This window comes from Lissotriton helveticus, chromosome 2_1, assembly GCF_964261635.1.
Source record: "Lissotriton helveticus chromosome 2_1, aLisHel1.1, whole genome shotgun sequence".
Lineage (NCBI taxonomy): Eukaryota > Metazoa > Chordata > Amphibia > Caudata > Salamandridae > Lissotriton > Lissotriton helveticus.
In genome coordinates this window covers 1455992107-1456254282 of record NC_136059.1, presented here as the reverse complement: position 1 = coordinate 1456254282, position 262176 = coordinate 1455992107, and the positions used below count along the sequence as shown (strand labels likewise).

Below are 262176 nucleotides of genomic sequence, written 5' to 3'. Positions count from 1 at the left end.
TGAACCAACCATGGAATTCCTAAGATCAGACGGAACTGAGGTGCATCTATTACGTCAAAAATTATATGTTCACAATGGGGAGTGGATACATCATAATTAAATCCTCAGTATGATGTATTAATCCTGAAGTTAATTCCTTATCATCTACTGCTCTTACAACCTCTGGTCTGATATTAGGCAATTTTTTTATCCCTAATTCTTGTAAAAATTGTGTGTCAATGAAATTACCTGTAGCACCAGAATCAATTAAGCCATCTACGGACCATGAATGTGTATCAAAATTTGTTGGTTGTATAGTGACTTTTATACAGAGGTGATGAAAGGAGGCATAAGGAGCGGTGGAGGCCACACTAGAAAGGTTACTCGACAAACGGACCTCATCTTTCGTGGAGCTAACTAGTTTTCCCAATGTTGGATCGCTACCACTTCGGTCACATTAATTTTGGGTTTATTTGGATGGGTATGGCATTCTTTTACAAAATATCCAGTCTTTCCACAATAAAGACATTGATTTAAATTACCACGTTTTTCTTTTTCTTCTCTTGAGAGGGGTCCTCTATTAGTACTGATTTGCATGGGTTCACCCATGTCAACTTTACTAGTGGGTTCAATTCTAGTAACATCAGTACCTTATGATCAATTCTTCCTCGTTCACCTTTGCCTTCAGAGAGACGATGGTTTAACTTAATCACTAGATCGATGAATTCACTGCAGTACTCTGCTGGATCTAAGGTTTGAGTCATCATATCTTTAAGCTCATCTCTCAATCCTCTAAAAAAGAGGGATACCCTTTTTTCTTCTGGCCATTCTGATTCAATTACTAATCTATTGAACACTGAAATGTAATCAGACCACCCAGGATATAGCGGCATGGATTAGCAAATTTAGCGGCACAAATATGGAAATTTAGTGGCACAAACATGGAAATTTTGCTACATTTTTGCAGCACTTTATTTTACTCATAATCATTCATTTTCAGCTTTAAAACAATGGAAACTGTTTTAGCAGAGTATTCCACTTTGAAATAGGCCCTTATGTGATGTCATTTCCTGTGATGTCCCTTCCACTACCCCTAGCATTTTAGTGAATTAATGCACATGCTCTAGTTGGCCATGTTACCCCCTCACCTTCCATGTCCAATGTGCCTGTATTTCATATATATCTTGGATGCACAACCTGGCTACTGGGAATGACTGATCACATTTGCCAAGTAAGTGATCTGCCTCCTAGCTCACTTCACTTCATTTCAATTCCCCTGTATTGACTATCAAAGAGACATGACATCGATATCTCATAGCGAAAGGATTTTAAGCATTAAGAGACATAAATGACATACGGTGAATTAAATCATGCAGACACAAATACGGGAACATTTGGCAAATGCATAATTGCTTGTTGGAGGTAGAAAAAATACATTTATATGAAAGTCTGCAGCTCTGTTTGCTTTTTTACCCTTTCTATCAGAGTGACCTTGTACAGAACTATATTTTGACATTAGGTAAATAGGTAAAGCATAAAGTGGTGTACACTTAAGCGATGACATGTATAAAATCTAAGCATTCAGCATGGAGTTACTATCCTCATTTGTGGAAATGGCGATATTATTGCGTAAAATGGGACCTTAGCCCATGCTGGTATGTATATTGAAAACACTGCCTTGCTCTTTTTTATTATAATGTATCAGCCAGTGCAGATAGGACATTTAAGGCAGGTACACGCTGTCTGCTGGATCTCGGGCTGATGGGAGCTCTTTCGGAACCTTCGACAATAGATTGTTCACTATAAAACTCAATGTATAAGAGAGCTAAAATTACATTGCAGAAAGATGGCTTATACCATACAGACATGGGGTACTCTTAGCAAATATGATGAAGATGATAGGAAGGCTGAAGTGAAGAGCACAGACAGAGCATTTTTAAATACACACTGCTATGAAAGCTCTGCCATTGGCGGCTGTTATGGTCATAAAATAGCCATCCCATTTCCACACTTGCAGGTTTTTGTACACTGAAACATGCCTTCTAGAAATTTATAGGGCAGCAATGTGATTTTTATATAAAAAAAAATGGAAAACCTTTAGTGTGTGGTAAATGTTTGTGTTAAAGAAGTCAAACCCTTTGTAAGTGTTCTTGTTATTAAGCCTCACTCCCACTGCTCTTTTGAACCAGTTCATAGTCATATATATAGAATGTCCCTCTATAGGCAAAAAGACATGCTTTATTTAATTGTGTACATGCTAAATATTTTATGTAAAGATAACTTCACCTAAAACATTGCACACTGTAAAGAAAGAGAAACATACATCGAATTAAGAGTAACTGAGACCCTGAGAAATTGAGAAAGAGCTGACCCACATCACTCCCCATCTCCTTCATTTTCGCGGGCACTTAAGTAAAAATCGTGGCATTTTTACAAAAGTGCCAATTTCGCAGGAACTTTGTAAAAATCGCTGCATTTTTTCTAAAGTGCCGATTTCGCGGCAAACCGCGAAATCGCGAAATCCTGGAGGGTCTTTGTAATGGAGTAAATCTGAAGAGCCTTGTTTTAGATCGAGTAACTCATTGTGCTGTGATCTTCGATGGTGTAAGGATACAATGAAAAAACTGTTTGCCAAACATATGTTTGGCAAACAGTTTTTTCATTGTATCCTTAAACCATCGAAGAACACAGAGCAATGGGTCATCTCGCTCAAGTAAAGGAACTGACCATAATGCAGCGTCACCTCCAAGTAGGACAAAATAAACGCTATTTTGGAAGAATCGTCAGGACAAGCTGTGGGCTTAACTATGAAATGTAAATGGCATTGATTTAAAAAGATGGTGAACTTATTACTATTCCCATGAAACCTTTCTGAGGGTGCTAAGGGAACTGAAACTGGAGTAACTACCTGAATCTGTGTAGGTGCAGTGACAGTTGAGCTATGCTTTGTTTGAGAGGGTGGTTGGAAACTTGGTGGTTTAAGGAGAGGTTTTTGCGTAGATGGGAAACTTCAAGCTGATCGATCTTGCATATTACTTTACAACGAGGAGATATCTCTGCATAAGGGGGCATTTTCAGATTTGATATCAGCGAGGATGGTGGCTATGCCCTGCAGAGATATTTCCTGAGCTTGGTCCATTGCGCCCGGGTAAAAGGTTACACGTGGACTTTGCCTTCGGTCAAACCAACCATGCACTCTTAACTTCACTGTGCTCAGTGAGATTTCACAGAGATGCCATGGACCAACTTCTTAGTACCCTACCTTATAACTGGCGTATATAAATATATTCACTAAGGATACTTAATAGGATTCAGGGAAGAGGACCAGATACTGGACGCTGGTGAAGGCTCTTGTTGTCGACCTGCGAGGCAAGAAGATCTTGATTACTTTGGTATAACAGTTGTATTTTACTATAACTCACAGTGTTCTTTTTATTTAGTCGGATGATATTATTAGTTTTCCCTACCTGCGATCTTGAGCTGGTAAGTGTTGCCTCCTAGTAGGTTTGTGATGTTCCTTCTCTGGGGAACCTCCTTATCGGGGCGTGTGTATGAAGAATATTGTTCCTCAAGTGCCTTTTTCTGAAGAAATAGACAATACAAATCATTTCTCTGCACACTTATTAGTATTAAGCATTTGACTTTACAACATCAGTTTACCACTCTTTTGTTTAACACTCACTTTTCTCTTTCAGGTTCCCCTCGAAGTGTTCATCACTACAAAATAAAAACTTACAAGGCAAAACTACAAACATCCACAAGCATCCACAGAAGGATTACATTATTAAGGTAAGTGTCCGTTTTCTTTTTTACTGATGATTAATATCCAAAGTTCTCAAGTTTTCTACATTAGGTAATTGTTTTTTCTTGTAGTAGAAAAAACATTAAAAAAATTATACTTAATTAAGTCTGTAATTGCACTTAATACAACTGTCTTGCAATGGGCGCCTTAATTAAAGACTTACTTAGCTTTCTCATGTTCTTTCTTCCCTTGAAGGTCCTTCTAGATTGCGAGTTGAGGAGCACTCTGCATCGCGATGTTCCGGAAGAAGAAAAAGGATCCAGTTTCGGTAACTGTCCTTGGAAACAGGTCCTTCCCTGGAAACTGGTGGAAGGCAAAGCGCTTTCCAGAAGTTGGGTGTAGCTTTAATAGTAAAGCCACACCCAAGATGGCCGTCTTGCTATGCACGCTCTACATAACGGGGAGTCTAATTTTCTTGAACACTGTCAGTTCTATTGAGAACTGCAACAGAGACGAGAAGCAGAGTAAGACTCTTCTTTGAACTCTGCCAATCTTCTTGAGCGGCCACAATAGCGTGAATGCAAGACCGACCAGGTCCGTGTTCACAATTAGCAGCTTTTACAAAGAACGCTCATGTTCCTATACCTAATTACAACAGGCAACAACAACACCTTTTTAAATCATTACATTACAGTAGAACATGATGTCATTACAGTAAACATAATGTAAAAACTCAATGAAATATTATACTCATGACTTCACCTTGCTCTACACTACAGTCATGCTTGGTTGCACGGGACAGGTGTGGGTTTTTAATACTTAAAACTCTGCACTTTAGCAGAGAAATCATGACACCGAGAGGGATAATCCTATATTGTTTGGATCAAGATTCAATCAACCGCATTACATGGTCATTTGCTCCCTGTTCTTCTCTCAGGATTACTCAAAACGCACAGCGGATAGACGAAAAGAGTTCCTAGCAATGAGACCGCAGCTTCGTTTGATAGGTGCACGTTAGGGCCTCTTTCACCCATGCCTGTTTAAGGTGACCATCAACAATAAGACTACCACATATGAGGAGCCTGTGAAACTGAAAAGCTTCCTTAATTCTTATTACGCAGATTTTATGGACACATCCTCATCACATAACAAATAGATGCCTCAGGGATTTAAATGCCTTTGTTTTTGACACATGCTTTAAAACGTTAATAACTTTCTTCGTTTACAAATAGTTGATGACACTGTTTTTCAATATTTTTGATTCTCAATTAACCGCCTTTTTATCCCCTACAGGTCATGTCTCCGTGTTGCACTTCCCTTGTGTTTCAATGCTCGTCGGTTCTACTCTCTTTCCCGCCTGCCTGCATGGAGTCTGGCACGTCATTGTTCCATGTGGCCTCACCTCCCCCCACCTTTCCTATGTCTTGGATTATTTGTAAGTTTCTACGTATATTCCTTTTTCTTTACCTTTGCATTTTTCCTTACATTCTTTTCTTCATATTCCTTTCTCATAACTTTATCTTACTCTTTTCTCATTCAGATACTAATTCTTTTGTGTTGTTTTTTAGTATCTCAAATGTCGCTTGCACACTTGGATCTCTATTTTCTCTTCCTTTTTTCCCAGTTTGTTAGTTTCACTTTACATTTGGTTGGTTTGTTCTTTGGTATGCTCTATGTTGTCCAATGATTTGCTTTGATTGGTGTCTATTATTTATCTTCATATTCCTCCTATGTCCTAAAACTTGTTTAGTGGAATGTCAGAGGTTTACCTTCACCTATTGAAAGACAGAGAGTTCAAACACATCTAGATAAATTGGGGGCAGATATAGCTTGTCTACAAGAATCACATTTAATGGCTGAGAAGTCAATAAAATTAAGGAGAAGTTGGGTGGGGAGGTCTTTTTCTTCAGGTGATGGCAAACGCAATGGAGTTCTCACTCTTTGCCGTAAATCGCTTCCTGTTGAATTGCTATCACAAAGTTCTGATAAAGATGGTCCATGGTTGTTTGTGAAACTGATGATGGGGAGTGCTCCAATCTCTTTACTTAATATTTATGCGCCAACCGCTGTGGATTCCTCTTTTTAGACATCTTTGGCTCAACAAATCACACATTGTATTGATGATAACGTTATCCTCACAGGCGATTGCATTCAAGTCTTTGACCCGTTTTTAGATAGTAATTCAGCAGTCTCCTTTGTCCCTCATAAAACTCATAAGCTATTCACACAAACTATTAAACAACACAAGCTTATAGATGCTTGGAGACTTTGTAATCCCACATTAAGGGAATATACTTATTGCCATCAGACACATCATACCCAGTCACGACTAAATTATTTTTTATATAACATAACATATCTCAGTCGTTGATGGCGGCAGACATTGGATCTATTCTAATATCCGACCATGCTCCTACTACCATTCAACTGGACATTTTACAGAAACCCAATTCATCTCGGAAATGGCGTGTTATTAATGCTCTGCTTTTAATTTCAACATTTACATCCTCCTTTATTTCTTTTTGCATTGAATATTTTTTTAATATTTTTTCCTGAATCAATCATCTGATACTCTGCCTTTTCATGTGGTGTGGGATGCTTTCAAAGCAACAGCTAGAGATTTTATTATTGGATATGTTTCTAAAAAACTTAAAAAATCACAGGAGCTCACCAAAACCCTTCTGGCCAAGATAAAGAGATTGGAGCATTCTTATTATTCTTCCAAGTCGAAGGCTTGCTTGTCTGAACTTTTAAATGCTGAATTTCAGTTTAATAAGGAAACGACTAACAATGCTTCTACTTATTTATTAAAATCTAGCGCAAAATGTTATGGAGGCCAGAATAAAGTACTTGCTAATTACTTGAAGGTTAAGCATAACAAACTCAATATAGAGTCTATTATGGATGAACATCATACATTGAAATATTTTATAATAATTTCTTCAATTTTCTAAAACATTATATACCTCAGAAATTCCCCCCTCAGAACATCACATTTCTAAATTTCTATCCGAGATTCAACAACCTCCGGATACATGACCGGACCTTACACTCTTAGAATCTGATTTATCACAAAAGGAACTCCTTACCGCTTTACAAACACTCAAGAAAGATAAAGCTCCAGGTCCAGACGGTTTCATTGTTGAGTTTTTTACACACTTAGCACATTTACTACTTCCCAAACTGCATAATCTCTTAAGTCCTTTTTTGCAATCAGGTGAATCTGTTGGCTCCTTTTCCGACGCCCTAATTTGCCTTATTCCTAAAGACGGTAAAGACCTAAGATATTGTAAAAATGATCGACCCATTTTCCTGGTCAATATCAACTACAACATTTTTTCAAAAGCCCTGGCCATACGCTTGAATCCCACTTGCCTGAATTATTAGAAAATGAACAATCTGGATTTGTCAAAGGACACCTCATCACAGACAATATTCATTTATTTGTTGATATCCTGTCCAAATCCTCCCACGTCTCACATTCCTTAGCAGCAATAGCTTTAGATGCAGAAAAGCATTTGATTGAGTAGAATGGCCCTACATTTTTCACACACTTAAGTGGTTTGGCTATAGACCTAAAATTATTTATTTACCATCAATTTTATACTCTAATCCAGTGTGAGCAAATGGTGGTACATCTTCTTATTTCAATTTAGGTAGGGGTGTCCGACAAGGCTGTTCACTATCTCTGTTTCTTTTCAACTTAGCCTTAGAGCCTTTTTTGTTACAAATGCGTCAAAATAAGGATATCTATGGTTTTGATTTTAAGGATACCCAAATCAAATTGGTGGCTTATGCGGATGATGTTTTATTATTTCTCTCACAACCTTAGTCCTCTCTCCCCGCTTTCCTACAAGAGGTTGATTCCTTTGCAGCTATCTCTGGATATAAATTGAATAAAGACACATGTGAAATTTTACCTTTAACAAAATATACTTTAAAAGCTGACTTCACTATCTCCGGTTTCGCATGGAGCTCCCAACATATTAAGTACTTAGGCTTACAGTTTACTCCCTCTATTCTAGGTACAATTTCACACTCTATGGAGAACTGTATACAGAGATTATCATGTCTGACCACTAAGTGGCACCCTCTATACTTATCTTGGTGGGGCCATTTGGATACCATAAAGATGATTTTATCCCCTATAATTCTTTATACAATCTCCAATATTCCAGTTTCTATTCCCTTAAAACTTTTTAAGAAAATCAACTCTATTTTGTCCTCTTTTTTATGAAGTAATAAAAAATCAGGTATGTCCTTATCAAAATTGATTAGCCCAAAGTCGGAAGGTGGCGTTAATTTCCCTGATTTCCTTACATACCAAAAGTCTTTCTTACTTCGTCAGGGGTCGAGATGGCTCTCGGAGTCCCTTGTGGACTGTCCTCTCTGGGCTAAACTTGAACAATCTTTCATCTCCCCTTTTTCATTCCAAGAATACCTATCTTTCTCTTGCAAGTCACAATCTCTATCCACTCCTGTAATTAAAGATACATCCAAAATCCTACAACCAAATTTACCATCAGATCCTATGGATTGGAATTCTTTTTTCAATTCCACCATATGGCACAACATTATGATATTGATAAGTGGCAAGCCTTTATATTGGAAATCCTGGAGGCATCAAGGTTTAATTTGGTTACATCAATTATATATACAAGATGAGATTATGTCTTTCTCGCAAGCTAGTAGTTAATTTGACCTGACTACATACTTCCAATCTAAACAAATCCTTTTGACCCAAGCCATTCAAAATGATCACACCCAATACATACTCTAAACCCTCCTAATGACCCTGTGGCTTCTACTGTAAACAAACATACTCTGCAGAGTAGCAACCACAGGGCCTCTGTCATATATAATTATTTACACAGTGCATCCACTTCACAAGAAAAGACTACGGTAGAGCTCTCTTGGGAAAAAGATTTAGAGGTTTGTTGGTCTACGGCGTTAGGGAGCAAGATATGGATTAAAATCAGGAAGTCCTCTAGCGCAGCGAACACCATACAGACACTCTTCTTTATATACAATAGACTTCTGCTATCCCCGATTACTCTAAATGCAAGACACGCTGAACTCTCAGACGTTTGTTGGACATGCTCTTTGCCACATGCAGATTTACACCCCTTACTTTTTACATGTGCACCTCTTCATAATTTTTGGAAAATTATATGTTATCAATCAATCAATCGATAAGCTTTATTCGATTTGTAAAAACAAAGTCATAAAAGCATACTAAAATTGCACATTAAAATAGATTCCAATACATAATGACTAAATACATTAAAAAAACATTATTAAAAATAATACAATATACAATGGTTTAAAAAAAACATAAAAATCAAGGGAAACCATGATATATTACAACAGGACAATGAGTGGGTTCATTATAGTGTTTACCCGTTCCGTAAACTATGCCCATTCCAGTTATATTGGGTTTACATCGTGTCTAGATCTAACAATCGCCCTTAGAAAGGTGGATACAACTGCAATGGTGTGTGCATTGTCTAAAGTTTTTAGTTTATGGTATGCTCCTCTACAGGTTTGCAGGCCCCATGATATAAGTAGAGGTTTTAGCAGTCTTTCCCTTGGGTAACTGTGAAAAGTGCAAAAAAGTATGCAATGGATGTTAGACTGGTAAGAAATATTGTCACATGGACAGATTCTTTTGTCTCTTGACCAATCGTTGCAGTGAGGGAAGATAATTATTCTGAAAAAATATCCGTGCGAAAACGGGTCAGAGCATGCGGTTCAAAGGGGGTTGTTCAATCAGGAGATACTGCTGTACCCCCTCAGTAACAGTGATCGAGTGGTGTTCCATAACCGTGCTCTTAGACTTTTCTACCCGCCATCTTTTACTCTCTAGATGTTGTAAGAGGAGTTTTTCAGTGCTGTTCTGGGCAGGTTCATCATGCTATCTGGATTAAAAAAGTTTTCTGGATGCCCAATGTCTTTCAGTAGGTCTTTGACATAGCTAATCCATTTAATGTTACCCACTCCGTCTAATGACACAGTCCTTTAATACATCTCTGTTCAGGGTGGTCTCTGGATTTACCCAAACATTGTGCCATAGCAAGACAGGAGTAGATTTTATAATATCTGTAATGTATGTCAGGGCTAGTTCAATGTGAACCACATAGGTTGCAGTGCTCTTTGGGGTAGCCAACAAGTAGCGAGGAAACAGTTTTCAACGCATTGGATGGAATCCACCTGCTCAATCCCCCAGAGGCTTGCACCATATGTGCCAGCCGAAATGCATTTGGCCTTATTGATCTGGAGGAGTTCTCTAACTGGTCTACCACCCAACTTTTTTGCAAAATTAATCAGGGCACCCGTGGCTCTTGAAAATGCAAGGCCCCTAGTGGTTACGGCCGGTTGCCATGAACCCTTTCTCTCAAAGTTTATACCACGATAGCAAAATCTGTCAGTAAGCTCCACCTTTCTACCATCCAAAAAGATTGGGCAGGTTATCCTTCTGTTCTTGGTTCCGCATGACATAGTGTATGTTTTTCAAACATTCACGTGGAGGCCTCTGATTTTCATAAATTCTGAGAATTTTTCCACCGCCTTTTGCAGGCCAACCCTTGTCTGAGACAAGATAGCCGCGTCGTCCGCGTAAAGGAGTATGGGAATAGGTGTCCCGTTTACTGTAGGGTAGTTGTGATAGGCTTCAGTAACGTGATGTCCCACCTTATTGATGTATAGAGTAAAGAACAGGGGTGCCAAAATGCACCCCTGTCTTACTCCTCTATAGATCCGGAATATGTCGGAACACTCACCCCTCCTGCCAAATCTGACGCACGCACCTGCCCCATTATAAAGCTCTTTGACAAACATAAGAATTTGATTGTCCAGACCAATCTCAGATAGAGTTTGCCAGAGCATCTCGTGGTCCACACAGTCGAATGCGGAACTTAGGTCCACATAAGTTACGAAAATATTTCTTTTTTTGGCATGGATGTACTTTGCTGTTATTAAAGCCAGATTGAGTCCCTGCTCAATGGTTCCTTTGCCAGCCCTGAAACCATATTGTAGGTTGGAAATGACCTCATGCTCTTCCATCCAAACCTGCATTCTATTTAGGATGATCCTACCTGCGACCTTCATTAAGCCATCGAGTAGCGAAATTGGTCGGTAGCAGGTAGGAACATTCCTGTCCCCCTTTTTGAAAATCGGGACTACAATAGCCTCCGGCCAGGTGGAGATGAATCCTATGTGGTTTGAAGAATTGAGCACATTTGTCAACATTGGTGCCCACAGGTCGATCACAGACTTAAATGCGTCTATTGGGACGCAGTCGAGCCCCGGTGCCTTCCAAGACGGGCATTCCTTGAGTGCCCTGGTCACTTCCTCTTGGCGGAACTGAATGCCCAGTGGAAAAGAACTTCTCAAATTATTTTCCACCGGTGCGTCAGGTTCTTTGGGTGTTGTTCCTGGGAGGTCAATCTTATTATATAGGCCTTCAAAGTGTCTGACCCAGGTTTCAGCCGGGATGGCTAGATCTATTTGGGGTCCCTGGTTATCTTGCAAGAACAGGGCATTTACGGCCTTCCAAAAGGCTGTGTTGTCCTTCTTCTCTGCGGCTTCATGGAGAGCCGACCACGCCATCTTTTTTAGCTCTTTTTTCCTTCTTGTTATGGCGGCCCGGTAGAGCCGCCTAGCTGTCTGGATGTTCTCCCGAGACCTTGGGGAGGAATGAAGTGCTTTCTTTAAAGCGGCAAGCGCCTTGGTGCAGCTCCCGTTAAACCAACCCTGACTCTCCTTTGGGGGATGGCAAGGCACTCTAGTTAATAGACGTTTTATTCCGGAGCAAATTTTTATGAAGGAATCAACAATGGTTTTATGGTCGCCTTCATTAGAAAGGCAAATTAGGAACTCCTCGTAATAGTTCCCAACAAGGGTTTGGATGAAATTCGTAGGCACCACCTTCTCCCATTTAATGCAGTACCCATTGCTGCTTGCTAACCTGGGTGTTGCATTGTATAGGATGTTATTTATTGGGTTTAAAGCAGAATCGTCGGGCTTCAAAGTTACAGAGATGGGATAATGATCAGTGAGGGCGATGTCTACGGTGTCCCAATTGAGTACAGCCCCTGCATATCTTGATGATAAAAGTGTAAAATCAATGATTGCATCCCCTCCCGTTGAAGGTAGGTCTAAATGTTTTAGTGGGGGGTGCAGAGCACATTAACAGATGACAATAAAAAATGGGAAGATATGGAGTTGAGGAGATCCCCTAATTTCGAGTAAGAAAAATGGAACGGAGCCCCTTCATTAAGATCCCCCATCCCACACACACCCGCCACTCCTCGGGGACAAAGAGGGCAGTTAAAGTCCCCTACCCACAACAAGGCCATGTATTCTGCCATCCGCTCCTCAATTTTTATAAGGTCTGACAGCATATTTTTTATGGCGGGCTCAATTAAAGCAGGAGAAATGTTATTGTAGAAATTCACCAATGTCATATTTTATAAGGGTCCCCAAGCTGTGACTATTATTTGGTAAAATTCATCAGTAAAGAACTTTACATTTGGGGATCCAACGGTGGATGAAATATAGGTGCATAAGCCCCCCTTATGTCTGCCACTTTGGCTGGGCATAGCTGGAGTGTGAAATGTTTTATAGCCCAGGATGTGTAGTTCCCTATTTGCCCAAGTTTCTTGTACACAAACAATGCTGTGCTCTAGTGCCACTTCTCGCCATATTAGATTGTTGATTTTATCAGACAGACCCGCCACGTTCCAGCTTATAATACTGCTGGGAGGTGGCGACTCTATCATAGGGACATTATTTGTGGTCCTTATTGAGGTACTTTCTATAGTTCCCTGTGAAGGCGCCAAAGCAGAAGGCAGTCGATGCCCCTCACAGTTAACTACGGGGTTGCCTATTAATGATTTCGCTAAAAGTGACTCGGTCTCCGCAGTGGAGGTAGCAATTTTTGCAGGGAAATTAGGAACCATGCTTGTTAACAAGGAATTTATGATGCCCATGTCTTTAGTTTAAAGACATTATCTGGGGGACAGCTGACCTGATTAAAGTTGGTTTTGTTATTTCCATTTTCCTTGATTATAATTTTTAGGGTGCTATCATCAGAGCTTCCGTCAGCGGAAGGCGCCCTAAAGGTGGCCGGGACAATTTTGGCTACGTGATTTACCTCGCCCTTCCTTCCCCCACACCCACTCCTTAGAATTTCCTGTTTAGAGGGTTTTGTGGTGGCCCTAGAGTTACTGTGTTCCACCCATGGCTGAGAAACACCTGGTAAAGGTCCCTTAGTAACAATTTGCGGATCGGTATGATTTAACATATATGGGGTCCTAGGCATTGCATTGTTGAGTCAATCTACCCCATCCAGTCCCATGAGTTGAGCAAAACGATTTGAGGTATAGATGTTAAAACTTGAGTCCCCCATGGTGTTCTGGTATGGGTTCATTAGACTCGATTGCTGAGGTAATAGGGACCTGGGGTAGAAATAGCTCAGATCGTGTATCCGGATCCCCTCCCCTCTGCTCTCTTGGTACCAGTCATTAAGGTATGGGATTACCCTAGGGTCCCTAAAGTTGACAATTATAACGTCCCTCTGGATGTCTTTAGGCCTCTGTCCAACCCATCTCAGCCTTCTCACATGCAAGATTTCACCGTTGAGGTTGAGGGGTAATGGTCTGTTGGTTCTTAGCCAGTAAATGACTTTGTTTTTAAGGTCAGAGTACCCTTCGGTTTTCCCTGTTGTCAGTTCTGGGACCCTCGTCAATACAGCGACATAAGGAGCCGCTTCTGGTGGCAAGTCTATTTGTAAGTTGGTGCCTTTGAGATTCCTAGTGTTTGGATACTCCCTAGCACTGTTTCCCTGTCTTTCCTCTAGGTTATTTGTGTGTCCTACACGTCCTTCTGTCCTAGATGTCATTGGGTGACTGCTTATCTTCGGTGGAATCGATATTTTATCATGTGGTAATTGTAGGGGGTCTGGTGTTTTATTCACCTTACTTGAATTATGCTTCCTGGGTTTGCGTAGTTGTGGTTTTGTTCCGGTTATCATCTGCCAGGTCCTTTATTATGTTATTTTAGGCGATTGCCTCTTGTATTGCCCCCAGGTGGTCGGCTATCCTTTTCACTCTTTCTACCAATGGGAGTAATAGTGATTTCACTAAAACTTCAATGTTCCCCATTAGCTCTTGAAGTGGGGGAAGGGACATGGGTATCTGGTCTGGAGCTGTATTCCCAGTTCCTATAGTTTGATTTATTGGAAAATGTGGAAAAACCTTAGGTAATTTGGCTTGCCTAACCTTTTGTCTGATCCCCCCCGCTTTCTCTTTAGCGTAGGCCCTTTTGGTTGTGGTGGAAATCGAGATTTGTTTTTTTGGTTGGACATCGGATGGTGATGTGTCAGAGATTCTTCTGAGATGATTTCTAGCACAGGGTCTATGCTAGAGTCCTTGTTGCTATATGTCCTACTCAACTCGGATAGGGCTGTTACGTCTTGAGGCTGAGATGGAAAACTAGTGTCACTGTGTATAGATTTTTCCTTCCCTGCGATTGGAGTTGGAGTAGTCGCCAGTTGAATGGGTCCTAGTGATGAATGTTTATTCTGAAGTTCTGTAGAAAGACGGCGCTCAGTGATGGCTATCTCGTATTCCAACACTGAGGCCGCCCTGGTGATAAACTGATCCAGGGTCCCTCTCACTGACCCACCCACTAGAGATTTCCTCCCCTTACTACCCCTTGGGGACATATTCCGCTAAGATGTGTACTTGTTCACTATATAATTTGGATGCAATCACAGTAATGGTATGTGAACAATGTGATGATACACCAGTAGATAGTACAGCTAGAGTTAAAAGTGCTTTATATTGTAGTGTCCCGAGTTACCTGTAGTACGGAGGAAAGGGGGATTGCCCTGCCTGACCTCCTCTGGCCTCTGAGGGCCACAGAGGGCCCGCCCTTTGCCCTTGCTTAGCCCGGCACAGCTCTGCACGCGTCCCGCGACACGGAGGGAGAGCCAGTGTTATCAGCGCCTCCGGGCACGGAAGTGGGCGTGGGTGGGCGTGGCAATCTCGCAGGGTGTTCTGGGGGCTGAAGTCCCCCCGACAGCAGCCACTTGGTGGTGGAATGTGCAGCGACAGGGGGAGCAAGAACAGCCGATAATGGCCACGCGCTGAACCGCGTGAAGAAAGCAGCTGGGCAGAAGTTCCAACACAAGAAGCTCCAGGCGAGTATTAGCAGAAGCGTCACCCGCTCCACCAAGGGAGCGCCGGTGTTATTAGCGCCTTCGGGCGCGGAAGTGGGCGTGGGTGGGCGTGGCAATCCCGCAGGGTGTTCTGGGGGCTGTAGTCCCCCCGACAGCGGCCGCTTGGTGGTGGAATGTGCGACGGCAGGGGGGAGCAAGAACAGCCGATAATGGCCACGCGCTGAACCGCGTGAAGAAAGCAGCTGGGACGAAGTTCCAACACAAGAAGCTCCAGGCGAGTATTAGCAGAAGCGTCACCCGTTCCACCGAGGGAGCGCCGGTGTTATCAGCGCCTCCGGGCACGGAAGTGGGCGTGGGTGGGCGTGGCAATACCGCAGGGTGTTCTGGTGGCTGTAGTCCCCCCGACAGCGGCCGCTTGGTGTTGGAAGGTGCGGCGGCAGGTGGGAGCAAGAAAAGCCGATAATGGCCACGCGCTGAACCGCGTGAAGAAAGCAGCTGGGCAGAAGTTCCAACACAAGAAGCTCCAGGTGAGTATTAGCAGAAGCGTCAAATTAACTAAATTTTCGATTCCAGCTGCCCTTTTTCTGCTTCTCATAACTTTTTAGGAAAGTTGTCCCCTGTTTGGGCAGACTGTGATTCTAGCACAAAGATAATCGACTTGTTGTTTGCAGTTGCTTTTCAACAGATAACCAAGAATTGGAAAGACTTTACCAAACTGTCTTATCTAGCATGGTGGTATGCTATCTGTTATAATCATCGGCTGGATACAACTTTTGTACACCCAATTTACATGGCAACAAACGTTCAAATTGAAGGTTACCTGTTACGTTGTTTATTGATGCTAATGCTAGATCATCCCTGTCCCTAAATCCCGCCCAACAAGAAGTTTCTAAACCTCCATGACTTCCCTCATGTTACTATTATACTATTTGGTCATTTTTCATTTTGTATTGTGATCCCGATATAAATTGTAACTCTCTTTTATTCACACCGATCAATCAGCATATCACTGTTATTTTTCTCTTTATGCTATGCTAAACTGACTTATACATTTACCTACTTTAATCTCTCAGTTTTAGTTTGCTTTATAGTATATGATTTTTTGGTTGTTATAATATCCTTTGTATTACTACCTTAATTTCTCTCAATAAACTCACTGTTTGAACTGAAAAAGGAGACTCTTTCTTAACAGGGTGTGACTTTCGAAACATTGATTGGAAACTGTATGAGGATGGTCCAGTATTGTGGCGTAACAGCTGCAGATTGGCTAACGTGGGGTGGAGGAATAAAAGTACAGTGCTGGCACTTCCGTGACATCTTCCCATTATTGTGAGTTTCCTTTCTTTTGGGTGAGTCGCCTGCAACTTTACAGCCAATGAGAGAAGTCTGAGAGGAGCACATGCGAAAGAAAGAAAGAACAAGCATTTCCAATGCATTCGGTCTCCCCTTTTCCTTGCAGCACATTATCCCGGGTTCTTCAACCACCGGCTCAAATTAAGCAAGTATTGTGGTGCAAGGGAGACATAAAAAAAAGAGGCATAGGGGCAGAGTGAAGTAGAGAGAGCTATTGCAAAGATGGGTCCCATATATTGTATTTAGCACAGAGTCCGAGGTCCAAAACTCTGCCCAATGGGCAAGGGGGTGCAGAAGGAGGGTGTGACTTAAGGGTGGGTATTAAAGGCACAGGACAGGTGTGCTGTTTGTAATGGCAAGGAATTGGAAGGAAAGATGTGTGAGGAAGGACGCTAGAAGGGATGGGGTATTTAAAAGGAGGTGCGCGTGCAACGGGTGCCAGAGATGGGTAGTTTTGGAAAGAGGTTAATGCAGAAAGACACCTAAGGAGGAAATTTGAAAAAGAGGTAATTGAGGAGAGGTGGCATCTTTGGTTACTGTTGTGGAGAACTAAGGTCTAGATGTAGGTAATCCCATTTTACCGACTCTAAAATACCGAATTTTACCGATTCGGTATTTTAGAATCGGTAAATGGGATGTAGGTAAAAATTCTGTAATTTTTACCGATTCGGTAAAATTCGGTATCAGCCATTCGGAATTTGCCGATTCGGTATTTACCGATTCGGTAATTCCCATTCAATCCTATGGGCCTTTTGGCCCATAGGAATGAACGGGAAATACCGATTCAGTAAATACTGAATCGGTAAATAGCGAATCAGCTAGGAAAGAAAAGTGAAACTCAGGAGTCATCCACTCAGGTGCCACCACCCCCCCCCCCCCCCCCCCCAACCAGGAAGTGGCTACACCCAGGCAGCTGGAAGCAATTAGAAGGTTCTGGAGAGGCTGTGAGAGCAGAGCTGAGTCCCTGAGCCACAGGACAACTTTTGTGCTTTTAAATTTGGAAAATGGCAAGCAGCAGTGAAAAGGAACTTCCAGAGAGGAAGAGAAAAATAAAATTCAGCACCATGGAGCTGCAGGTCCTCGTGGAGGAGGTGGTGAAAGAACACCATAAATTGTTTGGAAAGCAGTCCCTGACTGTGGCTGAATCTGCCAAAAGAAAGATTTGGCTAGAAATACAGTCCAAGGTGAATGCAGTAGGAGTGACTCCATGGGACATAGATGACCTGAAAAAGAGGTGGTACGACCTCAGGAGCTTGACTAAGAAGAAAATCGCAGAGCTCCACAAAGAGGCAAATCGAACTGGAGGAGGGAAGAACTGTGCACCTCCCCTGACTGAGCTGGAGGAGCTGGTGGAGTCCACCATAGAACCAGAGAGCGTCTGTGGACTGGGAGATGCAGACAGCTCAGCCAGAGCTGCCACCAGAAAAGGTAAGAAGCATGCACAGCAATCATCCCCACCCCATCACCTTCCCTTTCCCCTACGTGGCAGTGTTAACCCCACTCCAGTAGAGTTAGCAGTATACAGGAGCAATGCATTATGGGAGATGTAGTCATTGAAAGAGATACCATGTCATACAGCACACCAAGCAACAAGTTATGCAAAACATATCAGTCATAATCAAGCTGAGGCAATATGTTCAGTGTTTCAGTGAGAAGAATTTAATTGTATAAGCACTGAGGCGAGAGCACAGAGCAAATGTACACTTTTATGTCCACAGGCGAGACATCTCGCAGGCGTACCAGGGAGAAGGAAGGCACTGCACCACAGAGGGATGACAGCCAGGAGGCAGGCACAAGTGCAGGGAATGTCACAGAGGACACTGGTGCACGAACAACACAGCCACCATCCCAAGAGCTTGAAATGTCTCCACAGCTGCAGTCCTCCCCAGAGAGTTCAGGATCCCCTCTGCTATTGTCCTCACCTGAACTGCCTGCGTCACTGCCGCAAACAACACCTGCAGCTCAAAAGAGTAGGAGGCATACAGTTGCACCACTGGTTGAAATGGAAAAATCAGCAGGTGATGTGGAGGGGGATGACACTCCAACCTTGGCTGGGGAAGGAAGCACTGCCACAGTAGTCCAGCGCAGAGGGTCCCCGCACAGGTACCAGACGCCGCAGGCCCAGAGATAGCAGTGCTGCATAACATGTGGAGAGTCCCAGTGTCTTCCGTGGGCTGGAGGGCAGCATGGTAAAGATTCAAAGAAGGCCATCCAGTCTGTGCAACGCCAGATGAGGCACCTGAATGCAAACATGGAAAACATAGGGAAGGGCATCATTGCACTGGTTGATGAGAACAAAGAGATGACATCAAGTATGAGGGAGATGGCTTCAGGGATGCGGGAGATGGCCACAGGGATGCAGGACATGACACAATCGGTGCAGCTTCTGCGCACAAAACTGGACCAGGACAGGTCAACAAGGCGCAAGGACAGGCAGCAAGCACAGCAGCAAGCGCAGCAACACACTAAGGCAGTGAACCGCCTGGCCACAGCCACTTCCCTTTTATGCAGACGGTGCGTCAACATGCAAGAGGGACTTCCACAAAGCAGCAATGAGGTGTCCAGGGGCCTTGCAAGGGTGACGAGTGCTGTAGAGGTGCTGCTTAATGCAGTCAGCACATACTGCTGCTCTGGATGTACCTGAAAGCGAGGAAAGCACCAGTAGGAGCAGCATGACAAGCCCCCCTGTTGCTGAGCCACGGCGGAGCAGCAGGTGCCATGGGGATCCAACAGCCCACACACCCAGTGAGGACAGCCAGCCACTTTCATCTGGCATCGGTAGGCGTGGCCGTAAATGACTTATGCTGCCCACACTCCATGACCTTTAATGGGGAAGTGATCCAGGACTACCAATATTACATGGATAACATTTGTGTTGCACATGTGTGCCCTTGAGTACCTGTGTAGTGCCAATGATTAAACTACGTTGGGTACATACTCCACCTGTCTGTGTCTCTTTACTTACTCAAACGTAGTAGTTCCGCGTGATCTCTGCCCGTCTCTGTCTGCCATCTGTTGCTGGCACAACTCCTGCTGTGTTGGGTTCAGGCAGTGCATGTTCATCATCGTGGTCCTCATAGTCGCTCAATTCCACCTCTGTGCCCTTCTTTGTAGCAAGGTTGTGCAACATTGCGCAAGTTGCAATCATCTTACAGCAGATGAGTGGTGAGTACTGCCGTGCCCCTCCGCTTTTGTGGAGGCAGCGGAACCTGCTTTTTAACAGCCCAAAGGTGCACTCCACAACATTCCTAGTGGATTTGTGTGCCACATTGTATAGTCTTTGGCTCGGGGTTGAAGGGTTGAGGTAGGGTGTCAGGATGAACAAGCGGACAGCATATGCGCTATCCCCTATTTGTAAATGAGAGAGCCATTAATCACATGCACACAAACACATACATCTGCAATATCTATCAGGGTGTGTCACAGTGTTTTACCTAGCAGGTATCTTTCCCCGAGTTACCCCGCTGTCAAGCGTGTGTAGATCCCACTGTTCTGAAAGATGTAGGAGTCGTGGGTACTTCCTGCGAACTTGGCGACTATGTCTGTGATAATGTTGTTGGCATCACAGATTACCTGTACATTGATAGAGTGGGTTGACTTCCTGTTTCTGTAAATGTACTCTGTGGCAGCAGGTGGGCGTATTGGGATGTTAGTGCCATCAATACAGCCGATGACGTGTGGGAACTGTGCAATTTGATAAAAGTCAGTCTTGGTCTTGAGCAGTTCCGCGTGTGTGTTAGGGAAGCAGATGTAATGATGCATCCTCTGCATCATGGCCTCTAGGAACTTCCTGAAGAAACGGGACAAGCAGCTCTGGGACACCCCACCTACTGCAGCAATCACCCCCTGGTAACTCCCAGATGCAAGGAGGTGTAGGCTACAGAGCACCTGCACATGGGGTGGAATGACATGCGCCCTTGGGGTTGGCTGCTCCAAAAGTGGGTGAAGGTCCCTGATCAAGTCCAGGATGGTTTGGGGATGTAGCCTGTACCTTTGCAATATCTCTGGCTCAGTGAGTTGAAAGAGCGTTATCCTCTGTCTGTAGACTTGCTCCTCCCTTCTCCAGACCCTCTCTCCTGCTGCCTGTAGCCGTAGCCGCCTTGCTATCACGTAGAATGCCGCCATTCAGGTCACACTGTTGCATTTTGGGGCCTTTTTTATAGCCTGCACCTGGTTACCACCTGTTTTCAATCCATGGTAATTACCGACTCTTAAATACCGAATTTCATGAAATTCGGTATTTTAGAAGTTACCTACATCTCAAAACTCATTTTTTACCATTTCTTATTCACCGATTCGGTAAATAAGAATTTGGTAAATTCCCATTCGGTATATTCCGATTCGGTATTTCCGATTCGGTAAATTCCGAATCGATAAATTCCGATTCTGTAATTTCCGATTCGTTAAATTACCGACTCGTATTTACCGAATTGGTCTTTTTTGGGCTCCTACATCACAAAAGCCCAATATCGGTCGGTAACTGCCAAAATTCAGTATTTTCGGACATTACCGACCGGTATCTGCCTTCCTACATCTGGCCCAAAATGTCTCCGAGTCCGCCAAAGCAAAAACCCAGGTAATGTGGTGGAAGGGAGAAATTTAAAAAAAAGAGTCTGAGGGGCAGAGCGAAGTACAGAGAGCCATGATGGGAGTGGAAGAGAGTAATAAAAGAGATGGACAAAATGAGAGAGAGGGAGAGAAAGAAGGTCAGGTGAGAGAGAGAGATAGAGATGGACACCGAGAGGGACAGAGAGAGAGCAGGACGGAGGGGGCTTATAAGGGGAGCGTGCGAAGGAGGGAGAGGTGGAAGAGAGGGGGCGCGGGTAAGCCAGCACAGTTGTAAATCCGGAGACCCCTTTGTGCATAGTATTAATTAATGCAAAAGCTATGATAGTTCTTGGTTAAAAAGTTTTTATGTGTTAAATATTTTAATTATAATAATCTTATGTTGGCAGTGTCACTGTAAAGAAAATCACAAGATACTGTGTAAGTTACTGCTGAAGCCAACCACCAATGATCATACAAGACACTCAGAAGAAATGAAACGTTCGTGAGCATACAACGAATTCCTAATACTTAACACACTTGCTCAGCTGCATGGCAAAGCGAGGCCATCTTTGTATTATTGAGAAGGAAATGGATGGAAAATTAAAAAGGCAGTGCACAAATATGCTATATTCCATATTAAGGAAGGCAACTGACAATTATACAAATGTAAGGGTGAAGGGATTGGAGAGGAGGAGGCAAAGAATAGAAAGGAGCAAAAAAAACATTAGTCAGATAACGGTCTCGCTCTGTGCTGAGCGGGGCTGGGAGCTGCTCTTACCCACGGTGGACTTGCAAACCTTGCACAAGGTGTTGTCGGTGAAGCACTCCATCGGGCTGGTCTTGCCCACCCGGCAGGAGTCAATGGTTATCGCCTGCAGCTTGAAGTTAGAAGGTCACGCAGCTGCTTTCCTGCCCTGCAGGACTGACGGCCTCCCGGAGCTGGACAGCTCTGATTTGTGTAATAAAGTGATTGTGGGGTGAGGCGGGGGGAATTAAAGTGGCTCCTCTGTGCCCACTCACTGGGGCATGGCTCGGGCTTCAGGGAGCCTGCCTTGCTGATGGCAATGGTGGAGCGGGGAGATAAGTGCGGACAGCAGCTATTAAAGCGAAATTGCAAGTCCCACAATGAAACGTGAGCTGGGCTTGTCTAAAGTAATCGCCCGGGTAGTGGTGAGGTGTGGGTGCCAGCAATAAAGGACATGGACTTCCTTCCAGAAGGTAACATCCCGGAAACAACATAGCCCCAAAGCAGCAGGGGTCTCCATGTTTGTTAAACAAGCATTTGCAATGCACCGAAACCAAACACCCTCCTATCCACATTACTTCCTGTTTATGCTTGTGCAAGACTTTTGGCGCATGCGTACGATATAAGGGAGCGCGCGCATGTTAATGCACACTACTTTAAAAACAAACATTTGCAATACAATACTGCTCGCATTTACGTGAGAGGTATTGCATTACAAATGAGAGTGCTGTCATTTAAGAAGGCAAGAACGGGAGTAGAGGGGTGATGGGGGGTCGAGAAATGAGAAACTGCAGGAGGGTAGGGGGGACATAGGGCATAAAATAATGTCTCTGTAAAGGGGCCAATAGCCTCGGATGTGCACAAATTACGCCTTGGCCGTCAGGAGGAGAGGCTAATAAGTGGAAAATCAATCAGAAGGCAGCATTTAAGATTGAAACCAATGAAAAACATAGACGGAAAGTGGGCAGAGCTTCCTATACAGCCTCTCTCTACGAGACAGCGCATGCCCTGCCTAGCCGAGACCTAAAAATGAGAGATCCAGAGATCCGTTTATCACCCTAGGCGCTATAGCGATGCTTGAGTGTGAGCAGTTACCAAAAGGGTTATATGATGTTACAACGCATTCCGTTGCAACGCATGCCTTTTCCACGCATGCGTTACAACGGAATGCCTTTACCACGCATATGGGTTACCACGAAAATGCCTTTACCACGCGTAGTTTAACAACGTTTTTCGTTGTTTAACTATGCATGATATTTGCATTTTCATGATAAACCGACTGCATGGTTGAATATTCAAATCTATATATGTTTTTTTAATTATGCCTAACCTAATAAAATATCATAATTAAGAAATATACTTACATTTTCTTTCGACGGTATTCTCCTTCTTCTAACTCCTTAAGTGGTCCTTTCTCTATTTTTGATGCAGTACGTAGACGCACGTACGTAATCATGTCTGTTAGGGAGGCTCTTTCCATGAAGGACAGGCACAGAAGAGCGTGTTTAAGGTACGTTTTCTTTCAGTTTTTTTTTTAAACCCTCTCGTTTTCGATTTTTTGGGGGGGAGGCCCCCCCTTTTTTTAACCTTTAACTCACATTCCTTTACTACGTATTTCGTAGTATAGGAATGCGTGGTAAAGGTTATAGTGGTAACCACGCATGCGTTGTAAAGCATGCGTGGTTAGTGCATTCGTGGAAACGGCTTCGTTGTAGTGGCTGTTTCCCTACCAAAAGCTGCTATGGCGGCACTCAGCATACTGAAAGGGAAAAACAAACACAACCTATCTGCTGCTGTCAGAGACGCCTGGCATGACAGAACAGGGAAATGCCAAACCGCGGTCTATAGATAAAAGAGCAGCTGCAAACAATGAACAAATATAGCATTACAGAAACTGAGTGCTATTTGTATTTTCTTTGCTTTACTTACGACATAGTTTCTGGTCTTACTAGTCATGCTTGCAGCTGGTTGGCTGCAGGAGAGTGGTTATTTGAGCTGCCTTTTGTACTCCGACTATTCAGGCTGCTGTGTTTGTTACAGGAGCTGCGGACAGAGTGCACAGGTGCTCATAGTGAAAGACAACCGTATCCTCTTAGTCGGTGTTCGTATAGCTGTTTTAATTACTTATTTGCTTGCACAGTGTTTTATTACTATTTTCGTCGACGTCGTGTTGCCTTTTGAAGGCAACAATGAAGGAAGGCTATGCGCCTGAGACTAATAACAGCACAGCTGTAAGAATGGTGGTGCCTGTATGGTTTATCAATTGTGATGTCTACAAGGAGCCGAAAGTGTGATACTGGGAAAGGTGAAAATGACATTTTATAACAATGTGCAATTGCCGGACCATGTGGCAGGCGCAACTCTTTTGCTAATCTTTAAATCACTTGCAAAGAAAGTGCTGTATCAAGACTTTAGTCCTAATTTACAGTTTATATTAAATGGAGAGTCTACCGTTTATGACGAAGTACCAAATCCAAAGGGGAGACCACCTTTCCTTCACCATAGATGCAATATGGCGGAGGAAATGCCAAAGTGTCTCAGTCATTACCTCCCCATCACTGCGCTTCATTCCAGCCTTAACTATTGGGCGTTACTTACCTGCCAGCTTTCTCACAAGACATAAATATTTATTTAACTTCCATGATTCCCCATAAAGCCCCTCCCTACCCTACATCACTTCTTGCTTACATGGACGTCAATTTACCAAAATGCCAGGGGTAGCGGAAGTGACATCACACCCCCTTTGACCTCCACTTTTACTCACACAAACATACTTACATCTACACACAAAATCACACACATTCACTCTCTCACACATACACATCTCACCTGCACACAACATACATTTAAAAGCATTTTTTACTTACCTCAACTGCATGGAAGGGCATATGCCAGCTTATAGTACTCCATTTTTATTACACTGTTCGTTGATAATATATTTTATGTATTCACTTTTAGTGTAATAAATAATTTACAGAAAATAAAGAGAGTGGAGACCCAGGTGCACCTGTGTTCCTGGCACTGAATCTGCCACCTCTGTGGCCAGGGGTCGCAGCTGCAAACCCTGGTGACCCCTAAATGAAGCCCAGGCTTGCTTACCAGCTTGTTGGCGACCTACGAGAGGAGCCGCTGCAGTGTGGGTGACAGTAGGTATGGGGGTTATATGTGTTTCATTTCCCCTCGTATTACGTTTACAACGTGGCCTGTGGTGCGGGTGCCATCTGCTCAGCTTGCAGCAGCCCATTGCGCTCCCCCTGCAAGTGTCGTGATCGGTGAGGGACAAGCTCCGCAGCAGTCTGTGGGCCCCGTGCGTCAGTCGTCTCTCATTTTCAGCAGCGTGCATTACGCGAAAGCTGATTTTGAGTCTTGCACAGCTGTGGGTTGGCTCGGCAGTACCTTTTGTGTGCCGTATGCTGTGCTTGATAAAGCGTTCTGTTATTCCAAAGGGTCTTTTAACCCTTTTACACCAGTGATTTCAGACCATCTCTCAGGCACACGACTCGGCTGAGTGTGGGGTTCCTGAGGGCCTCCAAGGAAGGTCTACAGGGGGCAGCGTCCACATCTTCGGCAAAGTCTGCAGGGGGGTCTCTGCAACAACTATGTAGGGCTTCTACTTGGCCAGCTCCCAATACGTTTGTGACACATTATAGATTGGATGTAGTTGATGCTGGACCCTTAAATTCTGCCACAGCAGTCTTTAAATCTGCAATGAAATAACTGTCATTTTTTCTGGGTGAACTGTTTTTTTCTATTCATGACCTAATAAAGACTTTTCCAAAAGTGAATTGGTGTTTTTGGAGCTTATGTATATTCTCAATAGTTAACTTTGTGAGGAGGAGCAGTGATGAGGAGGCAATGAATCCATTACTTACAGATAATCCTCATTACTACGATTTAGAACCTCCTCGTCCCAGTCAGTTTCCCAAACTTCCCCCCCTAACATGGCACCGATACACTGGCTTGTAAAGACAGGAAGTGCTGTAAGTAAGGAGGAGCTTTATGGGGGATCATGGAACGTAAGGACAAATATTTCTTGCAAGAACGATGGCAGGAAGGCAATGCCTCAATAGCTAACAATGGGAGGGCAAGCTTCGAATTCAAAGTAATCAAGATTGCCAATAAGTAATGGAATAAATAGTACTTCTCTCTAAACTCAGAGGATTTATCGTTACCTACCATCCTGCAATAAATATGGCAGGTAACTCGTTCTTAAAGATCTTTTCTGGTTTCATTCATTTACTCGAATTCTCTTCTACCTATTATATTAGTTAAAAAGCCTACATTCACGCACCTTCCTTATTGTTGGGAGCTATGTACAAATTCAACCTAGCATATTTTGTTGATTGTGGAAATAATATTCCTTAATTGAACTTCATCTGTGAGTAAAGCCATAGCTCAATAAATCTACATAATAATTCTCCATACTGTGTTAGTCATAAATATTCACCTTTGACAGACATAGAAAGCTCAAGTCGCTTACTATTGAATACATAGAAATGGCCAGTTTGGACCTGTGAAACCAACCCTGGCACTGACCACACGTCCCATGGACGTTTGTAGCTCACAAACTACGGAACAACAGTCCATCACATTTGTAGAAACAACTATTATCTATATTTGTAAGTGCTCAGCCCTATCTTAAATTGTATGTGTGTCACGTGTTTTCTTCTGATGAGGAAAGTCGTGTATTATATGGTGTGGTTTACGCAATCAAGGCATAATTCGGAAACAGGTCCAGTCAGGATCGTTTGTAAAACCTTTGCAGAGTGCTAGTTATCTGTGGCTCAGAGGCTTTAGCCAAATAACAAGTTCAAAGCATTAAGAAGTACAAAATCGGGTAAATAACAAGAAAACACAGCATAATAAATTCTAACAATTTATAAAAAAGAGTTTTTTTTATATCTTTGAATAGGCCTCTCAATGACAAAATCTACCAGAGGGTTTCAGGGATATGAATTTTTAAAGAAACATTAAATGAGAGATTTTCAGAATAATGCAGGTTTAGGGCTTGGCACAACAAGTAACTTGAAAATAGCTATAAGGTCAGTCATGTGAAAACCAACGCCGGCAGGGAACCAATCAAGAGGACCAATAAGGTCCTGTTGAACTTTAACTCACAGTTAAAGCAGTCTCCAGTGCAGTTACAGGGTCTACAGATGAACCACTGTAGGAATCATTGGAGTGGTCCTGAAACAAGGGATGCAGGATGCTGAAGATGCTGAAGATGCTTCAGGTGGCCATCCCTCGGGCCACAAACATGGTGGGGAGATTTTGGCCACAGGCTTCAATGTTCCTCGAAGTCTGGGAGAAGTCTATCCAAAAAATAGTTGTGATTGGCCTACTGGACTCCGGTTACAATTGACAGTAGTTTCCTTGCGGGTGACCAGTCTGCACTAAGATGACTCAGCAGACTCAGGTAAAACATTTGAGGTTTGGGACTTGGTGTCCCGGATTGCACTTCGTCTGTCAATGGCAATCAGGTGTTCCTGCCTACCAACACACTAAGGCAGGCGTCTTCAGCTTTTACGGACCTATGCCTGTAACAGAGAGTGAATCAATTGACTCTTGGAGGCATCATCTTTGAATGGGGTTTGGAAAGACTTTTCTTCAAGCAGGACACCACAGGCACGTTCCTTTCTTTGCTAGCACAAGGTGCAGAAGGTGTAGTCCAGTCTTTGGCACACCCTCTCTTTGCTGGGTTGAGGAAACAGAGGCCAGTTCTTCTTCAGTCTCTCCCCAGTACAGATTTAATCTGAGGTCCTGGTGCCACAGGGGTGCCACTGTTATGCCCAATAAAAGGTCAGCAGGTACAAAGATCGGGTGGTCCGAGTTGAGTAGAGATATTTCACAATTATTTTATTCCAATATATAATTATACACACCACAAATATTTTTCACAATATATATGCTTGGCGCAATGAGGGTGGAGTATGCAGTATTCAAAAATGAATTGTATTTATTCCATGTACAAGTGCAATCATTATACTTGTTACTGCATACAATTACTTATAAGTCATCTGCATATCATCAATGTAATTTGTCAAATCATTACACAAATGGTGCTCTCAGTGAGGAAGGGAAAGGGAGTGAGAAGTGTGTGAGGGACGTGGTAAAGGTGGTGTGACAGTGTTGCATCACATTCAAATCGTAACGCCTTTACAATCAAGGTAATGACATTGTTCCCAAAATACATCACACATAGGTAAGAGTGGATCGTTCATTTGTTCCTATGGCGTGTAGGATTCAGCGTAGTCTACGTTTCGACCCCGAGTATGTAAAAGGGTTATTCTTCCCTCATGTTGGGGTCTTCATCAGGACAAAGGAGAGAGCATGGGAAGTGACGGACGGCGAATCTTGCGTCGCGTCTTGGGCTCGGGGGTGCTCCTGTTTGTTTTGAGATTCGACGTCTTTAGTGTAGCGAAGGGTATCATAAATTCTTCATGTAGTGGGCTTCACTATGCACCGCACATCCTTCTTCTGTGGAGCGAGACTCCAGCGGTCAGCACACACCGATTTCTCTGTGATTGTGGCCTGATACGCTGAATCCTACACGCCATAGGAACAAATGAACGATCCACTCTTACCTATGTGTGATGTATTTTGGGAACAATGTCATTACCTTAATTGTAAAGGCGTTACGATTTGAATGTGATGCAACACTGTCATACCACCTTTACCACGTCCCTCACACACTTCTCACTCCCTTTCCCTCATTAAGGTAAAAGGACTGCCTGCATAGCGCCTCGCACTTCGCGCTTTTCATTGCGCTGTATTTTAAATCGACCTGCTTATTATTTTGTTTGTATATTATTTTTTATCCCCTGCTTTTAACTGGGTGTGACCTCTCCCTCTCCCTCTTACCTGCATTTTAATTGTGAGACCACCGCTGCTGTAGCGGGTCCGGGTCCCGGGGTGGCAAAACCATCGGCCGCCATCTTTGAGTGGTGTTTGGCCAGCAGAGGGGCGGGGATTTCGAGCGGACTAGCGCTCTGTGGGCAGCGGATGTCAGCCTACATAAGGCGACCGGTCCTGTGGCTCTCCCTCATTAAGGTAAAAGGACTGCCTGCATAGCGCCTCGCACTTCGCGCTTTTCATTGCGCTGTATTTTAAATCGACCTGCTTATTATTTTGTTTGTATATTATTTTTTATCCCCTGCTTTTAACTGGGTGTGACCTCTCCCTCTCCCTCTTACCTGCATTTTAATTGTGAGACCACCGCTGCTGTAGCGGGTCCGGGTCCCGGGGTGGCAAAACCATCGGCCGCCATCTTTGAGTGGTGTTTGGCCAGCAGAGGGGCGGGGATTTCGAGCGGACTAGCGCTCTGTGGGCAGCGGATGTCCGCCTACATAAGGCGACCGGTCCTGTGGCTCTCCCTCATTAAGGTAAAAGGACTGCCTGCATAGCGCCTCGCACTTCGCGCTTTTCATTGCGCTGTATTTTAAATCGACCTGCTTATTATTTTGTTTGTCTATTATTTTTTATCCCCTGCTTTTAACTGGGTGTGACCTCTCCCTCTCCCTCTTACCTGCATTTTAATTGTGAGACCACCGCTGCTGTAGCGGGTCCGGGTCCCGGGGTGGCAAAACCATCGGCCGCCATCTTTGAGTGGTGTTTGGCCAGCAGAGGGGCGGGGATTTCGAGCGGACTAGCGCTCTGTGGGCAGCGGATGTCAGCCTATATAAAGCTCCCTAGTGAGCGCAGCGGGATCGCGCAGCGGGGGCGCCTCCGAGACGCTGAGTCACGCCAGAGTCCAGCCCGTCTGCGCCCGTCAGCGTCTCGGAGGCGGACGGGGCTGGACGGTTTCAAGGGGCCTGTCTCGTGGTCTGTATTATCACGGCCATTGTTGTGTTCAACTTTTTAAGTATGCGGTCTTATTCTTCAGCTGATCTTTTAGCTTTACGCCTTCCTCGGGGAGATTGCTCTCATATTTTCCCTGGTGGTAGGAAATTAAGGAAAGGATGTCCGTCATGCGCATGGCGTTTCCCGGCTGCTGTTGCAATCGGGCACGTCACTACATCTGTCCCCTTTCAGTGTCTCCTTCTTAATACCAGGTCAGTGAATTGCCACTCTTCTGACATTTGGAATTTATTGTATAATTCAAACATCACATGTCTGTTTTTGACCGAGACCTGGCTGGGTGATTTTTCCGCACCAGATCTGGCTAATGCCATCCCCCCGAATTATATCATCTATAGGAGGGATAGAACATCGGGCAGAGGCGGTGAGAGTTGCTCTCATTGTAGATAAGAGTATTTCCTGTTCTACCTTTCCGGTGGAAAATTTGCAGGGATGTGAAGCACTTGGTTTCACCTTACATCTCTCCCCCCTCCAGGCCTGTACGGGGATACTTGTATATAGAACCCCTGGGTCAGTAGGACCTTTCTTTGATGAATTGCAAGAAGTACTCGCAGTCCCAAGTCTCAGGTCGGATCACTGCATTCTTCTTGGAGATTTCAATGTCCACATGGACAACAGCTGTGACCCCGACACTTTAAAATTTACCGATATCACGGCTTCGTTAGGGTTATCTCCTTTTGTGATAGGCCCTACTCATAATAAAGGACATACCTTGGACCAGGTATTCTCTACGAGACCCATTTCGATCGGCACCATTCAGCCAGTACTTTGGTCGGATCATTTTCTAATCTCCTTTTCTCTGCCTGTCACTGCCCTTGCTCGGGAGAGAGAAAATGCGGCCACGCGAATTTCACGCCCGTTCCATCTACTCTCTGTGGATATGATGGCCGAGGCTCTTATCTCCTTTCCCTGCCCTTTGGTGAAAGGGTTGGAGGAGAATCTTGCTCTCCTGCACAACTGGCTCTTAGCAAGATTTGAGTCATTAATTCCCATAAAAAGAGCTAAACCGGGAGAGCGCAGGGCGTCTGCCCCATGGTTCTCCCCTCGGTTGAGGTTACAACGTCAGGAGTGTAAAAGGGCGGAGAGGGCTTGGAGGCGGGCTTACGACCCAATTGAGAAACTGAAATTTCGGGCAGCCATTAAAGCCTATCATCATTCCATCTGGGACGAAAAAAAGGCCTATTTTGAACATCGGATTGATAAGGCTGACAATGTCTGCAAAGAAATTTTCAAAGTGGTCCAGGATTTTACTTCCCCTGCGGTCTGTACTTCGAACCACACTCATACTGATGCGTGGATACAACAACTTGCCACCTTTTTTGTCAGTAAGATTACAGCCATCCAGGCCTCTCTCTCTAGTGCGCAATCTGATTTGAGCCATCTAACGCTACCCTGTTCTGTGGAAGACCATGGCCCTTTCCTCACTGTATTCCCTTCTATGGATCTTAGTACATCTTTGGAGCTTTTGTCCAGCCTGAAATCTGGTTCTCCATTAGATCCATGTCCGGCCAAATGCTTGGGGAAAGTGGCTTCCGCCATTAACATTCTGGTGAACCCCCTGCTGAATACATCCTTGTCGACAGGAGAGGTGCCTCAGGCTTGGAAGCGAGCCATGATTCTTCCGCTGCTCAAAAAACCCACCTTGGACCCCTTGATACATGCCAACTACAGGCCAATCTCCCTTCTCCCTGCTCTGGCTAAAGTGGCCGAGCGTTATGTGCACGGGATAATTTCCAGCTTCATCGAAGGAAACGACCTGTTGCACACTTCGCAGTCCGGCTTCCGTGCAAATTTTAGCACGGAGTCGGCTCTGCTGGAGGTCACTGATGCCATCAGGGAAGTACTCGATCCGGGGGGAAAGGCCGTGTTGGTCATGCTTGACCTGTCGGCGGCTTTCGACACCGTTCCTCATGATGCCCTCCTTGTAAGACTCTGGGAGTGTGGCCTGCGTGGAACGGTGTGGAACTGGCTAAAATCATTTCTGGCCGACCGCCGACAGACGATCTGGGCGCCTCCTTTTTCCGCTGATATGGCTCCGCTAGAGGTGGGAGTCCCGCAGGGTTCCATTCTCAGCCCTATGCTGTTTAACATCTTTATGGCCCCTCTGGCGGAAGTCGCAGAATCCTTTGGCGCCCAGATCGTGTCCTATGCCGATGACACCCAACTCCTGTTCACATGTGACAGGGGTGGGTTGTTTGATGGCACACAGATCAGGGACTGCCTAGGTGCGGTGTTTGAGTGGTTTAGAGGTCATGGCTTAAAATGCAACTCTGATAAGTCAGAGCTGCTCTTTTTCGGTTGCGCACCGGAACAAGACTGGAAATCCTGGTGGCCGCAGGATATGTTTCCTCCTGACAAGGTCGCTGTCCAGGCCAAGAATTTGGGAGTGATAGTAGATTGTGACCTATCCTTTGGACCTTACATCTCGTCCACTGTTGGGAAATGCTTCGGCATCTTACGGATGCTGAGGAAATTTCTTCCTCTACTATCACTCAACCACAGGAAGACAGTTGTTCAGGCACTAATCGGGTCGCGTTTGGACTATGCAAACGCTCTGTTTTTGGGTCTACCGAAATACCTTGTGACCCGTTTGCAAGTGGTCCAAAATTCGGCAGCCCGTACCATCTTTGGACTCCCGAGGAGAGCTGGTGCCTCTGCCTTATTGAACACCCTTCATTGGCTGCCTATCTCCAAGCGAGTCCTTTTTAAATGCCTGACGGTGGCCTTTAAGGCCCTACATGGTATTGGCCCCAAATACCTTGGGAAACGTTTTTCTCGGTATGTGCCAAGCAGGACTCTCAGGTCATCGGGTCTGTCTTTGCTGACTGTCCCTGCAATCCGTCGTGTACGCTTGGGAGGTCGATCTTTCCGCTATTTGACTCCCAAGGCTTGGAATGAATTACCACTGTCCCTGAGATCGGCCCCCTGTCTTTTTGCTTTTAGAAAGGACTTGAAGACATGGCTTTTTAGGAATTAGTCCTTTTTATCTTTTTTTCTGTTGTGTGGTTGCTTTTCATGCTGTTCCTTTCTTTGCCAAAGCGCCGGGATGCTCCTCTGGAGTTGCCGTGCGCTATAAAAGAAATAAAGTAACATAACATAACATAACATATTTAGAAGTTCCATTCAGAAGATAGCACTGCTAGGATTTCAGCCTGTAACTATGTACTCACTTTAAAGGGCTTATAAGTACGTTAAGTCAATTGGAGGTAAAACATTTAAACATACATTTTCAGAGTTAGAGCACATGCACTGAGGCCTAGGTAGCAGGGGTCAGTGCACTACACAGTGCGTAATAGTCATAATAGTAAAAAAAAAAAAAAAAGGGGGCAAAAGGTAAGGGGTGAACCGGCAAAAAGCCATTTCCTCACAGTTCTGTATGTCCTCAGGTCAAGAAAGTCAGTGCTTTTCATGCCTACCGCCATATCTCCCTAAAAGCACCTGATCTCATCTGATCTCAGAAGTTAAGCAGGGTTGTGCCTGGTTAGTACCTGGATGTGAGACCAAATGGGAATACCAGGTGCAGTAGGCTTTTTGTTTTGCTTTAGGTGACTAAAGGTGGCTTGTCTCGATTAATTTGGCCAGCAGTGAAGAAGAATGAAAAAAGCTAAGAGCCCCAAGTCACTGCCTCTATGGCTGTGGCAAAACCACCATGAAAGCACCTGATCTTGTATCTCAGAAGTTAAGCATGGTTGGGCCTGGTTAGGACCTGGACGGGGGACTGCCTGGGAATACCAGGTGCTGTAGGCATTTTTGTTGTTGTTTTGTTTTGTTTTGTTTTAGGTGAATTAGGGTGGCGTGTCTCGCTTACTATGGCCACACTGAAGAAGAATGAAAAAAGCTTGGAGCCCCAAAGTCAATGCTTTTCATGCCTATAGCCATACCACCCTAAAACACCTGATCTCATTTGATGTCTGAAGATTAGCAGGGTTGGCCATGGTTAATACCTGGGTGGGAGAACGAATGGGAGTACTAGGTGCTGTAGGCTTTTTTCTTCTTCTTTTGCTTTAGGTGAATGAGTGTGGTTTGTCTCGCTTACTATGGCCACACTGAAGAAGAATGAAAAAACCTGCGAGCCCCCAAGTCATTGCCTTTAATGCATGAGGCTCTTTTGTATTTATTTTAGTTTGCTTTAGATGAAGGAGGGTGGCTTGTCTCGCTTACTACAGCACTGAAAGAGAATGAAAAAGCTAAGAGTCTGTATGTCAGTTATTTTCATGCCTAACGCGGCCATACCACCCTGAAAGCATCTGATCTCAGAAGTTAAGCAGGGATGGGCCTGGTTAGTACCTGGATGGGAGAAAGCCTGGGAACAGCAGATGCTGTAGGATTTTTTTTTTTGCTTTAGGAGAATGAGGGTAGCTTGACTCGCTTTCTATGGCCAACACTGAAGAAGAAGGAAGAAAGCTAAGAGCCCCAAACTCGTGTTTTTCTTGCTTACGGCAATAACACCCTGAAAGCACTTGATCTCTTATGATCTCTGATGGTTAGCAGCTTCGGGTCTCGTTAGTACCTAGATGGGAGACTGTCTGGAAATAGCAAGGGCTGTAGACCTTTTTTTTGTTTTAGGTGAATGAGGGTGGCTTGACTAGCTTACAATGTCCAGCACTGAAAAAGAATGAAAACAGCTAAGAGCCCCAAATTCAGTACTTTTCATGCCTACGGCCATACCACACTGTAAGCACCTGATGTTGTCTGATTTCAGAAGTTAAGCAGTGTCGGGCCTGGTTAGTTCCTAGATTTGAGACTGCCTGGGAATAGCAAGTGCAGTAGATTTTTTTGTTTGTTTGTTTTGCTTTCTTTAGATGAATGAGGGTGGCTTGTGTCACTTACTATGTCCAACACTGAAGAAGAATGAAAAAAGCTAAGAGCACCAAAGTCAGTACTTTTCTAGCCTATGGCCATACCACCCTGAAAGCATCTGATCTCAGAAATTAAGCAGGGTCAGGCTTGGTTAGTATTCGGATGTAAGACTGCGTGAGAACACCATGTGTTGTAGGCTTCTGTTTTTTTTGGGGGGGGGGGGTGCTTTAGGTTAATGGGGGTGGCTTGTCTGACTTACTATGGCCAGCACTGAAGAAGAATAAAAAAAAGCTAAGAGCCCCAAAATCAGAGCTTTTCATGTCTACAGCCATACGACTCTAAAAGCACTTGATTTTCTCTGATCTCAGAAGTTAATCAGGGTCGGCTTGGTTAGTACCTGAATGGGAGACCATTTCGGAATACCAGGTGCTGTAGGGTTTTCCTTTTTATTTTTTTTTGCTTTAGGTGACTGAGGGTGGCTTGTCTCTCTCACTATAGTCAACACTGAAGAAGAATGAAAAAAGCTAAGAGCCCCAAAGTTAGAGCATTTCATGCCTATGGCCAACCATCCTGAAAGAACATGATCTGGTCTGGTCTCAGAAGTTAAGGAGCATTCTGCCTAGTTAGTATCTGCATGGGAGACTGCCTGGGAGTACCAGGTGCTGTAGGCTTTTTCTTTGTGTTTCTTTTTCTTTAGGTGACTGAGGGTGGCTTGTCTCTCTTACTATGGCCAGCACTGAAGAAGAATGAAAAAAGCCCCAAAGTTTGAGCATTTCATGCCTGTGTCCCACCACCCTGAAAGCACATGATCTTGTCTGGTCTCCGAAATAAAGCAGGGTCGAGCCTGGTCAGCACTTGGATAAGACACCACCTTGGAATACCAGGTGATGTAGGCTTCTTTTTCTGTTTTGCTTTAGGTGACTATGGGTGGCTTGTCTCTCTTACTATGGCCAGCACTGAAGAAGAATGAAAAAAAGCTAAGAGCTCAAAGTCAGAGCATTTCATGCCTATGGCCAACCACCCTAAAAGTACCTGATCTCAGAAGTTAAGAAGCATCGGGCCTAGTTAATTCCTGGATGAGAGACCGCCTGGGATACCGGGTGTTGTTGGTTTTTAGTTTAGCTTTAGGTGGATGAGGGTGGTTTGTCTCACTAACTTTGCCAGCTGCTATAGGCTTTTACTTTTTTTTTGCTTTAGGTGACTGAGGGTGACTTGTCTCGCTTATTATGGCCAGCACTGAAGAAGAATGAAAAAAGCTAATAGCCCCAAAGTCAGTGCTTTTCATGCCTATGGCCATACCACCCTGAAAGCGCCTGATCTTGTTTGATCCCAGAAGTTCAGCAGGGTGGGGTCTGGTTAAATCCTGGATGGGAGACTGCCTGGAAATACCAGGTGTTGTACACTTTTTGTTTTGCTTTAGGTGAATGCAGGTGGCTTGTCTTGCTTACTATAGCCAGCCCTGAAGAAGAATGAAAAATTCTAGGAGCCCCAAAGTCAGTGCTTGTCATGCCCAGGGCCATACCACCCTGAAAGCACCTGATCTTGTCTGATTTCAGAAGTTAATCAGGGTCAGGCTTGGTTAGTACCTGAATGGGAGACCGCCCGGGAATACCAGGTGCTGTAGGCTTTTGTTTTTCTTCTTTTGCTTTAGGCGAATGAGTGTGGCTTTTCTCACTTATTATGTCCAGCACTGAAAAAGAATGAAAAAAGCGAAGATCCCCAAAGTCAGTGCTTTTCATGCCTAAGGCCATACCACCCTGAAAGCACCTGATCTCATCTGATCTCAGAAGTTAAGCAGAGTCATGTTTGGTTGTTAGCCGGATGGGACACCGCCTGGGAATACCAGGTGCTGAAGGCTTTTTTTTTTGCTGTAGGTGAATGGGGGTTGCTTGTCTCACTTACTATGTCCAGTACTGAAGAATAATGGAAAAAGCTAAGAGCCCCAAAGTCAGTGCTTTTTATGCCTATGGCCATACAACCCTGAAAGCACCTCACTTCAGAAGTTAAGCAGCCTGTTGAGTACCTGGATGAGAGACCGCCTGGGAATTCCAGGTGCTATTGTTATGTCCCTTAGGTTTGTCATACCGACTACATACATTGTTTCCCATCCACACGACATAACGGTCTTACATAGGTGACCTTTTACCCAGTAGCTGATTTCTGTCTCTCTGACATCAGGCTCTTGGTACCATATCTTAATCCCTGTACCTGACTTACACAAAACATGTCCCCAGGCACGGTAGATTTATTCTGTACAAGGGTGACCACTTTTTTTCATTCACGGGCAACAGCCAGCTGCATATGCTTTTGCTTGTTTAGAAAAGGATTAGCAGGGGATTAGCGAATATTTTCGAAACATATAGATTCTAGACCACTTTAGTCTAAAAGACTCTCACTCCCCCTTACAAAGGCAGAGGAAGAATTCTTTCCAGGCTGGCCCGAGGCTCTGCATGCTGATCCTTCGACAGGCAGAGACCTAACATCCCTTGCGGGGTGCCATCCTCGCCGCAGAGACAGAGTCCCTCATTCCGTTCCATCAGGTGAGGGGTTAGTACATCCCTGGGGAATTCTTGGCTCTATTAGTCTCCATAGGTTCCATTAGGACCTATCCTAGCACTTACACTTACATGCTTCACCTACACTTCTAGGCTAGGCCCGGTTATGTAGGCTATGCATCGTAGGAGTACACCAATGCTATTGTTTTATGTAATCTGCTTTATTCGTCTTATTAGCACTACGGTAGAAATGTATCTACTTTTTATGATATTGCTACTAGCGGTTACATTTGTCTACTCCTGTCTTTTGATTGTCGCAGCTAATATGTTTCTACTAGACTGATGCTTGACCAATTAATACTTCTTGAAACCATTCCAATGGCCATTCTATGTATTCTGAGAAAAGCAAGCACAAGTGACTGAGTGAAAGATACCGTATTGTTTCCACGATACCTGAGGATTCCGGGTTGTGATTTTCAGTGGTTGCCAGGAACTACCTAACACACAGTATAATACAGGGGGGTGATAGTGGCACTATAGAGCTTGCAGGTCTAACCGCTGACTCATCCTGTGGTGGTGTCCTGAGTCTTTCTGTGCACCAAGACCTCAGTTTAGGTCTTCCAAAACATGCAAGTCCTGGGGGTCCTAGGAACTACACGACATGGCACCCAATGCTGGTTTGGTTCTTATATTAACAGTAAAATCTGAGTAGTTCAGTCGTACTTTCTCCGAAAATCCTACTCACATTTTTCAGAGACGTCTGAAGTGGGAAGGTTAATCCGCCTCAGCTGAAGCAGGCACACCCTGTGTTTTAACTGAAGGTTTTAGACAAGCGTGTAAGGACTAAAAACTTCCCAATCATGCTGAACCCTCTCTTAAACATTTATTTTCTTCTCCTTTCAAAATGACAGAACCTGCAAGTAGTGGTGGAAGTGAGGTAGGAAACAATTTTGTTGACACACTTAACATTTCAGGAAATTGCCGACAGGCAGTAACTCTGAAATTATTAGAACATGGATTACCTGCAACAGGTGGCCATGTTACGTTCGTGATTGAGGCACATAAGGTGTTTGGATCAGAGGTATTCTATTCCTGGGTAAAATTCCAACCTGCAGATCCACAGACATCATATTCTATGAATACATTAAAGTGGATCCACCGGAAGAATACATCCCATATGAGGACATTGAAGTTTCGTTAACTTACCAGCAACATAAAAACTGGTTTAAAGTCACCCTAAAATAGACAACTCCAGCCGTAAGATTAGGTCCCCTCAGCTTAGGAGGAGCGATGTGCCTGGTCTTAGCGGCTTACACTCTACATCCTGAGATAGACACACTCCCAGTAGGGGAGGTGCATACACTTTACAAAGAAGTAGTCATGCTATACAGGCATATTGTCCAGTTGGTCATGCGAACACTCACATTACAACCTGAGAGAGCTGCTCCATCTGGGATAGTCCAGACCCAACACACACAAATAATTAGTCCACAAACACTAAAAGCAATAATGGGTGTGTTCCCATCAAGAAGGGATCAAGTACCATTCTGGATTGCTCAAAAAATAGCACAACTGGAAGAAATATTTCCCAGTATGGGTCCGCAGGAAAATCACAGAATGTTAACAATTTGCTTTCCAATGGGAATGGTTCCCTCAATTGAGGATTGTAACACCTGGGGAACAATCTTTGGTGCAGTACACATTAGAATACACTGTACCCCAACCATATCAGTTATTCCTGAAGTATTAAAACAAATACAGAATGAGTATCGGGCAGGACCTGACCAGGACTTGGGGATGAAACTGAAAGGTAATTTCGACCAAGTTTTGGCAATTATGCTGAGAGACATAAAGGGGGCAGCAGCAGCGGTGGCCATACACCAACGCCTAAGGGAAACAACTCCTTCAAATCAGGAGCAGGCATCACCAAAACCTTTTGACAACAACTATGCTTCATTAGGCAGAGATAGTTTGGGAGCCTAACTCATAAAACCACTAGTGGTGAGTAGTTATGAAAAAGAGAACTCAAAGCAGACTCCCACTTCTTCTAAAAAGAAATGGGATAATAGTCGACCTAAAATTAATAATAACAGAAACACTTCACGATCTCCAACAGGAGTCCTCTGAAAAGAGGTACAACCATAGGAATTGTGATAACATTAGGAAACCTAACAGGTATCAAGATACTGATACATATCCCATTCGTTCCTTTCAGGGTTCATCAAAAAGATCAGAGAGGCAAGGACGGTCAGAACAAAAAAATTGAAGATCAACCAAAGGGAAAAAGGGAGACACATCGCACTTCAGATTTCATTATCAAACAAGAAGAGCAACCTTAAACAAAGACTAAATTCAAAAAGAAGAAAGTATCTGGCTTAAAAATTAGAAATCCAATGCAATAAGGGGGGCCCTGAGTACTGATGGAGGTGGGGATGCAGGGGAAAAAAGGCAATAAATAAACATAGAAATGTCCCAACCCTGAATGAATCAAAGTGCTAATGAAGTCACCACTTCATTAGCACACTTTGATTCATTCAGGGTGGAGACATTTCTATGTTTATGTATTAAAAATTAGAAATGTCCAGGTTACTGAGGACTCAGCTTCTGAGTGGGGAATGGGCTTTGACGATGCTAGACAGTGCGGCAGAAGTAACAATAGCTTGTCAGAACCTGAAGGAATTTCTAGTGACAGCCGTATTGAATGACTACATCACGGTGGAAACACCTGATAAAAGAGTGAGTGTCCCTAACAAACTACATCAAATTAATCTCCAAATAGAGGGGGACATCTCAAGAAAAACTAAGGGTCTCTTTTGGGAAATTTTTACATTTGGATACGACATCCTATTAGCTGAAAAAGATTGTCCGCCTGAATTTATAATGGATTTCCTGCTTTTTCCGACATCGTTCCTGTTTCCTTAAAACACTCATATGCACGGGAGTGAGTGCAATCGCTAGCTCCGGCATTATACCGCAACCATGTAGGGTGGGACGTCGAGTCCAAACACCACAAAATCCAATTAAAGACTACTCCAACACCACAGAGACTGTACCCTATAAAAAATAAAAGGACAAAACAGTTCAAGGAAATCTTAGACCAACTTGAATACCACAGTGTGATTGAAACTTGCACCTCATCAATGAGCAACCCTTTATTTAGCTTAAAGAAACCTGACAACATATATCGTTTGGTTTTAGATTACAGACACTTAAACACATGCACAAAAACATTTGCAGTTCAGAATGCACACAGCACTGTATTGATGAATATCACTGTGTGGAAGAAATACAAAACAACACTAGATGTCTCAAATGGATTCTACTGCCAAAATATAGCTCCTGAAAGCCGATATTTGACAGGATTTTATGCCTTCGGCACTCAGAGTCAGTTTTGTCGCCTTCCCCAGGGCTAACAGAACAGTCCCTGGCTATTTCCAGCAAGGGTATCAGTGCTATTACAAACTTAAAATGAAGAGGCAGTGTCCCATGTAGATGATATTTATCAGACGGACGATGAATTACCTAATCACTTGTGCAGGGTGACCAACATAATTATTGACAGAAAAATATAAAAGTGGCAAAGCTTTCTTGCGCAAAAGATAATATTTACATTCCCCAAATAAAAAAAAGTCCACTATCACAGTGTTCTCCCAAGGACAGGGACAGCCACTTGTATCCCCTGATATGAACCAGTAAACCAGTCCAAAATGAAAATTAGAAAGAATGTCCTGAGCACAACTTTACTTCGAGTATAAAGAAGTCCAGTTAATCTTCTTTTATGGTGATTTTATTCATTAAATCAGATAAAATCTTCTTTTCAATCATATATGGCAATCTTCAACATTTCATCCAAAGCCAACACGTGTTTCGTCAATAACGATGCATCCGCATCTCTGACTTCTTCAGGGCTATAATTAAATTTTAAAAAACATACTGTATCATATTGTATATTCCTAAAACACCACCACCATATCACCCATATGACAAACGTAAATCACAGAGTGAATTCTAGGTGAGGGAGTTATTCCTAGTAAAAGGGTCATGTTAAACTCTACTACTAAAGGTACATTAAGTTCCGAAGGGTCTAGATCGATTCTACTACATCAAAAATGACAGTACATTGTGCAACACCTTTAGAGAAAAAGATAAAAAAGAAAAGAAGGAAAAAATGAAAGCCAAACAATCCTCAAGTGAAAAAAACCCATGCTGATGTTCCAAATTCTGCTCACCTATCAGGATGTTCCTTAAATTCAAAAGTTGCCAACTAGTCCGTATCTCAGAAAGAAAAATTATGCTGTATCAGATGGTGAGACAGCTCTGTTGAAAATAATAACCTAATATCACTAATTGAACATTATATAAATTGAGGGATCTTGTAACATATAAAAGTGTAATGATTCTCAGATAATTATATTCCATTCAGTTGTCCAAGTGAAAGATAAAAATTCCATTGATGTATATCCTGTAAATTATAAATATATCCTGTAAAACTTCATCCCTATTCCAATAAATTTTTTTAAAAATGAAGACGCGTGAGGTAAAAAACACTCAGACTATTATGTGAAGTTTTGGGCGGCCATATTGGAAAAGGTTCGGTGGTGTTTGTAAGTTTACGGCCACATGAAATTTCCTGATTAGTACAATAATTGGTTCACACAGAAATATAGACTTTGCACAAACTACGGCAATACGGTGCTGTTTAGAAATATCACTGAAGATATTGTTTCGCGACTTCTTTTGTCCTTCTTTTAATATAAATTCTGCCCGAGAAACTAAGATGGCGCTTACTCTGAACGCCGTTTCGATGCAATGAGGAGTACTCTCCGATACTTGGTAAGTGGATATACGAGTATGTTGGTTTGCCACCCGGTATGGCAGGAATAGTACCGTATCTTGGTATGATCGAGGATATGTAGATGTTACGTGTGTCTCTATTTTGCGGGACTTATCAAATATATATAATGTTCATAGTAGGCAGTAGCCGTCAAGGATTAGATACGGTTCTGTTTTTTTGAGATGGTATGGCATGGAAGCTCGAAATTTGCACGAAATAAATAAAGCTCGGATGAATGGATACCGTGGAAGCTTTTACATATTGGAATATGCAAACGCTGCAATTTTGAGATTTTTGTTTCATATCAAATGATTAACTAGTAATAATAGTTGTGCGTATGAATTGGATTAGGGATGACATTTTACAGAATATATTTATAATTTACAGGATATACATCAATAGAATTTTTATCTTTCACTTGGACAACTGAATTGTATATAGAGCGGTAAGAATGTTTTTTATCTGATAATCATTACACTTTTATATGTTACAAGATCCCTCAATATATATAATGTTTAATTAGTGATATTAGGTTATTATTTTCAACAGAGTTGTGTCACCATCTGGTACAGCATAATTTTTCTTTCTGCGATACGGACTAGTTGGCAACTTTGGAATTTAAGGAACATCCTGCTAGGTGAGCAGAATTTGGACCATCAGCATGGGGTTTTTTCACTTGAGGATTTTTGGGCCATAAAAGAAGATTAATTGGACTTCTTTATACTCGGAGTAAAGTTGTGCTCAGGACATTCTTTCCAACATAAATATTGATTTTGCCAATTTGGGCTACAAATTTAACTTCAAAAAATCAAAAATTGCCCATCTCAACGTCCTATTTTTGGGATATGAGCTGTCAAGGGAAGGTACAAGCCTGGCTGCATATTTTCTAAAAAAATGCGCTCTAATACAGCTTCCTAAAACTCCGAAAGGTTTACAATCTACAGTAGGATTTCTAAATTTCGGCGGAAAAAACATTCAAGACTATGCAGAAAGAGTAAAACCTTTCTATGACTTAATCAGACCTGATTTCACAGCAAACAAGTGAACTCAAACACATACTGACACTCTACGTTCACTTCAAGCTGACATGATTGCTTCAAAACACTTGCAGACACGAGTAAACATTTACAACCTGGTAATACGGGTCATCCCGGGTTATCAGGGTATACCTAGATCACGTTCAACAAAGGTGAGACAGTCCCTATCGCATACAAATCGCACCTGTTCACAAATGCTGAAAATCGATTTGCAGCAACGGAAACATTTCTGACTGCTGTACAGACTGCTCTAATGAGGGAAAGAGCACTTGCACAGGGGAAACACATCATTGTTGTTACTCCAATACCGACTTTAGAAGCAGTAACTAAAGCTAGCATTCCGAATGCAAAGGCACCACATCCACAATGGATACAATGGACTAATTCTCTCACTGCAACAGATGTAGAATATAGATATGATCCAAGACTTAGAACACAAGCATTCCTGCAGTACGAACAAGAATACCCTCTTGTGAATGAAACCTTGCCTCTAGATCAGGACGAATACAACATTTATACTGACGGTTCTGTGCAACCTGCCATAAGAAGTAAACAGCAGTGTAGTGCTGCATGCGGGATAGTGAAAGGTCGGATGCGGAACGGTAAGTTCTACCCAAGCAATATGACTACGCAATCTCTAGGAGATTGTACCGCGCAGCTGGCAGAACTAAAAGCACTGATATTGGTACTACAGTATACGGATCAGGAATTCCCCACACTGATTGTGTGCGATTTGTTTTACTGTGTGCAATCTTACAATGAAAATCTGCACTACTGGGGCCAGAAGGGATTTAGAGACGCCAAGGTTGGCATGATGAAACATAAATTGTTATGGGAACAAGTGGCAAAGCTGAAAGCATGCATGCCATGGGCTCGAGTTGTTCACACTTTGAGTCATCAGCGTGTTGGCATTCACTGGCTGATGAAGCTGCCATGGCGACAGTGCGAAATGTTGCTGATGCCGCAATCACTTGTTCACACACGAGAATAGACAGAGATATACTAGTAGCTATCAATGCCTCAAAGAACGGCTGACTGGTCCTGCCAAAAGGCTTTCCACTCAAGTACTCCTACAAGTTAGATGTGCATAACACATCATATGCTCAAATTCCAGGAGTGGGAGATAGAGTAATACCAAACAAAGATCGCAGATTACGTTTAATACTAGCTGCACACGAGGGTCTGAGCTCAGCACACACAAGAGTCACTGCAACAATTTCATTATTTAAGCAGCGTTATTGGTGGTTGGGGCTGACAAAACAAATGAAGGACTATGTCCTGACGTGCAACATTTGCCAGAAGATGAAGGGTTCAACTATTCACAAGCCACCACAAACACCATTACTGATTTCAGACAGACCACTCGCATGCGTCTATTTAGACCACTGCAGCCCCTTAAATTCTGACGGAGCTTACAAGTACATCTTGGTGGCAGTGGATTCATGCTTTAGATTCCTATGGGTTTTGCCGCAGCACTCAGCGGATGCTCAAACTGTTATAAGGGATTTGCGAGTCTTCATTGGGACATAAGCAATCGGCACGTTACATTCCGACAGTGGTCCGGCGTTTAGCTCTAGGGCTTACCAGGAAGCCATGGTAAGATTGGGCATGGCCTGGCAGAACTCCTCCCCCTACCATCCTGAGGGAAATTCGGTGGTGGAGAGGAAAAATTGGGACCTAAACCAATCCTTAACAGCAAGAGTATTAGGCATGGGCGGTAACAGTCATTCATCTTCATGGGGTTCAGAGGGCACTTAACATGCCAAGAAAGTCCTTAGGAGGCCACACCCCTTATAAAATCCTGTTTGGGACAAAAATGTGGGTACCTGATCTCAATTGTTCCAGCACAGTGGCGGATGCATAACCATTTGAACTGAATGATCATTTGGCCGATTTACAGAACTCAACGAATTCTGAGCATTAAAAAGCAAGATTCAAGTCAAACGCACCACCACTTAGGAAGTGAAAACCAGTTCCAACAAGAGCCCTACCCTCTCCCCCTCATCTTCCATGAGTGACTCAGGGTGCCGGCCTTAGTCCCTCTTGATGGATGGATGTATAAGTGGATGGATCCCGACACCCTCCCTCTCTCCCCCGGACAGAAAGAGCTCTCCTTTCAAACAATAGAGACGGGTTTTGCTGACAAATGTCTTTCCTGGCAGCCCGGAGCGATTTCACTCTCTAATCCTGGGGAGACTCCCCCCTGCTTCCACCAGAATTAATGAAGACCCCTCCCGGTAGAGGGAGATGAGCTCATCCTTTGGTGAAGCAGCTCTCTGTTGGGGTTGCTTGTAATGAGGGTGAGGGGGTAGGGAGGAGATGAAGGGGGTTGTACACTGGAGAGGAGACAGAGAGACAAATTAAATGTGATAGCCACAGAGGGAGGGGCTGAGCTCAAAACTGGGGGCAGTGCGACTGATATTAGTGCAGGGGGCACATGGGATCTGAGAAGCCCCAGTGCCCCCACTAAGAGTAGTGAAGGTGTTAACACACCTCAATGCCAAGCCTTTGGGTCGGAAGAGAGACCCTTTATTTACTAATTCAATTAATTGTATATACACGGATATTGCCCAAAGGCGCTAGAGCGCTATACAACTGAGATAGCTCATTAAATAAGGTGAAAACTTACATCATCCTGGGATGTAGGCTCATATAAAGCGACGGACATTAGTTGAGGCACTCAGAAGCATCAACTTTAGGACGAAGCAGAGGGAAGAACATGGGACCTTTATGGTCTGATACTTACCTTGGACCCCTCTCATTCTAACCTTTACCCCTGGTGCGAGGATGGCCCCGCCCCCTCCTTCCCCATGCCCCAGGGATTGGACAACCAGACTAGGGTGTTGTAAGTTTTTTGGATTAGGGGGGAGTGACCCCCCCGGCCGTATTTATTAACAATTAAAAAACATTCAAAACATTTTTATTTACAGAAAAAAATACGCAGAAAGTACAGTTTACATTGATAGATACATGTTGTTGCACGAGCTAACCGGAACACATTCTAATACTGTGATGTATTTACTATGGGTACTGTTTCGATCCCCCTATTTCTGACCCTTGTCTGGTTAATAATTAACTAGCAGCCATTCAACGGCACAAAAACCCGTTATCTGATTAGCCATACAACGGCACAGAAGCCTGTTATCTGATTAGGTCATAGCGCATGCCATCTCATTAGGCAAGCACTATTTCTCCAGCACCCTAATAGGCATACGGAGTTCTCAAAACAAATCAAACCTACAGCGACCTGGGAAATCCCCGCAGCCATTGTTTTGATTTAGCCGAGAACTTCAGTAAAAAATGTGCGAACGACCAGTTCTTATGACATCCTTATTGACGTATTTATACCCATCCTTACGTCAATCTCGGCACCTTTCAGGTATAAATAATACCGACATTTCCTTAAGCAAACACACGGTGGTGGTGACAAGATTGGAGCAGCGAGACTTGCCGAGGAGCCCAGCTGACAGCGAAGCCCACAGACGCTGCCCCTCCCTTCTGACGCGCTGAGAGAGAGACGCTGCCTTTTCTCCTGCCGAGAAATCCAGCCTCCGGCGTTTCCAGCCGCCCTCGCAGGCAGCTGGGATATCAAGCCCCGAGATAGAGATACCAGCCCTCCAGCCTTCTAAATCCCAGGTACAGAACTGAATAACCCCTTGCAGAGAATTCTTGAAGCAGATCCTTGGCAAAGCAAACTTAACTTAAACTGCTACTTATCTACTCCCTCCCACGTATTAGGCTTAGGTCAGGTACACTGGGGTAGGCGTAGTTAGAAGCACCAGTTGAGTACGATTAGTCAATGTTTATATGTATGTATATATTTTATCCATTTTAAAGTATCATATGGCTAAGAAACCATATCAATGCTTTTACAGTATTATTTTATAATTCTGCTTTTACTGTATGCACTGTACTTAACCTTAAGTATTGCAATAATAGCGATTCATTTCTCTTGTACGAGAAAAGAGACTGATCAATAAATAACACCTTTTTATTGAACACGCCCGTCTCTTCCTTTTCTCTACAATCTGGTGAAACTAAGAATGCACGTACTGACTGAGTAAAATAAGTTGTCTTTTGTTTTCACACGACTCTAGAGATATACTCTTGATTAGGGGAGAGCAAAGTTGTCATGTTCTATGATTGTCAGAAACTAAATCCCTTCTTGTCTATTCAGGGAGGTTAAACTCCTCCTTGTCTATTCGAGAAAGTTTCTAGTGAACTCTGAGCTAGCTGGCAAACACATAACTTTAAGTCTAATATCGTCAGTAGAAGACCTAGTTAACCTCAGTCCTACGTCTATACTATTGAAGGTATTATTCCAATGCGTAGAGCCTATTGGGATAATAGGAACTACACTACATGGCGCCCAACGGTGTGGATAGGCGATAAATCTAACGTAAGACATTAGAGTAACTCAGTCGTGCTTTTTCACACAGACCCCTTTTCCCCATAATACTCCAAAGACGTCTGGAGTGGGTGAAAGGTTATATCCGCCAAACTTCGTAGGAGGAGACTCTTAGGTATGGTTATTGGTTTATTCAACGTTGAAGGATACACTGTTCTTTGTTTCCATAGAAACCTGATCTGCAAATAAACAAAATAACCTTCCTGTCAGCAAAATGTCAGACAGTGAAGTAGAAAGGGAGACAGTTAGAGTAGCAGCTCAACTCCTAGCAGATGACAATAGTCTCCTACAGCAAGACCCGGAGGCAATACTCATCCCGGTCAACATAAGGAAAACTATAACCTTAAAACTTATAGAAAATGGGCTGACACCGAGAGGTGGTACAGTAATATTCGTAATTGAGGCACACAAATATCGGCATACAGAGGTATTCTATTCATGGATAAACTTTCCAGCAGCAAACGCTGTAACAAAGGACTTCCACTATTACAAAATAGAGGAACCTCCGAATGAGTACACTCCTTTCGAGGAGGTGGAAATACCACTCAAATACCAAGAGCACCTGCTCTTGTTTAATGGCGCCCTAAAACATAATAATCACATCACCAGGCTCGGTCCACTAGGTAGACCAGGAGCAACGTGGCCGGTCCTAGCCGGATACACACCACATCCAGACATTGAAGAAATGCCTGCACCAGATCTTTTAGCACAGCTAAAACAACTAATTAAAATACACAGACAATTAGTCCAATATGTAATGCGGACTTCAACAGTCCAACCAGCTATTAAAATTCCACAGCTGACCCCTCATCAGGGGAACACAAATAAAATTACACCACAGAACATACAGTCCTGTCTAGGTAAAGTACCCGCAAAACGGGAAAAAATTCCATTCTGGTTAGCACAAAAAATCACTCAAATAGATGCGGTGTTTCCGGATACCACCTCTGTTGAGAAACACAGGATTCTGACTATCTGTCTTCCAATGGGAATCGCACCTCATGTGGAGGACTGTGACACTTGGGGTACAGTCTTTGCTTCTATTTACACAAAAACACATGGTGTTCCATCCATGTCAGTAATACCAGAAGTGCTAAAACAAATTCAAAATGAATACGGTCCAGAACCTGCTTTAACTCTTGGTATGAAATTACTAAAAGACTTCAAGCAGGTCTCGGCAATATTATTAGCCAATATAAAGGGAGAAGCAACAAATGTGGCGATCCGCCAGAGGTTGAAAGAGACAAAAATAACAGACCAACCATTTAAAATTGCCAGAATCATAGAAAAATCCTATGAGGAACTAGGAAGAGATAGTTTGGGTGACATACCGGTGAAACCCCAACTAATTGAAAGTCCTGAAAAGGTATTTATTAAAAATAATCTAAACACTCCAAAAAAAGAGCTGGGATGGAAATAAACAATCCAATCCTAAAGAAAAAAGATTCCAGTCCAGAGGAAGGTCTCCTCGGCGGAGAGAAAGATCTCCGGACCAAGGACGCAAGTCTCCCCAGAGGGAGCCCTCTGTGAAAAAATACAACCTTAGAAATAGGGATAATATAAAAAAACCTGATAGATATCAAGATATTGATACACGTCCCTCTCAATCTTTTCAGACTTCCTCGCAGAAATCGGAAAGAAGAGGACGATCAGAACACAGGGAAGAGCACGTCAAGTCCAAAGACAAGGAACCTGCTCATCAAAATAAAAAATTACAATTTCCAAAGAAGAAGGTAGCCAGTATCAAAAGTAATCAAACATGCCGAGAATACTGAGGACACAGCTGAAAAACGGAGAATGGGCTCAGACAATGCTAGACAGCGCAGCAGAAGTGAGCATAGCTCGCAAGATCCTTATGAATCATCTGGAGACAATGGACACGAATGAATACATTCAGGTGGAAACTGCAGATACCAGAGTTAGCAAACCTCATAAAATATATGAAATAACATTGCGTATAGAGGGAGATAAGACTAGGAAAATAAGGGGTCTATTTTGGGATAATCTCTCCAAGGGCTATACCATCCTTCTAGCTGAAAAAGACTGGCCACCAGAGTTTGTCAGGGAGTGCCCTCATGGCGAAGAAATAATTATGCCTGCCTTCTCAAATCATATTCCAATACATAAAAAATATACACTTGCAAGAAAGTGGGCAGTAGCCCAAGCTCCTGCATTATATCATCATTATCAATCTTTATTTCGGCCGTATGGCCATAAAAGATATACAGTAAAAACATATACAACCATTATAAAATCATCCTGGTAAACAATCAATACATACTTATAAAATGTGAAATTGTTCCATTCTAGGAATTTCATGCTAATAGAATTGCATTTAAAATTGTAAACTTAAAATTAGGTGGGAGCCTGCGACTTCAGAATACGGGTGCGGGTGTGCCAGACATTGGTAAGAAATTTTGCTAGTGCAAACACATTTGGGCTTGAAACATCGGTTTTTAAGATTCTGTACATCGGGAGATACTCCCTACAACCAAGGTTTCTAATAAGTGGAAGGAGCCAATATTTCCTCGCTGCCTTGTAAATTGGGCAAAACAGGACCACATGTAGATCGCTTTCCTCAGCACCAATACATGCCGGGCACTGCTTGGTGGAGGGCGGTGTTGACCAGGAGCTGGTGAAAGATCGCAGAGGCAATGTGCCATATCTCCATTGGAGAAACAGCTTCCTGGCCAGCACAGGGGACATAGCGTCCAAAACCCTCTCCAGCCTATATGAGTCCCTGCATTATATAAAAACCATGTGGGATGGGATGAGGACTCTCCTCCTCACAAAATCCAGTTAAAATCACAACCTACTGCACAGAGGCAGTACCCAATTAAGCAAGAAGCTAAAAAACAGGTAAAAGAGATCCTAGATCAACTTGAATACCAGGGGGTGATTGAAACTTGCACCTCACAAATGAACAATCCTTTGTTTCCTGTCTCCAAACCAGATAATTCATATCGTCTTGTTTTGGACTACAGACACTTGAACTCATGTTGCAAAACTTTTGCAGTGCAAAACTCACACAGTGCAGCACTAATGAATAACAAAGTGCGCAAAAAATACAAAACAACATTAGACATCTCTAATGGATTCTTTTGTCAAAATATAGCACCAGAAAGCAGATATTTGACCGCGTTTTCAATAAATGGCGCGCAAAAAATTTTCTGCCGTTTGCCCCAGGGGTTCACAGGCCAGGATTATTCTCAGCGAGAGTAACAGAGCTACTACAAATATATGATGATGAGGCATTATCTTATGTCGATGACATCTATCTAACAGATGATGACTTGGATACTCACTTGAAAAGAGTGAACACCGTAATACTTGGGTTCGCAGCAGAGGGTTACAAATTCGACTTAAAAAAGTCAAGAATTGCCCATCTAACTGTCCTGTTTTTAGGATATGAATTATCAAGTGAAGGCAAATTCCTGGCTGACAATTTCCTAGAGAAATGTGCTGTAATCCAAGCACCTAGAACACTAAAAAATCTACAATCAATTCTAGGCTTCCTAAATTTCGGAAGAACTTACATTATAAATTATGCAGAGAGAGTTAAACCTCTCTATGATCTAATAAAACCAGATTTTAAAAGAATCAATTGGACTCAAAAACACACAGAAATTTTGAGATCTTTACAAACAGACATGTTAGTTAAAACAAAATTACAAACACGTGACAACACACGCAATCTTGTGATTCGAGTCATCCCAGGAAGATGCGGATTCACATACCTGACCTCTAATGAGGGAGAAAAGGTACCAATAGCATACAAATAACACTTGTACACAGAAGCTGAAAAAACGTTCAGCATTAAGGAAAACATTGTTCATGCGGTTCAGACGGCTGTAGCAAGAGAAAAAGACCAAGCTGACGGTAGACGTATTACAGTCAGAACAGCAGAATCAGCTTTTGAGGCATTAACAACCCCTTGTAATTTACCGACAACGGCATTGAATCCAGAATGGATTCAATGGGTAAATTCTATTGCTACAGACAAAGTAAAATACTATTTTGATCCGGAATTGAAGGAATTAAAATATCTAGAATATGAAAGAGAATATCCTCTGCCAATCGACATTCTGCCTTTACGACAGTACGCCTGTGTAATCTATACAGACGGACATGCTCAACCCTCAGTTTGGGGAGAGCAAGCATACAACGCCACATGCGAGATTGTAAAAGACGTGTGGCGCGGAGGTAAACTGAGACCTCTATTTACGAAATCACACTCAGTGGAAAATAATTCAGAACAACAAACTGAAATAATAGCGTTAAAAATGGCGCTAGATAATGCCGATCGCGAATTCCCGACACTTATAGTGTGCGATTCGTATTACTGCGTCAAATCATACAATAAAGATTTACAGAAATGGATTCAAAACGGTTACGAAGATGACACAGGTGCCACAATAAAGCAAAAAACGCTTTGGGAACAAGTAGTTCTTTTAAAGAAAGAACTACCAAAGACTCACGTGATACATTCATTGAGTCATCAGCGTGATGGCGTTCACGTTGCAGGGAATTCATTGGCTGAGACAGCCACAGCGGTAGCAACTAAATCGGCTTCCGTAGCTAGAAAAAAGCGTTCAGTAAAATACATTGACGGTGAAACTGTGCTGGCGGTAAAAACGTCATCAAAAGGCGACTGCTCAGCGCTACCGATCAACTATCCACTCAATTATACATACATAATCGATGCACACTCCGTTGCTTTTGCTTGAATCCCTGGAGTGGGGGATAGAATGATTCCAAACACGAACAGGAGAAGCTTGTTAATAGCAGACGCACATATGGGTGAGGGTCTTAGACACCTCAAGCTTAAAGATTCTCTGGAAGAATTACAATCAGTATACTGGTGGCCAGGCATGAGCCTGCACCATCACATTTTTGTAAAACACTGCCCAGACTGCAACAAAGATCGCAGTGGCGAGAGAAACGGTATATTGCCATGGCATTTCGTTCCAGATAATAAACAAGAATAAAAAATTAAAAAATACCCATCATGAATAATGCGTCATATTAACATGTAAAGACTATTTTTCACTTACAATGTAGACCCCAGCGCTCGGCTGACGTCTGGACTGTTATAAAAAGATTTGCGAGTCTATAATGGCATATACGCTAGGAGCATGCTACGTTCTGACCAATATTTTTCCTTTAAGCTCTCGAGCTTGTGGGGAATGCTTGGCCAAATGAGCATTGCATAGCGGGACTCTTCTCACTTCCAACTGAGGGAAACGGGATGGTGTAAAGAAAAAACCAAGGCATAGAGCAATCTATAACGGAAAGGGTATTAGGTTCGGGAGCTGGGTGAGTCAAACATCTAATAAGTGTCCAACGTAGTCTAAACAATCTGCCAAGAAATTCTCTGAAAGGACTCAGTCCGTACGAACTATTGTTTGGGACTAGAATGTTAATCCAGGACTTAGATAGTCAAACTTCAGTGGTTAAAGAAAAATGCTTTGATATCAAAGATAGCTTGGCTATTTTACAGGACTTAAATGAAACAAGAAGAGACCTGAGCAACATAAAATTGAAACAACAGCCAACAACCACTGAAGAGAAACCACCTGTCCCAGCAAGGCCTGTCTGGATTCCAAAAATCGGGGATCTGGTCAGAGAGAAGATCGCGGTAAAGAAGGAATTTGGGCCTTCTTACAGAAAAGCAGTTCCTGTCTTGTCTGTCAACGGGACAAGATCAGTAGTACTACCGCCCCTTGCTGGTAAAAAGGAGAACCGAGTTGTATCCATCGACCTGGTTAAACCACAATCATGTGGCCGATAACAAGTAGTAGGCCAAGTGGACTCCCAAGAAGTAGCAGAACACCAAAGTTTGCTACATCCACAGAGGTTCAAACTGAAAGACTGATCACATTTGAAAAATCTACAGTGAAACAACAAGGACTATGCAATAAAGCAATGGAACTTAAACCTCTTAAACCCCAAATCAAAGCTTTTCATCAAGAAACACCGACCTACGATGATGTAACTACAGACTATTCTAATGAAACAAAACAAATTCCAAAAGCAAAAAGTAATCCAGAAGCAATTGGAACAATTGACAGAACGGCATCCGGCTACTTCATCAACTTCGATGATTTTTCTGAAGATCCAAGTGAACCAGAAGTACAGCAATCAACAAAAACTTTTAAAGACAAAGCAAAGGAACTTTTTCATCAACTCAAAGAAACCTATCTGATTTCTCCATGGATTGAAATGTGGGTGGCAATAGGTGCATTTGTCCTCATTCTTTGGCTCATCATGGTACTATGCTTGGGACATTTCATTGAGGGAAAATATGCTAAAATGGACACAGCAAGCCAGAAAATCAACTTGGTCCTTAAACCACACACATCTTCACACGTCGAGAAAAGAGAACTTTCTTCAGTGAACTTCACAGCCAATCCTATACCAGGCGGTGTAGCATGGGACAATACTGATTATGAAATCTATGGCCCGGTTGAAATCCTGAAGTATCCACATCAATTTAAGATCTCGTTAAGTGACTTTGTAAAACCAAGCACATTTGCTGATGATTGGGACTTTGAAAGTATTAATGATATGATGTCTGACCTAGTAATGTCTGCTAAATTTACAGAACATGATTATTTGCAGGGTTCGTCTAATTATGATCAGATGTTCTGCTACAACCACTATGGTAACCATTATCTACATAAATCTGCACAACCTAGAAATATTTAAAATTATAACCAATGGGAACATTGTGCTACTCCACCAAAAGGTAGTTCGAAAACATTATATGATAAATAACCATATTTTTCAGGGTTTAACACAAGTAATGCAGAAACATTCTATTTCAAATTGTCAAATAGGACAGGTATGAAAACCATGCTTACAAACACAAAATTGATATAAACAGACTCATTCTTTGAAAAAATGAATACATTTGTTTTGATTTCTGGAACAATAACATTGAAACGAAAACGATCTGGGGTACAAAAGATTGGCAAGTGCAGGGTATAGAATCATTGTTTAGAGCCTGCATGATCCCAAAACAAATTATATTTTTGAATGACACAATTCAACAGACTACATGTCTTGGCCTAGCCAAAATCAAAGACTTAAATAAACCGTCTATTCCAAAGCCAACAACGGACAGTAATAGCACTACGGATGTTGAGATAGACGTAAACCATATTTTAAACCAAAACAGAACACATCCTGATTGGAAACAATGTTTGATCTGGCCCACAGACACGAATAACTGTCCAGACAGATTCCTGAACAAAATACAGGGGTTCAAATTGACCAGGCCAGACCCTAGATACTCCCAAAGACAACATCCAGGGATTGTAACTACTTACAGTGTGGGCAAGCTCTGCCTTCAATGGCTCCAAACATCCACACTGGCAGAAATTAAGCAACACCTAACTTTACTTAATGAAGGTGCTGACTTGCGTGATTTCATTATGGGACCACGCAAACAGCGTCAAAAACGTTTCATAGCGGCCTCTATATATGCAGCTTACAATGAAGCTTGGAAAGAAACTCAAATTGAGACAGCAGAAAAAATACGGGAAATTGACCGTATTAATTTGGAAAAATCGCTTTCTGTTGTGGACAATGGGTTAATGACTCTGTCTTCCAGAATATATTCACTGGACAGTATTGTGTCTTCAGCAATCGATATAATAGAGCAAGACTTACTAATGTTACAACACGGTCAGTCTCAATTACGTTCTATTGTACAGCTTGGCTGGACGTTACAAAATCTGCGTTCAGGCTATGTGCCTTGGAGTTTAATCAACACAACGTCATTATTTAATATCTTTAACCTTACTGATAAACAAATCAGTTTGGCACAGAAGGGTGCTGACTATACAATTCTGAGCATTGAAAAACTTGAGAGATTACCTTTGACAATGTCAGAACGACCTGTCATCGAATGGATAATACATGGGATAATAAATATTCCGATAACGACTTTCCAGTTTCAATACTGCCAAAAATATATACAGGCAGGCCAGTATGAAAGGTTGGGTAAAGGATACATTAAGTCAACATGGAACTTGCCCTATACACACGCATGTATCAGTAATAAAGGCCAAAGTGTGTTTCTTAGTGGCAATAATTGTGCGAGGTCACTAAGCGGTACACTTCTGTGTCAGGGTATTAGTTTGCATGGAGCCTGTGAAGGGACTTCGAATAACCTTTCATGTCACCAGCTAGGCACACCTGCAACACAAATAGAACCATTCTTTAGGAGACTCTCGAACGGGAGTTACATTCTAATTGTAGATCGCAGATGTTGCAGTTTGCTGCCCGGAAAACCTTATCTCATAACCGTGACTACGAAGGTCATGTGCTGTGAACGAGTATTGTTCCCAAACGATGCTCCAGACAGGGAGGCAAAAGGTTATGGCCCAGTTTGAAAATGTCTTCTATTCGAATTGATACTTTAAGCAGAATGAAGACTGTGCTCCTACAGACGCCAACCCGGTTAACGTCATCAAAAGAAACGTATGATCTCCAAGTTGCAAGGACAACTGCAGAGATTCATTCACTGTTATCGACCAATTCCCCCATACATTTCGCTGAAATACTGAGCGAAATCTTAAATATTTCTGATACAAGTGGTATCTCAAGTGTATTTAAGACAGTGTTTTCGGGAGCTTTAACCCCATTCAAAGCCATCCTGGGTATTTTTCCTGATTTTGTCCATTCCATCTTTGGCGGACTTCCTCTCCTTTTGGGACTGGTGGCAGGCATCCTATTTTTGATCCTGTTACTTCGCTATGGCAAACCATGTCACAGACAAGACATCAGCGACAATGGAAGAAACGATCCTAGCCATACGCTACAGGGACCGCATAACTAAAGTCCTTGGACTAGCCCGGCTTAGAGACCTGAACATGACTTGGTTTCTTTCATTTAGACCGATGAGGCAACGTTGTGTTATGCCTGTATTAAGGTGCTTGCTATGCGGCGAAGAATGCGTGTTGGACACCTGTCTGACACTACAATCGGATGTGCCAATGGACGCAGAGACTTTGTTGGGTCCGGTAACGGCTCATGCATTGTGCTGTCCCCAGCGGCTACCAATCCTGATGACAGCATTCGTGGAGACTTCACCACTACGATTGAAGAGTAGTGAAGTACGAGATGAAAGCAGCATCGATCAGGTACGACCTTCTGTCAGCTATGCTGATCGAAACATCAATGAAGGCAATCATGCTCATGAATGCATGTTAACAACTGTTTCCGAGTTAGTGGAACTTTCGCAAGAAGCAGTTGAGAGTTTTTTCGAAAGTCTCAATGATATGATGTTTTCACCAGAGCAGAAAGAATGACTTTGAGCAAGCTAGCACACGGCGTTCCCTACACCCTGAATTTGGCCTTCAACTTTGAAAATAAAGCAATAAGGAATTTTCTCACCAGTTTTACGGAGAGCGGGACATTTTTTTCCATTTCCCAAAAAATATTTACAATTTTTTGGGACACTTATCTTCTGCTTAAAGTAAACCTATTCTTAGAGAACAAAATTTCTATTTTTAGCTACTCTAGAGACATTAGCTACCCTCTAGCATGTTCACAAGTATTTTATGATTTTGTGATGAAATGGTCTCGAATTTTTTCTTCTGTATTAAGAGCCATTTCATGTGCAATTTCCGCATTTCGTTCATGCTGATTTCAAAATATGCGTATTAGATTTTGCATTATTATACTGCTTGAGTGCATATAGTAACTATACTCATCTTTTCGTGTATTTCGCATTTCCAATTTTCAAAATGCATATGATTGTATTTTGGGGTGGTTCGGTATACACATGCACTACTAGTTTTGTTTACTATGCCTAGATTTGTAAATATGGACATAGATTACGTGGAGTGGGTGTGATGTATTTACTATGGGTACTGTTTCGATCCCCCTATTTCTGACCCTTGTCTGGTTAATAATTAACTAGCAGCCATTCAACGGCACAAAAACCCGTTATCTGATTAGCCATACAATGGCACAGAAGCCCGTTATCTGATTAGGTCATAGCACATGCCATCTCATTAGGCAAGCACTATTTCTCCAGCCCCCTAATAGGCATACGGAGTTCTCAAAACAAATCAAACCTACAGCGACCTGGGAAATCCCCGCAGCCATTGTTTTGATTTAGCCGAGAACTTCAGTAAAGAATGTGCGAACGACCAGTTCTTATGACATCCTTATTGACGTAATTATGTCCATCCTTACGTCAATCTCGGCACCTTTCAGGTATAAATAATACCGACATTGCCTTAAGCAAACACACTGTGGTGGTGACAAGATTGGAGCAGCAAGACTTGCCGAGGAGCCCAGCTGACAGCGAAGCCCACAGACGCTGCCCCTCCCTTCTGACGCGCTGAGAGAGAGACGCTGCCTTTTCTCCTGCAGGCAGCTGGGATATCAAGCCCTGAGATAGAGATACCAGCCCTCCAGCCTTCTAAATCCCAGATACAGAACTGAATAACCCCTTGCAGAGAATTCTTGAAGCAGATCCTTGGCAAAGCAAACTTAACTTAAACTGCTACTTATCTACTCCCTCCCACGTATTAGGCTTAGGTCAGGTACACTGGGGTAGGCGTAGTTAGAAGCACCAGTTGAGTACGATTAGTCAATGTATATATGTATGTATATATTTTATCCATTTTAAAGTATCATATGGCTAAGAAACCATATCAATGCTTTTACAGTATTATTTTATAATTCTGCTTTTACTGTATGCACTGTACTTAACCTTAAGTATTGCAATAATAGCGATTCATTTCTCTTATACGAGAAAAGAGACTGATCAATAAATAACACCTTTTTATTGAACACGCCCGTCTCTTCCTTTTCTCTACAATCTGGTGAAACTAAGAATGCACGTACTGACTGAGTAAAATAAGTTGTCTTTTGTTTTCACACGACTCTAGAGATATACTCTTGATTAGGGGAGAGCAAAGTTGTCATGTTCTATGGTTGTCAGAAACTAAATCCCTTCTTTTCTATCCAGGGAGGTTAAACTCCTCCTTGTCTATTCGAGAAAGTTTCCCGTGAACTCTGAGCTAGCTGGCAAACACATAACTTTAAGTCTAATATCGTCAGTAGAAGACCTAGTTAACCTCAGTCCTACGTCTATACGTCTATACTATTGAAGGTAGTATTCCAATGCGCAGAGCCTATTGGGATAATAGGAACTACACTACAATACAGAAGGCACTCCTACCGTAAATATAACAATGCATGATATGACTTTCTGTGTGTCCCTTCTAGAGCCTGACGGCAAAGTCAACATCTGGCAAGCTTCTCTCCCCTCCCTCCTTTTAGTCCCAGGGTACTACCACTACTGCTCCCGGAGCAAGGTTGCGCAGGGGGTACAGCTTATCGGACAGATCTTTTTCCCCCGGGCCCCCCTACGCCCTGTCCTTGAACTCCATTAAAGGGGGCCACAGATTTTCTGCGCATGCACGTGCAAGGGTGGCTCTAGGCCCACTGGGAAGGATAACTCCCCTGGCCCCCGCACCTCGACAGCCTACTTACCGGCTGTCACTACCCCCGGAGTTACATGGAGCTGACCGCTAAGACCGCAGACTATGCTTACCCCTGTTGACCTTACCGCCACAGGCCAGTATACTTGACCGACTATCTGGCCCCCTCCTGCAGCTAGAAAGGTCCTGTACTCTGTTTCAAACCCTCCAGCCAGGCTATGATGTCGTCCATAAAGGCATGATTCCCTTCATGTGAAAGGTGTAGAAAAAACTGATCTCCCCTGATGTACCTGTGTGTCATGGTCCTTAATCTAGGGGTCCTAAACAATTTATCAAATTTATTGTTGAGCCGCTTTACCGCGTGATTCAACGCCCTGACTGATTCGCCCCCCCCTCCACTGAAACCTCGGTATCAAGTGGGACCAAGCTATTATGGACTGAGGACACTGCTTCGCCAGCCACCCCACTTCTGTAAGTAATTCTTCAGTCAGTATTCTCCCACCTAATTTGGCCAAATCATTATCCCCCAGGTGCAGGATCCAGATTTCTGGTGGTCCTGAGCTTGTGCACAAAGCATGGCTCACCAGCTCCCTAAATTGCCCCATGCACAAACCTCCCTGCCCAAAAAATGACATTTTTGCCCCTAAGCTTGTCACCCTATCCTTGACGGATCCTGTAAAGAAAGTATTCAGACGGAGAACATAGGAGTGTCCTACCACCCAAATCTCCTGGTTCTTCTGGTGCGGAGAGTAAACTTGGGTCACCTCTTTAGTTACTTCGCTGCGAACAGCCACCCTTTGAACGGAAGCACGCTTCTCCCCGAGTCACAGGATGAAGAAACTGCAAGTAAATGTAAAGAAAAGGGGCAGGGGCAGTGCAGCGCCACGCTGGCATGTCATGCAATGACTCCCACAATACCAAACCATGAAGTATCTCTGGTACCACCAACAAAAAACTTTCCCTCATTCTTGAGTCACAAGAATCAGGGATAGGGCAAGTGGGCCTAAACAAACATTGCTACCCTGATTTTAAAGCTTGTACAGCCGCACATATCTTTTATAGCAGTCGGAAGTCCACCTGCCGATCTTTTTAACACGTTCCCTACCCAGGCCCCTTGCCGCTGCTTCTGTGGCTGCACCTATCCTGAAAGAGTGGGTTCCGAAGTTAGCGTGATCTAACCCGGCCTCCTCAAGTGCCTTGAGCATAACTCTTTTAAACTGGAACACTGTAAGTGGCGTCCCATCCTTGTGTATAAACAATGGCTCTCCTAAACTTTGTGCCCTTTGGGCCATGAAGGCCTCTAACCTGGTGACAGGGCAGCATGCTGTGTTCCCTGCCCTGTGCAAGACTACGGAATCCCCCCTACCTTCCTGATCGTTTTTTGATTTGGCTATGGAGATCATCACCGAGCCCTCGCCCAGCTTCACGTGTCCTGCTTGGATCCCCCCACAGCCAATGATGCTTATTCCTTGCGACTAGCTCACCCACCCTGAAAGCACCGTAAAATGCTAGGCAGAATGTCGCCTGAAAAAGGACGGCCTCACCAGGTGATGTACAAACCTGTGGTAAGGCCAACACTAGCTTTCCTAGGGTCTTTAGGCCGACAGGCCTCCTAACATCAGACTGGTTCCCTTGCAAACGCTGCCACCCCTTCAAAGCCTGCCGTATCACAAAATGCTTAGTGGGGTCACCCTTCCCATGTAGTTTTGCAAAACAAGATATTGCTGCGACATGTCTCCTTGCTGCTGCCACTGTGCGGCCCTGTTCCCACATGAAAGCAAGGTATGACAGTACTGACTCATGGTCTAACCACTTGCTGCCCCACTCGTCCCCTAAAAAAAGACGAAAAGAACCAAACACCCCTTCATAGGCACTCCTTGTCCTAGGTGCTAGACTTGCAGCCACGAGGTGCGGTACTCTGGGGCACCAAGTTGCCAGAGTCGTTCTGGGAAAGGTGTCGGGTGGAGTGCTGCCTCTGGAATGTGTGCCCTGAATGTCTGCATTTTAAAACGAGACAATGCGTCAGCTGCGTGATTCAACACACCTGGGACATGTTTTGCTCTGAAGAGCACATTCAACTTCATGCACTGCAACACTATCTCTTTCAGCAAGCGCAGCAACATCTCGTACTTGGCTGACTGGTTGTTTATGCATTCCACCACTCCCATGTTGTCAGACCAAAATATGACTGACTGATCCCTCAATGCCTCTGCCCAGACGACCAAAGCTACCAGAATTGGGAAGAGCTTGAGAAAAGTTATGTTGCTGGTGAGCCCTGAGCTCTTCCACCACTCTGGCCAATGTTCCGCCACCCAGTCGTGCCCCAGAATGGCACCAAAACTTTCGCTGCCTGCGGCGTCGGTCATTAAACCTAGTTCAGAGTTGGACATAAGCGGGCTAGGCCACACCACTTTGCCATTAAAATCCCGCAGGAAAGCCCTCCATATCTGCATATCCTGCCTGACTTCCCTGGTCAACCTGGTGTGATGATGCTTTTCCTTGAGACCGGACATGGCATGAGCAATAGTGCGAGAGAAAGGGCGCGCCATTGGAATGATGCGCAACGCAAAGTTCAACTGGCCCACCACCCGCTGTAACTGGTGTAGTGTAACTTTTTCTCTGTCAATGCAGCATTCCAAGGCGCGTCCAAATCCCCCGACCTTGTCACGTGGTAGTCTGGACACCTCTTGCATGGAGTCTAACTCAATCCCCAGAAATTCAATGACGATAGCTGGGCCCACCGTTTTATCAGAAGCCAATGGTACCCCAAATTCCTGCATGAGAGCGCAAAATTCCTGCAAGGCTGTCCTGCATTCCCCCGAACCTGGAGTCCCTAGAAAAAGAAAGTCATCCAGGTAGTGAAGGACCCACTGGTGCTCGGACTTTTCCCTGAATGCCCATTCTAGGAAGGAACTGAATTGTTCAAAATAGGCGCAGGACACTGAGCATCCCATTGGCATACACTTGTCCACATATTACTTGCCCTCAAACTGGATTCCTAGAAGGTGACAATCAGCGGGGTGAACGGGCAGCAAGGAGAAGGCTGATTCAATGTCAGACTTTGCGAGCAGTGCCCCCTGACCTAAAGTTCTCAGCATGGCCACAGCCTGATCAAAAAAAGTGTACTTGACACTACACAGCGTGTCCGCAATGGCATCATTCACTGAACTGCCCCTAGGTGGGGATAGGTTGTGGATCAATATGAATTCCCCCGGCGCCTTTTTTGGTACCATAGGGGTGAGCACACAAAATCTGCCATCGGGACGTCCTCAAACGGTCCAGCCACCCTTCCTAGTTTCAAATCCTTCAGAATTTTTGCCCTTGCTATGCTCATGTTGGATCTAACAGACACTTGGGTCCTACAGTGTGTTACACCGCTGTGCCCTTGTACAGGTATCCTGAAACCTTCCACAAAACCCTCCCTGATAACCCTTGCCGAATCAGCACAGCTGTACCGCTCCAACCAAGGTATCATGGCTCCAACGTTCACAGGAGATATAGCCTTTCCTAACCGTACTTCACTAATCTTGTTTTCTACCCCCTTTGTCCCTAGCTTTTTTGTTGCACTTGGACTCTGGGTGGGAAGCATTACCGCAATACCCACAGGCGTGTTTGAATTTACACGTGCCGGGGGCCCTGGAACAGGAACATTTGTTAAAGTCAAAGCAAACACCTTTCTTGCTACCGCTCCCTGATCTGGCCGTACTACCCCCCACATTCACAGCTGGGCTTGCCTTAAAGGGCGGGAAGCGCACTGCATCTGGGACTGGTCCCAGCACGCCCTCCGGCGAGGCCACCACCAGATGTTTCAGGTGGAGAAACATATCAGTCTGATCCCACCTCAAGGAAGAGTCCTGGGCCTTTGCCCTCCTAAAAGCTTTATCATAATCTTTCCACCCATCCCCTCCCTTGCCTGCATGAGCGAGGGTGATCCTTTTCTGATAAATTGCCATTTCTGACCCAACCTCTTGGAAACGTTCAAGCATTACAGACATGTATGTGGAGAAACCCTGGATCCAATTTGCCAAGCTCTCCTCCACCCTGTATTTCAGTAAAATGTTAGACCATTCCCTAGGATGGGTCCATTCCTCATTCTTCATAGCCTCTTCCCTGTCTGCCTCATCAATCAGGAGAAAAAACATGTTCACGTATTCCCCTTTCCATATCTTTTCTTTCATTTCTTTAGACAGATGCCGCCCTAATCGCTCCCTCCCCGAGCGCATTTCCCCCACACCCAGTGGCATCAAATGCTGATTTATACCTGACGATGCTGTTACATCAGCCTTCTTTTTTGCATCTGGCTCGTTCACGCTGTTGCTTGTTCCTGGCAAACTGTTGCTACTGGTGCCCGGCACCCGGTCCCGTGACCCTACGGTTGCGTCATTGGGGATTGGACTAGCAGGCACCTACCTTGCGTTCCCCGCCGGTAATGCCGGCACCTCCTTTGCTTTACCAGCCCCTAGTTCGGCCAGTAACCTTCTCGCCCATTCCATCGTATCACCCCCTCCAGATGACGCCCCTGCGGCATGTGACCAATTTCCAATTGTATCTAACCTTGGTAGAACCGCCGCCAAACTAGCTGCCATTTCTGGCAGCCCTGGTGCGTCGTGCACAGTCACTACGTTCTGGTGGGGCCCTGGCGCGGTCAACTGTCTCTCAATTAGCCTAACCCCCCCACCACCCAGGGGGGTCGCTGTTGGCGTTGCTTGGCTCTCTAATGGGGTGGTAGCTACTGCCTCGCCCGAGGGCGCTACCGGGATAGCGAGCCCCTGTGTGGCCCCACCGCTATCCTTACTACCGTGTTTGCGCCGGTTCCGCTTTGGCAGAGGCGGGGAGTAATTCCTTGGGGGCACAATAAGCAGCTTTGGCCTTCCCCCTACTGCTTCTGGGCCCTCCACCTTGTCCTGCAGTCTATTGAGGGTCTGGCCCATGGCCTGCACTTGCTGCATCAAGGACTCTAGCATGACCTCAGTGTGGGAACGCTTTTCGGTCCGCCGCGCATTAGGGGCCATGGCGATAGCGTGATCCTGCTACGTGTGCCAAATTGCGGCACCCTAGCCCACGTGAAATGTTCTCAACAGGAGACTGTGTCCCCTCTTGCCCTGTGTTGCAGCGGCTCCAGCCACGATGCGGGATCCGCTTCCGCTCCGACGCTCCTATGAAGATTGCCTGAAAGATAAACAAAACGTTTAAAAAAGGGGGGCTGGTCGGCCCGTGGAGGATGGATGTGGCGAGGAGGGAGCAGCAGGGACAAAGAGGCTGCTTCCTTTGCAAGCTCCCCTTTTAAGGGATGAGCCCCGTTGCTTCCATCGGGCCGGAAGTGAAGTGACTATTGAACCGGAAACACTAAAGTGCTTCTGGTTCACCCATTGGCTGCCGCGTACGAGGGGGTCCGCGTCATTGCTGACGCGCCCCTCCCCCCTTCTTTTAAATCCCAGGGTCTAGGGCGACCGCCATAATGGTGGCCCGTCCCATTCTGCTTCTGGCTTTTTCCATTCTCACTGTGGTTTTGGCACGGGGCTGGGGAGGTGTTAGTGTTAAGATGTGGGGTGCCATGAAAGAAGTGAATGTACTGGCTGCACTGTGTTGGTGCCCGACGGGTACATTGTGACCTCGGGCTGGGGGGGGCAGGAATGTCGGGGGCACGCGGTCTGTCTTTGGGGATACAGTGAACCTCAATGCACACATAGAACTACACCCCTGCTTCTGTGTAGTAGGGGGAGATCATTCATTGGAGGGGGCTGTTCAGCTTCCCACAGTTCCAGGGGCCACTCGGAGGTCCAGTATCTGAGGCACGTGCCCTGGTGGTTTTCAGCCTCCGGAGTCACCTGCGGGGGTTGTAAATATAATACAAACACACACCCTGGATTAGATGAATTAAAACTCACAATGTGATGATGTGCTGGGGGAGGGGCGGCTCGAGGTGGGCAGGGGTGAGACTACTGTAACAACACTGCCAGCAGGGGTTCTACTGAGACACTGATGATGTTGGCCCCAATTCATTGGTCACTTAAGGAGCAAAGTTCTCTTCACGTGCACAAGAAGGGGGGGCGGGTCCTGAGTTTAATATTAAAAAGACACGCACTCGGGTAAACACACTCTACAGAAACACTACTCACCATCATCTTTTAAACTGTACTCAACGACATCCTCAGCCTGCTGCTGAGAAGGGTCCAGAGAATAAAAACAGGCTCTGCTCCCTGTGACAAAATACTCCTGGTGCAAGCTGAGTGCATTCGACCCTCACCTTTTCCTGCCCATTATGTGACAATCCAGCAAACGTTGGCTTCATCCCTTCCCCAGTCAGTAGAAGAGCAAGTTTTTATGCCAGCAGTTGGGAGCCCTTGGGAATGGGGAGCACAAGGGTGTGCCATGGCCTCGCGCTCTTACAGGGCTGTCCATGGAGTCCCCAGTGGCTATGGTTACCAGATGCTGTTATGTCAAATCTGTTCAGTTTAACTGAAGCAGGAATACAACTCCCAGAATGCACTACTTCATGTGCCTGCAACACAGGCTCAACATGGTTTATCGGAGTAACACAGATGCCGTTATCCACATCCTGCTTTCATGAAAACCAAATACGCACCGTGACCGGTTCCAGCAGGTGAGACCCCGTTGCAGCTGGGTGTGTTCTGGGAAGACCGCTAGACAACAGAATGAGCGTTTGCTGCAATAAATGCTTCTTCCAGGCGCTTCTGTTTTTTCAGATGATTCAGCACAATCCCTAAACGAACTTGCTCTTTTCGAAAGTTGTCAGTCAGCCTTGAGTCGAAGCTCCCTCTGTTGGGCAGCTGGAAGGCTACAGTTAGCACCAGCTGCGGCGTAGGTATCATTTGTGCAGCAGATGCAGTGGCCACCGGGTTACAGGAGACCACTGCACACAAATAATTACTGCTAGCTGAAGTTATAGTATAAACGCACAAAAATGACTACAAAACAAATAAAACAATAAAAAGTGGAAAAAAGCACTGTCTGCATCTAGTATTATCTGACTAGTAATGGGAGTGAAGTGCGCTACTTGTTAGGCTGATGTGCACAGGTAATTAGGTTAAATGCTGTCACTGACAGAAAAAGACTAGCCCATTCTCCGAGGCTGTGGTGGGTTGGAGCAACATGTGAAAGACAGTTGTACATACTAATTAGGTAAGGCGGCTGACGCATTCCACTCAACTTATGTTTGTAAATATGCTTTTTATAAAAAAAATTATTGCATGACGACAGCAAAAACTAAAGCTATCTCTGGGCCAGGTCTAAAAGGGAGGGGAGACGGGCCAGAGAGGTGAAGGAGAGATGCAAGACGGCAGATTGCACGCCTGCCCTGGTGCTGAATCCCACTGACTCACCCTAGCATGGCTCACCCGCTGACGAGAAGGGAATGACATGCCTTCTGTTCAAAGGATGGTTCATCTCTGCCCACTTCTCACAACCAACCCTTCCCGCCCCCTCTTCCTAGGAGACTCTCCCTGTCTGTGGCCAATTAATATGAGCCAGCGCGGCTCCTCCTACACACCACTGTCAGAGAACCTCTCCCTCCCCTCCGGCTAGAACCCCAGACAGATGGCCCAAGGAGATGAAGGGTCGAGGTGGGAGGGGCACCAGAACAAACAAAACAGCGCTTAGCCAACGACACTAGGCGCTATAAAAATACAGGGCAGGGAAGCATAACGGCTTGTGCCAGCCTCACCTCGCTGTGCTGTGTTCACAGCAAGGCTGGGTGCACAGTTCCAGTAGCGGCTTCCTTTCATCTACAGCCCTCCTCCTCGCCCCCTCCTCCTGGCAGACGAAGGGAAGGAGAGCCCGGCCAGGGTGGGTGGGGGGAGAGCTGCTGCTGAGTACACGGCCCAATAAGAGATCAGCAGTGGTGCGTGCTGCAGGCATGAAGGCAGCCTGAGGGCCTGGGCCTGCTTCACAGCTGTGTGAAGAATTTTCTTATCTGCTTGTAAAATAAACAAGCAGATAAGAAATGTCTTTACGGCAGCCACAAAGCAGGCTACCTTGTCCGGAGGGGCAGTACGAAAATCAGACAGGGTGGCACCCAAAACCCCACTTTTCCAATGGGAAGCCAGCGTTTACCATAAACGCTGACGCTACCCAATGGAAAGGAGGGGAGGGGCTTACAGTACCCTTTTTAGAACAATATCTCTCGCAGGGCGTGGCAGCTTCGCTGCTCCGCCCACGCGAGACCTAACTAGAGAAGTTACCTTTTACTGTAGAAGAGTCACCATCTACAGATGGTTAATCCATGGCTATATCACACTGCCAATCATGACATTCTAATTCCAGTACTGCCTGAAACGTTACCCATAAGGCAGATATGAAGCTTTAAGCAAAGTGTTCATATGAGAAACCTGGGAGTTACTGTACATATATAGGGGCAGGACCAAAGACAAGGAAGTTTTTTTCTGAGTGGTTCAAACTGACAAAAGGCCTTAAGTGGGTCTTTAGTGTGTAAAGAAATAATGGGTCAATAGCGAACTTATCCTGCTACCTTAAGGGTTACCCAGCTGCTGTAATTCATCTGGTCTTTGAGTTACTTTCAAATGGGAGTTACTTGATGCTGAATGACCAAGGCTGTTGTGGAATGACGCCCGGCCTTGCTTATCTAGTGACCATCAACTCTAGAGTTGTTTGTTGTAAGCAAGTATTGTTTGCCCCAGCTCGCAAAGTTAGGGAGGCACCACTGTGGCCTTTACTGAATGTATCCAACACAGGGTTTGATTATATAAGAAGAATGAAAGCCATACTGTTCCAGCATAATGTGGCCTTAACTTCAGCCCAAGAGACTTTTGATCTCCAAGTGGCAAGGTCTTCGGCAGAGATAGACGTGTTGGTCCGTACGAACTTCCCTCTCCATTTCAGAGAATTGTCCATCATATTTTTATCATGTCTGACACGAGTCGCGTCGTACACTTATTTAAGAGCATTGGATCAGGACTGTTAACCACCTTTCAAACCATTTCCGGAGTGATTCTATCTTTCATACACTCCGTACTTGGAAACATTTTTGATGGGCTTCCTTTGGTCCTGCTTTCGGTAGCGGGCATCCTGATTTACTTCTATTGCTTCGCAATGGATGCCAGCATCACTCAAGACATGGAGAGAGCACTGCTGGAGTGACGTTGTCATGAGCGAGTGGTGTTCCTATTGCGGTTACCTTGGCTTCAAGAGCTGAGTGAGCATTGGTTCCTGTCTTTCAGACCGGCCTGGATTGATTGCATCCTACCAGTATTCCACTGCCCCTTTTGCGGATTCAGACGCGTGTTGGACCCCTGTCTAACACTTCCATTGGTTGAGCCGCTGGACATAGACATGCTCCTGGTGCCTTTACGAGCCCATGTGCACAGTTGTCCACAGCATATTCCCATGTGTATGATGGAGTTCCTAGAGCCTCCACAGGATGCTTCAGCTTCTGTTGGACCGGAGTATGGCTGTGCAACGAATGTGCAAGCATAAGCCTCAGGCACACAGGCATCTACTTCTTCCCTGATGGCTGCCATGGGAAACAGCGATGACCACCTGTGCTCACTTGATTTCATACTAGAGGTATTGGAGGGACGGCCTCCTGCGGATGCCTTGTACAGTGATGTTGAGTCTTCAGTGCAGGATCCATAAACAATTTGGCATGTCGTGTGCTGGTAACCGTTTGGGCAATTTTTATACATGTACCAAATGAAGGTCGAACAGACTTTGTTTTTATTTTTCTTCGCACTAGATGAACATAGTGGCTTTCAAGGAGCTCAGAAAAACAAATTACAATATGTCCAAAATTATAATAGAATTTTTTTTTTAAAGCTCTGTAGGGAAGAATACTTTCACTATAGACTTTATTTTTTATAGACCGCTTTTAAAAAGCTTCTTAAATATACTTTTAATATGAAGGATTTTGATGCCTTTTATGCGTTTACTATCATTACGTAGTCAACCTTGTTGGCCTTTTTAAGAGGAGTGGGTGTCATGTTCCTTAGGTTAGTTCCATCATGTACATAAAGACTACATACATTGCGTCCCATCCACACAACATAACTGTCTTACATAGATGACCTTTACCCAGTAGCTGACTTCTGTCTCTCCGACAACAGGCTCTTGGTACCATATCTTAATCCCTGTACCTGACGTACACAAAATATGTCCCCAGGCACATAAGATTTATACTGTACCAGGGTCACCACTTTTTTCATTCATGGCCAACAGCCAGCTGCATATGCTCATGTTTGTTTAGAAAAGGATTAGCAGGGGATTATCAAATGTTTTCGAAACATATTGATTCTAGAAAAACCCCGGAGTGACCACTTTACTATAAAAGACTCTCACTCTCCCTTACCAAGGCAGAGGAAGAATTCCTTCCAGGCTGGACCGAGATTCTTCAGGCTTATCCTTCGCAAGGCAGAGACCTGATATCCCTTGTGGGGTGCCATCCTTGCCGCAGAGACAGGGTCCTTCATTTAGAATCATCAGGTGAGGGGTTAGCACTTACCCGGGGAATTCTTGGCTCTATTAGGCTCCAATTGCTTCCCTTAGGACATATCCTAGAACTTACACATACATGACAGGAGGGGTGGGAGCACACTGCTTCACCTCCCAGCACAGTTCTCCCCTTAGCATGATGGTAAATGCAGTTCTTAGTACATGCTTACTTGAGATTGTACTGGAGTGTCAGGCCTGGTCAGTACCTGAATGAGAGACCGGTTGGAATACCAGGTGCTGAACGCTTTTTGTTTTTTATTTTGTTTTGCCTTTGGGGAATAAGGGTGGCTTGTCTCAGAACTTTAGCAGCGTCGGACCTGGTCAGTACCTAGGTGGGTGACAGCCTGGGAATGCCAGCACTGCTATTTTTGTTTTGCTTTAGGTGAATGAGGGTGGCTTGTCTCACTTACTGTCTCCAACACTGAAGAAGAATGAAAAAAGCGAAGATTCCCAAAGTCAGAGCTCTTCTTGCCTATTGCCATACCACCCTTGAGGCATCTGATCTCAGAAGATAAACAAGGTCGGATCTTGTTCGTGCCTGGATGGAAGACCGAATAAGAATAACAGGTGCTGTATGCTTATTGTTTTTTTTGTTTTCCTTTAGGTGAATGAGGGTGGCTTGTCTCATTTACTATGGCCAGCACTGACGAAGAATGACAAAAGCTAAGAGCCCCAAAGTCAGCGGTTTTCATGCCTACAGCCATACCACCCTGAAAGCACCTGATCTCGTCTGATCTCAGAAGATAGGCAGCGTCAGGCCTGGTCAGTACCTGCATGAGAGACCGGGTGGAATACCAGGTGCTGTAGGCTTTTTGTTTTTTATTTTGTTTTGCCTTAGGGGAATAAGGGTGGCTTGTCTCACTTAATATGTCCAGCACTGAAAAAGAAAGAAAAAAGCCAAGTGCCCCAAAGTCAGTACTTGTCATGCCTACAGCCATACCACTCAGAAAGCACCTGATCTCGTCTGACCTCAGAAGTTAAGCAGGGTCAGGCCTGGTTCATTCCTGGATGGGAGACTGCATGGGAATACCAGGTGCTGTAGGCTTATTTTTTGCTTTAGGTGAATGACGGTGGCTTGTCTCGCTTAGTATGGCCAGCACTGTAGAAGAATAAAAAAAGCTAAGAGCCCCAAAGTCAGTGATTTTCATGGCTTTGGCTATACCACCTTGAAAACACATGATCGCTTGTGATATAGGAAGTTAAGCAGTGTCGGGCCAGGTTAGTGCCTAGACGGGAGACCTCCTTGGAATACCAAGTGCAGTAGGCTTTTTTTGTTTTGTTTGTTTTGCTTTAGGGTGGCTTGTCTCACTTGCCATAGACAGCACTGAAGAAGAATGAAAAAAAGCTGACAGCCCCAAAGTCAGTGCATTTTACGCCAAGAGAGATACCAACCTGACAGCAACTGATCTTGTCTGATTTGAGAAGTTAAGCAGGCTCAGGCCTCATTAGAACCTGGATGAGAGACTCTCTGGAAATACAAGGTGCTGTAGGCTATTTGTTTTTTTGTTTGTTTTGCTTTAGGTGAATGAGAGTCAGGCCTGGTTAGAACCTGGATGGGAGACTTTCTGGGAATACCAGGTGCTGTTGGCTTTTTATTTTAATTGTTTTGTTTTTGCGTTTGCTTTATGTGAAAGAGAGTGGCTAGTCTTGCTTACTATGCCAAGCACTGAAGAAGAATGAAAACAGCTAAGAGCCCTAAAGTCAGTGATTTTCATGCCTATGACCATACCACCTTAAAAACACATGAAATAACGTGATTTAGGAAGTTAAGTAGTGTCAGGCCAGGTAAGCACCTGGATAAGGAGACGGCTTGGGAATACCAGGTGCTGTAGGCTGTTTGTTGTTTTTGTTTGTTTTGATTTAGGTGAAAGAACGTGGCTCATCTCACTAACTATGGCCAGCACTGAAGAAAAATGAAAAAGCCCAAAGGCAGTGCTTTTCATACCTTCGGCCATATCACACAGAAGGCATTTGATCTCAGAAGTGAATCAGCTAGGTCAGGCCCAGTTAGTACCTGAATGGGAGACTGCCTTGGATTATCAGTTGCTGTAGGCTTTTTCGTTGTTTTGTTTTGCTTTAGGAGAAAGAGGGTGGCTTGTCTCACTTACTATGGCCTGGCCAGCACTGAAGAAGAATGAAAAAAGCTAGGAGCTCAAAGTAAGTGCTTTTCATACCTACGGCCACAACTCCCTGAAAGCACCTGAAGTATAGCAGGGTCTTGTCTGGTTAGTACCTTGATGAAAGCCCGCCTGGGAATACCAGGAGTTGTAGGCTTTTTTTGTTTTTTGTTTCACTTTAGGTGACTGAGGGTGGCTTGTCTCTCTTACTATGGCCAGCACTGAAAAAGAATAGAATAGAAAGTTAAGAGCTCCAAAGTCAGTGTTTTTCATATAAACGGCCATACCACCCTCAAAGCCCCTGATGTCGTTGGATCTCAGAAATTAAGCTGGGTGGGCCCTGGTTAGTCCTTTAATAGGAGACCTCTTGGGAATACCAGGTACTGTAGGCTTTTTGTTTTTTTGTTTGCTTTAGTTTAAGTGAATGAGGGTGGCTTGTCTCACATACTAAGGCCAGCATTGAAGAAGAATTAAACAAGCATTTACAATGCAACGGTTTCGCCTTTGCAAAAGTTAGAGCTTTTTGCATTGCTCATCAGAGGTCTATTCTCACAATAGGATTGCGATTATAAAGGATTTTGCATACAATTCCCTTGCGAAGATCCACTGTCCAGTTCTTGTAAATCCCACACTAGACATTGCTAGCAGATGGCAGACAGCACATGCAGAAATCCTGTTAATCCCATTTCTGCCCCAATCAGCTCTCCCCAGAGAGACAGATAACCAGGCAATCGGAGTAAGGAAATAGGAAATTACGCAAAATAGAGGAAGCCCAAAAATATGGATCTAACAAGAAGATTAGCTTGTACAATACAAATTGCACACAGCTTTATTTACCACTTGGAAGTGAATTAAATTACTTTCCCAATTCTTGCTCACTGACACGGGAAGGAAAGTGTGGCTGTTGTTACTATATGTTAACAGCTGGCAGGCATCTGAGGTACTGTGGTGTTCCGATACTGGTAGCACTAAGGAAATGTTCAGGATTTTGTTTTTTGTTTCACATCAGTTGTAAGTTACATCTGTGTGAAGATTTTTCTCCCCAGCTAAGTTTTGTTTATATATATATTTTTATGTTCCTGGTTTCCCTTTGCCTTAGCCTCTGCAAAGATTTTCTGTGCAAGGGGAGGCCATTTTTACTCATATCAAACCCACCCATGATGGACAGTACATGCACATTATTTTCTTCTCTGCAAGGTACCCTTTCTCAAAGTATATTGTGGCAGGAGTATCAATTTATTCTGTGGCAGGAGTATGCAAGTATACTGTGGAAGGAGTATGCAAGTATAATGTGGCAGGAGTACGCAAGTACACTGTGGCAGGAGTACGCAAGCATACTGTAGCAGGTGTATGCAAGTATACTGTAGCATGAGTATGCAAGTATACTGTAGCAGGATTATGCAAGTATACTGTAGCAGGAGTATAAACATATACTGAGGCGGGAGTATAAATGTATACTGTGGCAGGAGTGTATAAGTATACTGTGAAGTATAGACGTATACTCTGGCAGCCCGACCCCTACCCTCTTACTTCATGGCACTGATGGGTCTATTCTAGTACAGCATAAAAGAGTTAACTCAAAAGGTGATGATGTACTGCGACTATACACTCAATTATTCTTTAAACAACCGAAGAAATGTGCATTTCTTGCACATGAAACATTTAGAATGATTTATAGTCAAGGAATGTTCTTTATTGTATATTCTATGTGAATTAACTTATTCACCTAGCAACTGCTATTGATAAAACGTGGTTTGGAGAGACTTTACAAAGTCAATAACCTAACCTATACTATAAAAAATAGTACTACACTAGCACCCTACACACAGTTTATTCACAATCAGCGCATTAATAGTAAATGTGCAGTCTTGTTGCAACCTTGTAAAAAATGAAAATCCTAGTATAACCAACATATTGTGTAGCAATAGCATTTATACAGCACTTTCTAATTCTGATGAGGAACTGAAGTGCTTTGTGGACGAATAGCACGTTGCACTGTGCTATACTTACAGCATAAAAGACATTCTCATTCATATAGGATTACAATTTTGTTATTCTAAGTATCATACAGTAGAAATGCAGTATTTACTTAAATCTTGTGAGCAATTAGTCCTACAATGTATTGCACAAAGTTGCTACAAAAAATATCATGCGATGCGTCCTAAAGTGTTTATGTATTTCCAATGTACTTGGAAATTCAGGTGTTTGTACATGTGCTCGTATAGAGGATATATGTAGGTGGTCAGCCCTGCGCTCAGCAAGTGGTCATGCGAGGGTCATGACCTTATGTATATAGGTATATAATTGCAAGCACATACATTCGCACACACCTACAGCTTGATATCACGTTCTCTGTGATTGTACTCTCAAGTAACCCCTCTGTGCGTGACAATCAGAGCAGGGTTTCTCCTACATCAAATTGTAGCTAACGAGTTATTTCACTCAGCTTAGGCCACCTTTAGATAAGTGTTTAGTTTTGGAAACAATATTACAAAAAAACGAAATAGTAATTTGGCAACATTTAAAAAATGGGCGACCAAATGAAGTAGCACAATAGGCAAGTTTAGTTTTGGAGAGAGAATTAAAAAGCTAAACTGGTTTTCTTTCGGGATGCAATGTAGTTAAGGGGCGGGGGGTGGGGGCTTATACTGCACACAAATTAATCATTTCTTGCTGTGTCAGTCTAGGTTGGACCAGAGCTTGACACTGATGGGCTGCACGTTTTTTTCCTTCTAGAAAATATGAAGGATGGTAATTGATGGCTTGGTTACACAGTCGTGTTTGACTTCCTTTTAAGGAACGGAGATGCCAAGGGTGACAAATTATTTTTATTTAGGTCTTTAAATAAGTCACCCACCCACTACACAAATCTACACGTGCTGGGGCACGGCCTGGGGTCATTTACCTGTTAGGTACACCAAATATAATTTGGCGGGACGCCTGAATGACACACACTATTGTAAGTCTCACGGGAGACCGAGAGCAGACACTCGAAACCCACCTTTCTATCAACCAGAAAACCACAGAGGGCAAGGTTAAGTGCACTTTAGTGTAGGGGGAGGTGCGCCTTGCTGAATGCAAGCCTCCCCGGGGGCAGGCTGCAGAAGAAAGACTGCCAGCATGGACTAACACTGAGCGAATCAGGGGGAAGTTATGCCGCCGCACCCCCGGGTACGTTCTACCTGTCGTGCCCTTAGGGTTTCTTTCTGGGCGGTAGTGGCACCCGCCTTTGGAATGACACGGTTGCAAAATGCTTCCACGGCTCTTTAATTGCCATTAGCTTCCGCGAGCGTTGCGTCTTTCAGTGTTCTTTCTCTTCAAAGGAATGTAAACACTTTATAGAAACAGGAAGGCGAAGGCAGTTGTGAAAGCGGCGAGGAATCTAGCCAGGCAGCCTCCAGCAAGCCTCTGTTTACCGAGCGAGCAGTCGACGCCCGGTGCTCCTGGCTGGGCCTACCTTACGTGAGAGGAGTCCGAAAAATATTATTAACAGTAAACACCAAGGGGACTTGTAAATGAGCCCCCAAGTGAAAGGCACCCAACAGTCGAAAGAGCAAAAACACGCATGCACCTCACCTTCGATTTAGAAGGGTTAATTAAGACATAGCAGCACCCCTCCCAAAAATCCGCTGTCCACGGCGCGGAGAGCATGGCGTTGAAGCAATGCCCGCCCAACAGTGAAGTACACGTACCCACCAGGCTCACCGGTAAGAAGATTGCAGTAATCCCCTCCGCAATATGGGGCAGCTGAGCAGAGGCTATAAGCACTGTTGCAGAAAGAAATGTGCCGAAAGTGGCCACGTTCAGCATGCGATGGACTTTTGCAGGAAACGTAGTGATTTTTGTGTGTTTTTCAATTAGCAGAAACTCTAGCAGCGAGTGTCTGGGGCAGCTCAAAACACCTCAATATTAAATGACATGCGCCATGTTCCTCACAAAATAAAATGGAAGGAGGCCCACGTGGGACGTAATAGGGAACGTGGAAATGACAACACACCCACCAAAGTAGCTCGGGCCCTCGATCTGTTTCCGGTGGCCCAGCCCTTGCCTAAAAAATACAAGTCAGGTCCCGGGCCGGCCAGCCAATCACAGCGCGGCCCGGGGAATGACGTCACGGGGGTGTCCCGGGCCGGCAGCCAATCACAGCGCGGCCCGGGACAAAGGGGCGGGGCTTAAAAAAAGCCCGAGAAACGCCCCCGAATCGCGTTTTCGAAAGAAAGCGCGATTGACAGCCTCTGCCTCCCAATGGCTAGCCTCCATTTATGGAGCTAGCCAATTGGAAACAGAGGCTGTCCTAACCTCACTATTAGAAACAACAGATTTCGATCTGGGAGTGGCTTCGCCCCTCGCCAGGTTACGAAACCTAAAAAGCTAAGAGCCCAAAGTCAGTGCTTTTCACACCTCCGGCTATACCACCCTGAAAGCACCTGATGTCGTCTGATCTAAAAAGTTAAGCACGGTTGGGCCTAGTTAGTAACTAAATGGGGAACCGCTTTGGAATACCAGGTGCAGTAGGCTTTTTGTTTTTTTGTTTGCTTTGCTTTAGGTGAATGAAGATGGCTTGTCTTGCTTAGTATTGCCAGCAGTAAAGAAGAATGAAAAAAGCTAAGAGCCCAAAGTCAGTAATATTCATACCTACGGCCACACCACACTGACATCACCTGATCTCAGAAGTTAAGCAGCATAGGGCCTGTTTAGTACATTTATGGGTGACGGCCTGGGAATACCAGGAAACGCAGGCTTGTTTCTTTTTTGTTTTGCTTTGGGTGAATGAAGGTGGCTTGTCTCTCTTATTATGGGCAGGACTGAATGGGAATGAAAGAGTGAAGAGCACTAAAGTCAGTGCTTTTCATAGCCTGGTGCTTTTTTTTGTTTGTTTTGCTTTAGATGAATGAGGGTGGCTTGTCTCTCTTACTATGGCCAGCACTGAAGAAGAATGAAAAAAACTAGCAGTCCAAAGACAGTGCTTTTCGAACCTACGGCCAAACCACCCTGAAAGCATCTGATCTCAGCCGTTAAGCAGGGTTGGGCAAGTCTAGAACCTGAATGGGACACTTCCTGCGAAAACCTGGTGGTGTAGGCTTTTTTTTTGCTTTAGGTGAAAGAGTGTGGCTTATCTCACTTTCTGTGTCCAGTACTGAAGAAGAACGAAAACAGCTAAGATAACTAAAGTGAGCGGTTTTCATGGCTATGGGCCTACCACCTTGAAAACACATGATCTCATGTGATATAGGAAGTTAAGCAGGGTCAGGCCTGGTTAGAACCTGTATGGGAGACTCCCTGGGGTACTAGGTACTGTAGGATTTGTCTTTTTTTTTTGCTCTGCTATAGGTGACTGAGGATGGCTTGTTTCGCTTACTATAGCCAGCACTGAAGGCGAATAAAAAAAGCTAAGATCCCAAGTCAGTGCTTTTCATACCTACTGCAACACCACCTTGAAGGCACCTAATCTCAAAAGTGAAGCAAGTTCGACTTGGTTAGTACCTCGATGGGAGACGCCTGGGAACACCAGGAGATGTAGGCTTTTTGTTTATTTTTGTTTTGATTTAGGTGAATGAGGCTGTCTTGTCTCTCTTACTATGGCCAGCACTGAAGCAGAATGGCAAAAGCTAAGAGCCCTAAAGTCAGTGCAGTTCATGCCTGTGGCCATACCACCCTGAAAGCACCTGACCTTGTCTGATCTCAGAAGTTAAACAGCGTCGGGTATGGTTAGTACCTGGATGGGGTTCCGCCTGGGAATACCAAGTGCTGAAGGCTTTTTTTTAAAATTTAAGTGAATAAGGTTGGCTTGTTTTGCTTACTATGCCCACCATTGAAAAAGTATGAAATAAGCTAAGAGCCCCGCAAGACAGTGTTTTTCATGCCTATGACCATAAAACCCTGAAAGCACCTGAACCAGTCTTATCTCATAAATTAATCAGCATCTGGCCTGGTTACTACATGGAAGAGAGACCGCCTGGGAATACCAGGTACTGTAGGATTTATGTTTTTTGGTTGTTTTGCTTTAGGTGAATGAGGGTGGCTTGCCTCGCTTACTATGGCAAGCACTAAAGAAGAATGAAAAAATCTAAGAGCTCCAAATTCAGTGCTTTTCATGTCTAGGGCCATACCACCCTGAACTCACCTGATCTCAGAAGTTAACCAGAGTCAGGCCTGGTTAAAACCAGGATGGGAGACTGCTTGGCAATTCCAGGTACTGCAGTATTTTTGTTTTGCTTTACCCGAACGAGGGTTGCTTTTCTCGCTTACTATGGCCAGCACTGAAGAAGAGTGAAACTAGCTAAGAACCACAAAGTCAGTTCATTTTAGGCTTACGGCCATACCGCCCTAAAAACACCTGATCTTATCTGATCTCAGTAGTGGAAATGTGTTGGGCCTGGTTAGTACCTGGATGGGAGACTGCCTGGGAAAACCAGACGCTGTAGGCTTATTGTCTTTTTTTTATATCCTTAAGTGAAAGATGGTGGCTTGTCTCGCTTACTATGGCCAGCACTGATGAAGATTGAAAAAAGCTAAGAACCCCAAAGTTAGTGCTTTTCAAGCCTACGGCCATACCTCCCTGAAAGCATCTGACCTTATCTGATCTCAAAAGTTAAGCAGGGTCGGGCCTGGTTACTACCTGGATGGGCAACCACCTGGGAAAACCTTGCGCGTTTATTGTTTTTTTTATTTCCTTAGGTAAAAGAGGGGGGCTTGTCTCACTTACCATGGCCGGCACTGAAGAAGAATGAAAACAGCTAAGGGCCCTAAAGTAAGTGTATTTCATCCCTATGGCCATACAACCCTGAAAGCATCTGATCTTGTGTGATCTCAGAAGTTAAGCAGCGTCGGGCCTTGAAAGCACCTGGATGTGAGACCGCCTGGGAATACCAGGTGCTGTTGACTTTTTTTTGTTTTTTTGTTTTGCTTTAGGTAAATGAGGGAGGCTTGTCTCACTTACTATGTCCAGCACTGAAGAAGAATGAAAAAGATCTGAGCCACAAAGTATTTGCATTTCACCCTAAGAGCACCTGAAATTGTCTGATCTCACAAGTTAAGCAGGGTCGGGCCTGTCTTGAATCTGTTGGGAGACCAGCTGGGAATGCCAGGTGCTGTAGGCTTTTATTTTGTTGTTTCATAAGGTGAATGAGGGTGGCTTGTTTAGCTTACTATTGTGAGCACTGAAGAAAAATGAATAAAGCTAAGAGCCCAAAGTGGTGCGTTTCATACCTATGGTCATGCCACCCAAAAAAGCACCTGATGTTGTCTGATCTCAGAAGTTAAGCAAGGTTAGGCTGGTTAGCACCTGAATGGGAGACCACCTGGGAATACCAGGTGCTGTACGCTTTTTTGTTTTTTTTGTTTTGCTTTAGGTGAATGAGGGTGGCTTGTCTCACTTACTATGGACAGCACTGAAGAAGAATGAAAAAAGCTAAGAGCCCCAAAGGCATTGCTTTTCATGGCTACGGCCATACCATGCTATAAGCATCTGATCTTGTCTGATTTCAGAAGTTAAGCATCGTTTGCCCTGGTAGCACCTAGATGGGACCCCGCCTGGGAATACCAGGTACTGTAGGATTGTATTTTGCTTTAGGTGAAAGAGGGTGGCTTGTTTCACTTACTATGGCGAGCACTTAATAAGAATGAAAAGAGCTAAGAGGCCAAAGTCAGTGCTTTTCATCCCTATGGTCATACCACCCCGAAAGCACCTGATTTCATCTGATTTCAGAAGTTAAGCAGGGTTTGGCCTGGTTAGAACCTGGATGGGAGACCATCTGGGAATACCAAGTGCTGTAGGCTTTTTTCGGTTTTGGTTTAGGAGAATGACGGTGGCTTGTCTCGTTTACTGTGGCCTGCACTGAAGAAGAAAGAAAAAAGATAAGAGCCACAAAGTCATTGCATTTCACACCAATGGCCTTACCACCCTGAAAGTACCTGATATTGTATGATCTCAGAAGATAAGCGGGCTTGGGCCTGGTTAGTACTTGAATGGGCGACCGCTTAGGAATACCAGGTGATGTAAGCTTTTTGTTTTCTTGTTTGTTTCTGCTTTAGGTGAATGAGGGTGGCTTCTCTCATTTACTATCCCAGCACTGAAGAAGAAGGAAAAAAGCTAAAAGCCTCAAAGTCGGTGCTTTTAATGCCTACCACCCTTAAACCACGTAATGTCCTCAGATCTCAGAAGTTAAGCAGTGTCAGGCCTAGTTAGAACTTGGATGGGAGGCTGCCTGGAAATACCAGGTGCTGTAGGCTTTTTTTGTTTTCCTTTTTGTGAATAAGGGTGGCTTGTCTCGCTTACTATGGCCAGCACTGAAAAAGAATGAAAAAAGCTAAGAGCCACAAAGTCAGTGCATTTCGTGTCAACAGCCACATCACCATGAAAGCGCCTGATCTCATCTGATCTCACTAGTTAAGCAGGGCGGTGACTGGTTAGTAGTAGCTGAATGAGACACCACTTGGGAATACCAGGTGCTGTAGGCTTTTTCTTTTTTTGTTTTGCTTTAGGTGAATCAGGGTTGCTTGTATCTCTAACTATGGCCAGCACGAAGAAGAATGAAAAAAGCTAAGAGCCCCAAAGTTGGTACTTTTAATACCTACGGCCATACCACCCTGAAAGCACCTGATGTCGTCGGATCTCAGAAGTTAAGCAGGGTTTGGCCTGTTTAGAAATTGGTTGCAAGACAGCCTGTGAAGGAAGTGACCCAATTAGGGCCACCCGGGTCACTCGCAACCTCCTTTAGCCTTCCACTAATGAAGAGTTGATGATGCAGTAGAGAATACAAGCAAACTAGTTTATTCACAAAGTACACTGCAGCGGATTCCAATCTGACCAGCCTACTATGTTGGCTGACGAGGGACTGACTCTAACAAGCATAAAGTTACATTATGTATGTTGCGGAGTTCACAAAGACCCGCCTATAAAGGGAAAACACTGGTAGGTGTTGTAATATAATGGGGGTACAGAACAGAGGTTTCCATTCCGCAGCCTGGAACAAGTTATCTACTATCCAAGGTCGTCTGGCCTATCCTCACCTCTAGGCAGGTGGGATGCCTCTATGTAACCGAAAAGGCATGCCTGAATGAGCAAGTTTCAACATTGGAGAAACAAAACTTGCCAAGGACCCTTTCTCGTAAATGAGCAAGTAACAGTTTCAAATATAATACAAGATGGGGTTCTCGAGAACTAAAATGGTGGCACAGTTGTCAACCTAACAAACGCAACATCTGCATTTACTAATGGCATAAACATACAGTATGCGTGTAGCATGATTTAGCTATATAATGCTAACATATTATTGGGTAAAATATGAGTAATATGGCAATTTTATTTATATTATTATTATTATTTTTTTATTTAAGAAGTTTTATATAGCACTAGCCAGACCCTAGGGTATCAGAGCGCTTTACATCAGATAAATTGCATAGAATAACAAAATACAAAAAATAAAAGACAAAGGAGCGACAAGATGACGGTGACGGGCAGTCTTTAACTGGGGAGTCCTTCATAGTCTCCGGGTTGCAGCAGTGCCGATTGTCCGCTTTCTTGTTCCGATAGGTCCTATCGATTCCCTAGGGAGCGATTGAGGAATAGTATTTTGAGTTGGCTTTTGAATTTTACAAAAGAGGTAGTGGTTCTGATATGTTGGGGGATAGAGTTCCGGATTTTTGGAGCACTTCCGGCGAAGGATCGATCCGCGTTTTTTTGTTTTCGAGTTTTTGGTGGGATGAGTAGGAGGGAGTTTGAGCTTCTGAGGTTCCTGGCCTGACCGTCTTTTTTGAGTTTTTTTGCCAGATATTCAGTTTTGTCGGTATGTAGGGCTTTATGCGTGAGGCAGGCAGTTCTGAAGCTGATCCGCATTTCGACTGGAAGCCATTTGAGTTCCCTGAGTGCAGGGGAAATGTGGTTGAATTTCTTGATGCCGGTGATCATTCTGGCTGCCGCATGCAGCGTTGTTTTGATGGGAGCCAGATGGGATTTTGGTATTCCTGAGAGGACTGCATTCCCATAGTCAAGTCTTGACAGTAACAAGGTTTGGGTGGCCAGTTTGAGGTCATTTGGCGGAATGAAAGGTTTTATCTTGTTCAGAATTTTGGCGAAGGCGGTCTTGGCAGAGTTCTTGATGTGACCGGTCATGCTCAGTATCGGGTCTAGAGTGATGCCTAATATTCTGACAGAGTCTGCCAGTGTGAGTTTCCCTTTGAGCACATTGAGGGCCTTTAGCCATTCGGCAATTTAGGGGTTTTCTTCTTAATTCTAAATGAGGAGAGTCTCGGCCATGTCAGGATTTAGTTTGAGGTGGTTGCATGACAGCCAGTGTTGAACATCTCTCAGTACTTCATTGAGTCTTTGAATGTCTCTGAGGGAGGTGGTTTCCAGATATATCTGAGTGTCGTCAGCATAGAGATGGAAACAAATGTTGGTTGTTTTGAGTAGTTTAGTGAGAGGTTCCATGTAGATGTTAAATAGTGGGGGGATAGCACTGAGCCATGAGGTACTCCCTTGTTGACTGGGTGGAGGTCAGAGGCAAACGTTTTTATTTTTATTTTTTGAGTGCGATTGTGTAGGAAGGAGGAGAACCATTGGAGAACCGCTTCTCTAAGACTGGCTCTTTTCTTGGAGCGCCCTGAGGAGAAGATTATGATCTACCATATTGAATGCTGCCGAGAGGTCGAGGAGAATGAGGAGGCAACATTGGTCAGAGTCAAGTGATTTATGAATATCGTCAATGATGTTACATTTCAATTCTAACAGACCCTCCTTTTAGCATTATATTCTAAATACGGACATCTTTATTTTTGCTATCAGGTGAGGGTCTTTACAATTCTGACTGTGAAGAGAGAAATATAGTCATTCAAACAATAATATGTCAGGTACGAATATGTATATATGCATAACCAATGTAAAGAAGAAAATGATACTAAACATTAGCAGTAGAAGTTACATCTAGAGTTGAACCTGCAAGATAAGTAGTAGAACCAAAGACACCCTCATTGATTTGCATGATAGTGTCAAACTCTTTTTGGAGCATTATATTGACGTTGGTATCATGAGCTGAAATCCTTTTGGGAGTGAGATAAGTAGCACAATATGAGCAGCATAAGGGAAGGCACTGATTCAAAACACTGCAACAAATTAAAAAGACAATGAAATAAATATTTTTTTCTAGAATCCAACTCAACCACCAAATAAGGACCAACTCCAATTACCGCTCTCCCTCTCTCTAACATTTCTCAAGATATCTAGAATATGCTGAGTTATGTTCTTTTTCATATTTGTGATACCGATCAGACACTGTTCTCCTATTGTTGCGCATGCACCATCATTCTTAGGTAAAATAAAGTTAACTGCATATCTCGTTTGTTCGGAGTATACAGGCATACTTTCCAGCTGAGTGGTGATGTCCCGTAAAGCTGCCACCATAGAATTAGATAACATTTGCAACTTACACCCAAAATACTCTCTAGCTAGTTCACCCCTGGCCATAGCTGTGTCACCGAATGTAATGATAGAGGAAAGGATATATCTAAAAGTGATACCATTACTATAATTATTAACTTTCAAATCAGTAACGCCCTCACAAAAGTCCTTAGTCAATGTTGTTTTTACCCATCCTATATTTAATTTACTGTTCTTGCAAGGCACCCCAAGATGCAAAATCATTCCTATGGCCATGTCCTCTGTACCATTGTAAATATTAGAATACGTACCATTTGATAAAAAGTATAAACCTGGATGTGCATAGAGCGGACCTTAATAATCTAATGGAGCATATCTAGTATTCATCCCCTTCATACTGGGGTCATCCTTTCTCCCTAAACGCATTACGTTATTGTACACCACTTCTCAAGAGCAATTGAGATACAAATAAGCATCAGTTCTATTCATCACAGGGTAACACATAGGGTAAATACCTGCTTCTTGAGTGACAGTCAGATCCTGGGAGTGCCAAACTTTCAGGGTGTTATGTTTTTTACCAATGTACATATCACCACAATACACTTTGGGCATGCAGCCTGGGTACCCTGCCCCCCTCGGCTTTCTATAATATAAGCAAGGTCCATGATATCCCGGGCCAAATTCACCTTTTGCCTCTATGAAATGGGGACGGCGTACATATGTATAATTTACCAATGATAATGGTAAAGCAGTCCATAAACTTGTAACAGAATCAGTGGGATAACAAGCTGTCTTATCCCCAAAGAATTTCCGTTGTGTGTTTAAGAAAACATTGCAATGCATAGTTCTTGTACTACGATCTGGGGAAATTGTCTGATATAAAACACATGATGAGGTAACTCCAGAACACTCCAATGTCCAGAACAGCGCCCTCCCACCAGAAAAAAACAACGATATGACTACAGCCCAAAACATTTTCTTCTTGAGCAACAATTCAAAACTCATCTGCCCCGGTCGCAGGGCAACAAAAAACTGTTCATCTTCTACACAGCGACGACCAAAAAGGTACTCTTTAGAATTACAAATGAGAACAACAGAGAAAGCGACGTCATATAATGGAATCAACGGTGGAAAGGACACAAAAAAGAAAAAAGCTGTGAGAAGATCAGGATCCATTACAAGCCTCCCTGGCAGGCTTCTATTGTTCAGTCCTTGGTGGTGCTATTGAGCACTTTCACGGTGAAGCAACACTGTTGCAGCCCATCAGCAAATGTTCACTGTTCTCAGGATAGGGCACTCTCCCTCCTTGGAAGATACCCTCAACTTATCCTGTCCTGCGTCTCAGACAGTGCACCAATCTTCTGATCCCTAATCTAATTAAAAAAGCAGAACATGGGCCATTTTTTCTAATCTTATCCACAAAGTCCATCCCTACTACACTCCTCTTTTGGTGCACTATCCTTCCTTAGAGGACGCACATTGTACCTTTTTACTCCAGGTACTGTCTCATCATGAAGAAGGATCTGAAATTCAGGGGGTGATGGAGACCGAGACTTAGCCTCCTGTGAATCAGATGACAAAGAAACCTGTGCAGCCCTAATTCCGGAGGGGGGGGGTAGGGAGGTGAGGGGGTACTGCCGCTGTCAAAACTGCCTCGCTCTCTTCCTCCGTCTGCGGCCAAGTCACCTGGGTGTCAGAAAAAGGAACAAAACATGGAACCTTCTCAGTTTCATGGTCCCCTATCCCCTCTTTCACCCATTGATCATAGGGGAGGGGAAGCAGCACTCGCTGGCAGTGAGAGGTGTGGATCCAATACTTCTGGTCGTCCACTCTCACTGCCATCCTTGTTGTGATGAGGACCAGATATGGTCCCATCCACCTGGAAATTTTTCAAAAGAATATAATCACCAGGCTGAATGGTATGCCCGGGTCCCTCTGGTGCTGGAGGCAAAGCCTCATGGATCTGTTGGTGAATAGAATGCATACTGTTAGTGAGATCATATAAATAATCGACTAACAGAGGATAATCAATTTCAGAAAACTTGTTCGGTCTAGAGACGCCCCACACATTTGCCGGACGGCCAAAGACCACTTCATATGGTGATAATCCAGTTCAAGAATGAGCTGTCATTCTGGTGGACAATAGAACAAGGGATAATGTATCTGGCCATTGTAGCCCAGTATCTTCATTAATCTTGGCTAATTTTAGCTTGAGAGTACCTTTTTACTTCTCAAATAAACCTGCTGACTGAAGAGGATTTGCTGCATGACATTTTTGCATGATATGCAGACCCTGGCACACCAATTGGATCACTTTTGCGTTGAAGTGACTTCCATTGTTACTCCAAAGCAAACATGGCAAACCATAGCGCGGGAAGAAATCTTTAATAAGAGCTTTCGCCGTAGCCATGGCTGTGTTTTCTTTCATTGGATAAGCCTCATTCCATTTGCTAAATGCACAAACCACCATTAACACATATTTCAAATTACTAACTTGCTGCCTCTCGATGTAATCCATCTGGAGTACCTGGAAAGGGAGAGAAGGTTACACAAAATTATCAGAAGGTGTAGGGGTACATTTTGCAGGATTGTGCTTCATGCAAATCATGCAATGTTTCACTAGGTACACAGCAACCTTTGGTATATTATAATTTTGCCACACAGGATCCAATAATCTAGAGATTCCCTTAGAGCTAATATGAGCTGGATGATGTGCCATTGTAACTCCAGGAAATACATATACATCCGGTAACATTCATCTCTCCTTCTCGGACTTATCAGTCCAGCACCCTTCCTCATCTAAACTCCCTGTACTTTCCTGCCACACCGCCAGCTCCTCAATTGTTGCTTCACTCTGTATTTCCCGAACACTCCCTAGTGAATTTTCAAACATGGTAACATCTGGTACCCATCTAGCAGGTCCTGCCACAAACATCATTGTCGTTTTTAACCTGGCTGTCTCTTTTGCTATCTGGTCTGCAAAATCGTTTCCCCTTCCCACATCAATGATTGCTTTATGAGCACTACACTTCACTATTGCCAATCGTTTGGGAAGGGTCAAGGCTGTCAAAACTCTTTCTATTAGCGGACCATTCAGAATTTTGGTACCATGTGAGGTCAAGAATCCTCTCTCTGTCCAGAGGCGTCCAAAATGATGGGCCACCCCAAAGGCATCCTGGCTGTCAGTATAAATAACTCACTCACTCACTCACTCAATTCACATCCTCGCAAAAGGGCTATCAGCAGCTTGAGCAGATTGGTGAGGAATACGTAAGGTCTCAACTGCAGTGTGCAGCGTACAAATGGCATACGCCACTGTAGTGGTACCATCTGACAGTTTGAAACAAGAATCATTGACATGTAGTTGTCCTTTGCGGGTCAGATAAGGGAACATAAGTCATGTCTACCCATCCCTTCGCCTCCTCCTCGGTCCGAAACAGACAATCATGGACATCTTTGTCCTCATCCCCCAAAGGGAGGGGTAGTAACGTGGCTGGGTTCAGAATGGTACATCGTTTGATAGTAATATGAGGTACAAATAACATTAATTCATAACTGGTCAGACGAGCACTAGCACTGGTGAGGTGCTGTGTCTTTGTCTTGTTTAAAAGTACATCCACAGCATGAGGTACTATTACTGTGAGATCATGATTGAGGATGAGCCATGCCGACTGTCGTATAGAGACCGCCACAGCCGCGGTGGCTCTTAAACAACTTTGGAGGGCTCTGGTGACAGGGTTAAGCGAAGAGGAACAATAAGCACACAGCCTCTGCTCACCTCCAAAGGCTTGTGTTAACACCAAAAGCGCTCACCCAGCCGTTTCGTATACATACAGCATGAAAGGCTTCTTATAATCCGGCGGCCCAAGCACAGGTGCAGAGCAAAGCGCAATTTTTAATTGCTCAAAAGCATGCTGACATTCATGCATCCAGGGCAAAGGTTCATGCACATCTTTAGTTCTTAGGCGAAGCAGGGGCTGTATTAATAGAGAGTAGGTGGGTATTCAGTGTCAACAATGTGAGGTGATGCCTATGAAAGCAAGCACATCCCTCTGAGTTACAGGGACCGGCAACTTAACAATGGCATCAACTCGTTCAGGTGTTAGCCTCCGAGCCTCCTTCGACAGCAGGTGACCTAAATAGGTGACCTGCTGTTGACAATATTGGAATTTGGAAAGAGACACTGTATGTTCTTTTTTCACCAAATGCTTTAACAATCGTACCGTGGCATCCCTCTCTGGTATCGGAGGCTATCAAAATATCATCCACGTACTGCAATAATACATTACCTGCAGGAAGAGAGAGAGAGTACAATTGACTTTTCAAAGTTTGACTATAAATACTGGGACTTTCTGTATATCCCTGAGGACCCGGACAGAATTGGAAACTTCTACCATCCAAAGCGAATCCAAACAGACACTATCTGTCTGGATGAATAGGGTTACTAAAGACAGCATTTTAACATCAATCACAGAAAAGAATTTAGCAGTAGAAGGAATCATCGTCAAAGGGCACTAATATCTGGTACCAACGGAAACTGAGGAACCACTATCTTATTCATTTCCCGGATATCAATCACAAAACGATAAACATCAGGATGTTCATCAGGGGAATCCAAAGGTGCCTTCTTAAGAATAGAGAGAATGGGGCTATTGCATACATTCACTACTGTCTCTTCAACCACTCCATATTTGGTCAGGTCCTGTATAATCTGCATCAAAGCCTGCTCCCCTGCTTGGTATATTTTATACTGGGGAATACGAGGGAGCACAGCGTTATCTTTGACCTTCATAGAAACTGGTGTTATCTGCAACAACCCCACATCTGTATCCCCCGTGGCCCACAATGAGGACGGCACATTCTTAAACTCAACAGGAAGCTGCGCATCCTTTGCGAAAAACTGTTTTTGCACTAACTACATTAGGTCCAAGAGTCAAGTAAACACCATCCAGGGAACAATAAATGGTAGCATGTAACTTTTTCAACAAATCCCATCCTAATAAATTTTCCCCACAATACGTTGTTAACAAAAATGGAGAGTCCACAGTAAAAGGACTAACAGTCAAAGCAAGAGGGTTGCAAATGGGGCTCACAACCGATACATCTGAAAAACCTACTGAAACATAATTACATCCAGACAGGACCGCCCAGCGGACCAGGGAATGAGAAATCAGAGCTATTCAGTACACTTGTATCCACCAAAAATGTCTGTGCCGAACCATGCAAATCTGCTGTGACATAAGGACCAGGCTGATCTACAGGAAGTTGAACCGGTCCCTTTCACTATCCCTGGCTGTCCTAGCCATAGGACATCCCTGCAGCTTCATCCATATTATAATCATCATGATAATACTGCCTTCCCTGGGGGGCATCAAAATAGTTCTGATCAGAACGACCCCCTGAAGATGCATCTGCTTGAATCTCATCCCGTTTGATGGAGTAGTGTTTCGCAAAATTGAAACCTGCTCAGATCGAGTACCCTCATGATATGTACTAACAGTAAGTAGAAATAGTGAACTAATGTGCACCACACATAAACATGAGGGAATTTGCTTTGCACATGTATGCACTAATGAGAATTAATATATGAAAGAACTAAAACTGTATTTGCAGTGTGCTTTAAATTGAGACGAGAAATACTGCACGAATAGGCCGCATGGTGTATTAGTAGTTGCATGTTGCATCATGCTTTAAAATAATAAATAATGTCGCTTTTGTCCCGATGCTTATGCTAGGTAACACTAATTGGGAATAACACACTCGTGGGTGGAAAACAGTGAGAGTTGCTGTGTCATATGATTAATGAATGTCTGTATTTCATTTGTTTTAGTGGATTGGATGAGAACCCATTTTCTCTTAATTTGACCAATGTCAATGTAAAGGGAGGGCTCGGAATGGGAGCGAGACCGTCATGACAAAGCAGCCAGCAGCACTGAACACAGCAGAAGATGCCTAAGAGTTGCAGGTCGTAATGCTGAATGCCTTCCAAGGGCTGTGATCGACCGTGTGAAAGGTGACAACTTTCGTGGATGCTATTTATTTTGAATAAGGAATGTTTAATTGTAACTTTAGTAAATTTTATGTGAAATAACTGAGAGTTAGACTATGGGAAAGGAAGGGGAACAATAGTATAGTCAAAATGCAAGTGAAGTCACAGTGGTGGGACATCCCACCCCCCACCCCAAAATCAACTAATCACTTGTTAAGCTTCATGAAATTTTGCAACTAATGTGGGACGGACAAGTAGGTTTTAGACAATAATTGGGGTGTGGTTTAAAAATTAGGCTGGCAGGAGAGAAGAGGGGAGATACATCGCTGTCCGTTGGCTTTGAGCAGAAAGGCCTAGCTGTTTCTATCTTGTCCTATTCCGGACCGAATCTTTGGGTTTCCTAATCACCTTTTGGGGAACCTCCATCATCTCCTGGGTCCAGGGTGTGGTTTTCCTGCAGACAGATAGGTTTGTATTAGGCCTATGATGATCTCAGCATTAATGTACTTATCTTTGACTCTTTTGTCTCTCCACTTATCCATTTCGTCAACAATATATTGAATGTATTATTTTTAGATGAACCTGTTGTCTCTTCATCTATCCCTCTGTTAGGTGTTATACTGTGTGGCTTAATCATTCTGCTGATCCCTTATGTCTCTTACTCTATCCACTCCTTCATTCGCATAATGTCATTGCAACTATGAGTCTATGTGAAATTGCATTATTTCTCTGATCGTGAGCCTCGATGTTTGATATTGTCACCTGATGTATATGAGCATTTTCTTTGAGTTCTGAGATAAAATTCACTTATTAACCTTACAGAGAGTATGTGGTTAATTTTTACAGATGTTTAGTGAGTTAATGTCTTATCATTACCATAAACTTCTCAACTAATTGGTCCATCAACCAAGTTGAGGAAGAGTTGATATCAATATTAGTTATTTAAATAAAATGTTCAAAGAGATCTATACAAAGCAGCAGGGTGAGGCAAGATGGCGGCAGCGTAACGGCTGCTGAAACGAGGGAGCAGTGAGAGCCTGTGATATAAAGTGCCTAATGGAACTAATGGAACTGTAGATTTATGTGAAGGAGAAATACCTGCTACAATTGAAACGTCTGAAATGTTGACAACTTTGTCCTGTCGCGGATCGGCGAGGCAATTGCTTAGTGAGCTGGCGTCCACGCTAGCCGTTCTTTCATCCGATCGAAAACGCAGAGGAGCCGCAGGAGGGCGGGGCTCTGGTTGGAGACCACTGCAGCTAGTACATTTTCCGCAGCCGGGTCCTAGAGCAGAGCGGCCGAGCAGGAGCCGATTCGAGGGAGAGTCGATAGGTCTGGGTCTCCGGCGCCAGGCATTGAAGGAGGAGATGGCCCCCAAAAATAATCCGGCTTTGAAAACCACCGCGGGGAAGAGGAAAAATCAACGGGATGAGGGAGCCCTTGAGACACTCGGCGCCCAAACTACACCGACTGAAAATTCATGGAAAAAACAGCAGATCGTCGTTAAAACTCGCTCTGTAACGGCTTCAATTGCAGACCTGTTCATTAAGACCGGTAAGGAGAAAATGACGGAGGTGAACATTAAAGGGGTGGAGGCTACCATTGTAGAGGACCCCCCGGCTACTGATTGTATCGATACTGGCGATGTTACTGGTGATGTTACTGATGTAATTGGTGAAGTGGGGGTCTCACAGGGGGTGGAGATCCCTGAAAATGCTAACGAAATATTTGGGAGTAAAGATGAGCTTTTGGGGTCTTCTGACTCAGTTCAGCATATTAATGTCCTCCAAGTGCCGGCACTGGGTGTTCCGGGGGGACAATTGGAGCATTTGGACAATGGAGCCGCCCCAGGGATTGATATTCAATCTTCCGCTGCTGGAACTAGTGATCGGGTAGAATCTGCCCCCAGTGAAGCTTTCTTTTCGGCTGATGCGACCGTATGGTCTGATGAAGACGAGGAATGCAGCTCGTTTGTGGATACCGAGAGTGACTTGGAAATAGATCGCCCCGCAACTGCATTAAAGGCCCCAGCTATGGGCTCTAAGGTATTAACCAAAGGAGAAATCAGTGGGGATCACCCCTCCTCTATACAGTTACAGGATAGCTCCAGTATGGAGCTTGCACAAATGTCACTGCTCGAGACTATACATCAGGAAATTATAGCCCATAGGGAGGAAACCCGCTCAGATAACCTTAAATCGCAGGGGGCGATGAGAAAGATGAGAGGAGTAGTCAGGAAACTCTCAAAAGTCTGCATAAATACAAGTGATAGAGTTTCAAACCTAGAAGATAGAATAGTCTCAACAGAGACGGAAGTTGCCGAAGCTGTATCCAAGGTTAAGGCGCAATCATCTCAGGTAGTGGACATTCAATGGAAGATTGAGGAAATGGAGAATCGGCTACGCCGGAATAATCTGAGGGTATTGGGAATTCCGGAGTGGGCCAAGGGGCCCGACATCAGGGTATTCATCATCAAGCTTTTCCAACAAGCATTCCCGGAATTATCTAGCTGGAACTGGCCCTTGGAGATCCAGAGGGTCCATCGCACTCCCTTTAAATTAAAACGGAATTCGAAGGAGGGGGATAAACCCACGGCTGTATTGATCTTCCTCGGTAACTTCATTCTCAGACAGGCTATAGCGGAATTAGCCAGGCCAAACGCTAAGCGAAGTAATGAAGGCATAACATTCTTCGTCCGCCCGGACTTCTGTCACTCGACTGTTGAGAGACGTTGGCGCTTAAGAGAGATGATCAAACCATTTCAGGATAAAAAGCTGCAGGCATATTTGTTAAACCTCGCTCAACTGAAAGTTATCAATGAAGGGAAGACATTTTATTTCTCCTCAGAGATAAAAGCAAAGGAATATTTGGATTTGGTTGGTTAACAGTCATGAAATTTGATATCCGGACTGATAACGTACATTAAATAAATGTAAATGGAAATACACTTTCTGGCTTTCATATATCATATATCATAAGATGGAAGGACAGTTTGAACAATGCCAGCTTTTGCTGATCTCTGACTATGGATTAGTGTTATCTTTTCACTTGGGTTAAATAGGGCACAAAAAAAAAATTCTCTTATGAATATTGGCTTAATTTAGACCTCACTGCTCCTATCGTGCTCCATCACATGCAGAGACTTGGTCTGAGCGCCTCTTCTAGGGGGGCAGAGGGAGAGGGGGGGTTTGTAGGGGTGGAGGTGTAAGGGTGTGGGGGGTAGGGTGGGGAAGGGGGGAGTGTGGGGGCTCAGGGGTAAAATTGAGAAAAGCAGGAGATGTTGCAGAATAGGACAAAGTAAAGAAATACAAATGAAAAGAACAATCAAGGATCAGTTTATAGTAGAAGGCTGTACAACATTACAGGATGGCGAACATTAGAATTTGTACAATTAATTTGGGGGGTCTGAATGACTGGAGGAAAAGGGAGAGACTGGCGTATTTTGTTAAATATAATAAAATAGACGTCCTTTGTCTTCAAGAAACCCATCTCCCATGGGCTAAGAGGAAGTTGATGTCTCTTAATGGCTTTGAGATGGTGGCTTGTTCTACCCAATCTTCCACTATTAGGGGGGTTGCTATTTTAGTAAGATCCACTCTGGGAAGTGTCAGAAAAATTAAAGCTGACAGTAACGGTAGATGGGTTATTGCAGAGTTGGAATTGGGTTTTACATTAAGCACCATATATGGCTCCAGTAGAGACGACCCAGAGATATTTATTTTTTTAGAAACAGAACTCGCCTGCTGGCCCTCCCCTCTAGTTGTAGCTGGAGACCTAAATATTTCAGCAAATTGGGGAGCTAGAGCAATATATGCTGGGCGTAAACCCAGAGTTTACGGGGCATTACAGGCTCTCATTAGCTCGCATGGACTCCTGGATGTTTGGGGTGTAAATGAACCCCAAAATCCAGGGTTCACGTATTTTTTAAACCCTGCACAGAAGTACTCAAAATTGGATTCTTTTTTTATTTCGTCTTCTGGGATAAAATAAGTAGCCATCATTAAAATCCCAAGGTTAATCTCAGATCATAACCCCCTGGTATTGTCATATGGCATCGACAGGGTCGAAAGGAAAAGGTCAGTATGGACCTTCGAAAGGAGATTACTGGCAGATAAGAGGTTTCTCGAACATCTAACTATTTGGGTGGAAGAATTTTTTGCAGCAAATAGACATAGCACCTCCCGTAATGGGGTTTGGGAGGCGTTTAAGGCACCTTTAAGAGGAGAAACGATAAGTTGCTCTGCGAGATTGAGAAAAGATGATAGATCTAAGGTAGAGGCTCTGATGGAGAAACTAGCAAGGGCTGAAGAGCAGCATATGAGGGACATTGTCTCAGAAGGGGATAGTACTGCAAGTCAAAATGCACTCCTGCCAGTCAAGGCAGATCTACAAAAGGAGGTAACTCAAAGAGCGATCTGCGAGTATCAATCCTCAAGGGCTAAAAGGTATGAAACAGGGGAGCAAGCTGGTAGAGCCCTAGCCCTTCGATTAAGGCAAGAGAAAACCAAAAATCTAATTTTGTCTATAGAGGAGGATGGGATTGGTTATACTGAAGTAAAGGACATAGTGAGGGTTTTTGAGAACTTTTACAAAAATCTTTATGATGAGGAGAGCTGCGTGAAGACTCAGCGAGAGTATCCGGATAGCGGACCACGGTTGGATGAGGCAGCCAGGGAAGACCTTGATAAAGATATAACACTGAGCGAGGTTGTAGCTGCACTACATGAACTAGCCCCTGGCAAAGCTTCAGGGCCAGATGGGATACCTCTCGAGGTTTACAGAGCGATAGAATCTGAGATTGCCCCATTATTGGTTGATCTGTTTAATGGTATAATTTATTCAGGGGTAGTCCCAGATTCATGGAAAGAAACCAATATAATAATTTTTCATAAGAAGGGGAAGCCATGTGAGAAACCGGGGTCCTATCGCCCAATATCATTCATTAATTTGGATGTAAAACTGTACTCCAAGATATGGGCGAAGAGGTTGAGCAGGATTATTGGGGGTCTGGTATCCCCGTGGCAGCATGGATTCGTCCCAGGGCGTGGTACGGCAGACTATATAAACAGAGCAATAACACTGTTTGACGCCCAGGCCACCACAGGGGGGGGGGGAGATGACCATGATCCTGCTCGATGCAGAGAAGGCCTTTGACCGTGTGGTCTGGAGCTTTCTCTGGGATATTTTGGCCAGGAGAGGCTTTGGTGAAAAAATTATTAAAGCTTTAAAAGCCATGTATGTATATCCTACAGAAAGGGTTACGGTGATAGGCGAGAAATCGAACAAAATTGATATAAAGAGAGGCACTCGTCAGGGGTGTCCCTGTTCACCCATTCTGTTTTCACTTTACATAGATCCCTTAATAATGGAAATTCTCGAGTGCCCCCGGATACCCCCTGTGATCTTTAATGGGTATACCCATAAAATTCTGGCTTACGCCGATGACCTGGCGGTAATCACCACGAATCCACAGCAAGCGCTTCCGGTTTTGGTTCAGATGGCGGAGGACTTCGGTCATAGTTCCGGATACCTTTTGAATGAATCTAAAACACAGATTATATGCTCAAAAAATATCATTAAATCTGATTCTAGATTCGTTGATTCTGCCATTTATTTAGGGGTCAAAATTAATGCTTCAGTTGATCGAATTATTGAAGAAAATTATCCTCCTCTGATCAAATCCATAGAAGCCGAACTGAAAAGATTAGATGTCTTACACCTCTCCTTGGTAGGAAGGGTTAATGCTTTAAAGATGTTAATGTTTCCCAAAGTGCTATACCTGTTTCGTGCTATTCCCCTATTTCTAGATGAAATAATAATGAAAAGGTTGGAATCTACATTTATAAGATTTATCTGGCAGTATGGGAAGGTCAGGCGTTCTACTTCTTTGATGTCATTACCGAGGGAAAAGGGGGGGATGGTTCTCCCGAATCTCAGACTCTATCATTGGTCTTGTTTATTGATTCAAATTTCTATCTTTTTCCAATTTGAGTCGGCATTTGGAATTGAGAACAATGTAGTACAGAATCCTCCATCGATATTTAAAATGCTGCTGGGGGGAAAGGCTACTGGGCTACTGTTGCGTGAAGTTGAAAGGAGGTTTTATAAAAGGGCGAGATTTAAGACTCTGTATAGTGCTTGGCAGGTCTGGAAAAGTATTTTAAAGTTTTTTAATGCCTCAAAGATACATTCATATCTACATCTTGGTAACTCCAGCCTTTTCCCTCAGTTGAGAGCGGATCGAAATATTCAGCTATGGAAAGGATTAGGTGTTAAGACTATCGGGGATATTCTGGAGGGCGATAAGATAATTGGGTTCGAAGTTTTACAAAGCAGGTTTGGTATCCCATCTGACCATTGGTTATTGCATGGTCAAATAGCTCGAACCCTTAGTGCACAAAGATCAAAGGTCCCTATACAGACGGATATTCCCGTGATCGAGGTATTAGCTAAAGGCTGTAAGAAGATAAAATTGGTGTACAAACTCCTTTTAATGAAGATCCCAGACGATATTGAAAAGACTGAACATAATTGGGCCACTAAACTGGGAAATCCTGATGTAGATGTAGACCTTGCGTTATGCTTGAATAAAAAGATTTTTCGGGCTTCTAACCTACGGGCCCAGCACTATAAAACGTTTTTCAACCTTTACTATACTCCCTCTAAATTATATGCCTGGGGCGTAAGGGAAAATGATAGATGCCCAAGATGCAACGACAGCCAAGCAGATATTGTACATATGTTTTTTCAATGTAATCGGCTAGAGCCAATAAAGGAAGAGATTATGAAATTTTGGGAGGGGCTGCTAGGCCACAAGATCGATCTATCCCCGACCCTAATGTTACTTGGTACGGATTCTACGCTGAATCTTGGGAAGGAGGAGGAAGCCCTAGTCTTTATGTCAGTCGCCGTACTAAGGATTTTAATCTCGTCTGGCTGGAAAGATGTTACAGCCCCCTCCTTCCAGATGTGGCTTTCAAGATTCTTAGGCATACACAATGTCGAATCTTGCTTGTATGAATTTAAAGGGATTAAAAAACGGGAGATGGGAAGACGCATATGGGCCCCTATAACAAATTGGAGGATGGCAAGACTATCAGAAATGGCTACATGACAATGAAGTTAATTTAAAGACTAGTTTTATATGAATGGTTTCCTATTTGTGAATGCTTTTACTCTATTAATCCTACTGTTTTACTCCTTGATTGTTGTAACTATTACTTTGTATATTGATTTTAGATATATATGTAATGAGATGCGCTGTCCTTAACTGCAACTAAACCTAATAATTTTTTTTAAAAAGAGATCTATACGAGGTACAAGTAATGAACTAAACAAAGTGACCCGAGCACAATCAGGGATACTGGGTGAATGTGTTTGGGCCATTGTAGCTATTTGTGGAGTATCGATCCCTGATCAATTTTTGGTATTGGCGCTGGATCATGATCAACCTTATAATGGCCCCTTCCTCTCGAACCTCGCCCTCTAAGGACTGCACGTTTTTGTAATAAATCTGGGCACTTACTTCGCCTTTTTACAATACGCACACTGATTTGGCCCTAGGGGTGCACCACCTCTACCAGCAACCCGTGACCTTTGAACCTGACCAGAGCCCCTTCTGAACCCTCTTGCAACTTGCTGCAGAAACACTCTCGTTTTCCAATCCTTACTCTTCTTGTCCACCTTGCCCTTTTCCTCATTTTCTCGATGCTCATAGTACTGGGCCATACTCAATATCACTGAAGGGGAGGAGGTAGTCCAAGTGTTCTTCCAGGCTTGCAACCAAGCTGCAATCTCCGGAAGCAAATTTGTGACAAACTTGTTAACAAACAAACAGACACCATCTTTAACTGAAAAATCATGTCCACTAAAATCCAAGAACACTCGTTTAAACCTGTTAAAAAATCAGATTCACCCTCCTCTTTCTTTTGGCGACATGCCGTCAGCTTATCCCAATCTACTCGTTTAGGTGGGATAGGAGAATGCATATAAGTGATAATACGACTCAGCAAAGCCAGAATCTCCGCTCTAGGTTTCTCACCGGGCTTTCACTCCTTAGCCCATGCCTTAATCTCATCCCAAGAGCCACCCAATTCCACCCTGTGATCTTGCGTATGCATCTGCCTCCATATGTCCACTGGCACCAACAGCCCGAAAAACATCTCTATATCTGCTAGGGTCAAAACTGACAAGGAGGCGGCCTCTGTTAACTCTTTAAATACGCCGTAGGGTTTTTCCTAGGATTCAGTAACTGATTCTTAAGAGCTAGCACCTCACTTCTCTTCCACGGGGTATAAACCCACTGTTCCTGAAAATGAGCTGCCACCCACTGTTGGACCACCTCATCTCTTTGGTTCCTCTGCTTTGGTATTTTGCAATAAAAAATAGGGTGCACCTCCCTCATCAGAAATTGGGACACAGTAGTCGGAGTACGATGATGTAATCTTTCTCAATAACCGAGTAGCGTTGCAACAGTAACAAGAACTTCTGCAGGGGCCATACCAGCTGAATATACACAATCTTGAATGTCATAAATAATTTGAGGGGCAGTGCCCCCAATACACTGTTCCCATAAACCGATCAATGTAGCCGACATATGCTGAATGGCATGCTGTTGTACAAACTGTTCAAAATCTTTCATCACACTCCATATATCCTCCATATTATAAATCGGACTCCGGGCCCACTGTGCTGCCTGATTTGCAACCATCCTTTTCTCCTCTTCACCCACATCAGACAAGATCAATACCCGTTACATTCGCTCCTGGGCTGCCACCCAATTCCCTCCATCTGACACTCGCACTGGTGTCTCAATACTGCACAACACTGCAGATGAAATATTTGGGGAGGACGCAAGAGGCACATACGTAGGGGACAGTGTCAACAATGGCTGTGTGTTAGGAGTAAGAAAAGGAGGAGAAACAGGAGCAGAAATAGCAGATACTGCAGGGGTGCCTGCAGTCACCACACTTACAGCTTGTGAAACTGGAGGGGAGATAGACAGGGCTGGAGCCGGAGCTGTTAAATCCACAAGAAGACCAGAGGAAAGCGGAGGAACAACGGAAGACTGAGACGACGGAACCGCTGGATATATTATCTGTGGGGCATAGGGAGGTGAGGGACGAGTTTCCAACAGATCCTCCACAAAGGGAAACTCATCCACTCGAACTACATAATACTTATTACATTGTAATCAAAACTTCCTATTTGCACACTCAATACCTTTCTCTGTTTGTTCTTTATCATAAGCAACAGCTTTCTGCACCACTATCTGCATTTCCTTCTTCCTAGACTCCTTCTTGGCCTGTATAAGCCTCTGCTTAGCTTCCTTCTGCCATACTTGCAAAGTATCGAACACAGGCTGTCTACTTCTTCTTCTAGCAAATAATTTGTCCTGCAAATAATAAAAAATGTTGTTCGTCAAAGGTACCATCCAGTGGCAACTGAAGCTCAGTATTGTCATTTGTATACTTATGCCATAACGTACGAAACATAATAGGGCCAATACTGTGCTTCACATACAGCTCAAAACTCTGAGTGCCTTCTTGAGACGTAGGCTGCCTTTCCTGCAGCCGATGCTCAGCAGAAGGCATCCTAGCATCAGACACATTCACATATTCACTAAATCAACATGCATACACACGCAATAAAGACACACACAAACAAAGAGCTTCCAAACACTGCGTCACAACAAGTCAGCCAATTTCAACATTTGGCCTGCCAGAACGTTCAAAAACGCTCCGTATCACAAGTGTCTGCAGACCCACCAAGATAATCATGACGGTGCAGCTTTTACCAAAACAAATCAAGATAAACCCACCTGGTGCACAAAGGTCAAATAAGATTACTCTCCACTGCCGACTCTTCAGACCAAAAGGTCAGATCCAAGGGTTTCGCCTTTTCAGGACCCCAGCTAAGATGACCACTAGACAAAGATCCGCTTGATCAGACAGGCCGGGCAGTCGCGAGAACCAGGCTCTATCATAATGGGATCCCCGATCCGCTCATCCGACCGGACACAACCCGACCCCACAGTCCAACTATGGGCGGGATGGGCCACCTGGTGAAGTTCCTGTTCGGGTGCCAACTAAAGGAAGTGACCCAATTAGGGACACCCGGGTCACTCTCGACCTCATCTAGCCTTCCACTAATGAAGAGTTAATGACGCAGAAGAGAATATGAGCAAACTAGTTTATTCACAAAGTACACTGCGGTGGAGTCCAATCTGACCAGCCTCCTATGATGGCTGACAAGGGACTGACTCTAACAAGCATAAAATTACATTATGTATGTTGCAGAGTTCACAAAGACCCGCCTACAAAGGCAAAACACTGGTAGATGTCGTAATTCAATGGAGGTACATAACAGAGGTTTTCATACCGCAGCCTGGTACAAGTTATCTACTATCCAAGTACGTCTGGCCTATCCTCCTCTCTATGCAGGTGGGATAAGCCTCTATGTAACAGAAAAGGCATGTGTTAACCCCTTCCGTGCTCGTCATGAGTTGCGCCGCTCGCATGCTCATGACGAGCTCAGCTCGTCATGTAACGCAGCTTTTGAAAAAAAGCCGCACAGCGCGAAAATAGCGGCCGCACGCATGCGGTTAATGAGCAAGTTTCAACATTGGAGAAACAAAACTTATCAAGGACCCTTTCTCGTAAATGAGCAAGTAACAGTTTCGATCATAATAGAAAATGGCATACTCAAGAACTAAAATGGTGGCACAGTAGTCAACCTAAAAAACGCAACATCTGCATTTACTAATTGCGTAGACATACAGTATGCATATTGAATGATTTAGCTATATAATACTAACATAATATTGGGTAAAATATGAGTGATATGGCTATTTTACGTTCCAATTCTAACACTTGGGAATACCAGGTGCTGGCGGCTATTTTTGTTCTTTTGTTGTCATTCATGGGAATAAGTGAGGCTACGGCCATACTAACCTGAACATACCTGATCTCGTCTCATTTCTGAAGTTAAGCAGCATCTGTCCTGGTTGGCACCTGGATGGGAGAACGCCTGGGAATACCAGGTGCGGTTGGCCTTTTTTTTCTTGCTTTAGGTGTATGAGGGTGGCTTGTCTCGCTTACTATGGCTAGGCACTGAAGAAGAATAAAAAAAAGCTGAAAGCCCCAAAGTCAGTGCCTTTCACGCCGAAGGCCATACCACCATGACAGCTCCTGATCTCTTTTGATCTCAAAAGTTAAACAGGGTTTAGCCTGGTGAGAACCTGAATAGGAGAGTTCCTCGGAATACCAGGTTCAGTAGGATTTTTTTTTTTTTTTTGGATTTATGTGAATGAGGGTGGCTTGTCTCTGTCACTATGGCCAGCATTGAAGTAGAATGCAAAAAGTATAACAAACAAAGTCAATGCTTTTCCTACCTTCGGCCATAGCCTGCTTGAGTTCATCAAATGCCTTTTGACAGCTAACTGTCCACTGCACTTTCTTGGGCATTCTTTTAGATGTGAGATCATTTAAGGGAGTCACTATGGACCCATAGCCATTAACAAATCTTCTGTAGTATCCAGTCATGCCCAAGAAACCTCTGACTTGCCTCTGGGTAGTGGGAGCAACCCAGTCCATTATGGTCTGGATTTTGCTCGGCGATGGCTGAACCTGGCCTCCACCAACAAGGTGGCCCAGGTATGCAACCTTACTCTACCCTATTTGGCACTTGGTGGCCTTGATAGTGAGGCCTGCTTTCTGCAGAGCCTCCTAAATATTCTTCAGGTGGACCAGGTGATCCTCCCAGGTGGAGCTAAAGACAGCTATATCATCAAGATATGCTGTACTACAGGGTTCCAGGCCTGTAAGGACTTTGCTCACCAACCTTTGGAATGTGGCAGGTGCATTCTTCAAACCAAAGGGCATCAACATAAATTGATAATGCCCGCTAGGGGTTGAAAATGCTGTTTTTGGTTTGGCACTCTCAGCTAGTCTGATTTGCCAATATCCAGCATTGAGGTCAAATGTGCTCAAGAACTTGGCTGAGGCCAAAGTGTCTATGAGGAGGCCAAAGTGTCTATGAGGTCATCTGCCCTAGGAATAGGGTGAGCATCAGTCCTAGTGACTGCATTGAGCCCCCGTACCACCCTGATTATGAGGTTTGGTTTGGTACACACCTGTGCGAGGCAAAAGTTGAGGACCACAGGACTCCCTACAGGGCATCACCCTTGTGGTGGATGCTCTGTTTGTGATCTGACAGGGAAAGTGAGTAATGTGCAACTGGTAGTCGAGAGAACGTGGTATATGAATACATTGACTAACTGCAATACCACCAACGTTATATACCGGTAGACATCACCCTGTGGGCTTCATTACATTGGTCTGACAACCCGTAAGATTAAGATCCGGATTCAGGAACATCTGAGTACCATCAAAGCCAGCAAATTGACTACCCGCCTGGTGGTGCATTATCGAGATCAGAAGCATCACCTTAGAGATATTAAATGGGTCGTCTTAGAGAAAGTATAGGGGGGATGCACTGAGCATTGAAAACCGATTAATTACTAAGGAGCCCCGATGGATTTACCAGGAACGGGCGGACCGACAGGGTTTGATTGACGTCATTGAGTGGAACAAGGTGGTTGCACACACATAGTTATAAGAACTGACATCTTAGATGTGCATGTCTGTGCTGTCCGCCGGCTGGTGTTGTCAATCTTGTAATAAAAACCCATAATGTGGATGTAAGGGTGGCAGTAATAATTTACCATCATAAAGACATGAGGAATAGATGGAGTAATTACATATGGTGAGCAGAGCCCATGTGGTATTTAAAGTAATAAACCGTTGACAAGCGATGAATTACTCCTCTGCATAAACCGGATTGGCCTTGAAGTATATAAAAACAGTATAAAGATGTGGACTCGTACATAGTTGTATATATTAGCTTTTTGTAAACATTTTAGAATATTTTTTTATTTTGTTTAGATATTTGGCCCCCCTATCTTCTAAACTCTCTCCAGATTAAAAGGTTAGTGCTTAGAAGCACTGATGCACTAGTGATTGTTGTTAAAAGCTGATGGTGCCATCATATTTGTACAAGTGGAGTCAAGTAAAATACATTAAACCACTCCAAAATGGCTGCCAAAAATGCTGACCACGTGATCGGAGGTTCCGTGGATCGGAGGGGCGTTCTCAGCATGCTCACGGTGAATCATTGAAAACTGCTGTGTAGTAGAAGGCGAGTGAGCGGGGAGTGCATATACCAAACGCTTCTGAAGAGGTCCGGTAGCCAGGCATTTGCAGGGATGAATGGCTCGTTGCACACGACGGGCGGTGTTAGCATAAGGCGATCTATTGCCTCCCCCATGTTGCAGATGAGTGAGTGATATTAGGAACAAGATCGGTGTGGGTGACACCCGGGTGAGTATCCCCTAAGGAAAGGGAAGTAAGGGATTAGTATGTTTTAGTGCACAGTGCATACACTTGGTGTAGCAGATTGTTTGTGCTATTAACTGCAAGAGAGATAAGAGTCGATTTTAAGGGGAATGTAAACATGTATTCTGTTTTTAGGTTGACACTGAGCAACTGATATTCAGATATTGGGACACGTGGACGTGTACACATTTTCCGGAACTGGTGGCTGTAGGTATGCCAGAAGGTGGCAACCACCAGGTAAATAAATATCTGTGGCTTCCTTGTCCAATGAGCAATTATAAAAAGAAGTGAACTGCAGTTCGTAGAGCAATTACTGATGGATGTCACTCAGTGTTTTTAGGTCTCGAGCCTAGTGTACACTGCGCATGCAGTGTCGCGCAGCGCAAGCATATTCTGGGGGATTTTAAATTGGACCTTGCATTCCACAACGCTCGTGCCGTTGTGGAATCCAAGGTCCAATTTCATTGGCCTTCGGGTGCATGCTGTTTTTAAACAGAACACGCGTGGCGTGGCCAAGATGGTGGCGGAGTGAGACGTCTTGATCAGTCCCTCCGGCGCCGCTTTTGTTTTAGCTTTGTTTTGAGCCCTGCAGAGAGCCTCACCGGGGGTCCACAGCTGCTGCCCAGCGTATGGACACTACCCTGAGGTTCACCCCGGAGCGTGGTGCTGATTTGGAGCGGCGCCGGGGACAGGCTGAGTGCGGCCTCTGAGCGACGCAAGACCGGGGAGTTGCGCCCCCCTGGTGCTGGAGCCCGCTTCCGGCGAGCAGTAGCGCGAGACCCCGGCGTTGCGGGCCGGTGCCGGCGTGGCCCGAGCAGACGACCCACAGACCACTCTGCGCTGCTGGAAGTGTCGGAGGGCGGCCACCTGGTGGGCCCGCGGTGCACGAAAACTTGACCGGTCCGCTGGAGGCGCGGTCACACGGCGTCATTTGGAGCCGGCCTGGAGCATCGGGCCCTGACGGGCAGGAGGTGAGGAGCGACGCAGCAGACGGCGATACAAGCAGCGGGCAGCCCACGTTCGCCACTCACTGCCCCACGGGTCTGGACGCGAGGAGGACGGCCCGAGTGTCCCGGTGCAGGGGCCTAGCCCCGTGGAGTGGTGGTGCCCCGGAGAACTAAGGAGGAGGTGCTGAGCCCCGGCACAGCGTTTGGCGCCAAAGGGTGCAGGCAAGGCCTACTTTGCTGACGGCGCCACGGAGGACAGGGCCTGGTGCTTTGGGGTGCAGTGTCCTTGAGCAGTGCAATCACACCCCACCGAAGTGAGAATTACCGTGGGCATTGGCGTTCGAGTGTCACTGGAGGCCCTGGATCTCTCCCTAGAGGCGCACACCCGCTCCCATCTTCAGAACGCCTTTCCCTTCCGCTGGTCGCACATCGCGGTCCCTTACCTGGGGATCCACCTCAACGCCACGTTGCAGGACACAGTCCGGGTCAACTATACCCATCTGAGCTCTCTGATTCGCAAGGAGCTCAGTCGGTGGAAACACTTACCATTGTCCTGGCTAGGTAAGGTGGCAGCCGATAAGATGACGATCCTTCCACAAATTCTTTATCTTTTCCGGGCCATCCCCCTTCGCCCGCCGGATGGTTGGCTCCGCCAGACACAGGCCGAATTGGCACAATTCATCTGGAATGGCAGGAAGCCTAGAATGAAACTCAGAGTGGCAATGGCTGCCGCCTGAGAAAGGAGGTGTGGGCCTACCAGATCTACTGCTGTATTATCAAGCCACCCAGCTTAGAACGTTAGTCGAATGGAGCAGATGGGAGTCAGAGAAACACTGGCTCTTCCAGGACCAGGCCATAGTGGGCCGCCCACTCCAGGAAATACCGTTCCTCCGCAGACAACATAGACCTCCCAACCTCTATGCCTCTTACATCACGAGGGTGCCTCTGGAGGTATGGATAGCACCAATCTGGTGCATGAACTGACTACCTTTGCCTCCCCGCTAACACCTCTACTTGATAACCCTGAGTTCTCCCCCGGACTGGACGTCGCAGCTTACTCGAGATGGCGCCCGGCGGGATGCAGGACCCTGTCCCATATGTTTTGAATTTGTGGAAGGATCGTCATGGCGGCGGCATCATCCCCTTTGAGACGTTCAAGCGGACCTGCGGCTTGCCGGAGTCGGAACGTCTTCGATATTTGCAAACGCAACACTGGGCTCTTAACGGTCCGGTACAGGAAGCGGCGACCAGGCCCCTGCGGCCTTATGAGTACTGGCTGCTTACGAGGAAGACTGATAAACATCTCATCTCTGCTCTCTATCGCATGTTGCTGGACCGCTATACACATGTCTATAACTCGGGTAGGGCCAGATGGGAAAGAGAGCTAGGACGTACACTCAGCTCCAAGGACTGGGAGGGGATATACTATCGTGCGCGGCACTCCGCCTATCACATGGGCCTGACGGACACCTTCACCAAGGTAGTGACATATTGGTATTATACCCCAGAGAGGTTACACGAGAGGGACCGCAGTAAGGAGGCAACATGCTGGCGCGGCTGCGGGGTAGCGGGGTCCTTAACATACCTTCTCTGGGACTGCACACACCTCCGGGGTTATTGGAAGTCGGTCTTGGATGAGGTGGATGCCCATTTTGACACCGAATCTTATGTTCTCCTAGGCCTCCCAAACCCCATTACGTACCCCTTACGTCCCCGCAGGGGCAGATTGATCGCCATTGCTATTGGGTCTGCACTACAAAACATCTTGTCCCTTTGGCGCACCACTCATGTTCCCTCATTCCAGGGTTGGCTGTCTAGATTGTGGGCGGTACTGGGCATGGAAAAGCTGTCCTTAATCAAGGCGGGGGAAGGCACGAAATATGTGGAATTGTGGCAGCCCTTTCTATCTCTTTTAGCCACAGAATTCAAGGAGGTCACATGCCCTAGGTACTTACGCGTCTTACGTTTGTCCCAAATAGAGACCTGCTGAAGTCAGAGTAGGTTTGCCTAGTGGGGGGGGGGGGGAGTTCGGACCAGGACCTGGAGTGTGGGGGGGAGGAGGGATGGGCAGGCGTGTGGGGACGGGGTTTAGTTGGGGTGGGAGGGGTTTTCCTTTTTCCAGTTACCTGCTTTATCAGCCCTCACTCACTGGGGTCTGGCCACCTGGCCACATCGCTCCATTGGTCATAATGAGATTTTTCTGACGCGGCCGGCCCCTCGGGTTGTGGGCGGCATGCTGTGTTTAATGCTCGGTTCATGACCACAGTTTCTGGTGTGTATGTACAGTATTGCTTTGCTGAGCCGGCCCATTGGGTTGTAGGCGCTTGATGTTCGTTCTCTTACACTCCAAACTACCAATAAAAGATTTAATACTTAACAGAACACGCAATAGGCCATAGGCGGTCGCGAGGCTCCGCCCATGGCCTATTGGTGTCTGTTACGCACGCCATATGTCTTGCAAAGGTTGGGAAGCGCTATTTGGATAAAAAACATAATGGAGCAAAAATCTTGAGTAGGCTGAACCTCATTGTACTTTAACGTTAACCTAAACAACGATTAACAAAACAGACACTTAACAATACTCGAACTATACAAGGCTAAAAACAACCACACAGACAATCAGACAATATCCTAATTTTTCGAAAATGGCACCCCGATTAAAAAAAGGGCTACAGTGCCTTACAAATAGCAAAAGGCGGTATACACCTGCTGAAAATAGACCCGTAGAGCAAGGCCGCTGTCTTACACAAGCCTTATGTGTTTACCTGCAGTGAGGCATGTATGTTTGGGCCTCTGCTTAACGGCGGCCCGACTATAGATGTAGAGAGGCTTGACATGCCCAGGATAAGTACATCGAGCCTTTAGCATTGGCATACATCTCCCCTCCACACAGTGCTGCTGTTCACTACTTTGTCCCGATTGTTCTACTGTGATCAGTGGCCAAATAATTCTGGAGTGCCCTGTTGGCGCTCACAAGGAGTGCTACACTTCCTGCAGTGGATATAGCGTTCACAACTTTCCAGTGGATACTGGCTCCCGGCATGGATGTGTAACTAAAGCGGCCAACATGCTATTTCTGGCATGGGAAGCACGGAGGATTCCACCCCCGCTGCACATCCTAAAACAGACAGGCCTGTGTCTTACTGGGGGGAGGGAGGGCAGGCAGGCTGGAAGACTGCCCCTTGCTTCATATAGGGGCAAAGAACTGGAAGGCATCCAGGAGACGTCTGTGGTGCGAGGGCCGCGGATTTAGGTGCAACTAATTGAAATGTGAAAGTGTAATTATAGTAACCGCGTCAGGAGAAAATGTTGGCAGACTAGATAAGAGCTTTTAGGTGCAGTTTTGCAAGCGGGCACGCCTCACCCTTCCAGTTTGCCCGCGGCATTCCCTCGTGATTACCATCACTGTACCGCAGCAGTCTAAACTTGGAGGCGGTTGCCATGGGGATGGTTACACCATGCCACCGACTGTCGCCTGTCCTGTGGCATTTGTTGTCATGGCCATAGTGGGTTGTTGAAGGAATTTTGGCGGCAAGGCAGCCATTGTGCTCAAGATGTTCTGCACAGGGGGTATTGCCGTTAACGGGACCACCCGGGCCAAACTGCAAACCAGAATCAGCCCAGGAAAAACTGTTGCTACCAACCCACTAGCGTGCAGGCATTAAGTGGTGGCAGGCGTCCTGCTTTGAAGGCCGCCTCACAGCTTGCAGCCTCCCGGGAACTGCCAATGTGGCAGCATTGCTAGGCCTTGTCCAAAGTGTATGACATTTGTAACATGTCACTGTTATTTATATAGGATCCCAGAGGGTTCCTAAACCCAACAGACTTGTTGTGGCCCGGTAGATACCATTGTTGGAGCCCCATTACTTCCTGTGGTCATTTCCTTAAGGATTCCCAGAGGACATTACTGCCTTAGAACCATTTCCTTAGAGCAGAGGTCTTCAAACTGGGGGGCAGGCCCCCTGGGGTGGCTTGAATGATATCCGACTGGGCGCCAGTCTCTGGCCAGGAGAAGCTTCATGTTTTGTTTCATGTGTTAAAATAAATCTCAGATGCATTGTATACAAAAAGCAATTGTTTTTGACCCTACAGTGGCCTCTCTTATGTAATCTTTTAGTCAGGACTCAAATGTAAAGCCATACGAGTTGGCTTTGCTAATGATTTTTCTCACTGGTGCCAATTAGTAAAACTTGTTTTTGCTTGAATGAAGCACAATAAACAATAAAAAAAGAGGGAGGGAGCAGCTCCTGCTCTCATTGTGCTCCCTGCATCATGAGTGAGAGTGACAGCATGAGTGAGAGTGACAGTAGAGTGAGAGTGACAACATGAGTGACAGCAGAGTAAGAGTGACAGCAGAGTGAGAGTCACAGTAGAGTGAGAGTGACAGCAGAGTGAGAGAGACAGCAGAGTGAGAGAGACAGCAGAGTGAGAGAGACAGCAGAGACAGACAGCAGAAAGAGTGACAGCAGAGGGAGTGAGAGTGACAGCAGAGTGATAATGACAGCAGAGTGAGACAGCAGAGTGAGAGTGACAGCAGAGTGACAGCGGAGTGAGACAGCAGAGTGAGACAGCGGAGTGAGAGTGACAGCAGAATGAGAGTGACAGCAGAATGAGAGTGACAGCAGAGTGAGAGTGACAGCAGAGTGAGAGTGACAGCAGGGTGAGAGTGACAGCAGAGTGAGAGAGACTCAGCAGTGTGAGTGTTCTAGAGAGAGCAGGGTATACTTGTGCGCTTACGCGGTGCACTGACACACAAGAGCTAAAACAAAGAACAGCTGACCACGTGTCTAGGGAGCTTCATGGAGGCAGCCGGACCTTCAGCTCGCCTCGGTGGACCATCCTGACCCCATAGTGGGTGTGGTAGTATTAACGATAGTTTCAATTCCTCCCACAATTGTTCTTTACCAAAGCTACACACTTCAAGCAGAGGGTGGTGCACCATCACCAAACCTGGTGTAGCAAGCCACAAATCTGTTCCCTCATACATACGCACACCCGCCAACTAATCGCAAGCATCCTAAAGCGCCTCATGTCTTGCAAAGGTTGGGAAGCGCTATATGGATGAAAAATTTAATGGAGCAAAAATCTTGAGTAGGCTAAACCTCATTGTACTTTAACGTTAACCTAAACAACGATTAACAAAACAGACACTTAACAATACTCGAACTATACAAGGCTAAAAATAACCACACAGACAATCAGACAATCTCCGAATTTGTCGAAAATGGCACCCCGATTAAGAAAGCGCTACAGTGCCTTACAAATAGCAAAAGGCGGTATACACCTGCTGAAAATAGAACCGTAGAGCAAGGCTGCTGTCTTACACAAGCCTTATGTGTTTACCTGCAGGGAGGCATGTATGTGTGGGCCTCTGCTTAACGGTGGCCCAACTATGGATGTAGAGAGGCTTGACATGCCCAGGATATTTACATCGAGCGTTTAGCATTGGCATACATCTCCCCTCCACACAGTGCTGCTGTTCACTACTTTGTCCCGATTGTTCTACTATGATTGGTGGGCAAATAATTCTGGAGCGCCCTGGTGGCACTCACAAGGAGTGCTACACTTCCTGCAGTGGGTATAGCGTTCACAACTTTCCAGCGGATACTGGTTCCCGGCATGGATGTGTAACTGAAGTGGCCGACATGCTATTTCTGGCATGGGAAGCACGGAGGATTTCACCCCGGCTGTACGTCCTAAAACAAACAGGCCTGTGTCTTACTGGGGGAGGGAGGGCAGGCAGGCTGGAAGACCGCCCCTTGCTTCATATAGGGGCAAAAAACTAGAAGGCATCCAGGAGACGTCTGTGGTGCGAGGGCCGCGGATTTAGGTGCAACTAATTGAAATGGGAAAGTGCAATTATAGTAACCGCGTCAGGAGAAAATGTTGGCAGACTAGATAAGAGCTTTTAGGTGCAGTTTTGCAAGCGGGCACGCCTCACCCTTCCAGTTTACCTGCGGCATTCCCTCGTGATTACATCATTGTACCGCAGCAGGCTAAACTTGGAGGCGGTTGCCATGGGGATGGTTACACCATGCCACCGCCTGTCGCCTGTCCTGTGGCATTTGTTGTCATGGCCATAGTGGGTTGTTGAAGGAATTTTGGTGGCAAGGCAGCCATTGTGCTCAAAATATTCTGCACAGGGGGTATTGGTGTTAACGGGACCACCCGGGCCGAACTGCAAACCAGAATCAGCCCAGCAAAAACTGTTACTACCAACCCACTAGCGTGCGGGCATTAAGTGGTGGCAGGTGTCCTGCTTTGAAGGCCGCCTCCCAGCTTGCAGCCTCCCGGGAACTGCCAATGTGGCAGCATTGCTGGGCCTGGTCCAAAGTGTATCACATTTGTAACATGTCACTGCTATTTATGTAGGATCCCAGAGGGTTCCTAATCCCAACAGACATGTTGTGGCCCGGTAGATACCATTGTTGGAGCCCCATTACTTCCTATGGTCATTTCCTTAAGGATGCCCAGAGGACGTTACTGCCTTAGAGCCATTTCCTTAGGGCAGAGGTCTTCAAACTGGGGGGTGGGCCGCCTGGGGTGGCTTGAGTGATATCCGAGTGGGTGCCAGTCTCTGACCAGGAGAAGCTTCATGTTTTGTTTTAAGTGTTAAAATAAATCTCAGATGCATTGTATACAAAAAGCAATTGTTTTGACCCCACAGTGGCCTCTCTTATGTAATCTTTGAGCCAGGTCTCAAATGTAAAGCCATACTTGTTGGCTTTGCTAATGATTGTTCTCACTGGTGCCAATTAGTAAAACTTGTTTTTGCTTGAATGAAACACAATTTTTAAAAAAAAAGAGGGAGGGAGGGAGCAGCTCCTGCTCTCATTGTGCTCCCTGCATCATGAGTGAGAGTGACAGCATGATTGACAGAAGAGTGAGAGTGACAGTAGAGTGAGAGTGACATCAGAGTGAGAGAGACAGCAGAGTGAGAGAGACAGCAGAGTGAGAGAGACAGCAGAGTGAGACAGACAGCAGAGACAGACAGCAGAGAGAGTGACAGCAGAGAGAGTGACAGCAGAGTGAGAGAGACAGCAGAAGGTTTATTAGAACTTTCCTAGGTGCTTTTTCCATTGAAGCCTTTCGTGACAAGGCCACAGATGCACATGTTTTTCAAGGTCTTTGTAGCACTGCCGAAGATGTGGGTGCTTTAAATGAAGTTCTATGCAGTTTAAAACATTTAGTATAGAGTAGATGATTAACATTTATGTACTTCAAACAATATTTACTTAATGTACATTCTGAACAACCCCACCTTTGTGTCATCTTCAGGAGGAGGCAGTCCCTTTCTCTTTTAGCAAACACAAGTAGGGCTGTGACGGTCCTTAAGAGGCTCAGTACCAGAACATACTGCACGTGGGTTCTAGTGACTGCAAAACTAGTTAGAAATACCATTTAGAGCAGCGAGGCACTGATTCACAAACCTGCTTGTGGAACCATAGGGGAAAAATGCGCTCCACCTAAGGTACAACACAGATTATTAAATGGTACCTAGAATTGTAAATAGGAATACCAAGAAACCATAGATCCAACTTCAAGTACTGCAAGGGAAGGTTGGTTTTCTGTGTAAATTAAATATTTGTCCTTTGGGTCATCTGATATGTCTCACCAAGCGATGTTAAGTTACCTGACTTGTGAACGTTTGATACTAAGAGGTTTAAACCATGGTATACAATGATCTTGATATGCTACAATATTATAGTTCACTTTGCTGTGTTTATAAGGCTGTGGCCCAAAACAATGGTGTTTCGATAGGATGGATAAACATTCATCCCTCTAACGCGATTGAAGGGATCATGCTTTGTTTTGCTAATTTGCTTAGGGACAAAGTAACATATATAGCTATCTTATAATTAAGTGAACCAAGCAACCATTTTGAAAGAGGTGGGTCAGAGAAGATTTCTAACAACTTATGAGGCACTGCTTCAAAGTAGGAGACTGAGCTTTTTTTTACTTCTGAGTGATACAATTGTGGAAAACCAACCCTCGAATACAATACATGTTGGAAATTACGTTTTTTCATGATGACCCCTAGATGTTTGCCCTATCTCATTTGCTGGCTTTAGACCTTTTGCATTGTAGCCGCTAACCTGTAGTAAAATGCCTGTGTTCCCCCTTTAAATGTGGTCGAATTGACCTATTCCTAATCGATATATTTAACTTGCCTATAAGTTGCTAGTATATGCTGTATAAAGTGTACCCATTGCCTGGAAGTTAATACCACTAGCGGACTGCAGGACCTGTTGTACTATCCTCTACATTATCAAAGCAAACATGGGTAAAGTTTTACATTGTATAAACCAGCAGTGTTTTTTACATGTAAACAAATATTAGTAAGTGGACCATATGTAAGTCTTGTATCCCACAAAGGTGGGTGCATAGTATTTAAAATTGAGATGTGTAGAAACTTAAAGTTACTACGTCCCTAGAGTGACAAGGCCAAAAAGGCTATATTGACTGGAGGGGCGGAGTCTAGCCGTGCAGCTAGATGGGTGCTTGATACAGATGCTCTGCCGGCTGGAATCAAGATCCAGTGACATCCTCCTCCATCGGCTGCCTAAATAGCAGCAAACCAACATCAAGTTAATCCAGGACACTGTGGCACTTGACTGGGTGTATCGTGGCCCCCCAGGTGCAAGAGGAGCATGCTATTGAGAGTGGGGACCGCGGCCTGGGCTGGCTTGTGCGGCAGCAAGCTTGCGCAGCAGTTTGTCCGTACCTCCTGAAGCCTGCGGTGAACTGCTCGATTGGGGTCGTCAGCCGGGCGGCTGCCACGACTTGGAAGTGCGATCTGGGTGCCTGGTGGTGATCAGGATGGCCCAACCCACTACATTGGAGGACCCATGGCTGCAGGCTGACATCCTAGGCCTCGCCCGTAATGCTGTGAGATGCAGTGAGTAGGGGCCACCTGGACCAGTCATGTGGAGCCAGCTATCTACAGAGCCCCGCACTGGCTGACAGTAAGAGCTTTACATTTTATATTGCATTGGAAGAAAGGGTTTAACCCGATAAGCGGGCCTCGCAGGCTCTGAATCCTACATTGAAGACCACCCCCAACAATATTCTTGGCCAATGGAAGTCAGTATTAATCAATGGGGATACCCAGTATTGTGCAGAACCTGGGGACAATCATGTGAAGCGAACAGTGGTTCTGCCACAAGTATACTTAACATAAAATTTAACTTCAAAGTTAGAAATGCCTTTACTCACTAGGGATGTCACAAATGATTCTCCAAATAATGCCTAAACACATGATGATAATGCACTAGCACAAATTAATTGTGGCATACAATAATTTATTAGGTCAAATCAAATAATTAATCATGGAAAGGCAAGTGCTACACATAACAGTTGCGGTGGAAGATGTGGGACACAGTGCAATAATGTGTATAACGTACATACATCATGACACTTAAATTGAATACAAAAACCGAATGACAAAAAACATTAAAAAATAGAGTGAAAAAACATATTTATTCCCACATAGACCAGAGATTTCTTTGTACAATTTATATGGTCACTGTGGAATGTACTACTTCTAATTAAGCGTCAACGTTTCAACACTACTCAATCTTGTGCTGTAATGAAGCATCAAATGAGGGTCTTCTTCAGGACAGGAAATACAAGAGTATGTAGCCTCATCCAATGTGGATCACTAGGATTCCAAAATGGTAGTCCTATCAAGGAGCTCAACCGTCGCTCTTTGAGGTAAGGCAATCTGTCCAAGTCGGGGCTCGGCGTAATTCTATGAATCAATTTTACACATAGTGCCTTTAATGGAGAATCCCACTGCGTAGAGATATCTGTGGGCTTTGACTTCACTGGCTCTTCATAGTTTCTCTAAGAGTAACTAGGCAGGCTTGACATTCACCAATAAGCTCCTTCTACTCCAAGAATCGGCTCCCGTGGGCTCTTAGGTGGCTAGCATATGGCTTTGCAGTTGAGCTTTCCAATTTGCCCTGAGTCACGAATAGGAACACATCAGAGTCCCGTATTCTTATCCGTGGGTTCTGCAAACAGCTCGCAGACCGCGTCACCACTCATGCGTCCTCTCCTGGTGTGGCCAATGGAAGTATAAGCAGGGCCCCCAGATAAAAAGGTGCCCCCCTGGTGCATGCTGTCTCTCAGGGGAATGGCAGGGCCTGTGATTGTAATATCTGGCCGACTCTGCATGCCTCAATCACTGCTGGACACTGGCCACAATCCAACTTGCCACCTAAAACCATCTTCCGGTAGCCCACAGGCGGACACATCCTCCCTTCACCTGTCCCTGCTGCTGTACAAGCCCCGGTGCTGGAGGGGAGGAAGGGAGAATTCTGAAGCTACCCTGCAGCTTTATCCGCGCCCTTCAGCTTTTAATATCGGATGTACACGTCTGTTAGCCTGCTTCCCTAACTGCTGTCACACACTGACCTATACGGTATGTAACGTTTACAACGAAATCTTTACAACGCACTACCATTACAACGCAGGCATTACCACGCATACCATTACAACGCATTGCGCTGGGGGGCGCTCTAGGAAAGGGAATACGTTTAATTTTCTATCCAACACCTTCCCTAGTGTCCACGGGGACTGGAGTTGGAATAGAAAATTATACTTACCACTATCCAGCACCTCTAAGCGCTATGCGTTGTAATGGTATGTGTGGTAAAAACCGCGTTGTAAAGGTATGCGTGGTAAAAGTATGCATTGTAACGTCATACATCCACCTATACTAAAGTCCCTGCCAGGAAGCTGGGCAAACACGACACACGACAATCCAGACTCCTGTTGGAAAGCAAGAAATCCTCATGGTAGTCAGAAAGGGAACAGCAACTGGAGGTCCAGTCTGCCCCTTCCACAGAGGATATAAGGCGGGACAATAATAGTAAAGGAATCCTTGTTGATGTAACATCTAGTTGCAGACATTTGATGCCAAACTAGACCTCATGGCAAGTCGCCTGGACAGAATAAAAGAACAAGCTGATAAGCACGATGATCGCCTGGATTACCTTGAGGTTAGAGTTTCTGGCATAGATGACAACTAAGCCACGACCAGTGAACACTTGCTCAGGATGGACATTGTTCTTGAACTCATCAAGGCCAAGAATTAAGATGTAGAGGCAAGCTCAAGGCGCAACAACTTACGTATCACTGGTGTCCTAGAGTACATGGCAATAGACAGCATGGAGAACTATGTAACAACAATGCTTTGAGAGCTGTTTGGGGAGGCCTTATCCCCGGTCTTTATTGTTGAGCCTGCTCATCGCTCTCACACGCCGTGGCACTCCAGCTTGCCCCATAATCGTGTGGATCTTAAACTATAAAGACAGAGACACAGTTCAGCGTCTATCCTGAGAACAGGAGAAACACAGTATCATCTCGTTCTACCCCGACTTTGCAATTGCTGTTCAGGCTGCCCACACGGAATTCCTGTCCTGCAAAAAAGTCCTTCAAAAAGCAGAGATCAAATGTGCATTTTTTACCCCACCAAACTACATGTCATGCATGGAGATAGAGCACACCACTTAACTGACGCAAAGGCCACCCTCAAGTTTGCCAGAGGAATATCCACAATATCACCCCGGGGGTCCCCACGAGACCAGAAAGAGACATGCCTGGATGACAAGGGTTAACCACAAGGACATTTCAGACAACCATCACTATGCCAACCATTCTCACTGAGCAACAAAGGTGCGTCCTGCTGGACGATGAAACCTGAGTCCTATATTTTTGCACTAGTTGTTATTGTTATCATGAACCTGGGCCAAGTGAACAATAAAACAGGTGGCATCCACCATTTCTGGCTCCAAGCCTCTGCCTGGCTGGGAAGTTTGCTAAGCTCTTCTTCGCTCTCCAGGATGATTCCGTCATTTATGTTATCTGTTTGGGGAAGGAATTTGGGAGGGGGAGGAATCGGGATACTCAAACAAGTTTGGGGGTTGGTGTGGGTGGGTGTGGACTGAGGTTGTACGATTTTCGCATTCACTTTTTGTTTTCTATGACTTTCATTTTATGGCAGACCCCTGACATGATGTCGTACCCACTCCAACCCATTCACATAGCCGACACATAAGACTCTGAACTCGCACCTCATTTTGCCTTACATCTTGTCTGGGCAGGGCATTTCTCTGACCAAGAATATGAGTCACAATCTGCACACTGTCTTTGCCGTCAGACTTCACAACTCGCTGACTAGAAGATATGACGTCAAGAATCAGATGTCTGACTTGGAATATACAGGGGCTCAATAAGCCAAGAAAAGCTTGCCTCGTACACAACTATCTTACCAGACATCATATTAACATTTGCTTCTTGCAAAAACTCCACCTCACCCCTCCCCCACCTCCCGCCTCAGAGCACATTGGTGCACAGGAATACACTCCTCCTACTACTCCAACTACACTTGAGGAACCACCATATTAATACGTAGGGGCCTTCCATGGAAACTCACTCAGGTTAAGAGTGACTGAGAGAGACGATACGTCCTGCTGGTCAGATTCCTCCATCAATGCCCACTCATATTGCCTAGTGTGCATATGATACAAATGCTGACTGCCCCAAATTCTTCACAGAGGTTTAACAAGAATAGCAAACCTTGGACCCAGTGCTGTTGTTTGGGGGGAGACTTCAACGTCGTTCTTAACCCAAATTTGGACTGATCGGGAACCTCTCTCCAACCCCACCGCAATGCAGCAGTGGAACTCCACACCTTGCAACATGGTTATGGTCTAGATGATGTTTGGAGGCACCTGAAGGCTAATCGAAAAGAGGGAACATGCGTCACATCGGCCCATGAGGCCTGGTCATGCATTGACTACTGGTCAACCACACGCGACATCCTCACTTGGACATGGTTATGGTCTAGATGATGTTTGGAGGCACCTGAAGGCTAATCGAAAAGAGGGAACATGCGTCACATCGGCCCATGAGGCCTGGTCATGTATTGACTACTGGTCGACCACACGCGACATCCTCACTTGGACGATCAATGCAGGCCATCTCCCTCACAAATGATCAGACCATGTCCCTGTACTCTTGGAAATCACTACATCACTGGAAACTTGCGTGCATTTGCCTGCGCTTGCCTCCCAGCGCACTTTGGGACCAGGTATTCCGCGCCAATATTCACACTTCCATTATTGATTATTTTGCAACTAATTAGGGCTCTGTAATTTCCTCACAGACTCTGTGGGAGACCTTTAAAGTTGTCATCGGAGGGTCATACTTCGTGAAACAGGCACATGTCCTTTAAGCGATCAGAACAAGGCTAGTTCAACTAAAAAATGAACTCCATACACTGGAACTCAAATATTATAGCTCCCAAGCGCCTGCCACTGTGGCACTTATATGTGAAAAATGTACAGAGTTCAACAAGGAGGCAGAACATGAGCTACATTATCTGTCCAGCAAAACCACTGCAAACCAATATGGTGAGGAGAGCCAAGCCAGCAGGAAATTGGCTAACAAGCTCCGCATACCCAGGGCCCATGAACACGTGGTGGAACTCTTAGATGTACGTTTCGAAAGCCAAACCTCCCCAACTTTAATACTCAATACAATGACTTTCCTTTATTCACGTTTATGAGAGACCAATGCTGAACTGCTCACAGAGGAACTTGATACTTATCTAGGACGGGTACAACTTCTGTGGCTCGATCACACACACCGCCCCCACCTAGACTCGCCTTTCACTGAAGAAGTGTTACACGTAATGCACGGCCTCCCAAATGACAAGTCACATGGTTTAGATGTACTCACAACCGCATTTTACAAAGAATATGCCATCTTACTGACTCTCCATCTATTATCCATGTTCCAAGCCACCCTAGAAGCTCACAAACTGCCCCCGTTGATTCGTGAAGCAGTAATCATCAAAATACTCAAACCTGGTAAGCCTGCAAACCAGTGTGACTCTCACATACCACTATTACTGATAAATGTGGACAACAAAATATTAGTCAAAATCATTGCAAACTGACTCCTGCCTCTCTTCGCGGACATAGTCTGCCCTGAGCAGACAAGTTTTGTGCTTGACAGCTCCACGCCGCACAATCTTCATACACTGTTTGCGATCATGCAGAGCGTGGAACCCGGCTTGGGAATCTAATCTCACTGGCATGAGCTGACAAACAGTGCAAAATTGAGTGGGAAATCCATAAAATTCTCCTGCACCGGGGCGGTCTCAAACAGTCCCCCAAGTCCAATATGTGTACTAATGGCTGTATCCCACCAAATTCCAGTCACACATGGCAGTAGACGCTGACTTAACTTCCCCGGTCCCACTGTCCACCACATTATACCAAATATATATACCCGCATGTAAAGGGACCAATACCGTGCACTATGTTAAGTGGGCATGGGTCAGATCACAACATCATGCTTATCTACAGTGTATGTGCGCCCCCTCCATCCCTATAGAGCACAACCCAATGTTACAGGCGCTACAAGATGTGAGCACAAAGTCATGAGCACACAAGTGGAACCTGTTCACATTTACTGACTTATACCCCCATGGCCAATTCCTTTCCCCACCTGCACTGTCAGATATTCCTCGCCCCAATGCAATGAAGTACTTTTATATCATCAGATGTGTGCCACATGCCTCACACAACAAGTCACTTCCCCTGAGCCCTCAACTATGCTACATGTCCTGGAACACATGCTGACAAATGCCTCACACCTCAAACTGGTTACATGCCTCTACACGATTTGTAGGAGAGTAGGATCTGCTTCTTATAGTTATCCCCACTTTTTGCTGGTGTTTCACTGTTTTTCGACTTTAGTCTGGCTGGGGTCTTGCCATCCAGGACCCCAGCCTCGCTGCTTCCTCTCTAAAATGATTCTAAGTACTTTAGGTACCCTCCAGTTGGTTACTGGGGTATAAGGGTACTGGGGTACCCTTATAAGTCCCTAGTATATGGTATCCTATATATCCAGGGCATAGGTACCCCAGAGGCCTACCAGTGGCTGCAGCCTGTATTATGCCACCCCTGGGCAGCCTTCCAAAATGACACCACAGGTCTGCTACTGCAGCCTGTGTAAGGTGGTGTATGCACCCCTTACTTAGATATAAGTTCCCTATATCTACCTTATATCACTACACATATAAACCAGTCACCCCTATGGCAGGCCTTATCAATCCTGAAGGCAGGGTGCTGGGTTTTGTGTAAGAGGGTGCCCATGCATGAGCAGGCACCCTCTGCAGCCTTCGGAATCTATTCTTCGGGGTTGTTCTGTGATGCAGCCAGACCATATACTCTTAAGTGCATTATAACCTCACAGTACATGCTAACTTTGGAATGGCTGCTAGGAAACATGTAGTGTTTGGTGTCAAACACTTTGGAATCATACCCCCCACCAGTCCTGGCGGTGGGGTATGATTCGACCCTCCTAGAGGGAGAGACATGTACACACCGGTACGCCCGGTACCACTTTAAAAGAGCCCTGGCATCACAAAATGGATGCCACTGACACAAGTCTGGCCTCCTGCTGCTGGACGACACCAACGGTTCTGTCGGGTAGATCTCCTGATTTGCACTAGGTATTTATACCTTTAAAGGGAAAATATATTCAAGCTTGGATATATTTCCCTTTAAACTTATAAAATACCTAGTGCAAATCAGTTGATCTACCCAACAGAACCGTTGTTTTCTTTAGTGCATTTACCCAGGTTTAGAGCGTTACTGGGTTACCCTATTATCTTTAATGACTGGAAGAAACTCCAGCAGGGGAGACCTGGACAATAGGTTTCCTGTCACAGGGAGGTGTCCCACCTCCCAGACAGGCTTTAGTGTATTGGGTCTGGGTGGGTGCACTCCAAGAGTGCTTTGAAGTCAGCATTGGGGGCACATTTGGTGCCCCTGTACATAGCCCAGTTCAAACCCGTTGCAGGGGGTATCAGCCCTTGCTCTGGCGCGAAACTGGTCAAAGGAAATGGGTGTAGCCACCCCTCTTTCCAAACCCTCCCATAGGTGGGTCCCCAAAGTTTGTCCCACCCCTTCCTTGGGTATAAGATAGGAACCTCTGGCAACAGGACTTTAGATTACACTTGGACGAAACACTGATACTGAATCCTGGAGCTTCGATGATCTGCACGACGCTGGATGACTGAAGAAGCTCCCTTGGAGTAAAGGAGTTTCTCCCCTGCTTGGTTTGCATCTCCGAAGCTTCCGCCAGACTATGAAGTATTTGCAACACAGGAGGTGAGTTTCCAGACTTCCCAGAGGCTGACCGAGTCCCCAGCAAAGCTGAGATCTGTAGCCCTCGTGGGTACCGTGGAACATGAACCCCTGGACAAAGTGCGCATTTGCAAGTGCATTAGCTTCTCAACGTACCTTGAGGCTGTGCATTGGATTACTTGTAACCCAGACCCCGAGCACGTTTTCCACTGAAGATTGCTGGCCTACACTCCACGAGTGTTCTGTGAGCCGGCCCTTAGTGTTTTCGCTCGAGGTACCTTCACAATCCCTGGTCCGTCAACTGGTGGGTCCCTGAGATGGCAACTTTGAATTTTGTTGGGCTTCTCTGGTTGCTCCAGACATGCCCTGACTCTCCACCACTTGGGGAGTCCCCGGAACCTTGCTGGTCCACACTGAAGCATCTTTTCTCTTTCCGCGTGGATTGCTGTTGCCAAGGCTTGTTGGGTCCAATCCGGGCACCGACACCGCAACACTCAACATCCTTTGTGGGACAGCTCAAATCCAGCTCCTGGTTGTCGTCGAGGCCTGCTGGTCCTCGTGGCTGCAGATTCAAGCTTCACCTCTATGCACCTGAATCACCCGATATTGGTGGGTATTCGTCTATCGTGCCCCTGGTTACTGGCTAGTGACGTTGACTCTGTCCCCTCGGCTTTCAGGTTCCTCACATCTTTGATCCAGGCTTGGATAACACCAGACACTTTTCTTCTCCACGGCAGCAGCACTTTGCAGCAGATCGCCATGGAAATCAACGATGATTCCCGACACCATTTCACACCTATGCACCCGGCTTCCCTGGGTGAGGTAACTCGAGTATTCTGGTGCTCCCATGGGTGTTGGCCCTAGAACCCCTTAAGTCTAAAGGGGTTTGCTCAAAGTCCTCTCCTAAGTGTCCTTAATCTTTAAAATTCCAATCACGACTTTCCCCATAGAAGCTAAGGCGCCTCGCGGCTGTGTTCTCACACTGAACGCGTCCCCGTGGGCCCCCTGTGTCACTACCTTGGGTGGTTCCTTGTGGTCCCAGCGATTCTACAGGTCCTAGGCCTTGTGTCTAGTTAAGTCGTGGTTCTTATACCACTTTCTTAATATATGGTTTGATTCCCCCCTGGGAGCGCTCCGGGCGCGTCACGCGACTTGCGCACGGAAAGCTGATTGGCTCTCGGGTGTCTGTAAACATTCGAAACAGTCCGGAGCGACCGCCATCTTGTGTCTCGGTAGGATCGAGACACAAGAGGTGGCAAAAACAAAGGGGGAAATGACCATAAGGGGGCAGGGTAGACCCCCCTGACCCCCTAGGTTTGATGTGGGGGCTATTAAAGGGCCCCGCGGGGCAAAAAAAAAAATCAGATTTTCGCGGGGGGAGCGACCGGTACGCGTACCGGGGAGCGTACCGGGGAGCGTACTTTGGTGAAAAATAGTGAAAAAAGTTAGTGTAAAATAATTATTTTGAGTGATCTGAGGTAGGGTAGCTGAGAAAAGAGCTTTTGGGTTCCGTGGCTGATTTAGGTACCTATAAGTACATCCCACACACATCCATATGCACACACACCCACACACACCTCACACACCCACACCTCCACTCACACCCAAACACCCCACACACACACACCTTAAACACCCACACCCCCACCCACACACCCCACACACCCACACCCACACACACCTCCCCCCCACACACACACACCTCACAGACACACCCCACACATCCCCCACACACACCTCCCCCCCACACATGGGGAAAACCCTGTGAAACAGTAAAATAATAATGTAAAGTGCTTAGAGGTAGGGTAGCTCTGAATAGAGTTGTTGTGTTGTGTCACAGACACACCCCACACATCCCCCACACACACCTCCTCCCCCCACACATGGGGAAAACCCAGTGAAACAGTAAAATAATAATTTAAAGTGCTTAGAGGTAGGGTAGCTCTGAATAGAGTTGTTGTGTTGTGTGGGTGATTTAAGTACCAGCATGTAGGTACCAATACAGAGTCTTAAATTCAATGTACACCGTCTCCTCTGTAGATAGCTTGCATGTTGTTACAGAAGTTATTGTGGTATATGGAATCCATATCATAGTCTGTCAGGAAAGCAGAAACAACATGGAGGCAGGAGATGAAAAAGAGATGTCAAATACACATTGGAGATAATAAAGTGGGAGAAAGGAAGTAACTATGAGCAAAATTACTATGTAACACAAAAAAAGTTGCACAGTATACTATAAGTCTGACTTTATATTATAATCAATTTGGTACTACTTCATGAATTACATATAAAAATGAATAATGTCTCAAATAATTTTTGATTATTAAATATAAATTTATTTTTCTGATTCTTTTTCAAAATTTAATAAAACTTCTAACAATATATTGTCTGGAATGTCCTCATTTTCATTCTGTGATTCTATTGCTTCCACACACTGAACTAATTGATGGTCCAGAGACTCATCCATAAAATCAAAGTAATCATTCTCAGCAATTTTTTCTTCAGGGTTGTTTTCCAAAACAATTTCGAAAGAAATATTCTGTTCTCCTTCCATTTTCTTGCTGTAAATTGCATAAAAAATAAATATATCAGTAAAGATAGGGCACTGTTGGGTTTAAGTTCAGACAGGTAGTTTTGATTTTTTAACAGTGAAGTTATCTTTGGGCAGTGTATGGTATCAGGCTGGAAGTAGAAATATAAAAAAGTGTATGTGATAAAGCCTAAGTAAATTCATAATTATACGAGACAAGCCTAACTCCATCCATAACTATAACAGAGAAGCCTATCTCAATCTATAACTATTACAGAGGGATAGTATATAACTATCAGAAAATGTTTTCCAAATTAACTTAAAGTGCACAACATACTTCACTTTCCAAAATAACAACTTACTTTTGAGAAAGCAGTTGAAGTTCTCAGTGAAAATCCTTTTCAAATGTACTTCAGGAAGTAGTAGTCAAAATGGCTGTGTTTCCCTCTCTTTTTTTTATATATATTCATGTACATAACCAATCAAATGTCAGGAAATAATAGTAGAAAATGAAAGTAACATTTTAATTGGTTGTAAATTCTAACACTTCAGATGTGTTTTTGTCATGTAATTTACCTCAGGATATTTAGACAGGGCTACAGGCCAAATGGCTCAATGGAATTCCACCAAATTTGGGAAAATGGTAGGGACTGGTATGTAGTATTGCCTATTCTATATTTGGTGAACTACTCTACAGAGGTTTTTATGTAAATTAACTTTTTTTAAATTTTGGGAGCGATTACCAGTGCGCGCCCTGGTACGCGCACGGGCAGCGCTACGGGAGTCCTCCATCTTGTGTTTCGGAAGTATTGAGACACAAGATGGAGGACAAACAATGTTGGGAATGGGTAAAAGGGGGCACGGTACACACTCCCTGACCCCCTAGGCTTTCTGAGGGGGGCTTAGGAGGCCCATATAGGCCCAAAAAACCCATTTTTTTTTTTTATTTTAGCGGGGAAAGCTCCCGTTACGCGCACCGGGGAGCGTACCGGGGAGCGTACTTTGGTGAAAAACAGTGAAAAAAGTTAGAGAAAAATAATCATTTTGAGTGATCAGAGGTAGGGTAGCTCTGAAAAGAGCTATTGGGTTCTGTGGCTGATTTAGGTACCTACAAGTAGGTTCCAATGCACAGTCTTATTTTCAGGAGGAATATTCTATTCCCCTCATCTGAGAAGTGCACACCATCTCCTCTGTAGATATCTTGCATGTTGTAACGCAAGTTATTGTTGTATATTGAACCCATTCCATAGTCTCTCATGTAAGCAGAAACAGATTTATTCACATGTTTCCGTGCTTTCTCAAATTGTGGACAAAATTGGTTGGACCACTTCCATTTCTGTCTTTGGCATATATTGGAATATACCAAGGCAGTTTGAGGAAAAAGTGCCATCAATTGCTCAAAGGTGTCCTTTAAAAGCATTTCCAGACCTACCCCAGTCAAAGTGCCTAAGTGATTTCCACCACAGTGCAGAATTATGAGGTTAGGGTGTGGCAGATGCAAAAAGGTTTTCACCAATGGTATCAATTGATGACATCTCAATCCTCTTTGGCCAATCCATTTTATGTCTACATTTGGTAAGTCAAGGTTGTGAACATTTTTGGTAGCTGCATACCTTTGAGCCCAGTGGATGTAGCTATGTCCAATAATCCAGACAGAATACATGGTAAGAGGAGGTTCTGGTGCAGTCAGATGAAGTGTGGGAATGAAATGGCAGTTGGAACAGTATGAGTTTGCAAAAAAAAAAACTGTGGAGTTTCAGTGCTCTTCAATCACAAGCAATGATTGGTGGATTCAGATAGTTGAAAACTGGAAGTTAGGGTGCATGGTTCTGTTCTGTGAAAGAAGCAATTTGAATGGTTAAGAAAAAGTCATTTAAAGAAAGATTGCAGCGGATAAGCTGGTGTATTGAGAGGTCAAACATCCTTGCTGAGTTCAATTGCAACATTGTACAATAAACTTTTAACCCTGAGAGCTCAGTGAGGAGGGAGTTGCTATGGTAACAGGTAGAAAAGGCTGAGGGGGGGAAGGGTGTAGAATTAGAGGTTCTCTGTGCCATTCATGGTTGCAGTGCCTGGAGTACATACCTTTTGCTCTGCTAAAGAAATATTGGTGTGTGTGTCTGACACTGTTCTCAATCTCCTAAAGCATTTGTAAAGGTGAGTAATGATTCATTTAATATACATAGAGACTTGTATACTCTACTCTATGGAGAAGATTTGGAAGCAAATTGTGGTTTTTTAATGTTGCTTTGTGTCATGCTTTTTGATAATGCTTGGTAAAAAGTTTTTACTGCATAGAGGAATTGTATTTTGTAAAATTGTGAAGTTTCAGTAGTGACATGGAATGCTTGTACATAGGACCTGTGCTTTGTTTCTTAAATGTGATGTCAAAAATGATTTTGGGGCAAATGAATGGCTTTTACATTTTTTAGAAGGAATAAATAATGTGTGCATGCTTAAAGAAATACATTTGACCCTTTCACAATGATGTTACCTGTGTTAACTCAGTGTAGGAAGCACATTGAGTTTCTTTGCATAGAGGAATTGTATTTTGTAAAATTGTGAAGTTTCAGTAGTGACATGGAATGCTTGTACATTGGACCTGTGCTTTGTTTCTTAAATGTGATGTCAAAAACGGTTTTGGGGAAAATGAATGGCTTTTACATTTTTGAGAAGGAATAAATAGTGTCTGCATGCTTAAAGAAAAAAAATTGACCCTTTCACAATGATGTTACCCGTGTTAACTCAGAGTAGTAAGCACATTGAGTTTCTTTGCTGTTGGTTTGTGTCATTTTTTTTGATAATGGTTGAATTTCAGTAGTGAAATTGAATGCTTGTACATAGGACCTGTGCTGTGTTTCTTAAATGTGATGTCAAAAACGATTTTGGGGAAAACTAATGGCTTTTACATTTTTTAGAAGGAATAAATAATGTCTACATGCTTAAAGAAATACATTTGAGTCTTTCACAATGATGTTACCTGTGTTAACTCAGTGTAGGAAGCACATTGAGTTTCTTTGCATAGAGGAATTGTATTTTGTAAAATAGTGAGGTTTCAGTAGTGACATGGAATGCTTGTACATAGGACCTGTGCTGTGTTTCTTAAATGTGATGTCAAAAACGATTTTGGGGAAAATGAATGGCTTTTACATTTTTGAGAAGGAATAAATAGTGTCTGCATGCTTAAAGAAATACATTTGACACTTTCACAATGATGTTACCTGTGTTAACTCAGTGTAGGAAGCACATTGAGTTTCTTTGCATAGAGGAATTGTATTTTTTAAAATAGTGAGGTTTCAGTAGTGACATGGAATGCTTGTACATAGGACATGTGCTGTGTTTCTTAAATGTGAAGTCAAAAACGATTTTGGGGAAAATGAATGGCTTTTACATTTTTGAGATGGAATAAATAGTGTTTGCATACTGAAAGAAATAAATTTGCCCTTTTCAGAATGATGTTACCTGTGCTAACTCAGTGTAGAAAGCACATAGAGTTTCTTTGCATAGAGGAATTGTATTTTGTAAAATTGTGAAGTTTTAGTAGTGACATGGAATGCTTGTACATAGGACCTGTGCTGTGTTTCTTAAATGTGATGTCAAAAACGATTTTGGGGAAAATTAATGACTTTTAGATTTTTGAGAAGGAATAAATAGTGTCTGCATGATTATATAAATATATTTCAAACTTTCACAATAATGTCACCTGTGTTACCTCAGATTAGGAAGTAGATTGTGCAGTTGGGGTGAGGCATGTCCAGAGGGACAGAGGAGGTGAGGTCTGTGTTCAAGACTGTAGTGGGAGAGAGGCCTTTCCTGGGGAGTATAGGTGGTGAGGCCTGTGTCTAAGAGTGCAGTGGACTAGACTTTATGAAACCTATCCCCCACTGCACTCTTAAACACAGGTCTCACCTTCTTTGTACCCGTGGACAGACCTCTCTTCCACTACACTCTTCAATACAGGCCTCACCTCTCCTGCACCCCTAGACAATCCTCACCTCATCTGCAACCCTGAATAGACTTCAACTAATTTGTATCCTTAGACAGGCATCAGCTTATTTACACCCTTGGACATGCGTCACATCATCTGCACCCAGTTACCATCATTTATACTCAATACATTGAGGCCTGTCCAGAGGACACAGATGAGGTAAGGCTTGTCCAAGGGTGAGAGGAGGTCAGTCCTCTCCACTGTACTCATGGACACTGAATGCTTGTACATAGGACCTGCACTGTGTGTCTAAAATGTTATTTAAAAAAACAATTTTGGTGCAAATCAATGACTTTTAGATTTTTGAGAAGGAATAAATAGTGTCTGCATGATTAAATACATATATTTCATCCTTTCACAATAATGTGACATGTGTTACCTCAGATTAGGAAGTAGATTGTGCAGATGAGGTGAGGCATGTCCAGAGGGACAGAGAAGGTGAGGCCTGTGTTCAAGACTGTAGTGGGAGAGAGGCCTTTTCTGGAGAGCGTAGGTGGTGAGGCCTGTGTCTAAGAGTGCAGTGGACTAGGCTTTATGAAGCCTATCCCCCACTGCACTCCTAGACACAGGTCTCACCTTCTTTGTACCCGTGAACAGACCTCTCTTCCACTACACTCTTCAATACAGGCCTCAGCTCTTCTGCACCCCTAGACAATCCTCACCTCATCTGCAACCCTGAATAGACTTCAACTAATCTGTATCCTTAGACAGGCCTCAGCTTATTTACACCCTTGGACATGCGTCACCTCATCTGCACCCAGTTACCATCAATTATACTCAATACATTGAGGCCTGTCCAGAGGACACAGATGAGGTAAGGCTTGTCCAAGGGTGAGAGGAGGTCAGTCCTCTCCACTGTACTCATGGACACTGAATGCTTGTACATAGGACCTGCACTGTGTGTCTAAAATGTTATTTAAAAATCGATTTTGGTGCAAATCAATGACTTTTAGATTTTTGAGAAGGAATAAATAGTGTCTGCATGATTAAATACATATATTTCATCCTTTCACAATAATGTCACCTGTGTTACCTCAGATTAGGAAGTAGATAATGCAGATGAGGTGAGGCATGTCCAGAGGTACAGAGGAGGTGAGGCCTATGTTCAAGACTGTAGTGGGAGAGAGGCCTTTCCTGGGAAGCATAGGTGGTGAAGCCTGTGTGTAAGAGTGCAGTGGACTAGACTTCATGAAGCCTATCCCCTACTGCACTCTTAGACACAGGTCTCACCTTCTTTGTACCTGTGGACAGACCTCTCTTCCACTACACTCTTCAATACAGGTCTCATCTCTTCTGCACCCCTGGAGAATCCTCACCTGATCTGTAACCCTGAATAGACCGTTTGCTTTTTGTCATTGCTTTGTTGTTTGGTAATAGTGGTCTATAATGTGCTATTTTTTTCTTTAACACAGATTGAAATCAAAATTTCAAGAGTAAGGAAAGATGCCCTCAAGGCAAAGGAGAAGAAAAGATGATAAGCGCAAAAAATCAAAAACAGCAACGGAATTACAGCACTCTTCCACAACAAATACTTCAAAAAACAGGAAAAAAGCTCCTGGTAAGACAACTAAGTCTTTCTTACGGAACATATGTAGATCAAAATAATGTTGGACAGCATGTAGAAAAAGAGAATGAGAGAGTAAATTTGAAAAGGAAGGAGAGGCCCTCAAAAAATCTTACTACTGGAGCAGGAGAGAATAATATGTATAGGAATAGAAGGCAGAATCAGTTTAGAGACATTCGTAAACGAATGTTTCTCAATAGGGTGGTTTTAAATTGGTTAAAAAACATTAGGAAAGGTAAACAGAGGGCTGCTTTTTATAAGAAAAAGAAAAGTGTAGAGAAGATTGTTGATCAGGCTTTTGAAGTTAAGAAAAAATTATTTATTTTAATAATCAATAGAATTAGGACACTTAACAAGACAATTGATGTTTTCAAATCAAACAGTAGATGGAAAAGAGTAATTAATCAGACACATTTTTGTAAAGTTTTTTCAGGAGAATGAATGCACAGTTCAAGTTGTGAGCCATTTTTTAATGAGGAGAGTTACTTCCAGGAGAATGATTTAGTGCATGCAGTTGACACCAGTGGTCGAGCATATGAGGTGAAAGACGGTTGTCCGATTGAAAAAGAGAAACTTGTGCCTAGAGAACCAGAAGAGGTGTTAACTGATGAAGTTTTAGGGAGACGTACTAAGGGTCCAGTGTACACTTGGAAGTGTAGTCGTATTTGTAGTGTGCGACAGGAATCATTTGATTTGTTTTGTAATTTCTTACGTACATATAGTAAGAAAAGTCTAAAGCAGAAAATGAAGTTGTTGCAAGACTTAGATCCTTGCAGAGTGAGAGAAAACACAGGTTTGCAAGGGCATTCACTGGCTTGTCTTTCTAGAAAAGTCTGTCAGAGTGTTTTTCATCATTTTAGGATGTTAGCAGTGCATCATACCAAAATGAGGAAATTAGTGAGAATGTTGTATTATGCAAAAAGTCCAGCACTTAAGCTTAAACAATTAAACAGTGCTCTTTTGCATGGAACTGAATTAGATGTGAAGAAGATTTGTGAAGAAATTGAGATTTGTTATTTTGGTGAAAAAGAGGACAGTGTAGAAATTGACACAGAAATTCAAGGTAATGTGGGAGACAATGTACAGATTTCAAGTACAGAAAAGTTTGACCAGGAAATTACCAGGTTTAAGGTGAAATCAAGTGAAAGGCCGAATTTTACTTGTGTGTGTTGTCGACGAAGTCATTATAAGCATCAAACTAGATTAGTTGATTTATACGTAAAAAGTGAAAAGATAAATAATTATGAGTGGAAGGATTTTGCAACTTATTTGTGGGTGGAGAATTGTTTTGATTTGAGTTCTGATCAGAGTATTTGTAAATATTGTTATGATAAATTAAATCAAAACAGAATGCCAGCTAGAGCTGTTCATAATAATCTGGAGTTGGTAGACATTCCCCGTGAATTGATGGATTTAAATACATATGAGTCTTTTTTGATTCAATGTGTCCATCCTTTTCAGGCTATTGTTCGCATGGAGCCTAAGATAGGGAAATTGCCTCCTACAGATTTGCAGAGAGGATTAAAGGGAAGAGTTGTTTATTTGCCTCTAAATTTAAAAAACAATATTGATACAATTGGTATAGAAAAAGTAGAAGAGGAACCTTTAGTTATTCTAGTTAATGGGGTTCCGACAAAGAGTAAGAAAATCTGGCAAGATTTAGTGGATGTTAGGAAAGGCAACGTTGTATTTAGTGAAAAACAATGAGTATTACAAACATGTATGTGTTGCAGCAGAGGAAACAGCTGCAGATGAAGACAGTTATTGTTCAGCCGGCCAAATTGAAAAAGTTGATGTGTCTAGAAGTGAAGAAATATATGAACATTATACTGTTCATCCTTTGCATTCCAAAGAAGTAATGGGAAATGCAATTGAATTGTTTCAAATGAAAGCAGCAAAAGGAAGTCCCATTAGTGTACGGGAAGAAAGTTTGGACGCTCATTGTTTTCCACAGCTATTTCCAACAGGTCGAGGTGGACGATATGACGATCGACCACTTCAAATTCCTGCATCTGAATATCGAACTGTAAGATTATATGCTGAAGATCCAAGGTTTCGTCAATGCATTCCCTATTTGTTTCATCTACTGTATGAAAGTGACTTGTCTGGGCTTTCTTATGCAGTAAACCATATACTGAAAAGTGGAGCACATCTGCAAAATGTTTCGGCGAGGGACTTTATGGAGAAAGTGAATCTGCAAGATAATATTTTGGAATCTCATCTAATCAATCTCATGGCATGTCAGCGTGGTACAAATGAGTATTGGTACCGTCGTCATGGAGAATTGAAATGTATGCTAAGAAACTTAGGAACTTCTACATGGTTCCTCACTCTTAGCTGTGCCGAGTATGCATGGGACGACTTACTTCAATTTCTACGAGAGGCAAATGCAAATATACAAACTATAGAATTCAAAACACCTGGAGAACTGTGTTCTTTGGATCCAGTGAATGTATGCAGATATTTCAATCATAGATTTGAAGCTATGATGTCTTTTATTACCAACAAAAAAATCCTCCCCTTGGAGAGGTTTTGGATTTCTTCTGGAGAAAGGAGTATCAAGCGAGAGGTGCTCCTCACATATATATGTTGTTGTGGATTAAAGATGCACACAAATTTGGAACAGATTCGGATGAGACAGTGATGAGGTTCATTGAAGAGTATTCAACATATGCTGTTCCGAAAACTACCGAAGAAAACAGTTTAAGGGAACAAGTTTTACGCTTTCAATCCCATCGTTGTGGAAAGTACTGTCGTCGAAAATTCAGAAACAAGGACAAGATCTACACAAAATGTCGTTTCGGCTTTCCACGACCAGTGATTTCTAAAGGAAGAGTAAATAATTTGATGTCTTCTCTGCGACATACTGTGACGAGGAAATCACCAAAAAATACATACAATTTAAAAAGAAACGAAGAGTCCAAGTACATCAACGACTACAACCCAGTGATTTTGTCCATGTGGAATGCTAACATGGATATTCAGTTCGTTGCTGACAACTCTATTGCTGTGGCTCGATATGTGACGTCTTACATCACAAAAAAAGAAAAGACAGAACTGAAGGAAATGTGGGAGGACATTTCACATGAAAAGAGTATAAGCAAGAAATTATACAGTTACAGTCTGAAGATCTTGTCGCATCGAGAAATTGGAGCATATGAATGTTCTGATCGATTGTCATCAGCAAGTCTCTATGCCAAATCTAGAACCATAATTTGGGTGAGTCTAGGTCTTGCTGCAACACGAAACCGAGTTTTGAAATCTGTACAAGAAATAGAGTATTTGGCTCGAGAAAGAACCAGAAAGTACAGATATTTTGAAGACAAACATGTTGGATACATACTATCCAAATAGAAGTAGTCATCTTGAGAACAGTTGTTTGTATGAAGTTCTGCAAAACTATATTCATAAGAGAACCATCAGAGAAGATATCAACATGGAATATATGCTATCATTGGGTGCGAAGGATGTCTAGTGAATCAGAGAAAAGGCCATTTGATTAATCATCGAAAAATGAGTTGCGAAAATCCAGAGAAAAGGGAATTTTACTATTTAGCTCTTTTGCAACTCTTTAAGCCATGGCGTACAGAAGAGGAACTACTTGGAGATTTTCTCTGTTACGAAGATTCTTTTAATGCAACCAAGGATACCATAGAATGTCCTGTTTTTCCAAATTATCGGCAAATGTTGAACGAAGAAATAGAGCAAGAAGCCACAATTGCTGTAGAGATTGCTAGAGACAGTTCTCAAGACAGTCAGAGTTCTACTTCATTGAGTCAGGATCCACTAGGAGGACCAATTATCCAAAATGAAGCTGCCACTGCCATGGATGAGGTGGAAAGAGCTATGGAACAAGCTCAAGATGATGTAGTTAACTTAGAACATTTGGTGAAACAACTAAACCTTGAGCAGAAGCAGATATATGACGAAGTCACAGAACAGATTGAACATGGATTCACTCATGAGAAAAAAGAGTGCTCATGTACATCATTTAAACCTGTCCAACTGTACGTGAGTGGAGAAGCGGGAACTGGAAAAAGTTTTCTGATTAAAGCAATTGCAACTTATCTGCAGAAAAGGACTGAATCACCGCTATCTTGTGTTGTTACCGCTCCAACTGGGCTGGCAGCACATAATATTAAAGGGATTACTTTACATCATTTACTGATGCTGCCAGTGGAGCATGATAACAAATTGCAATACCACAAACTATCTGGAGATGCGTGTTCTGAAGTTTCGAGAGTCCTGAAGAAAATGAAACTTCTTATCATTGATGAAGTAAGCATGGTGTCAAATATAATGCTTGGTTTTGTGCATTTGAGAATGCAAGAAATTCTTAGAACAGACTACGATGTCTTATTTGGAGAAAAACATATTATTGTTTTTGGAGATCTACTGCAGTTGACTCCAGTGAAAGGACAACCTGTGTTCAAAATGCTCACGCATGAAGATACCAGGAAGTGCCTAGGAAGCATTGGAAACGTTAATATATGGTTAAACTTCAAATATGCAGAACTGCTTCAAAATATGCGGCAGGCAAAGGATGAAGATTATAAAAATATTCTACAAGATGTAAGAATCGGAAAAGTAAGTCAGCATGGGAAAGAAGCTTTACATGGACGATTAATTTCAAATTTGTACCCAAATAAAAACATTCTTCCAGAGAATATTTTTAAGAAAATTAACGAGAAGAAATCTGGCATATGTTTGATGCCAACTCTGAAAGAATGTTCCATGTTCAACAACAAAATGTTAAAGTTAGAAAATGAAGAGATAGTGAAACTGGAAGCTATAGATAAAATAGAGCATATGGGAGCAACAATTATTTTGTCTGAAAATTTGAAATCAAAATTGGATTCATTAGAGAAGACTATATCTAAAACTGCTGGTTTTGAAAAGACTCTGAATGTGTGTTTAAATTGTCGTATCATTTTGAGAAGGAATTTAAATGTTGAAAGAGGTCTGGTAAATGGAGCAATGGGTCATGTTGTTGGTTTTGTGAATTACAAAAATAGAGATGGAATTGAAATTTTAAAAATTAAATTTGATGGCATTGACGAAATAGAACACATTTGTCGTTGTTCAGCTAGATTTTTGCTTGTGAAAGACTTATATGTTCGCCGAAAACAGTTTCCTGTTTGTTTGGCATATGCGGTGACAATTCATAAATCTCAAGGTTTAAGTGTAGATAGCGCTTTGGTGAACATTGGAAGTTCTGTGTTTAAAGAGGGTATGGCATATGTGGCATTATCACGAGTCAGAACTTTATCAGGATTGTACTTGATTGAGTGTGATGAAACAAAGATTTGTGCAGATCTAGATTGTGTTAAAGAATACAATAGGTTAAGAAGAGAGTATGCTCCACATTTGCCTCAATATCCTCTGTTTGAAAAACGTGTGGTAGGCCGAAAAAGAAGAAATGAGAATTATTGCAGGGAGGTAGTAGCAAAAAGACAAAAAGTAGATGAAACTGTAATTGTAAGCAGAAAGAAAAAGGATTCTGTTGAAGATGTTGTTGGATTTTAGTTTGAAAACAGTTCTGGTGTCAACTGCTATGCTAATGTAGTGGTTAATGTTGTTTTTTTTCTTCAAACTTTACAAGAACAGATTGCTGAAAATCGGGATGAAACACTCTGCTGTTTATTGAATTCTGTGTTTGAGAAATGTAGCAGTTAGAGCAAAAATAGAAAGTGTTTCAGAAATTCGAAATCTTCTAGACATATGTTCTGGTCAAAATCAATTTTCACAGAATATTCAGCAGGATTGTCAGGAATTTTTAATGTATATGTTTGATGTATTGGAAGATGAAGGTGTAGATATAAAAAATCTTTTTAGCCTTTCTTATCAATGGCAGCATGACTGCGACAACTGTAGTTTATCAAGTAGTACTAGAATAGACACTGAAAGATTTATATATTTGAGTTTACCAGACTGCAAATCAGTGCCTTTTAATAATCTAGTTAAAGCAGCGGATCACAATATGGTGTGTACCCAATGTAAGTCTGCAATGCTGTCCACATTATTTATACAAAATTATGGTCTGTATGTCATTTTAATGTTCCAACGATGTAGACCTGATGGAAGTAAATTGTCAACTTCTATTAAAAATGTTGTGGCTTCTCAGTTATCAATATCAGGAAGAACCTTTGCAACTGTAGCTATTATTTATCATGACGGTCCTTATACAACATCAGGGCATTAAACATGCTATTTAAAAAGTTGTAAAGGTTGGACCCACTGTAATGACACTCATTTGACTTTCAAACAACGTTTGCCTTTTGACTTAATAAAATTCATACCTGGTGTTTTTAGAACCAAAATTTAAGTAAAGGTAATTGGCCTATGAAGACAGGAGCAGTTAATAAAGGTCAGTTTGCTGTTTAAAATTATATTCTGAGTAAAAGTGATCAAGATAATATAAAAAATTGACTTGTCATATAGGTACTGTAAGTGGATCTCATAGTAAGTGATATCAGTATCATACAAAATGATGAACATGAGTAAATCAGAGATGAAATTACGAATACTTAAATATTGTGAATATGTTGTATAAGCCTTTCTTTCAGAACATCGGAAAAACAGTAAATTCACAGTTTCTTTTAATTAACTTGAAAATATACTTATATATCTGACACTATTTGGCCTTATGGAAAAGTAAAGGAATGAGCAAAGAGTCATGACTGAAAAAAAGGAGTATATGAAAATAATGAAAATATTTCAGATGTTCTTGGAGCTTTTCTTCTAGAAAGTCGATGAAATGGATTTTTTAATGAACAGCAGAGTACTTTCCAACGAAAAGGACCTTCATTATATACTATTTGGCCTAAAGGAAAAGTAAGTGAATGAAGGATTAGTGTACATTTGTGATTTATAACTTTCTAAGGGTTTTTTTAAAACACAATCTTTTAGATTGTGGTTTTTTTTCCCCGCTGTCATATGATGAGTAGTTTGAACTCACTGTTTTAATTGAAATTCAATATATTCTGAGAACAGCAAAAATAAACTATGTAACATGTTGTACAAGTTATTCTATAGTTTGTATTCTGTAATTTAAATTGTATTCCCATTGTCTCACACTCACTTTCCTTTTTACTCTCTCTTTCAGCTCTCTTTACTCACTCACACTGCCTTTCTCTCACTCTGTTTCACACCCATTTGTTTACTCCACTTCTTTCACAACCTCTCATTCTCATTTCAACTGTCTGCATCCCCTCTCTCCCTTGCATAACTTTTCAGCTTTCAGTCTCTCTGCTTTACTTCCCTTTTCCGTATTTTCCTCCTTTGCTCTTTTAGTAATTCCTCTTTACTCACTCAGCAGTATTGTCGCACTCTATCACTATAAATCACCCACTCTCCCTCGCTTATCTTTGTTTGCTCCTTTCTTTTGACCTCTTCTCTCTATTTTTCGTTCACTACCTCTATGTCCTCAGTGCCTCACTCTCCTTGTGTTATGTTCACTTGTGTTTATCTACCTTCTATCATTTCTTTTACAACAACTTCACTGCTCCTCTCTTATCGTTCTTCATCCCATTTCTTTTACTCTGGGTCCATTACTAACCCTCATTTCCTTTCTTTCAATGTCCTTCTCTTTACTTTCATCACCAAATTATTTTCTCTCAGTACCACTGTTTTAGTCGTCTTCTCCTCTCTTTCCTTTTTTTGCTCCCTTACTCATTTCCTTTGCTCACTCATTGTACTCCACCTCACTCAGTTTTTCTCTTAGTGTGTCTGTCTACTAACTTCCTCACTCCATTTCCCTCAATCGTTGTATATTATCCTCTATCCCTTCATCCCTTCACTCTATGACTGTTCTTCACTTGCTCTCAGTTATCTTCTATGCCTCATTCTTCTAAATGCATCCTTAATTAGACTCTTTTCCGTCTCAGTCATTATCTTTTTACTTACTACTGTTTCCTGATTTAGTTTTGCTAACTCACATTGTTTTAGTATCTTTCTTACCTTCAGTTCATTTCTCTGTTCTTCTCTTCCTCTCTGTCAGTGAATATATATGCCTTACTCTTAGTAATTTGCTCCCCTTCTATTTCTTTTTCTCTCCTTTTGTCCTTCTACCATACTTTATTTCCCTTTCTGTGTTCTTCACTCTTACTTTATTTCTAAATACACTGTTATGATTTTTAACCTCTTCATTTGTATCTTTTAATTTAAAATACATATTTTACTAATTATAACTTATTTTTTCTTCTCTCTTTCACAGATACAAAGTGTAGTAAAAAAATGTAATTAAAGTTACATTTATTATATGGTAAGTGTGACTAGAAAAATGTAGTTTGTCATCACCCTTTGCTTTAACCTCACTAATATTTTCTCAACCAACTTCACTCCTGTTTCTTTACTCTGCTTCCCTCACTTATTCTTATTTTCCATGTTTACTCCCCTTTCCCTATTTCCACTTTCATATTCAACTTCTTTCAGTCCCCATTCTTTACTTCACTTACCCTCTGTTCCCTTTCTTTGCTTCTTCACTCATTCTCGATTTCTTAATTATTTACTTCACTCTTACACACACACCTCATCCCCCTCCCAACACATACACACACCTCTGACATACACCCCACACACACACCACACGCACACCTCATACACACACACACACCCCCACACACATTCCTCACACACACACACACATTCCATACACACACATACATCCCACACACATACCCCCCACACCCACACACCCCTCGCACATACCTCACACACCCTCACCTCTACCCACACGAAACACCCCACACACCCACACCCACAGACACACCTTACACACCCACACCCCGACCTACACCCACTGACTCCCTATAAGTCACACACACTGCATTACTTACCTTTCTTTGCTGTTTCACTCAGACCCATGCAGGCACTGTTTCCTTTACTCTCTCTGTCCTTTCTCTTTGTCACTCCCCATGTCTTATCCTAATTAAATTTTTCACCCTCTTTCACCCCTCTTCACTTACACTCACTGCTCTTTTCTCACCCTCCCTCACCGTTGTTCATTTATCCCGGTTCCGTCACTACCCTTCATTCCCCATTTTTTACTGTCCTTTCTTTTTCTTTCAACACCCACTCACATTCTCCCACTATCTCTACTTTAGTCTTCTTCCTCTCTCTTCCCTTCTTTCGCTCCCTTATTCATTTTACTTTTCTCACTTTCACCCTATTACACCTTCTCTGTTTTTTACTATGTAATAAACAATCCCTCTGTGTTTCTCCCTCTAGCTCTCTTTCTCTTAACATTACTCTCTTTGTGTTCTTCCCTCATGCTAACTCCTTCATGATTTTTTTTTTCTTTTTTTTGGGTGCGCGCCCCGGTGCGCGTACCCTGAGAAAAAAAAATTGACAGAGATTCTTTAAAAATATAGGTTTCTTTTTATAAATTAAAGGTAGTTCCAAAAAGAACTGTTTTTTTCTTCTTTTTGTTGTTTTATATGTTTTTTTGAACATGTACTTTTTTTGGCTTTTCTGAACAGTTTTATATTTTTTTGTATTTTTTATGGGGAGAAACAAAAAAAAAGGGAATTGAAAATGGCTCAACTGGAGCAAAAAACAAAAAACTGAATAAATTAGGGTTTTTTGGGGCAATTGTGGTTGTCACCGGCAAGGATGATGAGCTTTACGCTCTTTTCACCATAGGAGATGAGCTTACCACAATAAATACATGTAATTCGGAAATCCTCAAACCGTGGTTGAACGCAAGGCATCGTCTCCCTTGTCTCTGGTCCCGATGGAGTGGGTTGCTTTCTTTTGGAGGTGGTGCTTGAAGATTGGGGGAGGTTACTGGCCAGTTCCCTCATCTCTGCAGCAGAATAGTTGTTTGGATGCTTGCGGTTCATGTGTCTAATCATGGTATTATTACCAAAAGAATATTTCTTGTTAGGGTTTCCCCTTAAAAGTTCCATGCCACAGATTAGGCAAGTCACCATGGCCGCATTGACTTTCTTCTTGCCCTCTGGGATAGAAAAAAACTCCCATACAATGTGTGGCCTTGGCTTGTATGGGGTATTGTCTTCATGCAGCCATCTTATCCCCTCCTCCTCTTCATCTTCCTTCTCCTCCTCTTCTTGACCACCAATGTAATGTTGTGGTGGTCCTCTTGGTGGTGGTGGTGGTGGTGGTGGTGGTGGTGCAGATGCTCCAGCTGCTGCTGCTAGTGTAGCCATTTTAAAGTACAAAATATTTCTCTAAGTTGTTCAAACAGGTCTTCCTCAGTCAAAGGACAAAGTCAAAATAAGGAAAAAAGGTGGGGTCTGTCATCATTTTGAAAAAAAAAACTGTCCTGAACCAATGAAAAGTGTTATTTTCAGGTCACATGACCCGGGCTTTCATCATTTGGAAACCAAAACTGTTCCGCACCAATAAAAAGTGTTATTTTTAGGTCACATGACCCGACGCGCTTACGCTACGTGCCCTGGGGCGCGCCCGTAGTCGCGCTCCGGGGCGCGCCCGGGGGTGCGTAGCGTAAGCGCGTCAGGACATTGCGCGATCGTATGCGCTCGCGTGCTTCCGGGTGCGCTTACGCAGTGCGTCATATGACGCATCACGCGGTTACGCGAAACGTCACGATGTTGTTTTCGTTCGCGAGAATAGCGCTAACGGGACGCTCACCGGTACGGGCCCCGGGGCGTGCCGTAACATTGCGCTTACCCGTGCGTTCACCGGTACGCGCCCCGGGAGCGCTCCAGAGCAAAAAAATAAAAAATAAAAATTACATAATTATACAATATAAAATTCGTTATAAAAAATATTACATTTCATACCTACAGGGATTAGCTATTAAAAAACCTATGAAATTCACTGAAAAAACCATAGGTTTCACACCAGTTATAGTTAGGAATTAGAATTTAAAAAACCTATTAAATTCACTGAAAAAAACAGGTTTCACAAATGTTATAGTCAGCTGGAAATTTTACTCGCATAAAACCATTGAAATTCCCACGTTATAGTTAGTTGGACTCACTATAACTTGCGCGCCTGCAATGCACTGCTGATGACGTCACATATTACATCACTCATGACATGGTCAGTGACATCACTCATGACATCACTGATGACACCATCCTTGTGACAGAGTGACAGACCTCCTTTCACTGTAATGTAACCCTTCAAACACATATTCAAAAATAGAAACTAAAATGTTCAAAAAAATGGAGATACCCATCCCAGTTACAGCAACCAATTCAATAATTCCACCATCTATATACATATCCACTCATTCACCAACAGTTCTATATAGTCACTCATATATATACTCACTCATCATATGTAGTGATACACCTATACATCCTGTTACACACCGGCAGTCATACAATAGATACTCTCACACATACTCACACATGTAAATAAACTATTGAACATCCATTTATTTGCATATACAGCTATACACACACTACCACTTTCCTTCTAAGGAAACTTACACATACTTACTCTCTTAAACAATCACTTATAGAAACACATACTAATTTAAACAGGAACTCTTACAATCCCTCACTCTCACATATACTCACTTATATACATCAATATTCACATATACTAGATTAAAACATATGTGCTTACTGATAAAGACACTAGTGAGACAGTCATTCACTCACTAACACACACATATACACACTCATCCACCCATACAGTCCTGCACATATGCTGTCTTCAAAACACATACAAAGAGAGAGTCAGTCATTCATGCATGTATGTGCTAAGCAATACCCCCATCAAACCATACAAACACTCATACTGATACTAAGAAAAACATCTAATAACCCATATACATACACATGTAGCTACTCACCAACCCATGCAGCAACTTATACACAAAGTGAAACACTAATACATATATTTGAATATTTAAACATTACTCTCTAATATATGTATTCACTAAGATACACTTAATAAACCAGTTAACCAATCAATCTTTTAAAAAAAAACATCCATGTAAACACTTATTTAAACATTTATTCTTCCATCAACTTTTACATATAAATATATAACACATATTTATTTTTCAGAAAGACACACATTCACTGGATGGTGTCATCAGTGATGTCATGAGTGATGTCACTGACCATGTCATGAGTGATGTAATATGTGACGTCATCAGCAGTGCATTGCAGGCGCGCAAGTTATAGTGAGTCCAACTAACTATAACGTGGGAATTTCAATGGTTTTATGCGAGTAAAATTTCCAGCTGACTATAACTGGTGTGAAACCTATGGTTTTTTCAGTGAATATATATATATATATATATATATATATATATACATTCCACACCAGTCATTCTAACCAGTCTCACAAGAACGACGTCCAGGCCAACAGCTCTGTTCAGATATTGTGTTTATTCACAACGCACTCGACGCGTTTCGGGAAATGAATCCCCTTGTTCATGATTGATAGTGCTTGTTTACAACATGGTTTAAATGCATAACATGTGACTTATGGACATAAACAGCAGACTATCAAAGTCATGTATTGTCTGGAGCTATGAGAACAGACTCACGATTTTTAAACAGCAAGCTAGAGCACAGCTCGAAACTCTCATTTCATTGCAAATTATATTTTCATTTGTAAAATAACTTGTCACCTGATGCAAAATAAATGCAAAACAATACACAACAGGAGAAAAATAAATAAAGTAGGATGGTTAGCGTTTTGGGAGCCAGCGCGTGCATTCGAACTCACAACCTCAAAATCACGGCATCTTTATGCCGAGTGCATTCGCTCCTTACTCCACCAGAGCATTTGTTCGTTTTCAGCCCCAGTGGGCTGTCTGGTATTACACCAATCTGTATCTTGCGCAGGCCACAACTGCACACCTTTGATTCGAGCCCCAGTGGGCTAATATTCCAACAACAAATCTGTGCACTGTATAGCAAGTTTTCTTTACTCAACAGTTTTCTTTAGGTAGTGCCTTGCGCACAAAAAACGGTATGCTCCGTTCATACGCTAGTCCATCTGCCTTTTTTTCAAACAGCGCCTCGGGTTTTGATATTTTAGCTCATCCCATCATTCAATTGATCCTACAAAAAGCTTGCTCCAGCATCTCTGTCTTTCACGTGCTGTGTCTCACATTCTCCCAAAATTAATAAAACCGGTACCTGCAGTGAAAACAAAATACAAATGTGAATACATTCAACCGTGATTTGTGCACATTCATACAGATAAAAAACTTAAGGTTACTTGGGCAGCTGTAACTCAACAGACAGATAGTTTTATCCAAGGTGTTCCCCTAGTGCCTCATCACGGTTATGACCTTGGGGTTGCATGATACTTAATAATGAACCTTGACTCAAGCCGTCTCAGTTCTTGCAGTCTATTACCACCTCTCTCTTTTACTGGAACCTGATCCAGCACAATAAATGATAAAAGACTACTGTTGCTCTTGTGGTGTGTTGCGAAATGCCTAGCTACTGGGTATTGTTTATCAAGGTTTTTAATCGCCCTGAGATGTTGCAGGACTCTCTCTTTGGCTGGTTTAATGGTACTTCCCACATAGAATTTATTGCATGGGCACTTCAATGCATAGACGGCAACGTCAGTGTGACAGGAGACATGTTTCATGATTTTAAAAGGGTCACATTGTTCAGAAAGCTTGACTTCTTTTGTGTTGTGGCTATATTTACATGCCTTGCAGCGGCCACACACATAAAATCCCTGGACCGGATTATTTCTCTTTCTATTGGCGACCAGTGTCTGACATACTCTGTCTTTTAGTGACATAGGTATTCTGTAGGTTATCTGAGGGAACTCATGGATGCCTGTTTTAATGTCCTTGTCAGTTTGCAAGGCATTCCAGAATTTACTAATAGGTCCTCAGACTTCTTTAGATTGTAAGTTGTAATCGGTTATGAACCTGACGGTTTCCAGGTTATCTGTCTCCTCATCCATTTTTACATCTTTTTTGGTTGACTCTCTGTCGTAAACTTTCTGAACAGCTGCTGCGATAAATTTTTTACTCTACCCTCTAGCTCTGAATCTCTCACACATAACCATCTTTTCCTGCTCAAAGTCTTCTGGCTTCGTACAATTCCTTTTGGCTCTCAGGAGCTCTCCAAACGGAATAGAATTAATCAGATTCCATGGGTGACAACTCTATGCGTGAAGGAGGCTGTTTCCAGCCGTCTCCTTTCTGTACAGGGCTGTCGTGAGATGATTATCATCTATCCGGACTTTCAAGTCTAAAAAGTCTACCGTAGTTCTGCTAATGTGACTTGTGAAGGTTAAGTTAAAAACATTCACGTTAAGGATTTTAACGAACTCAGTGGCTTCCTCCTCACTGCCTTCCCAGATGATGAAAATGTCATCAATATACCGGAGCCATGTCCGTACTCTAGTCCGGTATTGATGAAGTTGCCTGACTACCTGCTCCTCCCACCAGCCCAGGTACAACCCGGCAAAGCTGGGGGCGAAGCAGGTACCCTTCGATGTGCCGAGCAATTGATGGTAAATGCTGCCATTGAAAAGGAAATAATTCTGGGTGAGACAAGTATGTATCATATCCAGTAACATTTCCATATGGAAAAAAAAGGCGACTGATCTACTGCTCAAAAAATGTCTACAGGCTTTGAATCCCATTTCATGCGGAATATTGGTATACAAGCTGTTCACGTCTAGTGTCAGCAGTAAACAGTTTTCATTAAGTTCAATATTGGTAATTTTTTTCCCAAAAATCCCCTGAATCTTTAAGGTAAGCCGGGAGGCTTTGCACTAAAGGCTGAAGAAAATGATCTACATACCTGGATATATTCTCCAGGCAGCTGTTTCTAGAAGAAACGATCGGCCTACACGGTGGATTTGTGGGGTTTTTATGCAATTTGGGTAATAAATAAAGAGCCGGTAGTTTAGGGAACTTACACCTTAGAAAGTTATACTCATCAGTCTCAATGAGTCCCTCATTTCTCCATTCATTCAATCGCTCTTGGTATCTATTATTCTCAGTGTCATAGACTTTTCTGTTACTTTTTTCATATTTTTCCACATCATTTAGTTGTTTTAAACCTTCATTAATGTACATTTCTCGGGACATAATCACAATATTCCCACCCTTGTCGGATTTCCTGACAACGATACTAGTGTCATTTCGTAAACTGTCAATCGCTAGTCTTTGTGTTTGAGTGAGGTTATTCCTGCCCCAGCTGTTTTTCTTAGCTAGTTCATTAAATGCATCCACCACTCCTTTTTCGAAAACATCTATGGCATCGTTAGTTATCATGGGTAGGAAAATTGATTTCGGTTTGAACCCGCTGTTACTGTTAAGGTCCAACCGTATATTTTCATTAATCAAATTAAGGGTGAGATTTTCAATTACATCTGGGTTCCCCCCTAAGTCCTGTAGCACTTGTAGAATTTCCGCATTGCCTATTTCAAGTGTGCTAGGTACTGGTATGCTGCTGCTAGATTCTTGGTTCATTCTAGTGGCAAACCATTTTTTCAATCTTAGTTTTCTCGTGAACTGGAAGAGAACTATTCTACTCTGGGTATAGTTAAAAATGGCAGAGGGGCAGAAAGATAACCCATAAGACAGTACCTCAATTTCTGCCTCATTAAGATTCCTGTTGGAGAGGTTGACCACTGTCTTCGTGTCTTTCATTTTAGTTTCTTCTGGCCCCTCGTTCTCGTTCCCACCGGGCTTGATATATTTGCTACCATTGCATTTGGCTTCTTTCCTCCTCTGCCTCCTCTTCCTCGTCCTGTTCCTCCTGTGTTTGTCTTGTTCTGGGATTCTAATCTTCCTTTCGCCATCATGGAGAATTCTTTTAAAATTTGATCTTTTGGGCTTAGAAAGCCGGCGTTCGTCTCATCAGGCTGGTTTTCCACCTCCTCTGCTTCCTCATCCTGCATGTTGCTAGCCCCCTCTGTTACCTCCATTACCGGTTTGATTAGCCCTGTTACAGGTGTAGGGATTGTTGTTTGGGAGCGCAGGTGATCATATTTCTTTGAGAAAGTCAGGACCTGTCCCTTTTCATAGTCCACATGATCTCTCAGGAATTTCCTTTGTTTCTTTTCTTTGATTTCTTTCTCAATGATTTCCAGTTTCTTGTCTAGTTTAGCCATATCCGTTTCAAATTCATCTTTATTGCAGATCGATTTCAAATATTCTATTAGATCTTCAATTTCCACAGCCCATTTCTCACTGTCTTTTTGAGCGTACTTCACTAGTACCTTAAGCATTACTATTGAGCATTCATGGCTGTTTGTTGCCCATTCTTCGACCAGATCGGGGTCCGGATCGTTAAAGGTAGATGTGGTATATATTCTCAGCCCTCTCGGGATTCTTCCTACCTCAATGTACTTCGCCAGGGTGGTTGCCTCCCACCACTTTGTTTGCTCTAACTTGAGCAGTTTCCATAGTTTATTCCAGCTGTCCTGCTTGGTTTTCGCATCACCGCCACTCACCATGCTTGACGTCGTGTCTGTACTCGACCCCGTCATCTGGATATCAAACATTTGTCTCGCTGCCTCGTTCCTCTTGGTATTTCTGCTGGAAGCCATGGCTGCAAACTTGGTGTGTTTCTTGGTCTTGATAAGCGCTATAGAGCTGTTGGCCTGGACGTCGTTCTTGTGAGACTGGTTAGAACGACTGTTGTGGAATACGGGGGAGTGGCGATCCCGTCCCGGCCCGCCGCTGTTAGCAGCCATCCTTGCTTCCTCGCCGACTTCTGGTGGATTTATTTTGAAGCTTTGTCCCGCCACTGCTGCCTGACACGAGGAGAGGCTCCCGGTGAGACTACCCGAGAAACGGAGGTTTAGTCAACTTCGCCCACCAGACCGTAAGGACACGTGACACTTGGGAAATCGAGCAAACAAACACGCTGACCCTACATCATCAAAAGTGGGTGAAGACGGGAGTCGGAGGGACCTCAAACACACAGCAGAGGCAAGCGGAGGTCTGGTTACCTGCACACCAACTCGGTAACAGAACCGGACGTTCAGATAAAAGTGGGCGCTTTGATTACTATAGCGCTTATCAAGACCAAGAAACACACCAAGTTTGCAGCCATGGCTTCCAGCAGAAATACCAAGAGGAACGAGGCAGCGAGACAAATGTTTGATATCCAGATGACGGGGTCGAGTACAGACACGACGTCAAGCATGGTGAGTGGCGGTGATGCGAAAACCAAGCAGGACAGCTGGAATAAACTATGGAAACTGCTCAAGTTAGAGCAAACAAAGTGGTGGGAGGCAACCACCCTGGCAAAGTACATTGAGGTAGGAAGAATCCCGAGAGGGCTGAGAATATATACCACACCTACCTTTAACGATCCGGACCCCGATCTGGTCGAAGAATGGGCAACAAACAGCCATGAATGCTCAATAGTAATGCTTAAGCTACTAGTGAAGTACGCTCAAAAAGACTGTGAGAAATGGGCTGTGGAAATTGTAGATCTAATAGAATATTTGAAATCGATCTGCAATAAAGACGAATTTGAAACGGATATGGCTAAACTAGACAAGAAACTGGAAATCATTGAGAAAGAAATCAAAGAAAAGAAACAAAGGAAATTCCTGAGAGATCATGTGGACTATGAAAAGGGGCAGGTCCTGACTTTCTCAAAGAAATATGATCACCTGCGCTCCCAAACAACAATCCCTACACCTGTAACGGGGCTAATCAAACCGGTAATGGAGGTAACAGAGGGGGCTAGCAACATGCAGGATGAGGAAGCGGAGGAGGTGGAAAACTGGCCTGATGAGACGAACGCCGGCTTTCTAAGCCCAGAAGATCAAATTTTAAAAGAATTCTCCATGATGGCGAAAGGAAGATTAGAAGCCCAGAACAAGACTCTGGAGGAACAAGAGGACGAGGAAGAGGAGGCAGAGGAGGAAAGAAGCCAAACGCAATGGTAGCAAATATATCAAGCCCGGTGGGAACGAGAACGAGGGGCCAGAAGAAACTAAAATGAAAGACACGAAGACAGTGGTCAACCTCTCCAACAGGAATCTTAATGACGCAGAAATTGAGATACTGTCTTATGGGTTATCTTTCTGCCCCTCTGCCATTTTTAACTATACCCAGAGTAGAATAGATCTCTTCCAGTTCACAAGAAAACAAAGATTGAAAAAATGGTTTGCCACTAGAATGAACCAAGAATCTAGCAGCAGCATACCAGTACCTAGCACACTTGAAATAGGCAATGCGGAAATTCTACAAGTGCTACATGACTTAGGGGGGAACCCAGATGTAATTGAAAATCTCACCCTTAATTTGATTAATGAAAATATACGGTTGGACCTTAACAGTAACAGCGGGTTCAAACCGAAATCAATTTTCCTACCCATGATAACTAACAATGCCATAGATGTTTTCGAAAAAGGAGTGGTGGATGCATTTAATGAACTAGCTAAGAAAAACAGCTGGGGCAGGAATAACCTCACTCAAACACAAAGACTAGTGATTGACAGTTTACAAAATGACACTAGTATCGTTGTCAGGAAATCCGACAAGGGTGGGAATATTGTGATTATGTCCAGAGAAATGTACATTAATGAAGGTTTAAAACAACTAAATGATGTGGAAAAATATGAAAAAAGTAACAGAAAAGTCTATGACACTGAGAATAATAGATACCAAGAGCGATTAAATGAATGGAGAAATGAGGGACTCGTTGAGACTGATGAGTATAACTTTCTACGGTGTAAGTTCCCAAAACTACCGGCTCTTTATTTATTACCCAAATTGCATAAAAACCCCACAAATCCCCCGTGTAGGCCGATCGTTTCTTCTAGAAACAGCTGCCTGGAGAATACATCCAGGTATGTAGATCATTTTCTTCAGCCTTTAGTCAAAGCCTCCTGGCTTACCTTAAAGATTCAGGGGATTTTTTGGAAAAAATTACCAATATTGAACCTAATGAAAACTGTTTACTGATGACACTAGACGTAAACAGCTTGTATACCAATATTCCGCATGAAATGGGAATTAAAGCCTGTAGACATTTTTTGAGCAGTAGATCAGTCTCCTTTTTGTTCCATACGGAAATGTTACTGGATATGATACATACTTGTCTCACCCAGAATTATTTCCTTTTCAATGGCAGCATTTACCATCAATTGCTTGCCACATCGCTGGGTACCTGCTTCGCCCCCAGCTTTGCCGGGTTGTACCTGGGCTGGTGGGAGGAGCAGGTAGTCAGGCAACTTCATCAATACCGGACCGGAGTACGGACATGGCTCCGGTATATTGATGACATTTTCATCATCTGGGAAGGCAGTGAGGAGGAAGCCACTGAGTTCGTTAAAATCCTTAACGTGAATGTTTTTAACTTAACCTTCACAAGTCACATTAGCAGAACTCCGGTGGACTTTTTAGACTTGAAAGTCCGGATAGATGATAATCATCTCACGACAGCCCTGTACAGAAAGGAGACGGCTGGAAACAGCATCCTTCACGCACAGAGTTGTCACCCACGCAATCTGATTAATTCTATTCCGTTTGGAGAGCTCCTGAGAGCCAAAAGTAATTGTACGAAGCCAGAAGACTTTGAGCAGGAAAAGATGGTTATGTGTGAGAGATTCAGAGCTAGAGGGTAGAGTAAAAAATGTATCGCAGCAGCTGTTCAGAAAGTTTACGACAGAGAGTCAACCAAAAAAGAAGTAAAAAGGGATGAGGAGACAGATAACCTGGAAACCATCAGGTTCATAACCGATTACAACTTACAATCTAAAGAAGTCAGAGGAGCTATTAGTAAATTCTGGAATGCCTTGCAAACTGACAAGGACATTAAACAGGCATCCATGAGTTCCCTCAGATAACCTACAGAAGACCTATGTCACTAAAAGACAGAGTATGTCAGACACTGGTCGCCAATAGAAAGAGAAATAATCCGGTCCAGGGATTTTATGTGTGTGGCCGCTGCAAGGCATGTAAATATAGCCACAACACAAAAGAAGTCAAGCTTTCTGAACAATGTGACCCTTTTAAAATCATGAAACATGTCTCCTGTCGCACTGACTTTGCCGTTCATGCATTGAAGTGCCCATGCAATAAATTCTATGTGGGAAGTACCATTAAACCAGCCAAAGAGAGAGTCCTGCAACATCTCAGGGCGATTAAAAACCTTGATAAACAATACCCAGTAGCTAGGCATTTCGCAACACACCACAAGAGCAACAGTAGTCTTTTATCATTTATTGTGCTGGATCAGGTTCCAGTAAGAGTGAGAGGTGGTAATAGACTGCAAGAACTGAGACGGCTTGAGTCAAGGTTCATTATTAAGTATCATGCAACCCCAAGGTCATAACCGTGATGAGGCACTAGGGGAACACCTTGGATAAAAGATGTAAAACTATCTGTCTGTTGAGTTACAGCTGCCCAAGTAACCTTAAGTTTTTTATCTGTATGAATGTGCACAAATCACGGTTGAATGTATTCACATTTGTATTTTGTTTTCACTGTAGGTACCGGTTTTATTCTTTTTGGGAGAATGTGAGACACAGCACGTGAAAGACAAGATGCTGGAGCAAGCTTTTTGTAGGATCAATTGAATGATGGGATGAGCTAAAATGTCAAAACCCGAGGCACTGTTTGAAAAAAAGGCAGATGGACTAGCGTATGAACGGAGCATACCGTTTTTTGTGCGCAAGGCACTACCTAAAGAAAATTGTTGAGTAAAGAAAACTTGCTATACAGTGCACAGATTTGTTTTTGGAATCGTAGCCCACTGGGGCTCAAATCAAAGGTGTGCAGTTGTGGCCTGCGCAAGATACAGATTGGTGTAATACCAGACAGCCCACTGGGGCTGAAAATGAACAAATGCTCTGGTGGAGTAAGGAGCGAATGCACTCGGCCTAAAGATGCCGTGATTTTGAGGTTGTGAGTTCGAATGCACGCGCTGGCTCCCAAAACGCTAACCATCCTACTTTATTTTTTTTTTTCCTGTTGTGTTTTGTTTTGCATTTATTTTGCATCAGGTGACAAGTTATTTTACAAATGAAAGTATAATTTGTAATGAAATGAGAGTTTCGAGCTGTGCTCTAGCTTGCTGTTTAAAAATCGTGAGTCTGTTCTCATAGCTCCAGACAATACATGACATTGGTAGTCTGCTGTTTATGTCCATAAGTCACATGTTATGCATTTAAACCATGTTGTAAACAAGCACTATCACTCGTGAACAAGGGGATTCATTTCCTGAAACGCGTCGAGTGCGTTGTGAATAAACACAAATTTCTGAACAGAGCTGTTGGCCTGGACGTCGTTCTTGTGAGACTGGTTAGAACGACTGTTGTGGAATACGGGGGAGAGTGGCGATCCCGTCCCGGCCCGCCGCTGTTAGCGGCCATCCTTGCTTCCTCGCCGACTTCTGGTGGATATATATATATATATAAACACTATCCACGCGCAGCATGCAGCAACGTGAAACCGGCCACACAAGCGTACTTTCAAGGAATCCTTTATTCCGGGCAAAATTCAGCATAACTCGTTTCGAGGTAACAGACCTCTTATTCATATGCTTTTTTTCTTTTCATTGGTGGGTTCGTTAGCTTGTTTTAAACGTGACTAAAACATTGAAGAAGGACAATGTCGATTCATTTAAAGAGGCAGTCCGTTTTTTTGGTATTGTTCATTTTTCACGTTTAAAATACATTTGTTTCGTTAAGGTATGAGTACTTGTTTAGTTCTTTCATGATGTCTAGTGCAAAGGTATCATTATGCTTGAGATGTTCACCTTAACTGTTAGTACCTGCTTCAACCGGACTTCATTTCCCACAATGCCTCTTGTCAATCCGACTTTCAGTGATACTTCAATACTGATGTTGGCAAACTTCACATAAATAACCCAAACACTCTCCAAAGCCTTTAGCTGGTTTAGTACCATGTTACGGCTGAATTCGATGGTCCGGGTGACAATAAGGATATTGCAACCTCCAATGTATTTGCTTGTTCTTCTTTGCCATCCACGAGTAAAGTTCTGTACGACGTGCTTCAGGAAAAATTCCTTTCTGCAAACTCTGGCAATTTCAAAGGGGTTCAGAGATCGGATGAAGCGGGCCATTTGATGTGGCCCCTCAATTCAGCCTGATGTCCGTTACGATTCTTTTCTGCCGGCAGGCGCTCACCTATTTACTTCTCACAAAAGTCTCCAAAAATCTGACAAGACAAAGCGCCACAGCCTCTCGAGTTCGGGACGGTCCCAGGTGTGTCAGACACCTCAACAAACACTATCCACGCGCAGCATGCAGCAACGTGAAACCGGCCACACAAGCGTACTTTCAAGGAATCCTTTATTCCGGGCAAAATTCAGCATAACGCGTTTCGAGGTAACAGACTCCTTATTCATATGCATTTTTTCTTTTCATTGGTGGGTTCGTTCGCTTGTTTTAAACGTGACTAAAACATTGAAGAAGGACAATGTCAATTCATTTAAAGAGGCAGTCCGTTTTTTTGGTATTGTTCATTTTTCACGTTTAAAATACATTTGTTTCGTTACGGTATGAGTACTTGTTTAGTTCTTTCATGATGTCTAGTGCAAAGGTATCATTATGCTTGAGATGTTCACCTTAACTGTTAGTACCTCCTTCAACCGGACTTCATTTCCCACAATGCCTATTGTCAATCCGACTTTCAGTGATACTTCAATGCTGATGTTGGCAAACTTCACATAAATCACCCAAACACTCTCCAAAGCCTTTAGCTGGTTTAGTACCATGTTACGGCTGAATTCGATGGTCCGGGTGACAATGAGGATATTGCAACCTCCAATGTATTTGCTTGTTCTTCTTTGCCATCCACGAGTAAAGTTCTGTACGACGTGGTTCAGGAAAAATTCCTTTCTGCAAACTCTGGCAATTTCAAAGGGGTTCAGAGATCGGATGAAGCGGGCCATTTGATGTGGCCCCTCAATTCAGCCTGATGTCCGTTACGATTCTCTTCTGCCGGCAGGCGCTCACCTATTTGCTTCTCACAAAAGTCTCCAAAAATCTGACAAGACAAAGCGCCACAGCCTCTCGAGTTCGGGCCGGTCCCAGGTGTGTCAGACACCTCAACAAACAAACACTATCCATGCGCAGCATGCAGCAACGTGAAACCGGCCACACAAGCGTACTTTCAAGGAATCCTTTATTCCGGGCAAAATTCAGCATAACGCGTTTCGAGGTAACAGACCTCTTATTCATATGCTTTTTTTCTTTTCGTTGTTGGGTTCGTTAGCTTCTTTTAAACGTGACTAAAACATTGAAGAAGGACAATGTCAATTCATTTAAAGAGGCAGTCCGTTTTTTGGGTATTGCTCATTTTTCACGTTTAAAATACATTTGTTTCGTTAAGGTATGAGTACTTGTTTAGTTCTTTCATGATGTCTAGTGCAAAGGTATCATTATGCTTGAGATGTTCACCTTAACTGTTAGTATCTGCTTCAACCGGACTCATTTCCCACAATGCCTCTTGTCAATCCGACTTTCAGTGATACTTCAATGCTGATGTTGGCAAACTTCACATAAATCACCCAAACACTCTCCAAAGCCTTTAGCTGGTTTAGTACCATGTTACGGCTGAATTCGATGGTCCGGGTGACAATGAGGATATTGCAACCTCCAATGTATTTGCTTGTTCTTCTTTGCCATCCACGAGTAAAGTTCTGTACGACGTGCTTCAGAAAAAATTCCTTTCTGCAAACTCTGGCAATTTCAAAGGGGTTCAGAGATCGGATGAAGCGGGCCATTTGATGTGGCCCCTCAATTCAGCCTGATGTCCGTTACGATTCTCTTCTGCCGGCAGGCGCTCACCTATTTGCTTCTCACAAAAGTCTCCAAAAATCTGACAAGACAAAGCGCCACAGCCTCTCGAGTTCGGGCCGGTCCCAGGTGTGTCAGACACCTCAACAAACAAACACTATCCACGCGCAGCATGCAGCAACGTGAAACCGGCCACACAAGCGTACTTTCAAGGAATCCTTTATTCCGGGCAAAATTCAGCATAACGCGTTTCGAGGTAACAGACCTCTTATTCATATGCTTTTTTTCTTTTCATTGGTGGGTTCGTTAGCTTGTTTTAAACGTGACTAAAACATTGAAGAAGGACAATGTCAATTCATTTAAAGAGGCAGTCCGTTTTTTTGGTATTGTTCATTTTTCACGTTTAAAATACATTTGTTTCGTTAAGGTATGAGTACTTGTTTAGTTCTTTCATGATGTCTAGTGCAAAGGTATCATTATGCTTGAGATGTTCACCTTAACTGTTAGTACCTGCTTCAACCGGACTTCATTTCCCACAATGCCTCTTGTCAATCCGACTTTCAGTGATACTTCAATGCTGATGTTGGCAAACTTCACATAAATCACCCAAACACTAAATATATATATCCATACTAATATTATAAAGAGAGAGCCCATACCTTTGAGGCGGGTAATCTCAGTAACCACAGCACCAATCACAACACCCAGCTTTGGAAAGGGCAGTTGCAGCAGAAGGACATAGGCTATGCAGACGGCCACCATATACATTTAAAATGTAAAAGAACCGTGCCAGCAAAGTAGTCCCTTGTGGGCGTGTCTGCGTTCTGCTGTGGGCGTGTGCTGGGGGCGTGACAAACGCTGGGGGCGTGTGGTACGTTCTGCCCTTCATGCCATGTGAGTCGTAATTGCGCCGCATCAAGGGGCATGCTGGGGGCGTGACACGCTGGGGGCGTGACAAACGCTGTGGGCGTGTGTCCGCCCTTCACGCAATGTGAAGCGCCAATTACACAATTGCGCCGCATCAAGGGGCACGCTGGGGGAATGACAAACGCTGGGGGCGTGTGCTACGTTCTGCACTTCATGCCATCTGGGTCCTACATTAATCAGATCGTCTGCTGTGGCCGTGTGCTGGGAGCGTCACAAAGGCGTTCACCTCGAAGCGTGGTAAGTAACCATTCACAAGACTCCCTTGGGGGACTGCCCGTTGTCTCACACATACTGGGGGTGCTGAATGCAGTGTGTGCCTTGGCCTGGGTGCGTCTGAAAGGACCGAACGCAGTGTGTGGCTTGGCCTGGGTGCGTCTAAAAAGCGCTCGGGCCTAAGAGCGTCGGTGTGGGTCATAAAAAACATAAGAACAGCGGGAAACAATCATTTAAGACTCACACAATTCTAATTGTTAGACGGTCGCCGCTGGCCCTCAAGCGGGGGCACACGCAACTGAGCGTGTCTGCTGGGACAATTATTGCAGCCTCTCATGCGCGCTGTTACTGAACTATCACATTAAACCAAATTATACGCGCCTGCTAACATCAGCCAGGGCTGTAGCCGGGCTCAGGCGGCGGATCACTACACTAATTACATGCGCTTGCTAACATGAACCAGGGCTGCAGCTGGGCCTCAAGCGGGGGGGGACACGTGCCTGCTAACATCAACCAGGGCTGCAGCTGCCCCTCAAGCGGGGGAACACGCGAATGACCGTATCTGAATACACACATTACACACATTCTATTTCATACCCGGACAACATCGGGACGGGCTGCTAGTCATCAATAAGGGTTGTTTGGACTGGTGCAAGGTGCCCACTATAACTAGTGGACAGCATATGCTAGGCCAACTTCTCACACTATTATGCAAGACAAGGCGCCAATACGCACTCCTAAAGCACATGCTCAATGGTTGACGGACCCACCAATAACTACTGAGCAATTGGCTTATTGTTGCAAATTTGTGAATATTTTTGCCTGCACATTTTTAATTCTTTGCTCACCTCGGCGCGAGATTACTTCGCTCCGAGGCCACTTTGGAGCAACATTGAGTCAGCGCTGCTGCTGCTAGGCGCTGGGAACTCTTGGCTCGATCCAGATTGGCCGCCATCTTTGGTTGGGGAAGGCTGCTGGTCGAGTTGCTCCTCCCTCTCGCCCTCCTCCGCCTCCCCGAACAATGCCTAAAAGCACTGGGCCATCCCGTCCGCGCAGCGGGCGCGCCGACGGCGCGCCGAAGGCGCGCCTAAGGCAAGCCCGTCTGCGCCCGTCCGCGCCCCGAGGCGCCCAGGGGCCAGGACCCCTGCTCCATCTCCAGATGCCCTACCCACTCGAATAGGGTATGCCCCTGAACAGCTAAAATCCCTCATGCCCAATCCAAAGGCTTTATGTTTCCACTCTTTGGATCCGGATGTGCCAGGGGCAAAATGCTCCCACTGTCATTTTGCTCCATGTCCCTCTCTCAAGCGACCTGAAACCGGTAGCTTCTTTAAATTTTTTCTCCTAAACTGCCGTTCCTTGATCAAACATTCAACTGAAATGTCAATTCTTCTTGAGGAAACTAACCCGGATGCTATTTTTCTTACCGAAACTTGGCTTAAAGATGAGGTTAACCCCGATATTTCCGCCATATTACTTAAGGGATATGGACTACAAAGGGTTGACAGGGCAGAGGGCAGAGGAGGAGGACTAGGCATACTTTTCAAAAACTGCTATCAATGCAGAACCAGTCCTACGACTATTCCATCTTGTGAAAGTATGTCCTTTGCTCTTGACCTCTCCCCCACACTAACTTTCTCTGGCCTACTTATTTATCGCCCTCCAGGCCAAATGGGCAATTTTGTGAACCAGCTTCCTTCCATGATCGCTGACTTAGCTGTTTCTGCACCTCATTTTACTGTTCTTGGTGATATGAATATTCACCTGGACAATCCCTCGGACCCCCTAGCCAGCACCTTTCTGAGCGGTCTGGCAGCCCTCCAAATCATTCAGAAGGGTTTTGAACCTACTCACATCAAAGGCCATCTGCTGGATGCAGTTCTTAGCAACGACCAGAGACTTATTACTGGCCACCCTATCCCCCTGCCTTGGACCGACCATTTTTTGGTCCCTCTCCTCTGGCTGATACCCAGCCTTTGCTTGGCGCCCGTCCGAGCCACACTTAAAGGTAGGGACTGGTCGAAGTTGCCCTCTGACCTATGGGTGAGTTTATTATCCTCTACCCCCCGCCTGACCGAGGGTGATGTAGACACTCTCTACACTCACTATATCAACTGGCTACAGGCCACCTTAGATATAGCCGCCCCTCAAAAAACTATCAAGGAGAAAACTAAGTTTAAAAAGTCTCCTTGGTATACTCCTGAGCTAAAAGAGTTAAAGCGCGCATGCAGAAAACTCGAAAGAACGTGGAGATTTACTCTCAAGGAAGAAGACAAAACCAGCTACCGAGAGGCCATTAAGAAATACAAAACAAAGACCACACTGGTACAAGCTCGGTTCTACGAGGAAAAAATTACTAACTCCGCCAACTCCTCAAAAGAACTATTTCAGATAGTAAAAACCCTAATCAATACCCCCTCTTCCCTGCAAAATCCTCTCGAAGCCCAAACTCGCTGTGACGCCCAAGCTGAGTATTTTTATCAAAAAATACAAAATATCTCTTCTTCTTTTGTTCAGGCCACCCACCAGTCAGTGGTCAATGACACAGCTTCTTCTTCTTCTACTGATAGTTCACTGGCTGAATTTCCGTTATTAAATGAAGAATTGCTTGACTCTCTCATGCTGAAAGTCACATCAGGCTCTCCACTAGACCCTGCCCCCCCACGACAGCTTATGAAAATTGCTAACACCATCAGACCAGCAATTTTAAACATTGTAAATAAGTCAATCAGCTCAGGAAGAGTCCCAGGTACTTGGAAATGCGCGCAAGTCAAAGCCTTGTTGAAAAAACCTAATCTTGACCCTAGCAATATGACTAATTACCGCCCTATTTCACTTCTCCCTTGGGTGGCTAAACTGCTTGAGAGACATATTAACACCAGCCTGATGTCTTACTTGGAAACTAACCATTTGCTTCACGACTCACAGGCAGGGTTCCGTCCTAAACTGGGGACAGAAGCGGCACTTCTGACGGTGACTGAATTAGCACGCAGGCACATGGATCAAGGCGGCACCACAGCAATAATGTTGCTAGACTTAAGTGCCGCCTTTGATACCGTGAATAGCAACATCCTTCTCTCCCGTTTAAAGCTCCTTGGAGTAACGGGCAACGCCATTCTATGGCTTCAATCCTTCCTGGAAAATCGCACATTCCAGGTGGTAGAGGGTGAAGTCCACTCAAAAACCTGGCCTCTCAACCAAGGCGTGCCTCAGGGCTCCTCCCTGAGCCCAACGCTTTTTAATGTTTACATGCAACCTCTGGCAGAAATCGTCCGTCCATTTGGCTTTGACATTGTGACCTACGCTGACGACACTCAGCTGGTGCTAGCTTTGAATCAGCCAGACCACACTTTTTCGAACTTGAGTAGCTGTCTGATAGCGGTCACAAACTGGATGGCTTCCTCCCATCTCAAATTAAATGGGGATAAAACAGAACTTATGTTTCTGGGAAACTCAGCCCTCCCCAGCCCCATCCTACCTTGGCCACCTTGCATGGGTTCTCCCCCTGAACCAAAAAAGCAAATTAAAAGCTTGGGCATGTGGCTAGATAACACCCTTACTTTTACTCATCAAGCCACCACACTTTCCGCCACCTGCTTCGGACTGATGCGCATGCTGCGGAAAGTCCTGCCTCTCCTCCCCTTCCAGGCTCGCAGGATACTGGTCCAGGCCATTATCCTGTCTCGCCTGGACTACGGGAACGCCCTTTATCTGGGTGCACCGAGTAGCACACTTAAAACACTACAGGTCACCCAGAACGCTGCCGCGCGTCTGCTGCTGGGCCTGTCCCGTAGCCACTCAGGCACCATGGCTCTGAGAAACTTACACTGGCTGCCCATTCAAGCCAGAGTTAAGTTCAAAGCAATGTGCATCATGCATAAGGCCATGAGGAAAAATGCTCCCGCCATGATCTGCGCCTTGGCCACTCCCTACCACCCCCATAGATCTTTGCGGTCAAGCACTGCTTTTCTGGCAACAGCGCGGAAAATTAAACGAGCCAGGTGGGGCGGACGCTCCTTCTCCCTTAATGCTGCCACTACCTGGAACTCCTTACCTCCTGCCCTCCGTAATGAGCCCAATCTGTTAAAATTCCGTAAATCTCTTAAAACTTTTCTTTTTTCCACATAATTCAGTAAGTCTCCCCAGAAGTAAGCAATTTTAGCGCTACGAGGCCTTCGGGTAGATTTGCGCTCTATAAAACCCCTTTCATTTCATTTCAAACGGCTGCTCTCCCACCAAACTATACACTTCAACTCATACATTTCAGGCTCCTTCACCGGTTATATCGTACACCAGTTCAACAACACCACATGGGTTTAAGGGAGGAGGCCCGCTGCGAAAGATGCTTGACACCTCAAGCCACTTTCCTACATCTTGCTTGCGAATGCCCTAGAATTGTGGACTATTGCCATAAATTAGATGCTACCCTCCAACAGATCACTGGCCACCCCATACCGCAGATGCCGACAGTAAACCAACTAGGCTATGCTAAAGATTTTCCACTGGAGCACCAATGACTAACTGCTATGCTTCTACTTTTGGCTAAACGTCAACTTGATAAACACTGGAGGAGAAGGGCTATACCTAAAATCACACTCTGGTTGCAAGACGGAACATATGGTCACGAACAACTAGCCACCTACTGGAAATTGATGCCCTCAACAGCCTGACCCACAGATATCTGGGAGCCATTTTAAACATATTTGAGGAGGTAATTTCTCCCACACTTCAAACGTATACAGACTGCCACGCACAAGTGGCAGTATCCATTATGGAAAACTTGCAGGAAGAACTAGTACAGGGTTTCAGAATAGCGGTGCACTGCATGGTCCTTACCAATGTAGAACTGTCCTTTGTGATGCACCCTCTCCTTTCACACTCTTGAACATAGCCCTTTACATGTATTATATCTGAACACTGGAATGTTACTTATAAAGTGAAGTCCACGATAGGCACTCCGACATGATGCTATGGTGATGTTTTGACTATGTCTCTCCTTTTCTTCCCCTTTCTCCTCCCCCTCCTTTCTTCCCTTTCCAGGTATCTGCCCATTCTAATGTTTGAGGCTGTCATTTTGTATTGTATTGATGCACTAAATGCCAATAAAAAGAAATATATACAATAAAAAAGGGCTATGTTGACTGTGGCAAGTCCTAGCTGTCCTGTATAAAAACCAACATGACCAGCATGCAGATTAAAATACTAACATTGGTAATTAAACTGCTGTTTTTAATAATTATTAAAAATCCAATTGAATAGTAAAGTTGGATTTGTAATAAATGTTAAGGAAAATTATCTTCTAGAAAGTTAGTCTTTAACTGTCTAAAGTGTCTGAAGGTTTATTAGAACAAGCCTCTGCCAGCTGTCAGCCTGTACTCAAGCTTTTATTATGTGTTAATGAGGTGTGAAAAGCCTCCCAGGAGCACACAAGAGGCTGACCTGAAAAAGCAGTGACAACTCCTCAGAGATCAAAAGAAAATGCTTGTTGGGATCTGTGTGCCTCCTTCTGATAGCACTGTTGTTAAATCCTGATTGACAAGTCTGTTGAGCCACATGATGCACTTGGGGTGCATTGGAGAGGGAGAGAGTGGGATGCCAAGACAATTCTCATGGCTCCCCTGTCTGGTTGCTGAGAACCTGCTTTTTTTCTACCGGACTTCTGTCTCTGGGTTTGTGGTCCTTAGAGTGCCAGCCCTCAAGCTGGACTTTAGTGTTAGATGTGGAAGGACACTAAGAATATCATAGTACACTTTCCACACACCACCAGCACTCAGAGTCCAGGTTTAGTGTGGCCGAAGACTTTCGCCGACACATTGTATTTTGGGACTTTGTGCAGTAAAGCAACCAGGACCTACTATAAAGAAAGTAGTTCAGGCCTAGCTGTCCTGTATAAAAACCAGAGTGCAGATTAAAATACTAACATTGCTAATTAAGCAGCTATTTTTAATAGTTATTAGAAATCCAACTAAATTGTAAAGTTAGATTTGTAATAAACATTAAGGAAACTTATCTTTAAGAAAGTTACTCTTTAACTGTCTGAAGTGTTGGAAGGCTAATTAGAACAAACCTCTGACGGATATCAGCCGTTCTCAAAGCTTTGAATATGTGTTAGTGAGGTGTGAAATGCCTCATAGGAGCAAACAAGAGGCTGACCTCAATAAGCAGTGACAACTCCTCTGAGATCAAAAGAATATGCTTGTTGGGATCTGTGTGTCTCCTTCTGATAGCACTGTGTCAAATCCTGATTGACAGAGCTGTTGAGCCACATAAGGCACTTGGGGTGCATTGGAGAGGGAGAGAGAACGATGCCAAGACAATTATTATGGCTCCCCTGTCTGGTTGCTGAGAACCTGCTTTTGTCCTACCGGACTTCTGTCGCTGGATTTGTTGTCCATGGAGTGCTCACCCTCAAGCTGAACTTTATTGTTGGACGTGGACGGACACTAAGCATATCATAGTACACTTTCCACACACCCTGAGCACTCAGAGCCCAGGTTCAGTGGGGCTGAGGACTTTCACCATTTTTAATTTTTCCTGACACATCTTATTTTGGAACTGTGTGCAGTAAAGCAACCAGGAACTACTACAAAAGAAGGTAGGTCAGGGCCTAGGAACTATTATTCCATTGGTCAGAGAGGAACTAGGAGGGTTTTCCCTGCCCTCATACTGGAGAACCCTACAAAGCTGGACCCTCGCCCACCCTTCTTCTGAACACTCTCTGCACCTGTTGAAGGCCAGAAGAGAACTGGACCTGCTGTCTGTGACCTGAGAGGAGTCCTGAAGGACTGGACCTGCTCCCTCTTGCGCCTACCGCAAATAAGTGGACTTGAAGGGCCAGTTGTATGACCTCCTCTGTGGCTACTGATAGCCAAGATGCAAGAGGCCTTTTCCTTGAGATACCAGCTGACTAGGGCAACTTGTGAAAACGTATCCTCTAGACCAGTGGGACTCTGAAACATTTTTGAACTTACTGACTTCCAGACTTCCAACATGATCAATAAACTTGATGTATCCGACCCATGCTATGTCGGGGTTAGCCTGAAATTATACCTGGGGCCTGGTCTACTATGGCCATTGACTATCATAGGTGCTTCACTTGCTCATGGTGCTATTTCTACTTAAAACCTCCCACACTAATTTCTCCAGTCCCCCTTATTGATTTCTTTCAATTTGGTGTCATTTTCCTTATTAACATGTATTATATTTTTTTATTTGGTTTGAAATTCGTATTGTTTTGTATTTTTATTTTATTTGTGTTTTGATACTTCATAAATACTTTACACATTCGCCTAAGTTAAGCCTGTCTGCTCTGTTCCATAGCTACCAAGGGATTGAGTTTAGGTTCATTTTGTGACTTTAAGGGTTCACACTGACAAAAGTTATTATTCCTTGAGGTAGGCAGTCGCCCACCCTGAATAATAATCCAATTTCTAATCATATATTTCAAACAAAGTTGATTCAATGATCAGAGATACAACAAAAGTGCACAATTTTAAAAAACGTTTAATTTTTTTTTTTCTTACATTCTTTCAATGCTCTTAACACGGGTCTAAGTGCTAAAAGTCAGGTATGTATTTATGTATAATATACTTCGTTTTTGATGCATTATAAGTCACCACTAAGCACACACATTGAATTGGAGATTGAGGTATGGCACCAGAATATTGTGGTCTAAATATCTTCTGACAAAAATATTGTGTCATGAATATGATTTTCAAAAATAACACCCCATTGGAATTAATAATACACAATATACACCCAACGGAGAATTAATATTGTTAATGATGGTTAGGCCAAAATATTTATGTTAGGTGATATTTTGTTTAGAATAGTCTGACATACAACCAGTAGGGAACACACAGTAATTTGTCTGTTTTAATTTGGTAAAGAAGCATGGAATGGAAATTTGCTTTAAGATAATCATGTGATGGAAATTGAAGAGGAGAAGAGGACTTGTCCCAAAAAATGGGCAATTGCCCCGAGGAGTCTGAAAAGTGGTAAGAACAGGAGTCTGTAGGATAAAGTCCAAAAGATTGCAAAGAAGAGTACCTTGCACTCTCATTAGATTTCTCATGCCATTACACATATATTTTGGAATACTGGTCACACTATCTTTGTTAGATCAGAAGTTTTTTTCAGTTATGTAGCAGGAGTGAAACTACAGCGGAAGATAGTGCAGTCTCCTTGAAAGTAAACAAAGTGTTTGAATACTGTACACAATATTTTGAATTTAATGATTTGTTTTTGTTTGGGTCTGTATTATCTGTACTTTTAGAATCTCCTTCTTTCTACCACCAAACTAAATTATAAACAGTAGTACTCTTGTTATACCCCTAGAAGGGCTCTTTTGAATTTGATCTGTATATTCCATTGTAATCTTCCTGTCAAGGAGTCACTGAACCTCTACATTCCACTCAGTAACTTGTGACGCTGTGTAGGTAAGTGCTTCTTTTTGCATGGTTAGTTCCCACTTTTTGCCTGATGTGATTTCGAACTGCAAGTGCACTGGGTCCCTGCTAACCAGGGTCTCATTGCCAGATCTCGTTCCCAAACATGTACAACAATTGGCACAACATTAGATACCCCTGTAAATGCATTGAAAGTGGTACCCCTGGTATCTAAGGCAATGGTGCTGAAGATGATGGCTTCACTGGTTTCTAAGATGTTTGGTACCAAACATCATATTTTATTAAATCCTCACTGATGACAGTGCTGGATTTATTAATAAATTCACAGAGGAGACACTTATCGAGGGTCCCCTGAAACTTAACCAAACACTAGTGGGGTCTCTTGCCTATTTTCACCAGCCTGCCACCAACAGACATTTCTGACCTCATGGGGTGAGAGCCAGCATTCTCAGAGTACAGAAACAATACCTGATCTAGGTGGGGGCGTTTCACACCTCCTCCAGAACACGATGGCCTTCCCAGACCAGAAGCTTCCACGGCAATGATGCCTTTGAAATCCAATCCACAAACCCCCAGATAGTGGAAGAGGCCAAGCCCCCTTTCCTGTTGCATTTTTGGCAGGAGGAAAGACAGGAAAATGAGTTAGATGGGGAGGAGGTATTCCCTCTGCTTGCATCACCCCTAGAAGGAGGCAGATGAGGCGAACCACTCTCCTGAAATTCCACCATCTTGAGATGGTAAGAAAACCTCCGATCACGTTTACTGTAGTGCCCCTTCCCATAGGAAGTGATCACTAAAGGGTGTTGACACCCTAAAGGTAGATAGCACATTGGATATTACCTGTCTCCCCTTGTAACACCCCTACGTTTTTTTATTTAGGTGTCTCCCTGAGACTGAACCTCATATTCACTGGACCAAAGAAGACCAGGATAAAGAAGACCCACTGCATGAGAACTGAAGCCCTGCTGCAGACGACAAATGCGACAAACCCTGCCAGCTGCTTCAAGGACTCGAATTCAGAATTTATTAAATTTGATTTAGGCCACGACTGAGGTCAACAAATACATGATTAGTAAAATAATAAAACATTTTTACTATTCAGACCTCAACTGCGGTAAACAAATACATTATTAGTAAATAGTAAAACCTTTATGCTATTCAAACATTAAAACAATGTTAAAAAGCTTTTAAAAAATGTATAGAGATTTTAACAAGCACATTCATCAAGCAAAGATTTACAAAACTCAATTAAACTTTTTGCAGTGCAGAGATTATGTCTAAAACATGTAGGTTTTATATATACAGACATCTGGCCTCTACCAGAATAGGGCTAGAACAGACTAACAGCGCATGTAAGAAATCTTGGCGTCCTCTGTTACATAAATCACAAGTTTCTGTGGAGCTTTTGGATTCGTCTCATTTAGAAGTCTGGGTCTTTAAGGGAAGAATCCCTAGCATCATTAAAATTGTGGCCCTGTGCCCCAATGAAAAACGTATGTATCGTTGTGAAGATTTATATTGTAGACTGTCTAAAATATGTCAAGGACTCAACAGTTGCTGCCTGCTGTGTCACCCTGAACCCGCAAGGACTCCAAGATCCCCAGAGCACCTACAACCTTTGATAAATTGCTGAGAAGCTCCCTTGGAGTGAAGCTATCATTCTCCTGCACTCCACAGGCACCGATCCCGTGAAGTCTGGTTTGTCGACTTACAGCTCCCCAATAAACTCGAAGCAGCACCAAAGCAAGAAGGGGGACAACAGCTCCGGAGGATCAGATCTGCATCTACACCAAAATTGGAGGCACCAGGACCTACTGGAGCCATGGCGTACTGACCTCCAACTGTAAAAACCAAGAAGAAACATACACACCGGACTCCCAAAGCACAGAAGCAAGCACCCATTGAGGGATGTTGAGGCACCCAAGACCCACTTCCTGAGTGGCCGAGCTGTCCCGAGATTGCCTCTCCAAGTTGCCTGCTCCTGGCTGCAAATATCCTAAAGATATGACGCTGATGATGCTGACCTGTTAACTCTGCACCTTACCCTACCGGCTCCAGCACTGACTAACTACCTCTACTCCTGTAGTCACAGGCCCTTGCGACGTCCTCCATCTAAGGAGGTCCCACCAGACTTAACTGTAACTTCACATGTGTGGTGCATTTTCAAGTTGCCTGCTCCTGAGTGTGAGATACGCTAAAATGCACAATGCCTGGCTGACCTGTACGCTCTGCATCCGGCCCCACTGGCTCCAGCACCAACAAACCAGCTCTGCTCATGTGGTCCACAGCCCCTTGCGACCTCCTCCCTCTAAGGAGACCCACCAGACTTACCTGTTAGTCCATCTTTGCATTGCATTTTCAAGTGGCATCCTTCGTCTTTGCGCATCAACTTCCAAGACCCCCAGCACTCTGATCCCGCCTGATCTGAGACGCCCCATAACATCTCCTGATGGATTTTACCTGGTCCTGAAATTGAGCTAAAATGAGATGGTTAACTTAATGAAAGCATTGTCTGAATTTATATGCATGTTTCCTCTTTTGTCCATTGTTTCATTTGGCGCGTAATTGGGCACAAACGTGATATATTGTCCAAACTTTGAAAAAATCGTAACTCTGAAAGTACTTACCTTAGTACTGTGTTCTTGGTATTAAAAAAGACATAAAAACACTTTTTTTTATAAATTGGTCTTGAGTGTGTGTCTCATTTATTGCCTCTGTGAATATAAAAAATGCTTAGCAATACCCTCTGATAAGCATAACTGCTCGCCCACACTACCACAAAAGGAGCATTAGAGATTTTGGAGGGAGGAAGATGGCGGCCGGCTAGAAGGTCCGGTCGGGAGCTCCCGCAAGCCGACAGACTTTACTTCAAACTAAACGCAGAATAGCACCGCAACTGCGACGATGTCATAGCTGCAGCATAAAAGACTAGAAAAGACAAGACAAGAAAAAAACCTACTGCCTGTGGTCCGCCGGCTGAGCTCGCATGTAGCGCCGAGAGGGTGAGACACGAACCGCTGCCTCCATTGAGGGACGTTGAGGCACCCAAGACCCACTTCCTGAGTGGCCGAGCTGTCCCGAGATTGCCTCTCCAAGTTGCCTGCTCCTGGCTGCAAATATCCTAAAGATATGACGCTGATGATGCTGACCTGTTAACTCTGCACCTTACCCTACCGGCTCCAGCACTGACTAACTACCTCTACTCCTGTAGTCACAGGCCCTTGCGACGTCCTCCATCTAAGGAGGTCCCACCAGACTTAACTGTAACTTCACATGTGTGGTGCATTTTCAAGGGGCCCCCTTCATCTTTGCGCATTAGTTTCCTAGACCCTCAGCACTCTGCTCCTGCCCGCTACCGGGGCACTCCCAAACTTCTCATGCTGGAACTTTGGACCTGGTCTGTAGATTGACCTAAGCCAAGAAGGTGAACTTCGTGAAAGCATTGCATGATTTTATATGCATTTTCCCTCTTTTTCCCATTGTTTACTATGGTGCGTAATTGCACACAAAAGTGATATATTTTCTGAACTTTGAAAAATCATAACTCCACCAGTACTTACCTTAGAATCTGTGTTTTTGGTTTTTAAAACTGTATAAATATTGACTTTAGTTTTATAAATTTGTCCCAGATTTATTCTTGAGTGTGTGTCTCATGTATTGCCTCTGTGACTACGACAAATGCTTATCACTACCCTCTGATAAGTCTAACTGCTCGCCCACACTACCACAAAAAAAAGCATTAGAATTATCTGCTTTTACCTCTGTTTACCTTTTGGGGACTTTCTGGATTCTCTGCACAGCGCACTTTGTTTTAGTACACTATATAGAGAGCCAGCGTCTCCCATTTGATGGTTCAGCAATGGGATAGAACACTTTGCATTTGCTGGAATCACTTTGTCAATATTCAACCACATGAGTAAATACAAAATTTGTATTAGCTAGTCAAATTTTTGTTTGGTCTATTTCTCCCCAATTTCTAAAATTAACTGCTAGGATCTTGGTTAAGTCTCTGAAACGAACTGTTTAGAACTTTAAACATCTGTATTCTAGTTAGGACAAAGTATTTGGTGTATAGTTATTTTTCAAAATTCATAAAAAGGTCCCAACTTTAGACAAATAATGCCTGAAACCAATAGCCAGGATCAGGAATTTGACCGGACCCATTATGTAGCCCTGAGCAATGCTAGATGGAGGGCCCTCTTAAAGGCTATGGTGTCAGAATAGGCACAAGTCCAAAAAAGGAATATCTTAAAAAACTGATAGCTCAGTTTGAGAAAGATCACCCAGACCTGGTACCCCAGTCTGAGGATGATGATCATGTCAATGAAAATACTGAGGATGGACTTGAGCCAGTCCCCACAGATACTGCTGAGACCCCCTCATATGAGGAGCTTATGTGGGAAATATTGACCAGGAGACTGAACTTAGAAGCTCAGCTCCTGGAAATAGAAAGACAAAGGAAAGAGATGGGTCTCAATTATGAAGGAGCATTGTTTAAGTAATTGTTACAATAAGAAGTTACATCAGCATCTAGTAGAACTAGGTCTACTTTCTCCTCCAGAGTTGGGGAAGAAGGCAGACAACTGGGTCAAAACAAGGGTGACTAAAACTACCACTGGTTGGGTTGACCAAAAGAAAGGGGAGAAATAGGAATCTTTCCCCAAAGGGAAACATGGTGACCAAAAAGTCAAAAACAAAAATGAGTCTTCTTCGGTCTCTCAAAAACCTGCTAAGGAGGGTGGGCCCAGAAACTCATCAGTCTATGGGTGGGTATCAGGTTAAAAACTGGGATCCCAAGAAGGCTTGTTGTTTTGATTGCAATACAACTGGGCACCGAACTGGAGACTCTAGCTGTAAAAACAAAAATAATGTCTCTAGCCCACCTGTAGCAAATGCAGTTGCGAGTCTCAAGATGGGATCACAGGTGAGCCCTGACAAGGTCAAGGTGCTCACTGAGGAAACTCTAGTCTTAGAGGGCGGTGTGGTTATAGCTACCCTGGCTGTCTGGCCCAATAACCAGGAGAAATACAGACAAGATCCAAATATTAATGAGATTAGGGTGGAAGCCACAGGTGTCCCCAGATCAATATCTGCTAGGACTAGTGGTGGCTGGTGACTTTTGAAAGTGGTGAGGCATAAAAGTTGGGGATGAGTTTTAAGTAGCGGCCACCACTGTATTTCCATTTACTTTTGCCTTGTCATAATTTTAAAAACTCTGTACCCCCATGATTAGGGCCCCACTACATCCATTTTGCTTAGAATCACAATTACAACTGAAATACTTGACCACTGTCATGTGCGCTCTGCGGAGAGGCCAATGATTGGATGGACATGTATTTTGAACACCTTTTTGATCCCCTGACAAACCCTGTGGGAAACTCATAGAGACTTTAACCCTCACCGCTTTCAAATGGCACCAGCCACCTTTGCTCACTGCAGCCTCCTCTCTACAAAGAGGTCCCTGACGGGTGGCCATCTGAGCTACGAGCATCCAGGGGCCTGCCTCGCCCTACTCCTTGTGTAGCCTATAGAGCATGTTTCTGAGCGGCCGCTGCAGCATCTGAGGCAGCTTTGTAAAGCTCTCCACCTTCTCCCTAAGCAAACTCACACCCCACTGGTGCAGGACCTTGTTCTACCTCGACAGACAGAAAGAGTGCATTATACCTAGGGCTACCCCAAAAGACTGTCCAGACTACAACGTGCCCAGAACTGGGCAGCAAATCTGTTAATGAGTAGAAAGAAATGCAATTCAGCATCCTCAGCTCTAATCTGTCCCGCAGCCCCTCAAGTAGCACCATGAGGCCCAGCTGGGCATTTGTTGCCCTTCCTGTAAAGCATTTAATCAGCATCATCAGAGAGAAAGAATATATTGGAACAAAGATTTCCTGTTTCCACTGCCGACAGGCCTTACTCTTCTACCAGGGTGCGATAGTCCGATTGGTGAAACAACCCCCGGGCTCTGATAAAGCATCTTCCAGGTGCTGGGCCATGAGCAGAAAAGTCTCAAAATTAGAGTTATTTGCATTCATACTCGATTTAAAAATATCTCCATATCTCTGACAGAAACACTCTCCACAGCCTCAAAACCTAACTTGAAAGCCCCTCAGTATTCCTTTTGTTCACTTCATAGCCCCTCCCCCTCGGTGATCGGTGACAAGCAGCCCTGCTCGGATGTCCCACAATCCAATCAGTCTGATCATTTCCCTGCTACTTCCCAGAGCTTTGGTGAGGTCTTGCAGTGCCAGCACATGCAGAACAAAATAGTGATGACTTGTGAGGATTTAAAGCCCCACCTTAAGTATGGTGACACACGGAGTTGCCCTTGTAACCACTAGAGTATACACAGATTTCAACAGCAAACACGTTAACCTGCTACGCTATTTTATTGGAATTAGGGCCATATGCGTGACATAGACACAGAATGGGGAAAACCCTTTGATGCATCTGGCCCTTAGAGTCGGAACGGAGTGTACAAATACCTCTGCAGATGACATATTACTAGCTGAAGGGTCTTGGTGGGATAACACCAGTGACCTGCGGGTGTCTTTCTCTAATCTCCCCCTCCCCCACCAACACTCTGTAGCAAGCGCATAATTCTGCTTGGCTGTCTTGACGAGACCAGTTGAAATGCGTATTGAAGGGCATTACTTTACGTGACGTGGCCCTGTATAAAGGAATGTTTCTGTAGGGACTGCTGCTGAAATAAGAAGTTTTCTCGGAGTGTAAATCTGCGCTGAGGCTCATGCGCACATGCACTCAGTCATGCTATACAAAGACATACTCACAGCCATGCACACAGCTGCGGCCAGCGGCATGCTCACAAGAGGCGGGGAGCACGGGTGGGATAAAATTAAACAAATAAACATTACCAATCAGACCGGGGTCCCTGCTGGTGCCCGTCCGGCCGCTGCTGCAGGCTCAGCCGGTTCCCGTCAAACGTGGTAGTAGTGGTGAACACGAGGTGTGTCTGCCTCGATGAGGAGGCTCTGATGTCACGCTCACTCCTGTGCCGCCTACGTCTCAGCCAATCCAGATGCTGCTCCATCAGTAGCGCCAGGATTGGATTGAGCAGTAGTGTGCATGTTCTGTTAGGGCTTACATTTTTTTGCGGCCAGCCTGAACATGCGCACTAGGCTGCTCATTAGAAGAGCGGCATGGAGCAACCCTTGCTCTTCTAATGAGCAGTCTAGTGTGCACATATTCAGGGCTGGTCACAAAATGTTTAAGCCCTAAACAGAACATGCTCACTCTTGCCGTGCGCTCCGCTGACCACCTGATAGATATTATCGTGATGGCTCGATGCACATGCACTTTCACTGAACTCCTGCTGCCCCGCCCCCTTCTGTACCGACTGCTTCCGGGGGCATGAATTTGCAAATGTGAGTGAGAGAGTGACAGCAACGGCACTCATGCTTGTTACTCAGTCAACTCCTCCACTCATGCCTCAAATTAATTAGTGGGGCAACACTCAAGTGCCCTAATGGACGCACCACCCCCGCCTAGGACAGATCTATACCATCCTCAACGCTGACAATCATGCTAAGGAACATCCAATTGCCTTGGTGAACTTAGATTGCAGAGGGGTTAGAGGCCTCAAAAGAGTAATGGTGTCATTTGCTATCCCTGTACAGTATCTACTTGGAAATGAACTGGAGTACTCAGCATGGGTTGAGGTGGAAAAGAAACCCCATGCAGCAATGCTGGGAATACCTGAATGGTGTGTGTAAAAACAAGGGCACACAGCAAAGCCCAAGGTGAAAAAGAGCTGTTAGGGCCTGAAATGATATACCAACCTTTCAAGAGAAAGGGGAGGATGTCTAGGAAATCAGATTCAAATCAGACACCAAAACATATCTCAGGGAGAAGAATTGTCAGTCCCAGAGGGAACAAAGCCTCAGGAGCTTGGGTCTTATACGAAAGAGCTCTTAGGACCAGGGGACCCTCTAGGCAAGATTAGTGCCATGGGAAGACAACCAGACCCACTCTTGAAAGCCTGAGACAGCAAGCTGTTGATCAGGAAAAGGGAAGAGTCAGCCTCATGGGGTGAGGGCCAGCCCTCTCAAAGGACAGAAACATTACCTGCTTTAGGCGGGGTGTTTCACATCTCCTCCAGGACAGGACGGCCTTCCTGTGCAGGAAGCTTCAAGGCAATGACGCCTTTGAAGTCCAACCCAGAAACCCTCAGATAGTGGGGGAGGCCAAGCCCCTTTTGTTGCTCCACTTTTGACAGGAGGAACAGTAGGAAAATTAATTAGATGAGGAGGGGGGGTCCCCCCCAGCATGCACCACCCCTAGGGCGGGGCAGGCAAAGTGAACCCCCCTCATGAAATTCCACCATCTTGAGATGGTGAGAACCTACAATCAGGGCTAGATTAGTGCCCCTTCCCCCAGACAGTGGTCACTAAATGGTGTAGACACTCTAATGGTAGATAGCCCATTGGCTATTACCTGTCTCCCCTTGTAACACCCCTGAATTCATTATTTAGGTGTTTCCAAAGACCTGAACCTCAGATTCATCAGACCAAAGAAGACCAGGACAAAGAAGAAATGCTACACAAGTATTGAAGCCCCGCTGTAGAAGACAAAGGTGCAAAACCCTGACAGCTTCTCCAAGGACTCAACAGTCACTTCTTGCTGTGTTGTCCTAAACCTGCAAGGACCCAAGAACCCTGGAGCATCTACAACCTTCGACAAATCACTGAGGAGCCACCATGGGGTGAAGGTATCAATCCCTGCACCCCACAGGCACAGATCCCATGAAGTACGGTTTGTCGACTTGCTGCTCCCCTACAACCTTGATGCAGCACCAAAGCAAGAGGAAATAAAACAGCTCAGTAGGGTCAGATCTGACTTTCTACCAAGTTTGGAGGCACCAGGATCTACCAGAGCCTCAACATACCAATACCCGGGGTACGGGACCCCCAATGGTAAAAACCAAGAAGAAGAGTTCACTCCAGACTCCCAAAGCATCAGAAGAAAGCACCCATCAAGGGACGTTAAGACACCAGAGATCCACTTTCTGAGTGGCCCAGCTGTCCCGATATCGCCTCTCCAAGTTGCCTGCTCCTGAGTGTGAGATACCCTAAAGATGCACAATGCCTGGCTGACCTGTTTGCTCTGCATCCGACTCCAGCACCAACAAACCAGCTCTGCTCATGTGGTCCACAGGCCCTTGCGACCTCCTCCCTCTAAGGAGACCCACCAGACTTACCTGTTAGTCCATCTTTGCATTGCATTTTCAAGTGGCATCCTTCGTCTTTGCGCATCAACTTCCAAGACCCTCAGCACTCTGATCCCGCCTGATCTGGGACGCCCCTAAACTTCTCCTGATAGATTTTTTGACCTGGTCCTGAAATCGAGCTAAAATGAGATGGTTAACTTAATGAAAGCATTGTCTGATTTTATATGCATGTTTCCTCTTTTTGTCCATAGTTTCATTTGGCGCGTAATTGGGCACAAACGTGATATATTTTCCAAACTTTGAAAAATCATAACTCTGAAAGTACTTACCTTAGTACTGTGTTCTTGGTCTTAAAAAAGATATAAAAACACTTTATTTTTATAAATTGGTCTCGGAATTATTCTTGAGTGTGTGTCTCATTTATTGCCTCTGTGAATATAAAAAATGCTTAGCACTACCCTCTGATAAGCATAACTGCTCACCCACACTACCACAAAAGGAGCATTAGAATGATCTACTTTTATCTCTGTGGACCATTTGGGGATTCTCTGGACTCTCTGTACGGCATACTTCTTTTAAGTACACTATATCGAGATTCAGCTTTCTATACGGTGGCTATGGCAACTATTGGAATGTTGGGCAGTAGGGATTCAACTGGCGGAAGCAGCGGTAAATGTGACAGATAAGCTGTGCTATGTTAGTGGAATGAAGAAGTTAAGAGACAACCAGCTCTTTTGACCTGTTGTCACAAGCAGAAAGGCTTGTTTTGGTAGCAATAAATTACACGCCCAAGTGGGTCTCTGCTTGCTGTGTAAGCAATGTAACCACTTGGAGTGTGTTCGAATTTCTCACAGATCTTTTTGTTTCGGAAGGAATAGCTAAATTAATTATCACAGATAATGGAATACAGTTTATTTCTGATGAAATTAAGAGATTTTTGGATGAATTAGACATCACTCGCGGCTTTAAGTGGGCCCGGTCTCACCGGTGCTGAGCACCGGCAGTTTTTTAAAGGGGCCTCGAAACGGGTCTCTATCAGGCTCTGTTTTGTGACCTTGCACAGGCGTTCCGTTTTTTTCCCCGGACTGCAGTAGACAGCAGGCACATGATGTGCGCGTGCTCACATTGCTCACTTCTCACTAGTTGAGAAGTTACGGCATGACGTCATGCCAGGTGAGTGTTGTAGGGAAAGGGAAACCCTTTAAAGATAGTAATTTTCACTCTGGATTTCCCTTCTATTTTTGAAACGCAGGAGCAGCAACATTGTTGTGGTATCACCAGGGCTTTAAGTGGAAGCTTTTTCAATATTTTATACAAGCCATAGTTGCTGCTTATTGATCTTATGCAAATAACAACCATTGACAAAGCTAATAGTCCTGACTTCTTGTACGTATGATGTTACTTATTCTATCATATATCTGGATGCAATGACAGAAACAGCAAAATACAAGTCGGGTGGCACACTATGCTAAGCACAGATTTTAAGCCTACGTATTTTAAAGGCACACCCTTAAATACATTGGCCAGGCCCCTTTGAGAGACCCCCCCCCCCCCCCAAGTTTTTTCATCCCACTTAAAGCCCTGACATCACTCATCTACGTATCACATTATACTCATAACAAGCAAATGGACTTGTAGAAAGTATGAAGGGGCTCATTTATGAGCCCTTGCGTCACTTTTACGCCGCTGGTGCGTCACTTTTAGTGACGCACCAGTGGAGTAAAAAATGTGCCATGTTGCACCACATTTACAAAGTGACGCATCTAGGTAAATGCGTCACTTTGTAAACCCCTGCGCCACATTATACCTGCGCCAGGTATAATGTATGCAAGGGGGGCGTTTTGTCGCAAGAAAGAGTCATAGAAGTGACGCAATGAAATCTATAAGATTTCACTGCGCCATTTCTTGGATGCTAATGCGTCAAAATCTAACGCCTGCCTCATGGCAAGCGTAAGACTGACGCATGCCCTTTCACATGGGGCTTGCCCCATGTGAAAGTACACATTGCTGGAGTTGCGTCACTTTTGTGACAAACTCCAGCAATGTGTCACTTTTGCGCCTACAGATACGTCAGAAATACTGACGTATCTGTAACTCCTTGCGACATGATGCGTCATACTGTAATTATGACGCATCATTAGTGCCGCAGAGAGAGCGCAGTGAAAAGTGACGCATCGCTGTTTTCACGCAGCGATGCATCACTTTTCATAAATGAGTCCCGAAATGTTTAGTCAGGGTATCTGCTTAGATAGCAATAGAAAAGCGTTTGTCAGTCAAAGGGGTTCTCAGAGAGATACTATGGGATCATCGTGATGCTCCGAATGTGGTAAAAAAAGAAACGTTCACCATTTCAGTGCATAAGAAAAAGTTGTGCGGGGGTACTAAGCTTAACACAGTCTGGTTAAAAGGTAAAGAGTGTTTGAAAGTGATAGATTCTTGTGTGATTAAGAGGTAGCAAGTAAAGTACAAAAAGCATTTGATGCGAAACGCAATGTCCACTCTCAGAAATGGTATGTGGGAGAGTTGGTGTATGTGAAGAAACCACGGTGGACAACAAAAAGGAAATCAGGATTCTGGGGTCCGAAGCACATTTCAAGAGAGAGGAAGAATGGGGTTGTGCTAAGTGATGTTGGAGTATGTCCAGGTTGGCAAAGTACAGAGAGGTGGACTCGCCCCATTGTAATGATGTAGACACAAATCTTCGTTGTATGAAGACTTCTAGGTCATTCCAGTGTGAGGACGTGGGTACTGATATAAACACTCCCAGTACTTCACATTTTGATCTGGTCCGTTGTAGTAATCGACCAAAGAAGTTACCTCTATACTTGAATGATTACAAAATGGCAGTGATTCGCAAACGTATGCTCAAGTGTCATTTTATTAATTTTAAGAAGAATGAGGCATATTATATATTTTTCTTAATTGTTATCCCTAATTGTGTATGAGGTATGGCCTTGGGGCCCTTATGTGTGTGCCATTTAAATATCTATTCCTAGGATGTTACATGCAGTGATATTTTATTGTTATCTATTACTATAACTGTACATATGATATTATAAAACCTTAAGATTTGCCCTACTCATTTTTACGGAAGGTGATGTGTTGTAATCTTCCCTTTAAGGAGTCGCAGAACCTTTACATTCCACTCAGTGACTCGTGAGGGTGGCTTTGGCAACTATTGGAAGGGTGGGCGGTTGGGATTCAAGTGTCGGGAGAAGCAGGAAGGTGACAGATGAACGGTGCAATGATGGTGGCATAAAGAAGTTAAGGGACAACCAGCGTTCAGTTTACTCTATTCTTAACAGATTCCGTTGTAGTAAAGACAGAATCCCTCTCAGGTAAATAAACTGCCATCCTTTACAAATGAAATAATCTGTTGTCCGAAGGACAGTTCACGGGCACACACATCACCTAGATGTTCACTCTCTATTGGTGCGGAGGCTGCGCCCAGCTTAGGGGGTATGCCCAGTGAAGGTGTAGAATTGTCATTTTTTTTTTCTTTATTAGCACTTCAATTATTAACTAACATTTCAAACCAACAGCCAGTTACGTACCATGTATCAGCGTCTAGCCATTCGTATGTGATTGTATTGCTTAAATACAAATCGAGTGTACAGTTCCATCCGTACTGGATAAATAGAATATACATATTCGTTAACGTAGGGAGTGCACTCCACCAAAAATACCATCTATCACCATAAATAATGTATTTTTACCATTCCTACAAATTCAGCCTCTAGCCCACCACCTCCACAACATGAAGACGTATCTAGTGTATATCATACAACACAGTCTATCTTGCATTTTCTAACCTCAAAAGACAGACAGGAGTCTGCCCTCGAGGCCTCTTGGGCACCGCAAGTGCCCCCATCCTCCTCCCGACCAGCACGCGACCATTCCACAAAGGGGCTCCTTATGTTCCTAGGCCTGGATGCCGACGGCATCAGCTCCCAATAAGTTGTTAATTGTGTGTGTCCAAATGTGACATCCCGAACCCAGTCCTTCAGAGCGGGCGCCTTCTTTCTTCCCCAGTGCATGGCTATACGGCGGCGCTTGGCAAACAGTAAAAACATAGCATGTAGCTTGCGATGCGCATTTGGCGTACCTTTATAATACCTCAATATACCAAGTAAGGGATCCGGGTTCAATTGTGTGCCAATAAATCATGGACTGCGGTGAATATGGCTGTCCAATATGAGGTCAACTGCGGAAAATCCCAAGCCATGTGTAAAAACGTAGCCTAAGTAAACCCACATCTCCAACAACTAATGTCTACCTTAATCCCTATACGGTGTAATTGAAGAGGGTCCTATAGAATCTATGTACAAATTTAAAATGTATTAGACGTAGTTTATAGTTAGGTGATAATGAGGTAAATTGGGCACAACAGTATGCCCATTGGTCTTCTGACAAAGGGGTATGCAATTGTAGAATTGTCATGGTTGCTCTGACAAAGACCTTACTTTTGGACCTATTCAAGTTCAAGAAACTGCCTTTCACCCAGAAGAATAATATATGTCAGAGGCCATTTGTGATGATAGTTTTCTGTTTCTAATTTTTGAATTTGGATGTTGCTTTTCCTGTAACCTGCGTGGGTGTGTAATTATAGTTGCCTACATATAAATATGGAAGAGAAGTTGCTGACAGTTTTTGTTCATGAAGTGGTGTTGCTGATTTCCACCTGTTGGTTGTGATTGGTTAGGAAGTATAGGAGCCATAGCAGTCCTTGTACAGTGGGTAGCTGGTGTATTGTGAATACGCATTGGAACATATACAATGCACGGATAACTAGTATACAACTGAACACGCTATGTAGTAGATGGTGTTGTTCACAAAAAGTGTGAGGGGAGTTTTCCTCATAGTTCTTGCCTGGTGAAAGGCAGAGATTGGATTTCCCCAGTGCGTGAAGCTCTCTCACGCTGGATGAGCTTGACCTCTCTTTGAGGGGGCGGGAAGGAGGAATCCTGATCGAGAGAAGTTGTTTCACATCCTGGTTGTCGAACTTGAAAAGGCTTATCTTCTCTTCTTTTCCTCTTTGCATTTCTTGATTTCAAGTCTCGTGAGGTCATGATTGTGTTTTGCCTGCCTCCAGGAGTCCCATTTGCTACATTGAAAGTACGACAATTCCTACTACATTTGCAGGCGTTGGATTACTGATTGGTTTTACACTTTTTACTTTTAACGCTTCACTGCCCTTGAGCTTCATAGGCAGACGCAAACAATTAGTTTCAGGAAAGTACATGTATAGAAAGTGAAATACAGGCAGATTGTTTGCACTTGCACAGACAAATATGCAGTTCTTGTGAAGCATAGCCCTGCAAAGTAGAACAGTAAATTGCCCAACGTGAATAAAATTAAAATGTATATGAAATGTTTTAAGTGTTTGACACTTTTGTTGGTAAAAGAAACATGGAGATGCCCCCTATAATGTTCATCACCCCGCAGAAGGAATCCTGCCCATTCATGAGTGGTCATCTATTATTAAAAAAATAATTCTTGCGAAGCTGTTGCTACGAAACTCCATGATCCACAGCAGATGGCGGGGAGCTCTGCTCACTGCGCCTGGCTCTGAAGCGCTCCACTCAAGCATACCATTAACATTCCTTAGATGCCTCAAGTCCCGGCTTCAATGCCATGCCCATAAACAACCCGCGCGCACCCAGCTCCCTCACAGGCCTCGCTCCTTGTCTCATCCAGGTGCTCTTCTCAGGCTCAGTGGTTACTCATTAGTTAATCAGCGGAGGTCTGTGTGGGCAATAACCTGCTGCCACCCGTGCCCACCTGCATCCTTCTCTGCCAGAGACTTGCATTACGGTATGAACTTAATACGCTGCAGAGATACTCAAAGAACTGCCTTGGGGGGCGCCAGCTCCTGGTTGGGGGAGGAGGGGGGGTCGTTCGCTGACCCCTCACCTGACCTTAATAATATGCGCCCTCCTGGAGACAAGTAGCACTTAACTGGACACAACATTCAGAAAGCTGTTAAACGGCCAAGCATTTTTTTTGTTTATTTCAAAGTATTTTATTATTTTTTTATAAACAAGTACGTTAGCATTTCCGTTTCGAGGTTCCTGCCAAACATGGTTGGGGTTGCAGCAATTACAGGTACTTTGGTACCCGTGTTTAGCTGAACCCCTCTACTTTGACTTGCTGGGAAATTAGGGACAGGATGATAGAAAAGAAAGAGTGGAGATAGGATACAAGAAGTGTTGTATAGCAATTAGCCTAGTCTGGGTTTGTGGCCTAGTGTGAACCCCCCCCCCCCCCCCAGGGGAACCACAGTGGCCTCACGGGGGTTCGTAGGAGTCCAGATACGTGTCAAGCGTCTCCCACATCCCCCTAGTAGCAGGTCTCCAGGGTTAGTTTTGCAGGGCAATAATATCTGCACCTCTGAGGTACGTCACCCAGTTGACCCAGCCTTTGTATGATGTCCTAGCTGTGTCCTTCCAGTTGGACAGGACCAGTTTCAATGCCGCGGTCAATAGGAGGTCTAGCAGATCCCTGTAGTGCTGTGAAGCGAGTCTTGTGGTCACAAATCCGGTGGTGAGGGAAGAGAATTCTGGTATTAGTGTGCATCCCAGTGCCATTTTTATGAAATCAAAGATTTTCTCCCAGAATATTTTAAGTTTGGGGCAGTAGAAGATAAGATGTGCTAGATCCCTCTTCTCGTTGCCGCAGTTCCAGCATAGATCGTTTTCTCTGAGGCCTAGCGATTTATTTACAAGTTAATTATGGCAAAGGAAAATAAGTAAAGGTGTCCTGCACCAGTTCTGCACCATTGTTGAAGAAATTACTCCACACAAGTGAAAATATGATAGTCTTTTCAAAATTCAAACAAGTGTATTACAATAACACGCAGAAGAGGTTCAACTTACTACATCAGAATATATCACTACATTGAGAGGCTTTTATCATAAGTGATGGGTTTCAAACATGAATTCAGAAACAATCATGCCTCCCACACCGGCCCTAACAATGAGATTAGACAAGGAAGAGATAAATCAGTTGACATGTGCACTCTCTGGATAACCTAGATTGATATTAGCCGTAGAACAACAGAATAGTATGTTAAAGAAAACACAAGAGAAAGTTTTTGTCCAAAGAAACATCGACGGACCTCAAATGCCGCACCTCACGGCAGTTCCAATTAGTAATGTTGCTGCGTACTCTGCCCCTACGCCAGCCTTGAACTTTGTTATTATATTCTCACAAGGTTACTATTTTGATGCCTTTTGAGCTTGGATTTATATCGGCTAACACCTATGGTTCATGTTACATTTACACTGCTTATTTCAAATTCGGTACATCCTAGCGTTACTTTTTCATTGGTAGCCCTGATGAAGTTCCCAGTGTGGGAGAGAAACGCGATGGCTGAGTGTCTCAGTTTGCTGAAGTTTTATATAAATTGATAATAAAGATTCACATTTTTATACTACTATTTGACTATTGGACTTACTGATCTGCGCACCCCCTCTCTATTATCAATAGGAGAAAGTTTTGTACAGTGCACATCCTGAACTTAACTACTGCAAGGTGCTCTTATATGTGATAATGAAGAAAAGACAGGTGAAGTGAAATAAAACAATTGCCTAGGATCACACAGTTTGGTCAAGTGGGGATGCTGGAAATTATCCTGTTTTTTTACTGGTTTTACATAGTGCACTTAAGTCACTAGATGGGTATCTCTCTCACTTAACATCAAGCATTAATGCGTTGTCTTTAACCCCTTTGCTGCTAGGCCCCCCCTGTGCTAAGCCTTTTTTTTGGCTATTTGTTGTAGTTCGGGCTTAGGCCCCTGTAACATTTTGTCCACATTAGGTATCCACGTCAAATGTGCGTCCTTTTCTTCCAACATCTTGAGAATTCTAAATGTACCCAGGCTTTGTGGATTCCTCTTGAGAGGACCCAGAAATTAGCCAAAATGCAGCAAAATTTCATTTTTTATTGTTGGAAAAATGCGGAAAAGTGCTGCAGAAAGCATGCATCTAGTTTTTTCCCTTCAAATGATATTAACAAAGGATTTGTGGTGCTGAAATTACCATCTTCTCAGCTTTTAGGGACAGTCAGACATTTGTCAGAAAACCAACGTTTTCTACACAGTTTTGGCATTTACTGGGGCACAGCCTATTTTTGCTATTTTTTTTTTGCTTTCACCTCCTTTGAGTTATTGGTAGAAATGGGTGTGAAATTAATAATGGATCCAGTAAGGCTATACATTTCTGAAAAGTAGATACAATTCTGATTTCAACTATGAGAAGGGGGAACTCGCACAGCTGAATAAATCACAGGTAAACCAAAGGTGCAGGGTGTAGTGTGCTGCTGGAGTTGAACACTGCCTGGACTAGCAGTGTGAAATCCACGGAACTAATGCAAGGCCCTCTCAACCAGGAGAAGGCGACTCCGAGCACTACATAAAGGACCAATCAGGTCTTGTTGCTTAAATCCCACAGTTAATCATAAGATATGTGAAGGAAGATCATCCAAATGTTCAAATCATGTTTATTTTCCACGTTGGTTGATTCACCAATTATTGATTAGAATATTCAATATCATATCCTTGTTATCGGTTTCATCATGTTGTTAACACATCCCGATGCATTTCGGGCACCGCCCTTCCTCAGGGGATTACTCTACAAAAAACAATCCAAATAAATAATGTTAAAAAAAACAGTTCATATACATGTAAGTCATACCATGAAACAAAGATACTGCGTGCACGTGTATAAATACACCCATGTTCAAAGTAACGTCATGTCATTGAAATAATCACCAAAGTAAACGTTTCAGTAGAATCATAAATAAAGTCAAAGTACCCTAAAGTCAAAGTACCCTCAAACCAAGTGTGCAAACATAAAACACGTGATTAATTAGGGTGACCAAAAAGTGACTCAAAAATATTACCCAAGATAATAACCGATAGTGTGAACCGGCATTGAAAACGCCGGTGCAAGAGAACGAATAGTCAAGTGCTACAAACAGCCTAACCGCATAGAGTTCAAACCAAACAAATCACCGTGTCTAAACCAGGTACTAACATGGTGAAGTTAGCGCGAGTAGCCGTGGTGAAAAAGAACGGGTTTCCCCGGAGGGGTAACTTACTTGTGCAGGTGTCTAACAAGTCCCCCGTGGGAACTCTATTGCAACTCTATGCGGTTAGGCTGTTTGTAGCACTTGACTAGTCGTTCTCTTGCACCGGCGTTTTCGATCCAAGACAAGGCCCTTGACTGGATCCGCTCCTTCCTCTCCATCAGAATGCAGCGGGTCAGACTCCCCCCTTTCCTCTCGGACCCTACACCTACCACCTGCGCAGTCCCCCAGGGCTCCTACCTCAGCCCGGCGCTCTTCAATGTCTACATGGCTCCACTCGCCCCCATCGTCAGAACCTATGGACTCAACATTGTGTCATACGCAGACGACACCCAACTCATCCTCTCCCTATCCAACGAACCCAACACCACCAGACACAACTTCCAAGAAGGCATGGAAGCCGTCACCAAATAGATAGAAAACAGCTGCCTACAACTAAACACCAACAAAATGGAAGTACTCATCATGGGCCCAAATCCCAACACCTGGAACGACACCCCTCGGAAACCCGCCCGCCCCCACAGATTACACACTCAACATGGGAATCATCCTGGACTCAGAACGCAAAATGGACCCCAGATCAACTCTGTCTCGTCCTCCTGCTTTCACACCCTCTGCCTCCTATGCATGACCTTCAAATGGATCCCTCGCGAACACAGAAAGACCGTCACTTACGCCCTGGTCACCAGCAGACTCGACTATAGCAATGCACTCCATGCCGGAATAAACAAAAACCTCACCGCAAGCTACAGAACATCAAAAACGCAGCAGCCAGACTGGTCCTCAACCTAACAAGACACTGTGCATCTTCCAGCACCTGTGCACACTCCACTGGCTCCCCATCGAAGCTAGAATCACCTTCAAGACGCTAACTCATGCTCACAAGTCCCTCCACGACACCAGACCAGCATACCTGAACAGCCGACTCAAATTTCACACACCCCAAAGGGCCCTACGATCAGCTCAGCTCTCCTACGCTGTGGTCCCCCGAGCCAGAAATACCAGATCGGGAGGCCACACCTTCACCTTCCTCGTGGCCAAAGCCTGGAACAACCTTCCTCTCCACCTCAGACAGACAATATCACTCCCCATCTTCGCAAGAAACCTCAACACCTGGCTCTTCCACAGACCCCCTCCTTGATGGTCCGGAACCTGCAACCCCCCCAGAGCCTTGAGACCCTTACGGGTGAGTAGTCGCGCTTAACAAACCCCTGATTGATTGATTGATTCGCACCAGGCATTAAGAAGATAGTCTCAGAGTGGGGGACAAGTGGGAGGTCATCTTGATATACGATGATGACATCTTGCTGACCCTATGAAATCTAGAGAGAACATGGCATGCGGTGAACACTGCAATTACTAAGGTTGTGGCACATTATGGGTTCAGGTTAAATATGGACACATCAATACTTTGCCCCATGCGAACTGACAGGACTGTAGGTGGAGATCTACCCAGCATAAGGATCCAACTGACCCCAATTAAATACCTGGGGGTATACCTGTGGTCGGATTTGGTTGAAACCTATGACTCATGTGGGGGCCCAGCTCTGTGGTCTAGAACAAAGCGTACGCAAGTGGTTGCGGTTCCCAATGTCCCTAATTAGGCGCATAGCTTTAAGAAAATTATTGTGCTACCCGTAGAATTATATTTGCTGCAGTATATACCAATGCGTGTGCGTGGACGCATGATTCTGCCGCTTGGATGAGCTACTTAGGTTGCTGTACTGGGGGAGTGGGAGGGCAAGTATCAGCCTGGAGATCCTGCAACTAACGTGGGAGGTATACAGGCACTGAACGTCCGTATCTAATACTGGGCATCCCGTCTACAGCATGTGCTTCTGTGATTTATGTAGGGGTATACCGACCATGTGACAGAACTTTTGATCGCCTGCTCAGACCACCTAAACTCTTGGCTTTACCTCTCATGCACAGGAAGGAGAGGATAACCCTACCCCTTCAGGTCAGGACCATACTAGATATATGGGGATAGGCCTCTCGGAGAGAAGGTGCTGACTGTATATGCATGCAACAACTGATCCCATGGTAAATAGGCATTAGCTTCATGCTACTCTTCCACCTGCGATACAGGGTGGTTGGGGATGTCCCACAATGATGACGGTTGCTTGGTGGGCTATGCAACCTTCTGTGCTAGATAGGAGATTGCTGGAGGTTGTTTCTGGCCTACGCCGGCCTCGCTGTGGCTCTTCATAAGGCTTGAGCAGGGTTTCTCCAGGAGCCAGAAACTCGCATACTCAACTTGAATCTACCAGACATGGGGAAGAAGGCAAATTGATCACCTGCTTATATGCATTATTGCTGCTAAAAACTGCCCCCTGCATAGGGTCACTGGAGCTGCAGTGGGAGAACGATGTGAGGCAGGATTGTGGGATCATGACTGGATATCTACACTGAACAATTGCAGGAGGGTTTCACGCAATGTGAAGCTGAAGCTGATACACTATAAATGTGTACATAGAGATTATGCTCCACCACACTGGCTGCATAGGGTTCATCACTCCAAGCCAGAACATTGCCCCCAATGCAAGACCGAAATAGGAACTTATATTGACATGTGGTGGATGTGTCCTGGGGTGAGGGAATTCAGGGAGGAAGTGATCAAGATATTGGGGGACAAAACAGAATTACCGCTGGAGCCGACATTCCAACTCTGACTAGTGGCTTAGTGGCCAAACACACTAAACATGCAGAAAAAATCTGAAATTGGGGTTATCTGTGGCGAAGAAATGTATAGTTGTGCGATGGACAATGAACCTACTACCCACATGCAAACAATGACTATGGGAATATGCACGCCGAATGCACCCATAAGTGAGTGCACGCAGAATGTGGGGGGAGACACAGATGAATATACTCTGTCACAGGACAAGGGAGTAGGATGGCATGCGGCATGGCAGAGATTCGTTTACAGCATGAAATGGAGGATCCTGTAGAGAAGCAAGTCGAAGAGACTGTAGAGGGGTAATTACATGTTGTTGAAATAGAATTGAAGGGAAGACAACCTATATACGAAAGTTATAAATCAGCTTGAACTGTCTCAATACTCTGTGTTAGTAGATAACAATGTAGAACTGACTTGGCGTACTCCTTCTCATGGGTGGGGGGATGGGGGTGGGAGAAGGTAGTTGGGATGTTTTATGGCTGCATTTCTAATAACCCAATAAAAGAAATATCATATAAAAAGGTATTTTCAAGCACACTCTTCTGTTTGACCCTCCTGCTGTTAAAGAGAGTTGTACATTTTGTGTTTTACAAAATGGTCAATAATAAATCACTGATTTAGTTTTGTTTGGAAAGGGTATATTGTCACAACGCCCATATGGTCTCCAATAGATACTGAACTATCAGAGCTTCACACAAGCAAATTCTTTAAGAAGAGCCAGGTTTTGATGGCTTAAAATACTACTTTGGTTGGTGAGCCACATTGTAAAAGTGTAACATGCCTCCTGCCCTGGTCGAAAATCTAAGTATTCTCCTTAACTGAAAAAAGCTCTGCATATGGCATTGTATAGATAAGATACTGTATTCATAAAGAAGCATTGAAAATGCAATAGGTCTCGCCTGCGTTTAAGTTAAAGTAATTCTGTTTGTAATTAGGTGGCTCTTTAGCTTTGCTTTTATTAGTGTTTTTCAAACTGTCATGTACATAACATGCATATGTAAGCATATATGTATATGTATATGTATGCATGCATTTATATTTGTATTTATATAGATATGCAGATGTATATATATATATGTTTATATATGTATGTATGTATATATATATACACATATATATATATATATATATATATGTATATATATATATATGTCTGTGTGTGTGTGTATGTGCACGCGTAGAGAGAGAGGAAAGGTAGAGGTAGAGAGGTAGAGATGTAGAGAGGGAGAGGTAGAGAGAGAGGTAGAGAGGTAGAGAGTAGAGGGTGAGTAGTAGAGAGTAGAGAGTGAGTAGTAAAGAGTAGTAGAGAGTGAGTGTAGTAGAGAGTGAGTATAGAGAGTAGTAGAGAGTTGTAGTAGAGAGTGAGTAATAGAGAGTAGTAGAGAGTTGTAGTAGAGAGTGAGTAGTAGAGAGTGAGTGTAGTGGAGAGTGAGTAGTAGAAATTAAGTAGTAGAGAGTGAGTAGTAGAGAGTGACTGTAGTAGAGAGTGTGTAGTAGAGTGTGTGTAGTAGAAAGTAGTAGAGTGAGTAGTAAAGAGTGAGTAGTAGAGAGTGAGTAGTAGAGAGAGAGTAGTAGAGAGTGAGTATTAGAGTAGAGAGTGAATAGAGAGTAGTAGAGAGTAGTAGAGAGTGAGTTGTAGAGAGAGAGTAGTAGAGAGTGAGTAGTAGAGAGAGAGTGGTAGAGAGAGAGTAGTAGAGAGGTAGATAGAGACAGGCTCTGAAGATGAAACCATGCCTCTGTCTCCGAGGGACATCTGTGTCACTGCCCCAGGGCAGCTGTTGTTCATCACTGCTGCCTTCTTTCTCCCTGCTTCTTTTATGGGTTCGAGCTTTGACGGGCGCAGCGGTCCTTGAGAAAAATGAGGTAAGTGGGCAACGCAAAGTGCGCTTATTGGTAGGAATCCTATACAGTGCGAAAGAGAATCCTTATTGGTGACTCAAAATATCCCTGATTAATGGACCTGTTCCAAAATGAACACACTCCCTGAATGGGCATAGGATTTTTGTGCAAGAGGAATGAATGCATAGCGCTCCTTCATCAACGAATTGTGCTACTCCAGCAACAGGCCGAGGGCATAACGTAAATTTACACCCCCGACCCCCACTGGTCCTGGGTTGAATGTCCCCCACTGTAGACTTTAGGGGTCCCTGAAGGCTTTAGGGTGCCGCCGGAACCCGTATTATGCCCCTGCTGTCATAGGGCCAGTTACCTTAGCCACCCTCTTGCCCTAGACAGCGGTCAAATTGCATAAAAAGTATGGAAATTGTGATCCTGAGCACACATGGGTGAGTGACTGTGGGGGCTGAGTAAGATGCTTAATTAAAAAAGAAAAATATTTTGTGACTATGTTACTAGACTTTCAGGTAGAGGTGACTGCATGTAGAATATAATGCACACACCTTAAACGAGATGAAAATGACTCAAACTAATCGTCACTGTGCAGGAGACCTTCTTTCCTTTTAACCTGATGCGACTCAAAGTTGTAATTAACAGTGCAGGAACAGTTATTTTCTTCCAAAAGGTTTGTGATCTATTTTGATCAAATGTAAACAAACTCTTGGCGTTGCGCAAAGGCAGTCGCTTGTTTATAATTGCATCACGCTTTCACTTTAAGTGAAAGCGCGATGCAAAAATAAACACACGGCTACCTTTTGCGGGCCGTCATGGGACGTGAACGGCTATTTAAAGGGCGGGCAGAAGATGTGCACGCTGGGACTGGCTTTACTGGCGGCGAGAAAAAAAGTCTGCAGTGTATCACGCCACCAGTAAAGCATCGAATCCCCGCGTGCACATCTTTTGTCTTGTTTGTCTCCCCATGTGCCCGCTGGAATCGTATCAAAGGTCCTCTGCATAGCAGAGCTGTGCATGCGCTGGTTTTCGCCAGGCCGAGACCTAACAAATAACAAACTAACATCCACATGAGGTAGCAACACGTGTCAATAATCGTGTGAGAGCTGTTTCCCCTCTTTTTTGTTGTTTAAATGCATTTGAAACTGAGCTAACGCTAACATAAGCTGTGTTTACTCTGCCCTCCATTCTGAATTACCCTTGTAAACCCCACATGATTACTCACTCTGTTTGGGCATACTTACAAACCCCTATTGCCACAGGAACGTCACTCTTGAAGACATTCCTGTGGCGAAATGGGTTCAACCTTATTTACAAGGCAGTGTTAAACAACTTAATGTGACTTAACACTGCCTTGTAAATAAGGCATCCTTTCACGCTATACTTAGCGTGAAAGGAGTGGGCAATGGGTGTTGCAGTGGGCATTAAGCCGCAACACTCATTGATTTTGATGCTGCCCCCTGTTTGCAAGTTTGGCGTAGATATGAGGCAGCGCCAAAATTAAGAGCAAATAAGACCTGGTCTTAACATGGGGAAATGAGGAGAAATGCTTTATTGTTCCTCGATTTTGCTGTTTCTATGTGTGCTGCATTGTGCAGCACACATAGAAACAGTAAAATGCCATGCATGATTGTTTATCAGCAGGAAGGTGTGCCTTCCTGCAGATAAACAATCATTTAAAAAATGACGAGTTGCAACTTCTAGTGTGCTGCCCAAAGCAGCACACATGGAAGGTACAAATTGCCATTTAAGATTATTTATGTGCAGGAAGGGAGACCTTCCTCCAAATAAACAATCTTCCCCACAACCCAGGAACTCTTGCCTGCGTTGGCGCTAGGCAGCTCAAATTAGTGCCAGCGCAAGCGGAAACCCAGGGCTATGCTATATTGTTGTAAATGCAGCCCTGTGTTTCAGAAGAGGCAGGATGCTGCGTTAAGCCAAGAAGGCTAATGGCGCGCATTGTCACTTCTTTGTAAATATGCCCCTTGTTTCTCATACTAAATAAAGAATTGCAACATTTCTCTAACAAACAGGGACCGTTCCCAGGAACTTTTCACTACACTCTTCCCTATCAACAGCGTCCCATAAGTCTCAGGTTATTGCTCATACAAAGTATCAATTAACAGACTTGGATAGCATTTGAGAATTGATACAACTAATATAATACGGATGTATGACATTACAACGCATGCTTTTATATCGCATGCCTTTACAACGCGGTTTTTACAACGCAAACCTTTACAATGCATAGCGCTTTGGGGTGCTGGATAGTGAATAGTTTAATTTACTATTCCAACTCCAGTCCCCGTGGACACTAGGGAAGGTGTTGGATAGTAAATTAAACTTATTCCCTATCCTAGAGCGCCCCCCAGCGCAATGCGTTGTAATGGTTTGCGTTGTAAAAGTTGCGTCGTAAAGGCACTGCGTGGTAAAAGTTGCGTTGTAAAGGATGTTTCCCATATAATACTACTATGAAAGAATCATCAAATGTATTCAGTGGTACAATGCTTCTTACTTGTTCCTCATTGGTGCATATCTTGAGAACTATGTATTTGGACATTACTGTATAAAAAACACTCTAAAAAATCTTATAAAGGATAAGTTTTCTCTGTACCCTGGAATCCCCCGCCTCATTTCCTACTCTTAAAAGGCAAATCTATGCTCTAGGCACATAGAGGTTTACTAAGATCTTTGTATTTATGATTTGTATGTTTTGCTGCTAAAACCTTTGATGCCACATTCTATGTATTTCGCCTATTGATTACATAAATCTTCAAAACTATACCTGGTATCTGTCATTCTAATAAGAATGTTTCAGTGTTGATTATTGAACTTGATCTCAACTGTAGTATTGATGGGTCCAATTGGGGAGCACCAAAGTCCGTTTCGGGACTATACCGCTCCTGGTCCTAGCCGTTTGCGTGCTTGGTATGGTTAAAAGTCATATTAGCATGTAGACAGATCTGATAGCAGAGTTGATGGTTTCGACTGGATCTGATCAGTAATTGACAAACCTTATTAGCTAAAGAACCCATTGCTGCACCTTCATGGTTTAGAGGGGTTTCCCCCTAGATTCAAAGTGGCCCAGTTCTGACCTATTTCTGGTTCCAGAGATGCGGTGGCCAAATAAGCAAGGCATGAGTATTGATAGGGATTTGCATGTGTGGAAAAGAAATGAATGCAATTATTTTCTGGCTTCAGCTTTTGGATCTGTTGGAACAATAGTTATTGTGTTCTTGATGATATTCTTTTTTTTTTTTTTGTTTTTCAACTGACAAATGTACAGATTGTTACACATAGAACTGAAGAGAGGTACCTCATGTTATAGTTTTGAACTGTTGAATTGTCTGCTAAGGTGAGGTGTACTGTGAGGCGCTAAAAGTCACACCAAGATAGGGACGTAACTTTCTCATGCATGGCTGTAATAATTGAACTCAGTGGCGGTCCGTTCCTTGGTGCACAGGAGTAAACACACTGAGTACAGTAACTTTTGCAGGTCGAGGAACTACTGTTGGGTGAGGAGAGGTAGTATTATTGCTATCGTAGATATTTAAATTTAGGTGAGGAAGACAAATGAAATATTTTGTGAGAAGTAATTCATGAAATTCTGGCAGTATTCAGACTTGCATTATGAATGAGCTGTGCAGGGATCGGCTGACTGACGCCATAGCCGGGCTTTGATAGGAAGACCTTTACCATTTAAAAGAGTTGCACTGGTATTGGTGGGCTGATCGTGAATAAGTAAAGCAGAGCGAGTGAGTGATTGGAACAGAAGGTGACTGAGTATGGGAAATCCTTTGTTACAGAAGGAGAAAGACGTAAATGAGGAGAAGAAGTTTCTCGCAGAAGGCACACCAGCTAGCGAGATGGTGGCCAAGTAAGGATCATATACGTAGATGTGGCTTAGGTAACAGCACAAATATACATCCAACGATAGGGAATTACAATGCCCTTTGAGCAGGACTTTTCATAACCCTAGGATAGTGAATTTGAGGAAAAGAATATACAATTTTCAAGCCTCAGCCCAGGCCCACGCAATTTGAAGCCCTGAATCTTTGGGAGCAGGTGGCAAGCAAAAAGTGAATCAAAGAATTTGAGTTAAAAATCCATAGTAGGGCTCATTCATTGAGAAGCACGCAGGATGAGGAAAGGCAGAGAAAGTGGAGAAGGAAGTCACTGAGAATGGTGGAGCCTATACCCTGACAGAAAATGAAGATATCGAGAAGCAGAAACCTAAAAGGGAGACAGATAGATAGACTCCATAGATGAGCTCCTCAGCATAAGACCACCCCATATAATGTGACAGTCACTGAACCACGTGCTAAAGCTACGACCGGGATAGTCACGGAACCCCAATTAGACGTTTGCGCTCCCCCAAGCTATACAGACACTACTGTCACAAATCCTGCTCAGCTGTCCTTCCCTGCAGCAGTAAGCACACCACCATTGACAGGTACTGTAATCGCTTCCCTGGTCAAGGCACATGTTAGTACTCTACAGAGACAACCTATTCCAAGAGTTTCTAGGCCGGACTCTGCACCAAGACCTGGAGTAATGGCACCAGCAGCACTGCATGGAGAGACCTTGACCAGCGCAATGTCAGTAGGTAAGAAAATTACTGCAGCCTTACCAGTTAACTCGCCAAGCACAAGGCAAAACCTCCAGCGACTTAACTTTGCCCAGCTGAAGGCTGAGTTTGAAGAAATTGTTTTAAGGTAATGTGGGAATGGATTTCTTAGAACATTACAATTGTTATGTAGCTTGTACCAATCCGTAGGATCTGCACGTTTGTTGGACAACAAACTTTGGACGAGGTGCCCACACTGGTTACCGGCATCCCCTCAGGATAAATGGGCCGAGAGACCAGCTAGCGCACAGTACCACCATAAGCCCACCTGACCATACCAAGGAGCAAACTGTTTCTAGCAACCACTAGACATGACAACCCTGACGCATCAGGGATTGTGGAAACAGATTGGAACCTTTTGCTCAGTCACTCGTGCTTACTCATGCGCAGAGAAGTGTACAGAATACACAGTGGGACCTTTTCAATATAATTATTGAACCAATTTTATTCTTGTATAGAATACATGTGCTGCCCGCAAGGATCTTCACTCAGCCCCACCCTCTTCAACATCTACATGAAACCTCTCGCAGCCATCGCACGCCAGCACAACCTCAACATCATCTCTTACGTCGACGACACCCAGCTGATCCTCTCCCTCACCAGAGACCCCGACACCGCCAGAACCTGCCTACACGAAGGGATGAAAGACGTCGCCGAGTGGATGAAGGACAGCCGCCTGAAACTGAACTCGGACAAGACGGAAGTCCTCATCCTGGGATCTTCGCCCTCCGCCTGGGACGACTCCTGGTGGCCCCCAGCCCTGGGCACCGCACCCAAGCCAACCGACCACGCACGCAACCTGGGCTTCATCCTGGACCCCTCCCTCTCGATGACCAGACAAGTCAACGCCGTCTCCTCATCGTGCTTCAACACCCTGCGTATGCTTCGCAAGATCTTCTGCTGGATCCCGACCGAGACCAGGAAGACTGTCACCCAGGCACTCGTCACCAGCCGACTGGACTACGGAAACGCCCTCTACGCCGGAACCACAGCCAAGCTACAGAAAAGACTCCAGCGCATCCAGAACGCCTCCGCCTGACTCATCCTGGATGTCCCCCGACGCAGCCACATCTCCAGCCACCTGAGGAACCTGCACTGGCTCCCCGTCGACAAGAGGATCACGTTCCGGCTCCTCACACACGCACACAAGTCTCTCCACGACCTGGGCCCCAAGTACCTCAACGTCCGCCTGACCTTCTACACGCCCACCCGCCAGCTACGGTCCACCAGCCTCGCCCTCGCAGCCGTACCACGCATCCGAAGAGCCATCGCCGGAGGAAGATCCTTCTCTTACCTGGCTGCCAAGACTTGGAACTCCCTCCCCATCCACCTTCGGCTGACCCAGGACCATCTCGCCTTCAGGAAACAACTCAAGAGCTGGCTGGTCGAGCAGTAGCATACCCCTCCCTCCAAGCGCCTTGAGACCCTCCCGGGTGAGTAGTGCGCTATACAAATGGCATGATTGATTGATTGATTGCAATAATCAGTAGACAGAAGCAGATGAAAGAGAGTACAAGCACCAATAGTGTAAATAGTAGACACAGGTCTCCCATGGTGCTAAAACAGTGTATATATGCAGGCATATCAACAATACAGTAATCTGGTCTACTCCTACTATGCAAACCCTACTCTAAGTGTAACTACAGGGTGTGTGGATGTAAAGGCAAGAATTCCCCAAGGGATGATCCAACCACATTACCGAGCAGGGCAGTTGATTGGCCAACACAAGAACCCCATAGTTTGGCAAGGACAAATGCACCTTCGTCCATAGTCAAAACTAAATATGAAAAAGCCATAAAACATTTGAAGGCGAAGTTTCCCCAAAAGGAAATGAATTGGTTCAAGATTTTCCAAACCTCTCAGGAGCCGAAAGAGTTGGTGAATTACTATTTTTAGAGGCTAAGCAAGTGTACAGGAAGTACCTCTTTATTGCAAGGACTGAGACCTTAGATCAGCAAACAGATTATGCAAGGTGTCCTGTGCTGGCAGAGCAAGCCAGTTAGCAAAATCCTTCAGTTCGCTAAATATCGTAGTGACATGTTAGAAGCCAAGCGAAAAGGGCTTAAAGAAAAGTATATGATAGCTCAAACCCAGTTAGCCTACAGTGGAGGGGTAAAGGGGTTTAAAGCTACACCTCAAGTCCCTGGAATAGATCCTACTTATGGGATGAAAATGCAGGGAGTTTCCATGACATATGGTGGGAAGAAGTTGAGGTAACATGTCTGGAACTAGTATAGATGCCCTAAAGAAGGTTATTCCTTGCCATATTTGCAAAAAGGTAAGGCATTGAAAGGGGGATTGTCGCTATTATCAAGATAGAGTCATGACTGATGCTTAAGATGTGAATCTTGCGGGGCAGGGAAAGCTTCCCCTGATACTTAGATCCCATATGTAAGTCCCAAAAATGCCAATATCTGGTATACCGCAGAATCTGCAAAGCCCCATGCAAATGTATGGAGTGTTCCAATATTTCCAACCAAGCCACAGAGTACCCTACTACCCAATGGTGTCTCAAAGTGGCTCTAGTGGCTATGATGTTTGAGACTTCCACAGACTTTGATCAGGCCCAATGATGGTGCCTGAGGAGGGAGGAGAAGTGCATACTTGGTGCAGTCCTGGAAGTGGACCAGAGTGGATCTTCTGCGGACTGAGAGGTTAACAGGCATCCCTTATCTTTCGTAATGGACACAGGAACCACTTTTTCGACTGTTACAACAGTTGAGGTCCCTAACCTACCACTCTCAAAAGAAGAACTCCAAGTCAGAGGTATAACCAATCAGCAGCCTAACAACCAAAATACTGCACTTGTTCCAGTAAAAATAGGAGACATTGAGAGCAACACCAATTTCTGGTTTGTGATTCTAGTCCTGTAAACTTGCTAGGAAGAGATCTTCTTTGTAGACACAACTGTGTCATTTACTGATGCAGGCCAGAGCTGGAGTTCAGACACAAGCAGCCAATGCAGAGTTTAAATTACAAACGAAAGAGTCTGGCGTCAGACTGCATTTGGTCATTACCAGTGATACTCTACCAATTCATTTGAGGAAAACAATTGAAGAGGAGCTTTTTTAAATATATTTTTTTATTGATAATCTGTATCACGCCATAATTCATAAATACATAATTGCCTTAAAGCAAACCATTGCATACAATTCATTTCCCTTCTACACAATCTTAGTTAATCATTCAAAATTGCTTTGCCCTTATAAAAAGCATGTTCCCGGGGGCGTGGCCAAGATGGCGACGGAGTGAGACGTGTTTGAGAGTCCCTCCGGCGCCACGAGCCTTCTTAGCATTGTTTAAGCTTACCCTGGGTGCTCCTGCTCATCGCCATCCGTGCAGCCTGGGCTCTAAAGTCGACTGGAGGAGTCCGGGGCTTTTGTTTCATCCACGGCGGTGCCCTGGGACGGAGTTTGTGGCCGCGGCCTGTCAGGCAGTGTGCGCGCGCGGGACTCATCGGCGTCTGGGGGCAGAGCAGCTTGAGGAGCGGAACCTGGCGGAATTGCAGTGACCGGCGCCCCCCAGAGCTCGGCGGACCGCCCCGGACTGCCTGGTCCGCTGTGTGCTGGGAGCTGAGCCAGCGAGAGTCGCATCTCCGTTATCCCAACCATCGGAGAGAGGCGAGTGCAGAGGGCGGGCGCCCGGACCTAATGATTGCGGTTCGGCCGCAAAACTACGAGAGGATCGAGGTCCAGGGCCTAGGGGGGCCTAGCTCTGATTTTCTTCAACCGGAGTGTGTGGTACCGGTGAGGGGGCCGCCCCTGCACCCTGCGTGCCCGGGACCCGCCTAGAGGCGACTTGGCCGCAACGTCAGGAAAGACCGGGGCTCCGAGGCCTAGGTAGGCCGCGACTGGATTGCGCTCCGCAGGGGGGTGGCCTGCAGGCGGGAGGTGGACGACTGCCCCTGATGGCCGAGGGCCTGGCTCCGTGCCCCTTGCTACCCCTGGAGTGGGATCACGGCGGGCTGTGGTGGTGATTTGTACCCCCGAGAGAGAGCTGATTGTGGGGGCCTACGCTACAGTGGTGCGGGGCGGTGACGGAGGAACCCTGGCCCGGGGAGACCGGGTTGATGATGGCCTAGCATCTGATTGTTGAGCGCGGATCCCCCCCCTGCCGCCGAGCTACACACACTCTCCTTGGAGGCACCTACGCAGTTGGTGACGAGTACTGCCTGAGCACAGGAGGCAACGGGGCTCCCTCTACACGATGCAACGCTGCCCTAGAGTGAGGTCCCACGAGGGAGCGACCTGGGGCCTGGTGCCCCCGGAGGAGTAGCGGACCGACGGGATTCACAGTCTTGCTTGCACATCCAGTACTCGGTGGGGGCCCCTCGACAACTGTGAGTACGCCTTGGGGGTCATCTGCAGGGGCCTTGCTGTGACCTTGATTGCTATCTGATGAGATTGTCCGCTGGCAACGCGCATCCGGCCTCGGCGGTGCCCTTCTAGGGCGGACTGCAGGGTCTGGTGGTGCGGGAATCGAGAGGCGCGGTGTGGGGCCCAGCGAGTGCGAACCCCTCCGGTTGGCGGCCTGAGAGTAGTGGCCCAGAGTCCATTTGAACGCAGTCCGTGGAGGCCGAAAGGGAGGGGGCGTCCCTGCTCTACGGGCCCCAGGCCACAGGAGATATGGCGGGTAGACCCCGTAAAGATAAACCCAGTAAGGACGGTCTGTCCAAGGGAGCGTTGCCCACTACGCCACCGGGGCCGAGTAGGTCGCCCCCCAGAGGAGACGAGGACGCACCGGCAACAAAGGCCTTCATGGCGGAACTGTTCTCTGCCATCAAGGAGGACATTTCAGAACTACGCTCGCAACTGGCGCCGGATCTCCTTGAGGTGCGGAGGGATGTGGACGACGTGGGCGAACGGGTGGCGACATTGGAGGAACACAACTTGGGGATGGCGGAAGACGTGCACCGACTCCAGCAGGATGTGCTCCGACTCACGGAGCAGAACCTGGACCTCCAGGCGCATGCCGAAGACCTGGAGAACCGTTCCCGCCGGAACAACATCCGTATTCGAGCGGTGCCCTGGTCGGGGGAAGGCGCCCATCTGCGGGAATACATAGAAAGCCTTTTTAAACACGTCTTGGGCGAAGAAGATCTTCAGACCATACGCATGGACAGAGTCCACCGGGTTAGCCTGCCTAGAGGTCCAAAGTCGCCACCCCCCGACATACTGGTCTGTGTCCATGACTTTCAACTCAAGGAACACATATTCCGGAAGGCCCGGGAAGGCGGACCCCTGCAGTTCCGTGAACACCATCCCAAACTATTCCAAGACCTAGCGGCGTCGACGTTGCAGAAGCGCAGAGAGTTCCGCCCAGTCACTACCTTCCTACGAGACCAGAAGGTGGCCTACTCAAGGGGTCACCCCTTTTGTCTTATCTTTCACTGGAAGAACAAGCTTGTCCAAGTCAGATCTCTTACGGCAGCCATTGTACTATTTGGCCTAGAGGACTCGGCGACGACCCCCAGAGACGGCGGCAGCGCTACACGATGTCGTCAACGCTACCCGGCCTGGCAGAGGGTTGGCCGGGCCATGCCCAGGGGGAAACCGGATCCGTCGGCTAGTCTCCAAGAAAGAGGGGCAGCAGTCGCCTCTGCAGCATTGGTGACGGAGGCAACCCCACAAGACGAACCTTCAGCCGAGTGAGACCCTGGGCGAAGGAGAGGCCGGCGTCGGAGGGACGCGGAACCATCTGTTCCAACAGGTACTTTATGTCTTTCCCAGGGACACGACCCCGTAGAGACTTCAGACCTGCAGCTGACAGAGTCCAGGAGACTCAACCCCTCTGGTCAATTTCAGGGCCCTCATCTGAGGGGGTTCACTGTCCAGACCGGATGGTCTTTTGGGACGGGGAGAGGGGAAGAGGGGTTGTTGGGGTTAGGGGGGGGAAGGGAGGGGAGGGGGGTAGTGGTGGTAGCTGGGGGGATCATCGTTATTTCCTTTGCTATTGACACACGGCATGAGTGGGAAACATCCTTTACAAAGCAACTTTTACCACGCAGTGCCTTTACGGCGCAACTTTTACAACGCAAACCATTACAACGCATTGCGCTGGGGGGCGCTCTAGGATAGGGAATAGGTTTAATTTTCTATCTAACACCTTACCTACTATCCACGGGGACTGGAGTTGGAATAGTAAATTAAACTATTCACTATCCAGCGCCCCAAAGCACTATGCGTTGTAAAGGCATGCGTTGTAAAAACAGCGTTGTAAAGGCATGCGTGGTAAAAGCATGCTTTGTAATGTCATACATCCGGCAAGAGTGGTTACATGGAACGGTTGATGGAGGCAGGACGGATGGCTGTTTGTTTTTGGCTAAGGGGTGGGGGGCTGGATGATCCCGTAGGCCCCATAGAATGCACGAAGTGTCCCCGCACCTAAGATGCCGCTCACCTTAGGGACTTGGAACGTGAAGGGGCTAAACTCCCCCCAAAAGCGCCAGAAAGTCTGGAAGTGCATTTTGGACCATCACTTAGATGTGGTGGGGCTACAGGAAACCCACTTATCTAGGAGGGAAGACTCCCGCCTCAAAGACAAACAGTTCCCCCTCATATATAGATCCTCCGCCCCCACAAAGCACAAAGGGGTGGCCCTTATGTTCCGGGCAAGCCTGCACTTCCAGCCCACGGGAGTGCTCACCGACAAGGAGGGGCGCTGGCTGGGGGTCAAGGGGGTGTTACGGGTTAGGCTTTGCACATTCCTGGTCCTCTATGCTCCCAATGTAGGTCAGAACGGGTTCGTGCAGGGCCTGCTGAAGTCAGTCCTAGGTTTTGTAGAGGGTCCCCTAATTGTAATGGGGGATTTTAACCTAGTTTGGCAGAGGGATATGGACAGCACTCATCACCAGAGATCGGATACCGGCCTATTCTCCCCCGACACCCAACAAATGATCGCAGACATGGGGTTGATTGATGGGTGGCGATTTCTGAACCCGCACTCCAGGGACTATACTTTCTTCTCGCATGTTCACCGATCATACTCCCGCTTGGACAACTTCTTCTTTAGCCAATCTCTTCGGGGGGACCTGCGCGACGCCAAGATCTTCCCTTTATCCGTCTCGGATCATAGCCTGCTTGCTATCTGCCTCCATTGGGAAACGGTGGATGCCGCCTACCGTAGATGGTACTTCCCTGCCTAGAGTTGAGAAAAGCTATAACCGTTTTTTTTTACTTAACGCTATAGGCGACACGTCGATTTACACCACGTGGGATGCCTTTAAAGCTTCTATCCGTGGCAGCTGTATAGCCCTCAACGCTGCCCTTAACAAACTGAGAAAGAAAGAGCGGGAACAATTAGAGGACTATCTTTCCTCGCTTGAACTCGCCCACAAGCAGAACCCCTCCCGGCGGGCAGAGAGGCAGCTAGCGGCGGTTAGGGGGAAACTCAGAGCTCACTATAATAACAGAACTGAGCTCATGCTGCTGAAACTACGGCACCTCTCATATTCCCAAGGGAATAAGGTGGGGAAACACATAGCCCGCCAACTCCGTGACAAGCGGGAGAAAGATTATATTGGGGGCATACGGGATGCGAGGGGCTCCATCACCCACCACGATAGCACCAAGGCGGGGCTCTTTGGAGACTTTTATGAAGCTCTCTACACCGGGGACTCCCCCAACATCAGGGTGCAGGAGACATATTTGAGGACGCTCCCGCTCCCTCAAGTGTCGGCGGAGTGGAATGATCAATTAGTCACCCCCTTCACCAGGGAAGAGGTCCCAGCGGCCATCAAGGCCCTGAAGCCTCATAAGTCCCCGGGGTCTGATGGATTTACCGCAACCTTTTACAAAACCTTTGCCTCGGAACTGAGCGATTTCCTGGTCCAATTATTCAACTGCATGGCTGACGAAGGGTGTCCCCCGGGTCCATGGCTGAAGCATTAATCTCAGTTATTCCCAAGCCTGGGAAGGACCCGTCGTCGTGCTCATCGTATAGACCAATAACCCTGCTCAATCTGGACGCCAAGCTTTATTCGTCCATACTGGCAGGGAGGCTGCAGGACTTGATGCCAGCTCTTATCCACCCGGACCAGTCCGGTTTCATCAAGGGCCGCCAAACCCATGACAACACCAGACGGGTGGTACATCTCATCGAGAAAGCTAACAAGTTCAAGATCCCTACCGTTCTAGTGGGCTTAGACGCTGAAAAAGCGTTTGACAGGGTGGATTGGAGCTTCCTGTTTCTAACCCTGGCATCCTTTGGCTTTTCTCCCAAATTCTTAACGATGCTTAAGGCTAACTTAAGCGCCCCCCGCTCTAGGGTGGTAGTCAATGGCCACGTCTCCGCGCCCTTCCTACACTCCCGAGGCACGCGCCAGGGTTGTCCCCTTTCCCCCTGCTCTTCGCCCTGAGTATAGAACCACTGGCAGTAGCAGTGAGAGAAGATACTGATATCCGTGGCCTTCCCTTAACTGGGGAATCACACATAATTACCCTGTTTGCGGACGATGTCCTGATCTCCCTCTCCGACCCCGCCCATTCCTTACCCCACGTTCAAGATGCTTTGCTCCGCTTTGAAGGGGCGGCAGGTTTTAAGATCAACTATGGGAAGTCCCTGGTCCTTAACCTCACTTTGGCCCCAACGGAGGTATCGCCTCTTCAATCTTCCACGGCCTTATCGTGGTCTCACACCTCTATACAGTATTTGGGGATCCAACTGACTCCCACGGTCGAGAAGCTCTACTCCGTTAATTTCCCACCGCTGCTTGCATCAATCCAGAAGATCCTAGCCCGGTGGAAACCGATGTTTATCTCTTGGCTTGGGCGCATACATGCGATCAAGATGACCCTTCTCCCTAAATTACTGTACCTCTTTCAAGCTCTGCCCATCACCCCCGATGGGGACTTCTTTTGAAGGGTCAAAACGCAGATGCCCCGCTTTATCTGGCAGGGTGGGCGAGCCCAGTTCTCCTATGCTACCCTTCGTCGCCCAAGGAGGGAGGGGGGTACAGGCCTTCCTGACATGCACTTGTATTTTAAGGCAGCACAACTCCGTGTTTTGGTAGAATGGTCCCAACGAGAATCGGAAAAGCATTGGCTGCATATGGACAGAAGCGTAGCGGGGAGGTCGATATGGGACCTGGTGTGGAAACCCAAACACGACAGGCCCAGGAATGCCTACATTATCACCCCCACCAGCACTACCCTTAAGATATGGGACTCGATCTCTGGTGATGACCGATGGACGACATTTCCTTCTCCTTTTACTCCTATACACTTTAACCCAGCCTTCCCCCCGGCAGCCGTTGAGGGGCCCTTTGACAAATGGAGGGAGGGAGGATGTCTAGCCCTGATATCTATTCCATGGCTACACGCCTCTCACGTTTTACAATTGCATGCGGGACTATGGTGTCCAACGATCCGAGAGGTACCGCCACATCCAGCTACTCCATTGGGCCCTATCCCCCCCGGTGAGGGATGCAGCCACCAGACCACCAACACCATTTGAGTCCTTCCTTTTGAGGAGCTCCACCATGCGGGGGACAATTTCCTTCCTGTATGACCTTCTTCTGTTCACTACCATGTCCCCCAGACCTCGGTACATATCTATGTGGGAGGGAGTGCTTGGTCGTGACGTCACTGAGATAGAGTGGTCCCGTCTGTGGTCTGATGTAGCGAAACACAACCATTCGATAGAGCTACGGGAGGCTCACCTCAAAACGATAATGGATTGGTATCTCTAACCTGCCAAGTTGAGACGGATCTTCCCGAGCTCCTCAGACAGATGTTGGAGAGGCTGTGGACTGCTGGGGGACTTCCGCCATATTTGGTGGGACTGCCCCATCATCCGGCCTTACTGGGCGGAGATCTTATCCCACATTAAAGAGATACTAGGCTAACCCATTGAGGACTCCATAGCTCATATACTGCTAGGCCTTCGAGATCCAGGGCTTGAACATCAAACGAAAGCTGATAAGAGGATAATGTGGCTCTGTGTGGGGGCAGCTAAACTCGCCCTTGCGGCGGCCTGGAAGCAGAAAGATGCCCCCGCGATCTCACTCTGGCATGCAAGGCTATGGAAGTTGCTGAGTGTGGAGAGAATGGCTGACATTTTCCGAGACGATTTTAAAAACTTTATATTTCGCTGGGGCCCCCTGGTTCAGTTTCTTTCCAATGGTCTTCCTTCCGCAGTCTGTCCACCTAGTGTGCGAGCACTTCACTTGTTCCAACTGTGATTATCACCATCCTTTCGTTTTCTCCTTTCAAGACTAACTGCTACCACCACTGGGGAGGGAGGTGGGGGGGTAGGGGGGTAGGGGGGGTTTACGTTCATGTTTAAGCGAAGTCCCCGTTTCAAGGACCTTGCGGAGCTTTTCTCACAAGAGGTGGCCGCACCTTTCGATATGCTCAGGTACTTGTTATTGCTTCTCAACCCTTTCCATGATGTAGCTCCTGCCTTTCCTTAGCAGACGGCCTGGACATGCCACTACTGCTTCTCGACTAAGAAAGTCTTACTGGAAATACCTGTGGCACCGCTCTGGAATAGGGGTCCTCCTTTCACCTTGCTTTCATTTTGCCCACTGCGTGGGAAGTTGTGCGGGACTGTCGCATGTTTTTTCTTTTGTCTTTGTCTATCAATAAAAACACCTTTGACAAAAAAAAAAAACATATTCCCTTATTCCTCCATAACCTCCTCTCTAGAAAAATTCCAGATACCCTTGGCTTTCTCAAATTCGCTAACCCTTTGGGCATATAATCCTCTAACTTTCATATGGTAAACAGTCAAAATATCGAGTAAAAAATTTCGAATGGACATAATATCGAGTTTAAAATATAGACTGGACAAAATATCGAATGGACAGAATATAGACATCAAAAATATCGTTTTTAAGGTAAGTGATGTAATATCGAATGCTAAACATATAGAAAGTTAAAATATCGAAGTATATAATATAGGTTATTAAAATTATCGAATTTTTAATAATATCGAATTTTTTATAGTGTTTTTTATGTTATTATATGTGTGAAAAGTGTGTATTTATGTTATAATTAATTTTAAATAATCAATTTTGTTTTTTTAATTTTTGCGTAATTTAATTCTGTAGCGGGTTGTCAGTTTATAGGGGAATAGGGTGGGAAGTAATTTAATTATAATTAATTAAATATGTAAATTTATTTATTGGTATTCATTTTTAAATAATTGTTAATTAATTTATATTTGGTAATTAATTACATTTTAATTGCCAATTACTTTTAATTAATTGATTAATTGCTAATTATGTTAATTTTACTAATTTATTTTCTGTAGTGGGTTGTGGGTTTATAGGGGAATTAGGTGGGAAGTAATTTAATTATAATTAATTAAATATGTAAAAATATTTATTGGCATTTTTTTAGAATTAATTGTTAATTAATTTTTTATGGGTAAATAAATTTTACTTGCCAATAAATTTTATTTAATTGATTGATTGCTAATTATGTTAATTTTACTAATTTATTTTCTGTAGCGGGTTGTGGATTTATAGGGGAATAGGGTGGGAAGTAATTTATTTATAATTAATTAAATAATTCAATGTATTTAAGTTTATTTAATTTGAATAAATTGTTAATTAATTTTTAATTGTTAATTAATTAATTATTAATTTGTAATTAATTTGGATTAATAGGTAACTAATAGTAATAATCAATTTTAATTTGTAATTTTAATTGATTAATTGGTATATTATATTAAATTGGTAATTACTTTACATTAATTTTTTATAGATATTAATTTATATTATTTTAAATAATATATGAAGTATTTACTTTCCCTACTATTGCACTCTCTGGAGTGGAAATAGTAATTTTTACCCCTACGCTATCCAACGCTTTCCCTACTGTTGCACTCTTTGGAGTGGGAATAGTAATTTTAACCCCTACGCTATCCAATGCTTTCCCTACTGTTGCACTCTTTGGAGTGGGAATAGTAATTTTAACCCCTACGCTATCCAATGCTTTCCCTACTGTTGCACTCTCTGGAGTGGGCATAGTAATTTTAACCCCTACGCTATCCAACGCTTTCCCTACTGTTGCACTCTTTGGAGTGGGAATAGTAATGTTTACCCCTGGGCTATCCAACGCTTTCCCTACTGTTGCACTCAGTGGAGTGGGAATAGTAATTTTTACCCCTACGCTATCCAACGCTTTCCCTACTGTTGCACCCACTGGAGTGGGAATAGTAATTTTTACTTCTACACTATCCCACGCTTTCCCTACTATTGCACTCACTGGAGTGGGAATAGTAATTTTTATCCCTACGCTATCCAACGCTTTCCCTACTGTTGCACCCACTGGAGTGGGAATAGTAATTTTTACCTCTACGCTATCCAACGCTTTCCCTACTTTTGCACTCTTTGGAGTGGGAATAATAATTTTAACCCCTACGCTATCCAACGCTTTCCCTACTGTTGCACTCTTTGGAGTGGGAATAGTAATGTTTACCCCTGGGCTATCCAACGCTTTCCCTACTGTTGCACTCAGTGGAGTGGGAATAGTAATTTTTACCCCTACGCTATCCAACGCTTTCCCTACTGTTGCACCCACTGGAGTGGGAATAGTAATTTTTACTTCTACGCTATCCCACGCTTTCCCTACTGTTGCACTCACTGGAGTGGGAATAGTAATTTTTACCTCTACGCTATCCAACGCTTTCCCTACTGTTGCACTCTTTGGAGTGGGAATAGTAATTTTAACCCCTACGCTATCCAACGCTTTCCCTACTGTTGCACTCTTTGGAGTGGGAATAGTAATTTTAACCCCTATGCTATCCAACGCTTTCCCTACTGTTGCACTCTTTGGAGTGGGAATAGTAATTTTAACCCCTAGGCTATCCAACACTTTCCCTACTGTTGCACTCACTGGAGTGGAAATAGTAATTTTTACCCCTACTCTATCCAACGCTTTCCCTACTGTTGCACCCACTGGAGTGGGAATAGTAATTTTTACTTCTACGCTATCCAACGCTTTCCCTACTGTTGCACTCACTGGAGTGGGAATAGTAATTTTTACCCCTACGCTATTCAACACTTTCCCTACTGTTGCACCCACTGGAGTGAGAATAATAATTTTTACCTCTACGCTATCCAACGCTTTGCCTACTGTTGCACTCTTTGGAGTGGGAATAGTAATTTTTACCCCTACGCTATCCAACGCTTTCCCTACTGTTGCACTCTTTGGGGTTGGAATAGTAATTTTTACCCCTACGCTATCCAACGCTTTCCCTACTGTTGAACCCACTGGAGTGGGAATAGTAATTTTTATCCCTACGCTATCCAACGCTTTCCCTACTGTTGCACCCACTGGAGTGAGAATAGTAATTTTTACCTCTACGCTATCCAACGCTTTCCCTACTGTTGCACTCAGTGGAGTGGGAATAGTAATGTTTACCCCTAGGCTATCCAACCCTTTCCCTACTTTTGCACTCACTGGAGTGGAAATAGTAATTTTTACCTCTACGCTATCCAACGCTTTCCCTACTGTTGCACTCTTTGGAGTGGGAATAGTAATTTTAACCCCTACGCTATCCAACGCTTTCCCTACTGTTGCACTCTTTGGAGTGGGAATAGTAATTTTTACCCCTACGCTATCCAACGCTTTCCCTACTGTTGCACTCTTTGGGGTTGGAATAGTAATTTTTACCCCTACGCTATCCAACGCTTTCCCTACTGTTGAACCCACTGGAGTGGGAATAGTAATTTTTATCCCTACGCTATCCAACGCTTTCCCTACTGTTGCACCCACTGGAGTTGGAATAGTAATTTTTACCTCTACGCTATCCAACGCTTTCCCTACTGTTGCACTCACTGGAGTGGGAATAGTAATGTTTACCCCTACGATATCCAACGCTTTCCCTACTGTTGCGCCCACTGGAGTGGGAATAGTAATTTTTACCTCTACGCTATCCAACGCTTTCCCTACTGTTGCACTCTTTGGAGTGGGAATAGTAATTTTAACCCCTACGCTATCCAACGCTTTCCCTACTGTTGCACTCTTTGGAGTGGGAATAGTAATTTTTACCCCTACGCTATCCAACGCATTCCCTACTGTTGCACTCATTGGAGTGGGAATAGTAATTTTAACATTCTTGCTATGCTACGGTAATAATATTGTATATTTTTCAATAATATGTTAATATATATATATGTTTTAAGAAATAAAATTGTATTTTTTTATAACTTAAAATAATTCTTTAATAATTTTAAGGTTATTTAAGTATTTTTAAGTATACTTTAGCTATTTAATTTTAATATTTTTTTAATTTTACATTAATTTTAATACATTCGATATTTTTACAAAGTACATATTTTTTAAACGATATTTTTGATTCGATATTTTTGTACTTACCTGTTTGTAGATAGGACTTCGATGTTTTTGTAGTCGATATTTTGGAGTCGACATTTTAAATGCCTATATTTTTGTAGTCGATATTATGTCAGTCATCGCTTTCATATAACAGTGGAACCAAAGATTTCCACATTTGCAGAATTAATGATTTAACTACTAATGACCCAATAAAAAAGTACTGTTGTTGACATAGCTTTAAAGCGCAATTCAATGGCAAGATCCCGAAGAATGCCCTTGCAAATCAGGTTCAATTTGAACTTATAATTTTTCACCTAGAAAAGCCATAATCTTACTCCAGAAGTTGAACAAGTTAGGACGAAAAAAAATTCAATGCGCCCAGTCACCTCGAAGGTACCCTCATCTTAAACAAGTGGCAGAATAGGATACATCTGGTACAGGCAATGTAGGTTATAATATAACGCCCATTTGTAATAAAAGGCCATACGTTTAAAATTTTCTCCATGCACCGCCTACTGAGTAATAAGATTGTATCTTCCCCAACTGGTGTAATCCATCTTCTCCTCAATATGCTGTGAAATAGAGGAAAAGGCAGCTAGTGCAGTTAACTCATGGAGATAAAAATATAACATTTTATTCCGACTGTCCATCCCTACCAATGTTTCCACCAAATGTGCTTTACTAATCTAGTCCTTAATTACACTATGCATCTGAATGTATGCCTTAAGATGGTCGTGAATTTGGAGATAAGAAAGCAGAAGATCCGATGAAATGTTTACCTTATCAATCGTTACCTGCTCCCAGGTTTTAACTTGTCCTGCTAGTAAAAATGTACCTAGAATAAAATGCTCAGCCTTCTCCCATTTTTTAATGGTACTATTTTGAAGGGATAAACCAATTAACCCACATTCGCTTAGAGGTATCAAAGGGTGGATTGGAGAAACTGATATTCTTTTTGAAGTTGATTAAAATCCTAGCTATAGCATGCAATAGTTCTTACGGGTAGCGTTTGGGCAGCCTCAGGATCTTTAGAAAAGCTGGTAGCTGAACTCCATAACTAGATACTCAATCATGGGAGAATACCTCATCCATTAACGGATTAGATTATGCCTACATAATTAACACAAGAAACCATACAAGTCAACCCTAGCAAAATATATGTGACAAAGTGACTTGTATACGAGTTAACCATAAACCTGTAAAAACAATAAATGAATGGGAAAAAATAGGACAATACAGCCCCTATAATTAAAAAAATTAGCAATATGTCATCAGTGTGTGATTTACCGATCAATATTGTATATGAAGTAAAATAATAAAACAAGGAATTGTTTTTTTTTTTTGTTATATTTTTTATTGAGCAGAGTCAAAAGGAGACGGCCATAATTTACACATCCCAACAATGTTGCACTGTAAACAAATCGCATCCTGAATCAGCACTTAATAAATACATATAGCAACCAAGCAGAAAAATTAACAATCAGCAAAATAATCCCAGACCCTCAAAAATTTCTTAGTTGCCACCACCCGTTTAGCATAAGCTTCTTCAAAACATTTTGTACGTTTCATTTTACTCAACCATTTCTCAAACAAAGGTCTTTCCAATGATCTCCAGTTTTGTAAAATCAATGAACGGGCAACCAACATAGCGATAGCAAGAAAACGTCCCTGAGATTCGGAGAGTATAACCTCCTTAATACCTATGCCAAACCGAGCAGCTTCTACTGAAGGTTTATAAGTTTTCATAATCGCGCCACTAAAATATGCAAATATTTTTTCCCCAAAAACTTTTAACTTAGGGCAGGAAAAAAAAATATGTTGCCATCTCCCTTCTGCTAAAGTACCACAGCGAAAGAAGCTATTTATCACCTCTGGATATATTTTATTTAGTGCTTCCTGAGTATAATATACCATCCAGTTGGCAAAAAATGCCATTCTTTTATAATTAGCAGCTCTCAAAGCCTTATTACCTAAAGATGATGTCTTTTTCTATTCATGATAAGAAAAAACGCATTGTGTATGAGCTTCGACTTTCTCCAACATCTTTAATACCAAAGGAGATTCATCTTGAAAATTCAATAAACTGTACCAATTGCCGACTCCAGATAATCTCGAAACATACAGTAGAGAAACAATTTTACCAGGGGGGATGTTAAAAATAAAATTATACTTTTTTCAAGAAATTAATAATTTGGATGAATTAAAAAAAAAGAAGGTTTATTTGGACCCAAACGTCTAGCCTGAACTTCTTCCCAGGTAATCAGCCTGCCCTGAATGCCCAATTGATTCAAAACCCCTAAACCAGAATCTTTCAATTTTTTCAATTGAGTAGAATCAATATGTAAACCTAAATCTCGACACTCAATTAATTTTAAAGAAAAGAACCCAGAGAGATCCTTTTGTTTAAAAACCATACGCAGTCGATATGAAAAATCTAATAATGTTTTGTATTGAGTTCTCTTTGGGAGTTTCGAAGTCTTTAAAAATGTAGGGAGTTGAGTTCCAGTCTCTTGGATCATTTTGCTGATGAAAAAATTATCAACCTGATAAGGTTTAGACATCAAACATGCTACATAATCAAAAAGTGATGCATCATAATATAAACAAATATTTGGTAGTGCCAACCCTCCCAACTGAGTATCTAATTGCAGATTTGGCAGCTTAACTCTAGCAGTCTTTTTATTCCACACGAATGATCTAATCATTGCATCGATCCCTTTAAAAAACTACTGTTGACCTTAACCGGAATATTCGTGAACAAAAAAATCAAAAGAGGTAAAATAGACATCTTTATTAATGCCACTCGTCCTATCAAAGTCAAAGGAAGATTAGACCATTTATTCAATCTATTTAGTCAAAAGGAACTGTTAATTACTGTTTTATAGTAGCATCATTTACTAAACAATACAGTTACTCTTTACTCACACATTATTCAAAGGGTGCAACAATTAACTTTCTTATTAAAAAAAAACTTTGGATGACATAATATCCACTGAAGAACTGGCTATGCATATTCTGCTCTTAATTTACGCAAACACGATCATAATGTGGATTTAAAGAATATACTGCATTTTCATCTTAAGTAAATCAAATGTATTATAGAAGCCCTTTAATCACCTTTTTTCCTACGCATAGTTGAACGGTGCCCCCAGAGTTGCGGAATTAGTTAAATTGTGTTGGCTTAGTGGCTCCTCATAAAAATAAACGTTCCAGCTGGCCTGGAAATCGAAATTCATGAAACAAGACTGAACTACAATCAGTTCTTTAAATGGGAAGTTCACAGGCACCTAGGACCCGATTTCTTCAATTTGAAAGGTAGAGTACTAGCAGTCCTGCACTACTTTTAAATGGATCAGCACTTCTCAGAACCAAACAGGTATTCTAGGATAGAGTACCTACATTTTTATATTTTCATTCCAAATGCTGCTCATACTCATTTCGGGAACTGAAAATTAAAAGCCTCAAACGTGTGCGATACTTTTAAGAACACGACCATAGGAAGGACACACTATTTTAATAGTGGTGTAATAAAAGTCAAGATGCTAGAAATTGAAAAAAATTAATACACCTAAGAAAGTGCTAATTATGGTCATACTTCTTGGTGCATGCTGTCCCAACACAGCCCCGCCACTTGACACATTATTCCACTAGAAAAAAAAACCTGATGCAGTGCTAAAAATGGTCACGCCGAGCACTAATTAAAGGAGGATCTTATTCTGTTCCACCATACTTCTCAAAACATTAAACAAGACTAGACATACATTAACCATGCTTAGCAGGGTTGGTGTTGACAACTACTGCTGAAACCGAGGCACACGGGTATTGTACCGCCTGCGTGATTTCATTTCACCTGCAAGATAAAGCCATATAGCAATTTTAAATGTGCAGGAAATCAGGAGTTATCATATGAAAAAATGTGCTCGGGTTGAACTGCTATAAATTAAAGACATGCTTATGATGAACAGGGCTGCTTACTGTGCCAATAAAGAAACAACGAATACAAGAAAATGCTGTAACATCAGCAGAAAAAGTCAACCCAGGGGTTTTTCATTGCTCGCAAATAAGAGTGATCTCTGACAAGTGGGTGAATGCAACATTGTTGAACAAGAAGCCAATGCGATAAAGGAAATATGGAAATATTGTCAGTTCGTGGAAAGGCCACCATGTTTACAAGTGGCACATCATACGGCAAATTTTACAGTGAAGCCACTGAGAAAGGCAGAAGTATGAGTCACCGTATACTGACAACAGTAGGGAAAGCGTTGGATAGCGTAGGGGTAACAATTACTATTCCCACTCCAGCGAGTGCAACAGTAGGGAAAGCATTGGATAGCGTATGGGTAAAAATTACTATTCCCACTCCAAAGAGTGCAACAGTAGGGAAAGCGTTGGATCCCGTAGGGGTAAAGATTACTATTCCAACTCCAGCAAGTGCAACAGTAGGGAAAGTGTTGGCTAGCGTAGAAGAAAAAATTACTCTTCCCACTCCAGCGAGTGCAACAGTAGGGAAAGCGTTGGATACCGTAGGGGTAAAAATTACTATTCCCACTCCAAAGACTGCAACAGTAGGGAAACCGTTGGATAGCATAGGGGTAAAAATTACTATTCCCACTACAGCAAGTGCAACAGTAGGGAAAGTGTTGGATACCGTAGGGGTAAAAATTACTATTCCCACTCCAGCGAGTGCAACAGTAGTGAAAGCGTTTGATAGCGTAGGGGTAAAAATTACTATTCCCACTCCAGAGAGTGCAACAGTAGGGAAAGCGTTGGATAGCATAGGGGTAAAAATTACTATTCCCACTCCAGTAAGTGCAACAGTAGGGAAAGCGTTGGATAGCGTAGGGGTAAAAATTAAAATTACCACTCCAGAGAGTGCAGCAGTATGGAAAGCGTTGGATAGCCTAGGTGTAAAAATTACTATTCCCACTCCAGCGAGTGCAACAGTAGGGAAAACGTTGGATAGCGTAAGGGTAAATTTTAATATCCCCACTCAAGTGAAAATAAATTAATATAAATCACATAATTATAAATTAATACATTAATACATTTTAATTACCAATTAAGATGTAATTAATTACCAATAAAAAATTAATTAACAATTTATTTTAAATAAATACCAATTAATTAATTATCATGTTTAATTAATTATATTAAATTACTTCCCACCCTATTCCCCTATAAACCAACAACCCGCTACTAAAAATAAAATAATATTATTCACATAATCATCAATTAATCAATTAATAAAAATTAAATATCTATTAACAATTAATTAGTTACCAATTAAAAATTAATTGGCAATTTATTCAAAATAAATACCAATCAATTAATTAATTAACATATTTAATTAATTATAATTAAATTACTTCCCACCCTATTCCCCTATAAACCCACAACCCACTACAGAAAAAAAAAATATTCACATAATTGTCAACTAAACAATTAATTAAAATTAATTATCAATTAACAATTAATTAATTATCAATTCATTCAAAATAATTACCAATTAATTAACATTTTTAATTAATTATAATTAAATTACTTCCCACCCTATTCCCCTATAAACCCACAACCCGCTACAGAAAATAAATTACTATAATTAAATTATTTATCAATTAATCAATTAAAATTAATTACCAATTATATTTTAATTAATTACCAATTAATAATTAATTAACAATTAATTCTAAATAAATAACAATAAATAAATTAACACATTTAATTAATTATAATTAAATTACTTCCCACCCTATTCCCCTATAAACCCACAACCCGTTACAGAATTATATTACTCAAAAAATAAAAATTAATATTAACTTACCTAAAATTCGATATTTTATTTGTCTATATTATGTCTAGTTAATATTATGTCCATTCTATATTTTTGATTCGAAAATATGTCCATTCTATTCCATATTAAATATTTTCTAGTCGATATTTTGGTAGTCTATATTATGTCTAGTCGATATTATGTCTATTCTATATTTTTGACTCGATATTATGTCTAGTCGAAATTAAAAACTCGATATTTTGACTAGTTACCGGTGCTGAGCATTGAGAAACTGGAAAGATTACCATTAACTGTTTCTGAGAAACCAGCGACAGAATGGATAATACACGGTACAATCACTCTGCCTGTTACAATTTTCCATTTTCAGTATTGTTTAAACATATACCAGCAGGGGTATATGAAAGGTTAAGACAAAGTAAGAACACAGCAGCAGACCAAGGTTAAGCACATTCACCTTTTTAGTTTCAGAATTGCTACTTTGAGTGCAACAACTTCCAGCACCCGCTGCTGAGAGTTGCCTGTTTACAATAAGAATTAAAGACAAAAGGAAGGTGCACTGCAAAAAAAATCAATAAGAAGTAGGTTCTTTGAGGTTTCTTCTTTTTATTCAGTTTCTTTGAAAAACAACAACGGCACACAGCCAATGCGTTTCGTTCCCCCGTGCCACAGGAACTTCGCCAGGGCTCACATAATTGGATGAAAGCTGGGCGGGGTTACCAATAACCGGACCAAAGTGAAGTGTGTATCCATACGTGGAAGCCAAATAAGCATCACATATATAAGGCAATGGTAATCCTGCTGGAAAGGAGAAATTCTGTAGCGGAGCAGATGAAGGGAACCCGATGACTCCAAAGATTTCAAGTGAATGCTATATGGAGCCGCTTTCCAGGAATCCCAGATGAAGTAGATGTCAGAAAAAAGGTATATTCTTATACCACCACTGTAAGTGTGGTCTCCTTCCCAAAAACCCAACCGAAGACAGCAATGTCAAAGGAGTAGGGTCCCTCAAGGTAGAAAAGGCAATATCCGAACAAGTACAGGTCAGCAGTTCCTTGATAAGAGGCTGACAGGCATAGTGACGCGTCTTTCCATCGGTGATATGAAAGGTTGGGTAAAGAATACATCAAGACTTCCTGGGATTTACCTTATACACACAAATGTTGGAGTGGGGGAAAAGAAGTGTTTCTTAGTGGTACAAATTTCGAAAATGCACTAAGCGGTTCACTCTTATGTCAGTGCAGTGCTTAATTTGTGCCGGTGCTTGCCGGTGCTTAGCACCGGCACTTATTGAACAGGGCCGGGTCTATGGTGGTGAGGCACTCTCCGCACAAAGTCAATGTGAGCCTGAGGTAGTCGGAGTAAAATTCAAAGTGCGTGCCTTACGTTTTAAACAGCTCGAGCCTCGCACGCACTGAACTGTATTCAGCTGAAGCAGGCCTGCCATACATAATTAATTCGACCTTTTGTGATCTCACTGGGGCTGCAGCACCACGGCAAGTGGCAACATTGTTCATTTGCTGCCCGGGCCCGAGACAGAAAATTTAGTAATTAACTGGGTGGTGCGAGCAGGCGGAAGTTATTTTTGTAAGTTTCGTTTTTGAAGCCCCCACTCCTCGCACCGCCGCCTGTGCCTCTCATTATGAGGCCCTGCTGTGACTGTCCGGACGGGACTGCTTAGAGGCTCCTCGTGGTGGCTCTGAGACTCCCACTCTGGAGACCGAGGGGCTCCTGCCCCATGACCTACTACAGCTGCTATTATCAAGCTACAGTGCAAAGGCAAATAAAACGGACGGTTTTGAGGACAGTGACACACATGAACAGCGTTGGTGAAATACGAAGGGCCAGCCAGCATCCACGCTGCCAGTCAGCCACCCTTCAAAGGGGTTTTCTCCCAGCAGGATGCCAGCCACATCCATGTGGAATAGTTGGCACTGGAACAAAGCTTGGCCCCGGAAGACTCTGATCCATCGAGGTCAGGTGAGTTTAAATAATCTTAGATTTAATTATATTATTGTATGAGCAACGCAGTTCACACCTCCTGCACCTTGTGGCGTGTTCAATTTTCTTTTGATTGCTGAAGTGCTTCCTTGTCCGAACATTAAGCAATTCGGCAATCACAAGACAATAGAATAGGCCAGTAGGAGCTGGGAACTGCTTGGCTCCTGCGTGATCGGTGCAGAACGCACAGCCTCTTGCTGACCTCACTATGTTGGCAGCACAGCACTGGAGTGGATGCTGACGCTGCTAGGAGTGCATTCAGTCGGGGCATCTGGGGTGCACTTAATCAGGACACTTCTTCGCTTTTCTTCCAGAGTTGTGTGAAGATACTTCCATGTGCAGACTATTTTGGTGTCCTCCAGAACACCAGGCAGCTGCAGATTGAAAGCAAGACTGAGTAATAATGATCATTTATTTGCAGGCAACTGAGAGCATGTGCGCTGGAGCCTCTCACATCCTGTTGGGACAGTCAGGCCTGACAGTGCCCTTCCATTTCTGGTACTATGCAGCAGTTGTAACCCTATGAGCGCTGGCACATTCTGAATGTGTATGAATATAAGTATTGGGGAGTGTGGAGCCTAAACCTGGTTGGGAAGTTGGTGCCAGTGACTGTGACGGAAAGGTATATTAAATATGCTGTCTCAGAGCTTAATTTGATCTGGCTGATGCAGGTGGGGCCCACCAGCACCTATTTTTTGGGACTGTTACCTATTTATCTTAATCAGAATTTCACCCAAAGCAGAGAGATAAAAACATAAAAAGAGGGAGGAAAGAAAGAGGAAGAGAAATATGAAAAAACAGTGACACAGGAAGAAAGCAGTAACAAAAAAGAACATGCTTGAGTTCAGGAAAAGGGGTGACCGGTGCTGGATGAAATAGGCATGATGTGTAATCAAGAATACGTAACATTGCTATGTGGCATCCCCAATATTCATACTGCCACCTACAGGCTTTGAGCAAAACTTCGTGCACCAGCACTTACTGTTTTACAAATTAAGCACTGCGGCAAACTGCATCACATATCACTTTTGCGCGCTCAGGAGTGGGGGGGTCGGTGGGCGAGGCTGTGACTAGGAGTTGCTGTGTCTGTGAGAGGTGTTCCACCCTGGGGAGATGACCAGACCGACAGCATAAGCGCCGTCAGCCATGTGGTCCGGATGAGTTTATTTTGTTGCTCTGCAGGAGGTGTGTGTCATGCCGGCAGCTGCAGGAAGCAGAGCATGTCTGCACTATGAAGCAGGAGCGTGAAACCACCACAGGTCTGCACTGTGCGTGTTCCTGGTCAAAGCTCTGCGCTACACTCGCTAAAACACATTATCATCTCTCATCCACAAGCAAAATGCTCTCAGGTTCGTGCATCTCTCGCAGACCAGTAAACAGCAGCTTCATGCATTGAACACATGCAAAGCTCCGAACAACGTGCTCTAAGGCTGCCTCCCCCAACACATATGCTTTGGAAGGTGGTTTGCACTATTTAGAATCCGGAGGCCTAGCCACAATGTTTTCCTTGATGTCTTTCAAAATGATGACTGAAAGATGCTGTGAAAAGGGAGTGCCTCACACAAGAAGGGAGGAAAGGGAGTTCTGGTCCTCCAAGCACAATGTTAGTAAGTGCAATGTCTCTTTTTTAAAGCTTTATTATAGACTGATAACACTAATAGTCAAACTAAACGGCATATGTTTGTTTAATTATTTGAATTTGGATTTACACTGCTCTCATTCCTTTTTCTAATGTTCTTGTTCAATCACTTTCCACTTCCTTCCTCCTCAGTCTCTAGCGCGTGGACGCACATTTTTTGTTAATCGAATACTTTCTGTATTTAATTATTTTTTGGTTCTTCCATCTCTGTCATTTTCTAAGCAATTCAGATGTGCATGTTGATTTGTTAAACCCTGCTTGCAATCATTGACCGCATGCCGCCCACAATGCTGAGAACACCAATACTCCACTTGACTTCATTCAGTTAACTGCAACATACTGGGCTTTCCACATGATATAGGACAAAAGACCAGCTGACTAGAATGGTCTTAAATTGAGGTGCAAACCCATGGGGAACCATAGTGTTTATTGAGCAGCGAGCTGCTCAACGGAGATCCACATTAAGTGCTGACATTCTTTGAAACAAAGATATAGACCTTCCAAGTGGGGATGGCATGCAATCATGCTGCTTCACTTCAGCCACCATCTTGCATGGAAGCTCCCATATTGCAACTGTCCAAGGTCGACTAAATTAACCTTTGCCACCATGTGCTAGTTTTCTAGTACTTGAGTCAGCAGTACCAGTTGAGGATGTGGGTGAAGCAACTAGAGAGTAAGTGGGTGGAGCCACTGCTAGAAGAGGGTGGGGCCACGGGAAGTGAGTGTGGCCTCTTAAAAAAATGTGAGCACCTGCACTTCATATTTTACAAATTAAGCACTGTGTCAGTGTATTAATTTACATGGGGCCTGCGATGGTTCCTTGAACAACTTATCCTGCCACCTGCAAGGTTCTCCAGCTACAGTGATAGATCCATTTTTTAGGCAGCTTTCTAATAGAAGTGACATTATGTTGAATGATCACAGCTGTTGTGGTATGTTGCCAGGAACCCCCTATCTCGTAACTGTGTCAGCCAGGGTCACTTGCTGTATGCAAGTAGTGTTTCCTAAAACTAAGACAGACGGGGAGACCCCATTATGGCTTTCACTGAACATCTCTTCTATACGAATTGATACTTTAAACAGACTGAAAGCCATTCTTTTACAAAAATTGTGCCACTGACCTCGGCCAAAGAGACGTATGATCTGCAAGTTGCAAGGACTTCTGCAGAGATACATGCACTTTTATCGACAAACTGCCCTATACATTTCTCAGAAATGTTAGGTTGTATCTTAAACATGACTGATACGAGTGGTATTGTACAAGTATTAAAGACCGTTTTTTCGGGACTGATAGCACCCTTTGAAGCAGTCCTAGGCATATTTCCAAACTTCGTGCACTCTGTGTTTGGCAGCCTGCCTCTCGTTTTGGGACTCTGCTCCGATATGGCAAGCCGAATCACCATCGACACCCAGATCACCTTGGAGAACACCCTCCTGGAAATAAAGTGTCTAGAGCGCATGATACAAATACTGGGCTTGACTCGTTTAAGAGATTTGAATACCACATGGTTTCTATCATTCCGACAAATCTGGCAAGATTGCATCTTACCTGTTCTATGATACCTGCTATGTGGAGAAGAATGTGTGCTAGACAGCTGTCTGACACTCCCATCAGTCCTGCCAACAGAAGTTGATGTTTTGCTTGAACCGGCAGCTACCAATCCTGATGACGGCATTCGTTGAGATCTCACAGACGCAAACTGCAGACGGTGAGATACGTGGAGCAACAGGTACACAGGTACCATCTACTTTTAACATTGCTAATGCGGCTGACGCTGACGGCGATGCTTCTCATCTATGTGCGGTTGATCTGCTTAACGAGGTAGTCCAACTTTCACCTACAGTAGTAGACAACATCTTTACCAGCTTAGAAGATTTGATGTTTTCTCCAAACAATGACACTGACTTTTGCAGTTAGCACACAGTGTTCTGTGAGACTCTGAATTCGACCTTCACTTTCCAAAACAAACTTCTAACTTTGGAACTCTATTTTTCTATGATTTGACTTTTTTCCAAAATTGAACTTTTTTTGGGCACAAAGTAATCTGCTTAAAGTAGAACTATTCCTAGAGAACAAGAATTCTTTGAATACTTCCAAGAGACAATATTTGACCTTGTCCACAACCAAACAATTGATATATTCTGTCATGGAATGGTCTCGACTTTTTCTTCTGTATTTAAGAGCCATTTCATAAATGTATTTTTATTATTCATTCGGATAGCGTTTTTTAAATGTCATCTATATGCTTTGAATAAAACATTGCTTTTAAATGCGTACACCACAAATGCTCTTTTCGTGTACAACCATTTTGAATGCATTTTTATGTATTTTGGGTGGGGTTTTTACATATCATGTTTAGATATGTGTTACATGTGTAGAACTTAGTAATGTCGTACATAGTAAAGTGGAGTGGGTGTTGTGTGGCGTTTTAGGCTCCGAGTGAATTTTCCTGATTCATGACCTTTTATAGGTACAATTCACATTGCCCTAATATAGGCATATAAATCAATCCCTTATGTAGACACAGCCAATGCAGACCAAATACAGGCATAGCTACTTCCACCCGTACTAAACGTCACAACGATTTCTTGGAAAATCGGCTTAAGCAGTCATGGACCTTCCCTTGCTTGAATACTGATTTGTCCAAGAACTCATGTACTTTGCAAAGAACCCATGCCAGACTTTACGTCAAACTAGGCACCTTCAAGGTATAAATATGCCTTCACTTGCTCTAGCAAGACATGGTGATTTGGAGCAGTTTGACTATCTACTTGCCCGACGCAGCTCGCTAAAGCAAGTGCAGAAGGAAGCCGACCCTCCAGCGGACGCACTGATCGAGGGGCTGCATTTCCCTCGGCGACAATTCAGCTCCAGTGTTTCCAAGCTCCCCTTGCGGGGGGTTGGGAATTCGAGTCCCGAGACTGAGATACCAGGCCTCCTTCATTCTAAACTAAGGTATGGAGCTGATTAGAACCTACAGAAGTCTTGGATAGATTCTTGGCAAAGAAAACTAAAATCTATGTTACACAATACTTACTTCTTCCCACGTACTAGACTTAGGTTAGGTACATTGGGGTAGGCGTGTTTTAGAAACACCAGTTCAGTATGTTTAGCCATTGTTATTTATGTATGTATTTATATATGGTTTAGAAACCATACAGTGCTGTTACAGTATTATTTTATAATATTTTTCTCACTGTACGCATTATACTTTGCAGTCTGCATTACGATTGTAGCAGTTCACTTTACATGCATGAGAAAGAAGACTGCTCAATAAAACCTTTTACGAAAACGCCCGTCTCTCTATTTCTCTGCACCTCTGTAGAAACGAAGCATGCACGAGTGACTGAGTGAAATACTTATCTATTGTTTCCACGACTCTAGAGATACATTTCCTATTATTGGGAAACAAAGTTGTCATGTTTATGCGGTTGTCAGAAACTAATCCCTTCTTGTGAATTCGAGAAAGTTTCTAGATACATCTGAGCTAGCTGGCACTCACTTTTAAGTTTAATATATTCGATAGAGACCTACTTGACCTCAGTCCTACATATAATCTATAGGATATATTATTCCAATGCGCAGAGCCTATTGGGAATATAGGAACTACACTACACAGTGAGTGACCATGGTGACACCACTTCTGTCCTGGGGGATCTTTGCACACTGTCAGATGGACAGGGGTCGGGAGATCTGCGCCAGGCAGACTCTCACACAGTGATAGGACTGATCACTTGGTTGTTTTGATGGTTATTCACAAATAATATGTGTACTGGATCCGGTCTGACCAGTTTTTTCTAATTGAGTTTTTGACATCACCACTCTTTCGTGTCTTACACAATTGTTTTCTCTTCTTTATATATATTGTTACATGGTGACTGCAGCACCAACTGATATAAAGTTACACTTGCCAGTTCAGCCAGCTATTTGCTTGGCCCATAGACCTCCTAGGTTCTTGATTGTTGTTCACAGACTATCACACAGCCCAGGAGTTATGTGTTACCCTCAGGGGGGCATGCGTGCTCCCAAGGAAGTCCTGCTGCGCCAGGCAAGTGTTCAACCGCAGGGGTTGGTCCCTGGGTTGGGAAGCCAGGTTCAGGTGTTGTCTGACATGGAGGAAGGGGCAACTGTAATCAGTGTCCTGACCAACGTAGCTTCTAGGTGTACCACTCCAGGTGGGAGGACATAGCACTCTGGAAGGGGGTGCAGAGGGAGGGAGTCCTCACCTCTGACCCTGGTTCAACTAGAGGGTTTAGACCCTAAGTTGGAGGGCCAGGTTCAGGGTGCCCCCCCCGACCTGGTAGCCCAGTTGCAGGATAGTACCCCTGAACTGGTAGGCGAATTGTGCAGGGCACCTGCTACAGGCACCCTGACAATTCTGGAAGGGGTACCACTCCAGGTGGGAGGGTACAGAGCCCCAAGGAGGAGGACTGGATGTGGGAGAGGCCACCCCAGTCTCTGGTCCAGCCGCCGGGTACAGGCCTGGGGCTGGTGGGTCAGTGTCAGGATGTCATACCGGACCTGACAGGAGGGAGAGTGGACAAAGGGTGCCAAGCACCTGAGGCTACTGCCCCCTGCTCTCTAACGCACAGAGGTTTGAGAGCCCTGAGAGGCATAAGGCCTGGTTCTCATCCCTGACTACTGTCAGTGACCACTGTGGCCTGCTGTCTGTCTGTTGAGACACACCTGTGAGAAAGTTAAAGTTAGATGCCGCACAGGTGGTGTCCACAGGTGAGGAGAAGGGTTCCCCATGGATTAGCTTGGTGGACCCTGAGAGTATGGACAGAGGAATTGAAATGGGTTCAGATTGGCATAGAACTGGAATATGCCCTTGCTTTTGCGGGCCAGGTCCAGGTTCTATCGCCCAAAGCAGGGAAGCGCATCAAAGTAGTGATTGGTCTACCAGGCGTATTGGCTGGAAGGGGGTTGTGTTGGACTTGGCCCTTTTTGCAGGGTCATCCCTGAACTTTTTGCCTTCCTCCTCTATTTTTTCTGACCTGTTGTTGGCTGTTTTATGACTCTGGGCACTTTACCACTGCTGATCAGTGCTAAAGTGCATATGCTATCCCCATTTAAATTGATGTATGGATTAGTTATTCCATGATTGTCTGGTTTGGTTTACTTGTCAGACCCTAGTACAGTGCACTGAGTGTGCCCAGGGCTTGTAAACAAAATGGTGTTAGTGGGATCAGCACTGGTTGTGCCACCCACAGAAGCAGCCTGTAAAAGTGTGTCTCAGGTCTGCCATTGCAGAGCCTGTGTGTAGTCTGGTACTGTCATGCTGACTGGGCAAGTGCACCCACTTGTCAGTCCCTAAACCTTCCCTTTTCTTCATAAAAGACACCCCTCTGGTAGGCCAAAGGCCAGGGTGCATTGTAAGTATAAGGTAGGACAAGCACTGATGTGTGTGGCATGTCCTACTAGTCAATGTCGCATCTGGAAGATCTTCACGTCTTTATTTCTTTGCACCGGAACTTTGCCACATTTCCATCGCTGCAACATTGCTTGTTGTGGAAACGTCCCTCATCGAAAGGTACATTGACTTAAAGTGTCACATCTTAAGAACTAAACTGAAATAAGCTAAAACTACCATCTCAAGTATAGTATTGTCTATTTTTGTCATTTATGGTCTTGTGTTTAAGTCTATATAAAGAATATTTATTTTTAATATACAACTGTGTGGTGTCCATCTGTAGTGTTGTCACTGGGTTACTGTATGTGGTCACAAATGCTTTACACACTGCCTCTGAAATAAGCCTGTTCGCTCGTGCCAAGCTACCAAGGGGGTGAGCATGGGTTATTTTAGGAGTGTAACCCCTTACCCTGACTGGAGGCAAGGGTCCCTATTTGTCACAAGTACCTACCTGTGCCAACTAGAGACCCCCAAATCTAACAATGCCCAACGTTTACACTAATGAAATTGCACTTATGCCTCCTCTGTTTACTGCGTAGGGTGGCTGCTGGTGAATGCTATGCGTAAGGTGTTTTAAAACCTAAGGGTGATGCCTGATTTTCTTTTTTCCCCAAGGTTTAAATTGTCAGGGTTCTGCATTATGTGTTATTAAGCCTCTGGTGACGGCCCATGCAGGTATGCCTCATGTCATGGGATTCATGCCTCCTTCTAATGTGATGACGTTTATGTTTATGCCTAATGCTCATATGTTTTATGCTTAATGTTATGCAGCATATGTTTCACAGGTTCTGTGCCTAACGCTAATGTGATTTGTGTTCGTGGTTTATGCCCAATGCTATTAGGGTTATGCCTGCTGTAATGCTAATGTGATAATGCCAAGTGCATGGATATGCCAGTAGGTACTGGCTGCTACCCAGTTATTGCTGCGGACTTTATCTTTCTTCGTTGTACTTTATGATGACTCTGGCAGCAGCTCGATTGGCCCTGCCTTGTAAATAGTCTCCCTGTGAATGGTTACCCAGTGCCGGCTGGCACGGTAGATACGTACCTGTGTTTTCATTCTGATGTGTTTTTATAACACTCAAGTTATTTTTCATGCAACCTGGTGTGGAGTCTCTTTTGTAGTGTGCCCGCTGTGTCGCCTGTGAGTGTGCTGCGCAGATGCTTTACCCAATGCCTCTGCGTTTAGCCTACCCGCTCCGCACCACGCAACCCCGTTGCTAACACCTACTGATCTCTGTTCTTGCCTCGATGAGCCTATCCATTTAAAAGTCAACGGCGACAAAACCGAACTGCTGCTGTTAGGCAACCACTTAAATTTTAAATCAAACAGCATGTGGTCATCCTGCATGGGTCCAGCACCATCCCCTAAAACAGAGATCAAAAGTCTTGGCGTTTGGTTAGACCAAGAACTATCATTTAAAACGCAAGCCAGGAAGACGGTAGCATCTTGTTATGGGCTGTTAAAAATGCTACGTAAGGTGCTTCCCCTCCTACCCAGCCAAGCCAAAAAACTGCTGGTCCAAGCTCTACTTTTGTCCTGAATAGACTATGGCAACGCCCTGTCCTTAGGCACCCCAGTTGAGCAGTTAAGAAACTACAGATCATGCAGAATTCGGCCGCAAGGCTGCTTACTGGGACCCCCAATCGGTGCTCAGCAAGACCTTCTTTGCGTGCCCTCCATTGGCTCCAGGTTCAGGAAAGGATCCATTTTAAAGCCCTGTGTGTTGCTCATAAGTCTCTGAGAGGAATCGGACCGCCTATTATCAAAAATCTGATCCGCCCTTACAGACCCAACAGAAAACTACGCTCTGATGAGCTTCCTTAACAGTAACACCCAAGATCAAGAAAGCAAGAAGTAGGAGATGGCTGTTATTCCTACAACCCTACTGAAATTTGGAATGCCCTCCGGCTGAACCTCCGCAAAGAACCCAACCACCTCACGTTTCGAAAACATTTAAAGACCTGGCTCTTCCCGTAGAGGCGGGCTCCCTCTTTGGTTACTGCTACAGCACTGGGATGCCTCTGGGTAGCCATGCGCTTTATAAGAACCCTTTTCGTTTAATTTCATCTGACAAGATCTGACATAATAAAGTACCAGGAAGAATACTGGAGAAGACTACTGTGTGGACTTATTGTTGGCATTAATATATGACCGTTGCTCAGGACATTGATTCTGTTCTTCATTCTAATAATGATATAACTAAATAGTATGTAAAAAGACAGACTTCACAACATCTTACCATCAAAGTGCCAAACATGAAGTATATGCCCAGCGGGTATGAAAAGGAAAAGGTATGGCAAGCTCATCTCACATGTAAATGATGCAGTGCAAACTGCCTTCTTGCTGCTTTACTCTCTCTATGATCTTGTCTCCTCTATATTTGCCTCAGCAGATCACTCAGGGCCTTGCATTTGTGTGTTTCCTTATTAAGGACTGTATTGGTATCAAAGGGGTCTTCTAGTCAAACATTTTTAGTAAGTTCCAAAAAGTCAATGTCTGCATTGTCCTGGAACTAAAACATATAGAAGACATCACTGCTGCATTGCTTTTGCTGGGCTAGTCACCTGGTAAACAGAGATACAAGTGCAAAACCCTTGACACAGTACTCTGATTATCATTTCGGAACAATACACATTTTGGCCAAGTAGTATTCCACCCTCGAAGATCAGGCCTATGGAATTCCTACCAACTGTCACTCAACTTTGAGAAATACTTTTGAAAATGTTAAAGAGGCATGGAGGAGCTGTTAGCACAAGCAAAGGTGTACACATACACCCAAGCCTTTTTTTGCCTATTCCATTTCCTATTCCTCCTACTTCTTGTATGACTTAGGAAACAGTGGATCCACAGTTTCAGAGCTAAAATTTGGGAATAAACACAATTTCAGATTGTTAATTTTGGGAAGAAAAAATCTGAAAGACAAGTAAAAAGGTAGGTTATTAGGGTAAAAGTTACATAAACCTGGGTTTATTTAACCTAAAAGAAACTGAAATTCAACAGTTATAGTTAACTGAGTTAACTGGAACTTGCACTCTTGCCATGCACACAGTGATGTCATTAATGATGTATTTTCAGATGTCATCATTGAGTTATCAATAATATCATAAAACGTGTCATGAGTGATGTAGTATGTGAGGTCATAGGAAGTGCATGGCAAGGGATGCGCATTTTATTTACTTGAGTTAAAGTCACTTTAACCTTTCATGTTTCCAGTACATTGCCAATTTTTTTTCTACTTCTACTGTACAGTAAGATACTACAATTACTAGCTATAACGTCACTTAAACCTTTGTTTTTTTTCGGTAAAGTTTTTTTTAACAGTGAAGTAAGACTTTATTACTATAGCCAACTATCCCAAATTCCCCGCAGCACATAGCCTTTGGGAGACCCCTCACCCAACTACCCTGCAAATGTCCAATCCCCATCGTGCATGGACTTTGGCAGTGTGCAGCGTGGGGTGGGCTTCAGCGCAGTGCCTGGCCTGCAGTAAGTCCATGCCTGCTCACAAAAAGGCGGCCAGGCCCCCACATTACTAGACAACCCTCTTCATCACCACACAACACCAACGTAAACATACTCAACCTTATTTGTCTTTTTTTCTTGGTCCCATTATAATCCTGCAGTAATACTGCAGTAATTCTGTGGTACTCCGGCGAAGTTTGTGTCTGAATACTGCAAGAGTACCACAAGTCCGCGGCAAAGCAACAAAAAGTGCTTTCCTGTTTGATCCCAGGTGGGGTCCCTTTAGGATTCTCCCATACCCCTACCATGCCACGTAATAAGTTGCTTTATTTTAATTTTCAGGATAAGAGTCACGAGCCCTAAAATGATAACCACAACATTTTCTTTCATGTTGTAGCCAGCCAATCTAAGCAAAGGGTCACCCCAGACTGGTCCTAGTCCAGTGGGACCTACCTATCAGAATTCTTGATTGTCCTTTTTTTCTCAGTACTCCCTCAGTCAATCAATCAATCAATCAATCAGAGGGTTTTAAGCGTGCTACTCACCCGTACGTGTATCTAGGTGCTGGGTGGAGGGGAGTGCAGCTCCGGGTCAGCCAAAGAGCCATGTCTTGAGACTCTTCCTGAAGGTGTGCAGAGTAGGGGAGCATCTGATGTTGACAGGGAGCTTGTTTCAGGATTTGGCTGCGATGTAGGAGAAGCCTCTTTCACCCGTTCTGGTTCTGCGGATTCATGGAGTTTCTGCCATGGCGAGGTTGGCGGAGCAGATGTCTTTTTGGGTACGTGGAAGGAGACTATTTCGTTGAGGTATTTGGGCCTGCTGTTTTGGAGGGATTTGTAGGTGTGGGTGAGTAGCTTGAAGGGTACTCTGTTCTCGAGGGGGAGCCAGTGGAGGTCTTGCAGGTGTTGGGTGATGTGCACATGCCGTGGGAGGCCAAAGACGAGTCTGGCCACGTTGTTCTGGATGGTACGGAGTTTGCGTAGCAGGGATTTGTTGATTCCAGTGTAGAGGGCATTTCTGTAGTACAGTCTGCTTGTTATGAGTGTGTGGATGACAGTCTTTCTGGCTTCGGGAGAGATCCACTTGAGTGCTCCCTCTGTAATACTGTATCACTAGATATCTAAACATTTTGAAGCTTAATTGCTCTCAAATAATTGGATGGAATTTTACCACATCTTAAAGGCAAGCTTTTTGGGTAAAAATATAGCCTCCTGCCAAATTCCAGGTAATTCCCTTTACCCGTTTTGGCTGTGACTTGTATAAAGTTCCTAACGGACATGTTTTGGGATCCCCCTTCTTTTCTTGGCCTCCACTTGACAGATCATCCTAAAACCTTCCACAAAGGATCTGAGGTGTATGAACCTTTTATGGGAAAGCTTTGTGAAGATTCATCAAACAGCATCAAAGTTATTAGCAAAAGAAAACTCAGCCCTAACTATAACTACTCAGTGATGCGTGCCATTGTGTAATAGATAGATAGATAGATAGATAGATAGATAGATAGATAGATAGATAGATAGATTGATATTCATTAAAAAGCCAAAGGTTCCAGGGATGTTATAATTGGGTTCAGATTTAACACACACACCAAAACTATAGAAATTCAGCAGTTATAGTTATAGTTATCTCAACTATAAGTCTTGCCCTAAGGTAACCATAACTCGTGCCCCCCCCATACACAGTTTTCTCATCAATAATTTCACTGCAAATATTGCAGTGATATTATCAATGATGTCATACAAGATGTCATGAGTGATGTAATATGTTGGGTAATTTGCAGTGCATGGCGAGGGTACGAGTTATAGTTGCCTTAAGGCTGAGTTATATTTTCTTGAGAAAACTATAACTGCTGAATTTCCCTGGTTTTGTGTGAGTAAAACCTGAAACCAACTTTCAGAAATGGGGATCTCTAGTTGGCAGTGGTTTGCACCCTGTCCAAGAAGGGAACCTTTCCCTTAGGGTAAGGGGAGTACACAGCTAAGATAACCTCTGCTCACACCCTTGATAGCTTGGCACAAGCAGTCAGGCCTATCTCAGGAGGCAATGTGTAAAGCATTTGTACATACATACAGTAACACAGTGAAAACATTACAAATGGACACCCCACCAGTTTAGAAAAATAACCAATCTTTATTTAAACCAAACAAGACCAAAACAACAAAAGTCAGACATACAAAATTAAAGATATCTCATTTAGAAGGTTCAAAACAGTTTATTCTATATAAATCCATGGACGTGTCACTTTTAGCACAAAGTACCTGGGATACGTAAAAATCACAGGGCAAAAACAGGTGCTGAGGAGGTGAGACATCGGAAAGCAAAGGCAATGCATCGGTTCCTTACATGCAGAAAAGGTGATGTATCAGTTCCTTGCTCCCAGGAGATGTGATGCATCAGTTCCATACTGTGAGAGGAGGTAATGCTTCCATTTCTCACTGTGCTGGGAAGTGATGTGTCATTTCTTCAAATACGCAGCCTTGGTTCCTTACTGAAGCCCAGCATTGATGTAGACTTGGCACCCAGGTGCGATGCATAGAAAATCCAGATGAGTTGCAGTCGATGCGGCAAAACAGCCGCTGCGTTGATTCTTACTGACACGAGCAGTTGAGGCATCGATTCCTTCAGCCCATAGAAGGGCTTGCGTTGGAATCGGAGCGGGGATCTCGACACAGTGCTCTGGACTTTGGCTGCGATGGTTGTTTCAGCCACAGACAGCCGCTGCATAGATCTTTTCTGCTGCACCGTGGTGATGGGTAGGTTTTTCAACTGCATGGCAAGCGTGCCACGGAAAAACTGTGCTGAAGGGCTACGCATGAATTTTCAGCTCTACGTGCAGCAGAAGTCATCTCCCGGGGCCTAGAATGGAATTGGCACCACTTGGCAGGTCAGAACTCCCAGCAGAAGAGTTCAAGGGTGCAGGTGAAGTCTCTGATGGCCCTCAAACGTCTTAACAGGAGGCAAGCACACACAAGCGTTTGAAGAACCTTCTCTCGAAGAAAGAAACAGCAACTGCAGGGCAACCCAGCCAAGCAAACTCAGCATAGGGGCAGTACTCCTCCTGCCAGCTCTCCAGCTCTTCATCTTGGCAGAGTCTCATCTTGGTCCAGACTGTTCAAAAAATCTTACAGGTTCAATACTTATACCCCATTTTATGTTTGAAGTAGGGATACTTCAAAGGATATTCTTAGTACTGCACAGATCTTGCCTTGCCCTGTCTTGGCTCCAGACACACTACAGAAATGTGGAGACAGAATTGTGAGAGGCTAGGCACAACCCTATTAAGTTTTCGGTGGCAACCCCTTACACTTCTCTAGCTCAGGAAGGCCCATCAGCCTGGTGATGGGCCATAGGTAATGCAGGGCACACCTCAACTCCCTTTGTGTGACTGTCTAGAGTGAATGCGCAAACAGCACAACTGTCTGTCAAAACCAGACGTGGATTTCACAAGAAGGCAGAGACAAAGAATGGTAAAGCAATAAAATAACCACTTTCGAAAAGTGGCATCTTCAAAAACACAATTTAAAAACCATCTTCATAGAAAGATGCGCTTTTAAATTCTGAGTTAAGGGAACCCAAACTCCAAATCTCTATCTCTCCCAATTGAAAGTTGGAAAGTTACACTTGTAAGATGTTACATGGCAGCTCCAATGATAACCTATGGCAGAGATAGTCCTTGCAATAGTGAAAAACGAAATTGATAGTATTTCACTATCAGGACATGTAAAACACATCAGAGGATGCCCTACCATTCACATGTACTGCACCTTGCCCATGGGGCTACCTTGGGCCTACCTTAGGTGTGCTTTCCACGTAGTAAAAGGGAAGGTTTAGGCCTGACAAGTGGGTGCACTTGCAAGGTCGACATGACAGTTTAAAACTGCACTCAATAAAATATAGCACTGGTAGGTCTGAGATGTGTTTGCAGGGCTACTCATGTGGTTGGCACAATCAGTGCTGCAGGCCCACTAGTAGCATTTGATTTACAGGCCCAGAGAACACACAGAGCACTTTACTAGGTACTTACCAGTAAACCAAATATGATGATAATGGATAAACATTTGCAATCACAGTTTACATAGGGAGCACTTGCACTTTAGCACTGATCAGCAGTGGTAAAGTGCCCAGAGTTTTAAAACCAGCAAAAATGAAATGCTCCCACAGTCAAAAACAGGAGGTCAGAAGCAAAATGGCAGGGGAAAAATGCCAAAGATGCCAGGTCTAACACTACCTATAAAGTCCCTGTAACCTTTATTTGTTTAGTGAATTTCTTTGGTTTTTAAGATCTAATTGTTGAACTATAACTTCCCTGAAACCTGTGGTTTCTCAATTGAATTTCCATGGTTTCTGAATGCTATTTCCTAACTTTAACTTCCCTTTAACTTGGGTGTGTGAGTGGTTGTGTGGGTGTGTAAGTGGGTGTGTGAGTGTGTGGTGGGTGCCAGTGTATGTGTAAATGCCAGTGTGGCTCTGTAAGTGAGTGTGTGTGGGTATGTGTGCGGGTGTGAGAGTAGCTGTACGGGTGTGTACATTGATTTGTGGACATGTGAGTGGCTGTATGGGTGTGTACATGGCTTTCAGAGTGCCTCTGTAGATCTGTGAGTGGGTGCGTGAGTGGTCTCTGGGTCTCTGAGTGGTGTGTGAGTGGCTGTGTGTGTGAGTAGATGTGTGAGTGATTTTCTGGGTCTCTGAGGGGATGTATGAGTGGCTGTGTGGGAGTGGGAGTAGTTTTCTTGGTCTCTGAAGTAGGTGTGTGAGTGGTTGTGTGTGCATGTAGTGGGTGTGTAAGTGTGTAGGTGAGTGTTTGAGTGCATGTATGACCAGCTGTGTTGGTCTGTGAGTGGGTGTATTAGTGGCTTTGTGGATCAATGCATATAGATTTATTATTAAAAGTGTGTCTGTGCAAATGAAATGGTTATTTCAGTTCAAAATGTGTTGACTGTGACAGCAGTGTGCTATCACACAATGCATACTCCACTCTACTCTGCACCAATCCACATCACTGTACTTTACTCTGCACTACTTCACTTTACCCCACTCCACACTACTGCACTATATACAGCTGCACTCTACTCCTTTCTGCACTACTTCACTCTACGCCACTTAACGCTACGCCTCTCTACTCTACTCTGTACCATTCTACCCTAAGCTAATGCACTCTACACCTCTCTACTCTACACCACTGCACTCTTCACCACTGCACTCTGTACTACTCCAGTCTAGGCCCCCCAATATACTCTGTACAAGTCCATGCTATGCCCCTTCACTCTGCACCAATCCACCGTACACCAATCTAATCTACTTTGCACCACTGTACTCAAGGCCACTGCACTGTATACCACTTTACTCAACACCATTGCACTCTTCGCAACTCTGCTCTACACCACTGCACCCTACTATGCACCAATCTACACTACGCCGTTTAACTATACTCTGAAACAATCTACTCCACGCCACTGCACTCTACGAGACTCTATTCCGCTCTGCGCCACTCCACTCTAGGTCACTGCACTCTACGCCACTGCACTCTACTCCACTCCACTCTCCTATGCACCACTCTGATCTGTGCAACTGTATTCTACGATGTTCCATCGTATGCCACTGAATTCTATGCCACTGCACTCAAATCGACTGCATTCCATGTCACTATACTCTGCAACACACTACGCCAAGGCACTCAATTCAATTCAATTTCAAAGCTTTATTCGATTATTAAAAACAATCACAAAAGCATACAATATATAAAACACAGGCTACAACATTTCAGTAGAATAGGAGAAAAACAGCTCATCAATAATGGGATTTAAAGGATTAAAACACCAGGCTTTTGCTATGTGAAACAGCTTTAAGTAAAAAAGTAGCGGTAAAAAAGCAGATATCCAAAGTATCAAGTGCAAATAACAGTTTCAATGCTTGGGCTGTAGTATACACAGAATATTTCTTAAAAACAGGTCTGAGATAATAACGACGAAGGTGCATGTAAAGAGGGCAGATAAGCATAAAGTGCAAAGTGCTTTGCCTAGTTAGGCCATCACAGGGGCAGGGAGATTGGCTATAAATTTTCATCACTGGAAAAGCCACTAAATTATGAACAATACCAAGTCTCAACCTCGTGAGAACAAACTGGTGCGATTGCTTGGTAATAGTTTTAAGGTACATAGGCATACCCTTGTCTTCCAACATATTAGAATAATAAAATACATGGGTTGACATGAGGCTGCATTTAGCCCTGCGTGAATTAGATTTGGTCCCAAGAAAGACATTTTTGAGTTCCTTCTTAGGTACAGTAACAGCACTAAGGGGGTCATTAGCAATGTCCAGGTTAAAGATTCCACTAAAAGAAGATGAAACATAGTTTAACCAGGGAATTTTGCGGGCGTTGTCCAAATGGAGACAATCTAAAATAATCCGCCTGGTAAAATCAGTCTCATCTTTAACCCAGATTGACCTCCAGACCATTAAAGGTCGCATTCCCATTAGGTCTGTAAGATGGTTCATGCCCACCTCGCTATGGCACAGTTCATTAGATGCCGAGGAGGGTAGACAAAGGAGTCTTTTAAGGAACCGGTTCTCAGTGACTTGCAATTCCCTGTGATTACAATAGCCCCATATACCAGAACCATATAGAGCAATAGATACACATCTATGCCTATAGATATTTAACATGTCAGGTATGCGGCGACTACCTAGCTTGGATGCAAAGCGGAATACACCGGAGGAGCTTTTGCTCATCCTAGCATTCACGTTTAAAATCTCGGGTGCCCAAGTCCCTCTGTTATTGAATGTTACTCCAAGGTAACAGAATCTATCCACCACCTCAATTTTGTGATTATTAAAATGAAACGGTTTGGAAAGTTTCATCCGTTTACCACAGGCCATAATGTAAGTCTTGGAGTTGTTGATTTTCAATTTTCTGCCTTTAATAAAATCATAAAAATAGTTCATTAAATTTTGAAGCCCGTTAGGAGTACGCGAGAGTAAAACCGTGTCGTCGGCATATAGCAGGACTGGCACAGGAAAACCACCAACCTGCGGAGAGTCAGCCTGTACCCTCTTCAATTCGGACTCCATAGAATTTATAAAAAGGGAAAAAAGCAGAGGGGCCAGCACACAACCTTGTCGTATGCCTGAGTTAACCCTAATTTTCCCAGTGCATTCACCTGCCTGACCATAACGGATCTGAGCTGATAAGTTGTTATAGAGTCTGGCCAGGAAGTATATAATTGCTGGGGGGCTCCCATGTCCAATAAAGTGGACCATAACAAAGCATGGTCGACTAAATCAAAGGCACTTGAGAGATCAGCGAAACAGAGAAATAAAGAGCCCTGTTTCGCTTTAGTGTACTTTCCGATGAGGAGGTTGAGATTGATACACTGCTCTATTGTCCCAAGGCCTTTACGGAAGCCATATTGGGACTCGGCCAGAATTTTATTTTCCTCCGCCCATTCCTCTAAACGCACCAGGAGAACCCTACTCAAATTTTTGAGGGAGGAATCCAGAAGGGAGATAGGGCGGTAGTTCTTGGCCTCTCCTCTATCTCCCTTCTTATATATGGGTAGGATTATGGATTCACTCCAGGTGGGTGGTGTACTCTCTATGACCCTGGCATTAAACACCTGTGTTAGGAGTGGACTCCAAAGTGTCGGGTTGGATTTATACAGGTCAACCGGGACCCCATCAGGTCCCGGTGCCTTTCCTCCTTTACTCTGACTAATAGCAATTTCAACTTCTTGTAGTGTAATGTCCAAGGATAACTTCATTTCGAATGGGGGGGGGGGAGAAACTGGCGCAATCCTCCCTAGTCGAGTTAAAAATTTCAGAAAAGTGTGCAACCCAGTTCGCTTCACTAACCTGGGCTGACAGTATCGGGAAGTCTTCTTTTACAAGAAAGGGGCTATTAACCGTAGTCCAAAAGAGCCTACGATCGTGCAATATAGCTGCTTTATTAAGATCATCCCAAGCTTGTTCCCTTAGCTCTTGTTTCCTACGTGTAAGATGTGTTTTGTATATCATTCTAAGGGATGTAATAGCCTCCCTGTCTCTGGGTTGTTTAGTGAGTGCCTGCTTGAGTTCCCGGAGAGATTTAGTGCACATACTATCAAACCAACCAACATTTTCCTTCTTGATTTGGCCTTTGGTAATGGTAAGACATCTTTTTATAATTGTGCCTAACTCCACAAAATCGACTATAATGCACTCAAGGGATGCCTCTGGATCCAAACATTTATATATTGCAGCAAACCCTGTTTCTACAATTTTAAGCTGCAGCTTCTCGGAATTACCCATACACCACTTAATACGGATACCATTCTGCCTACAGGGGGTTACATCTTCAATTATCAAGCGTTGAGTGTTAGCTGGTAGCCCCCATACAAAAATCGACAAGGTAATAGCATTATGATCACTACTTCCAAGATCGGCAACAATGGGAACCGTACAAAAAGGGACAAAATGTGTAGAAACCAATAAATGATCGATAACAGTGGCCGAATTCGATCCAACAAAAGTTGGAACAGGGTTACCATCAGCGTCTGCAGCCGGAGGGTGAATCATAAGGTCCAAATTTAACATTAGAGAATTAAGAGAATCACCATAGGGTGAGTGAATGAAATGTGCCCGGTTTTCCCCGTTATCCCCATCATATCCGCAAATTCTAGTAAAAGAATGGGGACAGGTACGAATATTAAAACCCCCTCCCCAGATGATATCAAAAGATTTGTGAATGCCCTTACGAATGTTACTCACGGCTAAACCCAACTCATCCACCACAGTAGTATTAGAAGCATCAAACAAATTGTTGTAGTGGTTAATCAACATAGTTACATGGCCCCTTACATGTTCCAAAATTAAAATTTGTGAATGGTGACCCACAGACTGGTGTAATTTCATACATACAGGAAGGTTCACAGAAAGTAGAATTACTAACCCCCCTTTGGCCCTGCCCATATTGGACCTCTGGGCCGGGTTGCTATATGACACAAATCCATCGAGATTGATATCGGTGGTTACCCAAGTCTCTTGTAAACATAAAACATCAAAGTCAGAAAGGATTTCGCTCCAGCCCAAGGACAACATTTGCCGGCTCCAACCTGAAATATTCCAGCTGGCAAATTTAAAACCAGGGAAACCAGGGGATGGTTCAATGGTCTCGGGTACATTGGAAATTGGAGACTTGTTGGCAACTGGGGGAACCATCGTAGCAGGAAAATGGGCAAGGACGGGTGAAAGAGCTTTATGAGAATGTATGTGCACCAGTGTAGAAATGGACGGGGTTACGGTTACAAGACATTGGCCCATATCTGCAACTACATTATTATCAATGGTTTCTATTCCCTGGGAGGGTGAGTACGCCGGGACAGCAGTAGGAGGCATCACAGAAGGGGGAATGAATGAAGAGCTGGTACCCGATGTAACAACTAGACCTTTACCACTAATGGGGGGGTGAGAACTAGGGCTGGAGGCAGTCAATCAACACCATCCAGCCCATTAAGACAGTTGAATCGGTTATAATCACAAAAAGGGGTCTCCGGGGGCAGAAAACCCGGTCTTGCTTCATGCCCACGAAATTTACCCCTCCGTTCAACCCTCGTCCAATTACCTAGGACTTGGTCATGGTGCATATGGGTAGGGGGGAAGAAGAAAGACACTGGCAATGTCTGAATGGTGGAATTGGGAGATCTATTAAACCCGGCACATATGTGTAGAACTGTACTAGGGTCTCGAAAACTCACCGTAATACAATCCCCAGTTATGGATTTTTTACCCAGCCAAGGTACCCTTCTCACCATGATAATTTCATTATTAAAATGGGTCGGGAGGGGTCTATTCCAATTCAGCCATTTAATGACTTTACTTTTAAGTGAGTGAAAGTTCTCACCTTCGCCCACCTCAAGAGGGGGGACCCCAGCCATAACTACCATGAAGCGATTGGCCTCAGGGGGCAGGTCGGGTCTACGTGGTCTAGGGGCAGGCTTTTCGGGGGGTGGGGGAGCTAAATAGTCATTGGATATAGTCCCATTAAAGGCGGTCGTAGGGTGAACTGGACCTACTGATAGCAAAGGTGGAATAATAGGTTTGCTATTTAGTATCGGGGCAGGGTTGACCATAAGAGGTTGCGGAGGGGGGGCAGTAGTAATCACTAAGGGAGGTCCTATGTTAGTTGCAAGGGTTAGAGGGTTAGAAGGAGGATAAGAGGGCGAATTAGACTCAGGGGGCCTACCTAAGATAGTAGCCGAGGTTTTCATACTACTTATGGCAGTCTCCAAATTGGTGGGTCTAACTTCCACTTTCTTTATGCTCTCACTAATGGGCAGGAGCAATGACCTAAGTAAGAATTCCAGGTTCCCTAGCAAAGTAGCGGGAGGTAAAGCATTCGGTTGTGTATCCCCAAGAACATTGGCATGGTCTGTGAGGTTGGTAACCCTGACAGATGGAACTTCTGGCACCTCCACTATTGCCCTATCAGAGATGGGAGGGGGGTTTGAAACTTTCCCAAAATCGGAGTGGGGGCTTTTGGTTTTGCCCTGCCCTCCCCTCAACTTCCTTCTTCTCTTATTTGGAGGTGGGCCATGCATCTCTACCACTACTACTTGCTTCGGCTTTGTTTTCTTTGGGTTTACTGCAGTAGGGATCTGGGTGGTTAGATCAACAGCCGTACAACTGAGACTGGGAAGGGGGGGTGCACTTGAGACCTGGTCAGGAGGCAAACAAGGGTTGGGAATACAATCCCACAATAAAAATGGGACGCCATCCTGAGATAATAGGTCCTCACTAATGTTTGGTGAGCCTCCCTCCTGGGCGACAAGATGGTGGGAAGTGTCGATAAAGGGCCTATTTTTTAGGTTCTCAATGGAGCGACAACGCTCAGCCCTTCGCTCAGCCAGGGAGGTTTCCTTATCCCCATCACCCGGTGCCCTAGAGAAATAGTTATCCAAAGTCCCATTTCTGGCTCCCGCCGCCTTCCCAGAGATTCCCTCCACAGCCGGTGATGTCATGTCCGTCGCCTGTGTCGAGGACCACTGATCTAGTACAAAGCAGGCGTAAGAGGGTAGGCCCAGCCCAGCCTACACTGGCCTACGAGGGCCTCACAGGGCCCGCCCTTTGCCCGGGCTTAGCCCCGGGCTACTCCCGCGCGCGTCCCGCGATGCGCGTCAGCAATTCACACTTATGTGTGTACGGGGCGTGGCACTGAGAGGGGGCGCGGCTCGGCCGGGAAGAGGAACCAGCTGTAGATCACGGAATGCTGGTCCTCGCAGTCCCGGTCACCGCACCTCTCGCCTCTTCAGCCTTCCAGGTCAGCCCTCTGCAGCAGCAACAGGGTCCACAGGGAGCAGGGACCCCCACGCACTCCGCAGTCTAAGCAGACGAACTGCGAATGCCAAGTCAATCTCGAGCGGCGCCCGCGAAGCGGGGGCCGCGAGAGGTAATGTAGTGATTAGAGGGGGCGCGGAACTGAGAGGGGGCGCGGCCGGGAAGAGGAACCAGCTGTAGATCACGGAATGCTGGTCCTCGCAGTCCCGGTCACCGCACCTCTCACCTCTTCAGCCTTCCAGGTCAGCCCTCTGCAGCAGCAAAAGGGTCCACAGGGAGCAGGGACCCCCACGCACTCCGCAGTCTAAGCAGACGAACTGCGAATGCCAAGTCAATCTCGAGCGGCTCCCGCGAAGCGGGGGCCGCGAGAGGTAATGTGTTGATTTGAGGGGGCGCGGCACTGAGAGGGGGCGCGGCTCGGCCGGGAAGAGGAACCAGCTGTAGATCACGGAATGCTGGTCCTCGCAGTCCCGGTCACCGCACCTCTCGCCTCTTCAGCCTTCCAGGTCAGCCCTCTGCAGCAGCAACAGGGTCCACAGGGAGCAGGGACCCCCACGCACTCCGCAGTCTAAGCAGACGAACTGCGAATGCCAAGTCAATCTCGAGCGGCTCCCGCGAAGCGGGGGCCGCGAGAGGTAATGTGTTGATTTGAGGGGGCGCGGCACTGAGAGGGGGCGCGGCTCGGCCGGGAAGAGGAACCAGCTGTAGATCACGGAATGCTGGTCCTCGCAGTCCCGGTCACCGCACCTCTCGCCTCTTCAGCCTTCCAGGTCAGCCCTCTGCAGCAGCAACAGGGTCCACAGGGAGCAGGGACCCCCACGCACTCCGCAGTCTAAGCAGACGAACTGCGAATGCCAAGTCAATCTCGAGCGGCTCCCGCGAAGCGGGGGCCGCGAGAGGTAATGTAGTGATTAGAGGGGGCGCGGCACTGAGAGGGGGCGCGGCTCGGCCGGGAAGAGGAACCAGCTGTAGATCACGGAATGCTGGTCCTCGCAGTCCCGGTCACCGCACCTCTCGCCTCTTCAGCCTTCCAGGTCAGCCCTCTGCAGCAGCAACAGGGTCCACAGGGAGCAGGGACCCCCACGCACTCCGCAGTCTAAGCAGACGAACTGCGAATGCCAAGTCAATCTCGAGCGGCACTCTAATTTATGCCACTTCACACACCTGCCCTCTAGTCTGCATCACTGTACTCAGTGCAACAGCACTCTATGCCACTCTACTCAACACCACTCTGCGCCACTCTACACCACTGCACTCTAAGCCACTCTACCCTGCAACAATGCCCTGTACGCCGCTCTACTCTGTGCTATTGCATTCTATGTCAGTGCACTCTATGCCGCTGCATTGTATGCCACACTACTTTGTATTATTCTACTCTTCACCACTGCCCTCTGAAGCCCTCCACTCTACTCTATTGCACTCTATGGGATTATATTCCACTCTATACCTCTCTCCATCACTCTACTCTGCACCACTCTTTGCCACTATACTCTATGCCACTGTACTCTACTCTGCACCACTCCACTCTGCACTACTGCGCTTTACACCACTGTCCTCTCTTATGCAACACTCTAATCTACGCAACTGCATTCTACAATGCTGCATTGTACACAATTGAATTCTATGCTGCTACACTCTACGCCACTATACTCTGCGACACTTTTGCTAATGCACTCTAAAACAGTTTACTCTACTCTGTGCCACTCCACCATACACCACACTAGGCAACTCCACTCTCTGCCACTCCAATACACGACACTCTCTGTCACTCCACTCTACAACACTTTACTTCACTCCTTGGCCATTCCACTGTATGACATTCCACATTATAGCCTAATTTTTCTTGGATGCATGTCACTGACTCTTTACATTCTTTAAATAATCCATGTAAAACAAACGTTTAATTTTTTGCCTAGGTATTGCTGTAGCCCACACACAAAAAACTGTTTCACGTTTAAATACGTAAACATCTATCTCAACGTGGATGGTTGCTTTTTGGTGGGGAAAAAGTCCTCATTCATGTTTAATGAATGACAAGTTTTAGGAATTAAAAAAAAACGTGTATGAAAGCTGATAAGGGTACAGGGGGCCGGGAATTGCCCTCCCACCCTTTTCAGACCTTCCCTATCAACAAGTAATACTTATCGCTGCGGCGTATTTGGGTGCGCATATGCTAAAGATGTACCTGAGAATACTTGCTTTTGTAAAGTCAAGGGCCCGGGGCGAGGAAAAGAAATTGCCGGAACCTTGAAGCTTAGGGGTATCGTTTTCCTGAGGGGCGGGAGGTAGGAGAGGTGATCATCAAACTTCCAGTTTATGGAGAGAATGGTATATTTCCTCATCCCCTGTCTGGAGCTGAAAACAAAGGTCTGCAAAACTCAATACCTTGGTTTAAATAAAGAATGGGTGATTGAGCAAAAGAATGCCTAGCGACAGGGCAGCGAAGACAAAGGAACCTCTTCTTCGGCAATGGCTCGCCTTCCTGCTTCACAATTCCTCTCCCACCGCGTGGCTGAGAAATGCCTTTGTGTCCTTTTAAATGAACATCTTGCGACGAGCAAGAGGCATTCCAGGTTACAGAGAGCACAGGTGTTTTTCGAGGCTGGCAGAGGCAAGGTGAAAGAGAAAGAAAACCGGAAATTAATTTTCCATTCTACTGCTCTTTATAATTGAGGGCTCTTTTCTGCACCTGTTGTGAGTGCATTGTCTGGAAGTATTTCTGTGCTTTAGGGGTCTGCTTTAAAATGCCGGTTGTAGTTTGGAAAATTGAGAAGGGAATATCGTGGTCAGTATTGTGTTTCCACGGGAAAAGTATTTTTAGTTTTTCCTATAACTGTGATGCTGTTTGATGAATCTACACAAAATTTGCAACAACAAAAAAAAGTCACACCCACCTCAGTTCCTTCCTGGAAAATGTATATTCACATTAATTTTCCATAGGAGATTTAGACACCGCTACAGCCCAAACGGGTGAACAGAATTACACAAAAACTGGTAGAAAACTAGATCTTGGCCCAGAAAGCATACATTTTTGTAATTTGGTGAAAATTATTTCAGGATTATTCATGAAATTAAGGGTAAACAAGCACTAGCATAGCCAATAGGTCTCGCCTTTGGGACCTTATAAGTATTTAGTAATGCAGCACAATATACATGGCGCAACAACATTAACCCCTTTGCTGCGGGGGTTATTCCCCCGCTGTGCTGGGGGGGAGGGGGGCGCGCACAGCGCCTGCATGCTCATGACGAGCTCAGCTCGTCATGAGGCACGGCGCTCCTGTGCTCATGACGAGCTGAGCTCGTCACAGGTGCATTGGCTCCCGTGGAATGTTCAGCACAGCAGGGGAATTCTCCCCGCACCTGAGCGTTCCACGGGCCATGACGAGCTGAGCTCGTCATGAGCATCGGAGCGCCGTGCCTCATGATGAGCTCACCTCGTCATGAGCACCGAAGGGGCTAACTGTTGCATGGCTAAACACTTAGAAGGCCCCAAAGGCGAGACCTATTGGCTATGCAACTGCTTGTTTAAACATTGATGTACACGCCATTAGTGGTGTATCTCGTTTAACGTATATCTACATCAGCCCTCTTCGTTTAACAGATTAAAAAACGCTTCCAGATGGGAGAGAAATGGCATCAGAGTATTGTGGAATTTCTGAATATGCACACCAGGAAGGATTGGACTGAAGTTTAACCTTCCATTAGTCACTAAAATGTTGATTCAATGGTTGTTTATTCACGTATACGCTTTTTTAACAGAAGTAGATCCCAGACTAATTATGGCAAGTTTAGATTTAGTTAAAGATTTGACAGAGACTAAAACAGGCAGATCTATAAGCTATTGGGTAGCCAACTTTAGTCAAAAAAATGGAATAGATGTATTTATGAAAGGCACAGCACATGAGAAATGGCAGTCTGAGGAGGGCCTTCGGATCTCGGCAGAGACTTGGAATAAAATTAATTTGTTTTACTTTTCCTTACTAAGAGGGGGCACATTTTTGCTGTGTGCAGTATTATACGAAATGGCTGCTTTATAGCACTAATCAAGAACAAAAAGGGGTTTGGCTTAAGCGCAGTAAGGCTACGCCACATTCATAAACAACAAAACAAATGCCAATACTGCTCAATTCGGGAAACATCACTTACAACGAAACTTTTACAACGCACTACCATTACATAGCAACCATTACAACGCAAACTATTACAACGCATTGCTCTGGGGGGCGCTATAGGATAGGGAATAGGTTAATTTACTATCCAATAACCTTCCCTAGTGTCCACGGGGACTGGAGTTGGAATAGTAAATTAAACTATTCACTATCCAGCACCCAGAAGCACTATGCGTTGTAATGGTATGCGATGTAAAAACCGCGTTGTAAAGGCATGCGTGGTAAAAGCATGTGTTGTAATGTCATACATCCCTCAATTCTTTTCTCTGACACAACTAAAGATGAGTACCACGTCCTCAACTTGATAGATCACTCTTTCAGTCCTGAAATGTATCACAAAAAGATTTTTTTTTTTCATTTATTTTTGAAATTTAATTACTTCTTTTTATATTTTATACATCAGACATTAATGTTTTCGATTCTCTATTCAAGTAAACACTACTTCCTTTTACAATTGGAAGGAGTGAAGAGCTCCCACTACTTAAAACCATGTGTGAATATATACATTGGGGTGTTAGAAGGCATGTGCAGACAGTGCAAAAAGACTTCCAACACCATACGGACAGAACACAAAGCACAAAGTGAGGGATTTTGTCAAAATTGTGTGTGAAAATGTCCCTAAGCTTATGTCATTTCTTAAGCTAAGGTTGTAAAGATAATCAATAGCAGCTTTTTCTTTTTCTTTTAACCACAATGAGTAATTAGGCCACCATAAACTCAATACATTCAAGCTATTTACAACAATGATTGGCCTAAAGGGGGCAAGAAAAATCAAGGAAAACAGGGTCAACTAGGAAAACAAGGTCGACGCGTTTCGAATCCCTTAGATTCATGGGATTCTCTTCAGGACCATGACAGAAACATATCTGAAAGACATAAGAGCCACAAAAAGACATTCAGTCAGTTTCAACATCTAAGCGACTCGCAACTTGACATTCAGACCAGCATACACTCATGCAGTACCTGTTGGGCTTTCTTGAGGTCTTGTAAGCGGTGAAACTGTAGGCAGAAAGAGGAGGGACAGACATGTCAGTATTATAGTTTAGTGTCCTCAACAGGGGGAGCGGGGGGTCTTTTTTGTTGGTAGGTATTACTCACTTTTGTGTGACCAGTGCAGTGGTTCTCCTATCAATTACTCCAGATCCCAGGTTCGGTTGATCATGGAACACTTAAATAATTCAATTAATTTCTGTTGAAAAAATAGAAAATGCCTCCTTTAATTCCATATGGCCGAACTTAGTGGTTTTTACGTCCATGCAAGGAATTGCTGTCGTGTAAATCGAGTGGTCGATCTTTCACATTGCCGGTTACGGATGTTTAAAAACCTATTTGCTTGCGAATATTCGCGGTGTGTCAACCTTGGGAGGGCCAACATTGTTAGGCTTACTGGGCTCACCTCATTCATATCTTTAACGAAACGTAAAACGGTCTGTCTGAATTTTAGCTAGATGTAGGGTAGCTCTATTTTCAAGAAACGTTCCGTTTAGAATGCTTGTAACGATACGTTTATAGAAATCAACTGTAAAGGGAGCGACATCAAAACGGACGAGCTTACCATCAGTTCCTGTTTTTCGAGTTTCCATTCGGCTTGTATTTCAGGCACCGTTATTGCGTGTCATCCTGGTGGCGCTTAAATCGGAAATCACTAGATTCCGCTTGGCATGCTGGGAAGTGTAGTTTGAGTTATCCGCGTGTGGAACGAAGCTGTTTTTTTTCAATTCCAGGCTCACTAGATTATACGATGTCGAGAGGCTACATGCCCGTCCGTGGTACCAGAAAGTTTTTTCGATTTTTTATATATATAAAACCTATTGTTGTATTGCTAATAAAGTTATATTGAAAAACAATAAAGAAACATTTGAATTGAATATTTATTAAGGTTCTACTTGGGAACCATGTACACTGGGTAGTGTGTTATTTTTTGAAGAAATGATTTTAGTGTCATACAAAAAAGGTATTTCTCTTAGGGGGAATGCATGTGCACCGTCCTAAACCGCTCAACCACAGGTGTTGGAATGGAGATCTGGTAGGATCACAGATTATAAAGTTCAGACATTTCATTCAGCCCACTTGTCGCAGTATTAAATTTCAGTATTAATATGGCTTCCCTCTGCCGTAATTTGGCTTCTAAGTCGCCACCTCTTGAATCCGGTTCCACTTTGGAGATGACTGTCCATCTCAAATCACTGTCGCTATGTGCATTTTCCATCCAATGTTGCACTAAAGGTGCTGTAAGCACTTTTCTCTTGAGCCTAGATTTGTGCTGAGAAATTCTCTGTCGGACTTCTTGGTTAGTTTTACCAATGTACAATTTGTTACATTGGCATAAAACTCCATAAATCACATTACGAGTTTTGCAATTCGTGAAAAACTCGTGTTTCCAAGATATGCCATCATGTTGGAATAGTGTCCCTTCAACTGTAGATATGCAGCATATGCACGTTCCACATTTGTGGTGGCCCTTGACTGGTGGTAGACTAACGTAATCTCTCAATGTGGGATTTCGTGTTTTCGGTAGTGCTGCCCACACTATCTGATTGGCAATACTTTTGTCCTTTTTGAAAGCAAAAAGTGGTTCCTCATTAAACTGTGGATCCAATTCTTTCAATAAATGCCAATTTTGATGGATAGTTTTCTTAAGCCAATTCGAGGAAGGGCAATATGTGGATACGCAAACAATCCGAGTCTGTTTTTTCCGTTCTTTCTTTTTGAGCAGCTCTTCCCGCGGGGTCCACCAAGCTCTTTTTATGGCTTGTTTTAGGAGTTTAGAGGGATAACCTCGATTCAATAATCTTTCTTTTAGCAAATTTGCGTGTTCCATATATTCATCTTTGAATGTGCAATTCCTTCTTATTCGAAGGAATGGCCCATCAGTAGATTCTGTTTTAAGCTTCTAGGATGATTGCTCGAGAAATGAAGTGCTTTATTCCTATCTGATTTTTTTCTATATAAGGTGGTCACCAATTCCCCATTGGAACAATACACTTCCACGTCCAAAAAAGTTAGTCTGGTTTTTGAAGACTGTACGCTAAATTTTATGTCTCTCGTCCGATTATTTAGACAGTCATGAAAGGCTGTAAGATCTTCCTCATTACCTGTCCAGGTAAAAAATATGTCATCGATAAAATGGATCCAACCGCCTATCCACTGTTTGTACGGGTTGTTATTGTAAACAAAGGTTTCTTCATACTGACTCATGAACAACACAGCTAACTCAGGGGCAAAGGAGCAGCCCATCACGACTCCCTTTGTTTGAAAAAAGTAGTCGTCCTTGAATTTAAAATAATTCTTTTTAGGTGCCATTTGCGCTAACTCTAGGATAAATTTAGTTGGTACTTTCATTGGTCGTTCTCTCTGCTCTAAATAGAGTTCCAACACCTCTAAGGCCTGGTCCTGTGGAATTTGTGTATATAAGGAAACCACATCCATACTAACGAGTAGATATTGATTTTCAATGAATGGTAGTGTTTGAAGCTTGTTTATAAAGTCCGTTGTATCTTGAAGGAATGATTTGACTTGTGACATGAATGGCTTGAGAAAAAAGTCTATACATTTTGATATGGGCTTGAAAAGTGATTCGCACCCAGAAGTAATCGGTCTTCCTGGCGGTGATTTTTCATCTTTGTGTACCTTTGGGAGTACATAGAACAGTGGCGTTCGTGGATGTTTATTCTGCAGGTATTCAAATTCATTCTTTCCGAGGAAACCATCCTCAAACCCTTTATTTAATATAGAGAACAATTCATTTTGAAGTTCTGTAGTAGGGTCATGATCAATTTTACGATAGCATTCCTGGTCCATCAGTTGTCGATTAGCCTCTGTAATATATTCGTCGGTTCCCCAAACGACAATGGAACCGCCTTTGTCGGCTTGTTTTACTATGATGTACTCATCTTTTTTCAAAGCACAGTGCATCCCTTTGAGGTTTTGTTAGATTTGGTTTGACATAACCCTTATTCTTCTTTTCTTGAAAAGAAATAGCAGATAGAACCGTCTTTTCAAAAGTTGTCACTTCTTTTGGTACTTTATCTGCAGGTGGGCAGAAACTTGATTTTTTTCTTAATCCTGTTGTTTCAGTTTGTGGCATCATCTCCTTATCCGTGAAAAAGGTGGTTAACCTGATTTTTCTACAGAATTCAATAAATTCTGTTTTTAATCTTACAAAGTCCCTCACTTTGTGCTTTGTGTTCTGTCCGTATGGTGTAACTATGTTGTTTGTATGATTTTGATGAATGAGTTTGAAGTTTGATTGTCTAGTTTGGAAGTCTTTTTGCACTGTCTGCACATGCCTTCTAACACCCCGCATGATTTTTAGTAGTAGGAGCTCTTCACTCCTTCCAATTGTAAAAAGGAAGTAGTGTTTACTTGAATAGAGAATCGAAAACATTAATGTCTGATGTATAAAATATAAAAAGAAATAATTAAATTTAAAAAATAAATGAAAAAATAAAAATATTTATTGTGATACATTTCAGGACTGAAAGAGTGGTCTATCAAGTTGAGGATGTGGTACTCGTCTTTAGTTGTGTCAGAGAAAAGAATTGAGCAGTATTGGCATTTGTTTTGTTGCTTTATAGCACTGGCTTTTCTGAATAAAAATAATTCTCAAATATCAGGCAGCTGTTTTAGGTGTTCAGTGGGGGTAACTAAACACATATTTTCTAGAACTGTCCAAAAAGAAAGCAGTTTTGGGCCGATGTGCAGGAGTACTGCTACCATACATTAGAGATTAACTTTTTTTAATTGATACACAGACAGCAGTATTGGGCTACTCATCTGACGTTAATATAAAATTGCTCCACAAGAAAGAACTTTTTTTAACCACTCTCTTAGCAAGGTCGATAATTCTGCAAAAATGGAGGTTGGAAGTTACCCTAACTTTCAAAAATGGCGGCCCTAAATGCTAAGAATTGAGAGACCAGAATGCCCTTACGCACTGAGGTCCAGTACACATAATACATTTTGGAGTTTATGGAGCGAATTGGTGGTATATGTTGGGCTGTTTGGATTTTTTTCTGCCAACATTTGTGACGAAGCGCGATATCTCGTTTCTTTTTGTTAAATTGGAATAAGTTGCTGCGAATATATGGACGATGTACTGTGTGTATATTGTGCTGTATGGGCAATAGCCTGCATTCTGTACTGGCTGTGGGCTCAGCCTGCACTTTGTAGCTGGCTAGTCAAGAGCGGCTAAGAAGTCACTCTCCCACCCCAGGAGACATGGTAAGGGATTCTTCAAAAGAACAGCTGGTTTGTGACTCAAGGAAAGAAGGATAAACGGAAGGGGTCCTTCGTGCCTTCGTCCGTACTGCTGAGGGGGGAGACCTCTTACTGGGCTGGAGGAGACAGGGAAGTTTATAGTCCCTGGAAATAATGAGCGCATTTGAGGGAAGGGACGCTTCCTTAACATTTTACTACAGTGCGCTACTAAGGGCGCAGCTTGTCAAAAAGTGACTAGGGTTTGTATGGTGGTCTGCGATGGGATCGACAGCCTAAAGTGTTTTACCAGAGGTGCAAGATGTGTAGTGTGGGTATGTTTGTCAGTCTGTAGCTGACAAACACCACAAAACACAGTTTCTAAAATAATCTGAGGGAATTTAGCAGCCTAAATGCCTAATATTTGTCATTTTCGGGACATAACATTTTCGTACTTGTGCGGGATCCCCTCACGCCGAGCGGTTTACATTTCTTGTTAGACATCTTTTGATGCATCTTTTTGTTTTTTTAAAGCCACGACTCTTCCTCCAATCAGTGCCCCGGGGCCGGTGCTCTGTTTGCCGCTCAGCTGTGACTGCTGCCCCCAGATCTTAAGAGATTGGCACTGAGATGTGAGGGGATAATTTAGCAACCAACGCTTCCAGGCGAGATGTAGCCACGGATGACACCGAAGCCCGGACTCAGTGCAGGTGGTCCAGGCCCTGAGGCTCAGCGGCCGTGGGAATATAGGGCTGTTCTACACTGAAGGAAAAAAATCTCTAGGACTTTTTTTTAAGAAGATGATGCGCTTGTGACATAGGAAGACACCGGATGGCTCTAATCAGAGGATGGCTAAAGTGCGGCATGGTGCATAAAAAAACCATTGTTTAAAGTTAAAGCGTGACGTCGAGGCATGTAGCGAGCGCTTTTTCTGTAAATATAAAGCGGGCGCACAATTTAAAACAAATAACAATATTTATAGTTAAAGAGTGACGGCGAGACATGCAGCAAGCGCTTTGTGTGTAAATATTAAGCAACTGCACAAGAAGTGCTACCACACGATGGCAGCTGTGCACATCACATGCGCGCTTGTGAGCGTGATAGTAAGCTGGTTGCCGGGAAAGTAGCACTTTTCAAAGCAGCTACTAAATGTCTCGGCTAGCCCAGCGCATGCGCTGGATCAGGCCAAGACCTAAAAATGTTGTATATTTTACACTGTGGATGATCAGGATGAGATCTGATTGGCTGCTACCATTAACACATCAACAACGACGTGACACCAGCCATCCTTGGACTTGGGACTAAGTTCCTTTTCCTGGAAAAAATGTTTAAAAAAATTATATAAGAGTGCAGGGTAGGGAAACCCAGCAACCCAGGCCTTCTGTGGGGTCCCTCTGATGGGCCAAAAATATATTTTTGTAAACAATGTTTGCCACACATTTGCAGTGGATCTGTGAATCTGCATTAAAATTAAAATAAAAAGCTAGGGCTCCTGCACTTCAAGCTCCGGGCAAAGGCTTGGGGAGGCGGTGTGATAGGTTTATTTGGGAAGGGGTGTCACATAAAATTAAAGGGGAGTGGGAGTGTGGCTCCTCTCCCTGGGCCTTAATCAGGCCCTAGGGACCCAATTTCCCAAAACCAATACATAAAACTAAAGGGGAGTGTGGTGCACGGCCACCCTTCCCAAGCTTCGAAGAGACCCTGGGACCCCATCCCTTGGGACTGCTATTTTAAAAGGGGAGGAGGAGAGCAGCCCCCCACTCAAAAGCTTCTAAAGGCCCCAGCGGCCCCATCCCCTAAGACTAGCTCAATTGTTGTATCTCGGAGAGCCCACCCATTGGTTCACTATTTCCCTGCCCATAAGAGTGTGAGCAGGGAAAAAACGGTGTGTGATCACCCAGTAAAGCCCATTTTCAGCCAGTGTCTCCGCTTTGTTTGTTGCTGCCACAGTAGTCAGGACAATAAGAACCAAAAACTCCTGGTGGACTGCAGCCTCCACATCATCGTTAGCGCCGGGAGGCGCTACAAATTCCAGCGCAGGGTCCCGCAGCGCGGGAATCCCGATTTCAGCCAGTGCCTCTGCTTTGTTTGTTGCTGCTAGAGAAGTCAGGACAACAACAACCAGAAACTCCGGCGGACTGCAGCCTCCATGTCATCGTTAGCGCCAGGAGGCTCTACAAATTCCAGCGCGGGCTCTCGCAGCGTGGGAAGTCCGTTTTCAGCCAGTGTCTCCGCTTTGTTTCTTGCCACCACAGGGATCAGGACAACAAGACCCAGAAACTCCGGGCAGACTGCAGCCTCCACGTCATTGTTAGCGCCAGGAAGTGCAACAAATTCCAGTGTGGGAAGCCCATTTTCAGCCAGTGTCTCCGCTTTGCTTGTTGCCACAGGGGTCAGTGCCACAGGGGTCAGGACAACAAGACCCAGAAACTCCAGGCGGACTGCAGCCTCCACATCATCGTTAGCACCAGGAGGCACTACAAATTCCAGCGCAGGCTCTCGCAGTGCAGGACACACGCTGGTGTGCCCGGGACACCCGCGGGCATGCCCGTGACGTGTGCGGGTGTGCCTGGGCCAAGGGTGGACCCATCTGTGCCCGTCCGCAACTGACCATGGCTTGGATGGGCCAACTCTCTTGGCTGCACACTTTGAGATAGCGTGAAAGCTGACTTTATCATCTTTGCCAACGCTGCATGCCACTTAAAGGAGTTGTTGAATGTCTTTCAAACTTGGACCACACCGTGAGTAATCCTTCTTTCTGGCCACTCATTTTGGCAGCTTGTGGGGAACTTTAACATACTTTGAACCCAAAATGATTATTCATCGCTCTGCCTGTTTGCCGCCTTCCCTGTGTCTTTCTAGTTTTTGGCTTCTTTGTTGTGGGGATCCGCCTAATCCATCAAAATGAGGAAAAAGAAGACCCAGCCAGCGACCCCCACGGACAAGCCGTGTCGCACCATCGATTCTTTTTTGGCAAAGTCTGTGGGCGCTAATAATAAGGAGATTGTCCGTCTGAGAGTCGGCTTTCACTAGACATAGGGGGATCAGGGGTAAGCTTGACACCTATTTTGCAAAAGACCCCTACGAACCAGTCTCAGGCCATCCTTTCCCCTGCCCTGGCTTCAAACCTGGTACCCATTGAGGCACCCTCACCCGAGCCTCCTGTTCTGAGGCCTGAGTTTTCCCCCTTACCGCTAGCGTCTATTGTATCTCCTGACCCAGTGAACTCCCCCACTTCCAAACGGAAATGGAGGGCAAAGAAGCCTTTGGAAGCTGCTCCGATTACACGCCTGGGACAGGCGTTTGCGGCTAATGGGTTGTTTGCGGAGGAACTGTTGACCCGCCTGGCCCCAGTCCTACATAATATCACAGAGACTTTTACGGATCTTTTATCCCCACTCTTGAATAGACTGGATAAACTGGAGGTAGCAACAAGGGACTTGGCAAGCAAAATGGATACTTTTTTGTAATCTGCAGAAAAACACCTACCTTGTCATCCGCTAGTGCGTCCTCCACCAACTGATTTTATGCCCCTTGCTACTCCCTTGTGTAATAGCGGTGCTCCACACATTAATGTTCTTCCAAAGTCCAAGGGAGCTGTGGCTCAATCTACAATGCTAGGGTCAGGTGGTTATAGTATCCTGGGAGACGGCGCACCCAACGCTGTGCAGGCCCGCCAGGATCTAGGTTCTGAAGTCGCCCCCTATACAGGGACGCAACTAGCTTGGGTTTGCCAGTCTACTGTGATCGACCTTCCCCCAGCATGTGCTCCCTATTCTGTGGTTTTGTCAGGGGTACCCGGCCTATCTGCTCATGAAGAGGAATCCACGGCTCAACTAATTAATAAAGTCTCCCATTGGTTGGACGTGCATTCCGGGTACTCCATCAGGGATCACAAAGATACCTTGATGTCGTGGAGGGTAGCGTGGATAGTTTCAACTAGGAAATCTTTTGACGGAGACTGTATTATAGTCTTGGTACAATATCCTGAGTTAGCACGTAAAATCCTGTTTGGTGCCTTCAGATCTTTTTCCCCAACCTCAAGCATTAAATTGCTCCCACTGGGATTTTTCTACAGACCACCACTGAGCAGCCCGGGGGGGGGGGGCTATTGCCCGCGAGGCGTGGGCCTGTTGATGGTGGTTTAGGATGGGTTTTGCCCCTCACAAACTCTTTTGCCACCCTTGCTGACTTGAATGAGTTGGATTCACTCCAAGAGGATGACGAGTTGAGCAATCCACCCTCCTTGACAGACTGACTCTTCGAGACAGAGGGCAGAGGAAGTTCGTTCCTTATTAACATCAAGCCCTAAAGAGATCATGGAAGTTCCATCACCCCATGTGTTCCTAGTGAGTAGTCATGCACCCCAATTGAGGCCCCAGTCACCATCCTTCACATCCTCCTCACCAGTTATCATTAACCACACTACCGGCAGAGATTTTAGTCTTGTATCCTGGAATGTGGCTGGGCTGTCTTCTCAGTACACTGACTGCCCAGCAACAAATTCAACAATGGTACGAGCTAGCGGAGGTTTTATTATATTTGTGGCTCTAGAATTTTGTAAAGACTTAAATATTTTAAAATTGAATTCTCAGGTAATCCAGGGCATAGAATTGGATATGGGGAGAGCACTCACTCTTGTGATTATTAATTTTTATAATGCTAAGAGGGGCGAGAGGGGACCCTCCAATGTTAATGCTTTAAACTGTGCGATAGAAGACCTAAAGGAGGATAGTGGTGGGTATGTGGATTTTATTTTAGTAGGTCACTTCAACTGTTTTTGTGTCCATCCCATGTGAAGAATCAGCTGATTGCCCAATAATGCCCACTTTCAGAGGAACTTCACATGGAACACACCCTGGAAGGTTTTAACTAACTTGTTACTTACTAACAATCTGGTGAATACCCTAGACCTTTGGCACCCCGGGCCTATTTCTCAATTTTCCCTGTTCTATAAAGGAAGGGGTGCTGCAACCATTGTAGATGTTTGTGACAGCATCTTTGGGGGTGGCCCCTGGATCATTTAACATTGAGGATAGTGCTTTTAGCGAGCACAACCCATTGACATTGGTACTGATGGGGTTGGGCCATCCCATCTTAGGTCCCTGCAAGCCGCAGGTACCCTTAACTGCCACCTACCAGGTAGGCGCATTAGATGGGTGAGCATAGATGTAAAGGCTTTCAATCGCAGCCTTTTTTCTTCATGCCAGAATGTGATAGGTGCTTGTCTGAATCTTAGTACCCTGAGTGAGAAGATTTTAAGCTTGTTCTCCTCCATTGCCCAGAGAGTTTCTGGACTTTTAACTGTGCAGGCGAGGGGGCGGGTTCAGGATGCCCCCTCATTGTTTGATCGTAAGTGCTCACAGTCCTTAAGGAGGCTAAAAGCAGCCTTGAAACAGGAGCCACAGGTGAAAGCTAGAGTGTCTCTGTGTCAACACCTTTACAAAGAATCAATAAGAGTGTGTAGGCGTCATCTCCAAAAGTAGGCATGGGAGGACCTAGCTAAAGCGGGGGAACTGAGGCATTCTGTCCTATTTTGGAAAATTATTACTAGTCCCTGTTTCAAAAAAACAACAAACCCGACAGTATGCCACCACATTACATTACACCAATGGGTGTCCCATTACGAAAAAATCTACACTGATGCCTGTATTGGCGAGCGTAGTGTAGACATTCCTCTTTGCGTGGCAGATCCTCCCATTAGCTTCTCTCTGGAGGAGGTAACCCTATGCATTGAGCTTCTGGCTTCAAACAAGGCCTCAGGTCCTGATGGTATCCTCCCCGGGTCACTTTCGTGACAACCCCAAGGTCTGGGCCCCCCTATTTACCGCGGCAACCTTGAAGGGGACATTGTCCTCCTGGTCCACTGCCATTATAATCCCAATTTTCAAAAAAGGAGCTACGGATATGCCACAATCCAACCATCCAATCTCCCTTATCGATGCTGTAGTTAAGGTCCTGGGTCGGGTACTTCTTTCTAGACTGTCTTTGTGGGCCACAGATAACCATATCTTATCGGAAGTCCAATTTGGTTTTCGTGAAGGTTTGTCAACATCGTATCAATGACTCAATCTTTACCTTTTGATTTCCAAGTATACTGTGGCCCAATCGGCGAACCATGTATTTGGCCTTCCTGGACCTTACATCCGCATTTGACTGGGTAAACCGGATGATGCAGTGCTCATGGCCCATACGGGCCGGGGTCTGCACGTCCTAATAGACAGTTTTGTGGCATTTATGGACAGGCTGGACCTGTTGGTGAACTATACCAAGTTTTATGTACTAGTGGTGGGCCCATGGGGGCTCTGGACAAAAAGCTGGCGATCATATCCTTGGAAAGGTCCCGGCCTTTCCCTATTTGGGAATGTTATTTGATGACAAGCTACAGTGAGAAACCCTCTTAGACAGGAAGCTGAATGAGCTGAATAAATCCCTCGGAGCCATCAGTAGTTTCGCAAGTAGATTGGGTTCATGGGCCCCGGAGGTAATTTTAAAATTGGACACGTTCAAAGGTATCTCAAGGGTAGTATATGGCGGTGAGATCTGGGAGTATGTGCCCCCACACAGGTTACAGGTGGCGGAAAATAAAATCCTGCGCCGGATCCTATGAGTCCCCCAAGGTACGCCGGTTTGGTCCGTACATGAAGAGCTAGGGGTTGGTTTCCTGGCAGACCAAGTGGCAATTAAACCCTTAGTAAGCTGGATAAAGATTTAGACTTCCGATCATAAGAATTTAAATCTCAAGATTGTATCAAACTGTTTGAAATTGGAGCATGGTAATAAAATACCCTGGATACAATACGTAAAAGAGTCTTTCCAGGCTATAAGCAGGTCAGATATCTTTTTTGCACATTACACTTTAAGTGAGGTGGACGTTAAAACCATAAAAGACCTACACCACAATTTTTTAACAGTGAACCGTGAAAATCTCGAGCTCAGCAAACCCTCAGTTAGGGCATATGCAATGTTAAATCGGTCCCGGGCATCGAACCATACCTTTTGGCCTTAACTAGTGCTCACGATAGATTTTTAATCATGTGTTTTAGATTTAACCAGCTCCATCATCTTTTAGCATCCCCAGCGGGTTTCTTTCCCTCACCATATCAACGAGGTCCCTGTGGCTGCAATCTTCCATCGCCTCAGGACACGTTACATTTTATACTATTGTGTAAATATTTTTGACTCACCAGAAAACGTTTCCTCCTGCCCTTGTTAAAAAGCTTGAAGAAGTTTAGGCATGCTAAAGTGGCCCTCTTATATTTACAGTTGTTACCCAATCCTCTCACACTTTATGCAGTGTTAAGTTTTTTTTGGCCGCTTATAAATCTAGATTATCTAGAATTGATCGATTTTGTGCTGTTGGTTTTTATTCATTTGTATTGTTTTCAATTTTACTGTATTAGCATGAATTGTTTGCTTATTTATTGTATGGTGTACTGTATCTTTTATGGTAGCGTGGCATTCGAATAGAGAAATACATAATAATATCACCCAGTGATACCTGCGGAATTTTAGAGATTGCTCCCACATGGTGGAGCCTGGAAAAAAACGTGCTCTCTCCAGGCAGGAGAAATGCAGGCTCCCACTGCACACGGGATGCTTCCATCATGCCCCCAATATTTTGTGCTGTGGGTGCCCTTGGTGGGCACCAGGGCACCTACCTTATACCTCTTTATAATGGGTTCCCCAAGGCCAGTAGCAGTTCTGGGAAGTGGGGTGCACACATACCTACCCCTTTTTCAATGGAATTGGGTCTCGGGGTACGGGGTTCCCGGGCCAGTATTGGCTCGGGGACGGAGGCTGCAGGCCCCATTTTGAAATATCTAAATCATTTGGGGTATTTAAATATCCCTGAGTACTTGTCAAGAATAAAAGACTCCTCTTTCCTTCCCAAATTGGAAAAATGTCATGTAAATTGGTACCCAATCATTTTTTAGACAGCAAACATATTGAGAAAACTGCTCATTGTTTGTGTCACAAATCAAAGGGCCAGTTCCATAAAATATGATTTAATTCAAAATATATTTTCTCAGCTAAGTTTTTTTTTATAATGCTGTATTTATGATTCTCACAATCCACTATTGCGATCTAAGGTTTGTCAAAGCACTGGACCGATTGCCTCACACCATGGATGTCATGTTCCACGTTCATCATTCCAATAAGAGTGTTGAATTATATGTTAATTTCCGTCTGGGCATTTCCCATCGAAGATTAGCACATTGATTTGCCTGTTAGGCATTTTCTAATCCATCTATGATGGAATAGTCAGAAATGAGCAAAGACATATTTGCCTCTGTTAGTCTTTTTATGTATAGTCTTTTGTAGTATGATATTATTGACTAGGCGAGTACAAGGTAGTCCATCTTCTATTTCCATGACCATGGGTGGTTAGGGGTCTGGTACATTAATAGTTTTTTCGTGACCATTTTCCTATGAAATCCTTTGCAGCAACCCCTAATGTATCAGCTTTTATGTCATGGCCCCTTTAACACAGTGAGCCAAATTTATGCAAGGTTTTGCATTGCCCTGCACCAATCAAGGGGACGCAGGGGGACACAAAACCTAAAATGAAATTTGTGACTGACACATTACCAGATTTACCAACACTGGTAGACCTGTGAATGCATAAGAATTGTATGCCTCCCCACCAAATGCACAACAAAGGGAAATATCTTTATTTCTTCTAATTGATTCCACTAAGTGTGCTGCATTGTGCACCGCATGTAGAAATAGGAAAATGCCTCTAATGATTCTTTTTGTGCAGGCGGGTATACCTTCCTGCACAAAATCAATCCTGCCTACAATACAGAAACCCTTGCACCATGGTGCACATGTATTGACTCTAGGCAGCAGTTTGTGCACCAGCGCAGGCAGAGAGCAGGAATGCGCCGTATAATGTTAAACATGGCGCCTTCCTGCCCTCTCCCTTGTCCGCAGCAAGGTGGCTTGCTGCGTTGTGTGAATATTTGTTAAATGTGCCCCAGTGTCTTTTCAGTGCACCATCTCCCAGCATAATGTCACCTCAGTAAGGTGTCTTTCCCTTGTCTACTGAATTTATTAAATGCTTGTATCAAAAAAGCTCTGACAAGATTGCTCAGGATGAGTTAATCAAATGTTCTTAGCCAATAAATGCCAGGACACTGTCAACTCATAAAATGTGAACGGTGAATGGATTTTATACCCATTCTCAAATCCAAAGATCCAATAAGCATTGGGCCCTTCAGTCAGTACCTTTTAACATCGCTAGACAGCCACTAAGATGCTGAACGAGACATCACGGAATGTAACCAGCATGCTGCTAAGTCAATTGGTCGGAGCAGTCAGCATAACATATCTGATGCTGCTGGCCAGCTCAAACTGTAATCAGCTCAGGGAAAGGAGAACCTTATGCTGAGTACAGATTGATCACTTACAATCCTGCTCATCCACTGAAAGAACAGCATAATGGAACCCTTTATTGAGACATCCCTGCACACATTTAAGTTGGAGCAAGAACAGAGGGTCTACAGTGACAACAGACACCATACAAGAGGATAATGTTTTATTAGCATGACTGAATTTGAATTGTGGATGCCAGCTACTGTGCTAAAGATCCCCGCTCAGGCAGTTTTATATATATATACTAAGAGACTTCTTTTTCTGAGCCAGACTTTCTTGGCACAGTAGTGTTCACAATGATGCCAGACTATCTTGGCACAGTAGCGTTCACAATGGCACAAGGGTAGACACTGTCAGACTGGGGCAGAAAATAAGACTGTACAACAAAATAAAAGTGGCCGTCATTAGTGAATTAGAAAGCTGAAAATGTGGTCCATGTTTTTAAATTGGGGCAGTTTTGAACTTGTGAAGGCACACTGTTTGAGGGGTTTTACAGGGTATTGAAGACTGCATGGATTTGAACTTACTGCAGAAAATATTTGCTTTAATGTCAGGGAAATCAACAGTAAAAACCAGCCCAGTTAAGCATAACACAGGCACACAAACACCAAATAATGGCCCACACACTGCCTATCAGACCAGTTCATCAGCAATTCCTGATTGTCCTACATAGGCTAGTCGGATCCTGACTGTAGGGTAGGTAGCCAGGCAGGAGAGTAGAAAACTGTGCTGCCATCGTAGACTTCGAGGACTGATGGAAGCTCGCAGGTCTATTCCTGTGGCCCGAGTTAAAATAATGAACTGTGATGGAATATTTTTTTTTTAACCTGTTCCAGTGGTGTAGCAAGGGCACCATAGGCCCACAAGGAAAAATCCACATCTATTCTTGGTTGAGTAGTAATAGACAGCATTACTTGGGATCCATTAACCCCCTTACCCTGGGCCTTGAACTCCTGTGCCTGCAGCAGCAGTGAAATATGTGCTCCTGGCCCTAATCACCATTCAAGCAGCATTAATGAGAAGGGTGAGCCCCATAGCACATTGTGCTGGAGATGATGGAGTTTAAACTGAGCTGAATATTCAGATATGTTGGCAGCTGAAAAATCCTTGCAGTATGGATTATGGAACAGTAGTGGTACGAGGAACACAGCAGATATGATTCTAATGTACAGTTGTTAGACCTGGCCCTTTTTGCAGGGATATCCCCAAACATTTTGCCCTTTTCCTCCTAATATTTCAACATGTTTTTGCTAGCTTTAGGACTCTGGGCACTTTACCACTACTAATCAGTGTTAAAGTGCATATGCTCTCTGTCTAAATTGTGATTATGATTGGTTATCCATGATTGGCATATTTGATTTACTGGTAAGGCCCTAGTATTGTGCAGGGGCATGCCCAGGGCCTGTAATTCAAATGTTACTAGTGGGCCTGCAGCACAGATTGTGCCTCCCACATGTGTATCCCTGCAAACATGTCTCAGGCCTGCTACTGCAGTGTCTGTGAGTGAATTTTTAAACTGCCATGTTGATCTGACAATTTTACTACATATAAGGCACCCCTAAAGTAGGCCCAAGGTAGCCCCATTGGCAGGATGCAGAGTATGCGAATGGTTGGACATGTAGTACTGTGTTTTAAATGGCCTGATGGTGAAATACTGCCAATTTAGTTTTTTTACTATTACAAGGACTATCTCTCCTATCAGTTATTACTGGAGCTGCCTTGTAACCTCTTACAAGAATAACTTTCAATTGGGAAGAGACCGAGAGTTAGAATTTGGGGTCCCTAAGCTCACAATTTAAAATTACATATTTTAGCGAAGTTGTTTTTTAAATTATATGTTTCAAAATGCTACTTTTAGAAAGTGGGCATTTCCTTGCTTTACCATTTTGTGCCTCTGCCTGCCTGTGGAACCAATGTCTGGTTTAGAATGACAGATGGGCTGATTGTGCATTCATTCTAAACAGTCACACAAAGGGAGCTGAGATGTGCTGATTGGTCTTCCTGAGCTTGAGTGGTGAGAGGAGTTGCCACTGACACCAGAATAGGGCCGTGCCTGTCCTCCCACAAAGCTGTCTCCATCCCCTTGTAGTGTGTCTGGAGCCAGTTAAGGGAAAGGCAGGGTCTTGTGCACTCCAAAGACTTTCCTATGAAGTTTTCCTACTTAAAAGACAGAGGAGATTCTACTAAGAAGAAGAGCTGGAGAAGCTGTTGGAGGAAACTGCCACTCTGCCCGCTGCTGTGTTGTGCTGGCCTACTGCTGGCCTCTTCGGGCTTAAAGAGTTAAAAGACTGGACTTCGGGTTTGTCATTCTGCTTGCCAAGTTCTCCAAGCGCTTGTGTATACTGGTTAGGAAGACTTAGGGCCATCAAAGACTTCATCCGGAGCCCCTGAGCTCCTGTGCCGGGAGTTCTGACTTGCCAACTAATGCCAATTCCATTCTGGGCCCGTAGAGGTGGCTTCTGCTGCAAGAAAAGAAGAAAATCCACGCACCGACCATCAGCACCTTAATTTTCCTGCTGCAGTCTTGCTGTGTGGTTGGAAAACCAACGCATCGCAGTGGTGTGAGTGAAGAATAAACACAGTGCCTGCCGTGCGGACACAAGATCGCCGCAGCCCGAATCTTGAGCACCATATCTACGATGTCTGAGGCACCTTGTCCGACTCCAATGCAGGCCCTTCTGGTGTGGCTGAAGTTTCGATGCATCACCTGCATCGTGGCTGGGAAATCGATGCAGTGCCTGTTTCACAGTCGCCACATCAACTCAGCATGACTGGATATTCCACGCATCGCACCTGTGTGTGCAAACTTCGTCTACAGATCGCCTGGCATCGCACTCCAAATGTCCTTGCTGACCTCGTAGCATTCCACGCCCTCACTTCCACTCACTACATACTACTCGGAGACCTAAACTTCCACACGGACAACCACTACGACCCCAACACCACCGCCCTCCTCGAGAACCTCACCAACATAGCACTGACGCAACTTGTCTCCACCCCCACTCACACAGCAGGTGTCAGGATCCGTCCTTCTTCCTTTAGCGATCAACGCCAAAAACGACCGTACAGGCTCAGACACCCATGCTGGAAAACTTCGTTGAGGCTGCTGTTGGTAGAATTGCAGCGCGCAGCCATCTTGGAAAGGCAGCGAAGGTTCCGTTCTCAATGGAGGTCAGCAGTCTAGCTGCCCTCATCACTTCACGAGAGTGTCTGCCCTTTGCGCATGCGCGCACTGAGAACGACGCACTTCAACTGACATTCTTCATGAAGAGAGCGCTTCCTTCACGCTCTCTGTCTCAGAAAGCAAAAGAAACTTCGAATTTATCGTTTGGCAGCAGTATTCTAGTTATGAGGGAAGTAAGAATTATGCGCTTGGTGTAAGTGAGAAAAGGCGCATTCTAATTACCTTTTTTCCCTCAGGAATTTCGTTTTGGCGATTTCACCTGGTGAAGTCTTCATATCCAGAGTCCAGTAATAAGGAGCAGTCAGAGTCGGGTGTCTTCAGTCAAGAGAAGCCCCGTTGTAGTCAAGTAAGAGTATTTTGGGTAAAAGTAACGACGCAGACATCAAGTTGAGAGTGTTCGAGTTCAGTCACATGAAGGCAAGAGAAATGCATTTTAAGTCTATGTGAATTTACAATGAATTGATGAGTTCGTGCAAGAAGCAAGAGACTAAAGTTATTTAGAGAGTTCTTTCTTGAGAAATACAAACCTATGAGGCAACAGACATTCTTTGAGAAACCCACTGAAGAAAATCTTCAAAAGACCTTTGAACTATTGAGCTAATCTACTTGCTGTGGGTTAGAGACTTTCTTTGGAGGAAGGTTTGAACTTAGCATAAAAGAGAAGCTTGTAAGCTCATTCCCTCAGTGAATCTTCCAATGACTCAGATGGTAAACCAAACATCAGACAAAGCAGATAGAGAGTGGCTAGCTTCTTAGGGCACATTGGTAAGGCACAGGTTCTGCTTAAGGGGACACTTAGTATAGACAGTCTGTTTAGTTTTAAGAGGTTAACCCTGTTCATTCCTTTCTAGAGCGAGAATTGCCAGACTGACCAGAGGCAGGCTCAGTGCCAGAAGAGAAGCAGTCTCTCTTGTTTTGTCTTCCACTTCCCCTTTCCCTTCCCCGGGCAAATTCTCTGGACTGGAACTTATTTATACAGTCTTTGGAGTTTGGTCGGTGGGGGTATTGGGGCAAGAGCATCTGTTCCTGAGGGGACCGCTTCAACGTATCCTTTTTCTGACAGATTGAAGTGCCTACCTCATAATTGAGGATTAGGTCCCCTCCCGGACAGAATGGCGGAAGGTTTAGATTTAAAAGCATTAAATAACGTTTTAAGTAACATGCAGGAACAGTTAAATTGTGCCTTAGAAGAGAATAAGGCCTTACGAGAGGAGGTTAGGAGATCCAGTCAGGAGTCAAATCAAACACGTCAGAGGTTAGAGGAGTTGGTAACTGCTGGGTCAGTGCTTAGAGGTAATGCCTCGACAACTCAGCAGCAATCTACGTCAGGTATTTCTACCCAGGTCATTCATTCAATATCCCCTATAGTTCCCTTAGCTTCTCCCGAAAGATATGGAGGGGATCCCATGAAGGCCCAAATTTTTTTGACGCAATGTTCCCTTCATTTTTTGTGCCGTCCAGTAATTTTTGCAGATGACCAGGCTAAGGTGGCTTTTATACTGTCGTATCTGACGGGGGATGCGGCTGCTTGGTCCATGTCTCTGGTTACCAAGAATGACCCCCTCCTAACTAACTATGCGAGTTTCAAGGTGGAGTTTACTCGAATATTTGATCGACGTTCTGCCACGCAGGCTACAGATAATGAGTTGCTAGATTTAAAGCAAGGAAGTCGAGATCTGGTTGGGTATTTAGCCAATTTTAATAAATTGGTAGTAGAAACAGATTGGCCAGAAGAGAAAAGAGCGGCCATCTTCTATAGAGGTCTTCGGGATGACCTTAAGGATGCCTTGGCCCAAATTCCTCGAAGACCCACAGAAATCTCTGAACTCATAGACCTGGTTTTACAATTGGATCATAGATTAAGTGAACGACGGCATGAAAAGAAAAGAGAATTTCGTCCCTTCCCGCCACGATTTGATCGTGTGAAGTTTGACTCTCAAAAAAGTTCAGAGTCTACGTCAGTCGAAGAACCCATGCAAATCGGCTCAGTCAGGGGTCCGTTGACAAAAGAAGAAAAGGAGAGACGAAGAGCGTCCCAGTTGTGTCTGTACTGTGGAGGGTCGGGGCACTTTGTAAAGGAGTGTCCAAAAAGACCAAAGGTTCCCTTGCCAGTAAAAGATCGGCTTCGCCCGTAACTCGAGTTGCACGGGTGGAAGCATTATCCAAGACAACTCATGGCAGACTACACATCATGAACACTTTGCAATCGGCGGCACCGCATTTAATAGCAATGTTTGTGGTAAAGTTTCGAAATAAAGAAGTTAAAGAAGTCTCGGTAATGATAGACTCTGGGGCTACTGGAAATTTTTGCGATCTCAAGTATGCCCGGCAAATTGGAATCCAACCAGTTAAGAAGTTAATTCCAGAGTCAGTACGTGCAGTGGATGGGACCAATTTATCCTCAGGACCCATAACCCATGAAACAGAGTTGGTTCGGTTGACAGGGTTACAGGGACACTCGGAAGTAATCACCTTCAATTTAATTGATGCACCCCAATTCCAGTTAATTCTAGGACTCCCTTGGCTAACGGAACACAACCCAAGAATCGATTGGAGTAAAAGAACAATTGAAATGAACTCTTCCTTTTGTGTCGAAAATTGTTTTGAAAATTCTGAGCATCAGGAGAAAGAGTCACAAGCCAGAAGTTTGGCTTCCATTTATCCAGCCCAGATTTGCACTGTAGAATCCATTAAAATCCCGGAGGAATATCAGGATCTATTGGCAGTATTTGACAAGAAAAAGGCGGAAACATTGCCACCTCATCGACCCTACGACTGTAAGATTGAAATAGAACCAGGAGCCATCTTGCCTTGTAGTAGGATCTATGCCCTCACAGAAACTGAAAATAAATTTTTAAAGGAATATTTGGACAAATTTTTGGCTAATGGCTTCATTCGACCTTCCCAATCTCCAGTCTCCTCCCCCCTTTTTTTTATTCCAAAACGAGATGGAGATCTTCGGGCTTGCATCGATTATAGAGCTCTGAATCAAGTAACCGTCAAAAACAGGTATCCACTTCCTCTGATCTCCGTGCTATTAGATCAAGTCAAGAATGCCAAGATCTATACCAAGTTGGACCTCAGAGGGGCTTACCATTTGATCAGGGTGGCCTCTGGAGATGAATGGAAGACGGCATTCAGAACTCGTTATGGATTATTCGAGTATCAAGTGATGCCCTATGGGCTATGCAATGCTCCAGCCGCCTTTCAGCATTTTGTCAATGATGTCCTTGGAGAATTTTTGGATCGGGTGGCAGTGGTCTACATTGATGACATCCTAATCTTTTCTGACAGTTTGGAAGAACACATTCCACACGTGAGAGCCATTTTACTCAAATTAATGGAGAATCATCTTTACGTAAAATTGGAGAAATGTGCTTTTCATGTCACTCAAGTCGAATTTTTGGGATTCGTACTGTCACCAGGGGGAGTGAGTATGGACACCACCAAGGTTAAGGCTGTTCAAGATTGGCCCCCTCCTCAATCTGTAAAAGAGATTCAGAGTTTCCTAGGATTTTCACATTTTTACAGGAGATTCATTCCAGAGTTTTCTCAAAAGGTAGCTCCGATCACACGATTGTTAAAGAAAGATGTAAAATTTCAATGGACAAAAGAAGCTGAAGATGCCTTTCAATTTCTCAAGAATTCCTTCACTCAAGCTCCAATTTTGTTACACCCTAGAATTGAAGACCCCTTTTTTGTGGAAGCGGATGCTTCGGATATAGCCATTGGAGGAATCTTGTCACAACGCCATCCAGTGTCTGGTCAACTACATCCCGTGGCATATCATTCGAGGAAACTGAGTCCACCAGAGTGCAATTATTCAATTGCTGACAAGGAGTTGTTGGCGGTGAAGGAGGCTTTTGTGGAATGGCGTCACTATTTGATGGGAGCAAGACATAAGGTTACGGTGTACACAGACCACAGAAACTTGCAATTTCTTAAGTCCGCTCGTACGCTGACAGCTCGGCAATTGCGATGGTCATTATTCTTCGCAGATTTTGACTTCGTAATCACCTTCCGCCCTGGGAAGAGTAATGTTAAGGCAGATGCATTATCTCGAATTGACTCCATTGCCTCCGAGAAGAAACAAGAAGAGCAAAGCATAATCCCAGAAGAAAAAATCATTTTGGCCACGGAGACTACTGAAATTACAAGTCAATTAAAAGAAGTCATGCCTTTGCAAGAAATGAAAATTTGGTCTTTGGAAGAAGAAGGTCGAGAAATCAGGAATGGTCTTCCTTATCAGGATCAACGTCTGTATTTACCCACACCAGAGCTTCAGGAAAAGGCCTTGGAATCCTGTCATGATCATTTGTTGGCAGGACATAAAGGAATTCATAAAACGACAGAGTTGGTGGAGAGACATTTTTGGTGGCCAGACATGAAACCGCAGATACGACAGTATGTTACTACTTGTGAAAGATGTTTGAGAGGAAAATCAGATAGGAGACCACCTCAGGGCAAGTTAAAACCATTACCTGTCCCACCACATCCTTGGCATACAGTGTCAATGGATTTAATAGTTGATTTACCCTCAAGTCAAGGATTTACCACAGTGTTAGTATTTGTAGATATGTTCTCTAAGATGGCACATTTCATTCCCCTAAAAAAGGTCCCAGATGCCCCTTTTTTAGCATAACTCTTTTCTCAACACATTGTGCGGTTACATGGAATTCCCAAGATTTTGGTTTCTGACAGGGGCACACAATTCGTTTCCCATTTTTGGAGAGCTTTCACTCGCAAATTGGGAATAGACACTCGCTTTTCCACCAGTTACCATCCAGAAACAGATGGCCAGACAGAAAGAGTGAACCAGGAACTCGAGCAGTACCTCCGACTGTACCTTTTGGACCAAAAGATGGAGTGGTCTGAGATGGTGTGGGCGGCAGAGTTTGCTTATAATAATGCGGTTCATTCGTCCACTGGTTATTCTCCATTCTATGTGAATAGTGGTAGACATCCCACCTTAATTGTGGAAAAAGAGGAAAGTCCTGTCCCTGCAGTTGAAAGGTTAGTTTCAGAAGTTCAGAAATCCCTTGCTCAGGTTAAGGAAAATTTGATGAAGGCAAAAGAATCCTATAAAAGGTATGCAGATAAAAAGAGAAGAGTAGATCCAGTCTTTCTTCCGGGGGAAAAGGTGTGGTTATCAACAAAAAATCTGAAATTGAAGGTAAACCGAAAATTTCAACCCCGATTTTTAGGTCCATTCTCTGTAGAAAAGATGTTAGGGCCAGTGACAGTTAAACTGCATTTACCTTCATATTTAAAGATTCATCCCACCTTTCATGTTTCTCTGATAAAGAAAAGTCCACCCAATTTAAGAGTTCGTTTAGTGCCCAAGCCAGTTCAGGTAGATTTGGAGGAAGAGTTTGAGGTACATAAAGTTCTAGATTCAAAGATCAAGAGAGGCACACTGTACTATCTGATTGATTGGAAGAACTTTGGTCCTGAGGAGAGATCGTGGGAGCCTTGTGAAAATGTTCATGCCAAAAGATTACTTAAAGAATTTCATAAGGCAAATCCTACCAAACCCCGGCTGGGGAGAACCTCCTTGGTGGGAGGTACTGTCAGGATCCGTCCTTCTTCCTTTAGCGATCAACGCCAAAAACGACCGTACAGGCTCAGACACCCATGCTGGAAAACTTCGTTGAGGCTGCTGTTGGTAGAATTGCAGCGCGCAGCCATCTTGGAAAGGCAGCGAAGGTTCCGTTCTCAATGGAGGTCAGCAGTTTAGCTGCCCTCATCACTTCACGAGAGTGTCTGCCCTTTGCGCATGCGCGCACTGAGAACGACGCACTTCAACTGACATTCTTCATGAAGAGAGCGCTTCCTTCACGCTCTCTGTCTCAGAAAGCAAAAGAAACTTCGAATTTATCGTTTGGCAGCAGTATTCTAGTTATGAGGGAAGTAAGAATTATGCGCTTGGTGTAAGTGAGAAAAGGCGCATTCTAATTACCTTTTTTCCCTCAGGAATTTCGTTTTGGCGATTTCACCTGGTGAAGTCTTCATATCCAGAGTCCAGTAATAAGGAGCAGTCAGAGTCGGGTGTCTTCAGTCAAGAGAAGCCCCGTTGTAGTCAAGTAAGAGTATTTTGGGTAAAAGTAACGACGCAGACATCAAGTTGAGAGTGTTCGAGTTCAGTCACATGAAGGCAAGAGAAATGCATTTTAAGTCTATGTGAATTTACAATGAATTGATGAGTTCGTGCAAGAAGCAAGAGACTAAAGTTATTTAGAGAGTTCTTTCTTGAGAAATACAAACCTATGAGGCAACAGACATTCTTTGAGAAACCCACTGAAGAAAATCTTCAAAAGACCTTTGAACTATTGAGCTAATCTACTTGCTGTGGGTTAGAGACTTTCTTTGGATGAAGGTTTGAACTTAGCATAAAAGAGAAGCTTGTAAGCTCATTCCCTCAGTGAATCTTCCAATGACTCAGATGGTAAACCAAACATCAGACAAAGCAGATAGAGAGTGGCTAGCTTCTTAGGGCACATTGGTAAGGCACAGGTTCTGCTTAAGGGGACACTTAGTATAGACAGTCTGTTTAGTTTTAAGAGGTTAACCCTGTTCATTCCTTTCTAGAGCGAGAATTGCCAGACTGACCAGAGGCAGGCTCAGTGCTAGAAGAGAAGCAGTCTCTCTTGTTTTGTCTTCCACTTCCCCTTTCCCTTCCCCGGGCAAATTCTCTGGACTGGAACTTATTTATACAGTCTTTGGAGTTTGGTCGGTGGGGGTATTGGGGCAAGAGCATCTGTTCCTGAGGGGACCGCTTCAACGTATCCTTTTTCTGACAGCAGGACACACACTCAACTCCGTCTTCACAGGAGGAAACTGCATCTTCTTCAGCCACACCACGGAACTGCTCTGGTCTGACCACAACTGCATCCATTTCTCCTTTGGAAAGCCCACCGCACATAAGCATGAGCACTGCCTCCTACGCAGAATCTAGAATAAAGTCTCAGAGGAACAGCTCACCTCCGCCCTCACCATCACTCCACCCCCAACTACGACAGACACGAACACCATGGAAAGCAACTTCCACCAATAGATCGCAAACTGCGCCAACACATTCACCCTCCTCCAGAAGACAACAAGATGACACAAACGAGAGCAATTCTTGTTTAGCATTCTGGATCGAGTTCCAAGTGGCGGCATTTTTAAAATGCTGGTCTCCAGGAAAAAATATATGCTTGCGGCGTCTCTGTAGTGCTGCAGGTAAAATATAGCACCCCAGAATGAGTACATTATAACTATAGAAAACTGAGCCACAAATAATATATACTTATTTTGGAACTCTTTTTTCAGGAAGTTGTTTGGTCATCGTCATACTTATAATATTAACAATAATAAGTTAGATGGTGTTTTTTTCCTTCCTGTTTATTCACAGGTTTTCTGCCTGAATTTAGACTATTTAAGGAGTTCAAACTAGTTTTAACCTGTATCGCATTTACTCTTTGCCTATTGCTCGCTCGTTGGACCTGTGGGATTCCTTTGTTACAGCTAATTTAATTGAACTTCCTTCTCAGTTCGTCTTTTTGCTTGGCCTGGCTTGGTGGAAGGTTACTGTCTCCACTACATTTTTTACTGTCTCCTCAATGCCACTCCTGGTACCAATCGTATTATACAAGTGCCCCGAGGGCACAACAGGCGTTTTCACCCACTTTGCATACCTCTGGGGTACGTTGATATTACACAAGGGGCCACAGACACTTGTGCAGCCCCTTCTGTAATGCCGTTAGCGCTGGGTCATATAAAGTGCCAGCGCTATCTTCAGGAGACATTCACTCATTTACATGGAGGTGTGCCCCATGCAAATGAGGGAATCCCTTTGCCTCTGCACTTGCGCCGTATTACAGACGAGGGCGCAGAGGCAAGATGCTCTCAGGAGGAACACTGTCAGTTCGCCCCCTGATGGCAGCCATCTGGAGTGGGAAAATAGGGTCCCATGGACACCCAGACATCCCCTTGCAGGTGAGTGCAGTCACTCACTGCACCCTCCTGCAAGGGGATCTCTATTCCCTCTACAAAGTGCAGACGGGTTGTGCCTGCACTGTGACAACAAGGGGTGGCTTCAAAGCAGCCGTTCTGTTTTTCACATGACTACGAGTTTGCGGCTGCCCCCAGGTTTTTAAAGGTGTGCCCACGCAATGTAGGAAAATGCACCACATGTATAATACTGCCCCTGGGCGCTCCTCTTGACTCTATGTTGCAATCTGGAGACTGAAGTAGCCTCAAGGATTGGTTGGCCATTTAAATTTTCAAGAAAATATTGAAACGGTCACCTAGAAGACCTGCCCTTGACAGGTTCTCATACCTTACCGTAGCAGGAAGGATTTTGGTGTTGGTCACCCTCACTGACAAATGCTGGGAATAGAAGGTTTCACTTTGATAATCCTTGTTAACCCTCTTACGAAGGGCTATGTCATTTTTTGGGGGAAAACTGCAGTTGTGTATATATTTGTAATTTTATGATTGTATCTCTGATGGCTGCATTCTGAGACAGCTTATTTGCAATGCAGTTGGCTTGTGTTGGTTGTGGTGACAAGCCAATAATAAAGGCAATACATCTGATTGGGAAGAAGTATGTCTCATGTCATAGGTCTGATCTGTTCATTAGGAAAAAGTATAACAAAGGCAGTAGCTCTGAGCATTTTATTGCGAAAAGCTAATGTTAAAGTTAATAGGTCTCTAAAGATGGATCGGTATTATGCAATGTTAAAG

General features: G+C 44.1%; 1 long non-coding RNA gene, 1 other non-coding gene and 10 pseudogenes across 2 annotated transcripts; all 12 read left to right on the top strand.

The window, feature by feature from the left end:
* The first annotated feature begins 23004 nt into the window (after positions 1-23004).
* On the top strand, positions 23005-162860 carry LOC144819795 (uncharacterized). Its single transcript, XR_013607569.1, has 3 exons — positions 23005-23059; positions 88234-88416; positions 161079-162860. It is a non-coding gene; the product is annotated as an uncharacterized LOC144819795 (long non-coding RNA).
* LOC144820948 (5S ribosomal RNA) lies at positions 32817-32935 on the top strand. The gene has a single exon (XR_013608051.1). It is a non-coding gene; the product is annotated as a 5S ribosomal RNA (ribosomal RNA).
* LOC144820831 (5S ribosomal RNA) lies at positions 33038-33153 on the top strand (annotated as a pseudogene).
* On the top strand, positions 34527-34644 carry LOC144820868 (5S ribosomal RNA; annotated as a pseudogene).
* Positions 35715-35833, top strand: LOC144821157 (5S ribosomal RNA; annotated as a pseudogene).
* Positions 35946-36064, top strand: LOC144820856 (5S ribosomal RNA; annotated as a pseudogene).
* On the top strand, positions 69602-69719 carry LOC144820783 (5S ribosomal RNA; annotated as a pseudogene).
* Positions 69836-69954, top strand: LOC144821053 (5S ribosomal RNA; annotated as a pseudogene).
* On the top strand, positions 76665-76783 carry LOC144820633 (5S ribosomal RNA; annotated as a pseudogene).
* On the top strand, positions 77336-77454 carry LOC144820713 (5S ribosomal RNA; annotated as a pseudogene).
* Positions 78687-78805, top strand: LOC144820527 (5S ribosomal RNA; annotated as a pseudogene).
* On the top strand, positions 78913-79031 carry LOC144820903 (5S ribosomal RNA; annotated as a pseudogene).
* Positions 162861-262176: the final 99316 nt, after the last annotated feature.